At 43.7% G+C, this 280,121-nt stretch overlaps 15 protein-coding genes across 24 annotated transcripts; 8 read left to right on the top strand and 7 right to left on the bottom strand.

Annotated features, from left to right (window-relative positions):
- Positions 1-120,321: 120,321 nt before the first annotated feature.
- On the bottom strand, positions 120,322-156,137 carry LOC128754324 (B-cell lymphoma/leukemia 11A-like). 2 transcript variants are annotated; one of them, XM_053856854.1, is made up of 4 exons: positions 156,116-156,137; positions 153,703-154,217; positions 151,330-151,722; positions 120,322-125,521 (listed from the first exon to the last, which is right to left on the bottom strand). In XM_053856854.1, exons 2-4 carry the CDS (start codon positions 153,755-153,757, stop codon positions 123,549-123,551), a joined length of 2,421 nt encoding a protein of 806 aa, XP_053712829.1. In that variant the 5' UTR covers positions 153,758-154,217; positions 156,116-156,137; the 3' UTR covers positions 120,322-123,548. The 2 variants fall into 2 exon arrangements, with proteins under 2 accessions (XP_053712829.1, XP_053712830.1); XM_053856855.1 differs by lacking the exon at positions 156,116-156,137 and having other exon boundaries at positions 153,703-154,004; positions 154,066-154,078.
- Positions 156,138-156,192: 55 nt separating this feature from the next.
- On the top strand, positions 156,193-167,893 carry LOC128753749 (centrosomal protein of 170 kDa-like). Of its 3 annotated transcripts, none has more exons than XM_053855801.1 (19): positions 156,193-156,330; positions 158,026-158,171; positions 158,275-158,364; positions 158,453-158,534; positions 158,679-158,734; positions 158,824-158,986; positions 159,093-159,227; positions 160,461-160,907; positions 161,006-161,355; positions 161,465-161,569; positions 162,020-162,152; positions 162,244-163,656; positions 163,727-163,970; positions 164,037-164,145; positions 164,220-164,369; positions 164,791-164,879; positions 165,140-165,233; positions 166,242-166,293; positions 166,634-167,893. In XM_053855801.1, the coding sequence occupies exons 2-19, from the start codon at positions 158,067-158,069 to the stop codon at positions 166,828-166,830; spliced, it is 4,014 nt and encodes a 1,337-aa protein (XP_053711776.1). In that variant the 5' UTR covers positions 156,193-156,330; positions 158,026-158,066; the 3' UTR covers positions 166,831-167,893. The 3 variants fall into 3 exon arrangements, with proteins under 3 accessions (XP_053711776.1, XP_053711774.1, XP_053711775.1); XM_053855799.1 differs by having other exon boundaries at positions 161,006-161,373; XM_053855800.1 differs by having other exon boundaries at positions 156,239-156,330; positions 158,029-158,171; positions 161,006-161,373.
- A 1,400-nt stretch (positions 167,894-169,293) lies between these two features.
- pld5 (phospholipase D family, member 5) lies at positions 169,294-186,215 on the top strand. Of its 2 annotated transcripts, none has more exons than XM_053857993.1 (10): positions 169,294-169,967; positions 178,221-178,357; positions 180,177-180,351; positions 180,489-180,597; positions 180,928-181,055; positions 183,010-183,207; positions 184,560-184,711; positions 184,773-184,938; positions 185,007-185,097; positions 185,665-186,215. In XM_053857993.1, the coding sequence occupies exons 1-10, from the start codon at positions 169,809-169,811 to the stop codon at positions 185,895-185,897; spliced, it is 1,548 nt and encodes a 515-aa protein (XP_053713968.1). In that variant the 5' UTR covers positions 169,294-169,808; the 3' UTR covers positions 185,898-186,215. The 2 variants fall into 2 exon arrangements, with proteins under 2 accessions (XP_053713968.1, XP_053713969.1); XM_053857994.1 differs by lacking the exon at positions 169,294-169,967 and adding an exon at positions 175,940-176,250.
- Positions 186,216-186,795: 580 nt separating this feature from the next.
- LOC128754961 (girdin-like) lies at positions 186,796-204,902 on the top strand. Its single transcript, XM_053857990.1, has 29 exons — positions 186,796-187,080; positions 187,378-187,469; positions 188,529-188,631; positions 189,297-189,366; positions 190,302-190,360; positions 190,429-190,512; positions 191,080-191,220; positions 191,692-191,870; positions 193,785-193,866; positions 195,262-195,420; positions 195,490-195,636; positions 195,712-195,856; positions 195,985-196,545; positions 196,625-196,830; positions 196,897-197,091; positions 197,492-197,616; positions 197,686-197,824; positions 197,887-198,063; positions 198,147-198,308; positions 198,565-198,842; positions 198,911-199,054; positions 199,120-199,306; positions 199,367-199,512; positions 199,599-199,691; positions 200,121-200,302; positions 201,332-201,412; positions 202,468-202,698; positions 202,811-202,876; positions 203,402-204,902. Exons 1-29 carry the CDS (start codon positions 187,018-187,020, stop codon positions 204,295-204,297), a joined length of 5,193 nt encoding a protein of 1,730 aa, XP_053713965.1. The 5' UTR covers positions 186,796-187,017; the 3' UTR covers positions 204,298-204,902.
- Positions 204,903-205,040: 138 nt separating this feature from the next.
- On the top strand, positions 205,041-206,886 carry LOC128754968 (methyltransferase-like 26). 2 transcript variants are annotated; one of them, XM_053857997.1, is made up of 7 exons: positions 205,041-205,378; positions 205,502-205,594; positions 205,780-205,942; positions 206,030-206,089; positions 206,163-206,230; positions 206,290-206,368; positions 206,438-206,886. In XM_053857997.1, exons 1-7 carry the CDS (start codon positions 205,185-205,187, stop codon positions 206,492-206,494), a joined length of 714 nt encoding a protein of 237 aa, XP_053713972.1. In that variant the 5' UTR covers positions 205,041-205,184; the 3' UTR covers positions 206,495-206,886. The 2 variants fall into 2 exon arrangements, with proteins under 2 accessions (XP_053713972.1, XP_053713973.1); XM_053857998.1 differs by lacking the exon at positions 205,502-205,594 and having other exon boundaries at positions 206,438-206,795.
- Positions 206,887-206,899: 13 nt separating this feature from the next.
- Positions 206,900-208,979, bottom strand: LOC128753356 (WAP, Kazal, immunoglobulin, Kunitz and NTR domain-containing protein-like). Its single transcript, XM_053854965.1, has 2 exons — positions 208,777-208,979; positions 206,900-208,414 (listed from the first exon to the last, which is right to left on the bottom strand). The coding sequence occupies exons 1-2, from the start codon at positions 208,939-208,941 to the stop codon at positions 206,900-206,902; spliced, it is 1,680 nt and encodes a 559-aa protein (XP_053710940.1). The 5' UTR covers positions 208,942-208,979.
- Positions 208,980-211,855: 2,876 nt separating this feature from the next.
- Positions 211,856-216,539, bottom strand: LOC128754967 (ras-related protein Rab-40C-like). The gene is made up of 6 exons (XM_053857996.1): positions 215,902-216,539; positions 215,783-215,843; positions 215,414-215,474; positions 215,259-215,336; positions 213,388-213,610; positions 211,856-213,313 (listed from the first exon to the last, which is right to left on the bottom strand). The coding sequence occupies exons 1-6, from the start codon at positions 216,053-216,055 to the stop codon at positions 213,009-213,011; spliced, it is 882 nt and encodes a 293-aa protein (XP_053713971.1). The 5' UTR covers positions 216,056-216,539; the 3' UTR covers positions 211,856-213,008.
- Positions 216,540-217,106: 567 nt separating this feature from the next.
- LOC128753355 (zona pellucida sperm-binding protein 3-like) lies at positions 217,107-219,438 on the top strand. Its single transcript, XM_053854964.1, has 8 exons — positions 217,107-217,649; positions 217,708-217,814; positions 217,881-217,984; positions 218,556-218,739; positions 218,800-218,923; positions 218,998-219,086; positions 219,147-219,220; positions 219,290-219,438. Exons 1-8 carry the CDS (start codon positions 217,107-217,109, stop codon positions 219,436-219,438), a joined length of 1,374 nt encoding a protein of 457 aa, XP_053710939.1.
- Positions 219,439-220,614: 1,176 nt separating this feature from the next.
- Positions 220,615-223,504, bottom strand: LOC128754963 (inositol 1,4,5-trisphosphate receptor-interacting protein-like). The gene is made up of 2 exons (XM_053857992.1): positions 223,360-223,504; positions 220,615-222,385 (listed from the first exon to the last, which is right to left on the bottom strand). Exon 2 carries the CDS (start codon positions 222,380-222,382, stop codon positions 220,733-220,735), a length of 1,650 nt encoding a protein of 549 aa, XP_053713967.1. The 5' UTR covers positions 222,383-222,385; positions 223,360-223,504; the 3' UTR covers positions 220,615-220,732.
- Positions 223,505-224,809: 1,305 nt separating this feature from the next.
- Positions 224,810-226,506, top strand: LOC128754965 (calcium homeostasis modulator protein 1-like). Its single transcript, XM_053857995.1, has 2 exons — positions 224,810-225,355; positions 226,006-226,506. The coding sequence occupies exons 1-2, from the start codon at positions 224,810-224,812 to the stop codon at positions 226,504-226,506; spliced, it is 1,047 nt and encodes a 348-aa protein (XP_053713970.1).
- Positions 226,507-229,293: 2,787 nt separating this feature from the next.
- Positions 229,294-241,066, top strand: LOC128754969 (RING finger protein 122-like). Its single transcript, XM_053857999.1, has 7 exons — positions 229,294-229,941; positions 230,094-230,411; positions 233,240-233,393; positions 236,745-236,787; positions 237,190-237,231; positions 239,588-239,670; positions 240,295-241,066. The coding sequence occupies exons 2-7, from the start codon at positions 230,387-230,389 to the stop codon at positions 240,413-240,415; spliced, it is 468 nt and encodes a 155-aa protein (XP_053713974.1). The 5' UTR covers positions 229,294-229,941; positions 230,094-230,386; the 3' UTR covers positions 240,416-241,066.
- Positions 241,067-241,083: 17 nt separating this feature from the next.
- On the bottom strand, positions 241,084-252,840 carry LOC128754960 (protein RRP5 homolog). 5 transcript variants are annotated; one of them, XM_053857985.1, is made up of 36 exons: positions 252,712-252,840; positions 252,338-252,448; positions 251,965-252,108; positions 251,728-251,892; positions 251,507-251,668; positions 251,324-251,432; positions 251,071-251,246; positions 250,884-250,991; positions 250,579-250,791; positions 250,388-250,512; positions 250,260-250,320; positions 249,460-249,606; positions 249,136-249,387; positions 248,939-249,064; positions 248,667-248,861; positions 248,410-248,580; positions 248,118-248,331; positions 247,283-247,432; positions 247,055-247,167; positions 246,448-246,935; positions 246,302-246,364; positions 246,120-246,216; positions 245,952-246,041; positions 245,685-245,778; positions 245,438-245,615; positions 245,238-245,294; positions 245,039-245,161; positions 244,682-244,804; positions 244,361-244,529; positions 244,169-244,288; positions 243,953-244,099; positions 242,930-243,180; positions 242,685-242,853; positions 242,209-242,362; positions 241,450-241,615; positions 241,084-241,387 (listed from the first exon to the last, which is right to left on the bottom strand). In XM_053857985.1, exons 2-36 carry the CDS (start codon positions 252,437-252,439, stop codon positions 241,216-241,218), a joined length of 5,394 nt encoding a protein of 1,797 aa, XP_053713960.1. In that variant the 5' UTR covers positions 252,440-252,448; positions 252,712-252,840; the 3' UTR covers positions 241,084-241,215. The 5 variants fall into 5 exon arrangements, 4 of the variants coding, with proteins under 4 accessions (XP_053713960.1, XP_053713961.1, XP_053713962.1 ...); XM_053857986.1 differs by having other exon boundaries at positions 243,953-244,096; XM_053857987.1 differs by having other exon boundaries at positions 244,169-244,285.
- A 132-nt stretch (positions 252,841-252,972) lies between these two features.
- LOC128754970 (ATP synthase membrane subunit K, mitochondrial-like) lies at positions 252,973-254,229 on the top strand. Its single transcript, XM_053858001.1, has 4 exons — positions 252,973-253,048; positions 253,758-253,858; positions 253,965-254,055; positions 254,131-254,229. The coding sequence occupies exons 2-3, from the start codon at positions 253,772-253,774 to the stop codon at positions 254,052-254,054; spliced, it is 177 nt and encodes a 58-aa protein (XP_053713976.1). The 5' UTR covers positions 252,973-253,048; positions 253,758-253,771; the 3' UTR covers position 254,055; positions 254,131-254,229.
- An 11-nt stretch (positions 254,230-254,240) lies between these two features.
- On the bottom strand, positions 254,241-258,961 carry LOC128754962 (transcription initiation factor TFIID subunit 5-like). The gene is made up of 11 exons (XM_053857991.1): positions 258,550-258,961; positions 257,960-258,191; positions 257,564-257,879; positions 256,442-256,605; positions 256,225-256,360; positions 255,972-256,092; positions 255,674-255,803; positions 255,410-255,574; positions 255,084-255,261; positions 254,759-254,936; positions 254,241-254,702 (listed from the first exon to the last, which is right to left on the bottom strand). Exons 1-11 carry the CDS (start codon positions 258,959-258,961, stop codon positions 254,488-254,490), a joined length of 2,247 nt encoding a protein of 748 aa, XP_053713966.1. The 3' UTR covers positions 254,241-254,487.
- Positions 258,962-274,909: 15,948 nt separating this feature from the next.
- On the bottom strand, positions 274,910-279,832 carry LOC128754609 (alpha-internexin-like). Its single transcript, XM_053857339.1, has 3 exons — positions 278,748-279,832; positions 277,458-277,582; positions 274,910-277,375 (listed from the first exon to the last, which is right to left on the bottom strand). Exons 1-3 carry the CDS (start codon positions 279,789-279,791, stop codon positions 277,111-277,113), a joined length of 1,434 nt encoding a protein of 477 aa, XP_053713314.1. The 5' UTR covers positions 279,792-279,832; the 3' UTR covers positions 274,910-277,110.
- Between the last annotated feature and the right edge of the window lie 289 nt (positions 279,833-280,121).

The raw sequence follows: 280,121 nt of genomic DNA, 5'->3' as shown, positions 1-280,121 counted from the left end.
GGTGATCATGATGCTCTGTATGGTGGGGAGGCCGATCTCGGGAAGGTGGTTTCTTCTCATTCCACTCAGGAAGTTCAGGTACCGTCATGATTTTTTTCACCTTTGGAGACCTGGACGAATCTGGTGTTGATCTTCACCTGCTCCCTGGTGCAGTCCACCATCTCTACTGGTGCGTTTAGTAGAGTCGGCGATTACCTTGGTTTTGTTGATGTTTAGCATGGAGATATAGTCTTTGCGTTGGTATTGGTATTCACCAATTTATGCACCAGGGGTTTCAGCCTGGAGTCAATAATCTATGACAAACTCCAAAACCAACATGGCGACTATGGAAGACGTATTGATAATGTACCTCTTGCACAAAAGAAGCAGTGCTGCAGGAGGCGGTGGCGAGTGAGGCTGTTGTACATATATTACAACTGGAGGACGGAGAAATTCCGCCATTGTTATGTCTTCTTTGTGTCTCATTAGAGCAACACATCGGGTAGTAACTGCAACACTGCCCCCACATTTTCCAGTAGTACTGTTCCGTGTTGACCATATCTGATAGTTTAGCGCCGAAATATGGATGAAATGAACGGTACCATCGGTACCCTGAACGTTGAGTATAAATGGACCTTAAGTCTGACACGGTACTTGGTCTTTCAGAGAGTATTGTACGATGTAGTTGAGTTAAAGACTGCAGCTCCAGTGTGGATGTATCCCGGGTCTCTACCCACGTCCCACTACCCTTGGTTGCTCATTTCATTTCCATATATTTTATCAAAACCCAAACCCCCGATTTAAATGACAACAGCAGTTTGGAAACCAATAACAGGGCGACCAGAGGGCTCTGAGCCCAAATTGGTCCAAGCCGACTGACTTAAACTACATTAGTTTTTAGTTTTTACGAGTTTGTTTTTAGTTTTTACCCATGGTGAAAGTAAATCCCGCCGTTTGTGTTGTCGCTGCCTGGTGCTGGTGGCCTTGTGTAACAAACTTAATTTGGTGATTCATTTTCCTTGCACAATCTAAAACACCATTTCCTCCAATGGCCCTGCTAAACTAGATTATGATCATCTGCTTGGACACAGAAGGCACCACGTGTCCAACCTAACCATATATCACCTCATCAACCCGTCTCTCTTGGCAGCACACTGCAGTGCTGAAGTTTGGGATCACTCATAATGTTGTTATCGCTGCGCTCCCCTGCTCTGGATCAAGGCCAAAACACATATTGCACTATAAAACCAGACGGAGTAGGGAGAACACACACACACGCTTACACACACACACACACACACCTCTGGCTCTCTCTGCTCACCAAGCCGAGCCGCTGAATGCCACTGACCAGGATCAAACAGGTCCTTGACATTTACGTTCTAATGCAGCATGAGTCAATAAGGCCATGATGGACTTCCAGATGAGGGCGATTCTTTGGTCTAGTTTTTCTGATAAAGAAATGTGCTAATGGGGGATGAGCATGTTTCATTCAAAGACGGACGGACGGACGGACGGAGGGAGGAAGGGAGGGAAGGAGTGAGGGAGGGAGGGAGGGACGGACGGACGGACAGACAGACAGACAGACAGATAGACAGACAGACCGACAATGGTTTGTCTTCAGATGACCTTGAATGACTACCTTACCTCTGACACCATTTGTCACAGAGCTGTGTGAAGGACAGACATGGTTAGAGAAGAGATGTTGCATATCTGTTGTGTGTCTTGGTCTACATTCCAATCAATCCGCTTCTGAGGAAAGTGACCAGGTGCACCATGTGCGATCTCCTCTTCCTGTGGATAAACAAACAAACATGTCAATCCCCTGAAGTTTGAAGACGACAAAGCTGGAAACAGGTTGGTGAACAAGAAGGAGGTCGACATGTCTGCTCTCTCCAGGCCTTCTAACTTCAAATGAAAACATGTGGACTTCCCTGTTCGAATTGTTGAGCCCTGAAACCACCACTTGCACGTCTCAAATAAGGCGCCACTTTCAAATTCTCACCTTGAACTAAATGCTTCTCTTTGATATAGAAACAATGAAGAGGGAAATGGTCGACCTCAGTTCATAAGAAATGACGGGACGTTTGCAAGAATGAGGAACGATAATAGAACACAGAGGTGTGACGGAGACTAAATGGGATGAACAGAACAGAGGACGAGTGCAACAGAGATGAGAGGGGAAGTAATTTATGGCTGGCATGTGTCTTGGGAGTGCCATAACAAACGGTCGGCCTCTGGAAGTGACTTGGCAGGAGCGGAAGCTGAGTGAGCTGTGATCCGCAACACTCACCCCGGCATATAACATCCAAGCGCTGCCGTAAATCCAAGAAGAGCCTCGCTGCTCCAAGCCTCTCCCCCTCTGCCCACTTTACTTGGTGTTTATGGCTTTTTATGTCCATCCGTCTGCGTCCACCTAAATGTTGCACTGTCATGCGCGTCCCATAAAGTGGCTATTTACTCAGCGTTTTTCTCAGTCGTCTTGCTCCTCTCTGTCTTGACACAATATGATACTCCAGGTTGAGTTCTTCGCATGTCTCCGGGTGTCGATTATCCGAGACGGCACTTAGCAGAAGGTGTCTTCCATTTAATGTTGTTCACTTTCATTTCAATGGGTTTGCTGTGGGGCAACTCTTAATAGCAAGAATCATAGTAGGAATCTAAAAGATGAGATAAGAGGGCAGCAGAGGAAGTGACCAGGTTGGTGTGCAGTTCAGCCAGGTGTATTGGCTTCAGTTTGGTGATTTAAAGGGCTTTAAACATGAGAATCTAGGTTCAAAAATTGACACAAGGCCTTGAGCAAGTTAAGCATGAAAGTAGATCTGGTAGCGACTCTGGCAGCTGAAGTTTGCTTCTCAATTATTTTCTATTTCTGCCCCCACAAGGAAGAAGCAAACGTTTCACGGACCCCCGTAACCTATGCCGCCTCTGTAAATAGTATCATTTGTCCATAATATTATGATCAGTGCACCTCTGCATGACATTGTATCCTTGTTAACATAAAAGAAACGAAAAAAAAAACTATATACTTCAATTTACAATTAAGAATAACTTGTTTTTGTCAGTAACAGAAAAGACTGAAAGTGCATCAATTTGTCTGAGATAAAAAATAAAAAAAAATCACGAGTGTATGTGCAACTACACTATATTCTAGTTCTGCACAAAAGGTCATATGTGCCCCCCTCACTACTAGAGAGCATTGTGGCAGTCTAAGGCCAGATGTAAAAAGTTGATGATGGAAGGTAGCAGACTGGGCTAAATTCACATTTGTGAGGATTTGGGGCCTGCCGGTAAGAATGTTTGCTTGGATTAAGGAAGTGACGTCAACGCCATATTAAAATCTTCAAGACAAATAAGCAGGGAGTCTGGTGTTGGGCATCATCTGTGTAGCACTGCAGCCCGTTTCCAGGTTTCCTAATGCCAAAAGGCTGGAAGTAAATCACATAAAAGACTAGGATGGAAACCTGTGGCACACCACTGTGACGTGAAGGAAAAAAACAAGTATGAAGCTGATCCATACATTTGTTATCTGACACTGAGACAGCACCTGAGCCGAACCCTCCTGCTTTACTACTGCTGAGTGGCTGCCTTTAGGTTCATAGCCACCATATCTTTTTTAATGTCGTGTTCTCAAGTTTAGTTTTTAGAATTGCAGGATTTAAGACAGAACAAATGTGTACCCAAAGATCATTTGTTACATCTAATATATATAAATAAATAGATAAACACACACACACACACACACACATATGTCTATCTATTTATTTTGTTTTTCATCAAAATAAATACACACACACACATGTATAAATAGATAAACGCACACACAAACACACACATGTGTGTGTGTGTGTGTGTGTGTTTATCCATTTATTTTGGTGAAAAACAGGCCCAATACAAACACAAAAACACATTTCACAATTTATTAAGGGGATGACCGCACACTCATCTGAAACAAGGGAGGCTGATTTCAAAATAAAACAGGAAACAATGTACAAGTGACAGAGGCATATGTCATATTTTTCATTGGATTGGAGCCTATTAATGCTCAAAACAAGCTTCAATATAGTATAAACATGTAACCTTTCATTGGACTGCTACTGGGAGAAACTGCAGGATGCTCTCGTGTCATGTATAACTACAGACAAGATTATTAGGATTTCAATTTACGTCATTTTGTTCATTTCCCATTTGCAGATCAACGCTTATAATATTTGAGGAATAAATACCACTTCTAAACGTTGCAAAGGATATGTGAAATGCAGTTGAAAAAATGTTTAGAGAAAATAACGCCAGCTTAAAAAGTGAAAACATTAAAGTGGTATAAGACCCACATGTATTTCTCAGACTACATCCATGTATATGTTCATGACACTATAGAATCAAGAGATGTAAACGTCTTATGACACATTTAGTGTCTCATCAACATGCAGTAAAACAAAACAGCGATGACACATGCAAATGAGGAAAGAAACCCCCACACACGCACGCACGCACACAAACACACAGAACTTGGCATCGCAGTGGTCTGTTGCCTGCAAGTCAGTTCTGCTCAGTTGCATGTGGGTTCTCTACCCAGCAGAGTGTGAATCATAGGCCAACAGTCAGGTCAGTTAACCCTCCTGTGAGCTCTACGGCACATCTTTGCCGTCACTGAGACAGACGTGCACTTTAGCTTCACTCTATATTTAGCTCACTCCTGTCCAGAGGCAATCGAAGACAGACCGGCTTAGCTTAAATTATGTACATTAATGTGCATTTGCCTGCTTTAGCCTCAGCGCTGATGCTTTTCTTCTGAATTTCAGGCTCAAAACAAGAAGACAGGTTTGTCCACATTGTTATGTTAGAGTGATGGACCGAGTGAAGCTGACTTGAATTGCGTTGTTTAATATTGTTTGATTATATATATATATCTTTGCTGTGTTACGCGTGCATGTACCCTTCATTTATTCACTCTTGGGCTGGGGGTCATGTGTTGCTGAAACCCATCCAAGTTTTATCAAGAGAGCAGTCAACTACACTCGTCAGGCAAAGAATGGAAAATAAATAAGTAATTTTTTTTTTCTTCTGCACCTTTTGTCAGTGGCAATAGCCTTTAACTACCAGAGACAAACCCACCCAGACCACTCCGTCCGGAGTCATCATCAACCTCTGAAAGGGTATGTAGAGTGGGAGGAAACAGGAGTGCCATTTATAGTCATATAACGTTTGGTCACCAAATGCAAATCAAAGCCCCTGAAGGACACTTTTAAAGTTGGGAGATTAGCAAAGTTGACACAACACACACACAAACCATATCTAATTTTCACCACAGCAAAGTTGTGAGTCCCTCAGTGGCGATGGCGGTGTCCCTGGAGGTTTGGATTACCAGTCAGTCTTCAGCATACAGCGCTGCGCCGTCTCTAAATCTTCCAATCAGAACTTCTTGTTGAACTGTGGCTTCGCCTGCATCACCCTGCTCACTGCAGAGCTCCTGATGACTTTGAATGTCAGCGGAGGTGCCGTCCGCATTTAAATGAAGCTGACTTCCAGAGACAGTGCTGAGTCACTAACCCAGAACCCCCAAGAAGTATTGTTCATTTCATCCACGCGGAGATGTTTCCCCGGGATGTAACCTGACCAAGATGCTGACCTTTGCGCTACATTGCCGACACACCACGTACTGCAGCAGCAATGACCGCGGCTTCATTTTCTCACCTGCAGATGAGAAGCATCACCTCAGTCAGGACAGCAGCGCAGAGGAAGTCGCTGAACGTAAGGCTACAACAGTGTAATGACACTGCAGTTTTCCCTGCTTCTCAGTTCAGACACGTTCTAGTTGAGATGTAACCGATTTCAAAGTGGCGACGGGGAAGGCAGGTAGCAGGTTGACAGTCCCATGTGCCCAGTGATTGATTGTCAGCTCAGAGTGCTCTCCACCGTTGCCTCTGAGGATCTGGGCAGATAAGCATATTCCGGGACTGACTGTCTTGACCTTTGCACGATAATTAAGGGGCAGAGCAGGAGGAGAAGAGCTGAGTGCTCAAGTGCTGCCGGATTCTCCCCTCATCCTTTATGACTTGATTTTACACTTGGCAGAAAACAGCGTTTGGGATTCTTTGTTGCAAACTCATAGGAACCAAAACTGCTCATTTAGAGTTATTCAATCCCAGCACTGTTAGGATGATTCAACAAATTTAAAAAGCATGATTATATATGTGTATGTACGTTCATATGCGCTTTTACTCACTGTACTTTGATGGTGCTGGTGAACAATTCGTCAAAGAACCGAGTCAACTTGTAATATCTTGATTATTGTGATGAATAAAGGAGAAAATATTGCAAAATATATTTTAAAATGAATGAATATTTTAATTTCACTGAGGTCAATATTGGAGGAAAACTACAAACAAATGCTTTATTATTTACCGCCCGTGAAAATAAGGTCTTACATTTCACCTCAGAATGGAATCAACCTGCCAAGCCGGAAAATACTCAAGGCTAACAAAAACGAAATTAATTTTAATAGTTCCCAAAGACACGTTAAAGAAAAGCGCCTTTGAAATATCCAGGACACGTATTTGTGTCAAGGGCATGATTGAAGTGAGAGTTATGAATCAATATATTAGTGTGGGTCTCTGCAGCTATGGTGAAACTGTTCCTGGTGAAAAAGGAAATGACTGAAAAGAGTTGGATTTATTGTTGTCTTCCAGGTTCAACAGCGGGGTTTCCGCTATGTATAAATAAGACACGGCTTAAATGAGAGCTGCCTTGCTTTCAGAAAAAAAAAATCTCTTTTTAAAGGAGAAATCTCATGTGATCAAACCTAAAGGAAAGAAGTGTCGACACATCATGGAGGTGGGCATGAACAAGATAGTTCTCTGCATGTTTTTCACAGAAAAATCCCAAAAGAAAGCCCATAATAACTGAAGTCTGTTGCTAGTTTAACTCAAGTCGCGCATTCCGGTCGGACATGAAGAGACGAACCGCTGCAGATTGGAGAGAGATTAACTTCTCACGATTAAAAACTAGTGTTTTTATTGTCACCAATTCAGTGAATGTCAAAACATTCACCTCCGCTTCCTTGTTTCTCTGTCGCTTCTTGATCTTCACTGGCTGCATTCTGTTACCTTTTTGGTTCTTCTTTTGCGGCACTTTCAAAAAATCCTTCCAGAGACCCTGAACATTTTGTTTCAAGGCTTCACACATCAACGGTTCATCAGTGTCTATCTGCATCATCATCTGTGGTAGCTTCACATCTGACAACACTGATAAATGTAAAGTTTATGAGAAGAACTTTTGGACTAGTAATAACGTAATGAAGCATTGACCGTTTCAGGTTGACAATGGAGTTTGACACTGACATTTCTGACATTTCCTATGCAGCACCCCCTTCCATGCACCCGGAGCTTCAAAGGGCATTTATTTGTACTTTAAGGTTAGTCTGACTTGGAATCGCACCAGTCTGAAGACCTTTCAAAGTATGTGGAGGGGAGCTGCGCTTCCATTAGTAGCATTAAGACAAAAAAGCTCTTGAGCTCTGACAGCTGTGACCCGTCCAGTGCTGCGAGAGCTTAATCACTGTTTCACACTCTCACTCCGACCCCAAGTGAGGACACAAACCAGCCAACTAAGTTGGGACTGACTCCAAAAAAGCAACTTTTTTTAGCCTCAGCGTGAATGGGATTACTTCAACAAATGGCCTCCGAAACCACTCCAAAGAGATTTTGAAGTAAGTGGTTGTTTCCGCGTCTCTTCGGCGGCTATAACGCTCAGCCTCTTTGTCGCCCGCGGGCGATTTGGCCCAAGCTGTTGCAGCATGATAAGCTGAATAATAGGTGGATCACGTGGTAGCGAGGGATTCCTTGGTTACTTTTGGATCTCATTGTCATTGATGGCCGTTTTTGCCCAATTATCTCCACCCTGCCCCCGCAACACGTCTGAGCAGACCTTAATAATCGAGAAATCTGTGATGGATGGGTTCACTCATTACGTTTTAAGGCTCTTCGACGTGCGTCCCATGAGACACCCCGGGCTACAGTAGCGGGACGTAATGTTCAACTGCTGCACAACTTATTGTCCCTGCATGTACCTACATATAGTGAGGATCCCTGAAAGTGGCGTGAAACAAAAACAATCTCATAGTAAACACAGCGATATCTCAGAAAGAAGATGGTCCTCTGCCCTTAAGTTCAGGTTGGTGACACAGTGGTCACCACAATGGTCAGGGATTTACCTTTGAGTGACAGCAAGAGTGAATTGTTTCGGTAGAGCGAAATACCACAAAAGAAAGTCAGTGGTTCTGTTTATTCTATTTGCACCCAACTTGATGGCATGAGACAGGAGGCTGTTCACTCACTGACTCCTCATAGGGTGGATAGACCCCATAAGTCGATCTGGCCTGTGCTTAAAATAGTGTCTATAGCTCAGGATAGGTACACTTTCAAGTAACGTTCGCATTCTGCAAGTGATTGTTTGCCTAGTGCCAAGTGGCCGTCTACCTACTGAGTCTACAGTGAATAACTCGACAGAACGACGTCTATTGTTCTAACAATCTGTCAGGGGGCTCAGAAAAGACCGGAGACTCAAGCGCAGGAAGTAAGAGAGGCGAGGCGGATGAACTGAATACAGTGTTTAACAAACAAAAACGGCAGAGCCAACACAAACGGGACGAAGCCTAAAGTCAAAGACGAGAACAGAAGGAGTCTCCAATGGAGAATAAATGACGATCGAGTGGGGAACTGTCCAAAGTCCAAATAAAAGAGTTCACAAGGTAGATCAGGAAGGAGGAGGAACAGGAAGTAGAAATCAAAGTTAGGATAAAACTGACAAAAATACGCAAACCAGGAGGAGAAACAGGAAAAACACTTGCACTGCACTGTCATCCAGCTACTCCTTAAGAAGCTGAGGGTGATCAGGGGAAATAGGGTGCAGCTGCCACTCGCACCAGATCTGTCAAGGCACAAAAACACACACAGGAATACAACCGTGGCTTAGCCTGACACCATGGGCTGCACAACATGCAAATAAAAAGATGGAGGTTGGGATGGCGCTCCTTTCTTTGTACATGTCACGTGTCACTTGCTGGTTAAAGAACAGCACAGCACACTGACTCGCTTGCACGACGACCGTCACTAAGGAGCAGAGTGTAACGCAAGAGCTCATAAACAGCAACTGACATCCGACGTAAGTCAGTGAAGAGCGTTTCTGATTGTGTCCCTGCACTGGGTGTTTGACATGCAACGGGGAAGGCTGCCTTTTTCGTCAGTATAGGACGCAAATGTCACTTTCCCAACATCTATATATTACACCATGGGAGAGGGGATAACTAGCTTTAAACAGGCCCATAGCCAGGGGGCGTTCAGGGGATTCAGGATACGTCGGACTAAAGGGCTGACGGTTGTGATGTGCTCGCCAGGAACATTCTGTACTGTCTTGTTTGTGTACTGTACTTCCTCATTCTGCAGTTGATTTCAGTTCTTTTTCATGTTTCACTGACTTCACATTGATTCTTACAAAAGTAGTTATTTTGGTCAAAAACTAAAATAGATGCATTTCCTTTATCAGTGAGCAGTGGGTGTTCAAAAAGAAGTCTGTTGTTGAACCAGCGCGAGGGAGAGATTCATCATCCTGTGGGTGTGTGGCATGGCCTCCAGACAGAGCCAAAGTCATTCATACCTCAGTGACCACGAGATTTAAGTCGGATTCAAAAGGCAGATTATTAAAACAAGGACGTGCTGTTAGAAGCCACTCAGTTATTTGTGTCACGCGGACTCACCTCAAGTTGTCTCAGTGGTTAACAGAACTTCCTGCGCACGCAGGTACGGTGTGATTGGACAACACTGCGAAAACAAGACCAATTGATTCAGTACACTCGTCTCAAAACAACGTGCCATTAAATGATCTTTTTTTTTCTCACAAACGCGGACGTGTTTCCAAGAGACTGCTTGTGTTCAGGAAGCCCTCATCAGTTTAAACACAGCTGTGAAATAGACGCTGTGATCTGACTGTGTCCAGGTTTTCTCTCCTTGTCTGTGGAGGGAGAAGCTGAACGTGATATCCAGTCAGCCGGGGATGTTGACCTTGAAGAAAGCCCTCCTGCCAATAGATCCGCTTGCTTCCTGCATTGATTTTCATTCTCGTGGGTCTGTTATTTGGGTGTGTGTCCTCCAGTTGTATCTTGGTCATTACCAAGGTTATCTTAGCGGCGGTTTTAGTATGATGCCGCAGACCTTTCCTTCTCTGTGTTATAAACTAGAGCAGACATGTCTCCTACACATGAGATGCAGCACCTGAAATGTCAGGATGTGACAAAGTATAAAGGATGAATATTCCTAATCCAGACCTGGAAAGGTTACAAAATTCCTTTATCAAAGTCGCTGGTATTTGAAGCAACATACAGTACATACAGCACATGTGCTGTCGGACAAGAATCCGCTGGGAATGAGCTTCTTAATGTCACACTGATAAATGCTGGAGTGAGGTTTTTACATGAAAGGACAGAAGGTTGTTTCTCTCCCTGCTCAACACCAATGTGAATAAACATCACATGGAGCCAGAAATGTACGACGGAATCTGAAGCTATTTTTATGTGGCTAATGAGAAGAAGACTGCACAAAACACCTAAATAACTAGACACGCGAGAGAGCGCATACCTCCAACAAACCGCTCATTTGCTGCTGCGTTGTTATTCATATTTATTTATACACATATTTCATACATTCTGATCAATATTGTATGCAACACCACCAATATTAAATCACTTGTGAGGAAATTTCCATTCAACACTCTAAGTTGCTTTGAAAAACGTTTGTTTTGACGTTATTTCCTGGAGAAATAACCACATTTTTAGCAGATCAGTGAGTCAATCACTCAACTTCATGCCAAGTAAAAATTGATCATTCTACTGCCAAATAGTAAAGTGCGATTAATCATGATAATTCATGAAAATTAACACTTAAAAATACTTAAATTCACTCAAAATAATGAACTTAAAGTTGATAATTGACCATTACTACAAATAAAATAATAATTATAATCAGAAAAACTTTATTAATCCCAAGGAAAATGATTTAATATACTACTACTACTAATAATAATAATAATAAGAAGAAGAAGAAGAAGAAGAAGAAGAAGAACAACAACAACAACAACAATATTAATAATAATAATAATGTATTTATTTATTGATAGAATATTTAAAAACTATACAGGCGAGAGCTAAACAAAACACACTGGGAATTTGCGTCCAATTTAAGCCACAAAACTCCTTCACTGCGTTTCAATGAATGATATGGTTTCTAATTGAACCTCATGTATCTAATCTTGAGGAATCAAACATTGTGGTCTTTTGGGTCATTGATCATCTCGGGAAGAATCAATGGAAATTAACATTTGGTTAGTGTCGCCTTCTGTGCACTGTGAATTGAAACATATTGGGGGATTGAAAGCGAAGCCAGAGTTTGGGCGGTCGGGGAATCGCACAGAAACACATGGTCACAGTACAGTGCATGGGTATATCGACAAAAGTGGGAAAGAGTAAAAGCAGATTAGACATCGGTCCAACAAACATCGAGATTGAAATTTCATTTTGAGGCTGCCCTCAGTGAATGTTCCAGCTGATCAATAAGATTGATTCATAGTTCCAGTGTGATGCATCTGTGCCGTTGGTCTAAAGGCATCAGAGAGACAGAAAGATGAAAGGAGCGCGAGCATCTGTCCTCACTCTTGGTCCTGCACAGACACGTGCTGTCCAACTGTTTCTGCATGAGAACAGGAGGAGTTTCTGTGGCTGGTGAAATAAAGGGAGTGGAAAGACGGGCTGCGCCTGCGGCCAGATGAATGTTGGGGGGAACTAATCACATCCCAAGAATGATGATGCGACCTTCTGTCGACTGTATCCTGCTGAGTGGATTGACTCTCGGTGACCTACCTCTGACCTGAGAGAGTCAACATGGCTGTCCTCCCTCCCCCCGCCTCAGCGCCCCCCCACTTCTGATTCGTTTTGGCCTAGAGTCCAATTTGCGGCCGGACAGTCGCAGCCTCAGGCCTGGAGGAACAAGCTAAGATCAACCAGCACAACGGCAGCAGCACACACACGCCGAGTGCCTGAAGATTATATTTGTCCCTGTCAGGAAGGTTTTGGCTCAGTTTACCTCTACAACCACATGGTTTATCTATTCACTATGAGCACTGAAACGCAGTATTTTATCTGCGTGCTGGATATATATATATATCAAATTCAAGTATTGATGTAGTGTTTGAAGTATTGATCATTGATATTTTTAACCATTTATTTTGGCTTTTAACTCCCATTTACAGCGGCAGGTCGATCAACCTGCTCCATCGCTGAAGAAATGGACTTGAATTATATCACTATTGACACATTCAATCCTTCTATTGATATCACCTTTTCATACCTGCACCTTTCAAATCCATCTCTAACTCATCCATTTCTTACGACTTACCAGCAGCCTATGTTGGATGTGGATATCGACAATGTTTTTGGAAGCCATTTGCTGTGTGGCTACGTGAGTTAATGATCTCTTCAGCGAGCGCAGCGGTCAAAACACTGTGGCCAAAGGATAGAATCAATAGTTTCTACACTATCTCTGTGGTAGCCAGAAGCCTCTCATTGACTTACATTTAACCCCTTTAAATAATGGCTCGCCGTTCATCAAGTGCTAATTGTCAAACCAGCTGAGGGTGAGAAACTGGGCCTCAACGTGGGACAGTGTGTTATTGATGGCCAGGATTGTTTGTGCCGGTCAGGGTTGTTTATGGTTGGGCACAACACAGGGTGACTTGCTTGAGCTTGATACAAATACTGTTTAAACCAATGGCTCCTTGCTCCTCCTTCAAGAGAGCTTCAACTGTTGCAGTGCATTTCGGGTGGAGGCGCAATAACTGACAGCAACTGAAACTGTGGTTATTTATATGTAAACATATGGTTTATCTGTTCCGACTTTACTGCAAACAACTAGGCAAACGATCGTGAGCTCATGAGAGACGCGTTTTAAGGAAGACTGTCGCGCGTTAGTACTTCTGAGCGGAGGAACATCATTGGATGTGCTGACATCTAGTGGAGTGGGGGTGGTAGCGCAGCTCTGGACTCTAAACGAACCACTAAAACTTCAGCTACTCGCCATATTTGTACATGATGTGTTATTATATTGCCATTTTAATAATAACCATCGGTGTACTAACTATTGAGCTCTTGTACAGAAAACCTGGATCAGGTAAAGACATATAAACCAGCGTAAAAACGTTACTTATTTTATCTATTTTAATTCGACATTTTTATTATATAAAATAAAAAAATAAATAAATAAAAGGTTTGGCGATTATTCTGTGTGTCTATCATCCTGCGTGCTTGGCAATGATGAGATTTCGGCATGTCAAAACGGGTCCCGGAAATTAATTTTATTCAGGCATCACTCGTCCACAACATCACATGACGTCACTTTAATGCCTCAGAAATAACACCTAAACAGTAACACATAACCGCAGTGACGCTCACTCTGCAGTGTGAGGTCAGTCCGCTATGAGAATATTGTTTTGTTAATGTTTATATTTATCCCGATGAACTGTCGGAGTATAATACATTTTGTACCAACATGCAACGCCGACTGCCAGATGGCAGCGTCCAGCGCTTTACAGCAAGTCACCAGCAGATGGCAGCATCGTCACATTGTTTTCCATAGTTTGAACCCACCATTTCCCCCCTTCGTTTGTGAGTTCAATAGCGTCTTCATCGGAGCTTCTTTGGTTTCTCTCATTACAAAAATGAATTGGCATTTTCAAAGAAAAAAAAACTCAATGCTCAAAAATTATTTAATGGATTGATCGTTTAAGTAAGAAATGGCTTTTATTTATCTCGGAAAAAATGTTTATTTACGTAAATATGCAAAAAGAAAAAAATGTACATTTCACTACAGATTGAAAACTCACCGAAAGAGGGGGACAGTGTTCTATTTAGACGTTCACTTCCTATAAACTATGAATGGGAATATCTGCGAAAAACAAACAAAAAAAAAAAACAAAAAAAAAACTCATGCAGATGTATTTTTCAAGACAATTTTTATGTTTATGATTTTTCCTGTCCATCAAACTTTTTTTGTTTTTCCAGTAAGTTTGTGTCCAAGTTCAGGATGGCGGTGGTTTGCGCCTCTTCTCTGACGTCAAAACTCTGAACTCTAACATTAGATGAACGCATGCACAGCCAGAAAGTGAAATCCTGGGAGTGATGACATAAGGATGAAGGACAGTATGTTTGAAGACCCAGTCGACTCAGAAGCTGAATGTGAATTCTTACACATGAGAATCTGGGCTCAGTGTGGAGCCCCAGCCTTGGTGACTGTGGGGTGTGTGTTAAGGCAGGTTGAACTTCCAGGGTTCTGAGCCTCAGCCCTCCGTCGAATGCACCAACAATGGACATGTCAGTGTCAGAACTCTGCATGACTGTTGTTGGAGCTTCCATGAGTGGACAGGGGTCAGTTTGTTCGCCCCATAAACAACAGATGCCCTCAGTGACCTGACACCAAAACTAACTGAATCTACTCCAGCGACTGCGTCATTCATATGATCAGACTCTAGTTTTAGTCATTAATAAATACATTTAGGGCTGGATTTATGTCGTCCATCAAAACAAAATGCACTTTCATGACTGTTGGTGATGAGTAGGCATTACTTTTTATTCCTTTAAGTAATAATAATAATACAAAAGGTAATGCAAGGATGAAGTCTGTGCCCGTGGACCAGTGCGGCCGATGGTGCTGAAGTGAGAGTGGACTGCAGAGAAGTGCTGTGCGTGTGTGTGTGTGTGTGTTGTTGGGGCAGCAGGGTCACAGGTGACTGTCATGTTTAATAAAGATTATCACCACGCACCTGCGCCCCCTACTAATTAACACAACGCATATGCAAATGAGGTGGGGGGTGGAAGGGAAAAAAACAGCCAGTGGAGTGGCAGCGAGCGGTTGTTCAGCTGCTGGATTCGATTAGGCTAATGAACGGTCAGCGATGGAGGATCCAGAGCTGCTGAGAGGAAGAGAGATAAATAGATGGGAGGATATTAGGGTGACAGGCGAGAAGGGAAGGAATATTGGAAGGGGAGAGGAAGAGAGGAGTCACCGGGGAAACATGAAATGGAAACAGGTGGACGTGTGGCCTGTGGACGGAGAGGAAGACAAGGAGGCAGCGACTTCTGCATAAATAACACACAGCTACCATGCGCCGCTAATAAGGACAATATTCGCCGCTTATCTGTAGACTGACTTAACAGGAGCGTCTCTGTAAACATATCTGCCATGACAACCAGACAGATGCTGGAGTAAGTGCTGAAGAAATGACTGACGAAGGTGGACACTGAAGGTGGAGAGCAACGGACACGTAAAAGACAAAAGTAAAATTTGCCAAACAAGCAATTATAATGTAAAGTTTCCAAACTTTACATTATAATAACACTTGCATTTAACTCTCTGTGTTTAATGCAAGTGTGCTGGAAAAAACATAACGTGCACGGACCGATCAGCTGACCCACGATGTGCTTTGTTATTGTGTATAACGCAGCCTCTGTATGCAGACGTGTCCCATTAGCTACATTTACTGACTGTTTTTTCTTCATATTGAGGTGTAAAACCTTTCCTGTCTCCACACTGGACCGTGGTAGAGTGTCACAGGGGAGGTGCTCGCTCTCCACACCACTCCAGGGTTTGATGTCCTGTTGTGGGCTGGAGCTGGGACAGGGATGAGGCGAGTCTGGGACAGAGTGTGACTTGGTTTATGACTTTGTCACAGCCAAACTGCACAGAAGCGCACATTCAGAGCTGGACACGCACCGGGCACCTCTTCCCTTCTGGAGAGACGTCACTCACTCGGCAACCCCTCCCACATGCAGCGGCCACACACATAGAGGAACAGCGCACCTGCAGCAGACACTCTACATTCACTCCTACAAAAGACTATTTTAAGGCTTGGAACGCATTATTTCTTTTTCCATTCATTGTAATGGGAAAAATCGATTCAGATTTCGAACAGCGCTTCTTGAACGGCCGTCTGGAACGGACTGTGGTCAAGAACTGAGGTACCACTGTATTATTATTTTGCACTTCAATCAGAGGTGTTGGTGTCTACGTCAACCTGTACACGTCCGAGTAATTGCTAAGATTGTCAGGGACTTGTTGACTTGTACTTTTTGTTCTCCTTGTGCTTGCCTCAGTTTCCTCTTTTCCCACAGTCCACGAACAATCTTACGAATGATCTGAGAGTCACTGATGACCGGTGACCTGTCCAAGGTGTCAAATCCCACTCTGAAAATGGCTGAAAAAAACGGACTGACTGCTCTGAAGATTGAAGAGAAACATTTTAGACCCTCAAATTACCGCAATACATGATGCAGCCTACTGTATACCATCAGAAATGTCACATAGAACGAATGTTAATTTAAAAACTAAACCCATTTATCATGAGGATGACTTGATACCACTTTTTCATGACTGATACTGAAAAGAATCAGCCGATACCAAGCCGATATTCGTGTTTTCCAGTGCCCTCTTTGTCCCTCTCTTCGTTTAAAATTGAGGCAGTGTCTACTTTTATGGTCGTAGAGGAAGAACACATGAAATGGCGGCCAGTTAACTAAGGATATGCAGTATTGCTCTGGCTTTGTGAACACTTTACGACAACAGCTTCCTGAGCATGTCCCAATGGCCAACTCCACCTGAGTGTCCACCGAGAGAAGTGACGCTTGAAGCTTTCACATGGCAGCGCTTAAAAGGAAGAATAGCCGCTTCTCATGAAACTGCGTTTACGTGGTAATAGCGCCGATCAACTTTGTAGCAGGTGATGTCGCTGAGCTCAGTGAAGAGCAGAAATCACTCCTTTCATTGTATCCAAAGATTCAGAGTTGTGCAGTAGTCAAGACCAGCTGTTATACCAAGAGCATGACCACACTACATACAGAATATATTTTTGTCGCTTATCCATTTTCCATCCAAAGGAACCTACATAATGCCACCAAAATTGAACCCCCCCTCAGTTACCTCACTTCCATCCCACTCAAGTTTTTTTCATTTTAAATAGCTGCATTATTTTTTAAAACTGAATCTGTTTACAAGTTAGATATTAAAAACAAAACTGTCAGCGTGTGAATGAAGACAACACACCAGAGCTTCAGTGGTCAGCTGGAAACATAACGGAGGCTTCATTTTTCTCCAAGGCTCACAGATGAAGTTCTTCACCCGAGCTCGCCCAGACACTGTAGCGTAACTGTGCATTTTCTCATTAACCCTTATTGACCAATATCAAAAGAACCCTTCGACTTTTTCGCTGTAGCAGGATGGTCACCTTTGCCCTGGTCCATTAGTTTCTCTCCATTCCAGTCACGTATTTGATATCTCCATAGTGAGATCTGGACCACGTGCGCATACACACCTTCCTTTAACAAAGCAAATTGTGGTTCATCCGACTCGATGGCCCCAATCTCAGCCAGGGGAGGCAGGCTCGTCACTCACACAGATAAGGGTGAATTAGGGTCTCGCTCGGGGTTTTACATTTCAATTTAGCCTCCGGCTTCAGAGCCATTAGGGCCCTAATCTAAAGCTCGGTCCACAGAGTTCTCCTGCGCTACCAATTGCAATATTGTTTTATTAACTTCCCAGTAAGCTGGAATGAAACTCCAACAGATTCATTACTGCACATCAAATTCATATCAGGGTTATTTGTGATGGGAAGACCTCTTATTTAAAGGAATGGAAATAGTGAGTTTGTGTATAATTCAGTGGCAGCGACTCGCCATCTGCTTCATTTGGGGCCGAGGAGGACGTCGTGCGATTGTAATTGCACGTTGATAATGAGTCTCGGCATGCAGAGTGACCACTTAGAGGAGGAGGGAACACTGCACAGGTGCAAAGTCGAGAGGTTACCAAAGCACTGCGGAATAAACCAGGAAGAGTGAGAGAACAGAAAAAAAAAAGAGTGGCGTGGAGTTAGACTGAAACTCGCATCAACTGAAAGAAACATTGACTGGTGTGTGTCTGAGAGTTCTGTCAGAGGTGATCACTTTGGACAAGAACGCTACAGAGCCACTCACTTAAGGCGTGTGAATCACATATACAACAGGTATGTCAAACACAAGGCCAGTGGGCTACAGCGGACCCTCAGAACCATTTTATATGGCCTGTCACGTGTAGTTATTATAGCTAGGATTTACCTCTGAATATCTGCAGACCATTCTTTGTGCACTTCATCATCATCATCATGGGATTCAGTGGTCTAAATATTTCATTTGTAGATCAAGATTGAGGCCCACATTCGGCTAGTGGATGAGATACCTCTGAAGTCAGTGAATGTGTTAAAGGACTTTTTTTTTTTAAACTTCAACCATGTAATAATTTGGGGTGAGATTCGATTAAAAAAACAATCTAGTTAATTCGACAATTTGTGATGAATTAATCTCAATTAATCGCCGTTTAATGGTATAAGAATATTGGCCCCAAGAAGCCACATTTTTCAATTTGAATGAATTTGGTATATTACTGAATCAAATGATGGACCCATACATACATTTAAACAACAAAATATTGCTTGACAATGGTACAATAAATCACGATGGTGGCTATATTCAAGTTTTATATCACCTTATTTCAACTAAAGCTCTTTTAATGTCTTGAAAACATTTGTATAAGAATTTCTGTTATAAGAAGTCCATTCAGAGTAGTGGAAACCCTGGCCATTGTGTAGCGAAAAACATCGCTGAACAAAAGCAAACAGATGCTTTTGTTTGCTTTTGTTCAGGGATTCCTCCATGTTTGTTGTTGTTGTTATCATCCTAGCTGCCATGTGTCTTGTGCATCAGTGGGATCAGTGGAGCAGGAACTCCTGCACTCACAAAGGTTCCCTGTTTTCTGGAGAGCAAACTGTTCAATTAAATTATTTTTTGTTGTTGTTGTAATTAATTAATTGTAATAATGTTGTAATTAATGAATTGTTAACGGCCCACCACAAATAAAAATAAAAAGCCTTGTTTCTACATCATACATTTTCCTGTGTTGCCGGGTGTTATACTACAGTATACAGTATAACTACTACAACCATTGAGGGGTTACTGCAAGACCTTGATGCACTGCACGTGTCAATATGCAGTTGGTCAATAGGCGACTTGGTCAGAGGCGATGTTAAGACTTTCAGTTGTACGTCAATAGTGAGTTGAGGTCTCCCAGTGAGAGGTCAAAGAAGGGAGCAGGAGGGCATCAGTTGATGACTGTGACTGTGGATGAGATGCACCGCCTGGATGGGAGGAGAGTCTGGTCACAGTTCTGTAGAACCATTGTTGATGTTTAGCAGTCTGCATATAATGAAGAGCAAATCTAATGATCTACACCGTTTGATGTATGGGTGACTTGATTCTCACCTGGTTTGTCGTGACCCAAAAGTGGGTCACCAAGTCGCCTTCTCAGCAAAAATATCAGCGTTTTTTAGTATGAAACTATTGTAATATTGTGTTTTATTTGAGGGTCTTAGACCAGTTGTATTGCAACCAGCTTTTCTAATCCGTTTATCTGATGGGTCCTGTCTGCTCAGAATGATGAAGTGTGTTTCATCATCGATATCTAAATGATGTTGGAGCGTCTTGAGCTGTGTGAACAGATTGTCATCAGGTTGGATTGACTGCCAGTGAGCTCTGTTTTACATCCCAATTGGCACATTACACTTCATCAATCTCGGAGTGATAGTTTGCTCCTTCTTTCCCCTCTTTGGTTCTGCTCTTCTCTTAATGTCTGCGCTCCACCAGACAGGTCGAAGCTGAAGTGACCTCTTTCTTGCGATCCTGGTGATCTTGAGGCCGGCACACTGTGATGATGGGGGCAGTTGCTTGCCAACAACAAAAAAATTGTGTTTGAAAGAGAAACAGAGAGGAACATGTGGAAGTAATCTGGTTGTTTTACTGTCTGGCTCTGGTGGTGAAAGTGTTGGGCCCGGGCTAGGAGCGGTCTGGATCGTGTCAGAAGCCGCCAGAGTCAGGTTACTCTCACAGACCTGACAGAAGGAGAGAAAGGTTTTGCCTTCGAGAGGAAGACATGAGCGGTAAACAAGCCAGTGAGGGATGAGGCTGGAGAGACGGTCAAACTGGAGCCAAACTGACTTTTATTCTGTCCTCATCGGGACATTTCTGTCGACGTATGTGTGCGGACCACTGGAACCAGACCCAGCTGAGAAAACAAATGGCCTTGACTCTGCTCTCCCTTCTCCTCTGCTCTTCCAATTTTCATCTTTTTTTTCCTAGACGATGGGCATTTCATCAAGTAGGGGAGCTAATCAAAGCCAGAGGACGGCTCCTGAACCCACAACTATCTCCTCCCTAATCCTCAAGCTCTGCTTCTCATTTACTGCTGACCCGGTGGACCAGACTTGTCCAGCGGACCTCGCCACGGGGACACGCGGGGGGGAGTCAGCAGGCTCCATAGCTGTTACTGAAAGGTTAGAGAGTGTGTTTCCATACATGTCTGCGTGAGTCCGTGAGTGTGTGTTCATCCATATTCTAAGGCACAGGAAAATGAAATGTCAACAAACCTCTTCAACTTGCAGTGTATAAAACACGGCGACGCTGAGATGAATAGGCTCCTGGAATGAGGGAGTGAAGGAGAGACGTGAAGAGGGGAGAGACGGAGAGGATGTTGTAGGCGAGCAGGGTCACGGGGTTGAGGTGATAAGTCGCCTGCTGGGGAATTAATAGGGAGCAGATGGCGCTACCTATGCTTAATGTAGGGGAGTGGATGCAAGAGAAAGGATTCATCAGTCTGTGAGAGGATGAAGTCTGGAGATGGTCGGTGGGTCGGCCCTCCCACCTGAAGAGGATTTAGTACATTCCTGTCTCACGGTGAACTGGGAAGTGTCTGAGGACCCGAACAAGTTTTGCCGTCAGAGGTGGTGATTTGTTATTCTCTTCTTTAAGGCTGTGACAGATTGTGATGTCATCCATCATCTGTTTCATGACGGAGGAAGATTGGCTCCGACATGCGAGATGCCTGATACCTGGAAAAAAAAAAAAACAAAAAACAGTTAGTTCAATATTATTTTTAAGTGACCAAACATGTAAATATCATAACAACTCTTCACCATGACAACAAAAGCCACTGGCCAAAGAAACACATCTGCAACTTCTCTAGACAACCGAACTCAGATTCAGATTTGTAGAATAGAACATTTCCTTTGTCTTCCAGTTCCCAATCCACTTGTTGGGATGCCTAGTTATAGGTCAAACTTTTCTCCCATTTCTTGTGCCACTACACACCTCCTCCTTTGCAGCATTACTTTCTATACTCACTCTCACCAAATGGGGGCAGTATGCACCGAACTGTTGTTTGAGAGCGACTAACTCTGCAACAAATTACAGTCTCAACAGTCACAAGTGACAATTGCGTCTGTATTGAAAGCTTCAAGTGACCACTGTCAAGCTGTTTTCTTCCCAAATGGCAAGTGGACAACTTAAAGAAAAAAAAGTCTGACATCCCACTGGTAGTCCAGGATACACGCCATCTCTCCTGGCGGACTTGAGTCCAGGCTTTAAGTCTGTTGTTTTGTTCACCTCAGCAGGGAACAATACCAAACTCACTCCTTCAGTCCGAATTCCGCGCACCAATTCACATAAAAGTTGTGTTGGTCCTTAAATGTATCCTTGTGACTGTGAGGTGGTGTAAGACTTGACGATTTCCGACGCCGGACCTGGAGACCACGTGGCACCCATTGCAGCGTAATGGCATCTGTATCCAGGGCTTGTCCAGTCCACAGTTTGCAGCTGTTCAGCGCGTTAGCACTCAGCCGTACCAATGGTGAAACTTGTATAAGAAACATGTCCGCTGTCCCAATTCCCAGGCATTGAATCAATTCAAATGTGAAAGCCACCCCTCCCTAGTCTGAAGCCAGAGTCAGCAGCATGGAAGCCCCATAGATGTCGAGCACAAGAGACGAACTCCAAGGAATATGCACCATACCACGGATAAAGCCGCCAAAACAATCCTGACAATGAAAGCACAGTGCGACACTTCAAGTTTCTAATGTTATAAACATCTGCTGTTTGCATTGTTTTACTGGCCGAGGTAACTTTCTCTTAGATTCTCTGCAGTTGCATTTGTGTCATGCCGCGAGTTTCATTGGCTCCATGTATCAAAACTGTGAATTCCACTGGGACGATCTCCAAACATCAAACCCTGAAACAAACTGGCTCAGATTTAAATAGGCATCCAACACTTTCCACCTGCTTTGTGCTCATGCTGTTTTTGTAAACTGATCTGAACTAACTGATCATTACATTCATATATAAATGATCAATAGATTACTGTAAAAAAAGTAAGTAAGTAAAAGTAAGTCAACATTTCATTGGGCATTAGACAACAAACTACAAACTAGTTTTCACATGCCTCTTTGCTATTTCTATATATGGTAACCTCCGGTGCTCACTGGAACAGTAGCCACACCCACTAAGTTGGTTCATGTCAGTAGCATGAAAGCCCCGCAGGTGCCAAGCACAGGAGTTGAACTTCAAGGCATATGCACCATACCACAGATAAAGCCACCAAAACAATCCTGACAATGAAAGCGCAGTGCGACATTTCAAGTTCCTAATGTTATAGGATCAAGTAGCTTGATATAATGATCTTTTATTCCTTTACATCCCTGGCTCACCCTGTCAAGCTCCTTTTTTTTCAGCGTCAGAATGTAGCCCCTGGATCAGCGTTGGCCTTGCACTGGCGGCGACAATGGTCATCTCATGAAAGAAGAACCGGCTGATCTCTGCAAATGCCAAAGTCGCCCAATTAGCCACTACGCATTTCAGAAAATTTACAAAGGTCAATTATTTCCCGGCTGGAAGTGTGACCTCACGCGATGCACTTAAGGTGACCTCCCAACCAGTTCTGATGTCCATTTGAAGCAGAGGTCACCTTGACAGCGCTTGTTAATACCAAGAGAGGAATTATCGCCGGCTCCGATCATCGCGCCACTAATTGGCCACGCTGTTACTGCGTGAATACACAATATTCACATCCTACAAGGTACGATCGGAACCTTTCGTGGATGCTGGGATTAATTAATGGCCGCATTTTTAATGTTTCAGGGACAACAAACAAGTTTATTGTCCTCCCCCTTCACTGCATTAACATTAACACTGACAACAGGGAGCTGTTAATGTCACATGCTGCCTTCATTTTTATGCTTCTTGCAAGATAATGACCAAAATGTCATCTTCAACGACGTCCTCTTTTCTCCCAAACATCTTCTTCACGCACGTTTTAACTGTCACCTTTGGGACTTGAGCAGATTTAATATTAAATATTCAACAAAACTTTTCCTGTTGTGTTGCAGGCGTGAATGCGGAGACCGTCCGCGTGTGTGGATGAAAACGTAAACAGACATTTTGGCTTAAACTATAAACTTTTCTAGATTGCTCTTTTCTACATTTGCATCAGTGTAATGTTTCCAGGATATGACAAAACTCAACGGCCAGGGACCAAATCCTGAGTTTTATGTGGCCAAATATTAGTTGGTTCAACATCACATTTCAACAACTATAGACAAATACATAAAAAAAAAACATTTACAGTCCACGTCATGATGAAATAAAGGCATCTTAGTGGATGTACTGTATCTATTTGAATAACAAGTTTTCAGAGCTGCAGTAAATATGTCTTCTTTTTGTGTGATCAGTTGTCAGAACTTGAGGTGGGGTGCGAGACCCTGATGAAGATCAAACTGAATACACTAGTTTTTTACAACTAGCTTTTTCCAATGAAGGAATTTCAGTTCATTTATTTTGGAAAAAATAAAAAATGACTGCAGGTTCTTTTGCAGTAAGAAATTCACGTGTGTCTATATGTTCTCTGTAGTGAACTCGGTCTTACTCTTGCGCTTGTTCCTGCCTCCCCACATTGGTTTTGGCCTGACAGTCTCAGTCTTGTCGCTCTGCTCCAGTCTCCACTCGGTCTCAGTTAGGTGGTCTGGACCACAACACTACGAGCTTGACAAACAACAGTACTCCTGTAAACTCCCGTAAGCAAAATGGGCATGCGCCCATTCATATGTCATCACAGTTTACTAACTCTACTGTGGCCCTTCTGAACCGATGAAAGAACTCTTAGTAGATCTGGAGCCAGCTGATTTCTCCTCTGGCTGCAAACATCTGCTGCTTACATTGTTTTACTGGCCGAGGTAACTTTCTCTTAGATTCTCCGCTGTTGCATTTCTGTCATGTCGCGAGTTTCATTGGGTCCATGTATCAAAACCCTGAATTCTCCACGAAAGTCTGGAGAGTAATGAAGATTTACTTGAAGTGAAGTGATTTCCTTAAAAATCCTTCAAGTCAGATAAAGGAAGAGCGCGTCATGAAATGTAAATCTCGCAGCTGTGAGGGAAAAAAAAGCGCCCAGTTTAGGTATGTTTTAAAATTTGAATGTATATTGTGATGAAGAGGAACATTTTACGTCAAAAAACCACCTGACTTATTGCAGCTTCTCTGAGTTATGATGCAGCTTCAAAGGTTGCGTAAAAATAAGTCATGGGTTATCTTATTATTTTACCCTCATCCATTTGGCAGAAGCCTCCTACTGCGTAGTCTCGGGTGCTTGAGGTCGGTGGTCTTGGGGAGATGCTGCTGTGGAGCAGACCTGCCTTAATGTCTCTATTGCCTGCACCTGACCCCGCTATCCTGTCGTGGCCAAATTTAGTTTGGATACATGCCACTACGGGAGAGTCGACAGACCCATTAATCTGCAGGAGTCTCCCCCCTACTCATCCTGCAGGTCAGTCAGGGAGCAGCACACACACAAAAGAGCGACACATCGCAGTGTTATCGGATGAATTACAATGAAAAAAACGTTGCATCCATCAGAATATTTTGGATTTTCTAAGGAGAAAATGGTCACACTTGCATGGCTTCGTACTGTTTTGTAGCGGTTCGTGAGTATGTGTTTAAGTACGTCTTGGTGTGCGTGGATGTTCATTGCTCTGGAGGGGCATCACAGATGTCTCTCGGGCAACTGGCTGGATGAAAATGAGCACCAAAGCCTTGGCACCGGCAGCATGTTTCCACTGGGCACCATCCTCCGAGTCGGGAACGATGCCAGAGAGAGAACCTGGACGTATCCGATCAACAGTAAACATTTATATGCAGTGTCACCGCTGTTCTCACCGTGGAACGTGAGGCTCTGCAGGGAGATGAATGGTTGGCTTGGGAGAGATTAATGAGGGTTACAAAAGTCCCCAGATGTTTCTGCGGTAATTACAGGCGTTTGTTTATCAGGAAAACAAGTCACATCAAGAGCAAAGCATTCATTATAATTTTTCATAATCTTAATAATTCAAGTATAGCTGCTTCATTTTGTTTCCAATTTATCATGCTAATGTAGTGAATAAATCTGCATGTTGTTAACACTGTCTGCTGGTTCTACCTTCAATGAAGCAAGAGGGTTGCAGTCATGAATGCTGAGGCGGGTCATGGATGACAGGCTGGTTCACACACTCGCGCAGCCAGGTACTTTGTTTTCATCGGGCTGCAGATGTGCAGATATTAATAATTACCCCGCCGACCTCTCTGTTTCCCATGGAATCATTTTTATTGGGGTTAGGTGGCTTCAGTAGCACGGAAGTCTTTGCTCGCTCTGCTTCATCTCAGGCGCGTAGTTCCACATTAAAAGGGTTGGAGCTTCTGACATACGTTACTACTTCTTCATTGCAAGCTGCTGTCGCTTCCCTAAAGTTGTGAGCAGCAGTTTAAATACGTTGCTTTCTCACCATTGGCACACACGACGCTCTTCTGGTGGAGATCACATCTTCTGATTTACGCTCATGTTTGGGCATTTTTTGGTGGCATTTATCAGTCTGTTAGCAAAAATACCTCCAAATGTTTTGAATCAATTGCAATAAAATCATCTGACTCAATAATCTAATTATATTGACAGATGAAAAAAGGCAGTGATATTGAGTGAATATTATCAGTGAAATGAACTTGAAATTCTAGTTTTATCTGGAATATGAATTTAATTTCAAAATTTATGTGCAATAAAAAATGTTTACTTCTTCTCTTGTCAGTGACCATGCAATGCACTATATTTTATTTGTTTATTTGCCTGAGGAAGGGTCCATAACAATGCTGCCCCTAAAGATGACCCCCACTGAGTCATTCTATAGTGAGAGAAACATGGAATAAAGAAGATATTCTGCTTAACAGCAATTTAGTTGTGTGGTATTTGAGATGTAACACATGAAAAGTACTTATATAATAATAATAATAATAATAATACAACTTTTTCTCAACATAAACACGTACAAAAATCACACTGCAAAACTCTAAAGGACATGTGAGCAACAAGTTAATCTAAAACCACAACGCTATAAATGTTAATCAAAATCTTCCACTGACAAAAATCTACATCTCAAGTCAACTGAAACACATTCAAATATACGTTTCAAGCAAGAAATGTTCCAGCAATTCTTGTGTAAAGAAAAAAAACTCACCTTATTTCAGGAGAAACTGTCGAAACGCAGCAGGCCACGTGACCTCAGGCTAAACTTGATCATTCAAGTGTGTTAAACTTACAAAAATTTGCACATTCTCACACACACAAAAAATAAGGTTTCGGCTTTGTATTAACTTCATCTGTTTGCAGAGAATGACATTTTGGGTTAACAGTGCAAACTAGGATGAAACCTGACAAACCGAACAAACTTCGGACATCAAGGATCTATGTTAGCCACCAATCTGGTGTTAGTTCAAGCTGGATTTCAACTGCGGCACAGCCGCTGCTCCACTGCATAAAGGGAATAAAGGTCAGGAGGACCTTTGTCATTATTTATGATGGCCATCATGATGATGACTACACTTGATGACTCAGCTGAGACCAGCAGATGTGGATAAAAGAGGAAACCAAGTCAGAGAGGCTCTAATACGCGTCCATCGAGTGACTTCCGAATGAGGAATTTTAGAGGAATTGAGGGACTGTAGGTGTCGCCGGCCATTGCGGATGTCGTGTCGACCATGTCTGAGCGCAGGTCATGGTCGACGCCTCCGTCTCATGGGTTCCTTCTGGTGAGGATTCCAATGTTGGACTGGACATTGTCGCTTCCATTTTGTCCTGCCCCACTTCCCTCGTCTGAAATCAATAGGAAATCAAAATCCGGGTTTGCAGTTGGAGGTCAGTCCACGCTACGGTGTAAATATTTCATCCGGGACTCACGTCAGAGGCTTTTAAAGATGTGTGCTGGACCATGCTTCCCTTGCTCTGCCCTCTGAAAGTGACAGGGCTGGTGTTTTAGTCCACTTCAGGACCAGGTTAAATCAATTAAAATCTATTATTCATATAGCAGCACAGTGACCTCACTGAAAGCGCCATAATTTCAGAATAAAGAAGAGAACAGGAGCTGGCAGCGAACTTTGGCCCTTCAAGTCACCAGGAGACTTCACCTGAAAGAAGGCGACCTTGTTTTAAAAATAGATCCAGACTCTGGACATAGCAGTGTTGTTATTTTTCCAGTGTTAAGAAAGCCTTTTATGCCATGCAGCGTGAGGACAATTGTCAGCACATTTGGAATTACAGATAAACACTCGCCTGAACAAGATGAGGCCTTTACCACAAAGATCCAAAATCACCTTCAGAAGATCAGGCAAGCGTTTGAAACCTTCAAAACGCAACTTGTTTTCCTTTGTCAGGAAAATATTCCGAGGTGTTTTTTTTTTTTTCCACAGATGGCGGCACAGTTTTAGGTCATATAATAAGCAGAGAGGAGTTGGATGGTGAGAAAGTTGTTAAGACCAGCTCATATATAATCATCCCAGTACCATCGCCATCTCTCTATCTGCTTTCTCTTTCCCTTCCAATCTCTCCGTCTCACACCGCTTCTCACTTGCAGATGAAAGGAACTTCCCTGGCAGCGTGGAGAATGAAAATAATAGAGGAGCTGATAAAAAAAAAAAAAAAAACGGAACTAAGGAGAAAACGAAAATTGGTTCCAGAGTGATTCTTCACATTATCTGGCTTCCTTTTACTGACCCACCAATTTCAACAAACAATATTTTCAGGGAGGAATGGCCAGACGTTCTCTTTCTTAACAGTAAACAGTCACCGTTGCTTCCTCACAGACGTATCTGTCTTCATTTTTGGCGCGTTTGGTTCAAGAAACTACTTTGTTTTGTGGGAGACACTGTTGGATTGTGCCTTAATTCCCAGAGAGGAATCTGAGGAGGTGCTCAAACATCAGGCAGCCATGTGACCTCGGGCTGCTTTATAGCTGAAATACATTGGCGGAAGAGATCGTGAGGAGAGGTATGTTTAAGAATTTGGTATCCATCAACCAGAGTAACAGTTATCAGGGCAGGTGTTGGAGATACTGAGGTTGTCATTGGGAGTGATCAGAAAACAAGACAAGAACTTTGGATATCAGAGTTTAGAGACTAACTGAGGCAGATGGTTTAGAGAGACAGGGTACATGTTGGAGTGAGGACCAAGACTTTGGGACAAGAGGAAAAAGTCCAAGAGGAAGACAACCAATGTGAATGCTTTAAATGAGGATATGAAAAGGAAAGGATGGTCAAGATAGCTCAAGGTGGAGGAGGCTCTGATGGTAAATGCATTTTGGCAGTTGAAGTATGGTGAAGCACAATTGTTTGTCATGTTATGTGAGAGGGCTAGCGATAAAAGATGGCAAATTTTATTTGCAAAAAGTCACAGCAACCGATCGAAAAAGAAACCCAGACCTGTACAAGATGGGTTGCAACCAATCCTCGTTCCCTTGATGTAATATACTGACGTTGGGAAAGTGGAGTTTTGCATTTGTTGACTCTGAAGACAGCCTTGTACGTCGCATGTCGCGTTATGTTTTCACATGTTCCGCACTCCACAGCATATCCTGATGAAAAAAGATAGAGGTTGGGATTAGGTAAACCATGGGATGGTGCTTCTTTCATTGTACACATTCAAACAAACTTGACTTGGCACCATCGATAAGGGGGTTTTGAACGTCTCCTTGCACACGACACATGAGCAGCTTTGCCGTCAGTATAGGACGCCAAAGTCTTTCCCAACATCAACATATTACGCCATGAAAGTGAGGATGTGTTGCAACATCAGTGAGTGTTGTGCTTAATCCCACAGTAGAACTGTAGTCCATGGTTAGACTATAGCTCTGACAAATGACTACCATTCACTTAGTTGGACTGTAGATGCCGCCAAAAGCCGCTTCTGGAGCCGAAATGAATACATACCATTTTTGATGACATCGACAGAAAAAAGTCGATAAGTTAATAGTGATGGCAAAATATCAGACAGTCATGTCGGATTCACATGTACGTCGCTGCTCAGGGCAACGCAGCGTTCGATCGAGTCAATCGAAAAGCCTGAGAGTAGCTGCGATGTTGGTAGCATCACACTGCATCGGGAAATTTCAAAATATTGTAACTGAAGAGATGACGGTAAACTACTTATCAGCATTGAAAACAAAAGAACAAAGAGTTGAAGGAAGGAGTCAAGTCGTACCGTACCTTCTATGATGCAACCATGATAGCTTCTCTGGAACATCTGAGCTTCATGAGCCCATGATGACTGTGAGAGCCCTTTTTGTGGGTTGGTGGATACAATGGGCCGAGCTTTAGAGGGACCCAGTCCTGCTCAGTAGGTTAGCAATACATGAACAGATGAGGCTGTAGTGATAAAAGAAGAATGTTTGTTTGCTTGAGTCCAAACTGTGGGATGATCTTGTTTGACTTTGCATGTGACCATCACACACACCACCTGGCAGCACCGCTGTAAGTGGCCATCATCGCCGATCACACGTTCCCCTCCCGCCTTACCCGCCGGTCTCAGTTGGCAGGATTTGCATCATCAAAACGCACAGATGCAAATACAGTCTAAAATGGCGTCTGAGGAATGTCAAAGACGATTTCACCCTTTGTGTGGTGGCTCTTTCATCGAGGCTGAATGACGGTGGCCGGTGCGGTCTTAGAATGTCATGGTCAAAAAATAAAAAAATACAAGAAGGCATCAACGCGTCACAGTTTGATCGACCCAGAAAATGGTCATGCTGATGTTTGCCACTATGACTCCACATTAAATTAGAGCAAACAGGCTTATAGGTATGATGTCGGATTAGCGAGTACGCGGCTACCGCTGCGTACTTTGTGCGACTTAAAAGCTCCTCTCACTTACTCCAGTAGAGTAAGCATATTGTTTCTATCTAATTGACACTAAGCTCACGGCTATTACCGTGTCAACACTGGATTACTGCAGCCTTTGAGCCAGTGGAGTGGTTGACTTGGCCCACATTCAGCCCTTGTTTTCCTTTCCACTCTGTCGTCTGCTGCTGCTGCTGCTGCACACACGTACAGTCCCACCACCATCTGCGCTCAAATAGAGACACACAAAAACACGTGGAAACACTCTCTCGGTCTTTCTAGACATGTCTTTCTCTCCCATCTCCTCACACTTACTTCAGTCCAGCATGAGTCCAATGTTCCAAAGCCACTGGAACCGCCAGCTCCAGGGGTAAGCGATTGGTCGACACAAGGCAAGGGGCGTTTACGATCGGCCGGAGTAATTAGCACACGCCAACCATTAACAAACACGGATTAAACATGAACCCGCATGGCAGGCTGCCATCAGCGTGGTGAGCGGATGCATGTGTGGAGAGTCCAATTCCCCAAACCATTTTTTTTCACCTCAGTATTGTTATCCTATAATTGCCGGTCCACTGGAGCAAACTCCTCCGCCGCTAAATAAAATGCATGTAACAAATATGCTGCGGAAAAAGCGAGATAATACTCCAGGAAATACTGTAGTATAAGAAGTCTTTATCTAATCTTCTCTTACAGTTCCGTGTGTACAAGTGTGCCCATGGGTACGGGTGAGTATTTATAAGCCTCATCTCCTCCGCGCCTGCTGGTCAATTTTGGCATTTGAAGAGAAAGACTGTACATTCCCCATGGTTCTTTTCGCTTCCAGCTCTGAATTAGAGATGAAGCTCGATACGTGGAAATGAGTTTAAACAGCTCCAGTATCTGTGTTTCCCTCCCTCCTGCTTCCTCTTTCTCTGCCGTTTCTCCCATCAGAGCGGGCGAATCCGCCCTGCTGTGTTCGCTTAATGAAAGATAAGAAGGGTCCTCCACTACTGACACTGAGCCACGGACCCTCAGAGGACCAGGCTAATCTGCTTGGCTCCTAATAGGGGCCACTTTGTGTCTGCCGAGGATCATTTCATATCAAACAAATTGTGTCCTCTGAAACCCATTACATTTTGGGCCCTTTGGTGATGCTTCGCCCTTTGCTGAAACATGGAGGACGGCTTGGGCTGCCTTTTAGACTCACTGTTTATCGCTCACTATTATTTGTCAATACTCCAGCTGGGAGTTCTACTAATAACCTTCTCCTGCTATCCCACCACCAACGGAAAACAGTGGACCAAATGGGTGTGATGGGACCTCACAGACAAACACTGTAGACAGGAGTTGTAGATTATTGTTACATTCAAATGCTGGTAAAACAGATCTGAAAGGCAGTTATTAAAAAAAACCTTGTTTTGTTACATTGGCTGAATGCTCCTTTAATGCCATTAATTGAAGCTGTTTTGGATTGTTGTCCAACGGCTCTCGTCCATCTGAATAGGGGGCAGAGCCTAACCATTTCTTACCTTCCCTCCAGACTTCCCAATGACGCCAATACTCCATTCAAGAAGCTATAATAGGAAAGCCTAGTGCCTTAACATGCAACACTCTGGGACGCAAAAGTCCACGTAAAAACAGTCGCTATTGGGTGCCTCAGACATGAGGACATGTCAAATGGTTTGCTCTCACTTTGATGGCGTAGTACAGGGGTGTCCAAACTTTTTGCAAAGGGGGCCAGATTTGGTGCGGTAAAAATGTGGGGGGCCGACCTTGGCTAACGTCCTTTACGTACAACAACAATATATTTAAACAAATTTTAGCAGGCCATTACGTGTTACACATTTGCTGTTTTATTATCAATTCAACAATCTTAAGCATGTGTTTTGGTTCATTTGAAACATGCATATCACATGCAGCTGAATATTCACTAAACTTAAGAAGTAATTGTACTCTTGAGTGCAAATTCCATGAAACATGAAATATATCACCACGGCAGTTCAATGTTCAGTGAAAGGTGCTCAGTGAAAGGTTTGCAATGCTCTGCGATCAGTGCTGCTACCTCGTAACTAGCCTTTGTAGCATTCTCATTTGACTCTCGGGCTCTTGCGAAATACTGCTGCTGTGAGATTAAACTAGCTTCAAGTTCCTTCAATTTCTCGCTGCGTTCCTTCCCTGGGATCTTGTCGTACATGTCAGCGTGTCTCATTTGGTAATGTCGCTTGACATCGAACTCTTTAAAAACAGCCACTGTCTCTTGGCAAATGAGGCAGACACAGTATTGCGTATTTCAGTGAAGAAATAGTCCAATTTCCACCTATCATTGAAGCGTCGGCCCTCGCTGTCAACTTTCCTTTTTTGTTCATTGTCGCCATTTTAGAAAATTGGGGGTAAAGCGTCACACGCGGTGATGCCGCTCAGAGTGCTGCTGCCCTCTAGTGGGTAAATGAGTAACAGCATTTAGTGTGTAAGCTACTTCATATGCTGGTAGCAGTACTGCTGCTGAATTTAATAAGTCTATGTGCAGGCCAGACGTTATTGATTTTATGTGTCTGTGGGCCGGATGATATTTGACCACGGGCCGCATTTGGCCCCCGGGCCGGACTTTGGACATGTCTGGCGTAGTATGTTGACATTGGGAAAGTGGACTTTTGCGTCACTGTAGTGACGTCAAGAGCAACTTGCAGCTTTGCATGTTGATGCGTAGGAGTTTTAATGGTGTAAAAGAGTAGTGCAGCCTTCCAGGAAGGGGATGTGGCTGACACATCAGAGACGTTCAGAAACTCTCTTCACTGAATTACATTGGATGTCAGTTGCTATTTATCACCACCTTAATGGCAGTTACACAGTCAGCGTGACTGAAACACATGGCTGTTTGAGGGACTTGAAATAGCAATTGACATATTTTTAAGTGTAGAAGAAAAGGAATGCCACGTCATGCCGTACCTAACAGCGACCTCTGGTTTTCTTTTACGTGCCACGGTGCCCTTGGTGTTAGGATATGCTGCCCCTTGGCGTCAGGATATGCTGCGGGACATTACTTCAATTGAAAATCTGTTGTGTCAATATGCAACGCTAAAGGCTGCCTTCGGCGTCAGTATAGGACGCAAAAGTCCACTTTCCCAACATCAATATACTGTGTCATGCCATGCAAGTGAGGATGTGAAAAAAGGATCTCAAAAATGGGGCTTGGCTACTGAATTCAATTTACCAAATGTTGATCAAGATCACCTACCCTACCTTTAAGGACTGTGCATGAAAGGAAGGAAAGTTGCCACATATGAGACAACCCGTGAGTTACGTACTGTAGTTGTGGTGCAGTAAATGGGAGCTTGAACATTAAAAGTGTGCCGAGGGAGGACTATCAAGATAGGTTGAGGTGGAGGAGGCCTGACTTCTCAAAACTCTACCACTTGTGTTCAGTTATTTTTACTTCTCTTCACCATGCTCCTCAGTGACGGGAAGGTCTCATGAAGTCGTGGCACGGATTCCTCGACGTCGGTGATGGTTTGTATGTCGATCACTTCAAAGAAAAGTGGCTGTGTGGTGAAATGAGGGGGATATTAGAATATGGCAACCTTAATGGTACCTGGTCTGTTTGCCATATTCAAACCTTCTATTGCGTGATGACCCGGATAGCTGAGCTTGAGAGGGAGATGATTTTTGGGTCAGTCGTTTCCCAGTCACTTCAAATCGTGCCTGTCTAAATGCTTATAAATCTGTGAATGGTGAATAGTGATTCGCAAAGCAGGAGGACATCACAAACAACCTGCTCCTAATATGTCTTCACTCAGTGCAGTGGTAAGCAGCAGCCGCTGAAAACGTGTAACGTAAATTTCTATTTGTGTTGACAATAGTCTAATCTGCCAGGACACCGTCACCTCTTGTGCAGGTCATCACTCTTAATGTTTACGTTATGTGTCTGTCTGTGTGCGTCGCAGTGTGTCCCTCGGTTTGTGCGCGCGTGTTGCCATGTGTGCAAGCGTGTTGATGTGTACGTGTATACCATCAGTTCTGCGAGGGGGAAACAAGGGGGGTGGGAGGAGAAAATGATCCGATGCTGATACATATGAAACAGGAGGGCTCATACATAAACATAGCGCCGAGGCCCCGGGGCCAGGCAATCTATGAGGCAAATTGCTCACCAGTCAGCCATGGAGGCCGCTCTGTTTACTATGCATGAGGTCTTGTGACATGCTTTAGAGCCGGCCCTAAAACAGGATGACCGCGCTGACGGCACAGTGGGGTTGACGCTTTTCCATTGCTGTGCTATTTTTTCCGATGAAAAACATGTAGCGGCTGGAGAAGAGATCATCATTTTTACTCTGTGAGCTGCAGTGTGGTTTACAGTAGATGCATTCATGCCGTGGCGTTGTGACAAATCTGTCAGCGCAAGTTTGGATGTTACATCACCAACACGTAATTTCAACTTTCCCTGCTATATCATGATGTCTCTCTGAAAATGTTCCTTGTTCAGCTATATATCCACCGAATGTTCTTTATAGTAATATGGAAGTAATTAATATATTATTTGTTTCCATTCAACAATAAAAATAACTTATAAAAACAACAAGTAAATGTAATATTTGAATGTTATGCAGCATGTTGGTTCATTGGAGAGTGCTGCAGCCACATAGCAAGTACGTAGTAGGTTCAACTCAAATTTGAGGAATTGAATCTTCATCCTTTCTTTATGTTTCACTCAATTCATTCATTCACATGTTGTGTTCCTCCATTAAGTTGGTTGTTTAGAGATAGGGACTAAACAACCAACTTCAACTGCAGCTGAAATAACGTCTAGTTTTTCACAAAATAATGATCAAATAAGTTGGAAATTCTGCCTTCACATCCTGTGTTCATATATTTCAATGAACAGGAAAGTATAGAATGTTATGATTATATCAGAGGATGCACACTAGAAGTAGTTTTTTCTTGCATTTCTCAAATACATTTTAATTAATCTTCTGTTTTAAAGTGTTTTATATATGCCTTAATTATAACTGGATATTATGGCTTTTGAGATTGTATTATTATTTTTGTTGTATTGTATGTATTTATTTTTATTATTTATTTAGTGAATTACTTGATGTTCATAAAAATAAATATTGTTTTCAAACAAAACAACAACAACAACAACAATAATAATAATATTTTTTTTAATAATGTATTGTATTGTTTTAATATTTTTTATTTATTTTTTGTTTATAAATATTTTTTACAATCTTGCAGGAGCAGTTGGTACTGAATGCAATGCAAATATAAACAGAATTGATAAAGAAAATAATTTGGGGGTTAAATAGTCCTCTGAAAAGCTAAAATAAAGAAAAAAGAAAACATCAATTCAAGCAAGCTAGCGAGACCAAATCCACGGAGAGGTGTTAACATATAAACATGACGCCCAGAACGCAGCTGCTCCATCCTGCATGTACCAGTCCAGAATCCCAGGGGGAGCCCTCCTCAATTAAATTCCACTCTGCTCAACCCCTGGGGTCCAAGTTCAAGTTCAAAGTCAGGCAACCGTGGGGTCCACTGGAGAGCTGCCCACCCACGAGCCGAGGCCCAGAGTGAGACCGGGGCTGCTATTGATGAGGTCGGGCCAAATCGAACACGGGATCCTTTCAAACGTCCTTTACGAGACCATCTTTCCCCGACATCTAAAGGGGGTGACAGCAGCGAGGGGAGTTTGGGGGCTGGCTACTTTCACATTACAAACACCTTTGCAGGCTCTTGGTCTCATTTTTCTGTCTTTACCCCCTCACTCTCTCAGGCTATAATTATGCTAATAGTATGTATATAGCTGTGGCCCCGCGGGCTCTGGGCGTATTGAAGGCTCCCAGGTCTTTCTATCCTGTAACAGTATTAGGGTGCGATTGAAAAGCGGACGGCGGGTGAGGAGGGGGGCAGGATAGAGAGATAGCACAGGGTGGCAAATGGGACATGACCACCGTGCTCTCTGTCACGACGCCGCCCATTGTCTGGCCACAGAAAAGGGCCTCCGCCGCCAGCAGGACAATAATAAAGGGGTAAGAATGGGCTGTGCATATTAAACGACACAGCAGACACAGCAACCTGCAATGGTGCGAAGAAGAGGACCAGTCGAGAAGAGGGCGCGGCGGAGAGGAGGGAGGTGAAAACCCAATATTGCCTGTCCAGCCTCGATGTCCAGTACTAACATTCTGTAGGCCGCTACTTTGAAATAAATCCTGACGCCCTCTTGGAAAACAATGAGAAACCTGGACATCATTCGAGCGTGTTTCCGCAAAGCTGATGTGATTTGCTTCTACATTCAAGAGCAAGAGAAGCCATGGCCACTGATGGTGAAGAGTACCAACGTTTCTGATGGGAAGAGAACAGGAGGTGAGAAAGAGGTGGAGCAAACTTTGACTGCCAGGATGGCTAAAAAAGAGGCCTTTAAGTGAGGGCCTCGCGGGGATCAAATGAGAGGTGAAGAGGGGACAGTGGTTCAGAGTTGTGTGCCTCAGCAGTGTGGAATTATCAATGCGATCTGTCTCATATTCTTTCTAGGTTAGTAAATTGACTTGTTAAACATAATTCGGTTGAGAAAATCGTTTTGGGAAGGTGCCATTCGGGCGAGGTGGCACATGATACTCGGGGAGAGCAAGGACACAAACATCCTGGGCAAAGTCTTGCTGTGAATATAAAACTATTAAGGCTTAAAATGTCGCAAGCGTTATTCGGACTCCTGTCTCGTCCATGGCCGACAACGGCACGTCTGTGTCTTTAAGGAATGGTATATCTCTGCACTACCTGCATACATCTCCTTCTCCCAGATGCCCCCATCCTTGCCGCCCCTTGCCCTCTTCTTTCTGCCTCTCTGAGTATGTAGAGAGGTGTCAGCGGCAGAGGCGTGGGTGTGGGAGCCCCTATCATGGTTCACGGCTATCGCATGTGCTGCGTCCGCTCCGCAGCATGGCTACCATCTGTCCACATGCCAGACAGTGACTGCTCTCTCCGAGTCTTCTCTCCCCCTCTCCCTCTAAGAGCATCTTTTATCTCATCCCTCTTCACCTAAATCGACATTTTGTCCTTGTTTTCTTCTTCCTCATCCCGCATGGAGATGGTGACAGTGGCAGCACGGGGTTTTCAGAGCGAGGCAGGGTAAAAGAAGAATGACGGATGGCTGTTTTCACCTTCTCTGTCGACACTGGATCACTGTTATCTGTGTATATTTCGGATTCTATTTCCAGAGTAATGGACATTATAAGAAGGAATAAAACACAATAGAAATCAACACCTTTTCACCGGCAATGAGGGAAAACACAGACACATTATCATCCCTTATAAAATAGGAAAAAACAGGGGACAGGCTATTGGCCAATGTCAATGAAGATTGTCAACATTGATGAATCCAATGTTACCATATACAACTTTACAATTGTGATCCAAGTCTGTCCTTAAATTTAAGACCTTTAGCCGATCAGAAAAGTAAGGATTAGTTTTCAGCAGTGACAAGGTTTGGGCAAGAATGGGTTTCTTTCACAGGTCACAGATGACTTCAAGCTTCACGACTACTGTGGGCTCTGGGTTCATTGTCAACTGAAATAAGAAAAGAAAACTCAATCTGAATATTTTGGAACTTGAACATATTCTTACAAGCTCTCAAAACTTATACCAATATGTACTCCTGTGAAATGAATGTCATGCGGCCCTGGCATCAACATCTCACGCTCCAACTTGCTGGTGGTATGAGTGAGTTTGAATCTCAGTCAAAAGACTTAGACAGTGCTCGCTAAAAACTTGCATTTGCATTGACCTTTGTTTCATTATAACAGAGTTATATGTTCATTCATCAGGATCAAATTGTAGCAGGATATATTTCAGACACATCCCAACTCCGCCTGGACCTTGACATGTGACTCAAAGTGTTTGTATCTCACGGAGAAGTGATGCCCAATTCTGATCACATTAGTTCTGCCTTGGGCAGTGGGTAAAGTCCAAATGGTTTCCGTCCTGTCTGTGTGTAATATTTCCCCCACAACCTGGAATTAAACTGTCACTAAAAGGGTCTGAGAACGCGAATCCAGTGCGAATAGATGAACAGTAAACAGACAAGCTGTCCACCTGACCCGATTTTAGCCTGTTTTCAGGGCAACTTTGAATTGACCGAGCATCAACACTGTTTATTTTTTTATTCAAAGTAATATAATGAAGGTAAGTAGCATGCAAATGAAGCAACTTTTTACATGTGCGCCTGGATTAACTCCTCCCACTTGGTGGTAGTTTCACTGACACTTCTTATCTTGTGTGCATTGGTCATTAATATTACTGTCTGGCAATGTCACATTACTCTACATTCTTTCGAAATCTGAAAAGTCATAAAATGTTTCATATTCTGTCTGTTCGGATTGGATCAGTTGAATATCTGATTTGAATATTGTTGTTGTTCCAACCCTAAAAATTACCAGTGTGTTTATGACATTTTAAAATAATTTTAAAATAATTTATCTCATGAACTCATGAACAATAACTGTGCAGACTGAGGCCTGCCATATAAAATAATATCATATAATATAAAAACACAGTCTCCAATTTCTAAACTATAAACCATAAAAAGACTGAAAGGAAAATGAGTTGGATTAAATATGATAATGTTCACTGCAACATTTGGGGAAGTGATGACTGAAAAGACGGCGTCAAAACAAGACCTCCACTAACGGCACAGAAAGAGCAGCGATGCTCACAGACCAGTGTGTGGCAGTGTGCCACAGTTATACACAGGCACAATGGAGTCCCACACGTACAGTGTGTACATGCGAAGTGCTGAGAGGACAGAAAGGCACTGATGTGTTGTTTTATGGTTTGTTTTGTTTTGGAGATTATAATAACATTATAATGACGGAACACACACTGTTTTTAATTTCTATTTAGGGAAATAAAACTGGAACATTTTTGTATGTTAAAGCTCAATAATATAGTCATTATAAAGTGATATTATTACTGGTTATAGTTTAGGATGGATGGATGTATTGGAGGACAGATGGAGTCACGTTACTGTAAATGAGGGTGAATATTTCAGGCGTTTATCTGTGGGTCTTAACCGATTTAACTCATTTAAAACTGTGTGTAGTCTTCTTTCCTTTCAACGGTTCAATTTTCAGCAGCACTCCTGTTTATCCTGCGGTCGCCCAGGAAGTCAAGTGAGCGATCTAAATATTTGCTATTTATTATATATATATATATATATATATATATATATATATATATATATATATATATATATATATATATATATATATATATATATATTAGTAGTTTTATTAAAGTATTATTAAGAGGCCAAAATAAAAAAATGACATTCATTCATTTCAGACTCTTTATTTGGGGCCAATAATTCAACACTTGTTGAATATGAAGTGGCACAGTGGTCAGTGCAGATTTGTCTGACAGCAATATAACATGTATGATGTTGAGTAAGCCTGTGGTTCCCACCTCCACTGAACAGTGCGTCTTTATCCGTATGCACCTCAGCGTTGAAGCCCACAGGCAGCATGAAAGCAGTAGCCAACGAACCGTAATATTGTCATTAAGGAATTCGGCAGATTAATAGCCTTAAATGCCTGGAAATGTCTGAAGATCTAGAGGCTTTGGATGGTAATTTCCTCTGCGGGTCTTGAGCATTAAACCTGCTGTGTTGTTCTTGGCCTTCCTGGTCCGGGCCTAGAGAACATCACACGGACACTGATACCTTCCTCTGGGATCCATTCACCTCTCAGTTTGATGGAAACCAAAAAAGGGCCCTTGGCCAGACAGGTCTCGTTTTGCCTCACTGACAGAGCCACGGGGCCAACGCTCACCTTTATGTCGGAACACTGTGACACAAGCAGAAAGGAATGTGGAACGGCGATCTGGGTCTTCATGCAAGATCACAACATCTTTTATGAAAATTTCACAGTTTGCTCTTTTTAGGGAAACGTCACAACAAGCACAAGTTGAAATGATGCCAGACTCCAGAGCTGCGTTTGCTGGCTGTCACATTCCCACCTCATGACCTCATGGCTGGATGTATGCATTAAACAGATGTGGCCGGCTATGAGGGGCCTGAAACAGGAGAGGACAGCCTATAGCCTTTAGACTGCTCTTCTCTGGCCTTGAAGCCGGGGCCTCCGGGTTCACAGGACAGGATAAACAGGATAGATCTGTGTGTGTGTGTGTGTGTGTGTGTGTGTGGAGGGAGAGAGAGAAACCTTTATCATATGGAAGCCTTAAACGTTGAGACAGGTTCCATGTCAGAAATGTGAGAACAGTGACTTTTTAGTACAGAATTTTATATATATATATATATATATATATATATATATATATATATATATATATATATATATATATACACACACACACACACACAGATGAGTTCAAGTATTTGGGATCACACAATGTAAGGGTGAGACAGTAAAAGAGGCGAAGAGGAGAGTGCGGGCAAGGTGGAACAGGTGGAGATGGTTGAGCTAAAGGAAAGCTACATAGGACAATGGATGTGAGGATATATAACAGGACGTCATGTATGTTTTAGAGACAGTAGCTCGGACACAAAGACAAGATGCAGAAAAATAAGTGGATGAGTTGAAGATTTTTCTCGTGGTCTGAACCCTGTCGCTTATACATCTAATACAGAGCGTCATGGTGCCAAAATATTGAGCCTCGACACATCAAACCGATGAAATCAAAGGTGTTTTATTTGCCTCAAAGCGCTCAAAATGCGCTGTTATCGCCCGTCTGTCTGCAGCTCTGTCAACAGAGCCGATCTGAAGGACTGGAGACAAGAAGCGAGATCGACTATGGTGTCAGAACTTGGGACATTCTGAGTGCTTTAATGTCAATAAAAGATGCGAGGACGTCATGATTCAAGTTCAGGACACTGCCCTGTTTCTTTCATGAGTCAGTCTCGATGCTTGGATGTGTTTTCGTTTAGAAGTGATCCTCATGCATTTTTAAGCCTGTTGCACCACTGACCTATCTTCGGTGCAGACAGCACCACTGCACCTGCGGCTTATAGACCCATGCGGCTTATGTATGAACAAGATCTATAATATCCTTCTTAAACTTAGTGGGTGCGGCCAGTATTCTGATGTGCTCAATAGAATTTACAGTAGATTAGAAGCACATATATCAGAGGTATCAGCTCATGTGAAACGGTTTGGGGAGAAAGTTAGGGAGGCTGGACTCAGGTGGTTGAGACGAGTGGAGACGAGAGACAGGGAGTGACATTGGAAAAAGTTTACCCGAAATCTCCAAAACAAGATTTCCCCAATGGCCCTAAAGAGAGTCCAAAACCAAAACAGAGATGAGGAAATACAGTAAAGAGAGTCGTGTGAATGAATGTTCAGGAGCTCACCAGCCAACTGAGCAGGATTACACATTAAAAAAAATAAAATAAAGTAAAGAAAAAAAAAAAGGGATAATCCAAAACCAGGTTATTCCGACTGACAGGTATCCGAGTCTCAGTCCATGCATACACTATTGCTCGTCTACTCACAATGACATTCACAAATTTACATGAAAAAAAGGAGGTCAGTGAAAATAATCGGACTGCAGCCAGACGTCAGTCGTCGTGTAAGCAAACAGTGTAAATGGAGTCAGGAAAGCACCTCTGTACATAGGTAGAAGAATGCTAAAAAGAACCCTGCTTTGCATGTACACTGAGAAACCCACACCGATCCAAAGTGCGGCACGGAGAACTGCCATTAGTGAGGCCATCAGCAACCCCAGCGATACACCCTAACTACCCCGCTGGCTGGAACTCATCTATTCTCAATACGCCACTCTTTTAGTCATTATTCCCCCGAAACCTGACATTGCAATCTGATGATGAACCAGCGCCATTATTTTTGTGCGGCAACTGGACGAGATAGATCCTCAAATGTGGTGCCTTGACAAAAGCAACATTATCCCTCTATGTCAGAGGTGTGTAATATCCCAGCAGTCTGGAGTCCAGAGGTGCATACTGAATGATGTCATTAATCCTCCGGGGCAATCTCTCTCTTTCTGCCTCTCTTCCTTGCTTTTCACGACGCTGCAAACACAGGCACATTTGCATGCTGCATATGTTGCCAGGTGGCTCTCTGGGCTGCAGCTACAAATTAAATTTCCTGACAACAAGGTGTTACACGGAGAGGGATAGCTGCTGCTTTATTTCCTGTTTGCTTTTATTCTATCCAATTTGCTCCGAGGTGCCTATATAGGCTACATGCTTCCCACTGGGAAATAATCCTTATTTATTGTTTAGAAAAAAAAAAGTCTAAAAATCTATTGCTCAACTAAAACCAAGGTGGAACTTGAATATATTGTGATGAAGGTTTTTGTGCCTTAGTTCACAATCAAAGTGGAATGCAGCGGAAAGAGCGAAATCCAACACCAATATTCGTATACAACTAGCACTACAACTGCTACGATATTAAGGCTACGTTTACACTGCATCACAGATATAACACAGATGTGTTCAGCTCTGTTTAAGCAGCCATGGAAAAAGGCTTGAGGAAACTGGTTCGTCCTGGCAAAGTAGTGGCTCTTTTGCGGAGAGTACTATTGAGATATTAATGAGTCGTGTGTTGCGATTAAAGGTGTTTTGGGAAACATACGGCCAAAGGATGATCGAAAGGCCAACTTACACAATCACGTGGCACAAAGTAAAGGCTGTCTATCCGGTCAAAACACTGTAAAGGCTCTTCTGCTACACAAACAATAGACGGGAGCCTCCTGACCCCTGACCTTGTAGTGTTGGAGTCCACTATTTATAGGAATGGTTCTACTTCTGCAGGTATGTAACAGCTACTATAGTAATACATTGATTATCATGGGCATTATGTTCCAAAAAAAGAAGAAATCCGACCATCTTTAGTTCATGAATTTACTCTGTCATCATTTCTGTGTTGTTCAGGCCAATTTTAACATGTTGCTATTATAGTGAGTGTAATGTGACCATGGTGGGGAGCGACTTGGTCCTGCCAGTTGCAGATGCTTGTCACAAAGAGGAAGCCATGCCAGACCCTTAAGATTATGAATGGCTCTTTTTCTCTTCCTCCTCTGTGACTTCCTCATCTACATTTTAGTTTAATATGTTATGTATTTCAGACAATGACTGATGTTGGAGTCCAGTTGGAGGATGGCCGTTTCAGCATCTCGGCCCTACACAGACGCTGGTTCTTGCTAAGGTGTGGCAGCGTTGATTCACTCTTCTGGCAATCTTCAGTATGAACGTTTACTTCAGCGTTGATGAAAATGAATCAGCTTCTTAGCATCTCCTTGTGATGCGTCTCCACTGGGAAGGTCGCCAGGAGAAGGATATGTTGTCTAGAAGTTCATGATAAGAACCGTACTCAAGGATTTGTGTTCATTTTGAAATCAATCATCACAGAAAACATGAAGAAAACAAAAACTAGAAAAGCACTTAGACAGTACAAACCCCTGCCAAGCAGCTTCAGTCCACCCCAGCACAATCTCCCAATCACAAAGTGCCACTGTGACACTAATTCCAAAAATGATCCTTTGGCCCCCCCAATGTAGAAGAATCCTTTAAAAAATTCCTGGATGTAGACAGGGATCCGAGTCACTCCCAAAACGGAATCATTGGTTCCTTATCTCATGTCACATATTTACCGAAATTTTCATCCAATTTCATCCAAAAGCTTTTCAACTTTTCAATAGACGCCTTTGAAAACAACCTTGGTGGAGGTAAGAGTGATGCCAAAATCTTACTTTGTGCTGCTTTCATGAATAGAACCACAAAAAAACATATCACGTCATGTTTTTACTTTTTCAATTTTTTTATTTTTGTTCTTTTATTTTTACTTTTAAATCCAAGCCACTATTGATAATGCCTTCATTGCGATCACTACTTGTCGTATCGTGTCTCACCGTATTAGAACTACCAGGACTTTCGCAGTTCTCAGTGACTGTTGGATTTGAAAACATTCAAGACACGCAGGTGCAATAAGTGGTGGTGTCCTCATTAGAAAATGTTTGCTTTGTATAATTCCTATTCTGCTTGAAATATGAAGCCTCGTCCGTCCGGTTAGAAAATTGTTCCTTCCTGCACGAGGATAATTAGAATTGAACCTGGGTAATTCTTCAAAATAACTTAATTTAGCAATCAGTGAGAACCCTGAAAATCACTCCGAAGAGGTTGCAATTCCACTAAATCATGAGCTATTGATCAGGGGCTTGAAAATGAGGGCCCCCGTGCACCAAGGCAATCCGAACCTGTACCGCCGAAACAAAGATGGGGATGGAGAGAGGTGAAAAACACCACTTAAGGATTTAACTTTTCAGGACGGATTGAAAAGCCGGGTCTGTCTGGCCCGGTCTGGACCTCCTCTGAGCCCTGAGGGGTAATGACATTGTGTGTGTCAGTCACCCTGGAACAAGCCTTGCTGGGCCAAAATGGCTTTGCCCACATTGTTTACCTCTTAAAAAGCGAGCAGGAAGGAGTGTCTCGCTGAGGGATAAAATTAGCATTCCTTATATTCTCCATACTGCCATGCTCGAGGCCTTGATCTCCTGGAAGACAATGAGACGGGGCATCAAAGCGCAGGCTGTGTTCATTTGAGTGCATCAGCGCACTCATGCAAGTGTGCCCGGGTGTATGTTGTGCACTGGTGACAAGAAACGCCGTCTGAATATTGTGACATTTCTCCTGTAATTCGCCAAATTTGACATTCCACCATCTTTTATCCTTCACTTCAGTTCGCTGCCAGCTTCCCCTCCGATCGATAAGTCCCTTCTATTCATTCACCGCTCCTCTGTCTCACTTTCTTCGGACATCCCCCACCACCGACACCTCCCACCTCTTCGTGCTCTTGCCTCACACCCAAAGGTCTCGGGGGTCACTCTCTCCAAGGTGATTCGTAAACAGCGGCTCGCGGAAAAATCAATACTTTATCAACAAGCCATGAGAGGCTTTTGCACTTATCCTATATGATCTTTGTGGTAAAGGCCTCCGAGCATCCATCTCCTCCTCTGGTCCACTCCCTAAGCTCTCCTGCTAAGACAGAAGAAAAGCGAGCTGGGTGAAGAGAGGAGGGGTCCGAGGAGGGATGGAGAGAGGCAAAGAAGAGGGGATTGTGAGGGGTCTAGAGGCTGGCTCTCCGAGAAGGGATTTGCTGCTCCGTTGCTTTTAGCTTGATCTGCATCTGATTAAGGATAGAGGGCAGAACGTTGTCCTTCACCCCAGTGCTCCCCTGTCCCACCATTATGTACCCTGGCACTGAGATCCATCATCCGCCGACCACAGGCCTGCCGTCCGTTGCTCGGGGACTTATTAGACCAGCGCAGCTCTGCTCCACACAGACCCACTCTGCATACCGCCACTCTTTGATGTAAGACGTATGTGTTTATTCGAATTTCCCATGACTTGGATCATGTGCTCATACTAGTGCAAGTTGAGGTGAATAAAACCATTCACCAGTGAAACAACCCGGACACTAAATATACTTGACATTAGTTCGCTCCGGCGTCTTTAGTGGCCCTCTTGGTTCTTTGAGAGAGCTTTATTTCAATTCCTTGAAAAAGTCGTATGACTCAGATCCCTCTGCGTGCGACTCAGCGCCTCACCCAAATTAAGTAAGTGGGGGAAAGTTGTGGTGATGATAACATGGCCATAGCATGTAGCCCAAAGCTTGTCACGTTCCGTGACTGAGGCGATCAGCGATAAAGCCGCTGAGTCCGATCACGTCACGCGCTCCCAGTTGCAGTGGACAGAAGTCTTCATATAGTAATGTCAGCCGCAAGATGAGAGGTGGCGCTGTGAGCTCTTCAGTCCTTCCGGTTCCACTGTCGCACTTGGAGATAACAGGTAGCACTCTGTGCACGAGGTGCAGTTTCCAACTGTTTCATTGTTCAATGTGCACAGCGACCATGCTGACAGATCAGCTAGCTTAGCTTAAGAGCCAGAAACAATGCTTCAACACGATGGTTTAACACCGACACACCTACTGATGGAGCTGTCATCATCATCATCATCACAAGCTTCCTTCGGCAGGTTTCTGGATTGGAACTTGCTGCTTGTTTTTGAATAAAATTGAATGCTCAGGAGCCTCTGTTTTCTTTGTATTGAAAGAATGATTGATGTCGAGTAACTAAAGTGTTTCATTACTGCCGTGAGCCGCGACTAGCATAGCAACCATGCTAACAGTTGCTAGCGCAGTGGTGTTTTCCTATCCTGAAACGAACAAATCACATCCTCTGATCTTACAATGAAGGAAGTTGACGAAACATCTAAACATCTAGAGGTCAGCATCGTTGCGACAAAGTTCCAACAAAGATTAGAAGAATACACACACACACAGTTACAGTTTTCATTCATATATAAAGTGGTTAGTCTGTCTTCATGTTTGTTTACTTGCATTGTGTAGCTGAAGCTCACGCAGCCGCACATCACCCAGTCCAGTCCTAGTCAAGCTAAACAACTAAATACTAGCCATAAACTGCATTATCCAGGTTGTGTTTCACATAGTTCCCCTTAGCACATAAAGTACTAAATGAATTGTATCAATGACAACTCATGAGTGCCGCCGTGCACTTCCTCATCATAACCGCAACCGTTCTTTTTGACCGTCACCAACTGCAACAAGAGACACGCAAGACATTAGCTTCGATTGAAACGCCTACTCTAATGTGTCAACATGCAACTCAGATGGCAGACTTGTGTGTCCCTCAAGTCCTCTTGACAACAGTCAATGTGAGACGCCTGGAGTGAGTATGTGTGGTCGAAGGATAAACGCATGGAACACACCACAGTCTCACATAAATGGATTTTTATTTTATTTTATTTGTGGTGGGGACTGTGTTTTAGCAGGCCTGAGCAGAGCTAGGTTCCATTAAATTCTTCCAATGTTAGAACCATCAAAACCTCATCATCTGTTCGTTGAACATTGCTAGCATGAAAATGTAAATTTGTCCACCTTTGTTCGTGATTTTTGCAAACCCACAGACAGATAAACACAATGATCAGAGGAATTCCTGTGGCTGGATGAAAAAATATATAAATAAAAAAAAAAAAACAGGAAATAAAAATGTAAAAAGAGGAAAAATTTAGATATATTTGTTTTGATTGAAAGAAACATAAACAGCAGAAAACAAACATAAAGTAAATTGATATATAAACACAGAAAAGACCAGAGAAAAAAAGGGAAACGCATCCGCTCCGTTTGTATCCGCTTGTGCTCTGGGAGGTCTAATTAAGAACAATTGTAAAAATTACAGTAGTAAAACAATATTTATCATCATATTACGCGTCAGACAAGTGAATTTGAAATGAAGATAACGTTTGAAAAGTGAGACTGAATTTGTTCATTTTTGCTTCCAACTAATGTTGACATGTTGATTTAAAAAGCAATGCAGACCCCAAGTACAGAAATATTATTCGATTAACACGCTGTACTTTTTTTTTTTTTTTTTTTTTTTTTTTTTTTTTACTATTAAGGCCCTAGACTTGGCTGAAATTAAAAATAAGCAAAGTCACATCCTGTGCAGGATTCGACTTCCAAACATTTCAAAAGTGAAATGCTAAGGTTAAGGAAGGTGTAGCTTTGAGACAGAGTATTTTCTTTTTACCATTATTGAAATGACAGCGTGCCGGGGTTTAATGCAACTCTAAATCATCCTGTGCTGAAGGATAGTCTCAGTTGTCTGAGCATGGCGCGTCGCTTCTGGCTAGTCTCGTCCAATAAGCCTGCATCAAACGTCAAACTGCGAGTGAAAAGTGGAGGCGGCCTCCACGTGCAAACATCAATCCTAAATTTCCAGCCTGAATACCAAGCTGACCTTGGTTTGGAATGACATCTATTTGCTGGCTGGCTGCACACATCTCTTTGCAAATTGTATGGGCCAGGCTAATTTGTTTTTATGCACGTTTAGTCAAGAATGTGATGCCGCGTTGGCTTTTGGGAGCAACACCGCCGTGCTTGGAGGTCCAGAGTGACAGACAGAAAAAAGGGTGATTGAGGATGATTGTTCTGCCGCTTGAGCTGATGTGTGGAAGGTTGGATCCATCCCGGAATGGCTCCCTCTGTGGCCATCTGAAGATGAATATTATCATCTGTTTCCTGACATTAACAACGCCCTCCAACATTTAAATCCTGTCACTGACAACACTGAGCCTTTGACTTGCCGTGCTCAAAACTACATGGGCTTGTGTAGAAAACACTCTCAATGCAGAGGGGAGCCACAGCGTTGCCCTCGTCCCACTGTAATGTAAACAGTTCACGCGGGAAAATATTTACCTTCTTCATCGCTAAAATGGCCTCGTGCTTCAGTCAACCTCAAGCTGCTGTTTCATTATCTCTTCAGCCCGGAGCATGAAATGGACTCAGGTTCAGCTTCACACACGTGGCCCCATTAGCATCATCATTTCTACAAAGCCACGCATAAACACTAGTTGAACAAAGGCAGATCACAGCCGAGCATAATTGAGCCCCTATAGATGACCTGACATGACAGTCAAGTGCGCGTGTGTGTTGGCTTTCCTCGTTGTCTCACATGTCCGAGCTTCCCATTCCACATGTCCTCTGACCAGTTCACACGTTTGTCAGGCCCTCTTCATATTACGCGACGTAAATAGTCACAGGCGACTGCGACACGCTTGCTGCATGCTGGTACTTCTTTCCTTCTCATGCGCTTGATCTGTATGTAAAAGGTGTCAGTTATACCACCATCTGTGCAGGTGAGGTTCGAGCACCGCACACACAAACAGCGCACTCTCCCTGTACGCAGAGGATGCAGGAAGGCAACGTAGTTCACATATGTCTTCATGATTTATATGACGCTGAAGCTACACATGAGAGCAGAGGTCAACCAGTTTATGTACCACCCACTACTCGGATTTTATATTTAGATTTAAAGTGGATAGATTGTCCTCTCCTTGCAGTCTGAAATCACCTTCTGCTTTGCTGCAGCCTGTAAAAACCACTAGCCGTATCCACGTAGATGTGGTGGCGTCGACTTGCTGAACTTCTAACTAAGGAGTCTCCCATCTTTAACCCGGACTTCAGTTTCAATCCACACATTACAGACATCAATGTCTTTTACTGTGAAAGCCCAGCTTCCTGTTCTGCTTGGTTCTTTTTTTCCTTTCCTTTTGTGGATTTCCTTTTCTCATGATGTACTTATATTTGTTATTATTTTTTTGAGAGTACAGGGAATCAAATAGGATTTATTTCCATTAACAGGGGAGGGTTCCTCATACTAGGATTTTTTTTTGGTCCAAGCATGAGCTAACATCAACAACATCAAGATTGAAAAAAAACAAAAAAAAACCAAAAAAAAAACGAGTGTAATTTTTGATATTTACATATAGCAGCATTGTGCGATGACTTCAATAAAGACAACAAAAAATACCTTTTTTTAGGCTCACATTTGGACAACATGACGAGTGTGTGTGTGCCTGCCTGACCCACACTTATGGTGACCAATTCTTGACAAAACACTATCCATTAGGCTGAAGCCCCCAAATACAAGCCTCAATTGGAGGATGAAGATGTCAAACTATCTTGGTCATTACAGGTTTGGTTGGCTAATGTTAGCTGTGCCATGGACTGGCCAATTGTCAAGCGGGTTTCCTGGTTCTTGCCCAATGTACCTGGGACAGGCCCCAGCTAAGTGTCATGGTGGGACCCTCCAGTGTGAGCACCTTAGTCTTTTGTCAGTGAGTTCTGAAAGTTGACTTACAAGTTCTGCCTCCCACATATATTTCCTTTCTCTATATATCTATAAAAACGAACAATATTTTGTTTTTATGTAATTATATGTAAAAACAAAAACTTAAGTTCCAAAGTTGAGCTTTTTGTTACAACAAAAAAAAGCATGTACAAACAGAAATGCACACAACCATAGATGCCCCTTATGAGACAGGCAGGCTACAGTAAAACGGCTGGACCTTAGTGGACTGCTCTCTGATTTCCTGAAGGATTTTCACGCCGTCACCTCCTGGAGTTAATCTTCATATTTTCCTCATGTTTTCCTTGTCCACAACAGTCAGGGTCATCTCTGACACTTGTCACTTTGCTCAAGATCAAGCATGTAATTGGAAATACCAGAGCTAACCCACGCGCCACAATTCACCATTGCGTTCTTCCTTCTACTCCTGCTCTTGACTAGTACTCTGAAGGATAAAAGAAAACCTGTCATTCCTACACCACATTCACTTCCGGATTAGTGTTGGTCGAGCATGAAGAGTCCACTTAAATCGAACTTGTCTCCTTTTGTCCTTGTAAATGAGAATCCAACCCGCTCTCCGATTCACAGATAATAGATGTCCCTTCATGCTCGGCGGGCCAGATAGCCAAACGCTGACCCTGCGGCCGCCCCAGGCCACTCTTCGTCCGCACCGAGCCCAACATTCGACCAGCGTCTGATTGAAACAGGAATGGAGAGATACAAGATTGTGTGATATGGCTTCAGGTGGAGAGTACAGGTTGGACACAATCTCCGAGGCGGAGTCATATCAGAAAAATATCAGGGGCGCTTGTTTAGCCACCAGCTATTCCATGGGATTAAAATGCTCCATTATCTGTCCTGAGAGGGAAAACAGACCGCACAGGGTTAAGTCTCTTCGCCCCCCCCTACAGAGGAGTCCGGTGCGAGCAGACGTATATGACTGGAGAGATGAACGCGGAAAAGCTGGAGCTGTTGGTGCTTTTTATTATTAGCATCGTAATTATTGTATTTATTTATTTATTATTTGTTATTTGGAGTAGGGTGGGTCATTTTTGTTCAATATACACTCGATCAACATCATAATAAAAAACAACACTGCCTTCGACAACCAACAAACGTTCAAAACTCTGATGTGAAGATGGTTTGAGGACAGTGATGAACAGTCCACTGCACTGAGTCCAATGATTGAAGGAACGTGGTAGTCGGGTTTACAGTACACAGAAGTTCCAGAAACTTCAAACCTGATAAACCATCGATGGTACAGATTTATTAAGGTCCAGGCACTCTCACAGAGGCTGAGGCTTCTGCTCAAGCCAGAAAAAAGGGCATCCGTGGAAAAACAAAAAAAGAAAAAAAAAACAAACAAACAAAATCTATATATATATAGATTTTTTGTTTGCTTGTTTGTGAGTTTTTTTCTTTTTCCACGAAAAAAAAATAAAAAATAAAAAATTATATATATATATATATATATATATATATATATATATATATATATATATATATATATATATATATATATATATATATATATATATATATATAGTTTTATTGTAGTTAGATTGGTAGATTTTGATTCACAAATATTATAAAATGTGACATTATAAAGCACAAAATGTGTATTGTTGATGTTGTGTCAGCTACTCAATAACACTCGACTAAAAGTCTATATATATAGTATCAAAATGGATTAGTGGTCATAGTACATCCCTGAGTAACCTTATGTTGCAGGTTTGAGTCTTTAAAATTTGATGTATTTCTGCTGAATCAAAAGATCAAACTAAATAACAAGGCTTCTCTGTCAACGACCATATGTACCAATGACCAATAGTATGTAAGACAATCCAAAAAAGATACTAACAATAACAATTATGAAAAGGAAGAAAAAAAGAGCGCCAGAAAGGGCCACTTTTCTCATGCAGGAAAAAAGGGCTGGTTCTCAAGCACCACTAGGGGTCTGTGTGAGCACGTCACTGCTGAGGTTTTTTTTTTTTTTTTTGTCACAGGCTTCCGGAGTCTCCATGAGATTTTCATGTGACTCTCCAGGTGAAGCTTGAGGAGATACGGTGGGTAGAAAACAGGAAGTGACAAAATAAACCAAGATCAAGATCATATGCATTGAAAAAGCAACAGTTTTGTGCTGAATTAAATAAGTTAAATAATGAAAAGTTGAAGTTTTACATGAGCAATGGCTACATAAAGTATAAGATGCTGTGGATTCTGATTTTTAAATTCTGCAATCTGGTTTTGAACAATTTTAATATTGAAAAAATAATAAAAAACAGTCACACAAAAGCTTTTTTCTCTGTGGCGCATTCTCCTTCTCTCCAGATCTTTCCAGCTTTCCATCGCCGAGCTATTGAAATCCAGTGATCTGGTGTCTAACCGCAACATTATTAAGTCCTGCTCACGTTGTTGACTCGTTCTTTCAGTAATAATCTTTCTACTTGTCTACTATTTCTCAACGATAGCTGCTCATGTTACTGCTCCACAGCAAACAGATGTTAGCTAGCATCGCGTAGCCTTTGCAGCTTGACTGACATTTCTCAGCATGTGCGCGAGAGAAGAGGGAATTTAAGAATGAAAGAAGCAGTTGCTTCTAACTGGCATACTTTATTAATTAGATACTGTGTTGCAGATGTGACTTGTTTTGTTGCAGCTGTTATGTAATACACGCCGGGTCAAAAACGATTCTGGTGAGTATTTAAAAAACAGCAAGGACTGCCAAAAGATTTTTAGGTTTTCACATCATAAACAATATTTCTTCTGAGGATATAGTAAGAAAAGCAGTGCCATAATATGGAAATAAATGTGGTGATAAGTGAGGGAAAATGAACTGAAGTGGAAACTTCTATACTTTCTGTGCTGTTCACTTTTCCATTTGTATTTCCACTCTTATTTCTTGCTGATATATTAGATATATAAATGGCTTGTTAGTGATCAAAATAAACCTGAATGATGTAACAAGATGAAATAAAATCATCCATCAATTGGAAGTAGTTAACAGATAAGATCATAATGCTCAGGCGGCCCAGATGCACTCCTCGCTCAGGTCTAAACTCAAGGAACCAAGATGGGTGGCCATCATTTTGTTTTGCCATGATAAATGTAAAGATGTGCGCAAAAATACCACCCATGTTTGTGACATCAATGTGCAGCTCTGGTGGACCTGAGTTTAAGACATGATGCTCCCATCTGTGTGTGTACACAGGCAGAGTTCACTGCTGGCTTCAGCATCAACATCTGAACTGCCTCTCCACCCTTCCCTCATCTACTCATTTTCCTCCGCTAATTTCAACCTTCAATCTTTCAGCCGGACGTCGACGGATGTGCTCGTCCTCGGATCTCCTCAAGCAGTTCCTCTACTCACAGCCCTTCAGCACTTCCATCCTCAGACATGTAGAGGGTCCTGATGTCGAGTTTGTTAGTTGTGAATATCGGGTAAACAAAGGTCATTATTATTATTATTATTATTATTATTATTATTATTATTATTATTATTATTATTAATAATAATAATAATAATAATAATAATAATAATAATAATAATAATAATAATAATAATAATAATAATAATAATAATAAATACAGAAAATCCCCCCAAAATAGAATAGTAATGTTCAGAAATGGCCAACAATGACAGTGAGGCAGAAAAGCCCGTCCTCGAAGGTGCTGCCTCGCACCATCCCAGTGAGAGTCTAGCCTTGAAGCGCTAGTTGAAACCCGTCCAATGCGCCAGCTGCATCTGGAGCCTGCGCCGCTGGCCATAGAGTCCAGAGCATTGAGTGACACATAATAAGGTGCCACATCTGCCTCATTCAACTGTGGGATCCTTCCAACTCTGGACTAGAGCTCTTGACTCCTTGTACTTTTACCCCACTGGAACACTGTTTACCATCATCCAGACCTATGAGCCCACAGGGAGGTGGACCTCCGTCACTGGTAATGTAACAAAAGTTAAAAGAACAGCAACACTAGAGGCCCAGAAATCTGGTCACCTCTTTGCTCAACAGCAACATACCAGACTCAAGATGGTCTGTCACACACATCTCATCACCTGAGGCAGCTTTCACCTTGAGTTTTCTAGGAACTCACCCAAACATCCAACCATCAGAAGTCAATAAATACTCCTGGGTAGAGGGGTTGCAGAAACAGATTCTTTGTCACCCAGTGTCTCTTAAAATCACTGTCTTTTGTTCATTTGTCTTCCAGCAAGAGTGTTGTGGGAATCTGCTTTAACTTGTGGTAGTTGTCTCGTGGAAAAGTAGGGACAAGGGCCGCTGACTTTGAAACGTCTGTTCAAGACATATTTCCTCATGAACCGATCCATCACCATGTTTTCTTAAGCAGCTACCATCACAAACATGCGCATACACGCACACACTCACACACACACACAAATCTAGGTCAAGGCAGAAAGGGGTAATGGGAAAAGCCTGAGGCGTATCTGCCAGGCAAATGATCTTACGAAATGATTAAAGAGTTGTTTCTCTCACTGAAGGCGCTGATAACCGTCGGTGCATATGCAGGTTCATGTGTGCGCATGTGTGTGTGTGAGAGAGTGAAGGCACGTCTAATCCGGGCTCAGCAGAATCCACCCTTGGGTTTCCTGGGAAGGCGCAGCTCCATGGGAAGAGGACGTGTTGAACTGGCGTAGTGCGTCTGAAGTGGAGGTGGAGATATGGAGTCGGGAAAAGACTGGACTGAAATCATTTATTTTACCTTCTCATGGTTATCTGTTCACTTTTTTTATAGTGTGCATGATCAGGGACTCATAGCTGTCGAAGGCCTGTGCCTGACTGAAGATGCCGTTTTGCCAAACACTACTTCCTCACAGCGAATGAAAATAAACAGGCTATCCACATCTGACTTGCACTTTTAAATGTGCTCCATTAAAGGTAAAATCTGATGGTGTGTTCCGGTTCTGCCAGTTGGAACTGGCTAATGCTAGTCAATTTGTGTCTCTCATTTGCTCTCTGTACATGTTCGAACAGTCGACTTGTGATTATTTTTTATTGCTATCAGTCAATACTACTGATATAACTGTGACAAATATATACCATAACAAGCTTGAGTTACAATATAATGGTAAGCACTTGAGTCGTCCTGAGATTTCTATTTTTATTTTCTGTCTTGCGCTGACTGTATGATGAAGTTTTTCAAATATGTTTGGCGATTGAGTTCTTGCCAAAAATGAGAATTGTGGGTCATGATGCTTTCACTGTGTGACTAGTATATCGCTACAACATGTAGGCTATGTTGGTGATCTATGGATTAGCTATTGTGATGGACACAGTTTTAAAATTATTTTTGGCGATTGAGTTCTTGCCAAAAATGTGGGACATGACACTAAAACGTGCCTGTTGATGGCAGTCATATGGGGTCATTGCAGTCTTGCTTGTGATGTGGAAGCTTTTTTGCAGACACAGGAAGAATATGAGTTTTTCAAAGTAAAAATTGTGGAATAATAGAAACACCGTAAAGCTAAAACAGCTTTAAGGTGTTTCCATTATTTTGTCCAACCCCTGTATAGTGTTGCCAACCTGGTGACCGGGTCACTACATCTGGCACTGCGATCATTCCCTCATTTTCAGCTGTGCTGTAAGCAATACAAGGTTTGCTTTAAAGAGTAAAGAAAGTGCTTGGAACCCTGTACATTTTGAATATGTTTGAACGACATGGAAATAATGGGTGAAATTCATACACTACTGACGTTATCCCACACCTCAGCTTTACACAAGGTGAAGGGGGATCTGGAACATCACGTCCACGATAATCTGGTGTTGACACTTTTGCTGATGAAATACTCATTTTGCATTATGCCATGTTAAACAGCAGTTAAGGAACAACGTTGGTCAAACTCTCAACACGCACAGGAAGACAACAACTCCATTGCAAAGTGCCGACAGACTTGCAAACAAGCAGAATACGTGTTAATGACTTAGCTATCTGTGTGAAGAGAAAGGTGTTGATTGAATCACTGCTGATGCCACGACAAGTCCACACGCCGCGCGCGGTAAGTTACTGCACGCAGTCTGCCAGCAATAACTAACTTCAGCTTTCGCTTCTGCAGCTGTCCTGACGGAGGCGAGTGGCTGCTCGCTCCACTTTGCCCCCGGGTCATGGCAGGAAGACGGAGGGGGAAGGGTGAGCAGGAACCTTTGGACACTGGCGAAGTGACCCACATGTTTCTGGTCATCTCTCCCGATAGTGTCTTCTTCCTCTTTGTTGTCTGCCCCACCGGCCATCTTTCTTTCTCCGTCACTGCACTATTAATGTTGCTGCGGTGGACAGATGTTTGGCGCAACTTGTGAAAAAACAAAAAAAAAAACAACAAAAAAAAAACGGAGGCGACAGCTGCGTCATACTTTGTGGATTCCCTCTTGTACAGAATAAACTCTTCCCAAAACATACACTGAGATTTGCAGACACCTCATCACAACCACCAGGTGTCAACGCAACGTTGGCAACGCCGACGACAAACAGATGTAATCAGCTCTCCAGAGACGCACCCCGCTGCTTCCTCACTCTCTCCAGCTGGAACAATATCTACATCAAACAATGGACGACCACTGGTCACTAGCACTCGCGCAGCGCTTCCCATGTGTAATTGCACACACTGTCAGCACTCATTGCCATCACATCAACACTTCTCATATCAAAGGACTCATCCCTGTGACCCTCCGTGGCACACAGACCATAATAATCGCATAATCTCCTAACTAAGGGCTGATACACATGTCTGAATGAGTGGCTGGCAGAGCTGTCATTCCATCAGTGGGGATTTGCATGGGTGTGATGTGTTCAACACTTTCACATGCTGCAGCATATGAATTCCATTTGTTGTCTCGGCGAGCTGCTCTTTCTGAAGCGTGTCTGCCAGTGAATGTTACGAGTCGTGATACTGGTGAAGGTGGGAATGCATGGGCCGGTGTGGGTGGGTGGGTGAGTGCAGACGCACATTTACACGTGTCTGTTAAGAGTTGCAGGGAGGGAGGGGGGAGGTGGGGGCGCTCCCGTCTGATGCATGTCGTCTAGACAACATTTGTGCCCTGCGTCCGAAAGGGTTGATTGTCTTATGCAAATGAGGCAACGCTAGCCGTGACCTACCGTCCGGCATGTGGGGCGAGACGGAGGAACGACGCGTCACAAGCGCCCTCATCTGAGCACTGGTCACCATCGTCTCCAAAGGTCCAGGGTGTTGGCCACGAACCGGGAATTAGCAAGACGTAAAGACAGTGATTGTGAAATCTTGTGTGTCATTTTTAAGGTTGTGTGCGACTCTCCTCAGTGTGGGAGCCATTTCTGTGCCCTCAGCCAAACGCCCCCTTTCATTAAGGAACTTCAGGAGGCTTTGCGGTTGAGAAGGGAAACACTGTGAGGGGTTGAGCTACGAGGGAGCATGTGTGCGTGGACTGATGTGGACAACCCAGGGCTGTGAAACAGGCGACCTGCTGCTGATCTCATGATTTGTGCCTTCCAGACGTTCCTAAATGCAACCTTTATTCTGTATTCCGCTCTCATCACGCCCGTATTCCCTTTGCCTCTCTTGTGTAACTCACATGAGATAGCAGGGGTATTATCTTAGGATATGTCCAGAGGTCGAAACTGGCCTTTAACCCTGAGCTCCGGGATAGAAGGGGGCCCATTCTCTACCCGAGCATAAAGAGTGGCAGGGCCGGCAGTGGTATTGTTGACATGGGGTGCTGACTGACAGCTCATTTTTCACCTGTTGTTTTGTTGTTTTTTTTTATTCAAAAGAGCAGTTTTATCTTTCCACGCAACACTGTGGCAACCAGGAAATTGTGTCCTTCTGTCTGTCTGAATTTTACTGTTATGACGCAATGTCTCTGGGTACGAAGGTGTTTGCCCACATTTCTTTCAATATTCTGAACCAGTTTCACATGTATTGTCTTCCTTAGAGCTTCACCATAACGACTCAAAAGCAAATTCAAATATTTTGATATTTCCATCTGTGTGTAGCGGGTTTTGATTTTTTTTTTTTCTTCATTTTCAAGGGTACTTTATCAGATCACTGCATTCATTTTATTTATTTATTTTTTTGGCCCAGAAAGCCGTAGTAGAGCTGATAAATAGAACTAGAAATAGAGCAGTAGAAAATGGCGAGGAGGGAGAAGATGCTTTCACTGCATGCTACAAGCATGCTATTGGTGAGATCAACCAGGTGGCAAGCTTTTTTCTCTCCTGTGCCATGCAGCCATGGAGTAGTCCCCCAATCTGTGTTTTAGATTTATTCTAATAGTTTGTAGACAGAAAAGCACCCAAAGAGTGCAGACCTCCAGCAAGCAAATAATGCAGAAAAAAAGTACAAATTATTATTATTATTGTAGTAGTAGTATTAGTGCTGTCAATAGATACATTTTGTTGTTGTTTTACGTTTGTGTCTATTCTAAATGTGACTTTAAGAAAGTGGCAAAGGCAAATAAGGCTGTCTTGCCAATGCAGCGTTGAGCTTGTTGCATATTTCTGAACCTTTTCACTGCCTCTAAGGTTATTAGAATGTTCTTGACACTGTTGTAATAAACAAATGTTTGCATACATCAATGGCCAACTTTTACTTGACAAATCACATTCAGTCAAGGTTCTATTCATCCACAATATTACAATGTAGTTATCATTTTCTGACATGGTAAAGGGTCCTTAACGTCATTCACGTAACGCTCTTATCAAACATTATCATGTCTATAAGGTTATTTTCCATTTTACACATTTGAAATATCATTGATATTTTTAATAATATTGGTTCAAATGAGTTCAGTCAAGAGGTGGCAGTAGACGAAAGCGATTCGCGTTCGCCTCCCTACAGTTTTTCCCCCCTCTTTTCCTATTCTGGTGTCGCTCTCTCGCTGGATCGGCAGTCACCAGTAAAACCTGTTTATTCCTGGGGTTTCCCTTTTCAATGGCGGACCTGGTCTCGGGTTTTCTCCTGAGCTTAACAGGAAGGCGAAGGCCAGGTGTTTTCTGAATGATCCGGCAGCTTCCTTTGTGTGAATGACAGAAGTTTATCCACCAACCAGGAAGATGTGTTTTTTGTGTATCACACACACACACACACACACACACACACACACTCACAAAAAAGTTGGATTCAGCGTTTTTATTTTTCAGCCGTTTTCACCTCTTCACAATTTTCCTGAAAGTATTTTCAGCAGCGTTCTCTCAGCCTGGTGTGTGTTTGTAGTTGCGACGGAATCACTGGGTGACTGCAGCTGTAGCTTCTGTTGGTATCTGGCGCCGTATCAAAGACAGGGAGAGAGACGAGCTCCAAGTTTTAAATTGAATTTCATGCTGGATTAGCAGCAGTCCGCTAAAATGCATGTTAGCCGCCCTCGTCTCTTCACTCCAGAGACGGTGTGTGTTTGTGTGTTTTCCCATCAATTAGTGCTCGACAAGTGGCTCATAACAAATATGTTTGCCTCCAACTGGATACAATTACTCGGTGTCGGTGCGGCAGGGGAGTGGGATCACTGAGAGTTTGTTTATTTTGGATTTAAAAAAAAAAAAGTGTGACCAGACGACTGACCCGTCCTTGATGTCCTTGACCTCTCCCCCATGAACCCTCGGCATAAGCAGGAGAAAATCAATGGATGAATGAATTAATAGAACATAAATAATTCATAAAGCATTTTAGGACACAATGAAAATGTCTCCTGTCACATTAGCGCGGCTCTTTGAGGCCGGATATAAAAATGAAAATATCTAGTGTATATTGTCCCATGAAATTCACGTTAAATAACAACTGGTTTCAGAATTCAACTTCGGATATAAAATGAACTCATTCACAGATGTGCCCTTCACGCACGTGTCCATGGATGGGACTGACGGAGACCAGCAGCCTTGGGTGCTCTGTCCTTATGTGTCCTCTTCAGCACTGACCCATGCTGGAGGAGTAGGGTCTTAGGCCCGGGGCTCTGAGGTAAGAGAGGGGAAGTTATTGGGTGTGTGTGTGTGGTGGAGAGGGGGTGATCTTTGCTAGGGGCGATGGGTGAGCGGAGGGCACGAGGGTGGGGGTTGGATCCGACCAATGCAAGCCTTTATATCCACCACTCCTCCAACGCCCGCCCCCTTCCTGATCCCGGCCTGCATGAGTAACGTAGATGTGCAGTGGTGCAGGCTGCCCCGCTGCTGACCCTGACAGCAATGACCAGGTCAGGGAGGTGCGGTGTATGAGAATGTGTGTGTCCTATATAGTTCATCGTGCACTGCCAGTTGGTGCATATGTGCAAGCACAATAATAAGTACTTCAGCATGTGCCTGCGTGAAGGAAGGGCCGATCTAAAACCTGCGGCACCTACAGATATCCACAGGTAAATAAGGAAGCTGCTCTCATGAGAAGCTGGCTGGACCCTGCTGAAAACTCCGACTGTGTGGTCTTGTGATTAATGGCCCATTACGGCCTGACATTTCCGACAGTCGCTGTGACGTGCTGTCGCGATGCTGTGTAAATGCACAGCCATCAGTCTTGGCACAGAAGCGGTTAAGTTTCAGAGGGAGGCGGAACAAAAAGCCGGCCATATTGGCAGCGCGGCATGCCAAGCGGTAGTCATGGCCCCGGCCCAGCCCTCCGATTACAAGGCTGGCAATACGTTGGCCTGCCCGCTGGGGAAAACAGGGAGGCCACACCAGGAACATATGCAGCAACACCTGACTGTTGAGCCAAGACAAACACACACACAAGCTACTACAGGTTGCATTTCCCTCACCCTGTTGAACAGCTATTCAGCATCAGCATCTACGGCGTGTTTCACTTCCCGTTAAATTCTTCATTGACGATTTTTGAAATCATGCACGCACACTTGACTTCATCGAGCCCGCTGGGGATTAAAGTCTTTATTCAATGTGAGTATATGGCAGACTTGGCTGGTGTGCCAGTCGCCTGCGGTGCACCACACGCTGCCATGCTGTGCCAGCAGGCCACACTGATGCCCTCCATTTGCAGTGTCACATATATCAGACGCATGCTGCTATCACTCCGACGCAGCTCGTCTCAATCTGCCACCTCGCCAAACTGCATGTTTGGCACGCGGCTCCGTCTGCTGCTCACTGTCGAAGCAGTTGTTCATCTTAATTAATGAGATCAAAATATTCCCCAAAATGTAAGTAATTGTGTTGTTAAATAGACTCCGATGTGAGGTACTTTTCTTGAAACATTCCTCCATTGGTTCTTCATGGATAGATTTGCTGCTTGAAGTCCATCGTGTTTTGTGCTTCTATCTTTAAGGTTTTTCTCTATCTGATTTAGCGTCCTTCATCATGGACGTTTTGGTCACATTGTGTCTGAAAAATGCTCCCTGCCAAAGAAAGTTTAGAGTTTTGACAATACACCGTCAGACCGCTCCCAGTCGGATAATGAAACACTTCCTTTTTAGAAGTCAACCCCAACCAACACTCATCCATTTATTCCGGCCTCTGCAAATTCTTCCATTGTATCAACTGTTTTATACATTTTATTCCACTTCAGTTTTATTGTGTTGTGGTTTGACGTTTTGATTTTACACCTCCTATGCTACTGAAATGTTCCTAGCCTGAATTTCCACCAGGTACGGAGGGGAGGGAACGTGGAGCTGACGTGCAACCGCAGCAGACAAGTTTTCTTTATGTCTAAAGAGTATCATGAAGAACGGACCCTCGATCTCCAAAATTGGCTACCCATCTTCTCATTTCCGGTTATGATGTAATGTTTACATGGCTCTTCCACAGTGAAATGCGAATGATGTCATCTACTCATTTGCCAAACATGATGAAAATTTTGTCTTGATGCCTGATATCGAGCCTGAACAAGATTCTCAGCTGCGGCACTGTGTGGAGCTCCGCAAAAATGAACACAATTCTTTTCGATAAACCTCCACACAGCTCCGCCTCCGCACCTCTTTTGGACTCGGTGGAAATTTGAGGTTATTTCTCTGGTGTTTCCTCACTTGGAAAAATGAAATATGAGGCCAAGATGGTGTTCTAGACTGACCAGGTGGTGCAGTCAGGACTGCAGACTGTTAGTCTTGATAGACAAATGCCCAAGATGGGGTACCTTCTACCCCTCACACGCCTCCTGGTGTTGATGTGGTCATGTCTATTTCCTAGCAACGGACTGCACTGCAAGTATTTGTGTTTTTCCCCTCATACACACACTCTAATTTAGCTCTTCTTTGAACGCACAAACATGAACGTTTATTGTAAAGTTTCAGGGTTTTCTGAAGCACTTGACCATGTGCCTTCACCACAGAACACGCTCTGGCTGCTCACTATTGTATTGACGGAGGGTGGATTTGAGAGGAACTGAACACTGAATGACATCAGTCTTCACATCCAACCATTTTTGGTGTTTTTGGCGGCTGTTGCATCTATACTGGTTCAACTTAGCTGCCAAACCGTCATCATGCAAAAGGAAACCTAGTTGTATAACTATATGTATGCAGCACATTCATATCATGAGTTTAAAGAAATAAGACGACCAGCAGCAGAGTTCGAAGAAGAGCCACTGCTTTTTGTACATCAATGCTGTCCTCATTCGGTTATGTTTTTCTCGTATAAGGACTTGTTTGATTTGACTGCATGTCTTGCTTTGTGAGTGCGGCGAATGAAGAGACCTTGAATGTCACCTCAAGTGTTTAACGTGCAACTTATTCTGAGTTTGTGCTGCTGTTTCTTGGCAACAAATCTGATTTTCCTCGTGTCGTCTATTATGTTTCCCAGTGCAAGTTGGAAATTTGAAGTCGAACAATGTCTGTCGATGGAAAGGTTCGTTTTGAAAAGTGTTGAATCGTTGAACGTTTGGAGATGTTATTAAAGCTCTTAGGGATTTGATAGAAACATGTAAAGATTCAGGGCCTTGACTGAAGTGTGCTGCACCCAGCCGTAACCCTGCCCCTGAACCGTGGCGGCCAAGAGTGAATCCTTGCACCGGATCATTCCCATTCACAGTACATCTTTGAAATGGAAGTTAAAAATACATCGGCCTACATGTGAAAGTGTCTTGGAGATTTATTTTCTGACCAGACTTTTACCCCGCCACTAAGAACTGGAATTATATTTAAGCCCAGGCAGCATGATAGAATGTTTATTGCAATGTGATCACCCATGACTCTGAAATTTCTTACATATACACGGCGACTTTTTTTTTTCTTTTTCAGAAGGCCCCTATTTTTGCTTTGTGTGTCACCAGTGGAAAAGGGTCAGATCACCATCATGCAGCAGAGAGTCATAGAAAGCAGAGCCCTGAAGTGGAGCAGGAAGATGGGGGCGATACTCAAAATGCATTGTCCATCCTCTCACGAAAAAAAAAAAACCTTACAGGTGTCTCTGCTCTCTCAATTTGCTCTGTCAACGTGACCCTTGTCTCCCGAAGACCCCCGATATATGAGTAATGGTAGACTTGTCAATAAAGTCCAGGGTCACTAATAGAGTAGATATGTTCGGCGCTGGCACCATCTTGAAAGTATTGAGAGAGAAAATCTCCTGACCCACCATCTTTACTTGGAGACTATTCAAATTGATAAGAGCTCTGAATGCGAACTTGTCGTCTTTCTCCATCAGCGCTTCCATCTTTTAACGCCGCTCTTGTCCTCTTTAACTCCAGAGAGGTGCTTGTGCACCGGGCTAAAAGGTCTTAATGTGTCTACATTCATGGGACCGGCGCATAGAAGCTGTTTTTAACCCTGTTTATGGCCTTGCATCCATTTGGACAGGAGTCCTTCACTCCACGTCCCTCCCCCTTTGCCGCTATTTTTCTGCCTCTTTCACTCGTTCTCACTCTCTTTCTCTCTTCCACCCACATCTCGATCCCTTTGTGATGGGATATGAATGCACTTTGCTAGTTGATAATTACACTCTCCTTCTCTGTCCTCCTCTCGGGTTCTGACAGTGGGATCCACAGGCAGTCCTTATTCAGCCGGTAATTTGCCTGTCTTCCTCATTCATTGAGAAGGGACAAATTATACCTCACACAAGCACGGCCCATTCTGCCTCTTAACCAGTGCAATGAGCACGACACTCAAGAGAAAATCGCCCAGAATATGCACTTTGTTGCCACTCTCTGTGTAATCTCAAGAAGAAATTTACACTTACAGTAAATTTGCCGAGCTAATGGAAGGACGGACGGACGTCTTAATAAACTGTTAATTGTGCACACATTCCTGAGATGCTAGTTTCAGCCGTAGATTCGGAAAGGATTCATCTTTGTGACTGCGCGACGGTCACTTTTGGCTGTGTTTACTAGACTTGTCGTGAAGGCCACCTCAACCGAGACAACCAAGACTTGGACAAAAAAAAGATATATGTACATTGTATCTTGGTGTATTTCTCTCTGCAAATGTTTTTGCTGAGTTAGTAAGAGTGGAGCAATTCAAGTGTTGGCTTAGATTTTCTCTCCTTTCCTTGCTGCTTTCTCTGTCAAGCACACTCGCTTTCTCTTAACAAACACGCTCTTCGTGGTCTGTAAAACCAAACCCGATGACCGCTGACCTCGCCAACACATTGTGTTAAAGCAATAATGGTCAATGATGCTTCGAGACCATTGTGACGCCCGAGACGGCACCATGACACCTGACACCATGAGCAAGTGGTCTTGAGAACTACAGATCTATTATGCAGCATTCAAAAATGACTTTCTATTCCAGTCGTAACTGACACATCCTTCGTTCTTTATTTTTACTTCTACCGAAGAGGGTATGTGATCCGCGCGTCTGTCCAGGAAATAACCCCAAAACAGTATTTCAAATACATTTTCAGTCAAGAAAGATGATTAATTGTTGGTGGTGCCAGTTCCAGGTCAGAGACCTTATGCACACCGCTCTTGAATAATGGAAGTTGTTCTATTGATTTGATGGGATGCTCTGTTTTCTAACGTCATGTGATATTCTTAGTTTCACATGTTACTTCATAGGTATTCATTAGAATTGATCCGATCTAAGGTGTGCAGTGCATTTCATCGTGATCTTGACCTAGAAAGTAGTAATGTTGTAAGTACTGTGGGAGGATATCATATGTCTTTTCCCTTTTTAGTTGTTGTCAAAAAATATCTCTTAAAATGTAAAAAAAAAGATATTAACTGGCAGAGATGAGTGAATTTAAACATCACCCCAAATGGTAAACAAATGTCGTTCAGCCACAGGGTGACATCATGCGGGAACTTTTCTGGGCTAAAAAAGGTTTGCAACCACTAGCAAAGATTACAGGACAAGGATGACCAACGTACTGACCTGATGGATGCGAGTGCTCAAGACCGTAATTGGGTTCTATTACGTCATCGCTAAGCACAAAAGAAGCGCAGCGAACATGGCAACAATGTGAGCTTGCTGAATATAAGTCCGTACTGCAGTGGTCAGGGACGCTGGTGATACAGAGGCATCCATTGTTTGCCGACTTAAAGAACTATGTAGCTCATTAGGTGAAGCTTCTCAAGATTAAAGAGATGGATATGAGCCGAGGAGTCAAGGCCTGAGGTCAGTACTGGGGGCTAAAATCGACACACTGCCACGGCAGAGATGATCCATCTACCGAGTCCCTGACCCCTCGGTTGGCTGCAGCCTTTGATTCCCCTCTTCCTTTTTCATCCCCACATCAAGAACACATATCTTGTCATCTCCGTGCATATTACCAGTCTCCGCCCCGTCCTCCTTATCTCTAATAAGGAGTATCCTCCTTTTTGTTCCCTGCTCTTCTCCAGCTGTTTCATCTGGTCTCAGTGAGGGGTCTGTAATTGATGGACTTCAGTGAAGGGTGTAGGTGTATGTATGTATATCTGCCAAAAGCACTACAGCATTGATATTCTCCCCCAGGCGATGGGAGAGAGACGGCGAGGGAGTGAGAGGTGACCCTGCTGGCTGAGTGGCAGTGGCCATCATGCATAGCATCTCTAAAATGGAGGGTGGTGGGGGGTGTGGAGGGAGGGTGAATGTCACTTTCAAGTGTCTCCTCGGCACTCTCCCTTAATGAGAGATGGGTTCTGCTCCACAGACAGCCAAGGAGACCCAAGAAGGAGCCCTCCCCACCTTCAACTCGTTCCTCCCCTCCACCCCTCAGATCTCCAATCCTCCAAGGAGCTGACAGCTCCAAGATCCGCCAGCCTTCGTCTCCTCCACCTGCACAACCTAATTTCGACATCATAATAACAAGCACAACAAAGGCAGGAGGCTTCCCTGTTTACTGTCCCGGGCTGGCCTCCCCTCGCAGCCGCCGTCCATCAGCCCCGTCAACATTTATGTTTGTCTGTTTCAGTTTTCATCTGCCGGCACCTAAAGTGAGGGACTCGTGCCATTGCGATTTAGCTGGTCTGGCTAGTGATTCATCCATTCCAGCTGAAGGCAGAGGTGAGAGGAGAGATCTCCCAGGACTCCTTGCAGCCCCCATCTGTCAGACGCACCCGGCCCACTGATTTACATTTACCGCAAGGATTTATGGGATGCCCTCCGCAAATCGAGTCGAAGCAGCAAGAATCAAGCGGCGGGAAAGAGAGCGAGGAAATTATTCAAAGCAGTGATTATTTTGGGACGGCCATTACGCAGGCACACCTGATCGGGGGTGTCACCCGTGACTCCCCCATCCAGCATGATGGAGAGGGCCTCGTCCGTGTCGCGCTTTTATTTTACCTGGCTTGCATAAAGTGGAATTCTCACCGGCACGAGCAGAGCCTGCTAAGGCTAAATTAGGCCCCCGGACGGACAGAGGTGCAGGGAGAGAGGAGCGGATGAGGCAGTTATGTATGCACATGGGAGCGACCAGAGGGAGACTGGTCAAATCCGTGATCCATCTTGCAGCCAACATTTCCTGGCTGCATATTCACAAATGAATCTGCTCTTCTTTCTGTGTCCCTTCATACATACACTGCCCTTTATTTTCTGGAATGAGAAGTGTGATGTTCTGCAGGGTCCGGCTACCATTTTTAGACTTGTTTGACTGCCTTACAGAGGGCGCCACTTTTGCTGAAATGTCAGCAACAGCAGTTCAAATTTAAAGGATCAATAATAATATGGACGGAATTTGATGAAATTTTCCGGATATGTCGGAGAGGGGATGAGGATCAGGTGCAACTACATTTTGGGGTTGATTCTCATCACCGTCTGAATCCAGGGTATTTTTTAAGGGCCATTTTCAGATTGTATTTTTGTGATTTCTGAAGGTAAGTTGCTAAGCTAACGTGTGGGCGGCGCCTGCCATCATTGAAGAAAGCAGGACCATTGCTGGGTCTGTGTCAGTTTTAAAGTGTTTTGACGGTTGAGTCCAGGTTTCCAAATACTTTTAGAATCGAAAAATATCTCTTGGATCAAGAGCTGTTCAAATCTGTTAAGCAGAAATAAAACACAGATGCTGGTCAGCAAAGTTAATAACTTGTTATTGCAATGTTCAAAAGTCAATTCAAGAATCAGCTGTGTGCTTCATAACATAAAGGCAATTGCTCCCTTGTGAAGTACACAAGAGAAAGTAAAAGCATGAATTGAAAAGTACATTATTTAAAAGTAATTGGAGTCATGTCATCAAGAATTATACATGCTGATAAGAATTATTTTGATTGTCACATATTTGGTGTCACTTTTATTTATCAATGAATGTTCTAGAGTGTGGGAGGAAATCAGAGTGCCTGTTGGAAATCAAAGTTCCTGAAGAAGGTCCCCACAGGCAGTGGGTGCACTCAAAGAAGTATCCAGGTTCAGAGACGACTCAGAGTCGACACTATGTGAATTGACATTGTTCTAGCCATGAGGCTGTAATCTGAACCACCATTTCATCTTCCTGGCTGAGGTGATCCGATTTAGGGTCGGACTGACATGGGGTTGGTTTTACCGGCTTTAATGGACTGACTGTCGGAACCGAGCAACATGAATTCACAACAGTTTTCAAGTATTCTGTCATTTATCACTGAACTTGTGCCAAAAACCTCCTCTGTGGTTCAACTTCGGCTGTCAACCCTCACATTGTTCATATTCCGCTCATATATTGGAGAAATGTTTCTGTGGTAAAATACCATTTTTAGTGTTTGAATTATGAAATGAAGCCACAGATGTTGGCAGTAGCTACTTGTGTCGGGTGTTGCATATGACTGACATCATCACAGACAAAAATCAAACAAAACTGAATAAGTTAAAATAATAGCGATGCTCTGGCTCCGTGTCCCATCTTGCCACTGAATTTGCGGTTAAGTTGTACCACCAGTATTTTTAGATCTAATCCGAGGAACCCTCCATTGATCATACATCCATGCTTTCCAGATGACATTTGCTAATCCACCTGCTCTCCCTGTAATTCAGGCTCAATGAAAATGTCAGCACGACAACCCACTTTTCATCTCGGCTCTTAAAGGTGTGTTTTCTTGCCACTTTGAGTGGGAATCTGCACTTGTGGCCGAGACTGGCTGCATCATCTGCAAAAGGTCCGTGCAGTCAACTTACAGCGTCGTGACTTCTCCCATCTCCACGGAGGCTTCCACCCCTCCGACAGTCTCCTCCTCTCTCCCCTTCCCTCTGCTCTTTCCCTCCCCGTGCCAAGTTCATTACCAGTGGCCCCCAGGAACGACCTGATTCCGATTCTGACACACAACGTTCAATTGCCCTACATTGAAGAATGAGGCTGGTTGATGTCTCCTCCGCTCATATCGCTTTGTTTATCGTCGCGGACCTCCACTTCATATCCTCTCTCTTATACATGAAATATCCATTTCATTCAAAGACTATTTTCCTGACACTCGGAGGCTGCGGGCTGAGATTTTTTTTTCTTATGTGGAACACTTAACAAGCCTCTGAGTGGAGTCAAAGAGCAGTTGAAAATTGGTGATTAGCCGTTAGCAATTAGCTGACCTAAAGATGAAAGGATCAAGGATAAGATGGTAGTTGTAGGAGCAGGGTCAGCACAAGTGACCTCCGGCGATCCCTTGACCCAAGTATGACGGAGGGATGAATTAAAATCTTCGCTGAATGATAAGCAGCAGAGCAGAACTCAAGGTGTCAAGTTAGTCAACATCCATAACCACAAAAGATGTCGGTCTAAATGGAAGCAAAAGCTTTTTTTTTTTTTAATTAAAATCGGTCGTCTTTAGACTTTGGTCTTTGCCAGGAGGTGCACTTTCAGGGCACAAGAAGGATGTGAGGAACACAGGTGTCAAAGGGACAGAAGGGCTTGTGTGCCACAGTAAGCACTTTCACTGCTGTGTATATCTGATATGCAGCGTTCACATGCAATTTAGCCTACAAAAAGAAGAAGGACAGGGAGCTGGCGACGGCTTCAGATTACGCCGCAGTAGGCGGAACATGTGTGTCAACTGAACTGACTTCTGCTTCAGTATAGGACGCAAAAGTCACTTGACAAGAGCGGAGGCCTTGTGAGTGAGAATGTGAGAAATGACTACGCTTTACCACGGCCATTGACAAGGCGTCCTTTTTTTGGGGATTATTTGTCTTATGTAGAAGCACAACAAACTCACCATCCTCCATCAGGTGGTGGGAAGTTAGTATTGCACCAGAGGGGGAGATACAGCAGCTGCTCACGGATGGCAAAACAGCTTGATCACCAATTGAATAGTATTTTCTAAGTATCTCCCAATACCGATACCAGCTTCAATTTCAAAATTTGGGGGGTGAGGCCAGGCACCCTGCGGAGTAAACACACTTTCACACTTTCATCTTTCCATTGCTACAGGAATCTCACTGCTGAAGGTTATCAGATAAACCAAAGTGGGAACTTTTTCTTTATCAGGACAAACTAACACAGTGTTTTTATTGAATGAATCTGTCTCCTGATCGGAAAAGACTTGTCTGTAAATCCTGTCCATAAAGTTTATGATCAGAACCCAGGACAAAAGGCAGCCCTTGGAGAGAGTCCTGCCTGCACAAGAAACATGTCTACTATATTCCTTCCATAAAAAAGCTACAAAACCAGACAACGGGCTCGTGTTACTTCAGCTGAAAGCCCCCAGAAGTGTTTTATCAGCTAGCTTAAATTGATATACTGTATAGAAAGATGAATGTTTCAGCTAAACTAAATATCCACAATGTGCAGTGTGCGTACAGATTATAAAACAGAACATGCATGTGACATATTTCATTCAGCCTCTCCGGCCACGGCTCTCATCCTCTTTGCTTTTGAGACACATTGCTAACATTACAGGGTTGGACGAACCTCAACAGAGAACAGTGTCGTATTTTTCATTTTACTACACGCTCTGTTCCCTGTTCATCCACTGCCTGACTGCTACACAACAGAGTTTATGGAGATTAAAACCAGGTTGAGGGTCTCAGGTTGAATCCAATTCAAAGATGTTTTCACTGTGATATTTTTTTCCTGGCACTACATGATTCACTGGCTTAAAATGTGCTGCACTTTGCCAACTGATGGTCGGATAAAAAAGCTGCCCAAAGGAACTGAAAACGGTGAACTTGTTTGTTTGAAAATTGATCTAAGAAGTTGTATTTTCCGGAGGTTGCGCTCTGCAAGATAATGCGCGAGGGAGCGCTTGAAATGCAAAGATAGGAAAAAGCCGCTTGGACAAGACGTGCAGCGGACAAGGTGGGGAGATTGAGATTTCTTAAGGGCTCATTTTCTCACACCAGCGGTCCGGACGTAGCACACAGTCATTTTTTTTCTGCCATTGTACTGCATGTTGCTGTTTATCAACAGAAAAATAACAACAATCAAAATACCATTTCGGGAGCGAAAGTTCAAACCAGGAGAAAAGATTTTGTGAGTGTATATTAATGTGTGAAGTGTAAACATAGTCAATTCAATCGTGTCAAAATAACGTTTGAAGAGGTGTAAACAGGACTTTTTCCACAGTTGTTCTTGTTATTCTTATTCTTTTTAGGAGACTTGTTCACACCATTTCACATACAGACTGCATAGATCCAGACGTGTGTTATCGACACTATAAAATTTACTGTCACACTTTATATTAGGGAACATTTATTACCCTTAATACACTACTTATTCATATGTGTATTTGCAGTTTATTAGCCAGTAATTAATCCTTATAAAGTATTGAAGTATTAAAGACTGACTAGATTTAGTCACAGAAAATTGACAGTAAATAAACATCATTTCGTCATTTGTTTATTATTAGTTATTGTGTGCCAATACTCTGTAAGACTGACCACCCAGTAATGGACAGCTAAAGGGACTTGAAGTGGTTGTGCAGCACTCAACCTGATGCTTATATGCAAACACGCATTAAAACTGTACTGGAATGCTGAAACAAAGTGTTGATGCACCTCGGCTTATGTTCATTTTGTCTAGGTTTTGATGAAACATTTATATTTAATACTGTGACTTTTTTCTGTCAACACATGTATAAACATGTATATGTATGTTTGGTTGTTTTTTTTATCCAATGTCTGGCACCGCCGCCCGTAGCAGCCAGGCAGCACGTACAACAGTTACGGCAGCGCAGTATCCCAGCATCTCACTCTCACACAGTGATCTACCACTACAGTAGTATCTATAACCCTTGCATCGGCTATTTTGAATGGCATTCGACTTACGTCCAATCTGACTTAGGACCGGTTGGTCAGAACTGGTTCCAATGTTACTTGTACTTGTAAACATCAATATACTGTATATTGGCAAGGGAGTAAAATGTGTTGACTCGAAATGACTTGTGTTTGTGACTGGCTTCTCTGTAGCACGTCAGCGTCGACAGCGATTGTTCGCGGCTCATTACAGTGTAGCGAGTATCACAAGCTTTGCGTCAATGTTATCAATGAGCTGAATAGTTGTTGCCTAATGTACAGTGAGAATATCGGACGGACACTTCATGTAGTGGGTTGTAGACAAAGTTAGGGAGGCCAGACTGGATGGTTTGGATAGGTGAAGCGGAGAGACTGGGAACATGTTGGAGATGGAGATACCAGGTTTGTGGATGTGATAAAGGAGGTCACTAAGATGGTAGGTCTGACTAGTGGGGATGATCAAGGCAGGTTAAAGTGGAGGAGGCTGACTTGCTGTGTAAGAAACTACTGCAGAATTCCACCGGAATTGTTAGCATTTGGTAGGTCAGAATGAGTGAGTAATAGTAATGTAGTCTTTGGAAAATATTTCCTGACCTGCTGCTTGTGTAGGGTTTGAGAAAAGAGGAGAATAAGCACATGAAATCCCCAGAGATCATACATTAAAATTGTAATGCCGACCCAGTTTGCGGAAACTACAAAAGCTGAAGACGACAGCGTTTAATTAGCCTTAGCCTTCTCCCCAACACCCTCGTACCATTTTCTTTTGAATCATTCATAAAAAGCGGATAGACACGGTTATGGTGGATATGCCGCGTACCATATGTGGGAAATATCCCAAGCCTTTTGTGGCCTGACGGTGGAACCACCTAATCTGTGGGAGAGCTTTGCCTCAGATGGAGGCTTTGAAAGGCTGTTAAGCAAAACTGGGACAAAGGGACTCTTAATTTCCAATACAGATTCATCGGTTGTCAAACCAATTAACACATCAGGAGGGATCAGGCCGTGACAACTGTCAGAGCGCCACCTCCAGACAAAATCGCCATTGTCCTCAAAGGAAACCGACATGATCTTGTCATATAGACGGCTGGGGAAAAGGTAAGGCACAGACATGGGGTGAATGGTAAAGTGCAGTGTTTTGGCGTTGGTCTTTGGATGCACATTTTCATGTTTGATGACATGCTACGTCGAATATTAGCTCCGGTTTTCTCACTCTCTTAATTCCTCCCTGCAGCAACATAAGGAGGCCAGTTTGCCGGCCTTTAATAGAATTCACTGAGGGTTTGCAGCCATGTTGAGGCTAAACACTGGTGACAAAGAGGGATGCCTGCAGGACTCTTCAAATGTCCATCCTCATGCGGTATGATGCAGACAAGAGCTGCTGCGGCTCGGCCGAAAAGATGCCAGGCTAAACATATGTTAGGGCGCTAGATAAGGGAGGAACACCAGGATGATTACAAGGAGGACAGACAGAGGTGTGGAGGAATTGGTGAGAAAAATACAGAGAGTGAGGGGTGGATATTGAATGGGACACAGAGGCTACGGATAAAGGGAAGCGGGTGAAGAAAAGGGTACGGGAGGGTCGCTTGGTGAGTGGGGGTGAAGGGAGAAGTTTGAAGTAAAATTGTTGGGACATGTGTGACATTAGGACATTGGGGCAAATGGCGGGAGTTGTGTCATTGGGCCACATGACTTGTGTGGAGCCTGGGTGAAGTAACGCGTTGTAACATCAGAGCAATGACCACTGTATGTCACTGCCCTTTCCATCAGATGCCCGGTAATGACATGTCAAAATATTTAAAGGGGAGGCTTGCTGAAATGTTGCAGATGACTAAATGTCCTTTGGCTGACATAAGAGGCTGTTTTGGTCAAAGATTTATTCGGTGATTTGAATAATTTATTTAGCAGAAATTTACAAAAAAAAATGTCACGTTCGACGGGCGAAACACGAGAGCTTGTCTCTGCAGGATTTTGGTGGAGGCCAAGTGTTTCAGCGCTACGGGCTGATGAGACTGAGCAGAGTCCTACAGCCATGTAAACAAAGACCCTCTGAGGAGAAAATGCCAGGGTACCGCAGGCCCCCCCACCAAGAAATCGGACTTGACAAGAAACAGACATAGGTTCAATCCTTGGCCTTCGGGCTCTTGTGCATTCTTCAACGTCGGACAAGGAAATAAAGTGGCATACAAATCTAAGCAATTTTCCTGTACAGTTTTACTCACTATTAAAGACAATCTGATCATTTGAACTATTATCATAACAACGGAAATAGCAATGTTAGAAATAGCAACATTATTGTGAAAAAAAAAAAAAAACAGAAAACAAGTTGGGCTCTGTTTCCATCAAGTTCTGGAGACCTTCAACAGTCAGCAACATGATGTGGCCACGGGAAAGAAGAGCCAGGCCTGAGGACAATGTTCGATACCAGAGGTTGTCATGAGATTTCTCGGTGGGTTGGCTGGACTATACCTTTGGCATGAGGGAGGAACTCAGACTTCTAGCATGAAGGAAGTTGAAGAAGCTCAGGCATCCTGACAAGGCATGTCCAACATAGAGAAGGCTCCAGGTCAACCCTAGGACACAGAGGGTTTGGGTTAGGTTCAGGTTTGCAGAGGAGAGTCTGGGTGGCTTTGCTTCGGTTGCTGCCTGTGTTGTGGAGCCATGGAAGTTTTGAGGAACCAGAAGTCTTAATGATGATAACTCAGCAGTGGATGCTGAACAGGAAGATGGCAAACACTGCGACTGGGTGGTGGTGATACTTTGTTCACACTGTAGCCATTAGCACTCTGCTGAGCAACCCCTTTTTTTTTTCCTTCAACCCTGCTGCTTCTTCATGAACAGTTAAATGAGATAATTGCAACATTATACTAAACATTTATAAACATGGGTGTAGAACAGAAAATTGATTGCTATACAAAAACATTTCAGGTCGACCACCAGCATCAGCTTTGAGTCACTCACAGCATCACTATCAACAAGTCAGATCATGGCCACTTGTGCATAAGAGAGATGAATTTTTTAGGTTGGGCCACAAAGAATTGCTGTGAGAATAATATTGTCAATGCCATGATCATTTTATTTTATTTTTTCACACTTATACATTCAAAATCAGGAGACCAAATGTGTCTTATTAAACGTAACATGGTGCAGCCGGTCTCTGGGAAATAGGAGTGCCATAGAAAATTGATTTTAATGTACCAGAGACATGTGATGGTGAAAGTTGGGGGAAAAGCAAGAAAAAAACATACCTTTAATTTCCCTTGAACATTGTCATTCCTTTGTCGCCGAACTGCTGACAAATCGAAGCAACACAGCAGCTCAACAGTTGCCACATACAGTCCACTGCTATGAATCATGAGTCGTCCTTGAGTTGCACAATGGACTTTGTTCTACTTAAATAACAGCACCTGAGGAGACTACCGCAAATTCAGATGAAGGAGAGCCAGTTAGACTTTAATAATGGAAGTCAGTGTTCTCTTCGTCGGCATTCATGTCGGCGAACGCTTTGTTCTCCTAAATTCCGATCAATAATGAAGACGTCTTTCTCCTACTGTATTCTTTAAACAAAAAGCAGGAACCAATCCGGAACATCTGTGCTTTTATTGTGTGTCAAAACAATTATGATTCCAGCCACAATTTTTTTTTTAAAAATGTCATACATGACAGAGGAAGTTTAAATGCTTGTAAATATTTTTGGTGCACGCATCTGAAGAGTGTTTGCCCATGTTGCTAAATGGAAGGCGCTGTCCACCGGTGTTCTTTCTTCCTGGATAAGTATGTGTATCTTCGAGAAATCCCTTACAAATCAATGGCAATGACCCTCTCAACCCTACCCACCCCCATCCACAGCCCTCCCTATTGTAAGTATGAAAGCTTTTTCACCACACATTGACAACACGGTGGAGTAGTAGTTCATTCGGCCGCCTCACAGAGACAATGTTTGTCCGCCCTATGCTTCACTCGATTCTCCTCCCCATGCATGCATATTTTTCCAACAGACAAGACCCATCTGATGAGGCATTTGAAAGTAAAATATTTCCGATATGTTTCAGCGCTTTAAAATAAGGGCATGGAGATGTTCGGTGCCTGTTGTGTGCAGCAGTAGTGAGTGAGGGTTGGAGATGTTGGTCAAAGACCAAGGTGGAGATGGAGATGCTTGTGCTGGAAGAGGTTGTCTGCATTGTGCAGCGGGCCAAGTGGGAGCGGCTCCTTGTCAGGTGACAGCACATGCTTCCAGCTCGTAGACTTCCACATCCATTTATGATTTTAAGCCAAACAATTATGACCTCAACCAGTTCCAGAGGTGGGGGTAAATGGAGATCATATTTCAGGTTTCTGTTGTCAGCTGTCTGCCCGTCAACATGTTAGCTAGATTGATGGAAGAATAACTCTTAAAACAGACAAATGTATTTTACTAAAATATTCTAGGTTGGTTAGAAACCAGTTAACTTTGAGCAGATTCGATTTTGTTTGGGTTGGATTCCTACTACTTCCAGAGCCAGTCACATGAGAACCGCAAGAAACAATCAAATCGCTGAAATAAATAATCCTATTTGTGAATACAATGTATGTTGTCAATGTTTCGACATTGCTGTCTGACTGCATTTGGTACAAAAACTTGCTCTGTTTGGCTGAAAGTTTTCAATGCTTCTCTGCGAAGCCAAGACATAAGGATGCTGTAATACAGCAGATCAAATGGCCACTGGTCATTCGCGGTTAGCACGGCACTTTTGCCACATTTTACTCGTGAGGCATCAAATATTGACTATTTCGAGTGGACATTTACTTTCCAGAGTGACACAAAACTCTGTGTTGCCGACTGAATCGTATGTTTTTTTAGCCGTATGACATACTATATATTCACTTTGTATAAAACCTGATGCGTTGCCGCTTTGGAGCAAATGGCCAAGGTTTCGCGTTCGCTACATTGTATTTATCTTTGCTAAAAGTTCATCATTGGTTTTCTTATTCTGTGCCTTTCTAGTGAAATATAATCCTGCAATTTTGACAAATGATCCACCATTTTTCAAAGGAGGACAACAAGGTGAACCACTGTCTGGTATGGGATTACCATTAACCATATTTACATTGATATTCCATTATTTTGAAATATGAAAAGTTTCCCATTAGATGTGCAGTTATTATGCACTTTACTGTTTTAAATAGAGGAGAGGGACTATGTAAATCCATTCAAATCAGGCGCTAACTATTTTATAGTTTAAAAAAAAAATGTTTGACTTTCAAAAATGTTGACATTCATAACATATTTATTTTTATTTACCAGAAGCCATAACAACACAGTCTTTTACAGATTTCCATACGCACTAATCGTTCGTCGTACTTCCTGTTTATTGGTAACAATCTATCATCGTGCACGGAGCACAACGTTCACCTGACCATCTAAAAATGTGTCCTCATTCCTCGTGTCTTAATGGTGGAGTCCCACAGTCCCGCTGCCTTTGTGTCTGTCTTCCCTTCATGAATAGCGGCTTAACTATGGCCTCCGGCAATGTGTCTTCTGCTCCCTGGTTGATAGCCAATGCATTATTCATTCATCTTTATCATATCTTTACATGTGCACGAGATGCACCAATATCACTTTTTCATGTTTCACCCCCATTACTACAGGCCTGTTTGGTCATCCACGACCCCTCAACTTTAGCAAGGCCTTCCCTGAGATGAAAGCAGGCGTGAGTCACTGATCATGAGACAGATTAGCACCCTGAAAGTTTAGTCTGGCCCTTAATGCCACTTGTCAATGGGAGAGAGCTCATTCTTCCTTGTCCGCGCTTCCTTCGTTCATGTTTTACTCCCTGTGCAAAGCGCGAGTTCAAATCCTACATCCATTCTTCATCAAGCCATTTTGTCGTTCAGATTTAATCCGCCGCAGCCTGGAGCGCCAGCGTTTGCTCGGAATTTTGCAGACACAACACAACAAGTGGAATAGATGAGGAACAAAGAGCCTGAAACTCTATATCGTGTGTCCGCAGCCGTGTGTGTAAGTCAGTGCCCCAGACCAATTATCCGCAGTTCTTTCCCCTACCTTTCTTTACATAAAGCGAAAGACAAACAAAACCCCAAAGCAGCTGGTTTGCTTGCTGCTTCTTTTTAAAAGCTGTGGCGCTCTCTCGACCCGCTCTTCATCCGGTGCCCACAAGTCTCTAGCTTGACCATACATTATCTTCAGGTTCAATGCTCTTCTTCCCACTTCCCTTTTCATTCCTCTTCCCTGCCTCTCCCAGAATAAAGCACTCCTAATGACTGTGGGCTCTCAAGGGCCTGCTGGTGCCCGGGTACTCAAAAGTGCGGTGCGCTGCAAAGGGGGCACCTCCTCCTTCCTGTCCTCCTCTTTTATCACAGGTGAGAATAGAGGGTCAAGAGGGGTTAATGTGCTGCTGTTGCAAAGAGATTTGGGCTATCACCATGGCAGCCAACATGTCGAATACCAAGGTGTATTTCTATTCCTCCCCAGAAAGCTTTATGTTCCCTGGCCTTTGGAGTCAACAGAATTTTCAGATGGAAGCTTGAAAGGCTTATTTTGACACTGGCGATCATGTTTGTGATCTTCATGTTTTAACTGTATTTGAGGCGCTGCTGATTAGACTCGACACAAGAACATTGAGGCCAGGAGCCTTTGGACTGGAGGGTGCAGATGATGGCTTGGGTCATTGGACTCAATAAATCTCCCAGTTCGAGCTGCAGTCCTGTAAATAATGGTCACAAGCTGGGAAATATTCATCTTTTTTTTTATATCAATCACAATGAAATTGAAAATTCTTTTTCTTTCTGTCTGTGTATGTGTCGTATTTTCGGAGACACTGGCATTAAGTAGTGTACGTTTTAAACCTAAAAAAGATCCATGAATGTTATGTTTCAATTGACAAATGATCTGCCGCATTATGCTTTTAAATGTTTTCTATTTCCTGCAAGAAAAGCATGAGAAAAAAGATGGCTGCACTGTTGAATATCTACAGTCCCACCAGCCAGCCATAAGGAGCAAAGGCCATGGGTTCAAGACCAACAGTATTGGAATGACAAGTGTTTCCATCGGGACTCTGCTCTCTCCAGCTGATCCCTTTCACACCTTCCGTCAAGGCAGGAACGCCAACACCTTGACAGGAATACAGCCAAATACCATCCTCCTCATAGCGCCTCATAAGCATCGTGGTGTAGAAAGGGTCTTGGTCATTTTAGAGAATTTCTACATAGAATGCTTCCTCACTCAAAATACAAAACAGTAAAGCAATTGATCCAAGAATAAAAGTACAAAAGTGACTTTTTATTTGTCTATTCTCAGTTTACTTATTCTGCTTAATATCGCACTATATTTTTTGAGTCCATGTAGGATTTAGGATAGAATAAGAATAAGAATAAGAATAAGAATAAGAATAAGAATAAGAATAAGAGTAAGAATAAGAATAAGAATAAGAATAAGAGTAAGAATAAGAATAAGAATAAGAGTAAGAATATTAATAAAAGAGGGAGTCTGCTTAATATAGTTTGTTTGGTCTGACAAATTTATGTTTGGTTATGTGAAGGTTTCTGCCTGGAGACAGGCACTGGAATGTTGCTTGTACAATAGGACCCCAGACTCACATGCTTTTGCCATGGAAAAATAAGGGTAAATCCAAATATATTGACTCACATCAGATAAGGGACTCCTCCACACCACACCAAACTTGAAATAGATGGCAGATTCCAAAGTACTTGCAGCTAAATTTAGAAACTTTGACAAATAATGGTCACGTCTCCAACCTCTCCCCCCCACCAAGACAGTGTCGCTTAGATTGTTTTGGCAACAGACAAAACAGACGGATGTTTTTGGTAATGTTGATGTTTCGCGTTTGTGCCACCCAATCCTTTGGTTCTCATGAATGAATTTTTAAAAATACAAAAATTATATAACTAAATGAATAAAAACATCACAACTGCTGGGCGTGACATCATAGGCCAGACAATGGTTCCTACACCGCTGGACATTGGTGTCTTTAAATGCCGTGTCACTGAGACAAGACTTTGAGTAACTGAGTGACCTGTAGATGCGTCGACACGTAAAAACGCTTCCCGCAGGAGTGAGAAGCGTGGAGCTGCCACAGACCCAGGTTCACTGAATACTGCAGGAGGAGCCATTGATGTTATGTATTGCTGTTAAATATGTAAGTATCTTCAGCTTCAGGACTATTGTCATTATGGCTCAAGTACATTTCAGGCAAAATCTAAATAGGAATTTGTGTGAGTTCATCTCATCTACATCCCTCATATGAGCTCCTCGCTTTGACTCTCCTTTCAATCAACGCGTATCAAAGGAGTTTCATTAGGAACTTTTGCTTCCAGCATTGTTTTGCTCCTCAGAAAACAACAAAGTGTTTCTCCTCTACTCCAGGGCCAGGTTAGCACCGGAGAAAGGAACGCTTATTTCCGAGCTAAGTTCACATCAAACACAAGGGGCTCAGAATGAGAAGAGATGAAAGCAGCGAGCCTGACCCGGAAGATTAGACCAGCACTGCTGCCAGCCGCACAGCACCCAGAGGGCCTTGCTAGCCCGGGACTTCACCCCTCCTCTCTCTGAACAATGGACTTCAGCACAGAATACCAGGGCAAAACAGGAGGAGGCGAAGGAGCTGACTGAGGGAGCGAGGAGAGCGCAGAGCAAGGTGGACAAAGATGTTAAAAGGATGAGCTGGAAAAGAAGAAGAAGGCAGGAATCATTTCTGAGACTCTCCCAACCTACTTTCCTCGCCTCCTGTGACAGAGTGAGGCGACGCTGAATATGAGGCTGATTAACATAATTGCTTCAAGTGCGTGTGAATATTCATGAATTTTTTTTTCTTCTCGTTTTATTATAGCAACAAATCCACATGACAATGAATGTAAATGTATTGTGATGCTACTTTACATAACGCCATGCCCTCAATCAATGCGTGTGTGAGGATGACAGGGTTGGATGTCATCTGCTGTTGGAGGGAGAAGATCGCTGGAAAGACGCACGCTGAATATCTGGTGCCACTTGTGTTGGCTGATGCCAGGTCTGCACCGTAGTACAACACGATTCTGGAAGCGCCGCAATTTGCTTCCTCTAAAACAAGTCTCCACCTGAGATGAGACTCTTCCATGTGAGGAGTTTTTTTTATTTTATATTATTTTTTAAGCCATGTAAGCAGAGGCAATAAGCGTGTGTTACATAGTCATTACATTATCATGCATGCGTTTGTACCATTCATCATCTTGTTTTATATCCAAAGTCGTACAACAGCAAACTTTAAAATTAGTCAGTGCTGCAGCCTCTCAGCAAGAAGGTCACAGGTTTGAATCCAGTTGGATGCAACTCTGAGCACACTGATTTCCTCCCACAAACCCAATTGAAGAATTTCCCCTAGGTGTGTCTGTGTGTGTTTAAAATACACATAATGCACACAGAAGTGGCAGATTTAAATCCCCCCACCCTCACAGAGCATGCACTTAGAGGCGCCTTCCTTGCCCATATTTCTGCAGTGCCAGATGGCACAAGATGAACCCTCCTGAGGCGAGACAACGCTGTCACACCCCCTCGGAAGCCTCCCTCCATGCCCTGCTCCTCTTACACATACTTTCTCACACATTGTCGTACAGGAAGGCGGGTGCCGGGGTTATCGGCGCTGCCCATCAAAGCTTACACGCGTATAAAGCTATGCAGAGATGCTGGGATATCAAGACAGGCCTTGACATATTCTGCCGCTTGCGAGGAATTCAAATAGCCCATCAAAAGCTTGACTAGCCTGTAGGCCGATGCTCTGCCTCGCGGACATTGGCCCAACATCAAACACTGTCTGCCATGCGTGTCCTACTGCCTGGCGATACCATCTCACATCCACCTGCCTTGTACTGGAGACAGCAGCATTCAATGATCCTGTTCTGAACTTAAGAACTGGGCGACCCACCGTCACGGAGGACAGGTTTTAGAAGTGAAATATCAGAGGGAAGGGAATTCTTTAACTGAGTCTCCCGCTAGCATAAATGATTTGTGACGACACAAAAAAGGGCTTCTACACTCATTCTGCTGATCAGGTTCGAAGGCCGCTCCCTGTGACACGATGAACGTTGGTTCATTTATGTCGTCCAGCTCTTATCTGCGCACAACAAGTGAAGGGTTGCAGTTTTATGAAGGTTCTTTAACCGAGCTACTTGACCTGTGACTCACAAAATGAATTTCTTCCACAATCTCTCCATCCGCTCTTGGGTCCGACCTGTGGTTTCCTCCTCAGTAGAGGGGAGAGGAACCAGTGCACACCATTTCCAGATGTCCACAACATGTGATGGGAGACCACACAAGTTAATGAGATGGTCCTCTCAGTGAAGGTATTAAAAATAGCTAGCTGTACATTGTAATTCAAAATGATGAATCAAGAGCCTGTGTTGTTTATTTTATTTTATTTTATTTTATTTTATTTTATTGTGGATTCCTCACTGACACTGACAATAAATTCTGATTCTGATGAGCTGCCAGTTATTTTAAAGAGGGCGTGAAATGAAGGCATGTGAGTGTAACAAAGGGGATGAGGTGTGTCTCAAACCGAAGACAAATGACATGGGTGCAACATGTGTTTATGTTGTTTATCTTGTCAACTGCCATGGAAACACAGTCGGCAACTTGAGCTGCTACATGAAAAGGAATGTTTCAAGACCTCAAACAAAAAACAAGGTCATACAGATGTTTAATGCAATTACAGTGTAATGAAATAAAAATCAATCCATTCATATTCACACCATTTCTGCAGTATGCTGGGTGAACACCACATTGTGATGGGGGTCCTTTCTTGACGTTTATATACCCTCAGGGTCAAATAAAGAATAGCAGTTTGTTACTATGTGGGTTGTCCTTAAGTGCATGGCACCAGTTCGGACAGTCTCCATCAGGAAATGACCAGGGCATCTCCCGACTGTACCTACTCTATATGACCTTTCCCCCAAAGAATTGATATACAAACTGAAATATTATTATACAAAACTGCAATATTATTACACCAAACTGCAATATTATTATACAAACTGCAATATTATGATGCAAAACTGGAATATTATTATACAAACTGCAATATTATTATACAAAACTGAAATATTATTACACCAAACTGCAATATTATTATACAAACTGCAATATTGTGATGCAAAACTGCAATATTATTATACAAACTGCAATATTATTATACAAAACTGCCATATTATTACACCAAACCGCAATATTATCATACAAACTGCAATATTATGATGCAAAACTGCAATATTATTATACAAACTGCAATATTATTATACAAAACCGAAATATTATTACACCAAAGCGCAATATTATTATACAAACTGCAATATTATGATGCAAAACTGCAATATTATTATACAAAACTGCCATATTATTACACCAAACCGCAATATTATCATACAAACTGCAATATTATGATGCAAAACTGCAATATTATTATACAAACTGCAATATTATTATACAAAACTGCAATATTATTACACCAAAGCGCAATATTATTATACAAACTGCAATATTATGATGCAAAACTGCAATATTATTACACCAAACCACAATATTATCATACAAACTGCAATATTATTATACAAAACTGCAGTCTTATTACACAAAACTTCAGTCTTATAATACTTAATACTACGGGGGAAATGAAGCAAGATAATAATCCAGATAATTTCCATCATAGTTCGGTACGCACCCAAATAATGGAATACAGTAACTGTGGGTGGGACTTCATCTTCAAAAAAAGAAATAAATAAATAGAGGTTTTATAATCTATTAATCATGATTCACCTCATTTTAAACAGACAATGTTGAGTATGGAATTTAGTTGCAAGCTGTAAAACATAAACAGAAATATGCATGTATGCGTCTGTGCATGAATCAGCCACACCTTATGCAGGATTGCATTTATTTTCAAGGGAAAAACTCTTTTCCACCCTTGTATACACTGGTTCAGGCACTATTTATGTAAATAGATGGCTGGATTGACCTTGAAATATTGAAGGTTGCCATCCATTTCTCCATCCATCTTCTATTAAGGGCAGGTAGTGGGGGCAGCCGCCGGAGCAAAGAGGCCCAGGGCGCTGCTCTGTGGGAATGCTGAGATGGTCTTTCACCTTTGCAGGAGACACCAGGAGATGCCGTGTGTTCAAGAGCTGTTGCAAATGCAGCATGCAGGGACTCATGTTTCAGGTAGGCAAGCTGGATTCTCACCAGACTGGACCTGATCGGACCTGCACAGGTTGTGTGTTGGTAGGTTCTTTTTTTGGCAGACTCTGGAATATAGTGACCTCTAGTGGGGCTGGTGGTGCAAGCAGACAGAGTTGTCTAAATTTGCTGAAACCAGGCTTCAATGTCAAACATGGATTTGTCTGCTCCCTTGAAGAAACAAGTCGTCCATTGTCTTCACCCTCAGCTATTCACAATAAACTCACTTGTGGTTGATTTCAATATGCTTTTATTCCAACACAATAAAACCCCAGGTACCTATATATTTTAGGCTAAGTTCCGGGTAACAATCTCCAAGACAAGATCACTCGTCCCGGCGGGCTCAATCATTGTCGTGATATTTCAGCAAGATTCACCCCTTAATAAATGATCTCACCCTCTGGCACCACAAAGCATTGGGAGGGGGCGAGTGCAAGATTATTCAGAGAGACGTGTGGAGGGTGGGGAATAGTTTAAGGGGGAAATAAAGAGAGAGAAGGGGGCTAGAGGGAGGAAGGGAGGGATGGAAGGTTGCAGGGGAGCAGCATGAGACCCAGTCCTTTGATGTGCGGGGCTTTCTAGAGCTGGAATCAAGTCGGATGTTGAATCTGAATCGGACTCTCTCGCTGGCAGCAACTGACTAGTTTATTAAATGCTCCCACAACCTCAGTGCCTCCGAGCGTGATGGGATTAATGCTGGCATAACCCTTTACTTAATTCATTACAGAAGGACGCCGGCTAATTTGATTTGATATTATTTTAATAAAGTTCTGTGATGATTTGCAAGATTGTTTCAGGCTATCAGAAATAATTTTCCAGTTATTACTGCCACTCGGGCAAGTCCTTTGATTGTGGAAGTCGGTCTGTCTCGCGCTGGAATACATTATGGCCGTAAGTGCTGCTAAGCAGCAGAGGAAATAATATTAATAACCCCTGAATCGCTGAGTGTGTGAAACGCTGGGAGTAGATGCCATGTGAGACAAACACGACATAAATGAAAGAAGAGTCACGGAGCGTGGATGGGAGGGATATTTGTGTGCATCGAGCTTGCACATGTCGCCCATGTAAATTCTCGCAGGGATACACGCCTGCGCCTTTCAGAGGGCCAGCGACGCTCCGCTGGTCATGTGGTTCTTTCATTTGTCGGCTTAAAAAACAGATTACTTAAACATTCCATGAGGCTTTTTTTTTCTTTTTCTGAGTGAATAAATAACAGTGTGTCTTAAACTGAGTGTGATGTTGTGATGCGCTATACATTTTCAATTGTTACCACACAATACAATGTGTTCATGACTGGCACGGCAGAGCAGCAAAAATGAAACCTCTCACATGGAGTCTTTCCCTTCCATGCATCTGAAACCAACAAAACTAGTTTATGCGATTTTAGAGCATCTTCCTTACAATGAAATTTAAGAATCTTGAACTACTATTACTAGTAATAATAATGATAATAATAATAATAATAATAATAATAATAATAATAATAATAATAATAATAATAATAATAATAATAATAATAATAATAATAATAATAATAACAGTGTCACTATTACAGCTATTGCTGCGACAACCACTACGCTCACAAATTGTACCATCACTACTACTACTTACTGCGAGGACAGTGGCAGGTATTGTGGTAGGTGATATTATTACTTCTTTGACAACTAAAACGGCTGCTATCACTGTAATAATAATTGTTATCATTATTATTATAAGGACCTGCAAAGCTGCTGCAACCACTACAACAACCATTGCAACACTACTTGTATCGATACCGATACTATAACAAGTACAACTGCTACTGGTACTGTAATTCTACTACCATAGTACCCCCGCTACAGCTGCGGCTAACGCTACTCGTACTTACTCGCTACTACCATGGCGTCAGTTGCTGGTACTACTACTATCACTACTAATGGTAAATATAATCCTGCTGCAACGACAACTGCAACCACTACTGCTGGTATTGATTTCACTACTTCAACTTTAACTACCATTGCTTGTAGTTCTACTCCTACAACTACTTCAATTAACGCAGAGTTCCTCCGTCTATCGCAGGGCACATGAAACACAAGCAAAAGCCAAATACACTGAGTCACCAATGGACCCCTGTGAGATTTTGGAGAATAGGAGGAAATCTGAGTGCCAGCACTGGAATAACATCTGAACTCTATCCGCAGCCTTCTGTAGCACTTGGCTGTCACCGCCATTAAATATAAATATATATATATATATATGAATTACAAATTAAAAAATAAAATGAAAGTCTCATGTAATTGTAATGTTGAATATATATATATATATATTATACGTTTTATATTATTATACTTTTTATATTATAAAATAAAATATTATTATATTATATTATAATTTTTTTTTTTTTTTTAAACTATGCTCATTCATGAAATGTGAGGTACATGCATGCATGTCATGAATTGATGCCTCAAGTTTTTTTCTCGGTTCCTTCTTCTTTTCCTGGCTCAAGATCCAAATATGTGTCTCGCTCCCATATTTGGTGTTTCATGCTTCAGTCTGAATCTGCCCGAGTGAAATATTGGCCCCACTGTTTTGGAGTAATCCTGTTTTCCACTCGGGCTTTTGTCCATTTCTCGTCATGAGCGTTGCCAGTCGCAAATAATCCCACCAGTGTCTCTTCACCCATTTACATATTCCTCAAGATAATTAGAGACAGAGTAGATGTCACACTATTTCCTTGAGCTCAAACGCAGGGCCTGCAAGTTTTGGAGGAGAAGCGAAAGTTGAGGGGTCTGGGGAGGGGGCCTGAACTGTATGGTAGTGACACTGTTTTTGTTTTGCTTTCCCTTAAACCCCAAATGACACACATTTCCCTCTGAAAAGATAAGCCCTCAGTCAAAGGCCGCAGGAGATGTCTGGGACCCTGTGAAAGAAGTGGGGGAATTACCTAGCAGAGGTCTTGCATGAAGAAGGGGGTGAGGATGGAGAAAGAGGTTGAGCGGGGGGCGGGGTTACCCTTATTCATTAGTCCGTCTGGGGTCCAAGGCGGGGTCACACAATGTGACGGTTGTTCTCCAGACCCCCAGACCCCAGCAGACACATTTAATGGCCACCGTTTCCTCTCCAGACAGAGAGAAACAGAGGGAGGGGGTTGGAGGTGAAGGTAGGAAGGGAGGGGGGAGGGAGGGAGCTGGACTTTTGGAGATGGAAGATGAGAGGTATGAAAAAAAGGTAAAGACATAAAGAGAACACATTTTGAAGGTCTTGGCAAAAGGGAAAGGGGAGATATTGCAGGTGCTACTTTCCGAGAGACGCTTTGAGGGTCACTTGGGTTTCACCGGGAACAGGCTCGTACCTGCCCTCCGAAAACACTGCGCCACATTCCGCCTCTGGCTCTGGTTCTCACAAGACCAAAGGGGTCAAAGGTTGCAGCTTGCTAAATTAAAAGAGAGAGAGGTTCATGGTGATGTTCAGCAAGTGCAACCACATAATGCACATGCTCACAGAAACTTTGTGAAGTGGAGTGTTTCCCATAAGCTTCACCCTGCAGTTATCACTGGACGACAAAAAACTACACCAAGTATGTTTCTTTCTCAAGTGCACATGAAAACACAGAAGGCAGAAGTATCAGGTGCTAGACGATTGAGAAGGTCTAGTCAGTTCACCTGTTTGAGTGCAACTTTTCTCATTCCAACAACACCATTCAGTTTGTCTACCTTGTGTAAACAGCTGTTACTGGGGTCGTCCTCCAGGTTTTCCTTCATCTTTGTCTTCTTTCTGTGAAGATGTTTTGCCTTATTTTTGTTTGGTTTTGGACCTAGTTTATGACATCTTGTATGACAGATGTAGTAAATGTGCGCAGCTGAAGGCAATCGTTCTTTATCAAGCGTCTCAACGGATAATCCGGTCTCTGGATGAGGTACCGGACGCTCCCTTGTTCCTATGTTCCTCTTGCCAGTGAGAGTTGGTCTTCACTGGTGCCCCACATTCTGTTCTGTGTTCGGATATTGGGTCCTGGGTCCTGTGCTGAAATGCTTTCATGAGGGTTTGCAACGGCAATTCAGCCTCCTCCATTGGAAACTGGACTAGTCATCCACCCCAGTCACACCTACATCTCCAGGTCCGCCTTTATCACATCCAGGAACCACATGATTCTCATTTCCGGGTGTCTCCATCATGCCCCCCAAGGCTGGATCCGACTATAAGTCATCACATCCACGTATTAATCGGATGCGCTAAATGCCTAAGCACCAAATCTGGGGTGGATCCAGTAGACGGATATGTGTCATGTTTCGGATGCCGGATGTGTCGCAGCTCTGCCCCAGATCTGCCCCTTATCCGTTCTGGATCGAGTACCGGATGTGGCCCATCATGTGCCCGTATGTATCCAGCCCACATCCAGGCCAGATACATTTCGCCATCAGGGTTGTCTCTCCTTTCCTCCAAAACGCTGTCTCCCAACTTCTCACAGGTTGTTGACACTTTCCTTGGGTCAATGATCACCCTTGTCAGTTGTCTCCACCTGTTCCACCTGTGTTAAATACAGCGATACCTCGGTTCGAGAAGCGATTTGTTAGAAATCTGAATCGATTTTTCCCATTACAATGAATGGAAAAAGAAATAATGCGTTCCAAGCCTTAAAATAGGCTTTTGTAGCAGTGAATGTAGAGTGTCTGCTGCAGGTGCGCTGTTCCTCTATGTGTGTGGCCGCTGCATGTGGGAGGGGTTGCCGAGTGAGTGAGGTCTCTCCAGAAGTGAAGAGGTGCCCGGTGCGTGTCCAGCTCTGAATGTGCGCTTCTGTGCAGTTTGTCTGTGACAAAGTCATAAACCAAGTCATGCTCTGTCCCAGACTCGCCTCATCCCTGTCCCAGCTCCAGCCCACAACAGGACATCAAACCCTGGAGTGGTCCAGCCTCGGAGGTGTGGAGAGCAACCGAGTCATCAGCAAAGATCATCCATGAAATCACCTTGTGAACCAAACCAAAACAAGAGGCTCAAAACAGAAGGTGACAAGTCCAAGTCACTTACTTGTATCTTGAGATCGGTGGAAAAATCATCTTGAAACGTATTTGAACACTTGACTATTTATTTCAATAATCCGTAATTCATTTCTGCTGGTTGCTGAAGATCAAGTATGATATTGGAGTGAGGGAGCGAAGTGTCCTCGGCAAGTTCTGGGATTCAAAAACACCAACATTATAACTCTCACTGAAGCCAAATTTGCATCTATATTCCTGCAGTAGCTCATCTGGAAATGTCCAGATTATGTTAAGTTTGCTGTGATGACGGCCATTTATCACCAATAATTGACTTTGCCATCTGGACAACTGCTATATTTCAAGGAATGGAAAATGTGTAGAGCGATCTATCAAGAGTGTTCTTATCCATCTGCTGGCTCCCTCATGTGATGTTGTTGACCAAACAGTGACCACGATCCCCTTCATCACATATGAAAATGGCATGCAAATATCATGCGCAGGGCCTGGTGTTTTTGCTCCACATGTACATTCGGAACAAGGCATGTGATAATGTGAAAATGTCAGAGGTTTCAGTAATAGCTAGCATTTTTGAGTTCATTATAACAACTGAGATATGCTGCTCCAGGTTCAGTAGAATGGCCCCGGGCAGAAATCAATGTCCACAAAAAGGTTTTTTCACACCACACCAAGTAATCAAGGTTAGAGAAAAGGGCACGCATTAACACAATCCCACTGAAATATGCAGAGTTCATGTGCATATGATCTAGAATTACATCAAAAACTCAAATGTCAAGTGCAAATGCATGCAGATCTGAGCAACTCGGGCAAGAAAGGCCGATATTGATACCGGGAGCGGATGCCGCGCTTCTGTTAATGATCACTCCATTTACACAAATGACTAAAACACAATCTTGGGAAAGTTGCATGACATTATGATTAAATGTCACGTTTGAAAAAATGAATGCCTCACTCAACAGTCAGAGAAACATCGTGGGGTCAAGTCATGAGAACGACGCGTCGACTAGATCTGTCTCACTTGCCGACACCAATTGGGTGAGTTATTTTGTTTGGCATGAGCATCGAAGAGGCTTTTCTTTCATGGTACCACGCCCTTGGGTTTGACTCGTGGTCTTGAAAGATTGTGATCCTCAAAGATGTGACTATATGGGGAGTACAAATTATATAAAAATAAACTGTATAGATCAATGGTTTATGCTAAATACACTGTGGAGGACAAGTGAAAAAGCCAGCATTATAAAGACGAGGCCCAAATATTCAGGGTGACCCCAAAAAATTGACGTACATTTTAAAGGCAAATTTCTTGAAAACTACAGATCAATGAGATCTTAGGTGAGGAACATCAAAGGCTTATAATGGGGCCGATTTCATTGGTGAAGTATGAATAAACTTTGCATTGGCAGTACATTACACAGTCCTGGGCGACTGTGTGCGACATATTCCAAGACGGAAAATGACTTTTGTTTGGGAGTGAACGGCTAAGCTCCACCTGAAAACCAACCACCCAAAAGTAAGACATGAAATATAAAATGTTGATCTGTTTCTACATATTCTGTGACATTGTGAGGTAATTTCAACAAGAAACAATGTAAACTGTTTGGGGGGGGGCACCCTGTATATAATGTGTTTGTAAACACAGAATGTGCTTGACATTGCAGAATTCCGCTGCCTACGGTGGCCATAAAGGCCAAATAGCAACCACAAAAACACACAAAAGAAAACTGAATTCGAACTATTACACCTAACCTCATTATTGTGATTCTGTTTTAGCACTTTCATTGTTGTGTTTCCGATTTTGTAAACGCGATTCCATTTTGCCCTTCAAGGCCATTATATGTTTTGCTGAATTATTATTATTATCCTTCTCTTTTTTCAAACCTTGGGACTGTGCCTCCTCCTCCAGGAGAAACACTGATGTTTATGTCATTTAAACAACATCTTAACTCACAAATGAGTGAATGCGATCTCTCAGCTCACCGTAACACAGTGAAGTACTTATTTCCGCTCCTCACATACTCTCCTAAGACAAGCTCTAGAACCTGCTCCCTCATAAAACCTTTCATATCTGCACCTTCCTCTGGAAGGTCTGGCTGCCAAACACATGTTGGCGTTGCCAAATCTGAAGTTGTGCACTGTCTGTCCTCCGGACATGAGTGAGAAGATTAGGGGTCATGTCAGCTCCAGATTATTGGAGGATTTTACATTTATAAACCTGTGCTGGCTCTAATTTAACTGCACCTTCTGGGACCTTAAAGCGCGGCTGGAATGACAGAAACAGATGTTGAGTCTCTGTTAATGGGGGAATAGAAGTGCGGGTGAGGATATAGCCAGACGTAGGAGGCTCTTGAACAGAACCGGAGAGAGCAAAAATAGGCAGCGGACTCAAAGACAGGACCAGACAGGCGAATGAACAAGACCTTCTTCTCAATTTCACTCAGTTTTTTTTTTTCATCCCTGCTTCTCAGGTGGAGCTCTGCAAAAGCAGCATGGGTTTTCTTCTCTGTTTTGTTGAGTTGGCTTTTCTGCCAAGCATCCAGTCATCCTCACCTGGCAACAGCTCACCGTCCAGGCTCTGGTCAGTTGGCACAGTCGTTGGAAGTTAAACACCTTGGACAGTCAAATCAAAGCCATTGCAGTGATTGTCCTTGTGGCATTGGCTGAGCAACAGAATCACTTTGAAACCAGACCAGTTTAAATGAGCCATAAGACTCATGATTCTTCAAATGTAGCACCTCATTTCTTCTTCTTTCCTCCACGTTTCGGTTCAAAAGATTTTCAGTCAAGATTTATACACTGAGCAGTTCCTCCGTGAGATATTGTCTAGTGGTCATTCTTACGATTCAATCTATTTCTGTGGGTCAATGGCAGGCAAAAGCCAAGCAAATGGGAGGGCATCACCACATAGTGTTGGAACATTGCATCAGAAGCTAGAAATTGAAAATAGTACATTTAAAGGAACACTTACTTAAACATAGAACTATGTCTCTGGGTCAGTGATGCCGTTATACAGAAGGTACATTTTGCGAATGGTGCTACTGCTTGAGCCCTCAAAAGGTGCTGCGGCCTGTTGAAACCATCGCATCTTGTCCTTTAGATATAGTAATACCGGCTGACATTTACAGCATTACATGGCTTCTCAGATACCCAGCGCGCTTTACAGGAACCACACTGGTGGCGGTAAATTCACCGTTGCGACTGACTGAGGCTGCTACAGCGTGTGTCAATGGCTCCTCTGACCAATCACGTGGCTTGGGATTCTTGGATGGCCAGCTCTACCACCTACCTCAATGTTTGGTTGGTGAATATGTCTTTGAACGTCTGTCCATCACTTGGAATTGGGGCCTAAACTCCGCACACTGTTTCACTGAGGCTTGACTGTGAGGTCATATTTTGAAGTACATGCAGAGACCCCGCCCTTCTGACCTGCAAACGCTTTATCGATAAGGACACTGTTCGTGCTTGTACTCTCACACAGGAAGTAGGCCTTGAATCAGGAATGCTCTGCCTTATCTTCATCAAAATAACCACGGTTCTTGGAAATGACACGACAAACCAGGGCACGTATCAAACACATTCTCTTTCCTAAGACCTCGAGTGTCACCAGTGGGTCAGCCTGACCCAGGTCTTTCAACTGAGTAAAAAATGTCCCTTGCTCTGCGACATTCCAAAAGGCAGGGTTGGGGTTAAGACACACACAAATATTTATGGAGATATGATCAGTACTTCAATGTCGGTGTCACACTAAAATGTGGCTTCAACTGACATGAGTATTAAATCCAGAGCGAAAGGAGCGCCACCCCATGGCTTAATTCAAACTGTTTTTCGATATTTTCTCCTTTAGTTACACTACATTATTAGACATATTTAGATCAGTTTTCGTTTAAATAAAAATGTCCTCCTTTGGACAGCAGGTGGCAGTAGCTTGAGCGACACACTACATCTATTGCTGAACAGAGTGTGGCGAATTGCTCAAAAGATTCATGGATCCGGACCTGGAATATCACCTGATCCTTGACTCACTACTATCGTAAAATGTCACTGAAACCCATTTGCCCATTTTTGAGGTTAACAGACAGATGACACAGACGATCACATGACCTCCCTTGAGCTTGTTTCTCTTCAGTCCCATGGAAATCTGACTTAGATTTGGTCTTTTTAGGCAGTTAGCGGTTGCACAGCGCTGCGGTTTGGGAGGCTGGTAACAGAGGCAAAGACGACGCTTCGACGCTGCAACTTTTAGAGACTGGCAAAGTCAGCGCAGACCATAAATGTGAACTCATGAATAAATAATTCGGATCAACGTGCTGCCGTCGTGAGCACAGTGATTTCTCAAGACTTGGTCCTGTCGTGCGCCTGCATTGGCTCGGATGCGAGCGGGGCATTGTAATGGCTTTTCAGCAGCCAATAAGTGATGCCCTTCCATATGGCACAGACTGGAGGCGTCACATGCTTTTCGGCTTCCCTGCCAGACAGGCCTGTTAATTGGGCGACAAGATCAGAGGCGATATTACAAGCCAATTAAAGCTATTGGGACAGATTGCCAAGCGATGAGCTGCACTGCATAATTGAGAGTGTGAAGAGCCTGTCACCGCTCTGCGTCGGACTCCTTCGCCATCTCTCTCCTTCTCGCTTAATGCGACTGGAAGCAGTTAGACACAAAGTCTTCTTCATTAGGGTGGTGGTGCGAATACACTAGTGATGTTGAACTTCCGAGGATGAAGGTTGAAGCTTCCTTGTGGTCCGCCTTTAGGAAACAGACATTGAAGCCTCCCAACACAAAGAACAGCAGGTGGCACCTGACAGGCCCAGGATTGTCTCTGTGTGGAGGTTGCACGTAGATCATCTACTCTGCCTGGTTTCACGTTGAAATCTCACCGCTCACTCATCGCTTTATAAAACAGAATAACTCAAAAACTGACTTGGCATCAATGTTCCCTCGAAGCTGCAATTGCGCACAGCGGATACGATCTCAGCGCTCAAAAATATCTACTGTGCGCAACAAAAATTCATCCTGAATTGAATATAAATTACCGCAATTTCTGGAATACAGGCTTCTTACCGTCAAGACATAAAGCCTTACGACATTAGATCGACAAAATGAAGCGCTGACTGCGCTGTTTGACCCATGTGTCCTTAACCGGCCGTTTCCACAGGTCCTTCGGTGCATTGGTGCTAAAGATCGTCCGCCGAGTGACACCGCCATATACACAATAGAACTAAGAGCAACTAAAATAGCTGCTATTTGAAGTGAACTATTGGAGCTGGCTGATGTTTAAGAGCTGATTTCTCAAAGTCACTCGTGCTTGGTCCAAATTTTAGCCTGATCTACACAGGCTGACTGCTCCATGAGGAGCGGTCAGAGAATACGGTAGCCTCAAGAGGACAAAATTCAGTCTCACTACAGACACATGCGTGATCAATCCATTTGACATTAAATGTTTGTAAAAGTTGCTTGAAGTTCTTTCAACACAAGAATACATATATAATATATATGTATACGCAATATACAATTCAAAAACAATTGAATGCTTTTATTTTTTAAAAAAAAAAAATATAACATTTCACACATGTTCCATTCCTCAATGTGATTTACGCAAATTGTAAATAAATTTTTAAATATTTTAACGCTATTATAAACTATTATAGACACAGCCGACAACGGGTCGCTCACAGTGGTCCGAGTGACCGCTCAGAGAGTTTGTGGGTTTGCTCAGACACTTGAAAAATTAGAGGGAACATTGCATTATTATTATTATTAATAATAATAATAATAATAATAATAATAATAATAATAATAATAATAATAAAGTTCTGCTGCTGGTCAAATGACCTGTTCCAATAAAAACAAGCAGAAACTAGAAGAGAGAAGATTTAGAGAAGATTTACTGCACAGTGTTTTGTTGCAGGTTTGCATCCGGAAGCGTATTATGTATGTATTTCTAAACACATATTTATCAACGGGAGTTTGCGCTGTCTCAGTGCCTTTCTAATTGGGTGTCTGTCTAAATCTAAAAGGTAAAGTTGGATGAGAACAAACTGGCTAGGATTCTCATCTGGAGATGATGATTATTTTCTCATTCAAGAACAGCGCATGAGTAGTGGCAGTGACCTTGTACTTGGTGGAAAAAAAAGAAAAACATAGCTCGCAGCGATGGAGCCATATGCTCGTGACCAATTGATCGGAGGCCTCGTCCTTAAGCTGAATACATTCTCTTGTGATCACTGTGACCAGTCTCATATGACACGTACGGAAACAGAACAGTTTCTTCTATCCACTCGGTGAAGAGGGTCGCTTCGAACTGCGATGAATGCATGTTATTGTGTGATGATGGACTAGTGGCAGGGCACAGGCAAAACTCGTCCGAGCGAGACTGGACCGTCTTGACCGTCAAGCGCCAACTTTACTAGAACAAATAAAAAGGACCCAACGCAACATGCCTTCAAGGGGCGTGGCCTGAGCGACAAGTCAAGCAGAAAATCAGGGCTGGTGTCTCCATCTACAATAATATTGACATAAGGAATATGAACTTTTGAGTCTTACTCTGATGACAAAGGCGGCCTTTTTGTTGCATGTGGACGAATAGCTGTTTTAATAGAGCTAAAATGAAGTAAAACTCGAGGCAAAGTTCGTCCTCTCCCATGTGTCTGTTACAGTATATAGACTCGTTCAGAGTCTGTAAACGGCAGTCGTGTATGAACAGGTACACACCAGGTGCAAAATCTCCAATTCAACCTCACTCCTATGGACCTTGGGAAATTTGACTTCTGCGTCCTATGCCGACGACAAAGGCAGCTTTCAGCGTTGCACATTGATGCATTTGGTTTTCTGAAGTGAAGCACATTTTCGGAGACGAAGGTTGGGGTGTGGTAAGCCATGGGATGGTGCGCCATTCAGTCTTCATATAACAACGTGTCGATTGCTATTTAAAGCCCCTCAAACAGCCGTGCAATTTAAACACAGTGACTTTTGGTACGGTCACCAAGGAGGAGTGCCATGTAAGGGGTTATAAACATGCGCCCCACAACCCAGTGAGGATGGGTTGAAAACCCACACTGACGGATGATAAAAGGATCCCAGACCCACACAACATGCGTGAGTTGACGGAGAATAGAACGGAAAAGAAAGTACAAGGGGCCTGTTGGAGGGTTAAGACTTGCATTGTGTAGGTTGAAGCATCCAGAACTTCACATGAATTTGACTTTGGATGATGCGTTATGGAGAAATGGACTTAAGATTAGATAATACATAACACATCAACATCCAAGTCAGAATAGTGTCGCTCAATCCCTTCGCAATACATATATATATATGGCTGAGTGAGACTGAGACGGTTCCAGCCATTTGTCTTCTCCAAGCCGAATAATGTGTTCTTTATTAAAATAGGGAACATCAGAAGTGAATTTGAACTGTCGTTGTATTTATGATTGATAGCGGGTCTGTGAGCCTGTATATTGAATCAACTGCCAACCTTTGCTCCCAGGATCTGATGCACACACATTCTCCAATTTAAATAAAGTGCATTCATGCAAAGAAGACTGACAGAGGCTCGGACACATCACAGCGGGTCACTGTCGCCGTGTAAGGAGCAAAACAAAACTGTAACAATGCGATTCATTCTGACCAACACAGTGTCAGTTTGAAGAGTTGTTTTATGAATTTCAGCTAATGGCAGAGACTTTCGTGCCATTTCATATTGGCCGCCTCATCTTATTGTGTGTCCGTGTGTGTGTGTGTGTGCTTGAGGAGGAAGAGTGAAAGAGCGAGACCGATCCATACGACAGCTACTTTAATTTGTTCTGGGAATATTGCTGTACTGGTGCAGTCCACTGGGTCACACCTGCATGCCAAGCTTGCTTAATCATGCAAAAAGAACAGAAAAATGCATTACAGATGTCAGACCGCCGGCTGATAGAGACAGAGATTTGACATCGCCTTCCCTCGGAGAGCCCCGCCGCAAAAACTCATTTTTGCTGCATTCACTTTGATCCTTGTCTCTGGAACTAGCAATTTGTCCAGCAATATTCATGAATAAATAACTGACTCCGCAAAGCAGATATTGTTGAGGTGATTCAATAAAAAAAAAAGGATTAATGAATTGAAATTGTATCCTGGATAAATTCATCTAAACATTTCTGTTGATTCTGTGACGGAGAGTTGAACGGACGGCAGTTAATGGTTTCATCAAAACTGTCCATATACCATTTGCTTCCAGGTCAGATACCATGGTATTATGTGCAGTGGGACCTGGCAATGAGCCACTGGCGAAGGAACGCGGCAGCTGTCACGAGCAGGTTCTTTTCATCTTATGGATGGAGGCTTCAGCTAATGGCATAAACAGTCAAACAGAATGAGATTACTAATATTGGGAGGCAGGTGAAGCTGTCGGAAAATATGACACAGTAAAGCAGGCAACATTTTCGGTCTGTTTTCTGCTGTTATAATACTAAGCTTGGTCGTTGCTCGACTGAATAAAACTTTATAAGGCAACGCAAAACTGAATTAAAATAAGTGTGTATATATTTATTTTATATTATTTTATTTTTTTTGCTGCCGATCACATGGATTGACAATGAATTTGTCATCAAAATGATGAGACCTTCTGTGTACATGATGTGAAAACATGAACCATTAAATCATTTCAATTCAGACACGTTTTAATATACCTTGTGAAAAAGGCAAAAAATAGGGAAAAAAAATATTTGACTATTCTGTCAAAAGGACAACTGAAAAAGATGTAATTTGATGTGAGACGTTGCAGTTTGGTGAATCTCTAGAGACTGTGCTCTGTCCGTGAAATATTTTCATACTGGATGCTTGTAGCGGCACTGCATTTATGAAAGTTTCCACTCTGGACGTTTTTAAAAGTTTCAGATTCAGGTGGCAGATATATATATATATATATATATATATATATATATATATATATATCCGGCCTCAATTTTCAATATGTCATTCGTGGTTTTAGAAAAATGTTTCTCCCTTATTTTCTCCATATTGCCTTAACCTTTTCATTGAATTCCCATGTGATATTTTGCTCTCTTCAATAGCAATAAACATTTTTCAGATGCTGATGAACAGTACTGCACGTCAGATTCATCACTCTAAGGCATAAAAAAAATAATTGCAATTGTATTCAATGAATTAATAAACACATCCTCCAGGACCACGACATGCTAATCTGGAGATTTCAAAGAAAAGCACAATGACAATTTAGCCGAAGCTATAAACAACAGCTGCTCGGATGTGGACCAACAGTTGAGTCTGATAAGTGTTCCGTTATGAAATATTAATGCTGTGCTTTTGGAGATGTCCTCACTGATGGAGCATTGTGGTCTATGATCTGTTCACTATTGGGGCTTTATTTACGTCTGATCAGGTTTGGACAGTTGAGATAGTGAGGACTTCGACCTCGGAGGATTGCTCCACCTGTGGTTTTGAGGTAGATGGTATTTAGTGAAGCCTAAAACCCAAAACGCTTCTCCTCCGCCTCTGTGTTTGCTGGAGTTGCCTTTAATATCCAGCGTCTGTGATGATCCAGTCAAGTCAAAGATATTTTCCATTCGGTTTGAACGGACTAACAGGGTGTTTTGTGTACAACTGAGGAATCGCACCGACGTCTTGTGAGGGCTCGGAGCCATTTCAAATAGCAACTAATACCAGACTCCGCCGCCTTTGTTTGTTTTCAGATGGGCAGAGTGACATTTAGCGGCTAACCGTCGGGCGAGGGAGTGCACATAAAAGCCAAAGTTTCATTTTTAAAACACAAAATGCCAACTTAAGGTCTCAGGCAGGTCTGAAACCACACGCATGCAGCGTGTCAGCAACGGCCATTTTCTGTTTCCGCCCCCATCAATCTTCATGTTCTGCAAGGTGCATCCTCGGCACCACTTCTCTTTAAATGGGCCATAACTTTGAAAAGGAGCTGACAGCAACTTCCCATTACAATACAGTTACAACTTTCACAACTGGTTTTATGAGCTTTATTGACAAGCCGCGCGGCGGCCGCCTGAATTGTTCCTCTTTGGGGCTGTTGTAACACTGCTGGGGGAATTAGAGACCAGACACAGAGGGACTTGTAAAACCAGTGTCTTGTTGATGGGGGGGTGCTCAGCTGTGTGTGCGCGAGTGTGTGTGTGTGAGCGCACTGCAGAGACCAGTAAAATGATGTCTGAATGGAGTCCCCATGCAGCAGTGGTGAGTAGTGTTTGATGGCCATGTGATTTGTTTGTTCAGCCCCAATGGCCTTTTCTCGAGCTTTAGAGAAAGAGGAAGAGAGGGGGGGAGAGAGGACAGATCTCTTCACACCTTCTCCACTCCTCGCCCCACCAATGAGCCATTTAATCCTCCTTCCTACAGCTAAATCAACACCTTTCACGCACTTCAAGCTGCTTTCAGACCACCTCCGCCGCCCTCTGGGACCGTTATGACAGGCTGCACAAAACTTCCTTGTACATTAAATAAAAAAAAAAGGAAAAGGGAAATGTCGGTGATGAGCAGTGTGACCCAGAATGTTGACCAGAAAAATAGCCGGCTTGGGCTGATCAGTCTATTGCTCAATGAATGTCTCATATTCAACTGCACGAATAATACAACATATCATACACATGTGTTTTTCTGACTGTGAGTCACTCTGGAGTATAAGTGGCTCCACTCAAGAAAAAACATATACAAATCAACCTCGCTTTAAATTTATTTTACGAAATCCTTCGTATGAATTGGTGCCTCCACGAAGGTCCTCCAGCAAAGTCATTTGTATTCATCCCTCCAGAATGGAACGTAGCCAAGATGCCAGCCGTCTGCGAAACAAGGAAGCGAAGGGGGGATTTTGGACATTAATTTCACTTAGGACAGTAAAATATTGTGTTTTCATGATGGTTTAATCATGAGAAGTAAATAAAGATGGTCACACTTTATTGACTATTGTATTGACTTTTATTAATAGTTATTCACTGAGCGACCATTCCAGGGCAAAATATAGTCAGTATAGCATAATCTAGTACTTTATTAGTAGTAATTACATGCTAATATATCGCTGATACACTGATAAATACATTGTTTATTTATGGTTTTACATGTTCCTTCTTCTGAAGTGTGGCCATAAATACAACTCACCCAGTCCATCCCTTCGGGCTGTACGCGGAAACTTATGTTCTGCGTACAGCAGTTGTGTTCCTTTCCTCTTAAGCCGTTTCTCTTGCAATGTTTTTTCTTTTTATATGTCTTATGTCTCATATATATATATATATATATATATATATATATATATATATATATATATATATATATATATATATATATATATATAAACTGCAACTTATTGTCCAAAAAATACAGTACTATCCAAGTACTTCTCCAAGTTTGTTCACCATCTTCAATTACGCTGGAATAAAGACAAAATTACATGATAATGCTTATATAATTATAATGGATCATGTTTATATTATGATGGCACCTGCCATCAGATTGCTCATCTGTGCTTGAGTGCTGTTCACTGACACCTCATTGTTTGTGGCAAGAATAATCACAAAACCATTTGTTTTAAGACTACATTAGCAGGATCGATTATGACTCACCTCAAGTCTTGGAATGTTTTTTTTACACTTAAAGCCCTTAAAAACCTATATATATACATATTATATATATATATATATATATATATATATATATAAAACTAAGAGAAAGTTGAAAAAGCCGTAGCTGAGAAGGCAATGATACTCTGTCCCACATTTGACGGAATAAGCATCAAAAGCCCAGTTGTTCGAGGAGAGAGTGCACAAGGCCTTTGATGGAAACTATCACTTGTAGGCGGAACATTTAGCTCGGTGTGGTAATTGTGTCTCTGGGGTTGGATCCTTGGACTCGATCCTTGCGAGATCAGAGGCCAAAGAGGAAACTACAAAGCAGGAGAGGAAAGACGGAGCACAAGAAGCCAAGCTGGAGGTTGAGGTCATTAACTGAAGGAAAAAATGATCAGAGCCAGAGAACATACAAGAAAAGATACTTACCTGAAGCATTGCATGGTGATGCTACCTTTGCTTCAACGCCTTTATTTTCATTTGACTGCTGATGCCCTCATAGTTTACTTAATAATGACTATTTCCATCTGGAGTCTCTCTTCAGGTCCGTCCACCTCCTCACAGGTTGGGAGTGGTGTGCTGAAACCTGCTGAGTGACAGATTCTCCGGCGTGTAAAGTGAACTGCAGTCCGATAATGTGACTCTCACCATGCAGCCAAGTTGCTCCAGGAACAAGTGCAGCGGGCTCATGTCATCACTGCCGTCCACGATTAACATCTGGCACAACAGCAGCACCACTTCTGAAGAAGCACATTGCTGTGACTTACACGTGTTGACTTCAATTCTCCAGTTGACAAACATGTGTCACGCATCTGCCTCGCTCAGCGAATGTGAGAAAAGCTGGCATTTTAGCAGCTAACCAACATGTAGAAGGGGCACCTCTTTGCTCTCCAGCTGAAAGTCCGACACTTTCTTATCTGTCCTCCCCAGAATGACCAGGTTTGTTTCTTCGCCGGCCCGCACATCTGCTCCCGGCCTTCAAAGATTCTTCACGCACTTGCTGACGCACATGAGAACACAGGACTCCGGACCCACAAGTGTACATGTGCTCCGTCTTTCTCTATTTGGTGACAGCGAGCAAGAGGGGAAACGTGAGCGTTGGCGGTCCCGGAGACTTGGTGTCGACTGACAGATATAATTACAGGAGCAGTCTTGAAAAACCTCACCCCTACTCCCTCCTCCCCTCTCCATCTCTCCATGCTTCCCCGGCTTCAGCTTCTACCCTTCGAAACTGCCCTACGCCACTCTTACCCCCTTGGCCCTGACCATTATTTATTTTAGCAGCTCCAGCCCGCTTCAGAGGGCTCAGCAGCACTCGTAGGGCCCCTGCCAAAAAGTGGCTTTCTGACTGAAAGCTTTCCAAACAAGCTCCGCTGGTCCATTTGGCCCAGATCCAGCAGTGTGCGGTCTCGGTACTGTGGCGCTCTCACATCTTTGAGACAGAGGGAGAGAGAATCTGGTTTGCATTAGGAGGAATATGTGTGTTTAGGCCAAAACTCTGCGTGTGTACGTATGTTTCTGGTGACCTGACCCAGACCCAGAGTGATGGCCGCTGGAACCTGAAGCCACACACTACATTGTATAAACAATGAGCCGTGTATTTACACAGAGCTAAGAGAGCAGAAGGCTCTCGGCAGCTTCATGGCAGAAGCTCGCCTGAGACTGTGCAGAGGACCTGCTTTTGGCTCTGATGGTGGACTTCTATCTGTCCCGGTCCACCTCTGACACGACTATCTCATCACTGAGGAGGCATTGGATTGGCAGCAAAAATGCTTGTTAATGCTAATAATGCCAAAATTTTCATACCAAGGCAAGAACACACTTTCAGTTTCCAGCCAATACTGGGACACAGTGCAGGTACACCTGCAGGATGAACTTCATTTTGAAGTACTTTTCTTGATGATAAACCTTGAAGTACACAGCTGACTTGCAGAAATTGTTTGCTTTATTATTTATTTTGTATTTTAGAAAATATTTGGTATGATTATAACAATAATAATGTAGTGCTTATCTCCCAATAATTCTCTTTATCATTGTGTGAGCACGTCCGTGTGTGCGTGTCATGACATTTGTTTGAGATGTTGCAGCTGTCCGATCTTCCAGGAATCAGGAACCAGACCCAATCTCACCTGACCTCTGAGTGGTGGAGTGTGACCAAATGCACGGAAATATACACAAGTGCGCACAAAGACGGACTCGCACGCACGCACACACGAGCCCCAGAGGAACAGAGAAACAGGACACACACTCTTCCACAGGCCATCAGAGAGGAAGGAAGTAAGGGCTGGTGGTCACAGAGCACACCAACGGTAGACCTGCATGTCAAACTCAAAACATTTAGATGCGTGAAAATGACAGGGATGAAATGCTGTCGGTATTTATTCACCATCAAACACTGACTCGTGCATCAAGTTGGAACCGGCAATGAAGCTGAGCACTTTATAGAACAGCTTAACCATCGATGTCAAGTGCAGTGAAATAAAAAGAAAATGTCACAATAGAAACTTTTATTAAGATTATATTTCACATCATTTTCATTCATTTGAAGCGTTTTCCAAGCGTGACTTTGGTCTGAAAACTATGTGAGCTGTTTTTTCAAACGTGCCAGTGTCATTGTGTGACTGCATGAATAGACGGTTGAAGGAAAATCAAGTCAAGTGAAATTGGCAAAAGGTCTGCACAGAACATGACAAAAACATGTTTTGTAGATATAAAGTAGCTTAAAGCTAGAAGAAGTCCAAGTTCTTTCGTCTTCTGTGAGAAAATACATAAAGAAAATACACAGCTATTTAAACAGTATTTACTGTGATGCTGAATTTCCTGGTTCAACCTTTAGTTTGGGTATGTTGGTGCTCAAACACACTTGGATGGATGGATGGATCGATGGATTGATGGATGGATGGATGGATGGATGGATAAAAGGGCTGTGTAAGTGAGAGACCAATGGATGGATGGACGGATGGATAAAAAGGCTGTGTAAGTGAGAGACAGATGGATGGATGGATGGATGGACGGATGGATAAAAGGGCTGTATAAGTGAGAGACCAATGGATGGATGGATGGATGGAGCCCTTTTGGCTGTGCAAGTGAGAGACCAATGGATGGATGGACGGATGGATGGATAAAAGGGCTGTGTAAGTGAGAGACCGATGGATGGATGGATGGATGGATGGATGGATGGATATATGGACAAATGGATAGATGGTGGATGATGAGTGAAATAGGTGTGTGATTAGTGAAAGTTGGATGGATGGATGATGGAAGAAAGGGGTGAATATTTAGGGATGGATGATGGACGGTGGATGGATGGATGAAATGCGTGTGTATTATGTGAGAGACAGATGGGTAGATTTATGGGTGGATGGATGGATAAAAGAACTGTGTATTAGGTCTTTGACATTGGATGGATCGATTGAAGGAAGAAATTGGTGTGTATTTAGTCAGAGACAGATAGGCACTCAGGTGAATGGATGATGGAGGGATGGATGGATGGATGAATGGATAAAAGGGCTGTGTAAGTGAGAGACAGATGGATGGATGGATGGATGGATGGATGGATGGATGGATGGATGGATGGATGGATGGATGGATGGATGGATGGATAAAAGGGCGGTGTATTAAGTCTTTGACATTGGATGGATCGAATAAAGGAAGAAATTGGTGTGTATTTAGCCAGAGACAGAAAGGCACACGGGTGGTTGGATGATGGATGGATGGATGGATGGATGGATGAATGGATAAAAGGGCTGTGTAAGTGAGAGAGCGATGGATGGATGGATGGATGGATAAAAGGGCTGTATAAGTGAGAGACAGATGGATGGATGGATGGATGGATGGATGGATAAAAGGGCTGTGTAAGTGAGAGACAGATGGATGGATGGATGGATAAAAGGGCTGTGTAAGTGAGAGACAGATGGATGGATGGATGGATGGATGGATAAAAGGGCTGTGTAAGTGAGAGACAGATGGATGGATGGATGGATGGATGGATAAAAGGGCTGTGTAAGTGAGAGACAGATGGATGGATGGATGGATAAAAGGGCTGTGTAAGTGAGAGACAGATGGATGGATGGATGGATAAAAGGGCTGTGTAAGTGAGAGACAGATGGATGGATGGATGGATGGATAAAAGGGCTCTGCAAGTGAGAGACAGATGGATGGATGGATGGATGGATGGATAAAAGGGCTGTGTAAGTGAGAGACAGATGGATGGATGGATGGATAAAAGGGCTGTGTAAGTGAGAGACAGATGGATGGATGGATGGATGGATAAAAGGGCTCTGCAAGTGAGAGACAGATGGATGGATGGATGGATGGATGGATAAAAGGGCTGTGTAAAAATAATTTCCATCAAGTCGGTCTGAGTGATCTCATCCAGCACATTCTTACGCAGCGCGCCTGCAACCTGTCGTGGGTCACTGTGCAAATATGTGCTGAAATGTTTAGCTGAAGGGAGCAAGGCGGCGACCGAGCCACGTTGATGGTTAAACCAGGTCACAGCGAGACTGACTTTTGTCCAGCCAGTGAGGAGACACTGCCCACTGCTTTGTCGCAGCCTGTGCTCGTCCGAATGAGCGCTGTATTTTACGAGCCTGTCTGTCCAAAACAGCTGTTGGACGGCAATAGAATAGTGGATTACGCACTAAGAGATGAACACACGGACGATTGTTCAGCCAGTTTGTTGGAGTTGCAGTTTATCAGAGGGGGTCAAGGCTTCCGGACAGCGATTGTTCCAGAGCCGCCGCGAGCCTCCGCGCGGCGCGTCGACGGCTGTAACAAGCGAAAGGTCATCCTGCCTGATAACTGACAGCGAACTGGAGCGTCACCAGTTCAATCAATCATTTCTCGAGCCGCTCAATTCACCCCTTTGTGTCCGTTCCTCTTCCCTCCTCATCCTCCATTTTCTTTTTGTCGGCTTTTTTACTACCCTGCAATTACGGCTTATCAGCAGTGGTAAACTTGGCCCCTCCACTTCCTTATCTCTGCGGTCGAGCCGAGCAAGGGTCTCTTGAGCAAGAAGACGACGAGGACAGACGGATGAGGTGGAGAGAGAGTTGCAAGAAGAAGGGAAAAAAAAAAAGAATTGAGCGGAGATAGAGAGTTGAAGTGAATGAATAGGCGAGTTGCAGGAGGAATTAGAAGCGACATCTGACCTCTTTACAACCGGCTCTTGATGTATGTTTAAGAACTTGCAAACACCAGTCTGAACGTTCTCGTCCGTAGAAGAGACGACGGCGCTTATCACGACGCAGGTGCTTTTCATTCTTATCGAGCACAGTCTTAGGAGTCTTTTCACATCCTGGATGGTCAGTGCGTGTGTGCGTGTGTGTGTGTGTCTTAGGGGCCATTGAGTTTAGGGAGTAAAGCTTGGCCTTGTGGTCTGACCCCAGAGAAGAGACTGATGTCTGGGTCTGAATGCCCTGTCTGACCTCACGGCCTTTGTGTGTTTGGGTGTGTGTCCATGTGTGCGTCCGTGTGTGTGTGTGTGTGTGTCCATTAGATGACATGCTTTGCATTGACTTCAATGCAATTAGGACGTACACAAGCTCTTTCATACCTTGTGTGTGTGTGTGTGTGAAAAGCATGATTTATCTTTTATGCATTTCTGTGAGTATGGTGCGTTTGTGTGCATGAGTCTTCCCGCTGGTGGAGGAGGGGAAGGGGTACGCAGCTCTGTCCAGACCAGACAGAAGTGACAGGTATTGATCATGCTTGTTCCAGTGCAGCAGAGACCCTGTGAAGCCTGTGTGCTTTGGGAAGGGTGCTGTCTGAATCGAGAGAAAGCGAGTGTGCAGGGGATTTGGGGGGCAGGGGGGGAGAGGTGGGGTACAACCACGATCAATGTCTTATCCTTCCTTGAGACCGGACGGGTCAATCTAGACGTGGCGTTGTGTTTTTTTTTCTGACAGACAGCAGTAGAAGAAGACATGTCAGGAACAGAATAATAACATGAGAGTGTCGCCGCAACTGTGGAATAGTTTATGATCATCATCATCACCTTTGTCGTTTGGTTTAATACATTCACGAGGGACAAATATCCTTTTGAGCTGAAAAGGTCTGATGAAGACAGTGGACGGGGGAAGAAGTTGCTGCGTGATATGAGTTGAAAGTCTGTTCCTCCTGTGAACATCAGCCACCTGTGCCCCTCTCACTTACACATGTAAACATGAGTGCGTCTATTCAGCGTCTAACCACTGTGAGATATTTGGAATAGCTAGATGTTCCCAAAGTATCACTGGTTCATACGGTAAAGGGGGAAAACAGGGTCTGCGCCCACACCCCTTTTTCACAGACAAATTGATTTGCAAGAGTCCAGAGCCAACAAGCCCTCAGAGCGCCGCCTTTTTCTTTTTTTTTTTTTTTGCATACACAGCGCTCTGGGGATCGCAGAATGATTGAGATCCACCAAAAGTGGGGAAAAAAAGAAGCGGGTTGGTGGGGACGTGGGGGGGCATGGAACAAACTAGCTGGTTTGGGGATCCACATTAGGACGGACATAGCCGCATACACACACATGCACAAACACACACTCGAGGGCCCTTGTGCCCTCAGCCCTCCCTCCTTGTCCCTTTATCCCTGTCTGGTTGGAAAGGTCAGTGCATGTCTGGGAACGGGGGTCCCAGGATCCCCAAACCCTAGCAGTCCATGCAGACACTCTCTCCCTCTCACACACACACATGCACACATGTGCATATGCATGAAATGATGATGCTGAAATGTATCGGCTGCGTCTAGAGTCAATACAAAAAAGGCGAAATAAAAACAAAAAATGCCTTTAAGATGAGTTCAATTCGTGCCCGCTGGTCATCAGACATTGCACCCCTTCCATTCCGCGGTACCCCTGCCCATCTCTCCCCTCCTCCCCCAAACCTTCATGAAAGAAGAGAGTGAACACATTCAAATGGAAAACATAGTCCATTGTGACCGGTGTTTTGTCTCCTCACCATGTAAATAGCTACACTGGCTACAAATCAAGGTTGAGAATTTGTAACTTGGGTCACAAACTGCACATTGTCTGGATTGATGGTTTAAGCCGGTGTCACGTCATGTGATACTTTTCGTCGCCACATGACATCACAAGTGTGTTTGTCCGTTTTTCCTCTCCAAAAGAAAATCCACTCGGAAAAGCGGTAAACGCAAGCAGCTGTAAGTTGAGATCATATTCCGCTTGCATGAGATGATGGGCAGGATTTTCTCCTTCCCTCGATGCCCCTGAGAAAGCATGAATACGCACACAATGCTGCAGACACACACAAGGTCTATGATAAAGAAGGAAACCATCACGCTTCATGAACCTCCTGACCTGGAGCCCACCAGTCTACCCGGACTGGAACCTAACTGCGGAGAGGTGGGGGAAGGAAAGTTGCGAGGAGACAAGAGACCAAGGGCCCAGCTGGGGTGGGGGAGGAAAACAAAACCACCCCTCCTTCCCATCCTCCCGTACCTCACCTCTTGCTCTCTGACCCTCGACAGGGAGGCGGACCCGGACTCTGTCTGGACCACTTCACGGCGAAACTGTCCCAAACTTGCCCGGTAAAAGAGTTCCAGTCCATATTTCTTTGACTTGACTCAACAATGTGTGCGTCACAAATCCATCTTAATAATGCTATCATCACTTTTACCAGTCACTTAGTCAAGCTTTGGTGGAAATAACAGGTCTTGTCTTTGGTGCAACCAACATGTCAAAAGATTTTTTTGTTTTTCTTTCTTCCATGATGCCATGAGTATATTCCAAGATGACAGGATTCATCCGACTCAATTTATGAAAGAGTGGCTCAAGGAGCATGAGACATCATTTTCACACATGGATGGCCCCAGCGGAGTGCGGCCCTCCATCCCAGTGAGAATAAGGATGTGCTGGAGTAGGCCTTGTGCAGTGGTCCAAACCCTGCCAATATCAACACGCTTGGAAAAAAAAACCAGTTGATTCTCAGCGGTTCTCATCCACATGGGACATGGGACGACACATTCCACCTTGTTCAGGCCTGTAACCACTCGCCCTACTGAGTACTTTATGAATTATTTCTGCCAAAAAAAAAAAAAAATGTGTACCGCACCTTTAATGCAACATTGAAAACAAATGTTGTGGCATTGCAAAAGCTTATCCAACAAAGTGCCACAATCAAAGCTAAAAGCAGTCCAATAAAATATTCATCTCATGGTATTTGATTTTGACTTTTACTTGGAGGGTTGACCCATGAGGTGTGAATGTACCATCCACCTCGCCTTAACAGTCAAGTGTGGACCGGGGAGCAAGTCCTGAACATTCACTAAAGATACAGAAAGACGCAAGGTTTTTCACATTAAATGTGTGAAAAAAAACTAAAAAATCTGTGAAAACCTCAAGTGATTTATAATATTGCTTCAAATATAAAGTTGAACTGAATTCTGTTATAAGCTCAGAATAACATTTCTGTGAAAAAAAAAAATCCGACATCAAGGCTCACTCTTCATAAAATAGCTTTTTGTGGCAAAAATAAAACTGGACTCTTGGCTGTCAATGGTTTCTTTTACACAGTCAAGGACTACAAAAATGGCAGATGCGACGTACTCTTCTGGACACTGCATGATGCCCCAGGTATCCCCAAAGTGATAGTTTTGGCAGAGGTTATTAACGGTCAGCAGAACCTATAGCTGGAATAGATGCTAGACGTTCATGGGTGTCAATAATAATAATGATAATAATTGTAATAATCATAATAAGAATGATGATGATGCTGATGAGGCTCGCAAAAACACTTGAAGGCTGCATATGCTTTTTCCTGCTGAGTGAATAAAATGCTGCTTGATGTGAACTCAGTTCTATACTTGCGTCCGTGTAGCCCTGAGGCGGAGGTTTTTCCATTTTTCATTTATTAATATGTATAAGTGTCTGTGAAAAAAAGCCGTCACTATTACGTCCGCGCACATTCAAGCAAAACTATGTAGGATGATGAGGGTCAGCCATAGTTGCTTTACTGCTTTAGTGAAGGCCGTCCATAATTGCAAGCGCTTGAACTCACTGCGGAAATTGTGCCGCTCCTTCCCCTGTTCTGCCGGCCTTTATGTGTGGTAACAGCTTCGGTAACCATCACTGCTGAACAAAATATCACACGTTAAAGTTTAGGTCTCAGACTATGTTCTCTGAATGAAGTTGTACTACGTGTCAGTAGTGTCCGTTTTGATCTGGAGTCAAGACCAGACGGGACGCTGCAGAGATAGTACACGGCCGTGTTGTGTCTGAAAGCTTTGTGACCAGGACACTGACAGAGTATCATTGCTTTGTCTGTGTGCCAGAGTCCATCATGTGTGTAAGTGTGTTTACATTTACGTTGGAGCACGTTACTGCTGTCACCCAACGGGACAGGAGGTCATCATTCACTGAGCCCGTCGTCCATTGAAGGATTCTCACACCATGGAGGGTTTCTGCTGGTCCTGCCCCTGATCTGGGTCAGATGAGAGCCCATTCAGGTCCATGGAACCCCCTGCTGCTGCGGTGCTCCATCCCCATCACGCTTGCCTCTCACCGCTCCATGCCAAGGATTGTTTCCAAAGATTAGACTTAATATGAATATCCATAAACAGAATAGGACTCCCAGACTGTGAAAGCTATCAAAGACATATTTGCATCTAATCCTCAAAGACCCCACTCCCACCCCTTACAGGGAGCCTGCCATTCCCTTTCAGCCCACCAAAAAGATCCAACTCAACCAGCCCAAATTAAAAAAAATAAGACCCATGGACCTGCCACCCCCCACCCACCCCCCCACGCCCCAGCCTCTGAAACCCTCCTCTCTTGCCCCCCAGACCATCCCATCCATTCCCCAACCGTTGGGCCAGACAAGACCAGACCAATTCTGTTGGGGATTATTTGGCTTAGTGATGAATAATGGATGACCATCTCCCCTCTGGCTCTCCACCACAGCAGCACCTCTCAATTGGTCTTGGCACCGAGCCATTCAAGCAGCCTTTCTGGATGGTAGCTCGGTCCACCCGCTGCATCACAATCCAGGAGATCTTTACGGTGAATCTCACCAGCAGATTTGGAAAATGAGGAAAACGACATTATTATGATGGACAGTTTCATCTTTAAGTGATGGTCACCGGGGCGCAGAGAGCCACGTGGAGCGTGGGAGAACCACCATAACATTGTTCCGTGCCCTGAAAAGCAAGAATGGCACTCTTCTTTTATTCTTGTTCTCTTCCTTGTTTTTGCACTTTACGTCTTTTCATCCACCCTTCTTTCTGTCTTGTTTACAATGGGGCACTTGGGGCCAAAGTGATGTCAGTGGCTGCAGAGCAACACAAGGACACACCTGGGCGTAAGAGGGCCGGCTGAATGGAGACAAGTTCATCCAAAGGGCCGGGCGAACAGTAACGCAGGAGGGGATGAATCCCTTTGTGGCCCTAGTCCACTCTCGAGCCCATTACCCGCCCCCCCGCCGCCGCCGCCCAGCTCCCAAGGTGCAATTGGACAAGATGTTTTTTAGTACACTCATTATTTGTGACCCTTTTTGGTTTTCATTTTCTTGTTTTACAGCTTTGTTTGTTTGTTTCTTTCAGGCGCGGGGAGAGTAGCCTTGGGTCTTTTCACGACAGCTGTGCGGCCTGGCGCTGCATAGAAACAACACAAGTTCAGCACAATGACTGACAAGCGCTTTGTAGTGGAGGAGGCCCTCAGTGAATGTGTCCTCACTGAAGACCACCGGTTGGCCCCATAAAAACCCGAATATGAGAAGACGCCCCTTTCAGGAGAGTCAACTTTACCAAAGTGCGACAGTCTGCCACAACCTGTTGAGCAACTTGCTCTAACAATTGCCATTACACTTACATTGTCTTATCTTACATAGGAAAATTCATGCGCTACATGAATGCAATATTGGAAACAATCCAAATGAAGCCAAATGAAAGGGGTGACAGAATTAAAAATTATAATTAAAAATAGTACATTAAATAAAGTGAACACAGCATGACCACTTCTTGCAGCCAAATATACTACATATAAATAATGTTTTTTTTCTCTGATTATTGCCTTTGTTTGGTCATAGATTTGTGAGCCTTTCTCAACTACCGTAATTTCCAGCCACTGCTTTTTTCTAGTGGAGCCCTGCAGCTTACACAACGGCGCGGCTAATATATGGATTTTTACAGCCTAATGACGCTGCCAAAATATTGAGTCTTGTCACATCACACCGATGAAATCACAGGCGTTTCATTTGCGTTGAAGCCTCAAAATGCGTTGTTTTCGCCCGCCTGTCCGCAGCTCCGTCAAATGAGAAGCAGCAGCTGAGACCGGCTGTGGTGTCGGAACTTTTGACACGCAGGTGAAGACAGAGCATTTTGAGCTCTTTAATGTCAGGGCCCTCATGAGCCAGTCTCGATGCTCGATGCCCTGTTTTCAAAAGTGAAGTTTAGAAGTGATCCTCATGCATTTTCAAGTCAGGTGCACCACTGACCTTTCTACGACACAGACTGCACCACTGCACCAGCAGCTTAAAGACCGGTGTGACTTATGTATGAACCACATCTATTTTCCTTCTTAGATTTTGTTGGTGTGGCTAATATTCAGGTGCGCCCTATAGTCCGGAATTTTACGGCAGTAACAATGAATATTTCCACGATTTTTTAAAAGCAATGTACCCCGGTGAACTTTTGACTTTTCCTGGTGTGGACTTCAAGAATTCAGTCCTAATGTTTGTCTCCAAACAAGCTGTTCTGCAGTCACATCTAAAGGTGACAGACATTTTTCAACCAGGACACTGTGACTTTGAAACAGCCGGTCTGTGGACGTCTTTCAAGGTTTTTTTTTTTCTTTCCTATGTGGTCACGGTCATTTGAGAATAAGAATCATTTTATCACCAAGTTTTCAATCCCTCTCTTTGCCAAAAATAGTGACTTTTGTATTGAACTTATTTATTTTATATGTGTTTACTGTTTACTGTGAACCAGCTGCTTCCTGCCACTGTGCAAAACGATACAGGATTGGTGTGAATGTAAGAGGTGCCAGACTCCAGTGTGGGCCAGGTGACTAGTGACCCTGGCTTCTCAGACTCTGTGAGGTTATTCATAAGATACCCTTCAGTGGACCAATAAAAGAGTGTTCAACATCACCCCAGAGAGCTCTTACTGAATTAGCTTTCCTACTACTTCCTCTTCCTCCCTCTCAAACTTCTGTCAAATCACTTTGAATAAATCCTCAAATTTAAAACTGTTACAGGCAGGCAACACTGAGCTGAGAGTAACAAGGTCAGTGCAGCAGGTCAAGCATGTGACCGTGGCCCTTCTGGCCCCTATGCCTCCCCCACTCCGCACTCCCCCTCTGCTCCCTTTGACCCCTGGGCCTCAAGATTGAACCAGGAGTGGCGCGGCAATTCTTAGAATCTAGCAGGGCCCTCTAACCCTCCAACCTCACTCTGACTTATCCTCTGTCACCCCTGGAACAGCTGGAGTGGCTCAAAGAGAGAACTCTGCCGGCCCCTGGGAGGCCAACCACCATCGTATACACCTTTTTTATGCACAGAAGGCAGAACACACAAGGGCACAGAGTGAAGCGGGGGAGGAACTGAAACATTTTTTTTTCAAAGAAGCTTCAAGCGCCTGCTATCACCTCATGGACATCTCAAAACTTACCTATACACATTAATGCAACACATTTTCCGCTATTTTACTGAGAGAGTACCTGCTTTACGGGGCCAATAAACACACCGTTGTGGATGTAAAGGCATATTGTGAGGAAGCAAAACCCCTTGTTCGGTCATTGCCTGCACACGTTTTACTGACAGCCCTTTTTAAAGACACAAAGGGAAAACTAGAAGCACCGTCTTTCAAAAGATGAGGCTACACCTGTTTGTGCCAAAGAAGATAAGAGCTCACTGTTACTGACTAGTCTCTTCCTTTTTTGCTTTCTTAATATTAGGCATTAAAGTTTATTACTGAATTAAGTGACCAGATCTGGCAGGAAAATCAAGTTGCATACGTCGTGCGGCTGGTGAACTTTGTCTTTTTGGTCACAGGACAGTAAACAGGCGCCCTACTGTCGCTCGCACACACGCACACAAGTCATGGTCCCGATGACATGACCCTGTTTCCCTGGTCATATAATTCCGCCTGCAGCATTGCACCTGGAGAACACACACACACACACACACACACGTACACTGCGCACAGATATGACCTTAGACTTTGAAAAAATGAAGCAGATGAAGATGAAGGTGCTCGTGCATTTACGTATTTATCTGGACAACATGGCACACAGAAGGCGCAGGAGCAGCACCGTGGAACACCCGCCATGGTTCAAGGTGATATCAGAGGATCTCTGGAATCTCCTGCTATGGGCTTGCTTCATCTGCTTCACCTCTTAACCCTTTCCTTTTCACAAACCACACCTACTCTAGAAGGAGCTCAACTATTCTAAAAACTCCAGCCAAAGTGGATTTTTCTAACAACTTTTGATGTAGAGAAACAGAGTTCTAGGTGGTGGTTATAATTTGGATGGTGCTTGACAGTGTGCTTAGGCGCTTTGAGGCAAAAGACTCCTTCTTCTTTCTCTTTCTTCCTTCAGGGGTGGCCACAGCCGATCATCCTCCTCCATCTCACCCTGTCCTCTACTTCCTCCTCTGTCAAACCTACAAACCTCATGTCCTCCTTCACCATAAATCTCCTCTTTCACCTTCCTCTCCACCTTCTGCCTGGCAGTTCCAACCTCAACATCTTCCTACCAATGTACTGGCTCTGTCTCCTCTGTACAGGTCCAAACCATCTCCATCTAGCCTCTCTGACTTTGTCTCCTAAACACCTGATCACATGTGCTGTCCCTCTGATCTACTGCTTCCTGATCCTATCCATACTGCTCACTCCCAGAGAGAACCTCAGCATCTTCATCTCTGCTACCTCCAGCTCTGCCTGCCGTCTCCTCCTGGGCCAAAGGAACTTTTTTTCTCCATCAGTTATTAAGTTCTCATTACACCAAGCCTTTCAAGAAAGGATCCAGGGATTTTCTTTTCAGAGTTGGCGGTTGTTCAGTCCATGAAGATCCAGAATTAAACATGATTTTGGGCCAGGAGAAAACAGACACAGGGAAGAGGATGCTTCTTCTTCCTTTAGACCGAGGCATGAAGTTGTACCATAAAGTCACCAGGACTGGCAAATCTGTTTTCGTGAATACTGGAAATACTACTGGTGGCAAGGAGGGGGGAAACTTTTGGTGCATGATTTGGGGAAGTTGTCACCCTGCACCACTGGTCTCTGAAATGTTGAAAGATATTTTTCAGGAGGAAGAGTAGTAGCTAGTTCTAGGAACCCTGGGTTGGGAGATCAGTGGGTGGAGCCCTGGTCTACCCCTTCCAGAGATACAATCGCGCTGTGAGGTTGTGTGACTGTTGAGGTCCTTGACATTCCTGTAGTCGTGCTTTTTTTTTTTTTATTTCACTGAGCGTGTAAAATCATGTGTCTCCATTTTTTCTGCTCAGAAATTTCCTCACCTCTTGCTGGTCCATGAAGCCATTCAAGCCTTTGACATCTTGGAACATGAGTTCAGCAAGAGTGTTAGCGAGAAACTTGCACTATCTTTCAGTGAGCTGAAAAGTACACCCCCGCTCTATTGGCCATTGAGCCTACAGTGACATCACAGACCACGACACAGGACCGTGTTGCAGACCCAGGTTGGAGGTGGCTTTTAAAATTGAGGCTGCTGACCCCATCCCTCCAAAAAGGTCCCAGAAGAACCGTAGTATTTCCATTGACAGCGGTAAAGCGGCTTATCTGGGGTGTCTTCCTCCTCGCTCACTGCAGATATTAGTTGACTACAGTGTAAACATGCATGAGGAGAGCATGCTAGAGAGTGGTTGCCGTAGGTGTGTGTGACCGAAACTGAATATAACACTTCCGCAAACACGCAAATATCTACAGTAATACGTTTCCCTTCACTTGCTCTACTCTCGCCGCTGGTTTCCACCGTGCTACGTACTCGAAATAGTCTATGTGGGTACACACAACTACCTCTCAGTCTTGTGATATAAATCGTCAACCTTGGTGACCCTTGCTAGCTGGAAAACGTGGGAGATGTTGGATAAATAATTCACAAAATAGTAGCCTTGTAATCCTGGGACACGCAGTCTGAAGTCCTTGGCAGATGTTTATTAAAGCATCATACCGTGCGTGTTTGTCCAGCATGAACACATGAATGAGGCTTGAACAATCAAAGATCAGATGGTGAATTGCTCAAATATTCCACTTTCTTCAAGGCACTCTCTGGCCAGTCCTTCGACTCCAGTCCAGGGTCAAAGTTTCCACCTTATCTGGAAGCCATCAGCAGAAGCTGTTCCACCTCTGTGACTCATTTGGCTGAAACTGTTGCACGTCATTAAAATCCCTCTCTCCACGTCTCCAGCGAAACGCACGCTTTAAAGTAATACTTCACTCTGAAGGTAATCCAGCCGCTGCCAAGAGGTTCAGTGCCAGCCGCTGTAGATATTGTCTAGCGGGCAAACCACCCCTCTGATGTGAAGGAAGCAAAGAGGAAGAGGAGAGGGGGTGGGAGGGGGCTTCTGCTGTGATTCAGTTTACTATTTTGGCTTTCTTCTCACTGTGTGGTCAAAATCAGCCGAGGCAGCGCACACCGACTGGCTGCACCTCTGGACAGAGTCGCGCTCACACAGTGGTCAGTTACACTGCTCCCAAAACACGACAAAGTAGTTGACATCCGTTCAGACTATCAAGAAGCATTGGCGCTTTTTTAGCCTTGGAAAAACAAGTGGGTTGTATTTGTAAATAGACGTTTATTTCCTCCCTCTCTCTCCAACTTTTACTGCTCTCCTTCGTCTTCCTTGCACTTCACCTTCATCTTGACCAGACTGTGACTGGAACCTGGTCCCTCCGTCCTCCCCGTCCCCCTCTCCGGCCGCTCCGACAGACACAGCTACCCTCCTGGACGTTTCCTTTCTGTCCGCCTGCCTCAACAAAGGTGCTCAGTCATGTGAAACCTAATCTCCAGCCCCCCAAAACCTGACCTTTCACCTCTTCAGTCTTCACACAGCCCGAGGGGGAGGGGAGCCGGGGCAGGAAAGGGAGGCTTTTGGGAAAAGGTCACATTCCCGAAGACACTTTGTATATGCACGTGTAGTGTGTTGGTGTGTGCGTTTGTGTGCCTGAACCGTGGCGTGGTTTTGGCCCAGAACAAGCATGTGGGTCTGATTCCTCATCTGGATCAGTCTGTGCATGAAAGGAAGTTTTCTTGTATATTCCTGCGTGTCTTTAACAGCAGGTAAGAGTGTGTGTGAGATCCTGGTCATGGAGTGTGTGTGTGTGTAGAAGTATTTCAGCCCTGAAGCGATGCTGCCTTTAGACAAAACACAGACTTTGTTTTCTGGCTGAGGCAGACCTGTAAGTCTTGTCTGGGCAGAGCTCCTCTTCTCACTCTCTATACAACCTCAGATCTTTATGTGAGTCTCTGTGTGTGTCTGAGTGTGTATGAGGCAGTGGGTGTCAGCTGTCCAGGGTGATTAGTGCTTTTATATTGTTCCAAGGAGCCCGGACGAGGCCCCCTCTTCAGTGCACCACAGCTGCAGTCTGCCTCTCCATCGCTGCTCCGCAGCTACCCCGCGCTGTGGCGACCAACTTATTTGCTTTTGTCTATCCAAGGAAAATACACATCATACCAATAAGCGTGAGAGATAAACGCATATTTATATGACTGGCAAGTAGCAGGGTGACAAAATTGAATTCTGATAATATTTCTTGTTAAGTAAAATAAATTTTAAAAAGTCATCGACATATTTATTGACAACCCGTGGGGGGCAGTAATGCATATTGCTATGCTCAAAATATGAGAAGAAGAAGTGGAAACACAGTGAAAATAAAGTTGGAATATGAGAATTGTGGACAACTTTGGGCTTGTTTTTCTCTTCAGACACAGTTCGTATCAGCGAGTGCGACACACATGAGTGATGGAACAGAGTGAGAATGAAGGTGGTAAGAGATCCAGTTTCCGGTTAAGCGCTGCTGTTGCTTGTGAATAATGCAATAATGAATTCACATGTCTACAAGCAGTCGCTGTATACTATAGATTTCAATGGTAGTCGGTCTGGGAAAGTATAATATTTGCTTTATTTCTCCAAAAGGTTCACGCATTGGATGTGAGCAGTGAAGCCTTTCAAAAGTTTTTGTGACTAATACCTTCAAAGGCATCGTGCAGGTGGTCATAATGGCCACTTTGACTCAATCCATTCCAAGAATCACTCTCCCAATGTGTCAACTTAAAACCTTAAATGATGTTGGAACAAGAGGTGGCTCCCATCGGTGCCGAATGATAGAAAAGTGACACCTCCAGTTTTTAAATCACCACTGACAAATACAAATAAAATTATTTGACAAGAAACAAGAATGTGTCACGCGCTACTGAGCAAACACAACAAGATTTAAATATTGGTTATTTACTTTGATCCAAACTGTCGTCTCTATTCTGGCCTCTGTGGCTGGGATCGGCCCCCGGCATCCATGACCCTATTAAGGGAATGAACTGGAATGAATGATTCAAAGTGAGTCAAACAACAGACACAAGTAACACGACTCAGAACATGTCATTTTCATTCTACCCCAAATTACCGTGTCTTAAGTGTGTGCATCATCCACGGATACAAAGGGGAGTAAAAGAGCAGTGAACAGAGGAATATGGGGAGGATTATGAGCAGGTTTCTTGGCAAAATCTCCACTGGTCAGGACTTCCCCAAATATGCCTGGAAGGCCTCCTTGCTCAAACACACAGGCAAGTCGGGACACAGAGTTGATGAAGGAACCTTTGGGAGAGCGGATGAGTCGGGAGGGGAGGGGGCTCAGTCTTCAGTCTAGATTGAAAGTAACCTGTAACAATAGAATCACATGATCAAATTATAGACAGGCAGTTTTTGTCAAGCCCTGGCATTTTTAAAAAAGATATTACGACAAACTTTCTGGATTATTAACACATTTAAATGACACAATACTCTTAAGTGTAGCCAGCTGATTGTTGAAAACTTTGCTGTGTTTGCTGCCTTTATAGGTTAAGCCCATAAATCCACACCAGGAGAAAGGGTGAGGCGGGGGGCGGGAGGGGTCGGCAAGGGCCAAGTGTCTGGGAAAAGTATGTCTGCTATGCACGGGCTGTTGGTGGCGGGATTTGTGGGTCCAGCATTGTTGTTTTCTCGACATTGAACTTGGGAGATGGAAGACGAAGAGAGGTGGGGGAGGATGGGCTCACCGGCCTTCTGAACATTACAAGTGTGTTTATGTGTGAGAACACACATACAGGCTCGCCATCCCTCCCTCCGACCCCCTCCACTTCCTTGCGACTCTGCTTTATCTTAACTGTCAACACCTGGCCCAAGCAGGAACCTCTCTCTATCTGTGAACTTTAATCTGGCCCTGCTGGGCAAACAGCGCTGGGCTTGGACAAGGAGAGCGATTACTCTGTCACGTTGCCCTCCAGTGCCTCAGCGGAGATATGAGGAAACGGCCAAGAGCTGTATGAAAAGAAATTGGGAAACGCTTGAAATGGAGATATGAATCGAGTAACAGAGTAAACAAACAACGACGAAAAAATGAGCAGGTATAGTGGAAGACATAAAATAAAGGGAAATCTTAAATGGTTTGGATTCGGTCGCAGATAATCCAGAGATGTGGACATGAGCTGACATGGTGGTGAACGTGGTCGTGTGTTATCATCACTGCTGCATACCACATTCAACCCTTTTATGCCTGACATATATATATATATAAGGCCGCCTGAGTTTAGTTAGGCTGTTTGGCCGTAGCTTTTGTCCCGTTTTTTCCACAATATGCTTCAGATTTCTGGCTGTTGGTCATCATAACTGTTGACTTTTTTCTGAGACAAAAATTTGTATTTTCATTCTGAGTGTACAGAAAAAAAAGGTTGATAAACACTACCATGAATCCATCAATGCTCAGTCGTCATAACTTGATCAAACTCAGCCGCCATCTTTTGATGTAACCGGAGTAACTAACTGTGCAAATGAGGAAGTGGAGGTAGACACTGGCAATACCAGCAAAGATGTAAGTGGTTTGTCAGCAGCTTTTAGAAGAAGAAGAGTCCATGTAAACCAAGGACTCATTTTTGTTCACACTCCATCCTTCTGGAGTCAGTTTCATCAGAGGTTGAAGGGTCTTAAATGGTCGTAAATAAAAATAATAATCGGAAAGATCAAAACGGACTGGGGGTTTTACTCTCTTAAGAAAGGTGAGCAGTGCAAACTTCATACTGCGTGTGGGTAAACAAAGGAACTCACTCTTTTCCGGGCTAGTTTTGATACCGCTGCTTCTCTCCGCTGCTTTGATGATGCGTTCATGTTTGTTTACGTTTGAAAACTGTGGGCACTGCAGTCAGTTTCAGAACCTGTTTGGGGCAAACTTTCAGGCCGACAGGTTACCACACCGCAGCAAAATGCTCCCTGCAGAGTGGCGATGACACAGATGGTTGACACTCATGACGCTCTATATCTAACATGCTGACTGGCACGATTACAACATCCAGCACCCAAAAGCTCAGCAGCTCTTCTCTGATATTGAAGCTCAATAACTTGTTTACCTGCACCTTATGGATGTGTCGAGGAGACACTACTCCAGTGATGTCATCGAGGCATGTCTCCAGTTCCTGCTCCACGCAACACTGCGCTGGACTCAGCAGTATAATTCAACAGAACCAACACTGCAGACGATAAATTTCATACTGCATTTACATGCATAGTTCCACCAAACCGGTGACTCTTTGACAACTCTAACATCACAGGAATGTTGAAGCAGAGGTTTGAACTATCTTATATCTTTACAATAACAATCCGCTTCTTTCATTTGAGTAGTGTTACTGGAGACCAGTGTCGGTCTGATAAACCAGCGCTGAATTCGTGGGCATTAATGACCCTTATAGATGTCAGAGATGAAGGGAGAAGGAGCGCTCTGACTGTGAGTGTCAAGCTTGCCCTGAATGCAACTTTAATGGTTTTGAAAGAGTCACACACAAATATGGGAAACAACACTGCCTTCGAACTGAAATTAAATCGCTTTTGAGCCACTTCCTGACTTCAAGAACTCACGCTCGACGTTGGTCGGCAACACTTCTCATCCCAGTCCCTGTCAGTGAATGCATCACTGCTGCTGTGCGTTTTTTGTTTTTTTTCCATCATCATGAATACACAAGACATACATCACTCTGGCTCTCTGCTCATAGAGGCCATTCTTATGCAGGCAAACCTGGTGGCCGCTGCATTAACTCTGCGTAATATGAAACATTGCTGATAGTAAAACAAAAAAAAAAAAGGTAAAGACGACAAAAAACAGAGGATCTTGTAATATGTATGCAATACATTTTTATTTTTTCCAAGACAAAATGGCTTAGTGAAGAGAATAATGCAGACAAAAGCTGAACATAGTGTGGCATCTCCGTAACTGAAAAAAACCATGACAAAATCTGTATGTTGAGCTAGAACTCGCAGAATGGTGGTCAATGACCTTTGGTCATCAAACAGACAAATGAACTCATCAGGAGCGAGAACCATGTGCTGATTTCTTGTACAGTGACTCCGTTCTGAACAGAGTGTGCGTTGGTGTGTGTTTACGTCGTCATAATAAATAGCGTCGACCAATGCCATAGGTCAACTTCAAGTTCAGTTCAGACAAAAATGTTCTTGTTACTAGAGAACACAAGACGAAATCAGGTTGAAACATCAAGGTACCTCAATAGCATCGACAACATGTACCAAACGTTTTTCTTTTCATGAACTCGGGTCATTTTAGAATATGCCTTGCATAAGAGATGTACCACATTTAAATTATAAAGCACCACAGTTCTTTTGGCAATGAAAATAAACAGCAAAACATATTAAAAAAAAAAAAAACAACGAAAGAAAAACTCCAGCAATAACGAACAAATGCTCTTTCAGATTGACATTGGATTGATTGCATATGACAAAACTTTCTTTTAAAGTTCTCTTCAAAAATGGCTGGAATGTTGTCAGGTGGTAGATGTTTAAGGACAGTAAAAAGTTGGCTCCCAAAAAAAACCCAACAATAGCTTGTATTACTGCATATAAAATGGCAGGAAAGAAAACAAAAAAATATATAAAACCAACAATATATGTACAACCACCTGTTTTACCTCACCGTGGATTCACACCAGTGGGACTGCCTGAAAAGGCCATCACATGACCTCTCACCCTTTGGGGAACACCACGTTTCATTTTTTTTAACATACTTATTTTCAAGCATACAAATTATTCACACTGTATTATCCTGCCAAATTAGGAAAATATACGGTGGCAGCTTGTTGGGATTTTTTTCACTACAGAAAAAAAAAAGAATACATTGAAACCTTTAAGAGTACAGGCAAAACAGTTACAAAATACAGGCTTCAACATAAATACAATAAGTGCCTACACTAAGTGAACATTAATTCCAAATACCATTCTAAATACAAGAAAAAAGACCATAAGTGTATGTTGATGTTAGGAATTTACACAAGCGTGTTTTCCTATGTGTTTAACTTCTCTCTATATATTTATATTCAATAAATCTCTCCCAAAATGCAAAAGTTTTGTTCAACCTGAAGACTTGTAAATAATAAAGGCAACAAAAAAAAATAATTATAAAAGACATATTTATTACAATAATTACATAGTGATCTAGTCCTGAATGTCAGCAAGACGAGAAAAGCAATAAAAAAAAGCCTTTAAATAATAAGCTTTACTAACAATGTTGGGATGATATTTAAAATGTTTGTTGAACTCAGATTTATTGATCCATTAATTTCTATAGTATGAAGCGGTTTTGAGCTATGGCAGTTAAACTAAACAGATTTTTAGTTTTCAGGAGGAGATATGGCTGGCTTCTTTATTCTTTTTTTTTTTTTCATTTTTTCTTTACTATTTTAATTTTTTTTTTTTTTTTTTTTTACCATTTTCTATAATGTAATGCGAAAACACCACAGTTATCTGTCATCACAAGAGTTTTCCCTCGAGTGTCCAGCTGTAAACTGGGGAAATTAAACAGTGCACGTAGGTAGTTCCAGATCCCAAATCCGGTCCTTATTTTATACTCAACCAACTGTACCTCCGATTAGAGAGACAGATACAGAATCTGAGGCAGAGTGACAAGTGCTATTTTCAAAAACCACAAGGGAAAGCGATTTAAAAAAATCAGCTACTATACAATACAATAGAAGAAAAAAAAGTTGTTGTTTTTTTTACTGATATGGTATTGATGGTGTTAAAAGTAAATATCTATGTTAAATGTGGTTTAATTTTGTGGGGTTTGTTTTAAGATGAGAGAAAATAAAAAGCGCTATGAGGACACATATTTGAATTGTAGAGACACACGGTGAAGCTATTTGCTACTCACTACCCTGACCATCTACACCCACCTAAACCTACACCCAAAACAAATCTGCCTGGCTGCGATAAACCACTCTGTGGTCTTCAAATTACTGCTGGCTTCACTGGTTGGCTGACGAGAAAAATAAAAAATCTTGTGCTAGAAATAATAATAATAATAAAAAAAAAAAGACTGCAAACGTTTAATATTCACTGAAATTAATACAGCTTTGAAAAACAAAGAGCTTTCACGTTGGATAAAATGACTCCTTAGAGTAGCTTCAGAATGGTACGGACGCACCAGAAATCATAAAACACTGAACCAAACTTCTACTTGCTAAAGTAAATTTCAGGCATGTACCATACCGGGAATACCAATACACAGGCAGATAATCGATTTAGCAGGATTATTCCGTTTTTTGTTTCAGCTGGTTTCTGATGCTCTGCGGAGTTGCAACGCGACGGGGGTCGCACAGGTGCTTGATGCAAGGACCTGCGTATTCCATATGTGCACAAATATGTCCTGTAATCTTCTGCAGCTGAAACTTCAACCTAAAAGGAGGATTAACAATGGATGCAGGTAAAATATCCAAGGCACTCTGTTGTCACTTTTTACACCATAGTGTTGCTGTTGGTGAGAGAAGTATTTCACGGTGCTAGTACCTAGGATTTGATAGGCAGCCCAATTCTATTCATATAGTCATATACATATATAGATATACATCTTATCTCTATTTTGCATGGAAAAAAAAAACCCTTTCACAAAAATCGGTTTTAACGCTAACCCTGCTTGTATTGACGTCGGTGACCATGTTGGTGGCGTTTGAACACAAAACTGTACATGATATGTAAAACAGTAGAAACTGTATTCAGCATGGGTTCTCCTAACTAAACGTGGAAATTCAGTAATAAGCATCGACGGCGACACAAGTACGACCAAACCTGCCAGCCAAAGACAATTCGCCTTCTACGAAAATAAGCCAAAAACACACCAAGCATGCTGTCCAGTTACAAAAAATACAAATCGTGTAAATTATTGCACAAGAGAAAGGCTCAAAAAGTTTTGCGCTGATGCAATAGTATTGCCCCAATGATGTATCATGCATTTAGCTTTTATTCCAGGGGTAACGACAGGGTGTTCATGTTTTGTCAGACCCTGTTGTTCTCTCCTCAATCATTGTCTAGTTAGCCGGGGTCGCTTTTAAGCCAGACGAGCTAAGAGAGAACTGCCAGCACGCTGCTCGCCGCCTACTCGGTCTTAATGTCATTAGCCAGAGGGCGGTCACTGTGCCACTTCTTCATGTGTTTCTCCAGAGTGCTGTATACACTGAAAGGCATGTGGCAGATGTCACATTTGTAAACGTCTTTGCCCATTTGTCCGTGGGTCTTCATGTGGCGGGTGAGCTTGGAGCTTTGGGCACAGGCGTAGCTGCACAGCTCACACTTGTAGGGTCTCTCTCCTGTGTGGCTACGTCTGTGCACAGTCAAGTTGCTGCAGTTCTTGAAAACTTTGCCACAATATTCACAGGTGTCGCTGCGGCGGCCGTCCTTGGAGTTGGGCCGACCATTTCCGTTGCCGCCGTGGGGTGTGCTGGCCCCGCTCCCGGTACCGCTGTGTCCTGACGCTGTCCGTTCCACCTCGAGTTCCCCGGGAGGGGTGGAGTACCGCATGCTCCCGTTTTCCGACGAATGCTCAGAGGATGAGGCAAAAGGCGATTGTCTGGAGTCCCCGCCTGAAAAGTTGAGGAAGGGGTCCTTGAGTTGTCGGGAGGCAGCGTATCCCGCTAGCCACTGGGAGTAGACGTTTTCAGTGTTTGTGATGGTTGGAGTGGGTGGGTCAATGTCCTTTTCCACTTTTATTCGCTTCGACAGGGGACTAAGTGAGTTAGGGCTTATCCCTCCGCCCAATAGCTTCCGGGAAAGGCTGTCATTGGACAGCGGAGCCAGACCATTGAGTGTCGTCCCATCTTCTGCACGGTCCAACTCCATCGCCGAGTCCTCATCGCCAGGGTCCCTCAATGAGCTACGACGATGTGGACGCAGTATCTCACTGTTCTGATGGTGACGGGCCCCTTCAAGCTTCAGGCTGAAGTGATAGTCATTTTCCACTCTTTCTTCCCCAATCACATGCTTCCCTTCAACTTCTTCCTCGTCTCCCTCCTCCTCTTCCTCCTCCTCCTCCTCTTCTTCCTCCTCATCTTCTTCCTCCTCCTCCTCCTCCTCTTCATCTCCATTTTCAGATGGCAGGCCATTGTTCTCGCTCTTGAACTTGGCCACCACGGACTTGAGCGCATCAGTGGCACTGCCCACTACCTCACTGGTACCTGGCTCGGGAGAGCTGGCAGTTGAAAGGCCATCATCAGACTTGGCATTTAGAACCAGTGACTTGTTCTGAGAGTGCGTCTTCATGTGCCGTTTCAGTTTGCTGGCTTGGGTGCATGCATGGTTACACAAGTGACACTTAAATGGCTTTTCTCCTGTGTGGCTACGCCGGTGAACAATCAAGTTACTCTGAAATTTGAAGGTCTTCCCACAGAATTCACAAGACTTGGCCTTGAGTGGGGTACCCGGCTGAACCGCATTTGACACCGCGTTGGGGGTTGAGCGAGAACCTGAAGGTGACTGGGAAGAGGAAAGGGGCGGCGTCGCTGAAAATGGAGGCTTGGACCCAGGCTGGAACGGTTGAAGCAGTCTTTGCATAGGGCTGGGCCGATTCGGGGAGAGCGGAGGAGAAGCGCCGGTGGCATTTCCTGCCAGTTCGCGTAGCCGTCTGGAAAAGTCCATGCTTGGGGGCGGCTCATGTGGCAGGGAGTTTAGCCTCATCACCCGGTCAAAAGCACTGGGATGGTGAGTGGCCAGCGCCAGCTCATCAGGGCTAAGATGGTGGCGTGGTGGCGGGCTGAATAGCGGAGGGGTTTGAGGATACCGTCCCTCACGAGGAGTGGATGCAGAATCCCGGCCCGAACCAGAGCCCGGCATTCTTAGCAAGCTGTATGGACTTCCGTCAGCCAAATGGACGGCGTGGAGCGGAGGCTGGGAGGAGGCACATTCACCACCCATTCCTGGAGCAGCAGCCACGCGGGGGGTTAGAGGGCTGCCCGGCTCACTCTCCAGGTAGATCCTGAATCCATGGGTGTTCTGCGCATGCTGGAGCAGGAACCAGGCACTGGTGAAGGGCTGCTTGCAGGTGGTGCAGGTGTAACTGCTGGGCTCATCTTTATCTGAAGAGACACAGAGACAAGAAAAAAAAAAAACGTTACCTCACGTGCAATAGCCTCACACATAGATGACTGATAACGTTTGACATTCAAACATACATATTTTCTAAAATAGATATTAGCATGTAGACACAACGGAAGGTGGTTGTTATCCTCCAGCTTTATAGCACTGTGGTTAGGGAAAGTTCTGACGGAACTGTCAACATGGAGCTCACATTGATGATCACTTTGTAATAAAAGTCATTTACTGCAGGGAATGCTTCCATTCTTTTTTTGTTTAAGAATGCAATATTGCTTTGTGTGAAACAGAATTTAAAGTGACAGTCCAAATTTACCCTGTCAAAGAGATTTTATTTTACCTTGCCTACAGATTTTCGCAGGCTGAAGCAGGTTCCTGTGCATATTAACACATGGCACAAATGAGACTGACACTTTCATAAAACAACAAATGTCACTATTTGGCAGCGGCAAAAAAGAAAAAAAGGGAAATTGTATGTTTGTATTAGTGGGAGGGGGGGAGGTTTTATTAAAATGCATTTTTATGCATTACTTTTATGTTTCTGATATTTCACGGTGTATGGATTTATTTAAATCCTCTCAGGTGAATGGGAAATGAGAAAAAGGGGACAGCAGAAGCTGGAGATATGCAAAATAAGAAGCATCCGCCACTTGCAAATGTTCTCCGTCTTTCATCTTCAGGCTTTCTTATCCTTTCTTCTCTTTTTTTTTGCCACAGAAGGGCATTTCTCAGAAGTCATTTGAAGACAGTAAATTCAAAGCCCTGGATATACTACGACTCAGAGCAAGCATGAGGCTGAAAATTGTCCAGGTGTTTTTGTGAGCTGGTAGACGGATGGAATTGTAGCGACAAGACAAAGGAGTGAAAAAAAAAGAGTATTTCATTGTAGGAAATTAAAGTTTTTGCATCTTTCTCGGACCTGGCGTCCACATCTCTCTCGCGAAAAGCTCTCAATCTCATTAAAGAAGCAGACCGCGGCATATAATATGCTCACAATCAAACCTCAAGGCAACCTGTCTTTCTGCTCACTGGAAAGAGTTAGAGGGGGGCACGCTGGTAAATTATGGATCATTACAATCTGCAAAAATTACAGTTAATTGCTGCCACCTGCGAGGGGCTTTCACCCACTATGGAATTTTTCCATCATAAAAAAGCCATTTGCGCATACATGCTTGTTCTGCGGCGCTTGCAAGCACAAATAAAATCTACCCGCCGTGGTGGCTTAAGCTCCCTGAATATTTTCTGAAGTGTGTTTTTATTATTTTCATAAAGACGCGCTATAATGCAATAGCGTACTCTCTCTCTCCAGTTAGCGTGGCTTTGAACCGCGACGCACACACACACACACACACTTCCACTGCTGTCCTTTAATGTGCGAATTTGCAAGGAAGAAATGCATTCTTGTGTCTGTTATTGTGGAGGATGACAGATGGATGTGGGGGGTGGTCTCCTCTAAGACCACGACTGTCAGGGAAGGAAGAGCACTGAGGCATCATGGGAGGGAATGAAGAAAGGAGGGAAAAGAGAAAGGAGCAGGCAAGTGTGGCGTGAAGGAGACATTCCTAATGACAACCCACCACATCTCTGAAGGACACAACACACCGCACCACACTTTACAGCTCTATTATTCATTCTTTATGCACAAATGTGTTTTAGTGGAATGGAATAGCAACTCAAACTGCAAAAAAAACATGCAATGACTGTAGTTGAGACACGTCCAGAGGCAACTATATATATTTTTATCACTACTATGGAATCTGCATACTTGAAACATTTTTTTTTTTATAGCCTTTACCCTTTTAGGGCTTGAATTTTCAAGATGATAACTGTGGCCAATAAGGTTTAAAGCTTCCACAAATTCTTTCGCTCATCATCTGAGTCATGATGTTGCTGCCCAGCGTTGTTGGAAAGTTAAAACATCCCTGCAATAATGATGATGCTGTCATCCGTTTCATCCATGGGGGATATTAAATAACTGCCGGGTCATAATGACGAATATCATAAGCCGTTATGAATGAGCGCACCTTTACTCATTTCGTTTCATTCTTTTCAGGCTATGTCTGGGCTGAGCTCCAGGTCCCTTTGAAATAGGATCAGCAGAAAACAGAAACCACGCTGACACCCTCTTCCGCCAGATCATGGCAGAGGTTTCAAATCAAAGATGACTTATAGGAATAATGGTGAGAAAGAGAGCACAGCAGGGATTGCAGGAGGAGAGAAAAAGAAATGAATAAAAAACAATGCTCATCATTCAACATGCTATAGAATTATACAGTTTTTCACTGAGCAAGTCGAACTTGAAAAAGCAAAAGCAATGTAGGAAGTACTATAACTGATCTTCAGTAGTGATGTCATGAAAACTAAAGAATAACTGTGATTTATTTTAAAAAATACAAACACTTCAGGATGAAAGCATGACCCCGCCTTGCATTCAAAGCCAACACAACTCAAACTTTCAAGGAACCTACACAAAAGTTGAGTAGATTTGTTGACCTCTGCCTGGTGTTTTGTCCTTCACCAACCCCGAATAGTTTGCCTTGGCCGTTCTGGTGTGCCCATGCAGCTCTCTCTGATATTGGTCATTTAGCTAATGGAAGACCCAGCTAACAGGATTAGCTTGCAGGTCTTCCAAAAGGCGACGGCGGCTGAGGAGGAAGGCATGAAAACAAGAGACAATGGGGACACAGCCTGTCACAGCCCTTCTCCAAAGTTATCAGTCGCCCAGTCGCCGAGGCACTCGCACACCTGTAAAGTGATTATGCTAATAGGAGGTCTTTGCCAATATTCAAAAGTGTTTATGGGTGTTGAAGTGAGTGCCTTGGGAAGACCGAGGGTTGTCAATACAGTACCTCTTAAAAGTGCCTGAGCCGTAACCGCTGTTAATGTGATTACCACTCTGTTTATGTCATTAGGGTATTCACAGTCAGGGATGGGACAGGGGTGAAGGGTGAACCAGGACGAGGGGGATTGCAGATGGGCTTGGGGGATGCTGCCATTAGAACCCATCTTCTCACTCCACTTTCTTCATTGTGACTTTCATCTGACTTTGCAGCTAACCTGAACATTTAGCAAGGAAAGAGAGGCTAGGAAAGATTGAACAATATTGTCACAATAACAGACAGAACCATCAATAGACACTGCAAGATGGCATTAACAAGAGAAACACAACATGGAAAGAAGGAAGAAGCCAAATATGTCAGCCAAAAAAAAGGCTTGACTGACCAAAGCCAGACACAGGAAACACGGGTGCTACATACAACAGCTCTCTGTGTGGTGGTTTAGTGTTTGTGTCTGACAGTTGCAATATAGAGAAAGGCCGATCAAGAAAACACCACTAAGAGTCACATTCACTGCCTCCGTCAATAACATGCTCTGTAATGGGCATCATGTGGTTGTCGGTTCAACTTTATTACCATGGATAATTCTAGCCTCAGTAGTTTTGTTGCTACTTAATCAATTAAGCATTAATGCTATCGAGATCATATGGTTTTCAACTGTCAAATAAGCTGCACTTTTCTGAAGGTCTTCAGCTTCTATCCCATGCACAGTGATGGAGATCCAGCTTATGGGTTGCAGGTGCTGTCATCCACCTCGCACTCTGGCACTAGGGTAAAACCGCCAGCGAAACGTGATGTAACAGAGCAGAAATTAGCATATCGCGACACTAATACTGTTTCCTTTGATGTTTTAGCTGCTGAACTGAGTATGAACTGGCCGTCTACCCACACACTCATCCTTACACATCGACCCATTCATTCCAACTCCAAGCTCAGCTGGACATATTGGTGCTAGGGTCCAGCAGACCTCATAATCGGCTCTGATGCAGATCATTATTTGCTCTCTGCTTCTCAGTGACAGTGGGAGTCTGGTTGCTCTTCTCATTCAGGCTTTAATGGTACGGTGAAAAGACCTCTGGGTTTCGACGCTAAACCAGTCTAATTAAACGGACTACGGTTTATGCTGCATCCGCAGAGATTATTTATTGAGTTGGGATGCACTTCACAGGATCAAACTGCCGTCAACAAACGCTCCCAGGAGAGGACATTCAACAAAAGAGTGAAAGAAACCAGTTATTGCCAGTTAGGTATATGAGTCAATTAGTATACATCCCTCCACCCCTATTTATATATAGAATATTGGCTTTGTAGCAATGTGGGCGAGGCCTTCTCTTACAAGCATCCTCGGTGTAGAAAGTATCACAACAAGTTCGGCACAAGACACAAGGCCAGCGGCCTGATCTCCGTTATCTGCAGAGCTCAGCTTATGACAGACCAGCGTCCTCGCAGAAAGGATGGAGGGGACCAGGGAGGTCGGAAAGCTGCACATTTCTGCATAAATCTCCAGATAGATAGCATCAGGAGGAGAAATAGGCGGGGGGGGGGCAAGCAAGCAGCGGAAGATGATAAGGCCCTGAGGGCAGGGCATTCGACACTGTCAAAACTGTTTCGTCCCTGGCTATTGGATGAGTGGAGAGCGTTATGAGCCTGCATACCATTTTCCAGTATGCGATTCAGCTTCACTGGAGCGTATAGGGGTCTGGATCTGACCTCTCTGTTTTACCTCTCTTCAGACTCAAACGACACACAGGGAGATCGACAGCAGAAACATCAGGAGGGAAAAAATATTCGGCACGTAAAGAGGACAGAGGACCCTATAGGACGGCATAAAATAAAGCGCTGGAATGACGATGACAGGGCTGTGACAGAAGTGACATTTAAAGTAGTGAGGGTACAAGTCTGCTCATTATCATGTTAGCAGCAGTCAATTGTAATGATAGAACATCGATCATTTCACAAAGCTGGTGTGTTGACATTTGATCAGTTGGCATTTTTCCATTTCCCCACTATACTTTCATTTTAGACCTTCCCCATTTAATTTACATGTACATTTTTGGGTGTTCACATGATTTCGTATACCTTGTGTATCTCTATGTTATAGTTTTCCTTCAGTGGTATGAAATAGGTTGAATTGAGCTCAAAACCAAATCCTAAAAAAGAAAGTGTTCGGACTGCACCTCATGTGGTCTAGGCTTCCACTGAAGTTAATTTTCCTAAACTCATGTGTCAAGCACAAGGCCCCAGGGTCTTAATTCGGCCCATCAAAGCACATTATGTGGCTGACAAAAATATTCAGGACTGATTTCAAGTTCTAAATGTCAAAAATATGTCAGGGAACTCTTCAAAAATATGAAAAACAAGTTGGTAAAGCGGATGTATGCTTGTGCTTGAAGGAGCAAAACCAGAGTGTGTTATGAGGTGGCGACGGTGGCGATGTAGTCTGACACCAACCACAGAGATGCCTTATGGTATGACACTTTGTTGTCTCTTATTTCCTGTTGAAGAAGTTGCAAGTTATAGACTCTTGGGTGGGTTGACACTCACACACTGTTCCAATATATTCGGATTTGAAAGTCCTATTTATGGTGACCTGTAGAGGTTTGCATAACTCATTGTGAGTGAAGGAACAAATTTTGTATCATGAGATTCTATGGTTCTAAATATTACATTTCAATTGCTTACAGGTGCATTTTCATCTTTTAACTCCTTTGTCTTTTTCTGACCACGTTGTGCTAACACAGACAGATAAAGCTGAATGACTTGTCTACTGAGATCCCCCTTTTAGGGGTGCATGTTTCTCAGCCAAGAAATCTACATGGCAGTTAGACAGGAAGCTGACTAATATGCAAAGTAAGAGAAAGGTTAAAAGTGGGTCCTTCAGATTGAAGGTCGACATGCTCAGACCTGCAGTTTTCATGTCTTTGAGCAGACGTTCAGACAAACCCTCCAGTACAGAGAGAGCGAATACGTCCACTGAGCTCCACTCACTCTCCATCACCCTCGTGCAGCTTTAGTAACCGCTCCTTCTATCACACTATTTCCTTTCTACGCTCTGTTGACAGCTCTGAAAGAGGTTAAAGTGAGTCTGGAAATCCATCCATCAGGCTGAAGTGAAGGGGAACATTCTGTCTATATTTGCCAGAAGGTTTCCAGCCGCAATAATTGATGCTTTTATATCATATGATGAATTAGATCAGCGAAAGTGTCACGTTTTTCCGCCCCGCTCCGTCTTTCTTTGATCGGAGGTGCGAGGAAGCACAGCCAAGACTCGTGCTGACCTTGCCGACATGCTTAAAGCAAGCTCTCAACCATAGGTCATCATTCACATATTGGTAAACAAGGGTTCTTTTCCAACATGTTTTACCACCGCAGGGTGAACAGACCAGGCCATGTGAGCTCAGGCCAACCATAGCAGCTCGTTATGCAGATGAGCCTTCGGGCATTATTGAGGGACATGGCACTTAAAAACAAGAGGGCCACTGTGTGCGAGTGTCCCGTGGCCCAGAGCTGTGCAGGCGATGGCTTTAACACGGGTCCCATCTGCTGTGTGTGACTGTACACACGGTGGTCGAGTGGTTAAGGAAGCATCAGTAGCCGCATCTTTCCATCGAGTATAGTTCAAGGTCACTTGTTCCGAATCAATTTCTATGGAGATAAAAACATTGGAAGTCACGGGAGATTTGCTCGCCCTCTTGCTGACCACAAGTATGAAATATTCTTTTGTGGATAATCATTTTAATGTTAACTATCGCCTGTGTCATCTCTGCTTAAGCACATGACATTTAATGAAAATGAATGGAAATGTTTTAGACACCAATCATCTACAAGTCCAAATCTTTTTTTTTCATTATTATTAATTCATGTATGAAGCGGGCCACTACTCAAATCATCCTCTTTCCAAACCCTTATTAATATTGCAACCTGGCCTCCTGTTCAGTTCTTCATTCCCAGGCACTTTTAATGGTTAAAGACAGTAGTTGGTTTTTGCGCAGACTATCCAAACAGGTGGTGTCCAAGACTTGGTCCTGATACTTGAAGCCAAAGTAGCAAAATCTATCTGTGTCCTTTCTTCATTGATTTTCTGTCAACTTCTTGTCCCTGTTAGCCAATGTTGCGTCACTTCAGCGAATCCTAGTTTCATCAGCCAAAGAGCAGGGAACACTTGGGGCTGCCGGCCAGTCCATCACAGGGCACACACAGAGAGAGGAAACCACACACACACACATACACATTCACGTCTCCTGAGAACAGCAGCAAAGTTATTCTGAGCAGGCTTTTGAACCACAGACCTCTAGCTTCAAGCCCACGGCCCTAACAGCTACGTAACAGTGTAGCCCCTCAGTCCAGTCTCAATAAGTGTTAATTTAACGCATGATATGAATTAATAACGGGACCATCGGCTCTGCCGCGAACAGAACATGGTGTCGCTATTAGCTCTGAGGGCTAGCTGCGTTGACTACAAGTGTGGCAAATTGGAAATATATTCCAGCAATTAAGGTAATAAAAGACTATTACCGGTTTGGAAAGGCACTTACGACACGTTGAACTTTCGTGAAACACAGAAAACGTAAGCCATACCGGTGAAAAGACGCACGGCGGGACAAATGAAACAACGTTTTAAAGAGACGAATGCTCCATATTCCAGGCCATGGCGGGCCACGCTTCAGATTTCTTCATCTCAGAGACACGCCGTACCAAATTCCTGCCTACTAATTGAAGACATGTGGAAAGATCCCTGCTTATGCATGTGAGGCGAATAAAGTTGTGAAACACCAGTGCGACCCAGCAACGCCCTATTGATCTGTGCTTTAATGGCATTTATACTGTATTTTAACTGCCTTTATACGATCCGCTTTGTGGCACTGCACGTCTCTGTAAAAGTCATTGGTAATGTCCAACACAGCGATCCATGTCTCATCGGTTCGACTCCTCGCACAGACTCTTGTTAAATATCAAGCCGGACTTCTTTTCCCTGGAGGTGGATCTGTAGCATGCATAGGTCTGAGCATGATATTAATTAAGGTACCCAACCTGTAGATTCCTTTGTGCCCAGCTGTAGAGCATAAATCAGGCTTTTAACGAGGCTCTGGCCCTAAGATCTCAAACGGTGCTGTAATACTACCTGTACAGCCCTGCCAAAAATCTGTCTGGGTCTAGGGCTCCTATAGATCAGCCTGTTTATAAGGAGGGCTACAGCAACTCCGCCTGAGGAGGAGTGCGGAGAGCAGTGGCAAAGGAGGGGTGGGGGGGCAGAACTATTTCTATTGGGTCATTGGGTTTAAGCAAACGTGTGTGAAACTGCAGGTATGGACCTATTGTCTTCATGCGGTCCGTCGTATAGGTGCTGCTTTAGTGCGTGAAAGTTGCCTTGTGTTGTTGTGTCCGACGGCCAAGTGTGACACAGCAAGCATCAGTTTCATACATTTAATCTTTTTAAATTACAACACAACCAACTGTGCAGGAGGCAAACTCCAGCAAGACGCTGTCAGGTGAGGGCAAACGTACATACACATATTGGAATGTTTTCAGGCGTCCAGCAGGTGAGGACGAGAAAAATACATCTATCACTGATTCATTCCTGACAATGTTCAGTTTAGAGAAAAGTGTAAAATCACTTTGCAAACAAGGAGTCACCGCTGAAATCTCAAGACCTGAGAAAGAGTTCATGGTCAGGGTATGTGGAGAAAGCTTGTGTTGCTCTAAAGGCAGCAGGATTTATTTGCAGACAGCTGCAGGACAGGACACATGCATGTTCAGACTGACTGGCTGGCCGCTTGGCGCTGGAGCTGACTTTTTGATGGTCCACCTAGACGCTGTTTGGGCCATGATATCTGGCATTCTGGGACAGGCAGCGACAAGACAACCCTCCACCTCTTCTGGCAAAATAACGGAGCACATCAAAAAAGCTGATGTATATAACTATTTCACCCACTTTTCTGCAATTAAACTCTGAAAGTGTGATGATTCAGATTAAGGGAGGACTGACACCAGATTTATGTGCCATTGCTTCTCTCAAAAGGTAAAAAAAAATTCAATCAAGAAAGGAAATACAGTTAATCTGAACTGACTTCTGATAATCTGGCATTTTCACACTCCAAATTACCTGTCATTCATGTTTAGTTTATCTTCAAATTGGTATATATTTTTCGCCGCTCTGACAGCTATGAGACTCCACTCCCAGCCTATGTGAACTCAGGTTCTCAAGATTCACCCTGTCATTATGAGGAGAGATGACAACCCCTGACTGACAGTAGGATCAGCGGGGCATCCGCTCTGGTGGACTGCTCCGGTTCCATTCCGAGAAAACTTTTGAGGTTTGTGCAGGGTCAAATAGTATAGATCCTATATATTCATTCCATGCATTCTCAGCTGATACGGCAGCGGTCTGAGAGATAATCTGTTCAAGCAAACCTAAAAGGGTATAAACGGATGACAAATGTGAGCAAGACAGAGGCTGTTTGTAACTCGACGTCTCGTGCCTTGACTTATATATACACATCCTTTTGAGTTTAAAAACATTAAATCAACTTGGTGATATGAAGACTAGATGGTGACATGCTGAAATGTGTGTTATGAATGAAGCGATAAACAAACACTAAGCCGTTATTGTGTTATGTGTGTTTGCTGTGTAAAGTGTGTATCCATTTTTCCATTCTTTTATATGGGGCTACTGACCCCCATCTGGAGAGAGATGGGCATTTAACCTCTCAGTGTGAAAAAAAGAAGAGACATTAATCAAAACAGTGCGGAAGAAACTCTACTTTAGATCACATTAGCTGCATCTGCTCCCTTTGTGTGGTTTTACAGCCTTTTTCAAGAAAAAAAAAAAGCTTTTCATTTAATCTGCCGCTGAAACTCCTGGGTCTGACAGCCTCTCACAGCTGGACTAGAAACACCATGCTCTGCGATAGCCGAAGCAAAATAATGCCGGGCCACATCACTCTCTAGCAACACACGGACGGACATGGTTTTGTGCCATGAGTGCATGGGAAAATGACCTTCCTCTCCCGGTCCAAGGGCAGGTCGACATGGTGGGTTTGCCCCTCATCCTTTCTTTTCCCCTTCTCTTAAAATCTCCACCTTCTGCTCCACTTACTTCGCCACTATGAATATGAGTCTCAACTCTGGCCTGAAATAACGTAATTTATTTGTGTATGTAAGAGCTATAAAAGTATATCGTAGTATATTAAACAAGTGTACCAAAAACAAGCACAAAATCATGACCCAAGAGGGTCACAGTGTTCAGGCGCTATGATAAGGTGGAGAGGAATTTGATAAGCGATAAGAAGGCAGATGTATGAGATGTTTACGCTTCAAGGAGAAAAACCTGAGTGACTCTTGTCCACGGAGCGATGCCTGGTGCTAAAATTAGCCACCAATAATTTTTTTGTTGAAGGAGTGGCCGTTTACGCTGTTCAATAAAGAGACATTTTGTTCAGCCCCTTGAACTGTGTTTAAAGTTTTGGCCCCTTGGGTGATTGAGTTTGACACCACTGCTGTGGAGGCTATTTCTAGATGCTACAACGTGAGGTGCCTATAGATGAGTTAAAGTGAGCCCAATAGGTAGATTCTGAATAAACAAACTCTCACCGAAGCCTTTTGTCTCCCATGGCTTTGATAGCTACTTGATGATGGCCAGCTACATGACTCGCCATAGGTTTGTGCTAGCGCTTCATTGGACTGTTAAAGAATACTTTTAAACACAATATCACAGTCAAAAGAACACAAAAGAAGCGTCTTCATTGTCGGACACCAGTCAAAGCAAGGCTAACTCGATTAGCAATGACTGTGTGTTTTGTTTCTGATGCTAGCATGAAAACCTCTATATACAATAAAACTACTGTCCACTAAATATTTGGTTCTAATCAGAAACAGACAAAGCACAGGGAGATTTTTACAGTCGATGGCAGAGCAGAAGAAAAGGCATGGAAGACTGAGTGGCCTTCCTTTCACAGAGAAACTTTGCTATGCATAATTCCGTCCAGATACAGATAAGTATGAGTCATGTGATGACATCGGGAGAGGGGTTAAAAAAAAGAGGCACCTCTGTCCACGGAGCAGCAAGGATGATCCAGAGCAGACACAGAGCGATGCGGTTAGAACATCCCTTCTGGGGCACATCTCTTATCCTTTCACTTTTTAAATTAGCAGAAGCACGGATAATAAAAGTAAGCCAGTGGCTTAATATTCCAGTGGAGCTGGTTTAACTTGAACCATTCAGAATAATGGACTTTTATTCGTCTGCGCAGAAACGGACACTTTTCGGGAAGTTTAGGGCCTGAAGGTAAGTCAGCAGATAACAGGTAATAGGAGTAGCAACCCCGAGAGTCGTCGATTAACAGCTCCACTCATGTGTAGTCACTATCTCTCCGTGCATTTCTCTCATGATATGAGCGTTGGTAAGACCCCACATCATTGAAATATTCTATCTAGCAACTCATTTTGTTTCTCATTAGAATTTATAGGCACTAAACCTGAGGGACAGAGACCCAGCTTTGTCAATCCATTCTATCCATGGCTGTCCTAAACATAGCATTTGCATAATGTGTGTCACAGCCTGGTGTCAAACTCAAGGTCCAGGGGCCAATCCAGCCCAGCAAGTAAGCTTTTTCAATAAATGTAGCTTGTTTAAATTCAATAGCAAAACACAACATTGTTTCAGTCGCATGTTGACATGTTGTCAACCATGAAAGACTAGCGTCTAAGCTTTGCTATTGGTATGTATTTTTGTCTCTTGTCTTTTGTATTATGAGGTGGAGTCTATTATGGTGTAGTAAAATTTTACATGTTTGATGTTAAAATTTGCTTTTAAGTATTAAAACGGACACTGATATAAATCTGTTGAGACTCATATTTCCTGTCAAAGGAGCGTCCATTTTAGACTGTTCAGGATATTTTGTTCAGTTCAGGATTCAGATTGTGTACCATGACTGAGTTGGACATCCCTTCACTCTTAAACATGATACAGTACTTCATGATCGCTAGATGTGGATGTGTTTTCCCCCATCAAAGCACATCCTGCAGCCAAAAAGTCAACTCATCCAAGGAAAAAAGGGGATGAAATGAACATGTAACTGACAGTCAAGAAAGGGGAGTCTGGAATGGACGGGTGTGGGCAAATTAACCTTTTTAATTGAGGAGTGGAAGCCCTCTTTGGACCCTTTGGTCGAACCCAGAGCGCTGACGGATGATGAGAGGGAAATGGCAGGCCCATTACAGGCAATCTGGCTCAGCAACTTGGCAGAGCACACCAGCACCAGAGCCTGGGGAGAACAGGGCACGTCCAGCATGGAAAGCGCTTCCTGCCAGACTGTTCTCTGGCAGTTCCCCCACAATAAACGTATAAATCCAGAATGTTATCGTTGCTCTTTGAACTGCGGGTTAAAAGCTTGTAGTCTAGCTTCTTGTCTGATGGTGAAGAAGGAGGAGGGGTTTGTGTTAATGAAAGACAGAGAACCGGTCCAACAGGTATGAAAATATACAGGGTTAGGGACGCAGGTTCACGCTGAGAAGCCCAGACACTGGTTCATCTGAAGGGTCATCATTACGAAATACCACTGACATTGCTCTTATAATACCCTCTGGGGTGTGAAATGTTAGGAAGATGGGAGAAAAACTCCAGCGGGGATAACTTGCTGGCTGCTCTTGAGTCTGGATGCACAAGCATGTTTATGTCTAGTGATACAAGGAAAACAAGCATCAAGGTCAGAGGAGCTGGAGTCTGTCCAACAATAGATAGTCCCGTCTTAAGCTGCCGGCTTGTTTTAATATGCTGCCACAGGGGGTCATCAAGATTTAGGCGAGCTCCATGGCAGTTTCAAGGCCTCGCCACCGACTGCTGGGTGCACTTAAACTCCTGCAAGATGACTTGTCATGAAATCAAAACTCACTTCCATGGGCAAAATTAGGCTTTTTTCTTGTGTTACCCAAACTGAGAATCAGAAATGAACTTCTTAGAAACAGAAAAAATAAGGGTATAAATATACATAAACTGACTGGACACGTGTGCAGGTTGAATGTAACCAGTTTGATGGAGGTTGATAGCTAACTTAGAAAATGCAGACTGGACAGATGCCACCACCAGGAGACGAGTGGTAGCTGGGTTGACTCATTTTTGTTTGGCTCTAAAATCTCCTTTCTACCTCTGTGTGTGTGTGCCTGGTTTGTCCTCCCTTGTGGGGACCAACCTTATACCTGTGTTGGGCATCATTTGGCCACAAATCCAAGCCTCAGTTTGCGGATGAAGACGTCAAAATAACTGGGTCAGCATACTTTGGTTCAAAGTCCAGGTGAAGGTTAGCCACTCATTTTGGATGGTTAGGTTTAGGGTGAGAGTCTGAGAAGTCCCCACAAACACAGAGATACAAACATGTGTGTGTGTGGTATGAGCCGTTGACTGCAGCCAGGATCGACGCCAGCGACATTGATGCTGCTCAGGAACGGCCTCTGTTGTAAAACCCTCCACAAACTTCTCATCAGAACTATGAAACACTTGTGGTTTAATTAACAAAAGTTTCTCCGCCCGATCTGATAATTCACCCCATTAAATGACAACAATCTAATTGATTGTCTGAGTGTCCTGCTGACAGTTGACGTAAACATAATCCCGCCGCTTGGCATCTAAATATTGACCCCATTATCCAGACGTCCATGGACATCTTTAGGTCATTACCAGCCAGACAAAGACCCACCAAATGCCTGGTTTCACTGTTTGTGCCCTACTGTATTCCCCCTCCTCCCCCCACCTCCTCTTCTCCTCTTTCTGTCTTTGTGCCACGTTTTACTCAAACTCAACTTAAGTAACTCACTCAAAGAGCCATCTACTCATCTTGTGTGAAAGTGCCCATAAGGCTCCACATAAATCCCCATCCACACACACACACATGCACGTCGAGACAAATCGTCATTACGGCCGGCCCCCGCCTGAGCCACGTCCCTAAACTCTCACTTGCAAATTTCTCTTTTCGTCTTTGTATCCATCGCTGTCCATAAACACACACACACACACACACACGTACAGAACAGACACATGGCCAGAGAGAGAGCAGACTACCATCTGGGAGTGGTGGCCGGCTTTGTCTGGGGGGGTGAAAGTGCCAACACGACCCCCCTTTAGACACACACGCATAGACACATAAACCTTGCACACTATTCTCGCAACACCCCCAACCGCCCTCCCTGCCCAACCGCCCTAAGTGTGAGAGTTCTTCTCATACAATCTGCACATATACATATGCAAATTAACAGGGGGCATTATGAAAAGCGACACACTCACACGCATGCACACAAACAAGGTATTTTGTCGGCCTCAGCAGCAGGAGTCTTGCAAAAAGGACACACGTTTCTGGAAAATGGAGCAAGTTTTAGAAGGCTCCGGGAAAAAAAATGTTCGTGAAACCAGTGTCAGATATATGCAAATGGGTCGCATGCAATTACATGGAGCACATATGAACACATGTGCAGACATACAGGAAAACATGCATTATCGATGTTTGCCCTCGAGGATGCGTGTGATGAAGGGAAGTTTTTAAAAACCTACGTCATCAGCAATTATCTGGATCACATACTATAATGTTACTGGACAGGACAGTGTGTCGTAATGTGATATTTATGCCACATTATTTTCACTTGTTTACAGTTCGCTTCTTGAACTGACATTCTTTTGAGCTCAATATACTTTTCTGGAAGCTAAATATTGACCACCAACTGAACTGCGTCTCAAGTGCGTTGCCCTCTGGTGGATTCCTCCAATGGCACCTGATATAAACAAATCCTTCAGAAGGAGCCTCCATGAGTATTTTAATAGGAAAATCCGGTAAGATGTTGTGGAAACCTTGAGTAAAACAGAGTCGTAAAACAGTCAAAGTCTAAAGAGCCATTCATGTGACCGAAGACTGAGGCTACAATGGAGCACAAGACTGGTGATCTGGTTTACCAAAGCATGGCAGGTGAGTCCAGTTGGGTCAACATACTTCAGCTGGTGGATGTATTGACAATTGCTGAGCTGACACCAGATGAACTCCGTCAGCATATAGAACAGCAGGCGATGTCTGTTGTCCATATCAAATTCTGTACACTGTGAAGCCGGTCTCATGTTTGCTGTACTGTTTTCAGTACACAATAGCTGTGGAGGTGTTAAGCTCATGTTGCCCCATCAAGAGTGCACACAACCAAACACTCGTCCCTCCTCTTCTCCGCTTTACAATTGGATCCAATCCCCTCATTTTGTTCCCACGCTCCTTCACATCTGTTTTATCCTCTCTGCATTGTCCTATGCCCACAGGTTAGATGTTTGCTCTGGTTCAGGGATAACAGTAGAGAGAACGGGACAGGAGAAGTGGACAACAGGGCCTGTCCATCTGCCTCCTTTGGCCCGGCTGGGTAACCAGTCTAAACTGGTTCTGACATAGGTGAATTGGAGACTTGTCCTTTACACACCCTCCTGGACAAAGAGGAACCATGGTGGTATTCCAGCCACAGCATGCAGGTACCAGAGAAGTGTGTGTGTGAGAGAGACAGAGAGGGTAAACGTATATGTGTCCGTGTGTGCTTGCGTCTGTGTGTGCTTGTCTCCCAAGACCTTTGAGGCCTGGACCATTGCCAAGTTCATCTGTTAATGGACAGCTACTAGGAGAGCCGCCCCATCCCCCTCTCCCTCTCCTCTGTCTCCAGCAGCCATGCCTGTTCACGACCCCCCCTTAACCTCCCCAACCCCCAGCCAGGCCTGCCCAGATACAGACCCTCACTCTCCCCCTCCTTCTCCTCCTCCGTTTCTCCCTTTCTCTCTGTTCCTCTGGAAGCTATATCATTCCTTTTTGCCTCCTCCTTGCTGCCCCCAAACACTGGGCTTTTCCTATTCAAGATAAACAGAGTGCTTCAAGTTCAGGGGACACCCTGGGACCCTTTAACAAAGCCATCTATCATGCTGTCTTCCTAAGACGCCATTGACCAAAGCAGCCTCCACTGATGCCCCTGCCTTTTCTCAGCGCATGTGTGAACACACACACACACCCCAAGTCCGGACACTGTCCTACAGAGCTGCCAGCTCTCACGCTGGACACTTCCCTCTCAGCGCTACAGTACTGGTCAAGACCAACCTGACTCCGCCGTGACCCCTAACCATCTCCCCCGCCCCTTCACTACCAATGAAATAGACAAACTTTTGACACGTAGGCACTGAGCGGAGCAGAGAACACGCACGCGTAGACACATGCTGTCACTTTAACTCCACACCTCAGAGACAGACTCCACTGACCCTCAGTCCCCTGAAGTCAACTGTGGGATGATTAACCAAACTGTCAGTTCCCTAATAGTCTGGGAATAAGAGACTGACAGAGGACCTGGAAGCTGTTTATAAACACTTTAGAGAGATGGAGAGAAGGAGAGAAATGTATTTAAGAAGGTTCATGCAGCATATCATGAGCTAAATTACCCATAAAGCATTTTTGGCCTAGGAAACAGTTCACCTTTATGGAATTAGTCTCTGACAGACTGAGGCCCATAGTGTGTGATAATCTGTGCATTACTCCTCTAATCCGTTCAGGATGCCATCAAAACTGAAAGATTATGTATTATACTTTGATATTTACTTCGACACCTATTAGAACTGTCAATAAAACAACTAATCAATAAGTCAATGTCGCACATATATATATATATATATATATATATATATATATATTTTTTTTTTTTTCCCTTCCGAGTGAAGTGCATTGAAGTATAAATAGAGTTGGAGAACAAAGCCATGCGAAACATGATTAATATACGGCTAACATTTCTTCACTTTTCTGCGAGGAATTTCATGTCCACTGCCTCGAGCTGCAGAGACAAAGCAGCACAGAGCCAACGTGTCCCACTCTGACCCTTTTTTTTTCAAAGTTTTCACCGTCGTTGCGACACATGAAAAATGCATGTGCTTGTTCAGTATGTTCTCTTTCACCCAGGCCATTGTACTTAAAGGATTTCAAATTAGGTGTCAAGTTTGGATGCGTGTGTTTCAGTTTGCTGTGTCTGTATTGTTGGTACAGTTTTTGTCTGATTTCTGTCTACTTTCTGGGGGTTCCTCTTGGCAAGTAGAGCGAGACAGTGGCTTCAGCTCATACATAAAGGAGTAAGTTAGACATTTCTTTGCAGCACAAACAGACTGTCCAATCAATGACAAAGGAAGCCAATTTCCCTTATTTCCTTCCTCTCATTTTGTCTCGTCCTTAATACCTCTCCCTGACACTAAGTGGAAGCTGTGGCCCCAGAAAACTCAGCAGCTGCTGCCTGCTCAAGCCCACTGGAGAGGGGGACCGGTCTGCCGGTTTTAGAACGCTAAATTATCCATTAGATGTTATCAAGTTGTACCAGGGCGATGCCATTCTGCTAGGAGCCATCAATCTTTCATAAGTCCCAGGCACAGCATGCATTGGGATACACTTGCGGAACCTACCAACCACTCCCAGCACACCATCAGCCTCGTCCAACTCACCGGTTTGCACGCGAACTTGGACATGTACACACAGTCATGTGGACGTCCACACAGTCAACAAATACACACACTGACATAAATGCAGTCAGGTACACGTTCTTGCACTCAAGCTCAGCAGAAACAAGTGGGACGGACCATGTTTAGGGAACATCCATCTCTACAATTCTTGTTTGGTGTCTCTCATCCACCTTTAGGTCACCGCTGTTTCCTCCCTTAGCAAAAGTTTAAAGCCAGGCATCTCAATCTGCCTCCCACTTTTTTTTTTTTTCAGCTCATCTTTGCTCCCGGCTCTGGCCTGGCAGGCAGGCAGGGCAGACATGTTCTGAATGCACTCCGGTAATGGGCTAATCAAAAATGCAAAACAATTGGCAATTACCGCACGGGGCCCTAATGGTCATTAGAATTTACAACAAGGTAATGAACTGAGAGTCAGCTCAGGCCATGCATATTCATAAAGCAATCAGGCCTTTGAAGATTAAAGAAGCGCTTCAAATTTAAATGAGGGCACCAGCATGTTATCACCAAGATTCAGCATGCGAAAGTACCGGGTGCCTGGGACAGGAGGGCGTTCAGACGTGCACGCTTTCCGTGCGTGTGTTTGGTTGAGGGTCATTTTTTGTGGGGGATGCAATGCAGAATAAGTGGTCACGGCGTAAATGCGGGTCTCAGGGCTCTGCCTGCATTCTTGTGAGCAAAAAGGGAAAATTCTCGTCCAGAGTGATATGTTATTCTGTCCTTTAGGGTGAGGTGTGGAGTGAAAATTTGCAGTGTCGTGCAGATGGAGAAGCATGATCAGTATTAACAAATGGATTTGTGCCTCTCACAGCAAATAAGAAAATCCAGTCATTCATTTGAAACTATTGCTGCGAGGTCACGCTGGAGAGGTCAACACAAGACAGACAACTACTCACACCTAGAGACAGGAGCTGCTATGACAGTTTTACTGAAGTTACCAGTCGTGGTGTAACCAAACCAGGCATTTTTTGACATTTAAAATTGATCAAAAAAATCAATTTTTATTCAAAATATGCAAACATATCTTAACCTCTGACACACCCGTTGATTATTTAAAGTAAAACGTTTGAGACAGGGGGCCTTTTCTGTCCCATATCTCTTATAACAGATAAGAATGGCGAGACACAGCTGTAGGCGACCACCCACCCACGTTGAAAAAGTACAAATAGTCTCCAACACACACACACAGACATTAATGCATTATCACACCCGGCCATAGACATGTACTGTCTGGCAGGCCAGCTGCAGGACTGAGACAGATAGTCGAGGAAGAAACATAAAGACAGATAGTGGCAGGTATCAGCGGGTTCACACTAACATGACACCCTCGGCTCTGCGATGGCCTTAAGAGTTTGCCGTGGGTGTGAAGAAGACAAAGCAACGGTGCTGCACGTCCTTAAACGCAGCCGCCACAATAGGAACAGCAAGAGCTGGTACGGTGATAACAATATGGATATTTATACAACAGTTTGTAAGCATGGATATTCCAGAAGAGTGGAGATGATATCATGCTACAATATTGTTCTCCTGCCAGCCAAAATGACATGAGATCCAGCCATTATCATAACAACACAACTGTGGATACACTAGGAGCTTGTTTTTAAGCAATAAAACATGACAATATTGTGGCAAAGTAGATTGGACATCAATGCTGTGTTGCGGAAATGACATTCACTAGGGTTTTTTCTGCACAGACCAACGGGTCGATACTGATTTTTGCTGAATTTAACATCCCTTTTTTCTTTTTTTTAAAAAGAAAATCAATTTAATAACTTGGTATAAAACAGAATCACACAAGTCAATGTTTTCCGATTAAAAACTAAACAGGCAACTTTCTAATCCAAGAAGTGAGATGTTCTCAAATATCTATAATAAGCAAACAATTATCTGATTGATATAATGAATGAGCTGAAATGTTCTTTTTGTTCAAAGTCATTTGTTGAATACTGATATGGTTGTCTTTATAAATAGAACCATTTCTTTCTTGTCACCTGACAAGCGGCTCCTTTTTTCATCTACCACATGTCTGACCGAGCTAAACAATCACTCACTATCAACACTGGCACATGGACCGAGAGGTACTTTGAGGAAATATGGCAGGAAAAATCTAAGATTAGCCTGGATAGTCTCCTGATAACGCTTCTATCTTGTGGTTTGCGAGCGTGTCTGGTCAAATTTTAGGAGCTAATTCTGTTAGCAAATTTGACTACACAATTCTTCTCTTCACGTTCCTCACAGAGTAACTGTCCCTGACTGTGTTGCTTCCAGGAACAAGTTGGTTAATATTTTGGCACTTGAATTGAAAATAGGATTTTTGTAAAGCTGCTAAAAATCGTGAGGACCCCACAATGCATTGCATGCAAATTCCTATATTCACAGCTCAATATGATCAACTGGGCCTTGTGTTTCCTACAAAGAATAAAGTGAAGAGGCTTTTTTTCCCAAAATACCTTAGAAAAAATAATGATACATAAATTTAAAGGGATTACGCACATGATTTTTTTGTTACTATTTTGTGCACCTTTATTAAAACAGAAACTCAGAAGTCTCCCTCAGCATCTGCCACTCCTAACGGCGCAGCTGTATGTAACACTCTCTCCCTTCTGTGTCTCTCTTCCGTCTAAAAATAAAGTCATTAACCTGCAGGTGGTGAAGCCAGCGCTGCATGACAGGCACCGACGCTGTCAGGTGCCCTCTGACCCTGAGATGTGACTCCCAGCTACACTATTGACAGGACAACGGCATGACAGACCTATTTCTGAGTTTTATTTCGTGGAACGCTGGTGTGAAACAAACAAGGCTGCGCGTGTTGTGCGCTTCCTTTTAACAGTAGGTGGAAGAGGTGTGCCTGTGAGTCAAATGTGTGTGTCACAAGTGTAAAAGTGAGAACACTGAGAGAGATTTAAGAAGCGCACACGCTTTAATGTTGCTAAAACCCATTTTCAACCGACACTGCAGGGATGTGAGCGAGAGACGGAGCGAAGAAGAGGAGGGAGAGAGGGGGGACAGATAGACAAGGGGGGAAATAAGGATCATATGTTTCTGACATATCTCATCAACTCACAACAGATCACGGGCCCTCTGCCACAACACACAAAAACAGGTTGATGGGAGTGAATTTACAATGAACGTGTGTGTGGAAGTTCTTAAAACAGGTGTGTTGCTGTGTACATCCCAGAGTGTTTTGAAAATTCTGTGGCTTTTAGTAACACATTTGTCTTCGCCGCATTCTTCAACTAGCCTCCACCTGAATGGCCTCAGGCAGAGGTACCAAGGTTGTTAGAAGACAAACAGACACACGGGGAGTCCGACCAAGAGCCGGGAGGAGAGCGCACACACGCACTTTATTGCATAGCCCTGCCATAACTACACTCAGTTTCCCACTGCCTGTCAGCTACAAAATCACAAAACCTGCTTCCAAAATCCTCAAAACAGCACTTAAACACACTAATGCACCGCCCTCACCTCTTTCTTTGCACACACCGTCAGCCCAGCCCATCCCTCAGGGGCCAATACTCGGTGCCAAGTCTGGCCTGGCATGGTCCACAGAGGGGTGTCCTCAGGCGGGGCTTGCCAAGTCAAAGACTCTTTCATGTTCAGTCTGTACACCGGGGTAGTAAAGCTTTAACAAACAGACCCACCGACACACACACACACTGAAAGCTATAAAGAGTTTAAGTGGCGAGACGCATGCGACTACAAAAAGTTGAACACATATGCACATGCATGAGCCCAACCCCACGTCCTCACTCCGGATGTAAACATGGACTTCGCTTGAATGCGAGCGGAGTCACTCTTACTTAACGCAGCAACAATAGACTGACAAATCACCAGCGACAGCGTTTTTTGGGCGCTAAGAGCTTGGCTCCAAAAGACAAGGATGTCCTGTATGAAAAATTCATCTCAAAACCCATTCTTCTTCACCGCCATTAAAACTCCAGTGGCGGATATCTTCCAACATATGAGCCATAGCATCAGAAAACAATTAAAGTCGCAGGAAATATAAAGCCCGATGACAACAGATGAGTGGCTTTCAGCGTCAATTAAAGTAATCCCAAACTCACATGAAGAAGACATCAACACAGAGGAGTCTCTTCAAACCCCCCCGCCCCCACTCGCACACGCCTCACACGCTGCCCGGCGCCACTGTCTGATTGATACCCGTGCATATGCGTATGCTCATGAAGTACGAGGGGGCTGGTGGCCTGGAGAAAGGTGGCACAGTGCCAACACAGAGCCTAGTTAAATACCTTTGTTTCCACAACCAGCACGGACGAACGGGGCCGACAATCTGTTTCGGGGGGCCTGCTGCAAAAAGCACTGCCTAGCTGCTTGGAATAAGGGGAGAGGTGGCTGCCATTATTAACTCAGTATTGATTATTCGATTGTAAGTCCGGGATACAATGGAAGCGGCGCACAGGAGAGTCAGAGTCAGTGGCTCCAGCTGTTTATTTAGACAACCTACAGGAAATAAATCTACAGGGTTCAGCGATGGTGGAATTTTACTATTTGATTTAATGTATGTTCAAACCCCAAGTTCAATAGAACATTTTAACAGCCTATAACGTATTGATTACTCAAATGAATGATACATTTATTGTGTAATAAATAATACATATTTAAGAAATAGTGGCCTTAAAATGTATTTTGAAATGAGGATTTGCATGGAAGTCAAGTAAAGATGCAGAGATGTAAGCTGCACGTTGTGGTCAAGAGTGTGACATCATCTGCACTTGTATTCAACTTTAAAAAATTGATAGCTTGGGACCTGAGTGATACAAGATATGCTTCACTGGTTTCTCACACTGGAGTCTAACAAGAGACGGGCAGCAGAGCAACATGACTGACTCCACAAAAAAAAAAAAAAAACAATAAAATGCAATAAGACGGATCAACTTTCAAGTTTCAGACGTATAACACTGTAACCATAACAGTGGCTGTTGTACAAGCAGGCACTAAACTGGTAAACATCCTCATAGAAAAATTGATGTAAACAAAATAGCAGTGATTGACACAGAGTCCAATGCAGAATCAGCACAATACTAACATCACAGCGGTGATTCTGTTTTCAAAATAAATCCACTTTCACACTCCACTGTAGAGAGTTCGTGTGAGAAACCGTCATCTGCTTGGTTTCTGGGCCATCCGTAATCTGGAGACAAGCAACGTTGTCCCTTTGCATATCTTAAATTATTTATCATGCAAATGATGGCACGCAGGCTGTTCGGCCCTCTTGTAATGGCCCAGGGCTCCAGACTGCAGACCCCAGCTGCAGCCATGAGACTCTCAGACGTCCTCAGCTGTCCCGCGGAGGGGCACGGCACCATCTCCCCCACAATCGACTGGCCATCGCCATCACCCCGTTTATGAAGAACAAAAAAATTGCCAATGTCCATGCATCTGTACCAAATTACAACGGCAGAGTGGGGGAGGGCTGGGGGTCATATTTACTTAATGCCGTGTACTAATGAACAACATTCCCAGGAGAATAGACCATCAATGCGCGCATCATTTTTGGTCTCCTACTGGGGCGACGCAGCAGCAGCTAGCATATGGAACAGGGTGGTACATTGGCACTGCCAGTCTCTATCCATCAATCTTGGATCCAGAAGACAGAAGTGGGAGGAGTCTGCCTGTCTCACACAGATGTGATTTATGTGGGCGATCAAAACATCTCCCTGCGACAAATAACCATCCTCACATGGGAATATATATTTTGTAAAAGACATTAAGTATATTTAAGTAAATAAAATAAATAGTGAACCACCGAATGCCAGTACGCTAAGAGAGTATTGCATTTCGAAAATAAAGCCCTCAGTGTCTTTTCTCCAAATGCAAGGACATCTTTTTTGTACGTCCTTCACTCTCGTTTGTTTGACCCTCTGCATAACGCCACATCGATGCCCATTCATAATGTAGCTTTGGAGGTTGCAACTAAATTAAGGCCATTTTTCCTTGATATTTAGCTAAAGACTGAGGAACCTTCTGACCCTCAGCTTCTGGATAATCTCCGCCAACTTTAAAGCGGCGACGTAAAGCTCCCGTCGGTACACATTAGGAATCATCATCTCCGTGTTGACATCAAGCTGAGCCGGGTTGTAGAACATGGCACGCAGCATATGGAGAACAGGGTGGTGTGCTGGCACCTCTACCCAAAATCCATCACTCATAATTACATCCATAAATACTGCAGTTGATTTAAACAGCTGACCTGAGTTGCCGCGAAACATTGCCATCATTAATACAAAATCTTAACAGGGTGCAGCAGATCTCTAATGGAAATCTATTAGTCATGAAAGGGTCATCTGAAGCGAACAATATTAGCGACTGTAAGAAATCATGTGGACTTGGCTGCATGATGATATAAATGAGCAAATGAGAGACCACTGGAACAGCTGACAGGGCCGAAAGGCATTCTAGGCTAATACGTGTGTGTGCTTACGTTCAATCATGGGGCAGATGTTTCACAAACGGCACACTAATGAACAGTGGTCATTCAGTATGGTAATGGCCAGCTCACTGATAACAGCGCACTATCAGCTCAGCCATCTGCAAAGCTGTAGCACAACCCAGCACCACAGTATCACAAACAAAACCACTTCCTTTTGCCCATTTAGTCCCAATTGGCTGGAAATCGAAAGAAATTAATCTGGCACTTTAACTTACGGTTATACAGTCGACAGAAATTTATTTTTTCTGATACCTAAACTAGAGGCTTGTGTGGATATAAGGGATTAAATTATAAAGGATTAAAAAAAGGTTGAGCTACTTGAGGAGCGAATTTGGAGGCGTTCATCTGTCTCTCCACCTCATACATTGACATCAAGCTTTGGTTTGTCATTGTTGTTATTGTTGTTTAGAGAGGGAGCCATCTTTGTTTTTCAGTTCATCCTTTTAAAAGGGGTGTCTAGTCTACAACAAGATACTTTCCCAAATGTGAAGAGCGATTTGTGACTATCACCACACGTGTAGCAATATTTTTAACACTTCCCTTGTTGTTTATTTGAGAGTCATTGTTGGGTCTCATAATGTGGTACATATGCTGGTGATTCAGAGTCATCTCAGCATTCATCAAGTTGCTAAAATACTTTTCTTCATCCGCGGCTTTCCAGACAGATGAATCAATAGAGTTTCAGGGCAACATTCATTTGAAGCACACCAGGTCAGACTGCAGCCTCATACACTTGTCCCCCGTGCTATAAAGCGGTATGCTATTTTCGATGGATAATAATATGCGGCTTATTTATTTAGCACGTGGCTCCTTTTATTGAAACAGATGCTCCATCTCTGTCAGTGAAGTAACATTAGTGTCACAGCACTACGACTTAAACAACGCATTCCAGCTCCAGTGACCGACAAAAGAGGTAATTAATCGCTCAAGTCAAGAAAAAAAACACTGACAATTAGTGGCAGCGGGGCTCTTCAAATAAATATTAGCAGGGGATAATTACGTTCTCTGTAACGTTCCTGGATCACAGTTTGCAGGGAGAATTATGGGCCTGTAATAAGGTAGGATGGCAGTGAAGGCCACAGGAACCGAACACATCTGTGACGGCGCCATTCCGAAAATCGGTTTCTTTGTTTGAGTGTTTCAATTTCTAAAACATACTTCTCTTTCTCGCAATGGAGGTTGAGCACAGCTGGTTGTTGTGTGAGAGAGATAGGCTCATCAGAGGCTGAGCACCTTTTCTAATTGAGCTTGAAGTGAAGTTTCCAGTCTGTACAACACAATGCAGAATACTAATGATACAACTGACCAATTAGGTTATCAGCAACTTTTGTATGGGAACACCATGCTATGTTATTTAACAAATGGGTGAATAGTAAATGCAAATTTCAGCCACTAAATTGCAATTCATCTTTCATCATTTAAAAACAGCGTCGTACCGTCAGTCGTGTACTTCGATGAGCGGCTGCTCTTTTCACGCCATCACATCCACTTTGCATTTACTCTTCTAATCTAATATTGATAAGGACGCCTTTAACATGTACATTTAATTATTCGTAAATACACTTAAGGGGCGCTTAATTCCCAAGAGGTTGTTGCATTAATATGCAACAGCATGAATTTGTATATTCATTTCTACATGCTGCCATCATCGGCACTGATTTGATGCTGAAAGCTGATCCAAAATCTACATAAAAACGATTCAGACTTTATGGGGTACAAGTGGAGACGTGTGACACCAACGCAGATGTGTGACATGATGGAGACTTTCTGGTACAGACTGAGAGAGGGTCTTCCGTTTTAAAAGCAGCGGTTAGGTACAGTGTATTTTCCCCTTTCACCACAGATGCATCAAGTTTTTGTTCCCCTTTGTGACTGACTTCATCTGAACCTGCAAAAGTGTGACCCACTCCGCATCTTCACTTCCTCTCAGAGAAAATACTCACTTCACACTTTTGCGTCTCTATAGTTTGTTTTGGCACGCAGCCATGTATGCGCCCTCGACTGCAGTGTTTTTACCTGTGATGTTCTCCTGCTTGGGGATTATTCCTTGCAACGGAGCAGATAAACAATCCTCGTCATACGGCGACACTTGAACGGCCACCTCTACGGGGTGAGAGGTCCTTCGTGGGTGCTGAAGGGGGGTCCGTGAGTGCGAGGAGGACGTTGAGAGAGGCGAGGCCAGTGGGGACGAAGGTGGACGGTCCAAAGGTTTGTCCAGGCAAAGGCTGGCATGACACTGCCTCCGTTTGTGTTCGATGAACAGTAGGATGTCACCCAAGGGAAAGCGGGTGTGACACTGTCCGCAGGTCAGAAGGTCCTGGTCCCCTTTCAGGGGCTCACCCTGCGCTACACCCAGCCTGGGGGAGTCCTGAGAGTCCTCTCCTGGTAAAACACCTGACAGCGGCTCAGCTGGAGGAGAGGAAACAGCAAAGTTAGACACAGTTGAGAGGAATTCTGGAGGGCAGGTGTTGTTATGATGTCCTCTCATGGGATTGGCTGGTTGAGCACAAAATGATCGACAAGTTCAGTTATATCACGAATATTAGCTGGATATTTTTAAGTGAAAAAGTAAGAAGAAGCAATAGGAAGCAATAAAACAACAACAAAGACATATATTGAGCTGGAACGTGAAGCACACAAGTCACTTCGACAAGGGCTGACATGTTCAGCTAGCAGGCAACAGCCCAACGATTAAGTTGCTTGACCCTCTTTATTGTGCTGCCAATCTCGCTTTTTAATGAACCTAACACCTCTGAGGATCAAAAAATAGATTCTAATTTGAGTTCAAGATGATTGGACCCCATTTCGTTAAAAGTGCTGGGATCTTATGAACCAAGGTTAGACATTGAGGGGTTGGATGTGGAGTAGGTCCCTGAAGTACTTGCAGAGAGAGAGAGAGAGAATGTGTGCGTGTGTGTGTGTGAGGGAGAGAGAGTGAGAGAGAGCTTTAAAAGAAGTCATGCTGCCACATGGTAAACGTCATTGGACGTCTCGACTGGGATGTTGAGATAAGTTGTGATGAATTCTCGTGGCTTTAATTCCTTGTCGGGTCAGACGAGAAGGTGTGAAGGGACTATGCAAGATAGGCCCAGTTACCTGGATGTTCAGCTGCATTAAAGATGAGGGAATTCTTCCCGCTCCGACAGAAGCTTATCTTAACCAGCTTATGCCACGCACCCTGCCGAAGAGTGTGACCACGAGTTGGCCACAAAGATTTTCTTCAAACCAAGTAATCTCATTTTGATGCAGAGCGACTGCAATGTGAAGAACTTTGAAAACGGCAAATATAATCTTGTTTTTCCTCCTTCCTTAGACATCAAACTGCCGGGGCTGAAAGTGGTTTAGGTGTTAAATCAGGAGTGGATATTGCAATTAAAAAGAAAAAAAAAACATTTAGGCTGCTTTGTTTCTTGTTTTGCAGCATTATTTCTTACAGAGCAGAACAAGGTTTATTTATTTTTAGTAAATAATTAGTAAATAAACAAGTTGACTTGAGACATTTTTGCTTAAAAATCATAAATTATCTGAGTAAAGTAGTGTATATTGCAATTGTATAGACAAGCATTAGCGTATGAATGTCACAATAAATAAATTAATGATTGCACATACCATACATATGCATTCTCTTGTACTAAAACAATTTTTTTTTTTGTTTTGTTTTAAATATTTTACATGAATCAAAACAGAAGGGAGTATCTTCTAGTATTTTCACAATTACTAACGTGTGATTCTTGCAATAATTACGCTTCACATTAATATTGCTGACATGACTTGGAAGAAGACCAAGTTCAAGTTCAATAGTGGCCCACAAGACGACAATCAAACTGCGCCCCCTACTGGCAGAGTCGCGTCAGGACCAGCCCATTAAAGAAGCCATGAAGTGCGAGAATATACTTGGTTTCTCAATGAAGAAAACAAGAGGTCTATTTCAAATGCAGCGAGTTGTGACTTGATCCCAGAATTATAGGCTTGTAATCCCTTATAGTATAAGCAACGCGTGATGACGGAACAACCTGACAAAACACCGGTCAATAAAGGGTAATTATTGAAGTCGAGCCCTGACATTTTGTTCCGCAAATGTTTTCAATGATGATCTTTACAAACCATTAGGAGGGGGATAAAGCTATCAGTTGCCCTTGCCAAAGTGAAGGCGCTAGAAATGACCGGAAAACTTGAGAAAGCGCCGAGCTCGAGGGTCTCCGGCCACCAGTCCCGCGATAGTCCAGTAAAGGCAACACAAGTGCGCTTGTCAAGTTTGCTTCTGTTCCGGCATTTAAGAATGACACGCGTTATATTTCGGTTCATCCGGGGTTGAAAGTCCCGCTGCTTTTAAAGTTCTCCCCAGTGTCGCCATGTCGCGTGTTAAATAGCAATAGCCGGTTTACTTACGTGAAAACTCCCGTGTGCTCAAATGCTGGGGTTTGCCCTGCTTGCGGCGAGACATGTTGGTTCAGAGTGGGCTCTTCACATTGGGAAATCCTCTGCGAACAAGTCCGAGTGGAATATCTTCATTGATCCTTCTGGCATCCGACAGCAACAACAACGAGAGCTTGCTCCGATCAACGACAAGCGGCAGGCTGGGAGAAGAAGACGCGCCGGTCACACGGAACGAGACGCTGCGCGCTCTGCGGAGCTCCTCATGACTTGTTCGCCAGAAGAGAGTGATGGGGGTCCGGAGTGCCCCCCCTGAGCTGCAAGTTCAAGTGCGGACGTGACGTTCCTGCGAACTTGAACGTCAGGAGATGGACGTACCGAGACATAGAAGACGTGGGCAGGGCGAAGGCGGCCAGTGGGAGGGGGGGCCAGCCATCATAAACACCAATGGACACTCATTGTGGAGACTACCTATGGACGGGAGAGACCCTGAAGACACCAATGGACGGAGGGGGAGCGAGGGGGCGGGGCTAAGAGCGAGAGGGATCCAGAAAGAGAGAGAGCGTGTGAACTGACGTTCTGATGTTGAGCAGCTGAGACCATCAGCCTTCATGTCTTAAATTAACACTTCATTCTATTTTTAGTTTATATAAATACATATATAACTCTAGAAATAGATTTAAAGTCAATGTTTATTTATACGGATGATAAATTCGTTTATGCAAGTGTAAGTACATAAGCACAAGTAATTACCGAGAGGAACTTTGAATGGCCCTTCTTCAGGTGCTGAGGTAGTCACCTGCTGTCTCCTCAGTGACTGCTATGACTTCATTCAATACCCTCTACTATTTTTTTTGCTGTACTTACAACCCTATTAATTATGTGAAGGCGACATAAATATCTTAAAAAGAAATTCCACAATGCAGTGAAATATTGTGATTTACAGAGTATAATACTAATAAATAATATATAATAAACAAAACTAGAATTAACTTTTCACTAGAAAGTAGCATGCAGCAACATAAATAATTTCTTGCCCCAATAAAGGTTTGGATAAGAGTTGGAGGAACCATGTTGCTGGTGACTCATTAAGATTAAATGTGCAAATTTAAACTTGTGTGAAATGCTGTTGTATGCCCCTTTCTACTACTGCGTGTAACACTTTCACTTATTCAATTCAATTATTTTTAAAACAATGTAACACTTTAACATGAATTTCATTGCAAGAAAATATTTACAGCAGCTGAACCTATTAAAATTGCAACTGTGATTTTACTGTTTAGACTTAAAGCCATTTTTTAACAGTAATTCATATGTTGTGTTTATAATAACCCAAAACGTGATCAATCAAAGAAAAAAAAAATACTAGAATATGAATAATTAAATTTAAAAAAAGTTCATTTCTTTCTGAAACCATTTTTTTTAATGATTTTTTTTTTCAGAATCATAGGGATGTTTGCTTGGAGCAAATGAGCTCAGCAAAGTAGTGTTTTTCTGAGCCCAATAGATGGCGCTCTCTATAACGAATCGCTTATCAAACTTTCACTTTCCATTGACACAATAACTTAAAGTTAGAGGGTAAAGTTAGATATTTATTAAATTATAAACTAAACGGTAGAAACAAAAGGTAGAAATAGCAGCAAAATGATAAAATTGGTATTTTCGTAATTTGCATCTTTGTTACACATTTTAATGTAATAACTGCTAATGTGCGTCTAGTTACACGCAATAAATTAAAAGTAAATTTGACGTCTTCAGCATTGATGGTGTGAACACCACCATTAACACCGATTAAACTTGGAAAAACGAACTCCAGACAGTCTTCTAAACACGACGAACAGTATGTTATATACAGTTCATCGTGTATGGATGTAACAGTATGATAGATATAACAGACACAGTTGAAAGGTTGGGTTGGGGAAACACCTGAACTTTAGTTCAATGACTTTTTAGAACGTTCACCTGTTAAACTTCACCAGTGCTTAGATTCAAAGATGTCATCACGCGTATATTGACTGACTTAAGTGCACATTTTCTACTAACGACGATCAGAGTGACGTCATTATCAAGACTCCGTCGCCCCCTAGCGTTTGTGGTTGTACACGACCTAATCGTGTTACCATACGTGCACTTAAAAGCATTACTCGTTCTCAAACTAACCAAAATACTGCTGCTACTTAAATAAATCGTTGTTAAATACGAAAAAAATGGCGTGGTGCTACGCTTCTTCCTCCACAAATGCAACCTATATTAGTGGCAGTTGTAGACACATTTGATATACAGTAAATACATTAACTATTTCTTATGCTACCTCGAGTACTGTTTACAAAAAATAATTGCTGAAATCCCCCAATGTGGGACTAACTAATGTTATTTATTATTTCGTATTTCCACTACTACTTCAACAAATACTATTCCGACTACTTACGTTAGGACTTCCGCTACATCTCCTCCTACAACACCAACTCTTCTGCTTCTACGTCTGCGCGGGCTTCCTTCAAGATTGAGCCTGCAGCACCACCTGGCGACCAAGACACAGTAGTGCGTTATCGTCTGGGCTGGGCAGCAGAGACGCTCGGGAGCAGCATCATCGATGTGGATGAACCCTCTGAATTTCGACCTGATTCTTCCTCACATCGCTTGGTAAGTGACATGAATGTTCCTCTGCTGTCGTACTGTCGGATTCTCTGCGTTGTCGCTTCATCTGGAGGCCGGATGGAAGGCGAAAACCAACATCGTCGAGATAGACATAATGTCGCCCATACGCTCAGATCAATGGATGTAACACCAAAATACAACCGAAATGACGCTTTCTGTACTGTATCTACAGTCGCCAGTAACATGTATGGTAGCGATATCTTAGTGATTTAGCGCATAATTCACGGGTGAATTATCTAAACATCCATACTCGTCTAATTGATGCTGGCTTTATTAGCTAGCATATTGTCATGATTAAATGTCAAACGCTGACCTGTTTTCTTTAGGTTATTTGTCAGCGTTTGGCGGTTTTGACTGTTTTCCTCGCCTCATTTTTCTTTTATATAATGGCCCACTAGCACAAATCAGTTTCAGATATCTGTGTCTGGGTGAGGTTGGAGCTGGTCAAGCGTGTATCTGGGCCACTACAAGTCAGGCCACTGCGTCCACTCAGAAACGGATAGTGGTGATGCTCCACATCAGCGTGTGTGTTTAAGGTCCACGGCATTGAGCATGAGTCAGCAAAAGTCAGGCCTGCCTAAAGCTGCTCCTATAGGAGGAGGGCCAGCTGTCAGTGTCATGGTAAAGAGCGGCTCTGCTTCTTGTTGTTCATGTCTGGCAACTTCAGAGAGGTGGTGTTAGAGTGTCAGGCGGAGACGATGATGCAAGGATCAGGTGCATCATGGCTGCCTTCGTCTCCCCCCACTTCCTGTTTCTCTTTGTGGTCTGATTTACTGCTCAACCAATTTGCTCAATTCTAGAGGAGGCAGATCAGTGTCTGTACTCCATGTGACTGTTGTCCCTGGAAGAGCGTTGATCACAGAGATAGCGCCAGCGGATTTGAAAAGAGGAGGAACATCCCGATATCGCTCTCATATTATTATCGGCTGTCAGTTGTAGTTGGCCTCCCACTGGTCAAATGCCAGGTCAGTGGTGGTGAAAACAAAAAGTGTGTGTGGATTTTAAGAGTTCATGGGAAGGACATTTTAGAACCTCTATGTGTGCTTATGTAGAGAACATTTTGTGCTTACATAGCTGCCACTTTTTTTTTTCTCAAATATGAATTCTATTTGGTCAATATACAACCCTTTCTGGCCACTAAATGTTTGTGATCCAGAGCCGTGCCTCAGATATGCTCATTTCCTGTCTGGTCACTCCCACTAAAAACGTCATTGTCTTCTCCGTGCCACTCCTAACTCTGCTTTCAGTCTTTGTGTCAGGAGAGTTACAAACAAATTCAGTCAAGCAAGGGGGGTAAAATACGAAACACTGTCCAGTGGATCAAACTATTTACTATAATATAAGACCTTTTTTTGACGACTATATGGATTTCACTTTCACTCTTGCGGGCCATATAAAGTGATTCGAAGGGCCGGATTTGGCCCCAGAGCCTTGAGTTTGAGTTTGACACGCATGTTCAAAAGCTGCACTCACGTCTTCATTATGAAGCCTGCCTGTCACAGCCAGTCTTCAATCTCTTCTTCACCTCTATTGAGCCTCAAACTGACAAAATTTGGGGACAACATGTTCCAAAATGGAGCTTGGAGGGCAGAGCTTTTTTTTCTTCATTTGTGTGTCATCTCTATTTCAGCTCATATTTAGTCATACATCACAGTCATCATGCCCTCCGTCTGATTTTAGCAGGATGCTTTAAAAGTCAAGGGTCAGCTCCCGAAGCAGAGATGAGTCTGACGTCCTGGTTCCTCGTGAGCGGCGGGGGGACGCGCCATCGTCTTCCCAGAGAGATGATATTTGTGGGCCGGGATGACTGCGAACTTATGCTGCAGGTGAGAAAACCCACTTCTCTGGGCTGACATCCGTCTGGATTACGATCTGTGGGACTGAGATTATCATAGATTACAGCGATTGACTGGATTTTCTGTGATTCAGTCTCGCAGCGTGGACAAACAACATGCTGTCATCAACTATGAAGCCAATACAGATGAGCATAAAGTCAAAGACCTGGGCAGCCTCAATGGGGTGAGTGTCTGAGCATCAGTATTTATTATTGCCTATTCAATGAGTCAAGCTGAAACTTTAGCTGACAAAGACTTTATATGGGTCGCAGACCTTCATCAACGATGTCAGAATACAGGAGCAGATGTACGTGACGCTGCAAACGGACGACAAGTTGCGGTTCGGATATGATATCCTTTCCAGAATGCTTATATGTGTCCGTCCGGCCCAGTGCCACAAGGTCAGTGAACGTGAACCATGCTGTAATTTCATCCTCCTGCGACAACTGCATAATAGATCAGTAGCTTAGATGTTACAACCTTAACCTGCCGCACATACCAACCTCTTCACCGTGGTTCGAGGAGAGCTGCACATCCCAGAAGAAGCCCTCAAGGTGATGAAATACGGAAAGTTGAGTCATTATTAAGTTTCATTTTAGTATGTTGAATTATTCTTGAATATTTTTGTTTTGTTTTCTATCAGCATGAGAAGTTGAGCAGTCAGCTTCAGCTGAGCCAGAGAAGGCTGCTGGAAGGAGAACCACCAAAGCCAGACATGAGACCCCCTGAGGCCACGACAGCACCCACGTGTGAGGGGGCCACAGCCAAGCCCCCTGATGTCAGCAGACTAGAGGAGAAGGCTGCAGGTATGATTAGTAAACAACATCAGCGGCTCGGAAAAGTTAGACTAGGTATTTAAACATAATATTTTATTAGAAGCTATGCTGCACTTGAATGACTTTTTTATTTTAGCTGATGTTGCATTGCTGCATCGGGGTACCCCTCTTTACGGCCAGCCAGCTTGGTGGGGAGATGGACAAGCTGATGACCAAAGCACTGGAAGACCTGAAGAAAAGACCCTTGATCGGAAACGTGACAAAGCTGAAGGTAGTTTTGAGGTTTTTGTCTGATGTTGTGAGCTTCTAGCTACCAGCTATTCCTCAGGCAGAGTAATGCAGTTTGGTTGGGTTGTGTTAGTTTCACGCTGTAGTCAGTACAATGAGATACACAGAAGCTGTGAGAAATGGGGGTGACGGAAATAGCAATTGAAGAATGCTACTTCTTCTTTACTACTTACTATGTTACTTTCATTGCATCATGTGGCCACAACAAACAAAGCTTCATCCTAGCAAGGAGTGTTGATAACTTCTGCTATCACATGATTCACTGTAATAAAAGGAAAATGCATCATATCAGTTTCAAATTCATGGATAAATGAATTCTATGTATATATGTATATTACAAAATATATAGTCATATAATGTTTATAGTTATGTAATGTTTTAAATCTAATTTAATAGCTCTTAGTAAGAGAAATGATGATGGTATTATTCCATAATTATACTGTATTTATTTATATAACTTGACCTTTGACATGTCCTTTGATATTTTCCTGTCTTTAGCCCTTCTGTCTGTGAAATTTTCATGCGTGACCTCGAGGCATTATTGTGCCCAAATATGTAATTATTATTTATTCTGTTTTATGGTATTCTGCATGTTCATGTATATATCTATATTGAGATATCTACAAAGTATATATTAAAATAAAATTAATAAAACATTTTTATTTAATATCTTTATTTTTCATATTTTTACAAAAATCATTTTTATTTCATTTTGTAAGGGTGGTATTTACTCTGTCAATCATGTGTTTATTATAAAATAATATAGATTATTATTGATTCTAACATTTTAATGTGCTGTTTATTATCTTTTATATCTCCCTTAGATTTTAAGGTTACCAAAATGGTGCGACAGTATGTACAGCAGGCTCTTTAAAATACATATTTCATAAAATTTTGAATAATTTAAATGACAGGGAACGCTGATATGCTGTTAAATATTGTGAAAGAGAAATCTTCCAGTTGTTGTAAGAAACTACTGAAGTGCTCTGTTTCTATTTTTAGGTTCTTTATATAAACTAGTCAAAGTCACTTCATAAACATGTTTCTTCTGTACCACATGTTGTATTTGCTGCAGGCTTTCTTCAGTAGGGGTCAGTATTCTCCACTTATAAGTTGGGCATTAATGACCCACTTAAAGGTCCACTTCATCACGTCATTAGCAAGGAGTCTTCTGTTCATGATGCTGCCGATAACCTTGTGTCTTTGCTTGGAACAGAAACAAAGAAAAACTCGGAGCACCGGAAATCCTCCCTGCCCCTAGCATCCTGCCAGGAGCAGAACTACTTTGAAATTCCCAACAAGGATTCACAGTCATCGACTAAAGCAAGCGCTGAGGTCCGAGATCCCGGCGCCGGCGCGCCCTCTGCTCCTGAGCCTGTCCACGGCCACGCTTCTTTTACCATTGAGTTTGACCCCGGGGCGTCTGGAAAAGTCACTGTGAAAGATCGAGTGACGAAAGCGGGAACGGAGACCAGGCCGCGACCCAAACGGGCTGTTGGCGAGGAGCTGAGTCCGCTTCAGACTGCTATGGTGGCAGCAGAAGTCAAAGTGGCAGATTGGCTGGCCCAAAACGAACTGCCCTTGCCGCTTAAAGAGCCAGCTGCTGAGGAGGATGGGGAAAGTGTCAAGAGTGACGTACCCATTCACCTGAGGAGTTTAAAAGGTATGTGCTTTTCTCTGTCTATTGACTGTAGCAACCAAAGCACATTGATAACTCATGTTTTGTTTCACCTTTTTGACATGTTTTTAACCACTCACCAGGTAGCAAACACGAGGACGGCACACAGAGCGACACAGAGAATGCGCTCGGAGAACAGCGTAAAGCCTTAGAAGAGGCTCCTTGGGGTCCATGGGGGAATCCTGGAGTGAAGATTCGGGCCGCTCGGGCAAACGTACCTGAAGGACTTTTTATTGAGGAAGACAGTCCAGCACGCCGACGTAAACCTTCCAACAAATTTGGGGAAAAACGGAGTGGCCCTGGCATGCAGCAGACGAGTGGCCGCGATGAGTCTCGTTCCCATGGTGATGATTTCAGTGACAGAGGGACGTACACCATTGAAATGGAGAATGGAGACCATGAAGCTGAGGAGGCCAGAAGGATGATTGACAAGGTGCGCAGGAAGAGACATGTAATAAACCTTCATCTCTTTCACCAATTTCATTTTTCATTCCCAACCGTCTTTTGTGAACAGAGTTTGTTCAGTCATGTGTTTGTTTTAGGTGTTTGGTGTCGATGAGCAGGAGGCGGTGTGTGTGTCGCGGCTGGGCGGCGTGGACCGCTTTTCAACGCAGAAGTCTTCCAGCAGAGACAGAGGAAAGGCAGAGGTACAGCAGAAACGGTTTTAACCACACTCCTGAAAGGGATTTAAACAATATCTCAGATCAAAATGTTTATATTTTGATTATTTATTCAGAGGCCTAGCATCACCTACATGATTCGACCTCCGTATTTCAAAGTATTTTGTTCGCTTTTGCTAAAAAAACCTCACAATATTGTCAAATAAATCTGGTCAAATGGAACAAGATCACTCTCAAGGCCCATTTTAAGCAGAAAGGCACTTGGACAGCGCGTACCTCCGCCATGCCACTCTTTAGATATGATTGAATGAGCACTTTTTCCACAACCAGAATGAATGTGTTCTGATCGTAGATGAAACCCTGAAATGAACCTACCTCCAAAATTGTTCCTCGTGTCTGACTTGTCTGCCTATAACTTGTCAGGTATGAACAGTCATGGTATCATTTTTGCTTGATATTCATTGTGTCTTTCTCTAGTGCGTTTCGGAGGAACTGATGGTGGGTGGCCCCCGCTGGGTCTCACAGTGGGCCACGCTGGCTGCCACCCATGTAAGGACAGACCCTGAGGGATCAGGGGGTGAAAGCCACTCAATGGTCACAGAAGGACGAGGTATTGATTCATAGTTGATCGGCCTCGTGAGCTATATAGAACTGAAAATGTAAAAAAGAAAAATAGATAAATGGTGCTTATATGGTTTCAGGAGACACCAGTGAATCCAGCCGTTCATTCGCTTCTGAACGAAAGAGAAGAACTTTACCGCAACTGCCTGGAGAGGAGCCCTCCACAGGGAAGATGGTGGGTTCTGTTTCGCATGTAGATATGGGAGAAAAACAGGACACAGAGCTGCAGGAGAAGGAGAATAGGGAGGATAAGACTTCGAGGGGGAGGAGTCGGACTGGATCTGGAACAGGAGGGAGTCCGAGTCGCTCCTCACCAGCGAGGTCACAAGACAGCGGTGGTGGCAGAAGTGGGTTGAATAAGCTCCCCCCTCATCCGATGTCTGGTGGAGACAGGAGAGTGGAGGAGGGGAGGAGGAAAAAGAAGGAGGAGGAGAAGGCCAGGGAAAGTGGTGGCAAACCTTTGCTGAGGCAGGAGAGTTTCACTGTAGAGAAACCAAGCTCCAACATCCCCATCGAGCTCATTCCACGAATTGATGGAGTGACAGCAGGCAGGACTCGGGATGTGGGACTTGACAGTGCCGTGCTGCAGAAAGACTCGGAAGCTGTTGCGGCCTTTTTGGAGACGACTGTGTCAGATCAAGGTGACCCACCCAGCCACTCCATTGAAGGGTCAGTGTCACCGGAGTCCGATGTGGATACAACAAGCACTGTCAGCCAGGCTGATGGAGTGAGGCGAGTGGTCCAGAAACGCAGAGCCCTGGCAGGTCAACAGAAGGAGAAAACAGTTTTGTGTTCAAGCCACAAAGGGCCTTCTGCAGGCAGGGACACCCACGACAGAAGAGTCAAGACCAGATTGTCTGGTCCGCAGCTGTCTAGTCAGCCATGGACATCTCAGGATCTTACTGATGACGACATCAACTCCAACTCGCTTTTCTCTGACTCACAACCCACCTCCACCCAGGAGTCTAAAGGGTCTCATCCAAGAGACCAATCAGGGAGCACCAAAGCTGGAGCAAGCACCAAATCTAGTCGCGCTAAAAACAACCAGGTCCCAGCATCATCCGCATCCAGCAAAGCTGCCAATGTTCCCAAACCCAGGCCGACTAGGACGTCACTCCTGCGGAAAGCTCGACTGGGCGAGTCTTCTGATACTGAACCTGCAGATTTGGACAGAATGTCTGTGGCATCAGAGGCCTCCACTGCTAGTTCCACATCCAGAACGGGGATGGGTAAAAGGGGCATGTCAAGGATAGAGGCGCTGGCTCAGCCGAGGAGGCCCCGGGTCGGGTCCCCATCAGCACAGAGCGACTCTGAAGCCACTGTGACGAGGAGAGGTGCAGGAGCCCGTGGTGCCGCTGGAGATTATGCCCTTAGACAAGGACTGAGAGGGCTGAATGTGGCTTCACTGTCTGGACCCAGAGCCCGGGCCAACAGTGCCTCAAAACTACCTGACAAAAGTAAATCCTCGTCATACGGACATACAACACCTGCAGGTGAGTGATATTGTTCTATGTCTTTATCTGTCTGGCGCTTCCCTCACTTTTGTTGTTGTTGTTGTTATAGCTGGTGCTCGCTGGCGTCGCGTACCGGTGGAGTACGCTTCCACCTCAGAGGATGAGTACGGCTCAAACCGCCACCTATCCAAAGAGGCACTGTCTAGACCATTTCCTGCCACCCGAGTGGCTCAGCTCAGCGGCTCTGCCCCAGCAACCCCGAACCCCGCGGCTCTCGTGGCCGTGAAGCAGCACTCCCGGGATCAGGACGAGTACATGAGAGACTGGACGGCCCACAGCGAAGAGATCGCCAGGTCAGCAGAATTGACCATCTTATAAGTTTTTTAACATGGGTTTCATTGTTATGTCACATCTTTTAGGATTAGCCAGGACCTAGCCAAAGACCTGGCCATGCTTGCCAGGGAGATCCACGATGTCGCCGGAGAGATCGACTCCGTCAGCCCGGCTGCCGCCGACCCCACAGTCGGGGTACGGTTCAAAAGAAAAATGCAACAAAAACTGCGGGAAACGTTTGATTCATTTGTGTCATGTTTTACATGAAGGAGAAGGTCTGTGATGAAAGTCTGGATCCTGCCGCTTCCTCCCTTGATGACAGCATTGGAACCAATGGACAGTCTGTTGAACTCAGAGCCAGAACCTCCAGTGGAAATGGGTCACGTTCTATTCGTCGGCAGACTTGGAACAGAGATGAGGTAGGTGTAGTGTGCAACTCCAGTTTGACTATCTTGTAGCACATATGGACAAACTTGCCACCGAATGATCTGTTCCTGTCATCTTTTTAGATTAAAGACATTCATTTCTTCCCTCTTATTTTCATGCTGGGCTCAACACGGGGCTGAAGCCTGTCCCAGCTACATAGGGTGAGAGGGTTAGACATTACAGTACAAAAATCCTTGCTCACACCTACAGACAACATGGAGTCACAAATGAATTATTAATTCATCTTGGACCTTGGGAGGAAATCAGAGTGTCCACAAGGAAACAAATTGAAGCACAGGGAGAGCATGCCAAAAGGATGCAGTTTAAAACCAGTCCACTGGGTGTCTGCTGCCAGTGTAATCGGTCTCAAAAACAATGGGCATCTTCTTTGCCTTTCTTCTCATGACTTTCCAGGCGGGATTGGATAGTTTACTTCTGGCATCTGTGAGTCAACTTTCAGCCAGGATACGACAGTCTGTGGAGAAAACAACCTGCAAGATAAGGTGAGCATTGACAAGGTTTGTACTGCCTGAAAACACTTCAATTTTTGGTTCAATTTCTAATATGCAGCCAGTAATGGAATTATAAAGAGGTCTCGGAGTGTCACGTCACAGGGAGAGTCTCTGACACCCTGCTATAAATTGTGTCCATTTAGACTCAGCATAAGAATAACCCTCTTTATATGTGTTTCTGAGACCCAGAATTCACATCCTCACTCAGTGAAATACAACCAGAACTAGCTGACTCTCTTTTTTTTGTCAAGGATTCTGTTCAAGGATAAAGAACGGAAATGGGAGGAGATCGAGAACAAGCTTCAGATGGAGCACGACTCTCTACTGCTGAAGAGCTCCAACAAGGTGACTACCATGTTGACTGTTTTTTACTATTCCATTAAGTTGTCATTCAAAAACATATAATTATCTGTTCCTATATCCTATGGAGCTTTTTTGCTTGTTGAGTGAGCGGCTGAATATGATTTTTTAATGTATATCTTCAAAGTTTTATTGAATTAAAGTTAACAAAATAGGCACCACCACAAAGACTGCAAACATGGCCGAAGCACCATCCAGTTGCCAAGATGATAGCTGCGGCATTTCATTACGGAATTTAGTGTAATAGCCAAACCATATGATGCACGGGTTTATTCAATCCAAACCCAATGATTTCTGGAGCCAAAAGGAATTGAGTTTCATGTATTTCAAACAGTTAATGACTTGGAAATGGATGGACAGTAGTATTTCACATGTGAGTCTAACACTGCGAATGACTCTTGAAACGTGGAAAACCATAATTAAATTTTAGTTTTAGTTTCAGTGAGTGCAGTGCTGACAAAATGTGTTGATGCTTCTGAACCACAATAAAGCATTATTTTCTGGGGAGATGGAAAAATTAATTTTCCATTGTAGAAGTATGTCCTCTGGATATTCAACTAGTCTAATGTTTGCATGGCGCCACTCTCTGGCCTGAATGGCACAAGAAACGCTGAGCTATAAGAAACCTTTCCTGAGTGCATTAATGAAATCTTTGGACGAGGAAGCTATTTACATCAGTAATCCAATAGCCATTCAGTGAAATGGATTAGTGTTGTGGAACTCTAAATCCACCCTCAACACAAAATATGGGATTACTGACTGAGTCTGACACCATGAGTGTCAGTGCTACAGTGCTGGATCAAATCACCTAAACCTGTTGTGTGTGTGGCAGAGGAAGCACAGATTTATTGGCTGTGACGTGTGACTCTGTAAATCATCAGTCGGTGTGCTCCTAATTCAGTTAACACTATTTAATCTGGCTTCACATGAACCCCGGTAAATACATTACTGCTGTTTCCTGACTGAATTCTATGACTTGGTGCTCTGTGACAGGAGATCTCAACTATCATCCAAGACCTGAAGAGAGTGGAACGACAACTGCTAGGTATGGACTTGACTTTCTTGTGGTAGTTTTATAATACTACTATTAGTCCTAACAATAATAACAACAACAACTACAATAATAATAATAATGTGTAGAAATTTACTTTTAACATTTATTTATTTTTAGTTTATTTTTTCAGTTGTTATAATATAAAGGAAGTCACATAAAAAAGCTCTGAAAAGCAGGTGTTTTACCCCAATTCTGTTTTAATTGATACATTATTGTCAATAAATTATTTAAAAAAAAAGTTACTATGGATGTTTGTCGTTACATAACTGTGCGTAACATAGAGCTCTGAATTCATTTTCCATTTAAATTTCTATGTCATTCCCCTCCGCAGTCATTGACATGATGGTGGACCCAGATGGCACCCTGGATGCTCTGTCCAGTCTGGGCATCACCAGCCCTCTGACAGACCAAAGGACCACTCCAGTGAACCAGCAGGGGGAGCCCGCGCTGCACGCCGGAGCCGAGGCCTCTTCATGCGCCCGCTCTGACTCACGATGTGACGGGGCAGCGACGGATGGCGTCTCATAGAGCCGGACCCAAATTTTAAAGACATTTTTACCCATGTTGCAATGCTGACTACAACTACCACACGAATGGACTTAGTCAATGACCAACACTGTCGGTTCTTTTGGGATGTCAAATATACAACATTCTGTTTACAGATAAGCTATGATACTCAACCCTCTGTGTTTTATATTATTCATTCCTAAATGGCTGTGGGAAACATGTGAATGACTGCAGGGCGGGAGATTCCTTTCTCTTCTTTGTATACATTTCAAGAGTGGAACCCAAACGAACATATGTTGTCTGTTTGTGTTGAGAAGTTGTCTGATCTATGCCAATGCGGAAACCCAAAGTCCAGAAGTGCAAAGTGTGTGGTGCGAAAAGTGTCAAAGAACTGAAGAAGTGAAGGATATAACCCCCAGCAGGCAGTGGAGGTGAAGCGTTGACCCCGCCCCCCAGGGTTTATTCCAGCCGGCCATGACTTGAAGTTCCTAATGTAGCAGCCCCAGACGCTAGTCACAAGTGCCCAGAATGAACTAATCATTTAAAAGTGTGTGTGTTATGATGAGAGGGAGACGTTAGTCAAAGCTTTGCACTTTCTAAAGGAAATATTCCTTGATGGGACCAGGGCATGATCGGAACATTAAGAACTTCACACTGAAGTGTAAAAACGATGACATAAATCCGCGCCACCGTCAGAAAGGTCAAGGTTTCCTTAGGTTATTTACAATTTACATCCGTTTGGCATTAAAAATGTCCCAGTCATGTATTTTATTTGTGTGTGTGTGTGTGTGTGTGTGAGTGAGTCGTGTTTGAAACAGCACACAGAGACAGCGGCGCCGCTGTCAGGTCTCTGATATGTTGCCTCTTATCTCAACGTTTACACTTGAATGTAACCTGGTCAGACCTGCTCGCCAAATCGTCATGACTCCATCGTTGTGCCCGGCACCTTGTGTACTTTTGAGAATTTTGAAGAAGATTCTGTTATTTGTAGGACTTTGTTTCTTTGTGAAAAATATCCTACTAAATGTTTATCTTACAATACCTGTGTATTGTTACTTTGATCTTTAATAAAATGCATGATAATACCGTGCTGGCAACTGTACTGTCGTGAAGTGTTCTGTGGATTATTCTCAGAACCCGAGTCCGGTTATTTCAATCCTAAAGGTGGGTGGTTCCGCTGTGTGTTTCGTGGATGCTGTGTGGGTTTGCTTCACCTGTCACTGCTTCTAAATTTGGTCTATCTTGACACACAATCTGAAACACAGCTGGTTTCATATTGCCGTATCTTTGGGCGGTTGAACAGCGGCACAGTATTTCACAGCAGGAAATTACTAGCAGACATTGAAGTCAATCTTTTTCTTCTTCTTCTTCCTGATAGATTTTGTGAGATTGTTCTGATTCCTGGTGTGACAGATTGAAGAATCATGAAAACTATCATTCCGTTACCTGTTGTCCTTTTATACATCCAGGTGGTCAATGGATGGTCCATTTCTCTTCAAGTGATGAAGAAATGATGAAGAAAATTGGAGGAATTGTGAAAGTAAAGTAGTATTGGTGGGTGCATGTTTGTGTTTTTGCACCTTCCATGTCGGGTGCGCAGGCAGGTGGACAGAAGAGGAAGGAGTTGCAGTTGTTTAAACATCTGACCCAGGGTTGGAAAGGAGGCGTTTTTATCCAGAGAAATGTGTATTTTTGCTGATGTCATCAGTCCAGTTGAAGTGTCTCATTATTCAGATGCTGGTCTCTGGAAGGAACCACAAGTCTGGTCTAGGTTGAGGATCTGAAAGGAGTTTCCATTAGGTTCTTGAGGTCGACTGACTCAAGCACAGCTGAAAGATCCAGAGCAGCATCCACAGTGGACAGCAGTGAAAAGCTCTTTGTTAAAGTGCCTTTGAGCAAGATTGATGTGGCTCACAAAGATTGCTGTGTAGAGGACCAGATTGCAGGAGAAGCTTCAACTGTTGCAGTGCACCATGGGGTCCAAAGCACCATTAGCAATGGACAACATCAAATGAAATCCTGGCCTTGTACGGTGACATGGAGGCAGACCAGCTGCAACATGACTAGTTCACCGACATGAATTTGAAGTAGTCTCATTTTAGTGACATTTGGAGATGCCGTCGTGCTTTTGAGCAAGGCAGAAGAGTCAGGGTCGATGATAGCGCTGCAGAAGACGCTTCTTGCTGAATGTATGAGAAGCTACAAACAATTCTTGTCTATGGCAGCTCCTGCGGTGAACCAGACTGTGATGGAGGAGATGAGTGATGCCTCAGCGTGCAGCATCTTTTAAGCTCAATGCTTGGCTCGCGATTTCTAGCGGAAGCCAGGCTCGGACTGTTACACGACCTGAATACATTTGTGTCGTGACGGAACTGTGATCAGCTTTTGCGAAAATGTTTGCGTCAGTGTTAAATATATCAATGTCTGCAAGGTTAATGAAGTTATATGAGGTCGACAAAGGTGAGAGACACAGGTTGAGAGATGAAAGCCGAGACTCAGAGTTTCAATCTTAGCAGGCAACAATGAGTGAGAGCCTTTTTTGAAGCAAACAAATGGCGTCTCTTTCTCAGGAAACGGTTAGGGAAGTCGTAAAGACCTGAGGACAAGCCGCAGCACATTCAATAAGCAGGCGAGAGCAATTGAGTTTAATATCATTCAGAGCACATGTCCGATACTCTCCTCACAACTTTCAATCTGATTTGTCTCTCTTACTTCCTGCTGCTGTCAGTCCAGTGCTGCATTCCCATTTAGAATGCTCGCCCCTCCCAACCCTCGTCCCAAGAAGAAATGCATTCCCTGGTAGACGCTCAGACACTTTCAATAAAACTGTGGGGAAGCGCTGGGAGTGCTCCGGCCGCAGGCAGGCTGGGCACCGAGTTTCCAGCTTGCTGATTCAGCTGTGAACAAGAAAAGACAGGGGCAGCCTCTGTTTGTGCGTGTGTGGGTCTAAGCGTGTGAGCATCAGACTGTCCCTGCAGACGCTCCAGCGCTGGTCATCAATGGAACTGTCAAATGATCCCAGGCTGAGAGTGCAAGAGGAGGCTCCCCCTGCGCCGCTGACCCACCCTTCCCAAGCCAAGAGCAGCAGTCACAACGCTGCCCAGCAGCAGCGCTACTCTGCGTCCGTCTTTCTCCGGCAGAAAGACAAGCTTGAGCAGGTGAGAGCAATGCCAACTCTTCGAACACTAATACAACATTAGGAAGTATTTATGAAGGTATTTGAGAACGACTAAAAATTGGATTTTTGGAGGGCGTGGCACATTGGGCTACCAAAAGTCTACACCATGTGTGGGCTATAGATTTTTAATGCCAAGAGGCGCGTTTTCTCTCTTTTAGAAGTTGTTTATCATGATGTGCCATGAAAACAGGAGAATGATGTAGGCCATAGTTTTCTGTAGTTAAGGTTTTTGGCGCTACAAAAATAAACGTGTACTCAAAGAGTGAACACTTGTGTGAAATGTGCAATGGCAATAGTGATAATTACATTTTTTAATGCATATTGTGAGTCAACAAACCAACCTACACTGCCTTTAATTGGGGCTGGAACTTGAGTTAATTCAGATTATTTAATGAAAGACAAAAGATTATTTTACATTGCACTAATTCCTGATGCATTAGGCAATGTGATGTCTTACCCAAAACACCCACGACGGTGGAGACTGAATGACACTGCGCTGGTGTGTATTTTAAGCTTAAAAAAACTTCATTCTGATATCCAACATTAGATTTGTTAAGTTTAAAATCTATTATTAATTGGATCACTGTTGAATAGGAGAAGAATTTTAACATATTCCATTAAAGAATAATACATTAATGTGAATTCAAACTGAGAAATAAGTATGTGAACATAATGCAAATGCACAATATGGATGGAGACTGTCCCAGCTACTTCGGGCCAGGGAGAGCGAGTACCTTGGACAGCTCACTTAACATGCTTACAGTCCAACATTGGAAACTAGAGCCACCAATTCACCTCAGAGAAGAATTTGGGTTTAAGTCTATCCTCAAAAATCTGTGTGCAGTAAAAAAAAGCATGTCATATAAAGCCTTCTGTGAGTCTGGCTCCTGGTTGTTGATCTGTCTTTTAACATTGTGATGAAATGAAGCCTTTATATTCATTCCCTGATAGATTTTGGGTGGTTAGTGGATTAGCTGTCAATTGACAATGAAATGAAAGTATTTCAAGGGTTCACAAGTTGTCTCAGGTCCAAGTCGGAGGCGGTTATTACTTAAGATAAGTGGACTTTTGGCTGGACCTCAGACTTGTTTCCAGTGGGAGTTAGTCTCAGCCAAGGTGAGCCGTGTCACAAATCCTGCACAGAGGATGTTTAACTGCTTCAGTGCTCACTGAACTGGAGCGGATGTGCGAGGCTCCTCCTCTGGGTGAAGACCATGCTTTCTCTACATGTGCATTAACGCTGAGAAAACAAAATCTGACCAAAGACATTCTGGCATCAGAGGATTTCCAATGCACCAGTGGACAGGAAGTTGGCCATGTTATTGATTCAGGAACAAGGGAAGCAGTCGAGGTTCAAGGGTCTTTGAACTCTGCTCTTTCTTTTTCCAAACACCCTGACTGTGCTCATGATCTGTGGGTCGTGACACAACAGGGTCAATAACACAGTCATGTACTGGTGACTGGAAATATGTCTGCATATTTCCTAAAATTAGACCCTCAATCTTCAAGTCGAACTATCTCTATAAACAATTCAAGTGGCCACATTGAGGCAGTTTTTGCTAGTTTCTAAACTAAGACAGGGCATATTGAGGATCTCCCCAGAGTTCTGCCTGCACAATGACATTGTGTAGTGCTGCTACACAAACACCGTAAGACAACACAAAACATTAAACAGCATCGATTTGCTGCAGGTTGTTTCCATAATTCATATCATAACAAAGACCAGTGTTCCATTGCATCCTGTCTGTGGCTGGAGGTCTGCGCCAGCGTCCGCCCCTGGCCTGCCATCATGACACCAGCAGCATCATTCAGATTAAATAGCCTTCCACGCTAAGTGAATGCAGTCGCTTGCTCTCATTAGGGTTTGTTTTCAGCCGATCAATGGCTCGGTCTGATCCTGCGACAAATCTGGGTCGCTTAGTTGTGGGTGTGTAAACACACTACTCTTCATTTGAGCAGAGTTTTGAATGATGGAGAGGAGGTGGAGGGGGGGGGGGGGGGGTAAACAGATCAATGTGGGTTAGGATGGAGACTTGTGGTGGGGAAATGCCCAAAGACAATGAGCTCTATTATGGTCCAAAGACACAAAAAAATAGGTGTCATTGCTAGTGGTGGAAAGTAAAGAGATACATTTCGCTGAATTCATTACAGAAAGAGATGATTCATTGATCCAAATAAAAGATACATCTATAGATAGACTTTCTTTTGCAGGCACTGCATTATGCATGATGTCATAACTAAAACTTCCAAGATGAAGGGGACTATATGAGATGGTTCTGGAGCCAAATATTTGTTTTAAAAATGCGATTAATCGCGATGAATTAATTGTTAACATGTAATGAATCCATCATTTTTGTTCGAGTTCCACCATTACTCATTACATTTAGTTTGGTGGAAATGTTCCAGTTGTAACAAAACAAGTTATTTATAAACTCCTGACAGCCGTTGTGGCACCAAGCTCAATGAAAGTCCAACAATAGAAGCTACATGTTGAGCTGCGATAATGGCATTTCTCTTGTTATTCTTTCACTCATTCATGAAGTGACACGTACAGAACAACATGATGACGGTTCTCCGTCACACAGCTATAATATGGAATCCAAAAATGTGGAAAAATATTGTCGCGCAAATGAGCAAAGTACGCAACTATATAAAGTGTTCCCTTTCTATGCTGACTCAGCGGATAATAGAGGGTTTTGTCCATCGACACAGCATCATTGCAGACTCCCTGCAGCCTTGGTTTTCCCATCACATCTTTTCTCACAAATGATACATGGAACTTTGTCACTAAAGGAAGAGAATCAATCACTCCATGCAGGATATATTCCATCAATAATAGCAGCTCCAAAAGCTCATGGTCAGTCTCCAGTCAAACCCAATGAGCCCTGATATTTGCAGATAAATGATATTTTTGGGAAACAGTATTCATTTCCATTAATCATGTTGAACAAGATCAGCAAAAGTGTAATATCAAATACCAAGTCCATATAGTTCAGCTTGAATCTGATCCTCCTCTTGGGATTTAGAACTGAATTTCCCTGACTGAGTCAAGAAAAACTAAGTAGACATTATTCTCCATGATACAAAAGACTCAAAATGATGCTTGTTTATCGTAGATATCGTCTTATTGAGCTCATCATTTTTTAGTGCTGAATCCGCACAAGAACACTGGGCCCTTTGGCCTCAGATCCGGCTTAAATTGGTTCACTATGACCCCGTGTGATGGACGGCCTGCTGGTGCGCAGTGAGACCTTAATGTTGGCATTATGCAGATGAATGAGCACATCGATTTGGAATCATACCTTTTGCTGGACTTTGGAGTGTTGACTGCCAGTAAACACAATGCCTCAAAAAACATTGCAATTATTTTTCCAATTAAAGATAAGATACTTTGTTTTTCCTGTTCATTTACAGGGTCTTCAAACCGGTCCTCACAGAGACGCGAGACGCAGTTTTAACCAAACACTGACACCTCATTCAACAATGTGTACTTGACTGTTTGGATCTAAAACCTGCACCACCCCGACCATATAGAAAGGCCTGTACTATTATGTAAATGTCCCAGATAAGTCTAGAAATGATGGATAAAAATGTAAAATGCTTGTCACATTCATACTTTCAAACCACTCCTGACAGTTCTAAACTTCCGAATCAATGAAATTACAAGTCCCTCGACCAAAGTATTAGCCACGCTGCTCCATAATGCATCACTACTTGGCTGCTAACTATCACAGTTATGACAGCTGTTCTCCAGGTGGTTGACAAAAATAGACTTTTGTTTGTCACCCCGTGATTTATCAAACCCCAGAAGTAGGTTCAGGCCACTCTCCCAATCTCTCTTTCTCCACTTGACTTTAATCCCAGCCAGGGCGATCGGGGAAGGACGGCCACAGCAGGTTGTTTAGTGCCATGACTTTGTCCTATTCTCTCCCACTGTCTCCTGCATATTTAACACTCTGACAGCTGTTGTTGTTAGAGCTAAGCTCAATAGAAGCTTATTACTTGTCTAAATTGCATTAAGGTGATTCAGATGAGATGTGTTCAGGTCCAAATATCATCATCAAGTCAACTCTGTATTTAAAGTCTGTCTGGCTTGTAGTTTATTACGTCTCCTCTCCCCGTCCCTCTGCTCCTATATTCACACACAGGACTCATAAACAGAGCAGCAGCTTGCCTGCAGTCAGCAGCATCTGTTGTTTTCTGCATTGTGACAGTAGTGCAGCAGTCTTTGAAGAAAGTTGCTTTGATTTACTACTTAAATGGTCACAGAGGACAACATAGAAATTTGGCCCTCCGAGAGTAAAACAAGGATGTATCAGACGGTGATGTCAGAGCGTCACGTAGCAGGTGAGGCAGGTTCCTGAACATGGACCAGAGCCTTATTACTGGGTTCATTACATACTGTTGGGTTTTGTGATAAATGGCAACCCACCAGTCATGGAAGGTCCCCAGGAGCACCCAGTGAACTTTAAGGGCGGTTTCACACTGCAGACTCTGTCTCGAGGCAAAGCTCTTTCGGCTCTGAAGTCCGAGATGTCAACACAAGCGAGTCGGGTTTTGGCCACGGATTTCACCCCGGCTGGAGAGCTGCACATTGTCTCGGGAAACTCTCCTAGGGGGATGAGCTTCTCGCCTCAGGCGACTCGCCGCTAGATGCCGGAAACTACGTGTACAGCGCGACTCCACACAAACATGATAAATGCTGGGCAGTAAAGGGTCTGATCGCTGTCCAGGTGGACAACATCGTTCAAGAATAACTTCGCAAACTCCCAGAACACTGAGGTGAGCAGTCGGGAGCTGGGCAACAGGAGCGCAGCGCAGCAGTCCGGGACTCGCAATGTGTGCGGGTGTTTTGTTTCTGCCTTTCTTAGGCTGATAAACACCTGATTTTAGTGGCAGACAGATTCGCTTAAATGAATAATGCTGCGCTCTACAGTAACTGCTTTCACTGCTGTGATCGCGCAGCTGCACAGCTGTCTGCATGAGACGCTGATTTTCTTCAAGTTACTGAAGATGACCAGACTATTCATTGATCCTTTCTGACATCTGGATCTGTACTTCACTGACTAAAATCTTCTCGATCATCAATAAAATCTCTCTCACTTTGTTCAACATGTTGTGAGAGTAGCGTGGATCAGTCAAGACGCTGCGCATTATGCAGCTTGTTTTTGCTAATTCCTTGTAAAATAAACATGACAGAACTTTTTTATGTTTAGTTTTGGCTGTCAAACACCACATTCAGTTATAGCCGTGGCGGAGGTCCGTCATCAGTTCATGTCTGAGGTGACGACGATTCGTAGTGCTAAGATGTGACAAAGAAATAAGGTGGTCAAGCCAATGGTGGTAAATAGATTTTTGCCCGGCAGGAACACCGTTTGAGGCACAGAGCTGCGAGGCTTCACAGCAGGGGGCGAATCGGACTCAGACCTACCTGAGACAGAACTGGATAAAAAAACATCTGTCTCCTCCATTAAAGGTAAACACCGAGTTACCAAGGAGAACAGAACCCTTCCTATTGGTCAGCCCGTCTTTGCCCCGCCTCCACCCTCCTCAACTGCAGATCAGACATTAAAGACATGTATGTGATAAACCTGATTTCATGATCGAAACATGCTCTGCTAGTTTTTGATGCAGTTTTCAACCGTGTCTGTGACTCTTGTGGCCACATTTTGCCCCCCAGGCCTTCAGTTGTTTTTGCACTTGCCAAGTGTCGTTATATATGGAATATGTTTTACAGTGAGTCGACAAAAATGTCTGTTAACAGGGAATTACTGATTTAACTCAACAATATTTGAGATTTAAGTGCCTGTTTCCAAATAGCAACTTTAACATTTGTCGTTGATGATGTTTCTCTTAATGTGTCTGCCAAGCTGCAGATGTCCTACACTGTGGCTCATCGACACCATCTGAACAACATCGCTCTGTCCTGCCTGTCGAAGTAGTTGTGGTCTTAAGTTATCTCAGATGAAGGAAGACAGCAAAGGAAATGGTAGGAGGGGGTGGAGGCGATGCTTTGTATTGGTTACTAGAGCAGGAGGGCTGGTCTTTCTCCACCTCCTCTCCTGTCCCAGTGTGTGGAAACACACACACAGTCTGGAGCCAGAGGAGAACACGTGAGGATGCTGGGGGAGGCAGTGTGTGTGAAGCGCTTGCAGGATGACAGAACTGACCAACGGATGAAGATGTGGCAAGTCAGCATTTTGGTAGAAGTTTGAAGGCGAGCTGCTCTTATGGCTGGACCGACCACTCAGGAGCCTGTAAAGGTGACATTTAAAACCATGTTTCATTAGACTGTAGTTCATGTCTGTGTCTTTACTTTGACAAATGCAGGATTTGGACAGAAAAAAAATGTGTCGCTGGTATGGATCTGGCAATGGAAACTATGATTGTTATTGAATTATAACGGCTCCTCTGTGAATATATTGCAATACTGAATGACCATACTCTATCTGTTAAGGTACAGAGATTTGAAACAGTGACCTTTTTCAAGTTTTGATCTTGCTGAGGAGGCTGCTTGTTCATCATTGAAAAAATGGCATCACTTTTGGAACCTGGTTGACAGCAAAATATCCTCCCTCTTGATGGAATGGTAACCATTCTTTGCTCTTCTATTGCTGTGCCGAGAGTTCTGCAGGACAAGGGCTTCTCTATCATAGACATTTAAAATCCCCGTGCTCCTCAAGGAGCTCAGGAGGGTGATCAGTGTATTGTTTTTAAATCCCCCCTTAGATCAGCGTGTGGAAATGACCGAAGAGGGTTCTTTCCAGTAGGAATACTGTGTTGTCAATGCTGAGGGGCTTCAAAATATACCAGGGCTTGAAGTTGAGTTGAGAGTATACAAGTTAATTTGAGATTAGGTGACACTTTATTGACCCTCTTTTGAGGAAATCAGTCATCCAAGACAGAGCAGAAGGATGGATACCAAGGACGGATCTCGAGATGGAAGTGTAAGTTACTGCAGCGAAGACACTCAAAGAATTTTTTTTTCAGCAAGAAACTAGTTGCCACACTGTTGTAGCGTCTTCCACAGACACCATCAGAAACCCTCCAGAGATCGCACTCCTCAAGAGGTCACCGTGTTGCTTTGGTTTGGATGGTATCTTCAGGGCAGTCCAACCTCAGTCCTCAGCAGCAGATCCTCTATTCCAATTGAAATAGAATCTGTTTGTTGGTTCAGACCTCTTTTTTCACATGTGCAGTGATGTGGCTGCTTCCTTATCGGTGGAGATAAATCTTCATGACGTATTATGTTCTACATCACGAGACCATGTTTTCTCCTGGGCGTCACCACGGCCGTGGTTCTTGCATGTGGCAGATGTAATGAAGATTTAAAGGCCACGGTGGCCAGCAGGGGAGCACTTGGTGTATCCGCCTGGCACCAGCCTTTTTAGCCTCATTACCTGGGACACACTTTTGAGCCGGAAAAGTGATTACCACACATTTCCCCCGTTGTGTACCGCTGGATATTCCATTTTTATGTGCGTTGCAGGAATATAGCCTTGAGTTTCTTTACGTAACAAGCTGGTTTTGCCCGCACGACTCACTTGACGTCTTGTTTGCAAAAGAATGCTGCGTTGACGGCTCTTTAAGACGAAGGAAGAGAGGAAACAAGACGGTGTGAACTGTGAGAGTAAGCAGAAGAGAAGTGCATATCTGCACTTTTATAACGTCAAATTTGAGCCTCCTGCGGCCAGACAATAAGGATGCTGCATAATAACCGCATTTTTTTTTGGATGTATACTCACAATGTCTGCGTTCATATTGCTTGACATGCAGGAGACAGTTGCCTCAAACGCTCGGGCACAGAGGTCATAAAATCACGCTCAGCTGGGATTCACTTAAATATCAATGCCGGTGGTTTGCAGGCAGACAGAGCCTTCCAATCTGACTTGCAGTCGAGCTCCAAGGCGCATCAATTTGTCGTCAGCCAGGGCAAGTTTCAGGTTGACTCCAGCACTTTGGTATAAATCGTGGAAGCGTTGGACTCGGGATTTCCTCAGCAGCCGATCGAAGAGAAACTGCTGTCGAGAGAAAACTGTTGTCGCATTGATCAGACACCCAAACCTGCCTTCGATTCTATCGAGCCGGGACATTAACATTTCATTATTTTCCATTTTGTACAAGCTCACTGTCAACGTAGCTCCTCCGCAGCGCCGCAGAGGAGCTGCCCTCCACAGCGACCGTACAATAAAATCACATTATTTACGTTTGCCTTTTTGTGTGCCACTTTCAGACTCAGCAGAAATGCATTGCTATTTTCGCTCTGGTCTGCTGCTTTGCGATCCTGGTGGCGCTGACCTGCTCATCGGTGAATATCTGGGGGAGCGATGAGGACGGCATCACCGAGGAAAACTGCAGCAGGGACTGCCAGTGAGTGGGGTGAAAGTTTCACATGAAATTCAACTTTTACTACCTCTGCCGAGCAGGGCTTGTGGTCTGTGTGGAACAGAGGTTTACCTTTTGCAGCTGTTCGGGAATACCATCTGAATCCACTCATCTTTTCAAGGATTCATCACCCTGTAGAAAGAGAGCTGTAGTACTTTCTTCTTTGGTCCTACTCAGTGTGCTGGGCGCTACAGGTCGCTACTGCCTCCTACTGTCCCATTGAGCTCAGTGCTATCAATGAGTTTCCAACTGCAAAATAGATGAAGAATCATATAAACAATAAACATATTACAATGGGTGAAAAAAAACATTGAAACACAGAAACAACTGAGCTTTTTACTTTGACCAAAAGCTACTTGCAGACTCTATTCTTAAACTCCTACTTAGCTCAAGGTGTAACAGTCTGCTCTTGTCCCACGATGCGCTGCAGTCTGCTCTTGTCCACCACCTCCAGGGACAAGAGCAGACTGCAGCGCATCGTACGTTCTGCTGAGAAGGTGATCGGTTGCAGCCTGCCACCTCTTCAGGACCTGTATATCTCCAGGACCCAGAGACGTGCAGGTCGGATCAGAGCAGACCCTTCTCACCCTGGACATGGACTGTTTGTCCCTCTTCCCTCTGGCAGGAGGCTACGGTCCATCCAGACCAGAACCTCCCGTCACAGGAACAGCTTCTTCCCCTCGGCCGTCAGACTGTTGAATTCGTGAACAGCCTTGTTGTTATTTTATTTTATTTATTTATTTATTTATTTATTTATTTATTTATTTATTTATTTATTTATTTATTTTTATTTTACTTTATTTTATTTTATTATTTATTTACTTTTTGACTGCATGTTATTCCAAAACACTTTCCTAGTTAGTGGGCTCCCCACTGACCATGGCAATAAATTTGATTCTGAGATATGTACTGTTATTTATCTCCGTCTCATTGTGGTCATATTGGGCCAGAACAATGGTGGCCAAGATTTGTCTGGGTTTTCTCTTGGTTCTCTGATTCCCTCCCACTGTCCAAATCAAGATACTAAAAAGTAAATAAAATAGAATAGTTAATAAAATAAATATAATAAATACACCTTTTGTGTAAAGTACTAATTTATGAAATCAAGCTGAATTTGTACACAAGTTAAACTCCTATATAAGTGCTGAATGGATGCAAGTAATTCAGTTTATACCAACTATTTCTGTCATAGGTCAGAGTCTGGGCTAGGGCCAAAAGACGGGGTACACTCTGGACATACAGGGAAGCTATTGTCAAGCTATATGTTAAGTGTTTGCCTGCTTGTATCTGTCTGTAGGGAAAATATTTCATTAAAGTTAAGAAGAAATTTCAACCGAATCTTCAGGAAATGTTGACAATGGAGCATGGAATCAGGGGTGGAACTGGCAGCCTCATTGATATATCCAGAATACACCTCGGACCACAACGATCCACTTGGAACGCAATAAATTTAAAACTCAGTGAAAGAGTCCAGATATGTGGCACAACAATGTAGTCGAGATTTTAAACCCATCCACAAGAGTCAGGAGAAAATGTTCTTTTGCCTGGCTGTTGAAGATTTCAGTCGTCATTGTCTTGTCTTTGGAAAGTAACATTTTCACTAGCAGCCCCCCATTTTGGGGGTGTTTTGGATGCCACTCGAGCAAAAGGTTGTGTTTGGTTTCTGTGATGTGTGAGTGAGTTCTGTAGCACAACTGCCGACAATGTATTGTCGACATCAATGATATTTTGACATGCTAAATGATATCGATGAATATGAGGACATTGGATGCAGTTCACAGATTTCAAAATGTGCTTCTTTCAGGGGCGTAGTTGTGGAGAATGTGCCTGAAGAGCTTTCTCTGCTGGTGAGTAGGAACCATGTCCCTCTGATGGCAGGCTTCCACATGCTGCTGGATCAAGCCAAGTACTCCGTTGAGGTGGTCTCACCCGTCTGGAACTTAAATTCCTGGGACCAGATGTCCAGCGCTGCCAAGCAGGTACAGACTCAAGCAGGGGACCCTAATTCCACTTTAAAGAAAATTCAATTACTCCCTCGTGAAGATAATGTGGCCTGTTAATTAGCTGAGACGAGGAATGTGAGGAGAACATTCTCAAAGAACATCTTGTTTCTCAGGGTCAGAGCTTGTTCCAGCGTCTGCTCGGCCTCAAATCTCGAGGGGTGCGGCTTAAGATCACCAGCGGTTTGACAAACTCGGCTGAACTGAAGACCTTGGCTGCACACAGTGAGTGATTGACGCCGTTCTGTTGTACTCACTCAATGTATTAAGGCAGCGAAGCTTGGAAACATGAAGATTTACCTCTGCAGACAGCAACTCTGTCAAACATGCTTCCCTGCCTGCTCTGACAAGTTTATTCATTTTCAGCCATGATTCATTTATGTGTGCCAAAAGCTTTATTTTTTTACTCCTTCTCCCCCTCTGCCTTAAACTTGACTCAAACCTGAGACAGCCTCTACATCCACCACCTGCCTGGCTCACACCATTATCACTCCATTCAATGCCAACTGGCCCCTGTCCACAACTGTTGTATAAACTTCAGTCCTTCTTCCTCAGATGCAGAGGTTCATTTTGTTAATATGACCGCGTTCACCAGAGGAGGACTACACTCTTCATTTTGGGTCGTCGATCGGACGCATATTTACGTCGGCAGCGCAGACATGGACTGGAGGTCATTCTCTAAGGTAACAGCAGAGCGCAGGAGAAGGGATGAATGAGTCAGGCTGAGAGCGTCCTGCAGCGCTGACCTCAAAACAGCATGTGTGAGTGAAGGTGAGGCTGAAGGTTGTGGAGGTCGAGAATTTGAATTTAACACTCCCTAGAACAAGACTTATTTGCCTCCAATGTCAAAACAATTCTGAGAATTTATGAGTTTTAGATTCAGATTTTTATTTTTGCATACCTTCATACATCCAAAAGGAGTGTGTGCGACTGCACTCCTCCTTTCCTTCAACAGAAATACTGACCAGAGAGGCCAACTATAAGAGCTTGTCGACATGGTTTGATTCATATCCCCACCCAAACAAAAAGTGTTGCTGCCCTACTAAAACTTCTGCAGTTTCATCCTCCTCCTCCGGTTTGGCTGCAGCTTCAGAAGTATTCGGAACAACACGCCGGATCAAAGTCTTTAATCAAACAGGGCCATTAATGTGATTTATTTATTACAACGACACAGGTATAAATCTGCATGCGCGCACAGAATATGCAAGTTCCAGGGCTTCCTGTCCTAAATCAAGTTTTTTTTACTTACGATGCAGCTTCTTTAAGCAGGTTATCGTGTATATTGGGGTGGTGTTGTTAGGACTCATCTGGTGCGAATAGAAAGCCTCCATTGTGATCACCAAGTGACATTTGGCTTCTCTTGTCCACTAGAAGCACATTGGACAGACATGCCCCTCACCTCCTGCTGTCCGCTTTTATTTTGAAAACCTACCTCAGTCATTTCAGTCAGCCTGCATCTCTGTCTCCTCCAGTTCCCACCTGTATCCCTTTTATCTGTCTCCCTTTTATCTGAGTCAGAAATGTACTGTTCCTGTGAAGTTAAGATCACCCCATGTTCCTTTCTACTCTGGTTTTGTTCTCTTTTTTTGTCTATGAATCCAGTTGGTTGCTTCATTTTTGGTGGCTTTTTGCAAGGATATTTTGTTGTTTGTAGTTTGCATTTCTCTGGACTATTATTTTTTTCTTTGTTTGTAATAACTTGACAGATTTTACAAAATGGTTTACCCTGTTATGTTGTGTACTCTGCTTCTTCAGTTCTCTATGACTGCGTAACAAAGAATGAAGCCTGTTTTAGTGTTACCAACATGCATGTACAGCAGACCAAGCAGACAAAGTGCAGCCCGGGGGCCATATGCAGCCCTTTGCCTGTGTTTTTGCGGCCCTCATGAGGTCAGACTAAAACTATACAACTGATAAGTAGTCATTTTTTCATTATTTTTTTTGTCTTGTTTCCTATCTTAGCATTACTATTTCAACAGTGATTATAACATGTTCAGGACTGACATTTCTTTCCATCTGCTATTTCAGTGAGTATTTTTGTGTTCCTCAAAATAAATTGAAAATATATTTTGAAATTCATTTCCTTTTAATATTATAGTTTTATTTATATTCAATATCCTTCCTTCCATTGAATCTTTAATGGTTCATTTCATCCTGGTTACTGGAGAGTGTTTTCCGTCAAGTTTCTCAGTCGGCCCCTCACAACAGTTTATAATGTGGCCCTTTAGGAAATTTAGCTGCCCACCTCTGTAGTACAGTTACAACCCCAATCGAGGAGTCAAGGGTCAGTTGCCTAGACAATCAAATCTATTCACCCCTGACCCAGTCGATCAAGTTTGAGAGCCCTGATCTAGAAGAACTTGCGCGAAAAACATTCTACAAACAGCACATGGCATCCTTCTTAAAAGGTTGTGGTGACATACGCCTTTTAAGATGTAAACCCTGGTGGAACATTACGCCCGAATATTCTCAAGACCAATCTGTTTGATCCTGCAAACATGCTGAAAGTGCTTCTGAAATCGCTGAATTGTAACACTGCTTAAACATTTTGTTCATCGTCTACCTCACATTCAGTTCAAGAATCTTTTGTTTTTGTTATACTGACTCACCTCTGTTTTTTTTTCTTCTGTGGAACAGAGAAAAGAATTGGGTGTGATGATGTTCAACTGCAGCTGCCTGGCCCTGGACCTCCACCGCATCTTCTCCTTTTACTGGCAGCTGCATGAACGGGACTACATCCCCAACATCTGGTCGAAGAGAGTCACCGCCCTCTACGGAGCGCACAACAGCCTGGAGCTGCAAATCAATGACGCCGAGGCCTCGGCTTATGTATCTGTGAGTCAATCCCTTGATCCCTACCGCAATTTAGTCCTTAAAAATGGGTTATGATCGTCACGAATATGAAGAAAAATGGACTAGCTTGCTTGTGAATTCATTACCCAATATGGAGGCAATTAATCATGTCGATATCTTGCTGAGTAGCTAGTTGAGTGGAAAGGACTCTATATCCATTTTCTCACCCTCCAGGCGCCGTGCACGCCTCAGCCATTCATCATGCTACGTAAACTCATGATGCTCTGTACTGGTGCTTCAAACCTCCTGCAATAAAATGTGAACACATGTTGATCGCTGATGTCATTCACTAAACTTGTAAGTCCTCAACCACTGGCATTCAGAATGCAGTTTTTGGGATTTTTTTTTCCTGATTTAGCAGAAATCTTTGGAATTATTTTCACCGATTAAGTAAATATTTATTACATTTCAGACACAGCACTTTAATGTTACGTCCCATTGTTTCATCTCTGTAAGTGTTAAATCCAAGACAAAATTTAATTTTTAATTTTTAATTTTCAATTTTTAATTTTTAATTTTCAATTTTTAATTTTTAATTTTTAATTTTTAATTTTTAATTTTTAATTTTTAATTTTTAATTTGCCCCTTTCCTCCAAGTGGAGATTTAGATGCCCCCTTCTTTCCTCCACTTCAGTTTTAGATTTAGACTTAGATTTAGATTTAGATTTAGATTTAAATGTAACATTTACATTTAGATTTAACATTTAGATTTAACATTTAGATTTAGATTTAGATTTAAATGTAACATGTAGATTTAAATTTAAAATTTAGATTTAGCTTTAACATTTACATTTAGATTTAAATGTAACATTTAGATTTAGATTTAGATTTAGATTTAACATTTACATTTGGATTTAAATGTAACATTTAGATTTAGATTTAGATTTAGATTTAAATGTAACATTTACATTTAAATGTAAAATTTTGATTTAGATTTAACATTTAGATTTAGATATAAATGTAACATTTACACTTAAATGTAACATTTAGATTTAAATTTAAAATTTTGATTTTGATTTTGATTTTGATTTTGATTTTGATTTTGATTGAACATTTAGATTGAACATTTAGATTTAGTATCTAACACTTAACATTAAAGTGTAGTGTCTCAATTGTAACAAATGTTTGCTATATCTGTGAAAATATCGCCTCAGATTTATGCTAAATCTGGAAACAAAAACGGGTGTCTTCATTTCTACATTTGGCGTCCAAAGAATTGTTACAGACAGACAGACGGTGATGGAGGTTGGAAATATATGCACGAAAAAAGTGGACCAAAAGCAGATGTTGTGATGGAAGAAGGAAACAATGGTCACTAGTTCATGTTTCCGCAGACCTCTCCTGAGCTCTTCTGTGCCAAAGATCGAACAAGAGACGTCGATGCCATCTACGATGTCATTCAGAGAGCCAACACGTTCGTCTACATATCTGTGACCGACTACCTCCCTCTCCTGAGCCAGCGTTCCAGAGGAAACCACGTCACCAGGTGCAGACTCCGGCGACACCCTTATTATGAAAGCGCTCATTGACTGGTGAACTTTGTTAAGGTACTGGTCACCCCTCGATGAGGCGATCAGGGAGGCAGTGGTTCTGAGAGGGGTCAGAGTTCGGCTGCTAATAAGCTTCTGGGAGAAAACTCACCCCCTCACCTTCAACTTCGTGGCCTCGCTCAAGTCTCTATGCATGCATCTGCAGAACTGTTCGGTGGAGGTGGTAGGTGACCCAACCATTCAGTCGTCACATGGTGGTGACCTCGGTGACCCCACTTTATACATCCTCAGAGATTCTTCTGGCACAAGGAGCAGACTGAGGACGACCATTACAACCCCAACCACAACAAATACGTGGTGACCGACAACGCTCTGTATGTTGGTAAGTGTGTCAAGCTGTGCAATAAAGTTGTACAATAACACTGCTGCGGAAGCGCCATATGGTGAATAACATCATGCAGCAGTATAAACTGGCCACTAGATGGCAGAAAGGTCCAGCATTCGCTGTGCATTTCGGCACTCACTTCATTCTTGTAAATAAAATAGCTCTTAAAATGTTTCTTTAGACATCAACGTTTAAGTTCAACCAATTTGAAATACAATATGTTTTATTAGTTTTAGGAAACAATTTAGGTCATTCTCATCCGCAAACGTGTCTTAATAAACAAGGTAATGTGACCAAATAGGTATGAAGAATTCAAAATAATTTGTGGATTGGTGAGTCCTTTCTATTGAGAATCCCTCCAGTTTATGGAGCAGATTCTCATTCGCAGATATGCGACCTCCAAGGTCAACTAATAAACTGCACTAACAATATGTTGAGAAAGATGAATGTCTCCGAAGTGACCTATATATTAAAGGGCCCTAATGTGTCCTCAATATAGGACGTTATTCTGAAATAAACTGATCACAGCAACTTTTCAAAACTGAGTTCATATGTTTCTCACAGGGAACCACGACTGGGTTGGGAGCAACTTTGCCGTCAACGCAGGAGTTGGACTCGTAATCAAGATGGAAAACCATTTCAGAGCTCAGCTCCGAGAACAAGTCAAAGCTGCTTTCGAAAGAGACTGGTTATCCAGATATGCAAAGAGTTTACACAGCGGAAAAGAGCTGCACGACAAATATCAAACTTCGAAACTCGATATGGGCCCCGATGAAGAAAAGTGGAACGACCTTTAACCTCTATAAGCACAGATTGTATATCTTTTATATCTTACAGCCTTATGAGTCTATGAATATGCAAGATTTGCACAATATTAGAATGTATTTATACACTGTAGCACTACATGGATGTTTTGCCTGATGGTTAGCCAATATAAATCAGTTAATCTGAAATATATGTACGCATGATCTTATACAAGCACGTTGACTGAAGACAGGCCAATGGAAATTATACCGTGACAATTTGACTTGAACTCGGTTTTATGTTCATATAGTTGATATCATCTATTTTAGCAGCAATATTTTACTTTTTTTTTGCCATTGGTTTTTACTCATTTTTCCAGCAATAAAATCAATTCTTTTTTCAACTCATTAAAGTGTATTTTCTGAACTTTAATATGTCAGATGTGTCTTGTTTATTTTTCTGGGACTGTTTATATATATATATATATAAGAATGCATTTATTATTCTAATGATTTCATTTCTGAGATCTGTTTTTTATAGAAGCCCATTTCCGAAAAAGAAAAAAAAAATCACCAAGCAAAAAATTCTTTTTTTTTTTGCTTGGTGAGGTTTTTTTTTTTTTCTTGGTTTTCTCCGAGTTTTTCTTTTTTTTTTTTTACCTGGCGGAAATGGGCTTCCATAGTTTTAGTTGCTCAGTGTATTTAAAAAAAATTGTGCAAGATGGGGAAGGGTTGTTGTCATGGTAACGGGGTGATCATAGATGTTTTAAAGAAGACATCAGGGGAATAAAATGCTTGACTCTTGAAGGGTGTGGATTTCTGAGACGGACTCTCCTAGATCTCTGGGAAGGTGGAGATGCGCGGGGCATCACAACTCTGTGATCTGATAGGCGGCTCCGGAGGAGGAGGCGGGGCCGAGGGTCGATGTCTTCGCATCACAGGAGCAGCAGGATGTTCGTTACGTACAACTGGTCGCGCTCTAAACGCTGACGCTGCGATCATTTGTTTATGCAACATAACTAACTTGAGCAACGGCTGGTCAAGTTCAAGGGACGAAGGGATGGCGCGAACGAAAACATCCGAGATGTGCACTTGTGCGGAACGAAGAGTGGACTTTTCGGAACTGACTCACTGGGGATTTGAAATCTGAAGGGTAAAACAAACTGAATTCACAATGGAGAGTGGGGTGTTTCTGCCCTGTCGGGATCAATTCATGTTGAGTCCTCTCGTCACGTGGGTAAGTCACCGTGTCGCTCTTATTTTGTTGTTTATTATGTCGGATTTGTACTCAGTCGCTTATCACATATGGACTTTATTATTTTTGTTTTATTTTTCGAGATTCAAGCAAATGTGCACTTTATTGAATTTACAAATTCTTGTTTATGAAAATGGAGCAAGCGTGTTGCTATAGATGGGAAAAAAATGGTAATACATTTCGCAGGTTGTACTGTTAATAAAATAATTAATTTGAATAGTTTCCTAAGAAAGCCAGTTGTGATCATCAAAGTTTCCCCTCTATTCTGCTTTCTAACAGGTGAAGACGTTTCTCCCACCTGATGGCAGCGTCCACCTGGACTTTCCCGAATTAATGGATGGAATATTCCTGAATGACGTCATGAACCAAATGTAAGTCATTGCAAAAACGTTCATCCATTTCCATAGTCTCTATTAGTTAAAAGATGAGCTCACATTCATAACTCCAAGTTATGAAGTTGAAAATGAAGATTTCTATGTTGCCAAAGTTGACGTTTATTATCACTCGTAGTTAATGGCAACATGCAAGCTGATATTATGAACTTAATCTTGCTGTATGAAATGTGAGCGTGTTCCATTCAATTGTCATAAAATCACATTTTTATAAAAACAAAGAAATAAATAGCAGACATGAAAAGGTCCCTATCAATTGGCTGCTGAGCCTGAAGGATGTGCGTCAAGACTAGAGGGACAGATTTTGTCAAGATGCTATTTAAGGGATTAAGTTTTGAGTGCCGTATGTTCCGATGAGTCTCCCTCACCCTTCAAAAAACATCAAGACCATCTGACAGCATAAAGTTCAAGTTAGTGGTTGGATAGATAGTTGTTGATGAAGCTTGTTGGAGTTCTGTGGCGACTACAGATGTAATAATCCTCAGATTTGTGAAGAAAAGGTACAGAATAGTGACACTGTAGATAATTCTGTCTAGCCACCCTGAGTCCAGGGTATCCATTCATCCCATTTAGCTCCCCCAAAGGTCCCAGGAAGCAGCTCCTCATGCAAAACAATGCTGCAGTGTGGGAGAGAGGAGGGGGGCGAGGCGGGATAATCCCTCGGATTGGGAGACCCTTTGAGATTATGTCTCTGTTGCTTGTATTCAGTGGGACACAGATGGGTCGACAGAAATATGTCCTTCATCACAGACAGCAAGAGACGTAAATGTCATATATATATCAATGATGATGGTGTTTGAGTCTGATAACTGTAATATTCAGCTTCTTAATAAGAGACAATGTGTCAATTATTCTCCTTTATCCAGACTCCATTACAATAACACAATAGCGTGCTACACTTCATTTCTAGATTTCAGTAAATCCATGCCGAGGAATTCATCTAAAAGGATTCTTTGTCGCCACGTTTGGCTGAGTAACAACAGCAGGTGTCTGAATGGAAAAGAGGTCACACTGTCTAAACGTGTTTATTTTCTCAAGAAACCCTCCGTCACCAAAGGCTGCCAACAAGGCGACCAGAGATCCGAGCCATAAAGTGAAGAACCTCAACTTCCTGGTGCAGCAGATCAAGACTTATTATCTGGTGAGTCACGATGCCCTGGTTTTACGTGACATGTTCGGGATCGATGAAAAGGCTTAAAAGTGCTGGCCGCACACAGTCACGCTCTGGACAGCCTGATCGTCTGAAACACTCGATGGCTGGCAGATCTGCACGTCCCGCCTAAGACTCATGGCCTAAATATGCAGCGCAGCAACATCTGTGAAATCGGTCCGCACAAGCCTGAGCGACCAAACGCAGTTTGAATCCAATAAGTTATTGACAGCAAAGTTATTGAATGAATCTGTTTTGTCAGTGTTTTCTATTCCTGAGCCCTCCTTTGTTTTCTTCTGTCCAGATGACACAGTTCTTTCCGTGGTTATTTAGGGCTAAAACTGCTGAAGCTCAAGTCAACATTTTCTTATGTTTAACCACAGAGGTCCAGGCAGGTCCAGTTCCACATTATAATGACAAAATTAACCAGTTCACTCTTAACCCAAGCAACGTATTTCAAACTTCATCACTTGAATGTATTAAATGTATGAAATCATCCACCCATTTTTGTTTCCGAATGCATGTGTGAGCCCAAGCACCTGCTGTGTTTTAAAACTTGTGTCCCTGTGAACCCAAACCTGGTGGTCAAGTGAAGCTGTTTCTTTACTTTTCTTTTTCTTGTCTTCCTTAAATGGTGCATTTGTGTCTCTGTGCAGGATCATCTGAGGCAACTGATCATGATTCCTGTGCCGAATGTGTCGCTGCTGACAAAGACTCCCTACTGTGGTACGCTACCCCAAACATGCCATGTAACATCTAGTTTATCGTCCACTCTTCTACAACTTTGAATGTGGCTAATTTGTGGAAAGACGTTTGGAGTAGTTAAAGCATCCTATTCAGGATGCTCAGGTGAGTTGAATTACCCCTTAATAGTAAAGAAGAAGTTACATGAGTTGGGCATCATTGTGGAGGTTTCTCATCTTAATGGCAATGGACTCACACAGCTGAATAAAATGCATGTAAATGCAACAACACAGGTCCTCCTGAGATCAGTAGTTTAAACTGCAGAATTGGGGGCTAAAGACGAACAAAGCTGAAATGGTGTGTGAACATCATGTGTCAGTACATGAAATGTTGACAAGTCACCTGCAAACGTCAGAGTCATGTCTGAGGAAGACCATATAGGACTGTATTTTTGATAAGAAGCTCACTTTATCCAGTCCCTTAATTTCCAGTATGATTGCTGTGGGTTATGCTTCAGAACAATACTGAAATATACTTTCATTTATTTTGTATTATTTTAATTTAATTTTAATTTTCAACAACTTCCACCCTCTCCGACATACACTCACTGAATCCACCCTTAAGTGTGTGAAGGAGAGGTGTCAAAGGTCCCTCCTTCCTACAGCACTAACTGTACAATACAATACAAATGCAATAAACATACAATACATTATGACTGTTTTTTCTGCTGCTGTCCATTCAGAATTTCCCCTCAATGGACTAATAAAGCAAATATTGTCTTATGATCTCAACATGTGCCTTCAGAGGAAGTAGATGTTGCATGTTAAACATAGTTTATATGGGATTGAGTTCTTTGAAATTGCACTCGGCCTGGTCACTTGACTTGTATGAGACTGTGACGACCCAAATTGGACTGCCAGTGCTTAAATTCTGGGGCATCAAAATACTTGATCTGATTTATTTCAAATCCGTGGCAGAACAAGGTCTGGACGAGATGAAAAAGCTTCTGCTGTTGCTGTTGGGATGTGCTGTTCAGGTAGGATTCTAAGTTATTGCTACATTCAGAACAGTGTCCGGATGGAAGAGTGTCTGTTTTGTGTTCAGTGTGAAAAGAAGGAGGAGTACATCGAGAGGATTCAGACGCTAGACTTCGACACTAAAGCTGCCATCGCTGTGCATATTCAGGAGGTATGTCTGGGTTTTCTCAGCTAACAGGCAAAGATCCTCCTGGATGCTTTTATGTTTACGTGTCTCTATGAAGAGAATGGCACTCAGAGAATTCATGGGTCTTATGATGGCTGCCACAACTTAACATGAAGTGAATGCGCAGACCGGTTTTCAAATGTTCTAGAGCCGCACATATTGTGCTCATGGTCTATCAAATATTATTGGAACTTTTGCTTATATAGCTATTTCTGTTTATTTAAAAGATGAACATTATTATTCTTATTAGCGGCTGAAAATATGTATCACTTTAAAAATCAAAAAGAAACATATCCAATATAAAATGCTGCTCACTTAAGCTGTGTATTGATTCATCACTCATGCTTCATTGTTTGTATCGACTTCTTAATATGATGATCAGTGACCTGGAGTGCCACAGAGGGGGCAGACATGTAAACTGATCCATTTTTGATGCTAGATTCTCATTTTTGTTGTCAACATATATGTTCTTTAGTGACATCTTTCACTCTATTTGTCAAAAATGTACATCAAATATCACAACCAAGTAACCATGCGCTCATATTGCGCCAGCTGACCCACAGTCAGGAGAACATGTTAGATCTCCAGTGGTTGGAGTCCAGTGACTTGCACGCAGATGAGCTTGAGACCCTGGCGAGGAACATGGCTGTGCAGCTTAAACACCTGCTGGACCAAAGAGACGCCCATCTGCAGGTAAGCAAGTCTTTACTTTCACTTCTTAAGGTGAAGAGGAAAAACTAGCTGCTCTAATTCTGTCACTAGAATTATGTTTAAGACAGAACAGAGAAATAGATTTAAAGTGAGCAGTTAGGTAGATGATAGAGGGAGTCACATGTGCGCGAATGGATGAATGTTGTTAAGGATCCAACAAGAGTTTAATGATGTACTTCTTCCTTTAGTAGAAGCATTTCAGCAACTCATTTCATCTGTGAATTTCCGAAGCAAGATACGACTTATTTCATCTGAGTTTGGCTCTGAGGCATTTGCTCTACAAGCATGACTGAGATTATTGTTCATTCTGTGACTGTTCTTTTTGAACGTTTTTAGTTATGTTTTAATATTTAATTCTACATTATATAATTCATTATGATTATAAATGACATATGAGCTACAAACTAACCTACAGATGTGTATTTTAAAAAGTTTTTTCATTTGTCTTTGCAGACAATAGTGGAGCTCACCCAGGAAAAAGATGGTGTGGTCTCCTTGCTGGGATGCCCATCGAACCCACAGTGCTCTGGTTACTCCCCTGGCACGCAGCAACAGCAGCCAGGGACGCAGCAGCATTTAGCTGTGGAGCTGGCTGACTTCAAGGCCAAAATCAGACGGCTCAGGCAGGAGCTGTGAGTGTGCAGCGCAAATCGCTGCTTTTCATCTGCTTCCTTATTCCAAGTCGCCAATTTTCTAGCTTGTGTAAACAAAAACTAGACGGCATTATGCATGTTTTAACATACACTTGGTGGTCAGAGACAGCAAACCAAGCAATATGGAGTGGAACGTATTTCTAAAAATTACAACCAAATTTAAAATAAGGAGTGAAGGAGATGTGATAGCCATTATCAGAATGTATTTTCTATTTACAAAATGCCAAAGATGACATAGTATTTTTGCATGGAGGCCCAAACATATACTGTGTAACAAATGAGTGATAAATTCTTAAATAAATTGACTGATATAATATTTATTCATGTATTAGTCTTCTCTACATGTATCTATCAAGATATCCTTTAGTATTTTTTAAGCACATCTCTTACTATTTTTGGTCTGTTGTCAATATTACTTTGTTTTTTCATTTTTCAAGTATTTGCTTTGAACAATGAATTTAATGTAGTTTTTGATGATTATATACGTTTAATCTCATAAACAGATTCTTCACGTCTCCTCTCATAAAGTGAAATGATACTTACCTTATAGTAAATAGCTTTTCTTCACATATTTTTTTACTTAAATTCACATCCTTTACTTCAGAATATCGTCATGATTACCCTCATATATTTATATATTAGATCTCAGTGTGTGCTGGTGTAGTATAATCTTAGAGTCTGTTGTTTCATGGGAGAAAATAGGGTCCTTCACCTTCACTTTTAGTTTAGTACACTTATATTTGCCATGATTGTGAAGTCTTGTTTGGCCTACTGTTGCAGTGGGTCTGGGTCATGCATGTTTGTGTCTGTGTGAATCGGTGAATCTTCTCAGAATGCAGAAGAGCACACAAGTTTCCCTCAGATCAGATAAATATGACTGGCTGAACCTATATCAGAATCAGAAAACTGTATTGATCCTGAGGGAAACTTTGTATATCTCTGTTTTAAAACTATTTCCTCCCCTCAAATGCAATGAACAAAGGTGGGTTTAGTAAAACCTAGGTTGTGACTTGAATCCAGTGCGTGGATTTTTCTTTTTTTAATTGTTTGTTTGATCTGAAATTAAATTGCAAAGTTTCAATCTGTTGGTGGCTCAGAGTAGTTGCAGAAACTCGAGGACAGAATACTTTGACTCAATCGTTTGGAAAGGAGGGCAGAGTGAAGGCAGCCAGCACTGGAAGCAACACCCCATCAGACAAGCAGCTCCAGATATCTTTATCAATACCAATCTACCCTGACTGACACCATTTAGTTCTGTTTATCCACATCGATTGAAAAAGTTCTTCCCAGTTATTCGAGTGTGTATTACTACGTTGCTGCTGTGGCTGGCTTTAGAGTTGGGCAGCATGTTCTCTGGGGTCCTTCCAACAGAGAGGGGATGAAAGAGAGCCAGCGCTCCGGATAAGAGATGCCCTGGGGGGGTTTGGCCCACATTAATGGCGAGTTCCATGGCGGTGCTCAGCTATTGACCCACATAGGCGCTTCATTTCCGAAAACCACATGCACACACACCCTGGCACACTAACCATGGCCCAGCCACCATTCACCGGCCATCTCCTTAAGCGCTGCTGTATTGTCCTCTCTCCTCGTGATGTTTAGATTCCCCTGCTGGACTCTGCTGAGCAAACACAATATCTTACGAAGCCATTAAGTCAAGTCTATTCTCTTTATATATTCCTCTGCGCTTCCATTGGCTCCTCCGTTCAATAACATTTTGTACATATTCATAGCCTGAAAGTTAAGGGTTTTCAAAGGTTGCGCTTTTATGTTTCAGTGCAGGAAGTTACAATGGTATTTTTCCCAGAGCAAAACTCCTGTAGAGGTAGAGTCAATAGAAATCAGACATCAATGTGTCTAGAAGTGAAACCTCTACACCTGCTTGCTCGGTTTCAGTGAGGAGAAGAACGAACAGATGCTGGACTGCAGACATGAACTGGAAAACATGCGACTGGAGCTGAAGAGGATCCAGCAAGAGGTTTGGACGCGACACAAGACGAGATTAAAGATTTCTCTCATATCAACCTACGAGCCGAATCAGCAGATTAAAGCAGCACATGCCATGTTTGGAGGCCATTTCAAACTGACCTCACCAAAGCATGTGATCCTATTTAAACATCTTCTAATGTCGTGTTTTTGCCCCAAACTAATGGTGGGCTGTGTATCATTAGCCTTGGTCTGGTCTTGTTTTCAAGTAGTGGTTTTCAAGGTATGTAAACACTGAATCATTTACAGGGAAAGAACCGTTTAGCTTAACTGCCTATGATAATAAAATGAAAATATTGTGCCTTACCATTATTAATGTACATTAGGTCAGTATTTTTCATGCCACGGCACCCTTGGTTCATTGAAAAAAGCCTGAGGCACACCACCAAAGGAACCTCGGCTTTGGTGCACTTGTTTAGAAAACCCCTATTCATTTGTAAATAACAAAACTGTTGTACTTGGTTGTTATTTTGCCAAATAGCAGAAAAAGTATTTGTTTCAAATGTGTCCAGAAAGGAATGGGCAATATGGCAAAATATAAAATAATATATCATCTGTTTATTTACTTACTTTAAACAACTGTTTTGATTTTATTACTTGTCTTTTGCATGATTTCATTGTAGTTTTGAGTTTCCAGACAAATCCTTAGCCTTCTTTGCCTGAACTTGCTTCATAAAAAAACAATTATTCTTTCTCACTTCACATTTTGGAGCACATTTATTTTGATGTGCATTTATTTTTAAACCACAAAGTAAACTTCAACAGTCCATGAATATCAATAAAGTTTTGAAGTGAGACGTCACGACAGCTCTGTTAACTCTGCGGTGCAGACAGTCTTTGGCATCGCGGGTCCATCAAGGATCCCTCCCTCCATCGTTCTGTCGTGAAAGTGTGTGGTCAAAATAGAGGCGTTATCAGGTTTAAAAACAGCTGGAAGTTGCGCATGTGAGCGGCTTCTTTGCTGTGAGTATGTGGGAAGAGGAGCGCCGCGCACCACAGCAGCGCTGCTTTGACTGACGGACAGATCAGCGCACCAACACGCTGGAGCTCTACAGTATAGTTTATTGAAAGAATGTCAGCGAATCCACATGATCTCCTCTCGTTGGTTGTCATGATTTAATGACATCATATCGCCCACCTCTATCTCCGGACACATGAGGTGAAAGTGGATCATATCCCCATGGCAGGAGATGGGAATCAATCATTTGGAGTCACAAACTTAGGAGCGATGCTGAAGTGACTTCACACCTGAGAAGCAACCTGATAAAAAATAATGTACGACCCTCACGTGTCACCACTGCCAGACAGACGAGTTGAGAATTAAAGGCGCACGTCTCCATAAATTCTATCAAAAGTAATGGGCTTTGACTTTGTGAACTGACTTTAGAACTCCCAGCTTCTGGTGGACGCCCGAGCAGCTCGTACCTACCGGGATGAACTGGATTCTTTAAGAGAAAGAGCCATCAAGGCGGACAAGTTGGAGAGTGAAGTGGGACGCTACAGGGAGCAGCTGCACAAGATTGAGTTTTTCAAGGCCAAAGTGGAGGTAGACACACTCAGCTCAAACTGTATATCTTCACTGTACTACAAAGTCTTTTTTGTGTGATACATGTAGGAGCTAAAGGAGGACAACCGGGTTTTACAAGAGACCAAAGAGGTGCTGGAGGACCAGTTGGAAGGCTGGCGAGCCCGCTCTGACAAAATCCATCATCTGGAGAAGCAAAGTTTGTTGCTGAAGGCCCAGATCCACGATTTGGAGCAAGTTGGTTCTCTAAAACGGATGTCAAATGTGTGCTTCAAATGAATGCTATCATGCTGATAGTATTGCTTTCACCAGGAGAGGGAAGCGGATCGGAAGCGTATTGAAGAGCTCCAGGAAGAAAACTTGTCTCTGTGTTTGGCTCAGAGGAGAAGCATGGAAGAATCCCAGCACCTCGGCTGGGAGTTGGAGCAGCTCTCCAAAACCACCGACAGCCCACAGAGTAAGTAAGAGCTTCAAAGATGTAAGGATGGATAATGATATGTGCAAGTAAACATGAAAAATGTTTGGGAATTTTTGGAATAATCAAATGTTAGACGGTTGAGGTTTCGACTTTTCTTTTCTACAAAGGTCACCAGACTCTAAGCGAGGAAGTGAGTGAGCGCGCACGAAGTCGGCTGCTGAAGCTTGAAAAAGAGAACCAGAGTCTGCTGAGGACCATAGAGGATCTCAGGGTGGCATCCGTGCGCGGTTCAGAGCAGGCTAAAAGTGCCAACAACGGGAGGGAGTCGGTCTGCCCCGAGAGCCAAAGCTTCCACACATGCAATGGAACAAACCCTGAACTCATGTTAGTAGCACCCTGCTCAGAAGGCAGCACACCCGAGACGATGAACGGAGATATCAAAAACAGCCGGCAAGAGTGTCCGGACATGAGACAGCTGGACGGTGGAAGTAGTTGTGATCATTTCCAAGAACTGATATCTGACGTGGAAATTCTGGAACAAAGTCAAAACAGGCATCATCATGGTTGTGTTGCATCACATGACTCCAGCTTCCCCAGGCACGACGATGTGTTGCCAGCTCTGCCGACGCGCTACTGTTACGCCAACAAGCAAATGCAAAGGCTGGAAGCCAAATGTAGAAACCTGGATTCACTGAATCAGCATCTTCAGACGTCACTGGACAACACTGGTGGGCTTTGTCAGACACTGAGCTAAATATTCTGTGACCTCCCATAGGCCACTTTAACAATGTTCTCTCACGTCGTCAGAACGGAAGGTGCAGCACCTTGAAGCTGAAATTCAGGAGCTGGAAGCAGAGAACCAGACCCTGCACTCCACGTTGGAGGAGCTCCGGGTGTCAGCACGGCGTCTTGAGCAAATGGAAGTGGAGAAGCTGAACCTGGAGCAAGAAAACACAAGTCTGGAGAAGGATAAAAGGCTGCTGGAGAAAGAGAACAGGCGACTGCGGCAGCAGGTAGCTTCTTCAGGCTGACTGGTTTTGGTAAATATGGACTAAATCCACTTTTCATTTTTCTCGCAGACTGAAATCCAGGAAGCCAATTTAGACAGCAGAAACGTCTGCATGACTGGCCTGGAGCGGGAGATGCGTCTCCTCGTGAAGGAGGTAGAATCATTGAGAGAAACCGCTGAGCGAGTCAAAGGCCTGGAGAGAGACCACAGAGAACTGACCAAACAAGCTGCCATCGACCAGAGAACCCTGGTCAACCTCAGAGAGGTGAGTAGTCACACACTGACTTCCATGAGTGTGAGGAGGGTCCCGTTGCATAACTTCTCTGACTAACATGTACACGCATCAGTCCCTGGGAAAGTACTGTTTAAAAAATAATAATAAACTAACGTTGATTGTTGTTTATGTTTCGGGTGTCACACAGCGGCAGAATCCACTAGGTTTGTATTGTACTCAACAAGCAAGCATCAATCTTTTGATCGTTGTGTTTATGACTGTTAAATACTTTTCAGTACATGATGGTTATTCAGTGGGGTCATGTCTGAACTGCGAGGGTGCTGTTATAGAATAGAATCTTCTGGGTCACTCACTGCTCCCACCTGATGCAAATCTCTCTGAGCTGCTGGTAAATGAATTCAAGATGAAGTATGAACTTCTTTTTGAACAGGAGCTTGTTAGTGAGAAGCTGAAGACCCAACAGAAAGACAATGAGTTGGAAAGTCTTGCTCATCAGCTGGAGGTGAAGCTTGTCCACCAGGAGAGCAAACAGCAGCACAGCGCCACTGACAACAGGTGACCTCAGGTGTGCCTCAGGTCTTTGCCAAGGACTGTTTTTAAATGATCCTCCTCTCCGCATGGCAGGTTCAAGATGCTGGAGTCTCAACTGGAACTTTCTCTGAAGAAGTCGCTTCAGATTAAAGAGGACAAGATGGCCTCTCTGGAGGCACGTCTGCAGGAGTCGTCCAATCTGAACCAGCAGCTTCGCCAGGAGCTCAAGGCGGTAACTCGTATAAAGATGCTTCGATAAGGAGGTGGATGAATCAATGAAATGATTCCACACAGGTGAGGCTGAGCTATGAGGCTTTGCAGCAGCGGCAAGAGGAGGAGGAGACAGGGGCAACTAGGACTCCACCTCCAAAGGAGTCAGGACGAGCCATGAGTGAGATGCTGCGTGAAAGCCATGAGGCCACCAAAGAACTATTGAAACTGAAGGACCATCTTATTGAAGTGGAGAGGAACGTGAGTGAGCACTTTCATGTCCATCTGTTACATCTTCATGCTGCCAGGTTTCCAAACAAAGTTGCCTGTTTTCCCTCCTGTAGAATGCCACTCTAGAAGCTGAACGCCAGGCAGTTCAAGCTCATGTGAGGCAACTGGAGAACCAGTCCGACAGTCTGCAGGCTCAGATTCTGGCTCTTCAGAGGCAAGCTGCATCACTCCAGGAGAGCAACACGGCCCTGCAGACACACAACGCAAACCTGCAGGTACTTCGCTGATTTACTTGTCATTTCTTTCAGGCAGTACAAGTGTTAACTCAACTAGATTCCATGGTAAACAGGGACCATGCTTTGTGAAGGTTAAAGTAATTCTGACTTGATTCATTATGGAAAACACAAAAAAATATCAGACAGAACAAAAGAGTAAAAGTAGGCAGTGTATTTTGCAAAACTAAGTGGTTATATTTTGTGTTAAGTTGGTGTGTAATTCTTCAGGGAAACCTGACCGTGTGTTCTCTCCCAGGTGGAGAAGTCGACGCTGAACTCACAGAGCGCCTCCCTCATGGCGCAAAATGCTCAGCTGCAGCAGCAGCAGTCCGGGATGGAGGCGGAGCGGGAGAACGCGGTGCGTGAGCGTGACGAGCAACGTGGTGTCCACGAGCAGCTGCTGCGTGACCACGAGCGGCTGGCGGCCCTTCATGAACGACAGGCCATGGAGTATGAGACCATGTTGGGGAAACACGGCTGTCTGAAAAACGCACATCGCACACTGGAGCTGGAGCACCGCACCCTGCAGGACAGGTGGGGGAAACGTGGATGGTAAATGTCAATGCCAGACACTTTTACTTGAGATTGTTGTTCACGTTCAGGTACAACAGCCTGCTGCAGCAGAGGTCCAAGCTGGAGGAGCTGGAGAAAGCTCTGAAGGAGGAGCAGATGAGGATGGCCCTGGAGAAGGAGCAGCACAGAACTAGCGCTGCAGAGTGCTGTCGTCTGCGGGACGAGAAGGACTGGTGAGCTGAGCGAAAAACGTCCGTTTATGTTCGCGGTCGGTTCACGAAATGCGTCACGTCATCAGGTTGAACCAAACGTACCGCCAGCTTCTGAACGACAACGAGGTTCTGACCGCGGATCACAAGCAGCTGAAGAGCGAGCTGAACGAAGCCAAGCTGGAACACACCTGGCTGGAGGCCGACTTCAACAAGCTGAAGAAGGAGTACCAGCAGCTGGACATCTCGTCCACCAAACTAACCAATCAGTGTGAGGTAGGGACGCAGATGTTGTTTGGACTGCAGCAGAGATTTAAACACCTGTGTGGTGCTTAGTTGCTGAGTCAGCTAAAGGGAAACCTGGAGGAAGAGAATCGACATTTGCTGACTCAGATTGAGACTCTGATGCTCCAGAACCGAACCCTCCTGGAGCAGACGATGGAGAGCAAAGATCTGTTCCATGTGGAGGAGCGCCAGTATATGTAAGCAAACACCGTCCGCTAAAAAGAAATATCATGTATTTGTCGGAGCTGTGTTTCGAATCTGGATGTTGCCATCACCTGCTTAGTGACAAGCTCAACGATCTGAGAAGGCAGAAAGAGAAGCTGGAGGAGAAGATCATGGACCAGTACAAGTTCTACGAGCCGTCGCCTCCTCGCAGGTCAGTCATTTGTGGACACAAAGAGGCGCAAAGACGGGAGAGGGGTCAGGATTTAATTCACCCGTGGCTCCACAGATTACTGTTTAACAGAGAAATATATGTCAATATGTGAATTGATACAGTATAGAAGTAGTGACATGTAATATTGCGTGCATATTTGAATGTATTTATTACATTGCAAATACTGACATTTTCTGTCCAGTTCCAGACAGTGACACAAGTGACAGGAGTAGTTGATGTGGGCGAGGTTGGGAGCCTTCTCTATGTAAAGCTTTAGCAGTCAGGGGGTTGAGTGTGGGTTAGTCACAACAGTAACAAGTAGATAGACATGGGCTTTTTCATGCCAAGTTAAATGAGCGACCTTCTTATTATCGTCTGTCCGAGCCTGAACATCCGCCTGACTTGCCCGCTTCTCTGTTGCCACCTCAGGCGAGGCAACTGGATCACCCTGAAGCTGAAGAAGTTGATCAAGTCCAGCAGCCGCGAGCACGGCCTGGAGAACACATCCACGAGCGCCGAGGGCAACGAGCCACAGCTATATAGCGGCACCATCGTCAGCTCTGACGGCTCCACCTCAGCGGGGGAAGTTGTCTCACCCCAGCACCGCAGCAGTGAGTTTCATCTGCCGCAGTACTTGCATCCAACCACCACCATCCTTTCACTCAGCTACATGGAATTCTGTGATCGATCCACCGCCCTTTAAATGTTTATAAATCTGACTCGCTGACAGAAGTCAACATCTTCTTACAGGAAGTATGTACCGTAATTTCCAGACTATGCACCGCTACTTTTTTCTTGCGGTCTGAGCCCTGCGGCTTATAGAACAGCACAGCTAATATATGGGCTGAAATCAGATTCAATCAGAGGCCCTTAAAGTGCTTAAAATGCGCTGTTTTCGCCGGCGTGTCCACAGCTCTGTCAACAGAGTCCATCTCCTGGAGGTTTGGAATTCAGAAGCAGCTGCTGAGGACGGCAGTGGTGTTGGAAATTGTGAATAGAAGATGTGAGACGCTGTCCCGAGACAAAGTGTGTTCGGCTCAAAAGTCCGACGTGAACACAAGCGAGTCATGTTTTGGCAGCTGACTTGATCCTGGCAGGAGAGCTGCACCTTGTCTATGTGAGAGCCACGTGGATAAATCAAGATACATCTTGTTTCCACTATTTCCTCACTCTGGATGCTGGACCCACGTTTTCAAAACTAGTTTTGAAAAGCGTTTTTAAGCCGGTGCACCACTGAACCTGCGGCCTGTAGGCCTTATGTAAAACCTTATGTGCCTCTATTTTCCTTCTTAATATTCTTAATATTCCGGTGCACTCTATAGTCCGGATATTACGGTATTTTTAAAAACACTTGCTGTTTTATTGACGTTATCCTCCTCTGTGGATGTTTCGTCTCAGTCATTGTCACTTGCCATCTTCATGGTGTACAGCATCATGGATGGGGCTCAGCATAGTACATAAAAATTTGCACAAAACAGTTCCACACCATCAAAATGTTCTCCTGAATTTGCCTCCTGTGATTTTCCTGTGTCTGAATGTGTGTTTCCTTATCTCCTCCCATCCACCTTTCCACACCCTTTGCCTGTTTCTCGTCGCTCGCATTCATCCATCGATTGTCTCATGCACTTGCTGTTGAGTAGGCGCCCTGAAACTGTTTCCACGTATGAGGAGCAGGCAGAAGAACCGAGGCAGAGTCAAGACTCTGTTCCAACGTTCCATGTGTAAGGAAAACTGTGGTCTGAAATGTTGCCATATCACATGCACTCAGGCTCTTATTGCATTGCTCACCCTCTGCTATAGTTGCTCAGCCAATTCACCTGCTAAAGTTAGCCATCACCGGACCTGCGCTTCAACAGAGAACATCCAAAAACATAGATTTGACAATGCTACATTTCATCGCATCATTCATCAAATGAACCTTAAATGAGAGGAAGGATGGCTGCCATTGTGCCAAATGTCAGAGGCCACACCCCATTTTCTCCTTTATTATTGTTATTATTATTAATCTAGTAAATTACAACATTTGTAATGAATTAATCTCAATTAATTGCAGTTTAATGATATAAGAATATTTGCCACAACAATGATTTTGGTATATTACTGAATCAAATGATGGACCCACACATACATTTAAACAACAAAATATAGTTTATTTTGCATCAGTTTGACAATAGCACAATAAATCACGATGGTGGCTATATTCAAGTTTTTATATCACCTTATTTAAACTAAAGCTCTTTTCATGTCTTGAAAATATTTACATAAGAACTTCAAGTCCATTCAGAGTAGTGGAAACCCTGGCCATTGTGTAGAGAAAAACATCCCTGAACAAAACAGATGCTTTTGTTTGCTTTTGTTCAGGGATTCCTCCATGTTTGTTGTTGTTGTTATCATCCTAGCTGCCACGTGTCTTGTGCATCAGTGTGATCAGTGGACCAGGAACTCCTGCACTTACAACGGTTCTGTGTTGTCTGGAGAGCAAACTGTTCAATTATTATTATTATTATTTTGTAATTAATTCATCGTAATAATGTTGTAATTGATTCATTTTAGTCCCACCACTATTATTATTATGAAGTAATACAAGATAATTTAAGCCCCAAAGAAGCTAAATACACCATGAAAAATAAAAATAAAAATTCTGACCAAAGTAAAAAAGTGAGTTTAGGAGTGAGTCCGGCCAAGACTGTTATTACAAGACTTCATTTAAAGGTCCGCTGCTTCAACCCCACCCCACCACCCCCCATGTGTCCCGATCCTTCATCCCAACTCTCAGCACTGAGCAGCTTGGTGTTCCCCTCTGGCCCGTCTGAAGAGGAGCGATGGTCAGACGAGCAGCTGGAAGGGTCGGGGGCTGACGTGGAGGAGGACACTAAAGACACATTGACCCCATCCCTCACCACATCTATCATCTCCATCCACCACCCTCATCCCACCTCGTCACCATCTGGCTGCACCACGAGCTCTGGAGCTGATGTTCCAGATGTTACTGAGCTCTGGGTCACAGGTAGAGCTTTTGTTTTCATTCACTCTGCCTGCCTTCAGTGAAACGCATGCGTCACAACAGTGTGGCAGCCGGTGGAAAAAGCTTCAACTTTTGAACGTGTTCTTTCCTGCAGACAAGGATTCCAACGATAGCGCGGCACCATCTGGACCCGAGGACAACGATGAGCCGCAGAATCACGGTAAAGCTCTGTGGATATTCGTTTAGAGGATTCCGCCGGCCCACACGAGTATTACCAGCTCAGGAATTAGAGTAAATCCATCAAATCGCAATCCTGACCTTGTTTCATATAAATCTGCAAGTGGGTAGTAAAAAAAAAAAGGAAGCTGGAATCTGCTGCCCCTTGTTGGTTAAATACTGTATAACAAAATGACACAAGAATCTAAATGTATGGCAAAATAGCAACGTGATGTCATGGCAAGGAATCGATACTCGGTGACTGAAATTAAGAAATAACAGAAGAAACATCGTTGGATGAGCTAAAGTAGTTGATCATGAACTTCAGAATCAAATGTATTATTATGGTCAGTGGTCAGTGGGAATCCCACCAACTAGGTAAGTGCTTTGGAATAAAGTGCTGTAAAAAAAAATTAAAACAAAATGAAATAACAAAGGCTGATCACAAATTCAACAGTCTGACGGCCGAGGGGAAGAAGCTGTTCCTGTTCCTGAACTGGAGATTTGATATTTGATTTGGTCTTTGTAGGAGTCAGTGGGGTCCAGAGTCGAGCACAGAGTGAGAGCAGCGGAGAGTACAGCCTGAGTCTGGACAGTGAGCCCTGGTCAAACAACAGCAGCCCAGTCCAACAGCTGCCATCACAGCAATCTTGTGACAGCGCCGCCTCTCTGGACCCGTCAGACAAAGTGAAGGCCTCCACGTTACCCATCGCCCGGAGCCAGGAGCACACACCAAAAACCAGAACCTCCACGCCAAATCAGGACTTCTGGCTCACCAGGGGCACAAAGAGCATCAGGAGGGGATCCAAGGCTAAACTGATGCGTCAGTCATCAGAAGCAGCAGGCGTGGTGGCGGAAAATCCCGAGCTTAAAGTCGACGCTCACACTGCAGTCAGCGCTCCCATCACTGTGCTGTACGTGCAGGGGAAGTCCTCCTCTATGTCGGGGTGTCTCAACTGCTTCTCCACCCCACTGACAAAGGAAGGTCGAGTTCGGGGGGTCAGCTCGACCAAAATGCTCCCTCGTGCCAGCAGCGTCATTTCGACGGCTGATGGCTCGTCGCGCCGCTCCAGCGTCAACAGTGACTGCAGAGTGGAGCCTGACTCCCTCTCGGAGAACACCAGCAGCACTGATCCACCTGTGAACCAGGATCTACAATCGGGTCCCGTCCCTCCTGTTAAACCCCCTAGAGACCCCGCTCTTATAGACTCTTCTGACTGTCCCAAATCCCCCGTGCAGGAGTCGCTCATGGGCTCTTCATTTACTTTTAACTCTGTCTTTTCAAACACAATCTTCAGCGATTCCGTTGTCACAACTGCAACTCATCTGGAGCAGCACTGTCAGACTCTTCACACTCAAGAAACTCCGGGAGACTCCTCGCAAACTCAGCAACCAGACACCGACAAATGTGTCATAAATGCATGAAGATGACTGAGCTCCACACTAAAGACTTGCACGTCATGTCCTGATCATTCCAGAGTTCAGGTTACTGTTCACACTCTCCCTTTACACAGACTCTCTGTTGTACACATCTAAGCGGTAGCTTCTCGTGACACTACCAACTTCTGTGTTTTCCTCCGTCCTCTGTTACAAAAACACTGCACTGTTTCATCCTTGATTCATGTTTCTACTTGTAAGCAGGACAAAATGTTATTTATTTTAGATCATCTGTGTATTTATATTTCAATTTTATCTAAGTTTTGTGAAAAATTTAAAAGCTTTGTTGATGCATTTTGTAATGACCAGTAGAATTCATGTCACAACTTCAACCACCTAGATGTACAACCTATTTTTCATATTTTACAACAATATATTGAGTCATTCTGTTCTCCTCTGCTCCCTATATCCTTGAGATAAAAAAGGTTTAATGGGTATAAGAGGTCACCATGGCTTCCTAAGATACATGTTTTTGACCAAATTGTACTCAGACACACACATTACATATATTATTTTCCGGAGGGTAAAGTGCTGTCGTCAAATGTTATCAGTCAATAAATGTAACGAGAAACAATAAAGTTTTATTTCAGATGTTTTTTTTGTTGTTGTTGTGCATTCCGATCGTTGTCCATTTGAGAAAACCAATTCAACGCCAACCTCGTAAACGTAAACGTAAACGGTGGACAGTTGCCACCGTACTTCCTCATTGGTTGTTGAATGGATCACGTGAACGAACGCGGAAGTGGCACGACAACACTCCAGGCCCGTGTTGCGTTCACAGTCACCGTAGCGTTCTAGAAAGTCACGCTGTGGTGGAGAGCTACCGCGAACTTTACCGTTTCGCCCGACGGTGTTTCCCGTGGCTGTTTGGCAAGATGCTAAACGCTCCTGCGGCGGAGAGGAACAAGGAGCCGATCCTGTCGGTGTTGCGCGGGTGCGTGGACGGTCGGAGAGCCCTGCGGGCGCTGGAGATCTCCTCCGGGACCGGACAACACGTCGTGCACTTCGCCCGGGCTCTGCCCAACATCACCTGGCAGCCGTCCGAGTTTGACCTGCAGTCTCTGTCCAGGTACCATCAGTACAGCACTCAACACGAAGCCGTTATTCGTGACGCTAAAAGCTCCGATTCACGAGTCACCTGAAGGCACTAAAAGACGCACTGAGTTTTGAATGAATACATTTGTTTTATTAGGCTTTTTGAAAGGATCCCGAGATTATTACAACCTGTGCCCCTTTACCTGGACACACAGTCCTTTCCAAAGCGGCCACAAAGCCGAACATTCTGGTCAGTGTTTTAACTCTTCATCTTCCACAGTGAGTCGCAGTGGATTGTTATATAACATTCCGCTTGGATGTGTTGACACATAACCTTTCTGTGTGTCACGTGGAATCTAATTTCAAACTACACAACACTGTGTGTTGCTTAAATCCCTTATGTTGAAACCTGGCTGACACTGTTGCACCTCTCAGTATAGAAGCGTACAGATCCCACCACCAGCTGGAGAACGTGAAGCCCCCGATTCACCTGGATGCCTCTCAGTCTCACGAACACTGGGGAGGAATCCACCCCGAGACCCTGGATCTGGTCGTCAACATTAACATGATCCACATCTCAGCGATGTCCTGCACCGAGGTTGGTTTGAATGGCTGCTTAGTGTAAAAGTGTGCTGACCAATGAGGTCACGACTGAGCCCGGGGTCGTCCTCTCCCCCTCTGCCAGGGTTTATTCAAAGGAGCTGGAGCTCTGCTGAAGCCGCAGGGGCTGCTATTGACTTACGGGGTGAGTGGAAGTTCGCGAATACGCTCTCAGGTTGTGTGCCAGTTTTGTTCAAGCTGTGTGTGTGTTCCATCAGCCCTACGCCGTGAATGGTCAGATCACCCCACAGAGTAATGTGGATTTTGACTACAGCCTTCGACAAAGGTATTTTTCCTGTTTAAAGTTGTGTGCAACTGCCGATTGAGATTGTGTCCTTCTTCCAGGAACTCGGAGTGGGGTCTCCGAGACGTGTCCCTGCTCAGCTCAATAGCCCAGAGAAATGGTTTATTCCTGGAGAGATGTGTAAGTTGCGAGCCGCTTCTGAACCGTTTTAGATACTGATAAATGCATGGTTGTGTGTTCTGTTTCTAGGTGGACATGCCAGCGAACAACAAATGCCTTCTCTTCAGGAAGGAGAGCTTGGTGTGATTCCAGCCATTCCTCACCTGGAGACTGATCACTATCACTGAAGAAGAGAGGCCTTGGGATTCCTTCATTCGCTGCCAAATGTTTTAAAATGTTGAAAATCTTCATCAAAGTTTCATGAGTTAATGTTGTCTAAACCTTCCTTTTTGTTCACGTGACAATATTTCTGCGCTTCTGTCTTGAAACGTTTTGAACGACTAATTCGATGAAACCAAGAGCGCCATCTGTTGGCCTCCTGAAAATGAGGACACTGTTTCTGAATCTGAGCCGATACTGGCTACTTGAATGGCTTTTATTGGTGAGTATGGCCAAACATTTTTGCAAAACTAAAATCTAATAGTCAAGAAAGCTTAAGAGTACAACTCTGTGGAATGCAAGCGTCACAACAGCAGCCCAGCTGTTGCACTTTCAGGACGTCCGGCAGCCTTTTTTCACCGCAACGTCCCGCAGTCTCTTCAGTCGGCGCTCGGTGATGGCTCTGACGTAGCTGTCCGACTGGACGATGGCCATGCCGTCTTGGACCACTCCCATCACCAGCAGGGGGCTCTCCTCCATGGTGATGTTGGGGCAGGGGCAGCTCCAGTCAATCTTGGCGATGGTGACCTCCAAGTGTTTGGTGTTGAAGAACGTCAGCCCCATCTTCTCGTCTCTGAGGACCTCTTCTAAGCTGAATCGGGCCAGACCGGAATCCAAATCCTCCACCAGCTCGGTCAGCCGGCCCACGATGGCGAAGTCGCTGCGGCACAAGCTGGGAACCATCTTCCCCTTCACCCGGCACGTCTTGCAGGCTTTTCTCTTGGTTTGAGGGCAGTTTGACTCGCATTCCTTTTGCGTGCGGAAGCTGTTTGCGTTTCCGTGGCAGCCGCCGTAGGCAAAGGCTTGGCACAGCTTCATGACGGGGTTCCAGGCCCAGCGTACCTCCCAAGACTTGCAGGGTCCCTGGACCGCAGGCAGGGTGCAAATGCCCGTCCCTTCCCTTTGGCACGAGGCCTTGCATTCCTCGTAGGTCTCGAATCTGTTCCGACTGTCATCACATCCACCGTTGCTGAAAGCCAAGCAGGAGCCGACTTTGCTGTCGTAGTACCAGTCCACATGGCGCTCCCCGCTGCACACCCTCTGGTCCAGCTCTGCCAGACAGTCGGCTGGAGAGAAGGGCCGCCCCATGGGCATCTCTGGATCTTCGGAGAAGTCGTCCTCAGCTCTGCGGATGACTGACAGCGGGTAGTCTGCGCGAAGGACTCCTGCCGAGTTCCGAGCGATGCAGGTGTAGATGCCGGTGTCCCACACCTGAGCGTTGTAGATGACAAGTTGCCCGATGTTGGTGATGACCACGTTGCCGTACATCTGATCGGGCCTCATGACCAGCCGCTCCCGCCGTTCGCTCTGCTTCTCCCATGTCACATCCGGTCTTGGAACTCCAAAGACGTCACAGTGGAAGCTGACGGTGCCCCCGACGTAGATGGACTGGTGGTGGGGGTTGGAGTACAAGGTGGGCGGTAAGGGGTCCTCCTGCGAGGACGTGGGCGTGGGGTTTGCCGTGGTATCCTGGGGCAGTGGGCTGGTGTGCGGCCCGGCCAGGTAGAAGCGGCAGGTGACCACGGTGAGGCTCACCCCCCGGATGCAAGCCTCCGCGTCCATGAAGCAGCGGTTGAAGTAAGTGAGGCCGTCCGAGGCGCAGGTGAAGTTGGGCTCCTTCTCGCAGCGGTCCTGGCACTTGCAGATGGGCTGGCCGTCCCATATGTCGCAGGTCGCCCCCTGCTGGCTGCAGATGAACCCATCGCAGGTGGCCGTCGACACCGCCGTGGTCTCTGCGTTTTCCCCAGCGCCCTGCGGCTGAGCTGATGAACCGTCGGAGAAGCGCGCGGCCACGCAGCTGAGGAGGCCGCAGACGTTGGTGCAGCACTTCTCAAAGTCGGCACAGTCCTGGACACAAGCACACCACCACAGTCATGGACCATGTGGAGCCAAAGCACTGGAGAGCTTTACTGCCTCTCATCCTACTTCTGCTCATCACTCTCTTTCCTGCCACTCCCACCTCTCCCTTCACACCTTCACCCCTGTTGTTCTTCACTCTTCCACCATGGCTGCATTCTTTTCTCCACCGCTCCATGTGACCTTCACCATCTCCACCTTGTCTCCATCTGATGCCTCCCCTCTCCTGTGGTTTTCTTTTACAAACCAACAGCTACTCTTCTAACTACCCTCAGTCTCCTTCACCCTCAGCTGCCCCTCTTTTCTCTCCTCCCCAGCCCTCGTTCATCACACAGAAACATGGATCACATCACCTGGTCGATGTTGCACTCCCTCTCGCAGGTGCTCTGGGCATCCACCCACAGGTTATTGTTGAGCTTGTTGGGACAGAGGCCTTCGTGCTCCACTTTGGTTCCAGCCACACTGGCAGCCACACACAGCCCTGGGAGGCCCCACGCCAGGAGAATCCACAGACACATCCATCCTGGTCCTGGGGGCTTCACCTTCACTCCACTTTGGTCCTTTTCACGCGGCAGAAATGGTGAAAGGTACTTAAACATAATGGTCGAGTCCTTCCCTGAGTATTTCCATACCGTTCACAGGCGTTTATTAAAACCTGCTTCCGATCATCCAACAAGGGTTAGTTCTCCACGAAAGGTTTGTCCTGAGAGGAGCGCAGCAAGTCGCAGTGTTTCCAGTGGAGCGTTGCTCCGGGAGTGGGCGCAGAGCTGGACAATGAGGAGGCGACATCGGGGTGTGAATGGAGGTGGAGAGGGCAGCCCACCCTGACCGCCTCCGTGTTCCTGAACCGTCTGAGACTTTTATGAAGCGACACCGAGCACAACTGGACAAACATAGTAAAAGATCAAAGGGAGGCGGTCCCCATAACCGAAGGCGCGCAGACAAACGCTCCGGTGACATGAGAATGCTGCGTTTGTGAGGTCGCGGTGCGACGTGACGCACACTTTTACGCACGCTTCCCCAATGAAAGTGGCCCGAGGAAGGACTGGTGTTTACGAACGCGAGGCGTGTCCCATCATGTCCCCGCGCGACACGTCTAGACCGGACCATTAACCGCCCCTCGCTCATTCACACGCAGCTCAGGGAAGCCTCGGTGCGGTGGGAACGCGCGGAGCCACACAGGCTCAATAGCGAGGCGCTGCGTCTTTGTCCGCGGGCGGCTGCGCGGCTCCCCGCGCCTTTTCATCCGCAGTGACCCCGCAACCCCGGCCTGACTTTTGACCGGGGTTGCATTCAGGCTCCGGGGGACAGGACCCGGTGCTCCCGGAAAATAAAGCCAAGTGGCCAATACAGAGAGGACGGATAATCAATTCAGCGACCCCCCACCAGTGGATCACCGAGGCCCCAGACTGCACAGAGTAGAGTCGCACAATGACCTTGATTCGACTTGTAGGGCATGTTCACAGCTTTGCTGCTCGGGAAAATCATTTTACTTTACCATCAAGTGGACAACTGATTTCTTCTTTTCCTCATTATTCATTTTGAATGTATTATTGCTTTAAATATAAATCACCGCAGGTTGTTGGTTATTGGGTGTTTGTGTGACATGTTTATCCATACTGATATATAATGTTTTTTAAGAACATGTATGCAAATGAATCTTCAGATCTTTAAATAAAAATAAAAATAACTATGTGACCATTATCTCGTATTTAAACTTACTATACAAAGTGCAGACCGAGGGCCATACATGACACTTTCCACTCATGAGGTGAACTGCAACAAATACTTCAACATTTTTCTTTTATTGTTCATTGTCATTTTCATTATAAAAAGCAAAGAGTTACCACTGAACTATTTCATTTTATTGTCTTTGCCATTCTGTTGTGTTCTGATTCCCCTCCGCTACTAACATTGATTTTGATTTGCATCTTCTTTTTAGTAAATCATAAAATATTTGTGTGTTTCATATACATCTATAACATTCATTAAAAATGCAAGTGAATGAAATAAATATTTGTTATTATTATTATTTTTTTTTTTTTACCAACTAATACTCAGTCTGTACAATTCTGGATATGGAACTGCTCTTTTTTTTCTCTCTTCTTCTTTTCTTAGATATTTCTAAAGTATTCTACTTATACTTGTGTTTCATCACTCATAGTACCTATAAGGCAAATTAATCACCCACCCCTGTTTCCTCCAATGACAGAAACAAAGTGAAGATGTGTGATATTTAATATGAGATGTTCGATTGCAGTGACCAACAAAGTGAAAAAATAACAAAGGCTATGTTTGATTTGTTGTGAGTGTGGATGAGGACAGAATTGAAAGTCAGTTGTGTGTATGTGTATGAAGGAGAGGGAGGCAGGAGGAAGAGGCAAGATGCAGGGATGTTGTGAAAACAGTCCAAATATTTAGGGTCAAACGTCCAGAGGAATGGATTTCATGGCAGGTGAGGAGGAGAGTGTCAGCAGGGTGGAACTGTTGGAGACAGTAGAGAGCAGCCATGATGTCAGGTTTGGAGAGCGACATATTGACAAGATGCAGAGATAGAAGAGTCAGAGTTCAAGATGCTCAGGTTGTCATTGGGAGTGACTCAGAAGGATGAATGGGTACATCAGAGGGAGAGCTAATTTGGAGAGAAAGTTACGGAGGTTTCGACATGTGGAGGAGAGGAGAGACGGGAGCCGTCGTGGACGAAGAATTTGGGAGATGGAGAAGAGCTTATGAGGTTCACAGATGCAGTGAAGCATGACGTGAGGATTAGGGAGGCAGATTTGCTGCTGCACTTTTTGTTGACTCAGCACAAAATGCCACAATGCATTTGTAAGTGTTCATGTTTGTTCATTATTTCAACAGCAATTTAGGGAGAGTGTAACTCTGTTGCCATGACATTGTACTTCAATCAGAAAAAGTCCTTATAAAAAAAGTTCAATGTAATGCCATTAAGCGAATTGTTTAATATGCATTCTTGAAGCAATGCACTTACTTAAAGTAATATATGGGAGAAATTTAGGAGCTGGAAGGCAGTAGGACAACACAGCAAGTACAAAAATAGAATGCAATTTGAGCGTCATTTTCACCCACCTAACATAAAAAATACAATTTTAAATAAAAATAGAATGCGATTTACATTCACAGGAGAAGTCACAAATATTAGTAATGGTATGAGTAGCATTCTTCTTCAGTGCACGGAGCCCTCCATGGCTTCATCCGATAGCGATGTGTCTTACAAGGTTTTACTAACTTCAGAGAGGTGAAGGTTACAAGTTCTGTTAGGTACGTTGTTATTGGACGAAGCCTTAGAGGGCTTCACACACGTAGAACAGAAGAATGTGGGTTCCACTAGGTCACTTGTTACAGGGGGGAAAGGTTTATAACCTATTAATAATGAAAAAAAACGTTCACACTAGAGGACATTGTGCACCAGTTTTTATTCCCCTCATTGTTTCTCCACAAACTTGTCAGAGCAGGAATAGTGAAGTAAAAATGGCATATTAAGTTTCACCAGTATTCAAATATTACAAAATATTTACTGTTTTTATTATTAAATTTGTGCCCTTTACATTTTTTCCACCAGAGAGAAATGCTTCCGAAAAACAAAATTGTAGCTTAGTTTCCATGGCAACGTGACCTTAGTGATTACATCGACAGTGAGAATAAAAGTTGGACAATGACGAGGTTTCAAAACCGCCGAGGTACAGACACACTGACACGCACGCACACACGCACACACACACACACGCAGGCAGAGGTAAAGAGTCCACCTCCAACTGTAAATGGCCACGGTGAAGGAACAGAATATTGTTTTACATTCATAAATACATAGCAGAGATCGAAAAGGTTCAAAAAAGACAATATTAAAATATTAATCTCATCAATTCACGAAGAGAATTGAGATTGCACAACTTTTTTCACAACTGAGTGAACATTCTGTACACGTGAGCACCGACTCCTCCGTTCAGCACACAACTACATGATAAATGGAGTGTCTTCATGAAACTAAACACATGCTCAGAGATCATCCAATGCAGCAGCAGGTGGAGGAACAAACGATGCGACATGTCCGTGAATCCAAAGCAAATGGGGAAAGAGCGTCGGGAAGTCCTTGTGAGAAAGTCGCTCCACATTTGTAGGTAATTGTGTTTGAATGCTTAACGGATTGTGCAAGTGAAGGTAGCAAAGAAGGAATGTCATAAATGAGGTGAGTCATCCACAACCACGGGGAGAAAGCAAGCAGTCGGAGCAGAAGGAGGTTCCTCCCCGAAACAAGAAAATAAGCACAGACTATTTACAAGTTAAATATCAATATAAACATTCATTTACCAAATTCCTAAGATCAGTCCACATATTTGTAGTGTTAGCAGGCAAAAGTGGTGCTGGATTCTGTGGTTCTGCGCCAGCGAAATCCCACCCGATCACAGTGAGTCTGTTAAGGTCCACAAGGTGGCGCCAGCGAGCGGTGTCACTATCAATTGGGTAAAAAAAAAAAAAAAAAAAAAAAGGTGGCAGGCGGTTTCACGCCATATGATGTGACTTGCGGTGCAACAATGCGGTCGACTCGCCGCAATCCCAGACGTCACTACGAGATCTTGCAGTTCCCCTTGGAGGAAGAGGACGAGGAGTTTTTGGGAGGACTCTGTGGAGGCCTGAAGGACTTGGACCGCTTGAGACTGTTGGCTTTGCTCCCGCTGCCACTGCTGCTTCCTGCCGCGCTGTTGGCTACAGAGTAGGAGCGTCCGTGCATCATGACTGCGTTCATGCCATTGGCCATGGAGAAGGACTTGAGGTGGGATTTGATGGCCACGGGGAGGGGCAGTTTGTCGATGAGATGGACCGGGGTGCAGGAGACGATGGAGCGGCAGCACAGATCCTGGAGGCTGAAGACTGGAGAGGACAGTCGAGGCCAGTGTCAGGACACAGTGAAACAACTATGTTTTACTGTCCAGCTGCAGACTCACCTCTGTTGGGCCTCCAGAACTTCTCCATCCCGTGCCGCATCAGCACGATCCGCGACAGCTCGGTGAAGGATTCGATCACGTTGAAGTTGCAGAGCGGGCTGACCTCGAAGAAAGTCATGGAGTTCTTCTCCGCGTACGCTCTGGCCTGCTCTGTGGGAACCTGCCGCTTGAACGCCAGGTGAAGGCGGTTCCCCACCAGGATCCTGGGAACACCCGGGGCATGCTGCGGGAGGAACAGCAAAACTTGTTATCCTCAATATCGTGCTGAAAAGAAGGTGAGCAACAAGCATTATAACAGCATAATAAATAATTGAATGGTTGGATGATTTCATCCAATGAAGTCAGTTTCATCGAACCCAGAAAGAAAGACATCTTCATTGACTTTGAGTTCAACTGCACGCAACAGTCGGGCTGAGTTATATGCTAAGCTAATGTGCCTGAAGAGAAAGAACGATGGCTTAAGCGCTGAATAAAACACTAATCCACCAGTATCCAAGGCTTCTCGCCTGAATGGACTGCACTGGATTATCATGGAAATATCACAGGGATTATCGACTCGAGAGTGTGGGATCTACTCGGCATCAAACTGGACACGTTTGACAGGATTAAAATGATTTTGTTTTGCAACGAGAGAGTGAATTCTTGAAGAGACGTAGCAACAATGTTTGACAGCAGCGAGGAAAAAGTCAGCAACAAACCGCACATTATTAACACTTTAGCACTCCATAAGAATTGAGGGCCTCAACATCAAACACACTGTGAATCTCTAGGTCAGTCACTCATTTGAAAGCTATAATTTACTACAGAGACCCATAAGATTAACCTCCCCTGCTCTCAGCACCTGACACCACCACCAACAAAACACTTTCTTTACCCTATATATGGGGGGATATCTCTGCCATCTAGATTTGAATTGAATTGAATTTGAAAAAAATATATCATTCCGAAAAATGATGTTCTGATGCAGACTCCGGTCCACTAGAGACGTCGCATTCAATGATGTTGGAGGAAATTGGACAACTGAAATGTGACCACAGAATCATACAGCATGGCATTATATATTTATTCATTCTTTCATGTCGTGTTTGATGGCGAGTTGCGCTTTAAATAGCAAGTAGAATGGAGCAGTGTGTTGTGTCAGCACTAGTCCTCCGACATCCACCTGACTAATCCTCGTATACATGTGTTTTTACAGCAGCAGAATTTCAATTTTGCCTGTAAACATCACAACTCAAACTCAAATTCATTCCAAAAAATGACGCCCTGTTACAAAGGTTTGAATACGAAAAAAAGTTTCAGACAGTATTCTAAAAAGTTTTCAATATAGCCAGAACATTAATAGTAATATGATTTTTTTTCTTTCGTTTTCAAATTGTATTTTTGAATTCTGTTTTTTTCCAAAACTTGCCAACACATGAATATGTGGATTAGTCAGAGAGAAAGTGCAGATACAACACACTGCTCCAATCTACATGCTATTTAAGGTGCAACTTGCCATCAAACACCATGTAAAAGAAGTAAATAATGCCACGCTGTATGATTCTGTGATCACATTTCAAATGTCCAATATCCTCCAACGACATTGAATGCAATGTCACTAGTGGACCGGAGTCAGGGCATCAAAACGTAATTTTTCAGAATGATTTTTTTTTTTTGTATTCAAATATCGAGGGCAGAGACATCACTCCATACCCTGACGCTTTCAGACTGCAGCACAAGCCTGATCAACAATGTCACTGTGAATAATTCCCGTCTGAAATGACCTCCACGTGTGTGAATCACAAACGTCATACACACTCTGAATTGTCAGCTGATGTTTGGGCAGATATTTTATTCATGTGACACAAGCAAGGGTGAAGCCGGTCACTTGCCTCATCAATTTCTCTGATCCAGCGATCAATGCCATCAAAGGACCAGCCATTGGTGATGTCATACACAAGCAGAATACCCTGAGGGAAGAGAGAACCACGATGAAGTTTACAGCCAGTAAACGGAGGTTCAAATCTCATCAGGGATCAATCGCAACCTGTGCTCCTCGTGAATATGACCTGAAAATGGTGCAGAAGCGCCCCTGGCCTGAAGTGTCCCTGCGAGAAAAACACATTCGATTAGAAAACACAATAAACACCTGCGGTAATTTAGTCTACTCTCTGCTTCCTAAAAACATGAAAAACTGGAGACACAAACAACAGTGTCAGCGACAGCATGTAAACTGAAGCTGTTGAAAAGGCAGCAGGCCGTTGCTGAATCTGATAGATCGGAGCAAAATCAGACACAGAGCGAGTTTTTTTGTCTGTCCATTCTGGTTACCACCCTTTCAATGTTCACAGAACCAATGCTGTGACCCCGACTAGCTTCAAAAAGTAAAGGCATTAATGGACAAAACAAAGCTCACCACAACTCCAATTTCACTCTTCTTCCATCCAGCAATATCGTTGTGGTCTTATAATCGATTCCTGAAACGACAGCTGAAATTATGTACCAATTATGGGCGTGAAAATCCCAACTACTTACCACTGCTGTAGGCGTAAGGAGACTCCACTGAGCCATCCTGCAGGCTCTCCAGTATCTCACCCTTCCCAACATCACTGTCTCCAACCAGAAGAAATTTCAAAAGGTAGTCGTAACTCTTGACGGGACTACTCTGAGCACCCATCATTCCACGCATCGGATCCGGTTCGGAGAGCTTGAGAAGCTCAGGAATGGACCGGTTCGGCCAATAGACGATCCACTTGATTGAGATCCAGTCGGCAGCGTTAACTCCAAGGCTTAGCACAGGCGCAGCACAACCTTTACACTAACACCGTGTCCCCGCAAATACCGCAGTTAAATATCGCACGACTGAGCGTCAACCCACCAGAGAGAACAACAGAATCCCGAGGGGAATCTCATGTAATCGTAATGTTCGCATCAATAATCAAAACAACAGTAGCCATCGGCTAGCACGTTAGCCAGCAGATTTTAGCAAGCGACTCCGCCTTTGTTCGGCTAAAAACCCGACTAAACAGGACAGTATGGTGCCCTCACGTGAAAGAAAACCCCAAAACGAAATAGTCCAAAGGCTTAGTTTCTTGTAAAATATGTGTATATATAAAAATACCAAACGGAATGTCAAGCTGTAGAAGACAACGATTGTGCTAAATGCTGAAGCTTCCGGGTCCAAACGTCTAATCTTACGTAACATCCGGTAAAAAAACACAAAACATTTTTTTATTTTTACTATAAATATTTTTCATTTAATTTATCATGTTTTGATGTAAGTGAATTTAAACGACGATTTGTTTAATGCTTTCTAGCACATCCAGCTGGGAGGAGACTACAGTAGAACTGAGGGACTAAGTCAAGTCATTAAAAAATAAAAGTCATAATAACAATTTAACAAAATGAAAAAAGTCATCATTAACACTTGGTGGAGGGTAAAGATATTCACAGTTTTGGCACATTATTCTGTGATGTATCACGTGTGTATCACAGCTGAGCTATTAACCAATTTTATATGCTCATTTAAGACAGATAAAGCACACTTCCTGCTGAAGCAAAGAAGTCAGCGTGAGCCTGTCGGAGTCAGTCAGGTGACTGTGGTTGGTGGTGTGGTCATTGGCTGCTGCTGATTGGAATTGGTTTCACCTGGGAAGCTGAGACAGAAAATTAAAGCCCGATAAAACAGCCGCACATGTAGCCAAAGCGAGGGGTGGGTCAAGAAGGGTCACGGGGCAACAATGGGCCTGATGAAAGCTGGACTTTTCTTACTGGTGTCTTACATCGCTTCTGGCTTGTCTTTTAAATTCAGATCGCGCTCTGGCCGCGACTCTTCTCCGAAAGGGGAGCGACTGCAGCATTTGAGAGGAATTCATTCCGGTCTGCAGCCCATCCTCGCACCAAGCCGTCCGTCCTGGAAGTATGATGAGCCCTCACTGCCGGAACCGAGGGTAGTTCCCGAGTCCCTGATCGTGTCGTCCACCGATATCCACAAATATATTTTTGAGCCGGAGAAGGGTGTTCGGTTGCTCCCTCAGACGGCGAAAAACATCTTGCTCGCTGTGCCAACGCCTGAAACGCCCCAGGATAAGGGTCTGACCCCGAGTAAGCCCGTTGAAGTCCAGTGTCTCAGCAGTCAGCTGGTTGTGCGAGTCAGTAAGAGTCTCTTTAAGGGTTCAGCTAGCCCTCACTTGAAGTTGGGCCTGTGTGACCCGAGCTCAGAGGAAGACGATCACTACCTCTTTCGCTACAGCTACCAGCCTTCCTGTGGCTTTATAAAAGAGGTTTGGACAGCCCTTGCATTTACACAACGCCTACCTGCTTCTGACCTGTGTGTTTCAGTCCACGCCAGATTACATGTCCTTCTCCACCATGCTCGTGTACAACCCACCTGGCCCCGTTTTACGGGAGGTGAGCTTCAACATTCCCATTAAGTGCGTCTTGCCAAGGTAACTAGCCTCTTTTCGCAGATCTTGACATGGAGCTTATTGAATGGCTTTTCAAAATGCTTCCAGGTTCTTTCACTCCTACAAAGTTGGCTACTATCCATTGTTGACGGGAGGTACCTTTGGCATACCGCTCACACCAAGGACGCCGTTCACAATCGTTGCTCAAGATGGTATTGAACAAAAATATTTCCATGAGAATGCATCACTCTGATCACAATTTGCATGTAGCAACCTTTTGTTAAGCAATGTATCCTTTAAAATTTGCGATGGACATCGTGCAGCACACTTGTTGCCATGTTCAAGTACACACTTTATTTTTTAAGTACTTGGCATTGAAGACGTGCAGCAACTTGTGAGGTCAAGGGAATTTGAGTTAGAACTGTTTTTAAGCCCAAAAATTCCCACTATTTGAGTTTTAAGGGCAGGTTGTCAATTTCAATGCTGTAGGAGTCAAAGATCATTATAAGATACGAACACGTAACTTACAACCAGGATCGATTCCAACCAACCGGTTGCAAGTCAGATTGGACGCAAGTCGAATGCCATTCAAAATAGCTACCTATAGATAGTGCTGTGAGAGTGAGATGCGGGGGATAACGTACGCGTTGCCAGACATTGAAGTACGGGTGGATGTAAGTCGGATGTTACGTGTACAGGATAACGCTGACTGAACACTTGGTGTCACTGCCATATGACAGTTTTACACACTGCTATTGATCCGATTCATTTGACGCCTTTCAGAATCAGGCAATACCATTGCTGGAGGCACCAGCTACACTCTCGGAGAACAGATGTTCTTCGAGGCCAGGCGTCCCGCAGTCACCACAGTAGACCCAACGCAGAGACTCTACATCGACAAATGCGTCATGACTGCTGGCCCCAGTTACATCTCGGAGCCAAACCACATGGTCATCAACAACCACGGGTACGTTTGTTTACAAACACTTGCTGGCTTCATTTGAATCCAAAAACTGTCTCTCTTCAGCTGTATGGTGGACAGTAAGGACACACCCTTGTCAAAGTTCATCACTGGCAACTCACAAATGGTCCAGAAGTTCAGTGTTGCTGCTCTGGTCTTCAATGATGCCGCTCTCACGTCGTGGTCACAGGTGTCTGCTGAAACATCTCACCACGGCTCCTGGTTCGGTTCCTGCACTAATCCATTCGACCCCTTGTCTTTCAGCAACTCTTCATGCACTGTGAAATCTCAATAGCACCGATCGCAGCTACTGAGAGTTTTAAAGCCTGCACTTATGACCAAGCCACACAAACGTGAGTGGCCTCTGAACACTTTCACATTTTCGCTCAAAAGTGGCCTGACTTGGTCTTCAGTTGGCAGGAGCTGTACGGCTATCACCACACCTGTGCTTGCTGCGACACCACCTGTCCTCCAGGATTTATGAAAGGCGAGTCAGAGGTTCAAAATGTCTCCATCTCCAACTTCAGGATGTGTTTTGATTGTCCTCTTCTTCCAGCATCTCGCAATGTGGTCTCTAGCAAGTCTTGGAAGGTGAATTTTAAGGATGAGGACGGAGAAACGGGACCACAACTGACTTCCCTGGATGGCCAGAAGAATGAGGAAATGGCTGATCAAAAAGGCTTCATTAACTACTGGGACGACTAGAAATGCAATGGGACCGTCATTAAAGGAATGAATAATTGGCTTTAATGAATCAGCTTTTTGCTCTTTTTAGAAGGGTGAAACGTCAGTCTTTAAGGAGCGGCATGTTTGGAGATAAATCAGGGTCAAAAATATGCAATGTTTTATATTAAAAATGATTGACCTGTAAATCATGATTTAAAGTTTTTTTTTTGTTTTTTTTAAGCCTGGTTTGGCTTTGTAGAGTTGACTCCGAAAAACAGGACACAGATTTAAGTGTATATAAATGAGATGCACACTCAAATTGTAATGGCAGAAAAGCATGCTAGGGTTGCCACCTATTCCTTGAAATACAGAATCATCCTGTATTTCACCCAGTAATTGGTAAATGAGGCATCACAAAGCGTTTCGACACGGTGACACACTGTGTTGATACTGTCACTGAATACTGACACCTGCTGGACATTAAAAATTCCTGCAGGCAACCTACTTGACAGACTGAACTGACACTGGTACGACCTACTGTATATAACTTCAAATACATTTTTGCATTAATTTCATATCTTTCATGTGGAAATGTTAAAAAAAACAAAACTTTTTATTCAAAGATTTTTCAATTTTCTACATGAAATTATACCTTGGAACAAGACAAGAATGGAACAAGACAAGTCAAAAATCCGAGACAAACAGTAAAGATTCTAATAAATTATTCATTATTCTCAGATTGATCAAAATGGTCCCACACAGCCAACTTGCGTTCCCCTTGGAGCTGCCCCCTAGATCCACAAAGACATTCACAACAAACCGTGAGATTAGATTGTTTCGGCAGTTGCATCCTGTTGACAGATGCGTTTCCTTATAAACGCAGTATGGTGCGTTTTTGCGGAGTCGACACAGAGAGTGGAAATAAATGAGAGATATGTATGGAAATGCATACTCAAATTACATTTTGTAATGGCAGAAAATCATGACCCACCTCCAGGGTTGCCACCTGTTCCTTAAAATACAGAATCATCCTGTATGCGACCTGTAAACGCTGCGTCCTTCTTTGAACTAATATTGGAGTATGAAGTGAGTTAGCACACACTCCACATACAGCAACTCAAGCTGCTCAACTGTTCGATCTTGGCAAAATAATATACACGTGATCATGTGTCCGAAGTTTTTATTCATGCTTTTTTTTTTTACCATAACATGAAAACATATCACATCCAAACTGTACATGGTCATTGTTACGCATATTTGACTGTATGCTGTATAATCGAATCTATGTTGCAAAATATATTGTGTCAACAAAAAGGCCAGGAATAAAAGCGATCTATATTTTTGGGTTCAGTCCGCACTGTGAGAAATATCTCCCACCCACATAATCTAGAATGAGCATGTGTGAGTTCTGAAGAATCTCCCTGTAGTGTGACAGGGTGTGTCTGTAGATGCACTCGTGCGCCACCAGCGGATGGAAGAGATTCACTGACTTGGCTAGAGTCAGCTGAGCAGGAAGTTGAGGAGCGCCATGAGCCGAGCGGTTACCAACGACAGCGTGATGCAGTGACTTGGTCTGAAGCGACTCCTCCAAAAAGACCAGCAAGTCTCGCAGTCTGGAAGCGATTTGGTTGGACTGCCACTGTGAGGGCTTTGTTCTGAAAAGAATGTGAATCAGTACGGTTTTGAAGTGCTGATCCGTCAGCGCGCACACGCCTGTCACGGCCACCTGTCTGCGGTGGAGGAAGCGAGCGATTTCAAGCGCTTGCATGTGACACGCTTCATCAGGAAGTTGCTGAGAGAAGTAATCCAGCAGGGTGTCTTCATAGCCGTCGAGCGACAGCGTCCACAGCGAGTCCGAGTTCTCAGGGAAGTCAGTGATGCACAGATGGGCGTAGCAGCTTAACCTGACAACTGGGTTCAGTTTGAGACTCAATTTCCTGCCAGATTTAAACAGTATCACCAGAGAACATGGAGTGTCCAAGTAATTGATGGTCACCTTAAAGTCGTACTTGTGTGAAATTTGAGCCCACGCCTGTTTCAACGTGCCTCGAAACCATCGGAGCGTCTGCGACTTTGAAAGAAAGCTGCTGTTCTTCACGCACAAATGAGCAAAGCTGTCGGCCCTTGTGGTGTTTCCTGTTTCGCCGTGGAGAAGGCAAACCGTATCGTCGTCTGCATCCGAAGACTGACAGTAACAGCTTTCATTCGCCAGCATTTTCACTTGGCCACAAGGCTGCATGCTAGTTTCATCTTTCCTGAGCAGACACTGGATCTTGTGGGGCTCAAGTGGGATGAGTGGCACCATGACATCAGAGACATTGGTAAACCTGAAGTCCTGAATTGACATCCCACCCTGTCGCTCACAGACCACCCTTGTAGAGGCCAGCAGGTCATTCGCGAATCCATCCAGGAATTCCTCCTCCCATAGATTCTTCTGATGAAGATGTTTGGAATGAAAACGCAGCAGTGCGTCGTGGTCCGGTAGTCGGACCTTGTCAGCGCAGAAGGGCCACACCATGGATTTGCTCTGTAAATATTTCCCAAGGCAGTGAAGAGCAGATATAAAGGAGAATATGTTCCACATGCACCAGAGGAGATCTCGCCCCCAACCCTCGGAACCTTGGTTCTGGAACGTCTGCTCTTCCTGATTTCCATCCGAGTCCTTCTTAACTTGCGGTTCGGTTTGATTTTTGTCAACAAGTTTGAATTTATCATGAGGTCTGATCGCCTTTTCAGTGGTTAAACACTTCTCCTTCTCCTGGATTTCTTTGAGCTGCTTGTCAAACCTTGGAGCTATACTCAGCGGCACATCGAGGCTAGAGGAGACCTCCTCCTCCGTGTCTAACCACGCTGTGTCTCTCATCACCCTCTCTTGGTGTGTCTGTAAGATGATGCCATCCTTTTCTGTCTGCCCAGGATTGTCTCTGGGGGACATCAGGAGAGCGAAGGCCACCGCCAGCACACGCAGCACAGTCTCATGCATCACCTGCAGGTTAGAAAACACAGGAACATTTTCAAGAACTTGCCTTCACAGTCTCTCTACTAGGCAGTTTTATTCTCTCCCATGTTTTTTCAAATTTTTCACATTTTTTAAAAAAATCAATTATCATCTAATGTCCAGACATCTATTTCCCAGAATGATGGTGTAACAGTTCTGGTAAATAGTTTGGCTCAGTAGCTTCATCTCTGATGTGTTCAGCGAGAGAGAAAATTAGAAAGATCCTGGCACACATACCACAAACTGCTGGCTTCTATTCACATTGCATTTCTTTAGCAATATTGTTGCCAAACATAGATTTTTTTCCCCCACCATGTAAACCATACTACATTCCATTCAGTGCAGTAACTTCAATCGGTCAGCGGGTGGCAGTAGCGTCACACAGCTTCTATAACGGACACTAGAAGACTCGAAGAAGAGGCCAGCAGTTGGGGACATGAGAGGTCCCTCATATCCACATTTTCTCGCCATCACTCCAGGAAAGTTGATTTACGATTCGAGTGATTCGATTGTGTGTATATTTTATAAATGAAAATGTCCAGTTTCTGCCGGGTTTAACTGAATTAAATTGTAAAGAGCCTTAAAACATCACCTCTGCTTTCCTCTGAAAATTAATATTATCATTTATTATACATCACTCATGAGCGTATCATGAGATGAATTAAAAATGGTTACGCTAATGCTCAATAGCGTTCAAAAGATGTTTTATACTTTCGTTGCTCACGGTTGGTTCACATGATTTCAAGGCAAAAGTATTGGAATGAGAACATGCAGCTGGCCAATTCTTTAAAAGCAGCATTATGATAAGAACCTGGCAAACAGACATGACAGTTTTCAGACGACAAAACCAAATTCAATTTCAGAAAGTAGCCACACCAGTTGTTGTCAATTCACATTTATCCAATAAATGCCATTTGTGTACATTACAAAAAACAAACAAACATGCGTCTCTTTTTACTCACTGGTGTAGAACTCTGGTGAAAGCAGGAAGAAGCAGAAGCTCACTGTAGACACAGAAGCCTCTTCCTTTTTGCAGATGAAGTTTGACGATAGTGACCTGCTTCCTGAACACCCACGATTCTTCCGGTGCACGTTGCTGTATGACACTTCCTGAAAGCAAATGATGCACGTCGTCATCGTCGACTGGGAAATGACTTTCAGTTATTTCTCAATGTGATATTAAAATCCCAAACTAAATCAGAATCAGCTTTTTTGCCAAGGCCAGTGAGGATTCCACCAACTAGGAAAGTGGTTTGAAACAAGGTGCAATAATGAAAATAAATAATTCAAAAAAAGATCAAATAAATAAAAATAATATTCAAGAATTATAGAAATGATTAAGGTTTTAAAATGTAAGCATCAGGGGCAGCAGAGTGTTTGGTGCCGTAACAGTACAGCAGCTCAAGAGTGTCCCTTCTGCGATGCATCTATTCTCCTTATTTTCCTCTAAACTCACCACTTTCCTCCCACAGTGGAAAAATATTAAGAAGTTAAATTGCTAAGGACAAACATCCCTCTGACAGGCTGTGGATGAGAATGAATTTGCACAATTTATTATGGATACACGAGAAAAAATATTGGAATATCAGTGACAAAGCAGGGATGGGAGCGAGAGGACGCTACCCATTGAGCCCGTGACACTTGTGGAGCAGCGACACAATGAAAATCTCAAGGCCACGATTGCATGGCAGAAAAAAACACACCTCTATAATGTGCTATGGTTAAATGAGGCAATTCAGAGAATGCCTTATTTTTTTGGTAAATGGTCTGGACTCTTCTCACCATTGAAAGTGTGTGACATAATCAAATGGCAGTGGAAAGAGTGGAAACAGAGTGAGCCTTTGCCGCCCTGACTGCAACCACATTTTGCAAACAAAGCAGCAGATATTTGAATGTTTGTTGGCCGCTTTGCATGTCTGAGCTGAACTGCAGTGGCACCCGAGATAAACTGCACGATAAATACACGACAACGCAACAAAAAGCTTCGTAGTTTTAGAATATTGCTCGGACTGAATAAGTGATTTTAATTGTAATGGCGTAACCGAGGAGCTGAACTGCAGGTGCAGTTATGTAACAGTGAAACACAGGTGTTTGTGGAGGGCGGAGCCTAGTGATGTGGTGGACTGTGAAGAGACTCTCTCAAGGATAGAAGTGTAACAATGATGAACATCAACGGGTGAGCGTAAACGTCCCTCCTGAGCGGCAGAGTAAGTATGAGCGCGCTCACCGAGTCACATTACAAATACATGCATTGATGGATTAAAACAGCTAAATGTTGATTTCAGTGGCTCAGTAGTATTAAAGGCAAACATTTCCAGCCACTTGTTTTTAGTTCCATTTAGTTGTGTTAGAAAAAAGAAATAACTGTCTGCTGCAGATTTCAACAAGTGGGGAGCCAACACACCAGCCGAGATGGATAAGTTCCGTATGATGTTCCAGTTCCTCCAGTCCAACCAGGAATCTTTCATGAACGGGATCTGCGGCATCATGGCGCTGGCCAGTGCTCAGATGTATTCCGCCTTTGAGTTCAGCTGTCCCTGCATGCCTGAGTACAACTACAACTATGGGATTGGGCTGCTGATCGTGCCGCCCATATGGTTCTTCCTGTTGGGTTTTGTGTTGAACAATAACGTGTCGGTGCTGGCTGAAGAATGGAAGCGACCCACGGGGAGGCGGCGGAAGGATCCCACCATCCTGCGCTACATGTTCTGTTCCATCACTCAGAGGTCTTTGATCGCCCCGGCGGTTTGGGTGTCCGTCACGCTCATGGATGGGAAGAGCTTCCTCTGTGCCTTTAGCATCGACTTGGATATTGAAAGGTTTACCGATGGCAACTTCACAAAGGGGATGTCAGAGGTCGAGAAGATGAAAATATTAGCCAGGATTCCATGCAAAGATCTGTTCCATCACCAGGAAGTCAGAGTGGCGGCGTCACGGTATATCAAGTGTATTTCACAGGTGAGTGCTGTGTATTCATGAAGTTTTAGTAGATGAAGGGCCCCATTTACGCTCTAAATCAGACCTGGGCAAAGTGCGACCCGGGGGCCATATGCAGCCCGATGCCTGTATTTTTGTGGCCCTTTTGACGTCAGACTAAAACTATAACTGATATGTTATGTATTTTTTCAGTTTTTTCCTCTTTTAGTCACCACCAGCACCAGCAGTAAATATATAAATATATACTATATATCTATATCTATAGATATAGATATATATATATTTCTTAAATATATATTCTTTTCATTAACCATTTTGTGTGTTTTTCTTGTTCCTCGTATACAGTACATTGAACCATATTGAAAATATATTTTGAAATAGATAAACAATAATATAATATAATAAATAATATATACATTTCCTTTTCATCTTGAACGTCTGGTCCATACTTATGTTGATTTATATTCAAATAAAATGCATATAAAAGAAAATATTTCAATACGTTTCATGGAATATTTACACTTCTTAATATCCTTACTTACATTTAATCTTTTTCGGTTAATTTTGTCCTTGTTACTTAAGTATATGTTTTGGATATTTTTCCGTCATCAGTGTCTTTCTTTTGATGGTGGCCCCTCACAAATGTTACAGTTTGTCTTGGTCCTCTGCAGGCCTGCGGCTGGCTATTTTTGCTCATGATGACCTTTGCAGCTTTCCTGATCCGGGCGATTCGACCCTGCTTCACCCAGGCCGCCTTCCTCAAAACCAAATACTGGTCCCACTACATTGACATCGAGCGCAAAATGTTCGACGAGACGTGCAAGGAGCACGCCAAGAGCTTCGCCAAGGTCTGCATCCACCAGTACTTCGAGGGGATCAGCGGGGAAATGCGAAACTTCCACGAGAATCACTCGAAGAAGTATGACGCCAACGAGGAAGACGAAGACAAGAAGATGAGCGATGAGGAAAAGCTCATGGGCATCAGAGCACAGGACGACATGAACAAAGCGCTGTGGAACTGGCACACCTGTAAGCCGGCGCTGGCCCTGAGAAAGGAGCAGATGAATGGAGAACACAATGGCCTGCTGAATGGAGAAACTAATGGCTGTGCAAATGGTCACACCCACGACGTGCAGAGGAAGGAGTGGGCCGTCTACTATAGCAAAGTCTGACATCAGAGTTTCTCATTTGTGACCTTCCATCTCACTCAGGGTTTTATTTCCCAGAGTTCAAATGGTGTGTCTGTGTAAGCAAATGTAGCTTGATGGAGCTGTTGACCTTGCAAATCCGCTAGATGGCGCGCTTTCTCGTCTCTCAATTCATTGTCAACCAACGCCTGAATAAAATATACCGGATCAGAGGACAATTTAACATTTTTAACAAGTATTCTTTCATGATATACACACGATAACTTTTTTTTTTATCTCTTAAAGTGTCTGTTTCATACATGATATGTAGAGTAAAAAAAACCAAAACAAAACACTGACTCACCGTACTATTTCCTCTCTTGCTTCGCGTTGATTTGTTTGTGTGTCCAATAAAATATGTTCAAAGTCATGGGCGAGCAGACGCGAATCAGATGTTCAGCTATATTTTTGAGGAACGATCAGAGGAACAAGGATTGATCCTTGTGGCATTCTTTTGCCTGATAGATACATTGATCACATTTGAAAACTGTGCACATTCAAATAGATATATGAGTCCATAAAGGAGCCAGTTGTGATCACCCGCTTGCTGCGTACACATCAGACATGTTCCGGCCAACACAGGCCTAATGGTTATTCTATAACAAAGCCAGAGCTTGTGGAAGCAGTGAGTTAAAAATAAATATGGGAACCATTTGTTGATCACATTCCACTCACGTGAGAGCTGAGAAAAGAGACCAGGCATCTCTCTGCATGGACCCAGGGATTTCAACTCATTTGACCGACAGAGGTTAAGTGAGGGTGTGACACTCTTCACTGCAGATCAGGAAAGCAGAAGTAAGAGCGGCCTAGTTCTTACGGAGTAGTTCACAAGCCTCTGAGGCAGTGTGACGGACAATATCTCACAGCTGGGATGTGTATGGAGCACTGATGCCAGCTGCACATCAAGGGATATTCTCTGGGACATCTGGGGAAGGCATCGTGTCATTATGTGTGGGAGAATGAGAAGAATTCTTAACTTGGGTCCATGACTGACTTACATTCCTAACAATAACAGACAAGCGCTCATGTGTGTTGCCGCCAGAGAATCTGGTTACGGTAAATGTCTTGTCTAAACATTGAACCCTGAAGGCAGCTGCAGCTTCACACTACCCACAAAAGCCACGGCAGAGACACTTCAGATCCTGATCATCTTCACTCTGTTGGTGTTTAGCCCCTGATGCATCTCCAGCTGCATTCCGTATTAATGTCAATTCCAGAGGTGGTGAAAGAAAATGGCACAGCTCCCACCGAGCTCTGGTCCGTCCTCCCCCTCCTCAGATTAGACCAGCATCACCCCCCTTGACCATGTCACAGCTCAGCCAGTAGCCCAGCTGCTGCTGTCTCCCTCAGTCAATTGGCAGTGGTGGCGGCTGGTGTGGGGGTGGTGGACGTCTGCTTCATCCACTGGGTTTTGGTGTCATGCCTTTATTTCCCTATACATGCTCAAACAGAACGGTTAACCAGTTCAACACAAGCACGGAATGTGGAAGAAATGGAACATGTGACTGACACTGGAATTTAAAATCTCTTATGCAGCAGGGAACATTATTTTGCATTGCAAAACTGAGGTGCCGTCCAAGCGCATTTTAGCTGCTGGTATTGCTTCCAGTCTCCAGTAATTCTAAATATAAGGAAGGCGTAAGTGAGTGAGCATAAAAATGATCTACTTCACAAGCACATAAGAGGACATCTTTAATATACTGCAACTTGTCATTGTGAAGAAGTTGCTCCCTCGAAAAGATATGTCATCAAATTTGCTGATCGCAGAGAGATTTACAAAGAGAATGAAGAAGAAGCTGGAAGCATGGAGCTGTGAGCTGGAGTGGAGCCGAATGAAAGTCAGTTGAAGCAAGATTGAGTATGTGTGTGAGTAAGAGTGGAAATATAGCGAGTGGAGGTAGTGAAAACAGTTTCGGCATACCATCTAGACATGAAGGGAGGTGAAGAAGAGAGTGCAGACAGGGTGGAACAGATGGAGATCTATGATGTCCGGGTGGCAGCTGGAGTGGCTAGGAAGGATGACCAAGACAGGTAGTAATAAAGGAGGACGACAAGCTATGGAAGTGATCCCTGATGGGAAAGACAAACTAAACCCCTCCATGTGGCATCTAACATAAAAACAGCCTGGTTTGAATCCGTCCTTCTGTTCACACTGAAGTTCAGACTGTAGTTTAGTGAGATGTTAACAGTCAGCGCTGAACAAAGAGATGCTTTTAAGGCCATCACCTGACCACCAACATAACTGCGTCCTCTGCAGACAAAAATCCAAGCATTTGTGGGGTTTTCCCCTTTTCTTGTGTTCACAGACACACCAAGTCAAATTGATGGATGTGGCTCATGTGTGTTGCTTTTGTACCTCACATTTCGTTGGTCAACCATAACCCTGCGGCTTCTCCGCTATTGATAGACTCGACCACAGCAGTCAAGGCGTCCTCACAAGAGCTGCAGATACTGCTCTGTCTGGTTAGAGTTCATGAAAACAACAGACTCGGTTTGTTCGATGAGTAGTCCTATAAAAATGCGGCTATTGTCGAGTTTTGGTTCGACTGATCAGGATGTCAGCTATGCCACTGACCAAGGCTGCTGTTGACTTTGCTGTGTCTCCCACTCACACATACATGCGCAGTACTTTGTGCACACACACACTGGCAGATACACACATCAGCATGCTTGCAGGCGCCCTATTTGTCGGAGGCTGCTTCATTCTGCTCTCCTTCTGCCAGCAGATTGGAGGAGCGAGTCAGAGAGGGAGGGCTGACAGAGGAGAGAGTTGCGAGGCAAAACGGCTGGTCACATGAGCAGGGATCTGTTTACAAACCCAAGGCAGAGCAGAGCAGGGACGGACCAACTGCAGGCTCAGCCTCACCACTGAAATGGACTGAAAGGAGGAAGAGGGGAAGTCTTTCATGACAAAGCCAGCTGGAGGAGACGGCACAACAAGGCTCTCGCTTTTTCAGGCCATTGTCTTCTCTTTTTTTTTTTTCTTAAATCGAGGGAGCAGATGGTTTGAGGGAGAGTAGGTCCCCCCACCCTCCACCTACACTCATACAATCACACTGGCTGACAAATAAACACACACACACACACACACTAGCAAAACGCCAGCTCGAGGACTGTTGTTGATGGAGGTGTCCTTACTTTTCCTTGAGGGGAGCACATCTTCGCTGTCAACACTGAGCTGGAATACCCCCCTGCAGGATCAGAGGATTGGAGGAGGAGACAACCTAGGACAACAGAGGGGGATGAGACTTGTGAAAATCCTCTGTTAAAAAAAGCAGCTTTGGGATGAAGATAATTCCCAGACTAATGCCTGATAATTACCTTCATTGATCGAGGACCTTGGAATGGTGGATGTCATTGTTGGGGGGACGACGCTGCAGACACAATGTGGGGTCACTGACAGCCTAACCGCCTGGAAATGTAAGTAATTCCTCTTATTTCTTGACGACATTGCGACTGTGTGAGTGTGAGGCAGCAGCGACTCCTGAATCACACATGCTCTGAGGACACTGGTAAACAATCAACAGCATCTCTTTGTCTCCTCTCCTCTTCCTTCCCTTGCTGCCATCCAGGAGCAAACAAGGTCTACAATCCTGGACCAAACTCCAGTTCCAAATATTCCAGTCTTAAACACACAGAATGGTTAATCCAGATTTGGGAACGCTGAGCCACCAAAACTACACCTCTTAAGGATTTATGGAATCTGAGAACATCAGAAAAAAAGGCTTTGTTTTGAGGAAGCTCTGTTGATGTGGCTGACTTAAAAGCGTTCAGAGATCCAGCCTCGAAGTCTGCGGTCGATCCAGGTCCAGCCATCCTCCGGCAAAGCTCGAATTCACGGCTGCTGTCCTGGGAGTCCGATTTCATGCAACGATCCCAATGGTGTAACGGTAAGTAAGTGGCTTTCACTGCCAAATACAACACTCACGTACTAACTTGTACTTCACAGCATGGTCAGTAAACGGATCCACATGAATGTAAATCAGTAAATCCCCCGGAATGCTGCGAATGCTCCAATTGAGTCACAAGTGTTTGTTTTGGGAAAGACATCTGCAAGTGATATTTCATACTTTTCTGGTACGGTTTTGTTCCCGTCAACCCAGTTTAATGATTAATTCACATTCCTTTGTGTATTTCCCTAATGGGGTGATGGGGGACTGGGGACTTATCCCTTGACCCTAAACAGGCCACTCGTCTGGACAACCCCTCGCTCCTATGCCATCAGTATCAGTGTATGTTTCTGGGAATCTGGCAACTGGAAAACAAACAAGCTGCACTGTTAAACCCATGAATGACCCTCTTGCTGGGAGGCTGCCTCACTAAGCGCCACTCCATCCTGCCACTGCCTGTTCCTCTAATTACACTAGCCTCATTTTGTCTGCATCCCAACCCCCGTTTTCTGTTTAAATCCCCCAACCCCCAGTCATGTTAAATCATCAGACACGTACCTCCCACCATGTGCAAGCTGTGCCTATTCATACCCTTTAAAAAGCCACACATGGACACTGAGGCTGGCAAAGAGCATCCGTGCTGCCAGCTAATGAGACGGCATGTGGCCTTGGGAAGTGGGGCTTCCTCTGCTATTGTTTTACCAAATGGCTCCTTGGTCCCCAGTCAACCCCCACCACCTGCGTCACACATGTTCTGGGAGGTGCCCTCCGCCTATACATGTGGCCGCCTATACAGAGGTGGGCAGTTACATTTCCTAAAGGGCCACATTATAAACTGTGACAAAAAAAAAGTTGCCAAGATGAAATGTACCATTAAATATTCAATGGAAAGAAGTATATTGTGCAAATATGACATGAAACCTATACAAATAGTCCATTTAATATGTGATTTAATTTCAATAAAATGAATAATAAAACTATAGCACAAATATCTGTAAAATATTAAATATATATTTTCAATGTTCTTTCAATGTATTTTGAGGAACAAGAAATGAAATGGCAGACGGAAATACGTTTTAGTCCTGAACATGGTATAATAAGAAAGAAACAAGACAAAAAACATACATAAAACCTATCAGTTGTATAGTTTTTGTCTGACCTCATGCGGGCCTCAAAAACACAGGCAAAGGGCCACGTATGGCCTTCGGGCCGTACTTTGCCCATGTCTGATGTAGACAGAAAGGGCACTCCTCAGTTTAACAACACTTTAAGTCAGGCAGCAGAACAGATGGCGCGGTTTTGAGTCGCCCCGTATTTGACTTCCTGAACAGAAAAATATACATATAGATGTCCCACATTCCAGTATTCCTAGAGTTCCACAGAGCAATAGAGCAACAGCATTCAAGCCTTATCTCTACTTGTGCCATCGTGAATGAGGAGAATTGGTGACAAATCCCCACAGAGACCAACTCCTCTGCCAACCAGACAAAGGGTGATTTAAGGTGGAGCCTGAAAAGGATGGTGCTCAGGGGTGACCGCAGCTCGGATGGGACCACAGAACCACCAGTCGGCATGTGGTTGAAAAAGAATTATGAAAAGATCATTACAGAAGCTATTGTCAACCAGTGAAGGAAACCTGAGGTCTCACCACTTGCATTTTCATATATCACACCAAGTGAAGCGCTAATGTTCTCACACAGCCTCAGACTATTTGTGTAGTTTCAGCCTCTGCTTCTAAATAACCCAAAATCACAAGAACAGATTGGAATGAAATTCTCAGAACACGTTGACAGCGGGACAGGCAACATATGATGACATCTTGGCGGAGTTACAGATGACTGAATCCGTCAATCTGAAGTATTCATAACTCTCTTTGGAGGGAAGGGCTTCATGCTTCAATCTCACTGTGAGTTGTCCAAGCAAGTTCCGTGACACTGCCACCAGCTGTCCCATCGGGCTCATTGCTATCAATGATATTTTTAGTGCTTATAAAAAGGATACACCTGAGACAAATAGAGCAATAATATGGGGTTAATATGTCCATTATTGAGCGGTTGATGGAGGTGTGGTTTTCAAGTTTGCCTTATACTGCTCAGCACTGTTCCAAAATACATACAATATCATTGGCAGGCATTGATGAGGAATAGAATGGAGAGCTGTGGCGGTTAACAAAGATGAGCCCTGCATTGTCAGCAGCAACGATAAACGTAAAAATAGACGCTGACGTGTACGGAAAGGAAAACAGCAGCAGCACGCACAGCTGATTAATAGTCTTCATGAACCTTACAGATGACACTCCTCCATCCTGAGCATCTTCTTTTGTCCAGTTTCACTCGCGGTTGTTCAACCCTTTGAAGCCTTCATTAAATAAACAGTTGGTTGATGGTCCAGTTCACTTATTAGCTGATGCTGTTATGGTCGTATGAAAAGCCACCATGTCATCCAAGGTGCTTGTTCTCAAACCCAAATGAAAAACAAACAGGCTTGTTCTGACCATTCCCAGAGGACAGCGTGTCAACATCTGCTTCCACCGTTGGGTCCAAAACACTCTGAATTAGGACACGATAACAACGTGCAACGTGAACATGAAAAATATGAGCACAAATAACGTTATTCATAATCATAACAATGTGACAATCTGTCTTACTTATTTTCATCAAGAAGGAGAGGCATTTTCTAAAACAGGATATTGGCAGGATCATAGTCATATGATTCACTGGTTTAGTCATCTGCTACATCAAACTTGGATGGCAAAAATATGCAGAATTTGTGGAGCATCCCAGTTGTTGTTTGCTGGTGTAATCCTCAGTGTTGTCCTTCCATTTCAGGCCTGCTGTGTTTTTCTAGTTCTCTTTGCTCGGAAGAATTGTGCAGCATGACGGCGGACATGTATCATCTCCCTCTCAACATCTACGTCATCGTGCTGGGCATCGGCCTCTTCGTCTTCATGCTCAGCCTCATCATCTGCTGCTACCTTTTCAGGTAAGAAGAAGTCAAAAGAAGGGTTTGCCTTTATGTTGTTGAATGACACCTCTCTATACATTTTATCATTGGCCAGTTATTTGTATTTTCTAGACTATACATATCAACACAGGCACTTTTATCAGTTAGATGGTGGCAGGAAAGCAGCACGTTTTGGACTCATGAAAGACAGAGCTTTACTGCACTTCCAAAACATTACATACAGTCCTATGAATATTATTGTCATTTAACCAAATATTAATTGTAGATATCCATAAATACAATATAATAAATAATTAATAAAGCTTTCTATCCCCCTTGATAATGGGAGGGGCAATTCAATCTCCACAGAGGCGATGAAACACACAGGCGCCGTTGCCAGGCGCCATTACTAAAACTGGAAAAGTGCCTCAAAGTTATTTTCCTTTGTTGCACATTATTTTTTAATGAGGGTGATATAGGGGTAAACTGTTAAAATAATAACACTAATATAGATAATAATAATAATAGTTATACGATTATCAATATAAACGCTTAAATATGAATGAAAATAAACATATATCTATTATATTAAAGCACTTTTTAGAAAAAAATAATATAAAATTAAAACAAAATTGAAATTTCACAGCACCATGAATTAAAACAAATCTATCTTTTTTAAAATAATAAGCAAAATTTTTTTTATTCAAAGGTAAATGGAAATTACCTGTTTTTACCAGTGAATAAACACAAAAATAAAATACTAAAATATGTAAAATATCACTACACCAACTTGTAGAACAAATTCAATTAAAAAATATATATCTCAAGAGGTGCAGATGCATCCATGCGGAGAGCCACACATCAGACTGACTTTATTATTTCCTCCTCCTATTGCCAGACTTATGTTTATGAATCATGTCAACACATTGGTCAGTTGAGGAAATGCAGGCATGATTCATTAAGCTGCTGATGGGGGAAAGTGGGACCTGGACAGCTGTCTATGGATGAGTAATCCATAACTTTGCTGATTTACAGTAGAGAAGAAGGAAACCACCACAAGCTCTCAAGGGCTGAGAGGATGTAATGAGTGTTGAAGATTCAGTTCTTTGACTGGTGTTGGTCAAATGTGCAGAAAAGAAGCAACAACCACACAGGCAACACCTAATGATATATTACCAATACTTACATAAAACAATATGCTTCATTGTAGTGGAGTCAGTTAAGTGTTATACGGGGCATTTAGAGTCAATGAGATTCAGATTTCTCTTCAACCTTACTTCTCAGTGGTATAATTTCCAAAACGGTGAGTCAGTCTGTGCCGAGGAATCAATTTTGACATTTTCAGCAGTGCGATGAAAAAGTGACCTTACATTTATCCTTGCAGCTGCTGCCTTCTTTATTTTTCAATTGACTAAACTGCTTTTTATATGAGAAGCACATCGGTGCTACAGTCTCTCCTGAGCCTCGGATCACAATATACATACCCTTGTTGGACACTTTAAACCATCCTGGGGATGAAAAGCAAACTATGCTACTATGTCAGACGGATCATTATTCCTTAAAGTACATATAAATACTGTCTAGAAGCTTCAGGATTTACATTTTACAAGGTGTCACAATGTGAACATGGTGTTGGGCAATGATTTTAAACACCACATTAAACAGCAGTTAACATACCTTTAGGATAATTTTCACCTAACAATGAAGATTAGGTGGAAATAATGTGCTACATTCTTCCTCTAACCATCACATAACCTGAGAAAATAATAAAATATGAACTTCCTGTGGTGGAAAGACATTAAAGCCGGATTGGTATTCACATCTTGGATGATCTTTTGAAGCATTACATGCCTCAGTCGCTCGAGATTTTTTGTCTCACCACTGGAAAATCGCTGACTTACAAGTTTAAAATGCTCGGTCCTTACAGCTCATTGCAGCGATGGGCGGCAACAGGGGAATAGTTGGTGGTCTTTTAATACAGATCTTGAGCATGAGAAATCAGACCACAACACCAAGCAGCTAGTCTCGGGTGTGTCTGGTCGTGCGCATGCTTAACATTGTGATGGCGCTCACACGTGGTTTGCCTGGATCAGCTCGCTTCACTGTGACCTTTCACTTTAAACACACACTTTTGTTCAAGCCTAAACACGACTGAAGGCATTCTGGCTTTTTGTCATAAAACAAATGGATTATCCCATAAATATACTGAAAGACATCAATGAATGATTTTATATTTCAAACCATATCACAAATTATATGACATTTGTTCAACTATTGTATCAATAATTCTTAAGCAGAGAATGAAAAGGAGCGACTTCAGCCATTGACTTTAACACCTCTGACTAACAGTATCTTACAAATAGGGCCGTCGAGACAGAAGATGTGTGAATGATAGCAGTGGTTCAGTATCCTATGCTGGTTTTGGAACAGTGGTCAAGTTTGTTTTCTCTTGCGTTGCTTAAATAGATGTGATATGACACCTATTTCCATAATTACATGGACTGGCTTGTAATGGTGTTGCATTACTTGTACAACATTGAGTAGACTGACCAGTGGTGCGCTCTGTATTTTTCCATTCTTCTCTGTTGTTTTCTGTCAGTGAGATGCATTTAAGATATGAAATAGAAACCCCAGGACTGGTATTGTTCTGCTTCACATCCACAACACTTGGTTTGGTACAAACTCGAGGCCCGGGGGCAAAATCCGGCTCGCCAAGTTATTCAGCATGGCCAACAACAAATAAATACTGAAGTAGGGTGGGCTAAATGAAATGTACCAGTAGTTCAAAAGTCAACATAAATGATGAAAAGTCTGAAATGAAAACGCAAACCACGGATAGATGTTTGTGCTCCAAGGAGAAAAAAACAGAGCATCTCATATTTTATGAGCCGGAGTCTGCGGTGTACTCTAATAATAAAATGAAGGCTAAAATGGAGCACATACTTCCCTCTTCCAAATCTACATAGATATATATAGGCCAAATATATATTCCTGTCCTGGCCAAAGTACTATACTGATGGTAAACTGCGGCACTGACACGTGTACGAGGCAGTGATGGGCCGAGGCTTCATGAAACAGAGTCCCCCTTTTCGGTGTTCAGTAGATGGCGCTGTTGGTTTAAAAATGAAATGAGGTTTCCTTGAAATGGCTCTTAAAACCCAAAGCTTTTAGAGCGGAGAGTGCCATCTAGTGGGCTTGAAAGAAAAGACACTGTTTCATGAAGCCTCACATTACTGACTAGTACAAGGTAATGCAGCTTATTTCCTCTTAAACCTGGCTAAAATGAGGTCTGTGTTAATATTCAGTGATGCACCAAAAGCCTGAGTCCAGCTCACATTCTCAGAACCAATGCCAGTCTCATGCTTGTCCTCTGTGTCCGTCCTGTCGCAGGTTGAAACAACAAGGAACGAGGGAGCAGTTCAGCTACAATGAGGTACGTCTCTGCAGTCTCTCGCTCAGGCTGCATATGTAACATTGGCTTCACAGGCAGGTTATAAATACCACGCTAGCGTTTCACAGTTTTCAGCTTGAAACTCAACGCCGCCCCCCTCACAACTGTCCTTGACTCCATCCTTGTGTCACTACCGCTGGTCCAAAAACACGGCGTGAATTCATCTGCAGTGCTTAGAGGCAGGTAGCAGGGCGTGACATGGTGCAGTGAGGTGGACGCAGAGGGAGGGGGTGCTGTTTATTAACCCTTGGGGGTTTTGGCCTGAAGATCATGTGACTCCTCTGAAAAACAAGAGCTCTGGTGTTGATTCTAATACGGCGGTGAAAGCATGTCTCATGTTCCTTGTGTTCTGTGAAAGTGCTGACACATGGTTCCTCTTTCCAGGTGGTGTTAAAGGGTGCAAGCAAGAAACTCAGCCTGCTTGGAGTAAGTGGCACACAAAGGATACCACACACACAACGTTCGAGCATAATTAGAAAGGGTTCTGAGTAAGTAGATACATTTCAGGGAAGAATTGGATTTAATTCCCGAAGATCTCTCTGGGCCAGCGGCAGTTCTAAGAATAGCTACACTCATGCAAAATGCACCTCCTGTCTATTTGGTTCCTAAAAAAAGACTCCCTTTCTAAGATCAAACTCTCGACAGACATAAAGATGAGGACGATGATTTGCAGTCGGGAAGGAAAGGCACGCCTTTATGTGTCTACTTCTACACTGCTAGATTTCACTGCAACTTCATTGTAGCATACAGTGTAATAACAGCACAGTTATATTGTAATTACATCCCATTTTCTTGGTCCTTTCCTTTGTAATAGCGTCAGTTGTTTGATGATGACTAACCCACAACGCTACAGTTGATGACCCCAGACTTCATCTCCACATATGGTCATGTACTGACGTGAAAATTCTAGGCTGAAACTGAAAATAACTAGGTGCTTAGCTCACAAAAATCAAAGCCATGCAGTTACATAAAGTCTTATTCATGCTTCAAATAATAAATCCATCAAACAATTATTACTTTATATATTATTTTTTATATTATGGCAGATGGTCTCGCTCTTGAAATTTTAGTTTTACACATCTTAACAACTATTCGTTGGTCTTTCTCAGACACACCACAACTAGGGATGCTCCGATCTGGGTTTCTGCTGCCGATACCGATAAGCCACAGTGCCGATCACCACCGATACAGAGCACATGGATTGACAATGAATTTGTAATAAAAATGATGAGACATTCTGTGTACGTGATGTGAAAACATGAACCACTAAAAACTAATATACATCTTCAAGACGGCAAAAAAAAATAGGGGAAAAAAATATTCAGTCAAAAAGAAAACTGAAAAACATTTACTTTGATATGAGACGTTGCAGAATGGTGAGTCTCTTGAGACTTTGCTATGTCTGTGAAATATTTACATACAGCCCCGGCTGTCCCGCGTGATTGGTAGTTGTGATCTGCAGTGACAGGAAGTGATTGGCATTCACAGATCGGTGACCGATCGATCGCAGCATCCCCACTTGCAACTTTAAAACATCCAGTTTCAGTCACGTTGTTTGGGTGGTAGATATTTTGATCGAAACCTTAGGATTCCCAAGTCAACACTGCCAAATCAAACATCTGGCACTCACCTGTCGCTACACAAGTTTTGGGTAGTGATGAAAAGAACCTGTTGTTTTTCTCCACAAGAATCTGAAATCTAGAATTGTCTCAAACGTAATCCAACGCTGACCAAGTTGTGGGACAAAATGTGTCTTTATTCAACAGCATCATTTGAATTATTGAATGATAACATTCGGCTTCACTAAGATTAGCTCAACACATCCATCCGGTTTACTGTCATCATAATCCATTTTACCAGCATCACTTTTATGGAATTTTCCAGATTCATTCTTGACATTAAATAATCTCCTCCTACTACCCTTCCTTGAACACTAACCTTTGTGAGTCAACACGTTCTACTGGTGAGACAGTTTTTAACCCATTTTACTTTGTGAATCTAATTGTCATATCTATATTAATGCCTTTCGAACACATAAAATGATTTGTGGTCTAGAGCATGTGCATCAATGAAAACTAGTTGGCCACGCCCCGAGTGAGGTGAACCAGGATCATATTCTCCTGGTAGAGCTACAGGGAGTGGGAAATCTGGGCCTCTTTGCTTAGACTGCTGCCCCCATAACCCTTGGACAGGTGGGAGAAAATGGATGGATGTCTGTGAGCTGGACTGAAGAGAGAAGGAGGAAGGCTTCCTGGAATATCGAACTACATTGACTGGGAAACTATGTGTCCGGGTGTGTTGGCACTTCAATGTGGTGGACAGTAGTCAGCCTGGACACCATGACTGTGCATATATTGGTGAACTTTATGAGCTCCACAATTAAATTTGAACTTGCCACTGCACACCTGAAACATCCTTGAATCCATTACTAGCAAATAATGAATACCATATTAAATTAGGGATGCACCAATACCGGTATGATACTGGCCGGCAGTATTCGTTCTCATAGAACAGCCACTTTACAGTATGTGACAATTTTGTAAAATCTGGAAAACATATTGAGGAATGTCATACAAGAGTGAGATGTATATGAAAAACGGAAAAATAAAATAAAAGTAACTTTATGTGTAATGGTATCATATCGGTCAGTACTCAAATGCAAGTGCTTGTACACCACTCATTTTGGAATAAACTGGTATCGGTGCACCCCTGATTAAAAATGATGGTTATTGTCAGGCGACAATCTGACCAACACTAACCTCACTGTTTGGTCTCCCTGCAGCAAACCTGCGCAGTTTGCCTGGAAGAGTTCAGGACCAGAGATGAGCTGGGAGTTTGTCCGTGCTCTCACGCATTTCACAAGAAGTGAGTTGAAACAAACTTGAACTGGAGACACGTGTGGCATTTTAGCGAACTTTCACCCAACGTTGATCAGATATTAATAGACACGCCGAGAAGTTTGGCACTTGTTATGCTGAGATAGTAGCAACCAGACCGTGGTGTTTGTTGACGTCATGACGCAGTGCGCGTGGCGCTGTGAGGTGCGTCATGACAAACTGTAAATCAAGTTTGTGGCCACACTTTTGCTGTTACTTTGGTATATTACATCTCACTGGATCAATAATAATAAGCACCCGTCTAAGACCATAGTTCTCAGTAGAAATAGATTTTTATCAGGAACGATTCAGTGATTTATTTGTAGATTTTTCACAAATTTAGAGGGGAATTTTGACGGCGTTTCTAATGAAAATAGGAGGAACACGTCGCTCTGCTTCTGCTAGCTGCTGTGAGAAAGAAATGACATCTGGGTCATGACTGAGGAAATTAAGAGGGATGAGCTGTCATCCAGATTTAATCTGCATAGAAACATTTCAGATGACCACGACCTGGCACATTGAATCTCTATTACCTTGTGCGTTTCACCCTCACTGACGTTGACAAGTGAATTAGATGCTGGTCTGGTGCTCATGTTCCACACCTCTTCTCCAGGTGCCTGCTTAAGTGGCTGGAGATCCGCAGCGTGTGCCCGATGTGTAACAAGCCAATCCTCCGGTTACACACAGACGCCGCTCAGGGTGCCGAGGGTCCCATGGACCCCGAGGAGGTGTGAGGACCGAGGGTGTGAGGAGGACGCAGACTTCCCTCATACCACATGTACAACACCAGGATGATGATCATCTTCTTATGGAAACGCTGACATTGATCCCAGGAGGTTACTGCTGACATTTGAGCAATACAACTTGGAGACAAAGGAACGGTCGCCATTGGTCAAGGTTGTCGGTCAGACTTGTTTTCTTTCCTCCATAAAACTGATTTCCATGATGAAAGAAAGGAAAGAAGCTTCTGAAAAAGCCGGAGATCATCGCCTTTGCCATCGGACGACTTGTGCTGAGATGAACATCACTGCTGGCATTGGGAACGTCATCTGAGCGCTGGATCAGGATGGATACCTCTCATGTCTCAGGGGTGTTAACGCAGCCAGCACAAACCACGTCAATCACCTAGTACTCTGTGACACACACGCATCTTACAATCAATACTGCCAATGTATGTGGAGCGCTCAAGCAGTCAGACGTGTCTGAAACCTACGACCAGCAGGATCACAACCATGATGACTTCAGCAGACAATATTGTGACAGACTGTTCCTTTTAAAAGAAGACTGATAGAAACTAGTCTTGCCTGTATGTATTGTACGTGAAAGTGTCCCTCAATATTGTTCTTTTGTATTTGTTGCTTTTAAATAAAACGTCATGTAATGTATTGTAACTTTGCTGGATTTATTCTGAGCCAGACGCATCATTCATAAGACTCAAACGATTTTACCATTGAAAAACACAGGCAATAAACACTCAGTACAAATGTTTTTAAAAAAAACACATCAGGAAATAGTTGTGCAGTTCTATCCATTTTCAGTTGGCAGCTTCGGTCCCTTTGGCTTCAACGAAAGCCACCGCCTTTTCCTTCACGGCCTGGACGCTCTGAGGCGTGCCGTGCTTCTTCTCGTACTCCAGGTACCGTTTGAAGAAGAACTTGATCTTCTTCACCGACACACTCAGATGGATCACACGGTCAAACAGCGCCCTGCAGCCAACGCTTGGTTAACACACGCCTGTCACAGGGGCCGACCAAACTGCTTCACTTACCGAATGTCTTTCTGGGATCCATGTTTAATCATGAGGTCGATGAAGACTGACCACAGGTCCGTTCGTTTCGGGTAGCTTGTCATCACTTTATCAAACATGGCTCGTCCTCGCTCCGTGTCTCCGTAACGGAACTCCAGCTGGGCGAACTTGGCGATGACATCCACGCCTGTGACGGCAGAAAACAAAGCAAAGCAAAAAAAATTGAATCATTGAACACGTCATTGACAATCATTGGATCCAATGTCCCAAATAATACAGCTAATACGAAGAGTTACTGTTGAAGCGGTTGTGAAAATCCTTTAAAATAAACATTCTTGTGCTTAACAAACTCTTTCTTTAAAACGTATCCAGTAGATGGCGCTCATTGTTCTATAACAGGGGTCACCACAGAGACCAAGGGAGTAGCCCACAAAAAATCCACGTAATAACCATTTTATTGTTTGATTTTTTTTTTCTTTTTTGTTACACCATTGGTAATTGTTGTGGAAACACAGCAATGACACAAGTATTTGAGATGAATCATCCATTGTTTACCGTGGACCCTTGTTCAATGAGCTCCGACAGCTTTTTTTCTACTCTATTGACTTTCTAAGTCACGAACTGAGCTCAATGACGATTCGTACACTTTCAGATATACAAAAAAAAGAACTGATTTATCAACTTCCCTGGTAATTATCAAATAATAAGCAACAACCTCATATTTTTTTTGGCTTCTATGATAACGGTGCGGGTGTGAAAGTATAACGTGAGCCATCTCACTTTGTTTCGTGGGCAGACTCTTCAGCGCCCTCTGCAGGAGACCAGCAGCCGCATCGCTCTCGCCTCGCTGCAGCAGGAAGGTTCCGTAGTTCAACCACGCAGCTTTATCCTGTCGGAAACGCTTCACCATAGACTTGTACATGGCCTCCGCTTCCTTTGGGACACAATCACCACAAAATTACCAACTAAGACGGAGATATTCAGGGCACAATATTCAGATGCTCTTCAAAACAGTAGAATCCTGGATCTCCAGGATTCAGTGTTTAAAAGGCTTGAGCAGATTTTAAGTTGCAGATTTTCCATTGCACAGAGAAGTCACAGAGCACAGTGTTGAAGGCATTAGAAAATCATATAAGAGAAATTCACTGGAGTCTCTACGTTGGAGTCAAAGCTTCGTGCACAGGACAGTTCAGTTTACTCCTCACTTGAAGTAGCTGGATGAATAAAACACAGAGTTTATGTGTTTCATGTCTCACCTTGACCTTGTCTGACTTGGCATAGATGTCAGCCAGTTGCTGGTGAACAGGCATGGGCTCACAGAACTGCAGCGCCCGGTCAAACACTTTCTTCAGACTCTCCTCTGTGCCGTACATGTTCTCAAGGTTCATCAGCGCCACCCACACGTTCAGCTTCTCCTGCTCTTCCCTGAACAGAGAGAAATGACAAATTCCAATGTAAACCATTTGCTTGTTGTCGCTTCACTTCTCTGAGGGCGACTGACCTGAAGGAGATGGTTTTGAGAGCCCTCTCGGCCACTGCCCTGGCCTGCTCGATCTGCGTGGCCTGGAGATGATGAGCCATGTACTGGAGCCACAGCAGCGAGCTGTTGGGCGACGCCAACAGCAAGCGCTCAAACGCTGCGGCGTCCTGCGGCCTCAGGTTGGGGTCCATGAGCTCCGTCTCACGCTGCACAAGGGCCTTCTCCGCAGCCTTCTTTTCCTTCTCCAGCTCATGCCGAGTCTTCTTCTGGGGCTGCGGAAAAGAATAGATTTCAACAGACTGAGCTGCATGTCATGACTGAGTGACACCAACAGCAATCCTCTTTTCCACTGATACCAAATTCACCTGGTGGGAACTTTGGCTTGGCTCCTTAGCTGTTGCTTAATGTCCCCTCTAAAGCAGTGATTCTTAACCATAGGGCCGGGGCCCATTGTTGGGCCGCTGAGAGTTTTCTTGTTTTACACCTTTGTGCTGTGAGGGTTGCAAGACACTTGTTTTAATGCATTAGCCACGTATGGTGTCAGCAGTGTGTCATGGAATTGACAGCTGCAAATCTGTGATAGTTAACAATTATGGAGAAGAATGATAAAAAAAAATGATAAAGTAAGGAGTAAGTAGTAAGTAAAAACTGTTGATGAAAGCATTTTTTCGAAAATTAATTGGAACATTTTAAGGCGATACTTTTTACACATCACTTTTTTTCTTCTTTGGGGAATTAAATATATCATGTTTATTTTTAATACTAGACATGGTATTTTTTTATATTATATTTATTTTATTTATTCTGAATCTTATTCAGTTTTTCCAATTTTCTTCAGCAAACTTGATGAATATGACTTGTACCTGGTTCTGCTGCTGGTTGGACTTTTCGATAACAAATAAATATCATTGATCACATGGTTTCATGTCATTTCACAAGGACTTGCTTGGTTTACGTGTAAGTAGAATAGTATAATCGCCCAAGGTGAAGGTGCTGTTGCAGTGAAAATGTAATTTCCTCAGACAGTCGTCGGAGTCGACTCACCTTGCTGCTGTCCTCCTGGTCCTCTTCATCACTAGAATCTTCATCTTTCACATCTGAAGCAGGCTTCAGTGAGGTGAGACCCACATCCCAGCAGAAACCTGCTGCTACCTGCAATCTGGATGGAGCTGCGGAACTGGCCGCCTTCTGCTGACACACAAGATTCTCTTCACCACCGGCCACTCGAAGGCCAAAGCGATTCGAGCTCCGGCTGCTCACCTCTTTTGCTGCAGGCTTTGCTGGTTTTTTATCGCCTCCATCTTCCTCCTCCCTGAAGTAGACCTCCACTCCACTGTCACTGTCCTCATTCTTCGTCTTCTTTTTCTTCTTGGGGACCTGCTACACAACAAGCCGGGGTGATAAAGGGGGATCTGGGACGGTGTGCCAGGTGGCTGACGGACTGACTCGCACCTCCTCAGTTGCAGAAATGCCTCGCTTCTTTTTAATGATAGCGTCGTGCCTTAATTTCTCTGCACCGACCAGACGCAAGCTCAGACCAAGCGACTCTGGAAGGACGTCAGGTTTCCCTGTGTCCTCGGAGAGCAAGGAGAGGTCCACCAGCTTCTGTTCCCTGTCAACGCTGAATCAGCAGGAGAACAGGATCATGAGAAAAGGTCAACATGAGCAAGTTTCTGTATCACTATTACAGCCCAGCATCATTCAGTACTGTTTGAATTGCCCTGTTCTCACCGCTGACCTCCTTGACTGACTTGAGAGATTGTCATTTTTTACCTGATGATTTTGGTGGTGAGCAAAGCATTCAGAGGCAGGTGCTCAGCGAGAACCTTGGGGTCTTTGATGTAGTACTTGGTGGTCATCTGGAACTGAGCTCTTCCTGTGATGGTGCCTGACAACCTGCGGCACAGACGAAAAACATCTTGACTTTCACAAAACACCAGTGAGAATCACAAACCCAGGAACATCCTGAAACACCACACAGCCTCTAATCTGAAAGTCCCCAACACTGCAAGTCCACAAAACACTAGAAAATAATGAGTCAGGTTCCAGCTCTGAGCCCCATCATGTGAGAACAAGTCAACATTTCAGCCGTTCAACACCGAAGAGAGACGAGTGGATTTCAGAACTTACATCACAAAGACTCCTTTATCACCAACAGACTTGATGTAACCTCTGACCACCTGTCCCACGCTGATGTCTTCTAAGGACTTAACCTCTGGGTCCTTCGCTGGCTTGGCTGTCTCCGGGACCACTCTGAAAACCAACAAAAAAAATCTCAGCCTATGGTTAATTTTTGTGACGAAAGCATATGAATTTAACGCCAGCGCACCTTGACGGACGGAGAGACAAGCGCCACTTTCCATTTTCCTGAGACAGCAGGTAACACCTGAGACAAAAACGGGGGACGTCAAGAACACAATCTGAAAGACACAGCTCAGTCAGCTGTACCATATTACTAATGTATGGACCCACAACCTCTGAAACATTACATAAAAGCATAAAAAAAACAAAGAAACTTGGAGAACTAACCTGACCAGCTGCTCCTTCTTGAAAGTTTCCAGCAGTTTGGGCTTGTACGCGTCTGCCAGGTCAGTGATAGAAGCAGCCCCGGAGCCACCGAACGGAAGCTTGACATGGACGCCGGTGTGAGGGTGAATGCTGGTCACAATGCCCAGTGTGACAGTGTCTTTCTTAAGTTCGTGATAATCTATAACAATAGAGGTAATTTAACTCCATGTGATAAATTCAGCCGCGTGAACATGCCGCTGCTCTTTACCTATTAATGACAGCTGTGGTTTCACACCATTTGCCACTATTTTGGCTCGGATCACTTGGCCGGGCTTGTAGAGCTTGTCTGGATGGTTGTAGTCCTGAAAACACAGGAGAGTCAAGTGTCGGAGAAGGTTGTGTAGTATAATCAGGGTTGAAAATTTCAGTTGCACGTTGGCCAAAAGCTTCAACAGGAAGCAATACAAAGGATGTTTCACGACAATAATGGTCAGTATGTGGAGGCCTTATTATAGCAATCGCATCCCACTCCTACCTTTGGGTCTTTGATCATGGCGAGCAGTTCAACTGTTCCAGTGAGAGAAAGACCAATTGTGACCTCCAGTATCTTGGGCTTTGGTATAAACTTTGGTACCACAAAAAGAAAAAAAAAATGAACTGATGTAGGACGTCAGTTTGAGCACCTCTCATCTGAGTGCAGTACCTTTGATACAAAGCATGTGATTTCATCCCCGACCGCGTAGCTGCTCAAAAGATCTTTTGCGTTGTTCTGGCTCAGTGGCACCTTCGGATTGAGTTTGCTGGAAAACAAGTGAACAAAAGGATAAATATCAAGCTTTAATTCAGGCGTTGCAAGTGTGAATGGAACGAATCTGTTGTGTCAACCTTGGTACGATGGTGAGCTCGGGAACTTTGTAGGAGAACCTTGGATGAGAGAAGGGCAGGAACCTGCACGAGAACCAGATCAAATTGAAGCACAGTCACTTTTAAATCAGCATTTTGAAATCTACCCTGAAAAAAGGAGTGGTCACCTGTGACTGACAGCTTCCCGCCCTCCGATGACTCTGGCTGTGACCATGCTTCCCACGACAACAGTAGACGTAGGAAAGGACCTGACGGTCAGACTTTCGGCCTCCATCATTTCAGACACGTGAATGTTGGCCGAGCTGCCGTCCTCGAGCGAGACCACCACACGGGTGGGCTTCACAGTCCGCACTTTGCCCTGAAGGATGTCGCCGAAGCGGTGCTGACCTTTGTCTTCGCTCTGGGATTCTGTGCGCTGTTTTCGATCGGTGTACTTCCAAGACACTAGAGGGAGCCCTTGCAATTCCTCACAGCTGACTTCAACAACCTCGGCAGCCAAAACCATCCCGCCCTTCATCCCCTCTGTCATGAAGATCTGATTCAGGTGGTTCCTTGTCTGTATCATGGTGAACTGAGCGGTGTTTCCCAGTGAGACCACGGCAAAGTCGCCGACAACATGCTGCACTATCGCCGTGTATGAGGTGTCCACATCCAGCTGAAGGAATTAAACCACAAATAACCACCTCATCATCGATTAAATTCAGGAAATAAACGCGCAAAAGGGACACATTAAAATGTTCATTTTGAAGAAATAAACTCAGAAAAAGCACTCACTGTGGTCTTCTTGGCATTCAGCTTGGGCAGCATAGACACGTGCACACAAGCAGAGAAGACGTCAGCGTAGAGCACGACAGCCGCCACTTGTTGCCCAACACTGATATTTCCACCTGAGGAGCAGTGGACAAGACACAGTGAAACACGCCACACGCACAAGAGCTACAGCTCACAATACAACCTCCTGGGATGGTGCGAGACGATGGACACATTTGAGAAGGTACATACCCACGTGGATCTTGTTGGCCACAATATTGGCCCCGGCCAAATCGTCGCTCTTGAATGTGGCACCCCCGTCCTCCGAGACAGAATCGACACTCAGCTTCAACCTCTGACCCACAGTCAGTGCAGCCAGTTTCTGGACCAGACCGCTGGAATCTGAGCAGAGATGGCAGGACCATTTGAGCATCAACTCCTTGGTGCCTGAATTGATTTTACAGCAGCAAACCTCTGCTTCTATCAGATCTGATCAGAGTATAGTGACCATGCTCTCAGTCAGTGCAGGAATGTTTCGCCTTTTGACTGACAAAGCCACGGAAACAATTGGATGCCAAGTAGGCACTCATTTACATAACACTAAAACACAACTAGAGAAAAATATCACACAATATAAAGCAAAATTAACCCTATTGTGGTTTTAAAATATCACTATTTGCAAAAAACCCAGAATAGATTGGTGCTGAATCTACACTTGTAGAACACTGGGCCTTCAAACAAAGGTTTTAATAGAAAATGTAAATATTAATTCAGAGGGAATTCAAAACACAGCAACTTAAAACACTAAACTAACCTAAAAACATTTTCTGCAACACTGACCACTTGCATCGACCTATAATAATAATAATAACAATAATAATAATAATAATCTCAACTCCAGGGTGAAATTGGATTCTACTACATCAATTTTAACATTTAAGCGAAGAAGAAAGCGAATGCAGCTCAAAGTAAAGTTGTTGCTCTATCGTGTGAGAAGGAGCAAGAGTAAGGATTTGACAAAGTGTTGACGTGACTGCGACTGTCCACAGATGAATTGAAGTGAATGTGAAACCCAGACTCGACTCACCTCTCGTCGACAACATTTCAGCGGCAGCTCTTCTCTCCTTCAGTCCGTTGATGAGTCTTGTGTGTGCGTCGGTCGGAGAAACAATGATGTCAGAAATCCTCAGGGAGAGCAAGAATCGCTTCTTCTCCTCGTCCAGGTTGGTCACTTTAGCCATCACTGTCTGGCCTATCTGGAAGGTGTTGGCCGTTTCCTTCAAGAACTTGTCGGTCATGGCCTAGGGAGCAGAGGAGGACGGGTTACCAGACATGAGGTCAACACAAAAAAAGAAGAAGAAGAAGAAGAAACCACTCACAGAAGTGGGTGCCAGTCCACAAAGCCCATTTGGGAACTCGATGAAGACCCCATAGGTCATGATGTTCTTGATCCAACCAACAAGTTGCATTCCGATTTTGATTTCGGAGAAATCTTTAGCCGCCTGTCCTTCCTCTAGCGACCTGACCACGGAAGGTTTCTTGGAGAGATTCTTTAAAAGCAAATTGTCAAGGAATTGTTGAACTCAACAGCTGATTTAACTGACCAATACCACCAGTAACACAAGACCAAGGATACAATCCTTTTTTGGTTGTTGAAAACACAAGTGAGGTTGGACACAACGTCTCCTTCCTGCAGGTTTTCCCAAAGCAGCAGGCAGTTGGAGACGTGATCAGAGAGGTGTGTGGTGGGAAGAAAGGCCTGCACCTCCTCCGGAAGAATCGCCACCTCGAGACCATTCAGGGTCTTTCTCAAGACCTTGGCCTCCAGCATCTGTACAACAAAATGTACAACTGTGAAGAGAAGGGCAGCGAAGACACGGGTGTTGATGGGTGGGTGGTGAAGCTTACACTGCCGACGTCGCACTCAAGCTGTGTTGGGGCGGGTTCATCAGCGGCTCCTTCCAGTGCAGCCTTGAAGGAGAGGAGCATCCTTGCCTTCTGCTCATTGCATTGAAGGACTTTGGTTTTCATCACCTGAGCCATAAACAGTATTAGTGACACAACTGCATCCACACGTTATCACAAAGCTCTTTGGCTGCTCCTACCTGGCCGACGTAGAAGACATCTGCTGGATTGATGGAAGGCTCACTGGAGAGTTCCTCAGTCGGCACCAGACCCTTCACGTCGTTGTAGAAGCGGACGATGCAGCCGAAGTCTTTGATGCTGACGATGAAGCCATGTGACACCAGACCCTTCCGTGCGTCGCTATAGCTGAGGAAGCGAGGGAGGGTGCTTTCGATCAGAGACTTCTTTCTGGTCAGATACAGCCTCTTGTTCTCGTGATCCACTGACAACACCTGAGGGAGGAGTCACAATCAGCTGTGCGTATCCTTCATTTTGAGTGCGGCATTAAAACGTTGCAGACCGACCCGGCACTTTACAGCCATTCCAGGCATGTACTTTTTCTCCGGCTTCTTCAGGAGGATGTCGGACAGGTGGGTGCGAGGTACGAGGCCCTTGATGCGGCTGGAAATTTGCACCATCATCCCGTGTGGCAGCAAGGTCGTCACAGTGCCCTGAGACATGCAACACAAATGAGAACACAAACGTCAGAACAGTAAAAAAGAAACAGATAAAACATTCATAGTGCACAAAAACAAACTCATATGATAACAGCAGACTTCATTTTTCAATCTTGCACATGTTACACAGGAAGACCAGCACCAAACCGAGGTTCAACCACCCATCAGGAACAATTACTGACCAGACATGTATTTCATGAATAAATATACTGCTACATACTTAAACTAGCAAATCATTCACACACACATCAACTCGTCCTGAGATGCCGTTCCTTTAAGATGCACGCCAGAGACATGAAAAAGAAACGATAAAAACGTTCGGCCACCCATAGTTCGTCACCACCAAATTGTGAACGTTGACCATTTTCAAGCTGTTTTAACTGGGGCTGTTCACATGACTGGATTTACCGACCGGTCTATTGAAAGTCAATGGGGACATCGGTTTTGGGGTCATTCTGTTAATACTAACACAAACAAATAGAGCCCTAATACAAAGTATGTGCACATATAGTTTGACCACCAGCAGCATTGTGGAATAAGGTTTTTCTCAGACTGGTTAACCATGCTGCTGGTCAATGCTAGACAGATATCTTTGTATGTTTCATGTGTGACATTTATGAGCTAGAAACATAGGGGAAGTTTCTTACCTCTATGATCTGGCCAACCTGGACATCTTGGTATCTAAAAAAGGTCTGTTCAATCACGGACCTGGGGAAAAGACAAAGTTTTAAAGAATGGATCTTCAGATGACATTCACCTGAGCAACTCCACATACTTGCGCAGAGAAGCAAAATGAATTTGCTCCATGGGACTGAAGGACATGATCCTGCAGGTGTGATCTTCCAGCGCCAGCAGTTTATTCACATTTTCACGCTCGCTCGGTTCTTTCAGGTGGTTTCTCTGTGAAGGTCAGCGGCGTTTATCAATCCCAGTTCCACTGCTTCATGGCTCACCATGCACACTCACGTGAACAAAAGCCACTCTCTTATCAGGGAGTTCCAACAAGGCTCCAGACAGGTGGTGCATTGACGTCATGCTGCAGCCCTTGGCCACCTCACCAATGCAGTCACCAGCCCCAGACCAGGCCTCGATGGACGGCTCCAGCCCCACCAGGTATCTGCGCAGACTCATACCAATGAGGCGAGTGGATGGTTCAATGTAGAGCAGCCTGGCTTGCACCTGCAACATAAAAACAAATGCTTGATTCAAAATTCTAAAGCACATCACAATTCTCCAACAGCCATTGTTGGTCCGAGTCATATAAACTTCACCTCTGCTCCCACAGAATAATGGGAGATTTGGTCTTGCTCCATGTGAAGAAAGTCCACCTGACCACTAAATGAGGACAGGAACTCCAGGATCAGACCATGTTTGGCGGCCTGGAATAATACATTTAACACTCAATAATTCAACTAACAACATTCAGACAGATTTGGTCAAACTCAAACGAAAGTTTACCTTCTTGATAGTAGCTTTGACCAAAAGACCAGGCAGAAGGTTGCTGAGGCTCCATTCCTGCTGTGTGTTGGCAGCAGCTTGATCAGGAGTGAGAGGACCGATAGAAAGCTGAGCAACACGTCCGTCATTCTTCACTTGTTTGACTTGTGAAACCACGTACTGGCCAACCTTCAGCTCTGGAGAGTGAATGATCAGATCCAAACCGTTTTCCCATCAACAGTCGACATATAAAACATCACATTAACCATCATACCTTCAGGGGTGGTAACTTTTTTTCTCGGGGCAAAAGCTTTAGTTCCACTGACACCAATGTCGATAATGAAGCCGTGGTCCTCAATACTCTCAACACATCCGCTCAACACCTGAGTCAAGGCACAGTTTGGACACTATAAGGTTGATCCACAACACAAATAAGGAAAAAATGAGTTATACTTACCATTCCTGCTTTCAGGGAACTTGAGGTGAGAGCTGCATTTACTAACTTGGGGTTGATTGACAACTGCACCGTGATAAATCCATTGGAGGCAACATCCATCTTAGCAATGACACACCTCAGCAGCATGCCAGGGGTGAAGAGTTGAGACAGAGAGCAAATGTCCTGTAGGTGAACCTCCAGATTAGAGACACGCTGGAGCACTTCATTACACTAGTTCATACCTCTGTGTCGTCTGAATCCAGTTGTTCGGTGAGTGTTTTTGTGAATGAGTCACAGATGTTCTTAATGTTGAGGATTCCTTGCAGACCGCAGGGCAAACCCACTGTCACTTCAAAGTCTGCTACTTCCTTCACACAGCCCAGCATCAGCATGCCCTCCTTCAGATGCTGCACAAGCAACGTCACTGCATGAAACAGACAGCACGGACAGACATTTTGTGTTGTGTTGTGACGCATTACCTTGGCATGCAGGATGTGTATCTTCTTCTCTTCTGCATTGAGAGCAAGTGACCCCTTCTCCTTGTCAACCTTTTTCTTTTTAACTTTAGCCTCCTCATCCTTGCTGGCACCTTTCCTCTTTTTCGTTTTTGGTTCGTCCTTTGGCTGCGAAAGACACGATTTTTGTTTAATCCAAATCATCCAGTCAAAGCATCCAAGCAAAGAACAAGCTTGAGTGACGTTAAAGGGCCAAAAGCAACGGTGCCTTCCGCTGCTCTCCAACAAAAAAGAGTGAGTGATGTTTACTTCAGTATAGTAGGGGTTCTAGATGCGCAGCAAAAAGCAAGAGATGGCTGGGACAGAAGAACAACCGACGTGTTGCGGTTGTTATTACCTGGAAAAGATTATCCACTTCAGCCCTCGGGACCACGATTTTACTCGCGGTCGCCGGCTTGTCGGTCCCACCTCTGGGGAAGTCCTCTTCCACAAAATCCATGTTCTGATTCTGGAAGAATTGACAATTGTGCAGGTCGATCGGCGAAGTCAGTGATTTAAGTTACATTTGTATAGATAAATAATGATCGGCGTATACAGTTGTGATGACAAAAGCGTATTTGATCATTTAAACACACACATGTTTAATTTGCACAGTAAAGTGAGAATAACGACAGAATATACATGACTGTACAACGCAGCCACGCAGCTCACATACTGAAATGTATCTGTGATTGTAGTTTACAAATGTTACGAAGTGAAAATGCAGCTTACAATAGTCAGGTGCGAGTCGGTTGAAGTCTTCAGTCGCCAGATTGTAGATCTCCAAACTCACATGTTCGTCAGCACGCCATGGCCACAACCCGGAAGAAAAACTCAGACGGGCGTTTCTAAGCTCCGACCAATCGGCGACGAGAAAATAAGATTGACATAAAAGACACCCAATCGGCAACTTCAATTGACTCGTAATTTGAGTGACAGGAGAAAAGACAAATAGAAAGTTCCTGACGTCACGGTAAATAGGAAGGACTTCCTTTCGCTTCAGAGCGTTGCGGCCTGTCGTTGAAGGACACCGTCCTCATTCAGTCTCCGTCGGGGTCGTTGATTCAAGGTACAGTGCTGCATGTTGATAGAAGCCTTAAGCTTTCAAACGAATTCATCAATACGCTCCTGTAACGCACGTTAGACGAGTATTTATATACCACGAGAATTTAAAGGGTGAGGTGGTGACTGGCTAAAGAGAATGCCATGGAACCTTGCCGCAAGCTATGCTAACTGTGTAGCACTCAACTGTTCAATGTCAGGATTGAGAAAATGCCTGTTTGGCGTATCTAAAGGTTTCTGTCAACCACAGTTTTATTGTGGACACACCAGCCCGTTTCCCCAAGTCTAAATCTAACAGTGTTTTACATGCATGCGGTGACCGCTGTCAAGTTTGTAATGGCACAGTAGCAAGTTATGGTGGCGCTGTAAACATAAAGATGATCTGATCTGTTACTTCAGTGTGCGAAGGATTAGGACAGTGATCACAAGCAAATGTCTTCAGCTGAGGGCTCGAGGGAAGCACCATGCTCCACAGTGCGTGTGAAGTTTACATGCTGCCCACTTCAACATAACACTGCCATATCCTTATTGGTTTTGTTGTCCGATTCTTCAAAAGTAACATGCTGGTTTGGATGCCTGTCAAGGACTTATGAGGACACGTGTCTTTCTCAAGGTTAAACTTGTGTTGCCTGTTTCATTCTAATGTACTCCAGCTTTACCTTGACACATTGCTGATTGATAGAAGCAGAACATTTATCCTTTTTTCTTTTCTTAAGCTCAACTGTTCATCATGGGAGGTCATGACGCCGGATCACAGCACCAGTTCACTGGGATTTCCAAGTACTTCAATGCCTACACACTTACTGGGAGAAGGAATGTGAGTTGCATATATATTATATAAATTCCTGAGTTGTCACACGGTTGAGAGGCACATGAGGCAATTGTCTCAATGTATATGAACTTGTGTCATTGTTTCTTTACAGTGTGTTTTGGCAACATATGCCTCAATAGCTGCCATTATTCTTTTCTTCAAATTGAAGCCCAAGAAACAGCCTGCAGTCACAGAGAAGTGATGTAAGTACAGTGGGTTATACGGGCCATCAACAGTTACTAACTTTCTATTAACATGTTTTGCTTTTTGTCTTTCAGTCTCTTCCGGATGGTGGGAGTGGAGAAAGCGAATGGATGTGCTTAATATGACCTGTCTGATTTCACCATGTTATCAATAAAGAACACTTATTCCCAAAACATAGAAAATATTTATTTACAGTGAGCACCAGTATAAAAGCAATCCCAGATGGATTTTATAAACCAGAGTTGTTAGAAATGTCTTCAACTGTCCAAACAGGTGTTGGAAGAGCCCACCTGCAAAGCTAAAATTGAGGATCATATTTTATTTTATATATATTTTTATATTCACAGCTAAATTGCCTCGAAGGTCTGATAAAGTCTTCTTCAGTCATTTGCTTTATCCGAGCAAATATTAAATCAACTTGTCGCTATGTTTTATGGGTTGTAAGCTCCAGCTGCCAACAGCAGGTTTCTTCGAGTGAAGTGGAGCTGGATGACAGGCGATGACTTGGTCATGTACGTCCCCAGCAGAAGCTCTTGGGAGTTATCTTGTAGATGGATGTGACCTGTGGCTGCTGTGAAGTCATCTGTTTCCACGTCGTCGAACGCTTTCATCGAGTCCCAGAGACGCACTGTGTTGTCCATAGATCCTGAGAAACAAAGTTTTATCAGACGATGTTTGTTCGGAAAATATAAGAACACCCACCTGAAGCAAGAATTTCTCCATCTCGACTAAACCTGAGAGAATAGATGGTATCAGTGTGGCCTTTCAGCTCTCCGATCATGAGTCCGTGACCAATGTCCCACAGCAGAACCCTGCCGTCGGTGGCTCCCGATGCCAGGAACTTGCCATTGGGAGAGAAAGCTAATGCATGGATGGGTCCCTGGGATATGAATGTAGTTGGTTAGGAGGTGGTCTCAGGAAAGATATCTCATCGGGTGACTAGGATTACAGATCAAACCCCACAAGTTATAGACAAGAATCTTGTACTTTCATCCATTTGATCTGTTATTTCATGAACACCAGCTACCTTATGACCGGTGAAGATTCTGACGCAGTTCCCGGTCAACACGTCCCACAGGCGAATGGTGCGGTCCGACGACCCCGTGACCACGTAATTGGAGTTGGGGTGGAAGCGGGTGCAGGTGATGTCAGCAAGGTGGCCCGAAAACATTCGGAGAGGCTGGTAGTGATCCGTTGCCCACAAGCTGTAGGAGCAAAGAGGAAGGTTGCGATGTGAATGCTCATGTGATGAGGAACGTCGATATATAATCCATTGGTGTTGAAAGTTCTTCATATACATTCTTCATACATGAAGGAGAGTATATTAGCGGGAGACCAACAACAAAATCTTACCGTGCAACTCTGTCGTGTCCCCCAGAGATAAAGTAATAGCCATGAGGGGAAAACTGCGTGTCCCACACTGGATAGTTATGTCCTTTGTATCCCACCAGACAAGTAAAGGTTTGTAAACTCCACAGTCTCACAGTTCCATCTTCAGAACTTGACAATAAGTAGTTCCTAAGAGGCAGAAAAAACATGTTCATTAGCACATGACCTCTGTCTATTGCTGCTAACTTGAGGCTGGTGAGGGACTAAACCTGACAAGAGTCACCGAACCTGTCTGGGCTGAAGCTGATGCCGTACACTGGACCGCTGTGGCCGTGAAGGACTTTTGACTCGCTCGCCGTCTTTTCATCCATGATCCTTTCCAGCACATCATCAGACTCTTTGTCAATCAAATTCAAGTCTGAATGGAGAGAAGGTGGAGCATGTTAGGTCACATGACAAACGGCCACAAACAGTGCTGTCAAAGCACATTAGCACAGTTCGACAACGGTGTGCCCACATGAATGGTCCTGTGATAAATAATCACAGCACAAACTTACATACTTACTAACTTTCAAAACATACACACCTGCAGCAGACTTGACCTTCCGAAGCTTTTTGGGTGTGACGCTCCATACCCGCACTGTCGAGTCAGCAAAACCTCCAGCAATCAGACTGGAGTCATCTGTGAAGTCCACCGCAGTCAAACCCTGAACACAAAACCCAGGTGAGAACTGTTGCAATGAACTTGCTCAACACACAGGAGAACCAATGTATTGCTTGACAACCTCCGAATTAGATTTAGGGAGCAGCTTTCTTAACACAGCATTTCTCCTGCAAACCTGGTATGAGTTGAGAAAGGAGTAGAAACAAATCGACGGGAGGTTGTCTGGGCCCAGGCGGATCCTCTTGGTGGCCTCTTTCATGTACATGATCTTGTCAAGCTTGTCTGAATCCTTCAGTTCTGGTAGAGGTATCCTGAGAACATCACATTAGTTGTGACTTACAACATGAACTTTGACAATCTGTGTGTAATCCAGACGTCGTATACCAGCCTACCTAGTCTGTAAGGGAGCGTTGGGATCCTGCTTCTTGCTCTTTGCGCCCATGCTGTCCTTTTTAGGCTTCTTCTTCTTCGGTTTCCCCTCTTCGTTGTCGGCTTCTTCATCCTCATCATCAAGCGGCAGCTCTATTTCGGGTTCCTTCAGTAAACCGTAGTAAACCTGTGTGGCAAAAACACGTCATGTGCAAGAAGACGACGAGATCTACATTAAGAATGACCATCACCCGAGAGCCACAACTACGGCTGTTGATTCACATTATCAGAAGATACTGCTTACGTGAATAATATATATATATATATATATATATATATATATATATATCCTTGTGTAAACAGATAGACAGAAAAACAAGGCTGAATGATGTGTGATGCCGCCCCCTCAGTGTTAACATGCAGTGACGCAAAAGTGATGGAGAGCGAGAACAGAATTGCATCCTGCAACAAGTGTTCACCCAAACCATCTAGAGCCTTGTTTACAGTACCAGCCCATCTTGTGCACAAAGGTCAATAATTCATTTGTAGTGGGTTTATCTCATTTAATGCACTTTAGTTTTCTGAAACACGTTTCATTTCAAGGCTTAATATTGGATTAGATGGCCAAACTTTGCTGTGTTTTTTGCAAAGCAAAAGTTACTTGAGTATATGTATAAAAATGTCATTAACAATTACTTTGTTAGAAAAACATGTCTATTAAAGTATGCTAGACAATGAACTATTGAAAAAATAGTGAAAACTATAGTGATAGTGCGGAAACTGTTGGAGAATAAATTGATATATTTATTAGAATAAATTAATATATAACTATTCTTGTTAAAGTGACTGAGTCCAGCATGGGTGAACCACAGTTCATCAAAACCTAGTGTGAAACTGATTTTTTTAAGAGGCAGAATTCGATACGTTTAAAAGTATCAAATTATTTTGTTGAGAAAGGAAGAAGAATAATTATAGATACATGTATTATTTGAATTCATATCTAAGTCTCAAAAAGTATGCATTGCTATGAATCGATTCTCTATGACATCACAGCATTTTTCACTGCTGCATAGTTGCTTTCCTAGTCTACAATAAAACTCTAAATAATAAATAAATAATAAACAATATATAAACAAATAGCAAACCTTTGCTTTGTTGGCTTCTCTCTTGGCTTCTCCGGCCAAGCTGCCCGACATCGCATCGATCTGGCTTTTGCTGCGCGGCATGCCATCGAAAATGTCTATATAGAGGTGCTCTTGGATGATATTCCAAATCTGGTTATTCTGCCGCTCCTGCAGATGCCTCTTCAGCAGCTGGTACGAGTCACGCGAGATTCGCAGGACAAACTTGCTGGTGCGAAAGTCCAAAAGAGTCTCGTTCCCTCTCATGTGCTCCTTCTTTGTCAGACCCGACAAAACCTGCAAGTCGTCTTTATAGTAGCACTCTTGATCCCCACTGAACCTGGAATCAAAAGAACCAGTTAGGGAAACGTTTTCAGAAGCAAAAGGAAAGAAAGTGTGACAATATATATAAGCACTTACTTTTCAAAAAAAGCTTTTGCCTCACTTTCGTGGTTGTTGTAGACCAGCTCCAGATACATGTGGACAAAGAGAGGATAGAAAACCTGGGAAAGCTCAGCCCGGTGGCAATCCAGAACCGTTTCGATAAACCGCTTCAGGCCACTGTAGTAGCCCTCGTATAACGCTGGGTCTCCTTGCTGACTGTAGGCAGACAGAACTACGCTCACATCAGGCTGGTCCTCTCCTGGAGTTGCTGTTAAAGAGAATAAAATCCAACGTTACAGAGATAAGAAATCCAACCATTGTAATCACCAATCAAGAGTGTAATCAAAAACAAAACGCTGGATGGAACTCAGTTAAGAAGTTGTTTTCAACACCAGCTTTGGTGCTTAGTAACCGGACAACAAAGTTTATGCTACTTTACAGGTACTAATAAATGTTCTCTATCCCCATCAAATCTACTACGCTTAGTATCGGTAAACGTACTTTTGCCGCCATAAGTATGAATGAAATCCTAATGCTGAAATCCATGTTTTTATCAATGGGAAGTCTTGAACTTTTGAATTGTTTTTGCGAATTCGGCGTTCTGGAACAACAACAAAGAGTACTACCTTTGACGGTTACCGGAGCTCCAGCCGTGGATGATGCGGTCACCCTGGTGAGTAGAGCGCTCCCATCCCCGCCGTCTAATTCTGCACTCCCAACGGCTCCCCCAGAACCAGAGCCCTGGCCATCAGCACCCTTCGACTCCAACAGTTCCTCCGGCAAACCCGCTTCTCGGCGCAGTATTTCAACAGACTCGTTCAGTTTGTTTTTCCTCAGGAATTGCAGAACCGCGAGCAGGGTCTTTTGGTCCTCCTGAGGTGCCGCCGGCGGTTTATTATTTCCAGAATTCGCCCCCGGGGATGTAGAAGGTAGTCTGTCGTCGTTTGCATTGTTATTCCCAAAGGTCTCCGCGGCGGATTCTTGTTTAATCGCTTTTACTTCGGTCGAGTCGACGACACCACTCTGTACGGCCGCCATTTTAAAAATGAAATGCGCATGTGCGAAGTGATAAAATGAAAACTGTTGCATTCGACGACCTGATTGGAGGTTAGGAGCACGGCGTCACACCGGAAGTCCTTTCGGTGATCACGTGCTCTGTCGACTAGCCCTGCCTACGTAGTCACGTGACGAAAATGAATCGCGGCACTCGTAAAGTTTTTCAAATCGCAAACAGGAAGTTGAGCTCATGATTTTTTTTTAACCGCTTTAGTGACTTGGAGATTTTAGTTTGTCATCCACTCTCTGATTCGATCTTGAAGACAGATTCAAAGCATAGACGAGCTACCTTGTTTATTCACGTTATTGTAAATTATTAAGTCAAATCTCAAGATTGATTTATGAATTATCACTTACAAATGCCGGTGCGGAGTAGGTGCAATATTTCAACTTCACACAACATTCGTTGTCTGAGTTTCAAAAAGTGAAGGTAGTGAGAGAGAGCGAGTCACACACAGTATTCTCTTGTTGAGAGCCAGAAATAAATAGCTTACCGAAGCTTCACGCGTTATTGTTGCTATTTTCGATATATGCTAGGTAAAACTGAAAATAAATAAATAAATGAACAAGCAAAAATATTATCATTTGGCTTATTGAAACATTTATTTTACATACAAAGAAGAATGCGTTGTTGTACTTGAGCTTGATGCGCCATTGAAGGAAAGAAATAACATTTAAATAAATATCAATTAAAAGAAAAACATTTTCTGTCCTGTTCTTACTGTTCTTTACCAGATGGTGGCAGGTTTGTCCAATTCAATGAACATCGAATACACGTAACGCGACCGACGCGCGTTTAATATCCAAGAAATTGGTTTTGCTTCAAACCATGATCATTTCAATAGTTTTGCACATGGTTAGTCAAGGTTTTATGTTAAGTAAGAGCTTCTATTAGTTCGTCGTCGTGAGTCACCGAACAACACAAAATCCTTTCACAGTTAAACAAACTCAACAGATTCACACTCCATTTGTGCGTACAGTTTTCAAGGTCAACAGATCAATAATCTTATGAAATCACGTCCTTTTCTCCCCTTTCTCTCTTTACTTCTTCTTAATTAATTAATTGACATTTGAACACAAAATAATTTGAGCACTAAAATCGATTCCATGTCATTTTTGCTGACCAATTTCGTTCCTAGTGGACTGAGACTTGTCAGGATCCCTCCTGGTCTTCATGCTGGGAATCCATGCTACAGGCTCTGGGACAAAGGAAGGTCCACCACACACAGGGTGGGCATTATATAACGTTGCAGAGTCTTTCCTCGGAAAAGGGGGGCGACGGGGGGCTGGTGGTTGACTGTGGAAGGCATGAATTCTAACGTCAGGGCGTGGTCCTCACTGCAGAATGCTTTTATAAAAAGAAGGGATGCTAGATTTGTATTCCCATAATTTCATTGGTAATCAAAAGACCAGAATTCTTCCAAGTATTTCAATGATGAATGGCCATGGACGTGATGCTGAACCCATGTCTGGGAGTGAAGGTTACTAATTTGATATTAATGTATGTGTGCTCAAGTGTCACAGAAACCGTAACCTCTGTCACACATTCAATAAATAAACTAAATAAATAAACTAACTAAACTGTTATTGTTCCCCGGAACTAGTCTGGCTCTGTTGCCAAGTTAAAATCTGCTAGTTGCGAGCCACGATAATGGGATTATTTTGAGTTGTTGTTGTAGCTGAGCTTTGGTTTAATATGTTTTATTTGTGTTGTAATAGTAACATAATATAATATAATAAATTGCCCAGAGCATTGACAGATATGCCTGAGCTTTTGTCTTGTGATATATGCGAAAATAATATACAGTGTATACCGTCTTTTTTATGCTACAAGGTTTGGTTATGGGTTCAATTCCTTCACTTTATTTCAAAATATTGCTGGTATTTTGTCTTGGATATTGTGCTGCTCTTCATTAGTCATTCATCTTCAATGGCTCCTTATACATCTGATGGTCCTGTCATAAGCAAATCTCCCTTCACTCTGATGACGTCATTCAGGTCGTCTTTGTAAGTCAGCTGGGGGACCACCAGCATCTGCCTACTCCCCTCATGTGGGAGTGTGTGTGTGTGTGTGCGGGAGGAGGAGGCAGCAGGGTGTGGCTGCACCTAACAAAGGCGGCTTTGTTATGGCTCACACATGTTTAGGAAAAACATGCTGTAAATCTCCACTCCTGAACCATCCATTGATTTTATGACTGTGATCTCCGAGGCATTAAAAACACCTCTGAAAGGTTGAGATTCCTGCTGATGCTGCTCTATGAATGCATCACTGGTTCACATTAAATGGCTATTGCTTACATTTAGATGAGACGGATCACAGTCTCATGGGGTTAACATCCATCCTTTCAAACCCTGCTCATATGAGACCTACATTAAAAGGCACTGGTTCTGATTGATGTTACTGTTATCTTAGAATGATAGACACAAGTGAGGACCTGCTGTGGTATCGCCTCCTTTATTGAATCATTGCTGTCTTCAACATGGAAGTGTGAGAATGCAGAGTGGGCGTGGCAGATTTGTCGGACTCTGTCAGAGGAAGCATTTACTTAAACCAGCAGTTTGCCTTACAAACGTTTGCTTCAATCACTGTTTGAAATGACTGGCTCCAGCTTCCATGATCGAGTCAGCGACTGAATGTTCATAAACAAGACACAGACAGTTAGACTTCAAGTTAAAGGTGCGGTTGTATTCCAGCAGTGGTTACCTGCCCATTTAGAGGAAGCGTTGTATTGTACCTACTTGTCTTTCTTTGAGCTCTAAACGTCCAGGAAATGCAGCAAAATTCCTCCACCGAGACGCACAAGTGAATAATTCATGAGGTGTGACTCTCAGAAGAGGTTGAGAATGCCTAGGGTGGAGAAAAGGAGGGAAGAGGGAGTGATAAAAAGGATGGGAAAAAGGCGCAGTAGGGTGGATCTAGAGGTGAGTGGCTGGGAAGGTGGAAGTGAAGGATGTAAATGAGATTTCAAACTCAGAACGTGGGAGTGGAGAGATGCAGATCGAACACAGTGTGAAATATGGCTTATCACATCTTCATCATCTTAATAAAAAAAGCCTCATGCAGTCTTCGTATATTATTAAGACGTTGTTAAGCCTGTGTGTCTGCCTCTGGCCTGCAGAGGTTTCTGTGTGTTGGGGTGCTTGTATGTGCGTGCATGAAAGCATTTCTGAGTCTTCTGCTCGCTCAGGCAGATTAATGGGTGTGAAGGCAGAGCGGAGGCACCAGAGAGCTCAGGTTTAAAGAGTAAAAACCTGCATAATTCAATACTGACCCAACTACAGAGCGGGTTTCTGCACGCAGTTACTGGATCTGTTATAGACAGTAGCAAAGGTCTGTACGACTGGTCTCCACTTTTTGGGTTGAGTACAAAGGAATATAAGAGCTGAGGTTGGCATATATCAGTGTAATCTTAAATTAAAAGCCCTATTATCTTTATGATCCCAAGAGGCAGCAGAGATGCTATGACTCATGAGCTCATCATTTAGGGTATGCTGTATTAATATTAGTCAATACTAGAGGTCGCATTAACATGTTCTGCAGAACTAAGATCCCAACTACAGTTTTTCTCAACTCCCAGTGTCCAGGGAGGTCTCCAGGAGGAGACCACAACAACTGACTTCTGTTGATTCAGAGGAGCATCGAGTCACCTTGAGCCTCTCCTGGATCACCAAGCTTGTCAACTCATCGCCAGGGGTAATTTCAACTATTCACCTAGTGAAACTACCCAAAGATTCTAAGCAAAATACACTCAGTAAACCAGAAATTTTCCTCCCGTGTCTCTGCTCCATCTTCCAAATCCATGCTTCTATCTTCCTTACTTGAGAATATGATGCCCAGATTATGACCTAGAAGTCATATGATTTAGGTCATGTTCTGTCATATTCTTTGGATCTCGGAACGGACCTGCGTTACTGTCGGTCATGAGACTAGTTCAAGAGTGCTGGCTTTTATTTGTGTTTATATCTGTGGTTAAACAGCCCCTTGCAAAAGCCCAGAGCAAAACCTTTATACAGGGTGTCAAACTGATCCACAATAGGAAGGGTTTTTGTTCCAATCCCTGCCCTACTGGGAATTGAACTTGCAATTTGCAAGTCATGGCGGCAGTCCCAACTTTAGACTGAGCTGAGAGCGTAAGCGCCAAGAGAACCAACTACACCAACAGGACCTTAAAGACAACATTACTCGCACAAGTTTGTACTGCTCCACTGCTCTTCTTTGTGCACGTCCTATGTATTGGGAGAGTGGCTTGGTGGAAGCATGCACTCTCCTATCCGTTTTAGCATTTGAAATTTCATTGATATCATTAAATGTCAAATTCAAATGAGCTCAAGGGTTGTTGAGGTCATGTGGCTGCTCTCTCAAAAGTAAATAATCTCATAAATAATCCATAGTTTTTCCACCCTCATAGAATAGAACTCCATCCTCAAACTGAACTTCCCTGGGATTGCCTCAATCCGACTTTTCATCAGCTTGTTGTTTATGCTCACTCAGCATTCTCCATCAAACCAAAGGAGGCACTTAAGCAGACCCCCCTCCACACTGCCACCCCATCCTGGCACGATGTGGTGCACTGCAGCGTCTTTATCACCATGAATAATGCAGATCCCATCTAAAACTAATAAGGCAGTGCGACTCAGTCAGGAAGACTAAGCAGTATTTAAGCCATTTCTGTTGTTCAATAAAACTGATGTGTTGCTGCAACTCATTTGGCTGGTTAAGAGATGTTTGTCCGGAGGCTGGAGTCGGGGCCACCAGGCAGGGATGCTCTTTGTTTCCCGCTGTTTTCAGATAGATACAAAATTAGCTTTCCTTTTGGTCCAGCACACACACACACACACCCTGAATGACAGCTGCTGGGAGGGCGAGATAAAGGAGTGGTGACCAATTTGCTGAAGGTCAACCTCCTTCCTTTGGAATATATCCTTAATGAATGACTGGAACCATTGGCAACACTGACACAAAACTATATTGTGGAAAATCCAAGACAATTTGGGGCTTTTTTATTTGTATTTTTTTTCTACAATGTGTTTATTGTGTACCATTATGTTGCTTGTTTGAGTCCCTTCTCTCCCTCCCGCCCGGATATCCAGGACAAAGGGCTGGCTGATAAAATCACATCCCACCTAGCTCCGCCGGATTAAACCCTGATTGGCTCGATTGGATAAAGGGCTCAGCGCCCCTTTACATCGTAGGTTATCACTTTATTTGCGAGATAAACACCTCGATTCTCACCAGTAATGCCATGAAGCAGGAGGCGGATTTGAAACAAGGGCATAATTGACGTCTTGTCCTTCAGTATAGAAAGTCTAAACATGGAAACAAAGAAATAAATCATGTCTTTGTTTCAACATTTGAAGGGGAAAGGGAACATGGAGATGTCCTTAGGGACCCGTCAGGGCTGTGCAAAGACAAAGACAGGCGGAGGTATGGCAGCGTATCGTTCTGAGGGCAAACAGCAGAAATGCTTCACCTTAACATAACTGCAAAAATGAGTAATTATGAGAATAAATCAAATCCCCTTTGGTTATTTGGAGTGAAAAATCCTTCAAGTTTAATTAACATGATATTTCTCCTGGAGCAATAAAGGGGGCTGCACTAATCGTTTTGTTGTGTAATGAAAAGGGACATGTGTAGTTAGCTGCCTGAGATTCATTTGGATCATGACTCTGGGTGGGAACAAGCCCCAAAATAAACCACCCCCATCACACAGTGGGTGAACAGGCTGCGCAGCTGCAAGAACGTATAGCCCTCTTGGAAAAATAATAAGAGATACAACTTGAAATAAAGGAAGGAAGTCGACATTATGAATATTGCTGGACATTTTTTATTTATATTTATTAGGAGGTGGAGAAAGGGGGGGGAGGGAGGGGGTAAGGAAGGAGGAGGGAAGGCTTCCCGGGGGGGAGAGGTCAATAGGAAGGAGAAAGAGAAGGATGATCGTGACGAAGGTAAACACATTGTGGAGGAAGATGTGGAAGAGATGATGGGGATGCATGGTGGGAAGGTGAAGGAGAAGAAAAGGGCATATGGAGGGTGAAATGAACAATGTAAGAAAGGAGATGAAGTGGGGATGGCAGAAGTTGAGATGAAGGGAATAGGGGAGTTTGATGGTACGAATGAGGCAACGAGAAGAAGATGAGAATGAAGAGTAAAATAAGAAAATAAGTGGGCATTAAAGAAGGAAAAAGTAAGTGAAGGATTGTGGATCAAGGGTAGAGGAAGGAGAAGAGGGATGAGAAGAAGAGGACTGGTGAGGTGCAGTGGAAGTGAGGAGAAGAAAAAGGAAGAGTGTTTGAAGGGGGGTGGAAGACTGATAAAGACAGAGATTGAAAAAAGTGAAATAAGGATGTCAGGAAGAAATTTGTAGACGTAATAGAACAAAGGATGCACAGCAGAATTAGTGAAGTAAGTACACAATGATGAGGAGGCCAATGTGAAGGTCATAAATAATGGAACATAAGGAGGAGCCAAGGTGTGAGAGTGGACATGTATAATCTATGTTTTACTCAGCAAACTCATGGTGCGATCATGAAGCCCCACACGCGTGTGCACGGGTGATATACGACCTGCACCTCGACTCCAACATGCCATTGATCCAGCTCCATCGATCTCTTTAACCGCGGGTCTGGCGCCACAAAACCCAACACCAACATCTGCACACGCGCTCATGGTTCGGATGCTCTACTGTAACCACTTCATCAAGCAGGGTAAATATTTTAACAGTTCACCGGTTGTCTAAATGAGCTCGGGTCCCAGCGGCCCTGAACCAGCTGACACTTTTAATCATGGTCGAGACAAGATAATGGAATTCGTGTGGTGTTCTCGGCCGATCAATAGCTGTTTATGTGCGGACAGTGAAACAGTATATCAGCCTGCGGGCAGACTGCCAGCAGCTGGGGAATTACTGTAGTCAGCAGGATCTGAAGATGGAAGCGAGCGGAGGGAGGCTTCCAGCCCATACACACATGCACACGCATGGTAGTGGTACACTAACGCTGGGGCTGAGCGCTGCAGCTTTCCATGAATAATATCTCACTTTTATTTGATAATATTTCAAAAGTGTTCTGCCTATAGAAATTAGTTAGCCATCATGCTTTGTTTCTGAATACAAAGTGTTTTTAGTGCTTGCTTTCAGGTAACCATCTGATCTCCATAGACCGACTGTGTTAGGGAAATATGGTGCACAATGAAGTTGCTGGTTTAAGATTATGAATGATGCCTTGCAATTTCACTGCGCTCACCCATGACAGGCGGGTTCGACCGAATAACTCACGTCCGGGGAAACACTGGGTGCTTCTGCAGCAGGCCATCGCTAATCTTAATGTCTTCACGCAAGGCTGAAATTGATATTGTCAGGAAGGCGCCTTCCCACCAAGCCATCAGCCACAAATGTTTTAGGAGACTGAAGGGCCCTTCATTCTGCTGCTATAATAATTGGTCAAGTAAATGCTTTCATTACTTATATGTCAGCCCCAATACAGAGCGGGACAGAGGTATTTATGTGTCAAAGGCTGTGCTAACTTATTGCACGGGCTAAAGGACGGAAAATGTTTGTGCCTGTGAAAGGTGCGTGAGTTCATAATTCTAGGTGCGGGGCGGGGCATAAAAAGTATTTTCTGAAGATGCAAAAATAATGTTGCAAAATGCTTTAAAATTATGCTGTAAAAATGAAATGAGTACCACTCCACTGTTCTTGAGTTGTTTTCTTTCCACGCTCTCTATTGCAGATAAGGTTCCTCAATCCTGTTTCCAGAATCAGTATCAGAAAAACGTTATTAATACCAAGGGAAATTATGTTCGTAACATGCTCTGTACTCAACATATCACAATAAATTAAAAAGAAGCAATATTATAAAGTGCAAAAAAAACTATACTAAAGAGCTTAGAAACCATGTGAATAATGTGCAAGAAAATGCAGTTCAAGAAGAATCCTTCACTGTGATTTTTTCAGAGGTGTTGTACGTTTTTATTGCCACAGGAAGAAAGGACGTCCTGTGGTGCGCAGGCTTTGAGTTGGGTAGTCTCAGTCTGTTGGTCCATGTGCTTCTTTATTGGACCACGAGCTGGTGAAGGGGGCGGGTGATGTTGTCCAGTATGCTCCTTAGTTTCAGGAGCATCCTTCTCTCTATAACCGTCTCCAAGGAGTCCAGTTTCACCCCCACCACATCATCAGCTTTGCGGATGAGTTTGTTGAGTCTGTTAGAAGCGCTCTTTTCTTCGTTTCTCCAATCTCACAATATATATATATATATATATTTTTTTTTAAGATTAAATACTGATAATATTGGCGTTTCTCATTAAAATAATTTGAATTTAAAAAGAGCAGGAAAGTAAAAGAAAGGTATAAATACAAATCGGTCATATTCTTTGTGTTTTTGACCTCATGAGGGCCACATAAAAACAGACAAAGGCATGCATGTAGCCCCCAGAAGCACTTTTGCCACCACTGTTCCAGATCATGGAAGCAAATTGGGACTTAAGTACAAAATTTAATTCATATTTTTTAACTGCCATTAGACTACTAGACTCATTTTAATGTCTTTGTGAACTATGACCTGTCCATTTCAAACGGGTCAACCCCACATACGACAGTAAAATGCGCTGCTTGTAAAAAATATCCAAATTTATGATGATAACCTGACTTTGAACCTCTTTTTTGTTTCACATGGCAAGAAGGAATAGAAAGACAAAATGCAGTTTGGTGGGGGCCACCATGACGCAGACAGCTGGAAAGATTATTCGGTCGTCAGTCGCTCAGTCAGTGGTGGCTGTCGTGACAAGTGGAAATAAAGTCAGAGGCTCGCTGATGAAGCAGCCGAAGATGATCATGATGATGACCGCTGGATGCCAAAAAATAAGTGTCATGGCACGTAATCTCTGCAGATTATAAAAATGGTGACTTTGTGTAATCATCTTATGCATGACATAAATTGGTAATAGCAGATTTCGACATCAGTCTGTTTAATTCTTTGTGTTCTGGATCTTAAAAGATTATTGTGCCCCACATAAAAGAAAAAAAAAAGCCAGTGGACCCATTTTTGCAGCAGCCCTGCTGTGTGAGGCTCAGACCGTCCATCAAGCCACAGATAAGATCTATGCATTCTTGCTTGTTCTTTGAAGGAAAAATGTGTTTTCCCTCAATAAATTATGTTTTAAGTATATTTATGGACTTTCCCTGTGTGGGAGGAAGACCTGGGGCGCACCAAGGTGCCCTCTAGTGACTTTCTGAAGTGAACAAAGCCTGCGCCTCTTTGTCTGAGGAGCTGCCTCTGCGACTTTGCACCAGAGACACATTATTGTTAGAAGTCTAATTCAAATGTTGGAGTCGATTCCAGGTAAGCCCCATTTTCCTGGATTAAGGGAGTGGTGTTGGGGTGTAGGACACAGTGGAGAATAAGCGAATCAATCTCTGCCTGTGATGGATCTGAAGTGATCAGCTGCAGAGAAGACCATCTCTCCTTTATGTCTCATTATGTGTCTGCACCTGATAAAAGAGCGATGATGAAAGATGGAGGAGGGGATCCGAATGCACCTCCCCCGCTTCAATCTTTATCCTCATCACAGATGCAGTGTGCTGGCCTGGACGTTTGAAGACTAAACCGTGTGTGAGGCATTGGTGATGTGTCAATAATTTGGCCTCGGGGGCCAAAAAAGATCTTAAATCTGTCAATACGGGGCCCTGTGGTGCTTTGTGTTCGAATTGCTCCTGCTCAGCGTTGCACACTGCAGATGGGAAAGATGAAAACAGCGCTATATTGCGTCGCAGAAGCAACCGATGAACTTGGAAACCAGTTGCATACACCAGCTTTTTCCAAAAACAAAGAAAAAAATATATCAGTTGTGAGGCTCCCAAGCACACATTTGCCTCATCGCTTGTAAAAGGATCAACACACATGACATTCATGTGGTGCCTCACGTAGCGTGTCTGGTGAGGATGTGTGCCTCAAAGATTAATGCCGGCAGATTTGTGCGTCTGACCTCGCCCAGCTCCACATCTGCTCCGGAGCTCAGGAAATCAGTGTGAACTCGACAGGACCGAGACACCAAATTACCGCGGCAGCAGGCGAGACAAGCCATTTTAATATTTCATCATGAGCCCAGAAATAAAATCATGATGATGTCGTACATCTGATCCGGTCTGCGTCCCGAGGTGGGCGCATTAAAAGCCTTAAAACCAGATTATAAATAGAGGAATCATTTGTAAAAGACCACACAAAACTGTACTCTTCACCTCAAACACTGGAATCTAATAAAACGTTTATTTTGTTTTATTTTATTTTATTTTATTTTTGATCTTCCCAGTTCATTATTTACTGCGTTGTAAATATTGATTAGTTGCTTTATCTATGGTTAAAAGATTGGAAAATATACTGTCTGACAGATGATAGATATGAGGAACGCGTAAAATTTGGCAAACACATGATTGTGAGCTAGATCTTGCGAATAAGAGGAGCCAGTGCCAAGACAAAAATGTAGCAGTGAGCGTTGATGCCAGGAAGGCTTTTGATTCAGTGACAGGGGAAGTGCTGGATTCAATCAAAAACTCATTAATGTCTTAAATCCATTTACCCCTCACCAACTGTGCGGATTAAAATCAATGGCAGTTTGTCAAAAATGGTCAAATTAGAAGCAGGCTGTCTCCAGGGATGGCCACTTAGCCCTTGTTTTTCATTGTATTTATACCGCCACTTGCTTAAGCAATAAAAGAAGATAAAGAAATAAGAGTAGTCCTTGTTGAAGAATAGGAAAAAAGTCTTCAAATTTCCAACATTCTCAGTGTGAGATGCTCATTTCTCTTTTGCTTAAGCATGACACGCCCATTTACTAATATTGCTCGCTGTTTCTCACAGTGAAAGAGCAGGTGCCAGTGTGACACTGCATTGTAAAATCACCGTGACCCTTTTACCAGGTTCTACATTTTATTACATTTGGCTACTATTCAGTCTTGCTATAAAGAATTATGATTCCTTGACGTTGGACGTCATTCATGTTTAATGCCAGCAAAAAGAGCTTCGGAACATTTCTCCAAAAGTTAATTCCCCCACACTGTATTATCAGTTTAAGTCTGAACGAAAAGAAGGCTTGGCACAGCTGCACTGATAATGGTGATGGGTTCAGCTGGCCAATTATAGATGAGGAACTGTGGGCATTAACCTCTTGACCCCAAAATGACAGGGGCCATTTTGGAACAAGATATGTCCTTAAGCAAATTTTCAGAGCCCACACTGTCCTCAAATCTTAAAAGATCATTTTTCTCTTCATAGCCATGATCCAGTCAGTCATCACATTGCTCTGACACTCTTCTATACAGCACAGTTTGCTTCAGGACGTGTCCCTCTAGACTGTTCTGCTCCTCGGAGCGCCCGCACCTGAATAACAAGTCTCTTCTGGTTTCAGGAAACAGTTAAAGGGCAGTAAACAGGAGTCATTTTGCCAATAAATTGACACTATTTATGTGATTTGTTTTGCTTTCGCAAACCCATCTCTCTCATCGCTCACATTACACTCATACAGACAACCTTGTTTGGGCTCAGGTTTTTTGTTGTGTGCACTTTCCGATACATCTTTTTTTAAGAAGATTTTCAAGTGCGCTTAGCTCAGTCTAAAACATAATGTCACAGTCGGGCCACTGCAACCATAGCAACGCTCATATAAAGGCCTCCTCTGTCTCTTCATCACCGTCTGGTGTGCTGCTGCAACTACCATAACAAGCTGCTATGGGGTTTCCCAGAAACGTTTCTCAGCTTTTTAGTGCACTCTATGATAGGAACACAAAAAAAACTGAGCCTCATAACCGGGTTAAAAATCAGACCTGCCTCATGTGTCCGCCTATAGAAATCGCCGTATGTGTATTGTTCAGCTTTTTGAGTTGAGTAAAATGCTGTTTAAAATGTAAATCTCAGGGTAATTAAAAAATCCCTTCTCTCTAAATCAAATCCCTCTGCATTACTGATATCTTAAAGTGATAGTTTCCATGCCAACCATTTCCCTCATTAGCTCAAAAGGATGCTAATGAAATTGTGGCCTTTCCCTGGTTGAACAAGACACAATAGTACTCCATCCCTCCCCGGAGGGCGATGGGTGGAGGTCAAGGACCATCTTGGCTCTCATCTTTCATAAGGGATCTCCCTCGAGTCGCCACGTCCGCAGCATCTGCTGTGCTGGTTTGTTATTAAAAAAAAAAAAAAGAAAGCAGTGAGACACTTGTGATTGATGATGTAAAAGTACATGAGATATCACTATAAACGATTGAAGAAGGATGTGTCTGGCTGCTGTATTTGGGAAAACCTGCAGTCAACATGCTGTTTCATCCTGTGACATGGTTTCTCTGCGAGAGCACTTGTTCCCTGGGGCTGCCAGATGATGTCAGCAGTGGAATCCAAGGCAACGGCACCTGACAGTCTCACACATTGCTTAAAGGCACAACTACTGTACTCGTCGTCCGGTTCATGGCATTGTAGAGACTGAAACACTCGGGTATAAATTCATAAATATAATAATAAATAAATAGAATTTATATTGTGGATGATCACAGACTGTTTCTGTTGAATGATTCAAAGGAAATAGAGAAATGTAAACTTAAATAATGGCCGTTGTTTTCACAGGCAATTCACGGAAAAGGTTGTTGTGTCTTAAAAGTCTTCATTTTGAGAACACAAATACACCTGTGAACAAGAAAGCAAATGAAAAACAGCTCACTGTGGAAGACAGTAACCAGAGACCTGTGAAGACTAGACAATCAAAAGTCGGATCATGGAAAAGCATGTCCACAGTATCTCTTCTTTACCACTGTTTACTTCCAGCAAGGTTAAAAGACAAGGTGTAAAGGCGCCCTTTTATTGCCTCCTCACAGCCAAGGGAGCAGGCTACTGGCCATTTGGGAAATCAATTAGATACAGTTTCCTCACGAGGGAGTGGCAATAACACTAGAAGACAGAGATTCTTCTTGTTTAAAGTTGCTGCAGCCAGTCACTCTCCGTCATCTTAACCTGTCTTGGACATCCTCCCTAATCAAACTGGGCCTCTTCTTGTCCTTAGTGTCCGTAATCCTGAACCTGATTGGTTGGTCTTCTCTTATACTTGGTGCATCCACCGACATTAAGCTTTGTCCAAAATGTCCATCTTTTATCTCCTTGTATGCAAACCATCGGAGGACGACCCCCCTCACTTGGTTTGGATGTGCTGTCTCCTTCTTCTGTCCCTGTGCTTTCTGGTGACACCCAATGGAAACCCCAGAAGCTTTGTTAAGACCTGAAAATATGAGGTAAAAGGAGAAGAAAAGGAGGACAACTATTGAGTTATGAAGGACAACATACAATGGAGGAATAGGTGTGACTGGGGAGGATGATCAAGGTATGCTAAGGTGGGAACCCTAAACGGAAAATGCAAGAATAAAAGGAAGACAAAGTATATAAAGAGAAGTAAACATATCTGAAGGACATGGAAGTTATGGAGGCCAGACTGGACACATGGAGACAAGTGTGACAATAGAGAAGATGCTCAAGATTGGTTGATGTTCAGGAGGCTGTAACTTCATCTTCTCCCCTCTGATCAGAAGAAGAACAATACTTTCTGACTGCTTGTAAAATGAGAATTGCTGAACAATTTATCATGGGTACTCCAGGGAGAGGCTACTACAGGTCTACTATAGGTCTACTACAGTCTGTGGAGCTCAGCTCAATGCATTAACTACACTGTTACACCACGAGAGTCAAGTAAATCCGACCATGCCTAGCGTGACATCATCAAGTGACACCCATATTTTTTCTGGATGTATTCAATCACAACCTGTATCTTTTTGTGGATATAAATGTCTAATGTAGCAGGAAAAATATTTTAAAACTATTTCTCAAGTGCCATTTATTAAGGCAAATGTAAAAAATGTAAATATAAAATCATCAGAAGCACTGACACAGTTTACACACAAGAAAATGGGTTCAAACAAGTATTAAAAAAAAAACAACAAAAATGCATCAATTATCCAACCACCACTTCATGACTTAATGAAGAAAATGTATGTGAATCGCTTCTGTCAATAACTCTTTGCTATTGCAGATAACTTTAAAGTGCAGTATAATACTTCTTTTCTTGTTTGGATGGGTCGTCCTGTTGTTATTGTTCAGCTAGAAACACTGCGACCCACCTCTGCGTGTGTTCCTGTGCACCGATGTTGTTAGGCCAGTTCAGCGAAGAGAAATGACTTTGACCTGTGCGGGCTGCCACACAGGTAAAATATAGATCTGCGGCCCTGGAGTCTCATTTTCAGCTGCAGCACGGCACCATACGGGTCGTTATTATCAACAGACAGAACATCAAACATTCCTCTCGCTGCACACAGCCTCCTCCATCTTGACAGGGTTGCAAATGAGAGAGAGATTTACCCAGGCTGTGATGCAGCGCTCCCACTGAAACATGTTGCACTCGTGTGACTTGATAATTACGTGCAGCTTTCTCAGGATTGAATCAGTTCTCAACTCAGTTGCATGGTGATGAAACATATGAATGTATTTCATTTTATGCCTCGCCTAAGTGCTTAACATTCAACTTCAACTTTCCTCATCGCTATTACAAACAATGATATTTTGTTTGTTTGTTGATATCTTGTAGCATTTTGGCCTGCATGGCCATCTACATCTTTAATCCCACTAGTTACTCCTAATTCTTTTACACGCAGCCTGGGATGACAGGGCAGTTTGGCCGAGGATTAAAATAGAAAGTTAAATTACTCTTCAAGTTCGACGCTGTAGAGGAGGGGCTGTTTCATAACATGGCTTTTATGGAGGCACTGGAGGGATCTTCTGGTGGCGCAGCACTGCGGGGTTATAAATCTTTGAAGAACCTCCACACCACATCATGGCTGGCAAGTTTTACAGTGGGCTGTAGAGATGAGCTAATCACTTATGACCCCTTGGGCTTTGGGTGTCAAGGTCCAGGCCTGTGGAGGTCTAGGACTGAAAAGCAGAAAAAAAGATCAATACATGGATCTGTGGCAGAAACAAACAAACTGCAGTCTACAGATAATTTGATGTTCCCAAACTCAAAAAATCTATCTATCTATCTATCTATCTATCTATCTATCTATCTATCTATCTATCTATCTATCTATCTATCTATCTATCTATCTATCTATCTATCTACCTATCTGTCTGTCTGTCTATCTATCTATCTATCTATCTATCTATCTATCTATCTATCTATCTATCTATCTATCTGTCTGTCTGTCTGTCTGTCTGTCTGTCTGTCTGTCTGTCTATCTATCTATCTATCTATCTATCTGTCTGTCTGTCTGTCTATCTATCTATCTATCTATCTATCTATCTATCGTCTGGTGAGTTTTACAAAGACAGTGTTTACAGCATGTCACTTGACTGTCAGCACATTGGAAGAGTTGAGAGTGGCTTTATACATAAACTCTGCTTGATCATCACATATTATTCCATCTACTACTCTACTACTACAACAAATGGGATTGTTTGTTTGACATGGCAGATATTGCTGTCTCACCTCGGCCTCTCATTGCGGAGGTCAGTCATCAGCATACAGTGAGTTCTAAGAGCGCCCCTTGCAGGGATATACAGTGATATACTGTGTATAGCTAATGCAGTGTGACTCATAGAGAAACATATACATGATGAAAGCTATTTTTTTCAAAGTTTCAAAATACCCGTCTGTTTTGTGGAATTGAGGTCTTGTTTTCTCCAGAGCTATCAGGTTTTATAAATTCAAAATTGTGTGCCGCCAAGATTATTTTTATGATTTTATTTATTTTAAAAAGTAGCAGCTGACTTAACATTAGTACTGTTTTTACAGACAGCTTCAGTGAGTTTGTGTCCAGCTTGAGGCATTGACCTCGCCGTCTTCATTCCAATACCGTACTTTACTCTCACAGATCAGTGCCAACGTGAAGCACAGGCAGCGACAGCATGATGTCTTTGTTAAAGTCTTTATTGATATGGTGTCAAACAGCAATACATATGCAGTCATAACATAGTGGTATAGCATCTACAATCAATCGCAAAACATCTTTTTCAAAATGGCTGCTCTACGAAACTCTCCTAAAGAGATGCTAAAACACTTCACTGAATAGAATCACACACGTCACACACATGGCCAAGTTAATGCAGCTGGTGTTTTAAGGCAGTTTGCATCCTACAGGTTTTGTTCTACGGCTAGAGTTGAATGCTTTGGTGCTAAAGTCTGGCAGTGTTGCAGTCGTGAATTGATGGATGAAAACTCCTTTGGCTTACAGTGGAGGACATGAGAGCGTCCCGAACGTATTGTGATTGAGATATTTGTCACCACCGTTGCCCAGCCTAAAGTCTAGTTGTGACAGTTGTGCGTAAGACCACTCACACACACACACACACACACACACTGAAGCAGCGCGCATCAAGCCTCATGTAATTCCACAACAGCCTAGTATGCAAAAGTTAGACACAACCTCCTTTGTTGTGGTACCGTTGAGCTGTGGATGGATGATCAAGATGAGCAGCAGGAGAGTCAAACAGTTGGTCAGCAGTGCACACTGGTGCAGTGAGGATCTGTATAAACATGTGATTTCTGGAGGTGAGTTCAAACGATAACAGTATTTCCATCCAGTCATGGCCACAGTTAGCAAGAGAGGTTGCTCTGGTTTGGCAGGCAAGTGACCGCAGGTTGGTGAACAAAATTCTCTGGGTTGAGTGCTGTTGTGCTTGAAAACACTCCACATGAAAGCTGCATCACAGTCATAGTTTCCCAGATGAGCAATGGTGTTTTAGAAATTCATGTGAGTGTGACATTTAAATTCAACATTTCAAAGAACATAGCCAAAAATTGGCCTCGACTCAACGTGTGTAATGCTTGTTTAGCTTTTCCTCAATTTATTCCTTATCTTGCACTGTAAAAATGTCACACCTGTTGTGCAAAATCCAATAAATCCAAAAGTGCTGCTTAATAAAGGTTATTATGGAGTCCAGTAAGACTTGTTGAACAGTGATGTATCCTGCCCGCAGTTGTGTGCTCGGTGTGTGCTTTATCTCTGAAACCTTCCGAGCTTTGACAGTCGAAGTGAATTCTTGTCTTCAAGTGCATACGGTAACACACGCTGGAATGCATGGGTTGAAACTCACAGCTTGTTATATAGAAGCAGCTAGACCAAAGTGAGACCAGGTAAACCCCTGACAGGGCTCAGGAACAGGTGCTACGTAAGTGCTCAGATGTGTGACGGTGAAGAAAGAGGACACTGGTGAAGTGAATGTTTCCATAGGCGCCATTTGTATGGCAGCAAATCAACCTCCAGTTTTTACATTGAAACCTCACCCTCAGTCCTCGGCTTCATATTCTAACCTGCGTTCAAAGACTGCTTTTAAACCCCAACGTTCTAAAACGTTTTTTTTTGGCTGTGTCGGTTTTTTGGCAGTTCCCCTGCATCAAGTACTGAAATTAGCTTTTAAAATGTTAACGTCATAATTAATGTACGTTCATGAAGGCAGAACAGATTATGGTTCACAAACGTTATTGTCAGGTTTACTGACTTCCCGAACGCAGTGTTAGAACATGAGCTGAGAACCTTTAGGCAAAACATACATTGGCACCTATGTTTGTTCTTTAATGCTTTTCCTTTAATGTTTATCTGAGGAGGGGGATTAAATAAACGTGTCAACAAACCTCAGGAGCGAAGGTCACCAACAACACAGCATCTTACTACTTTGACCCATAATTTCATTTCTTACTCCCATTTTGGTTTTTGACTGACAGCGGTCTCCTCGTTGTCGCACTATTCTTCTTCAACATAAGATGTTCTTCTGTTTATTTTTTTAATGTTGGTGACCCCAGCGCCACGTCCTTTACTTTAGTCACTTGTGGGCGTCAAAAGGAACCATCTCAGACCGGTACACATCCTAGTCTGGAGAGTATAGGTATCAAGAGGTGGAAGGATTTACCAAAGTAGTATCTAACCAAGGAACCAAGCAGGTAAGGTCAAACCTATTACTCTTGTTCTACGACACTCACGACCACTTGAACTTTCAAACGCTACAATGATTTTTAAATCCACAATGTGAGTATAGTAATGGCTGAGATTTGTTTTTTTAAACGTAAGAGACTAGAGAGATTCTGGCTGGTCAGGAGCAGGGTTTTAAATAGGATTCTAGTTTTTCTGATTCTCAGTGCCTTCCGGCTGCTTCTCCACCTTCTTGGTGGTGACGATGGTCTCCTCGTACACTTCACGTTGCGAGACCTTGGCCGTGACCTTGCTCGCCTGCTGGTCTTCATCCTTGCCTTCCTTTTTGGAGCTCTTGCCAGAGCTGGTGTAGACACGGGTCTGGTAGTTGTAGCTCGGGCCACTGCTGATGGCTGGGCTGGTGTAGGTCATCCCTGTTCCGATGCGGGTCTCCTCGCCTTCCAGCAGCTTCCTATATGGAGATAAGAGCTTTAAAACTGTCCAATAATAATGTAGACGGCACCCTGATGTGCACGGATGGAAGGAAGTCTCACCTGTATGCTGCAATCTCAATATCCAGTGCCATCTTCACATTCAGCAGGTCCTGGTACTCCCTCAGGTGACGGGCCATCTCACTCTTGGTGGCCCTCAGATCGTTCTCCAAATCCCCCATGCTCTCCTGAAGAAACAGACATGAGAACATTTTTATTTTTATTTTTATTTTTATTTTTATTTTTATTTTTATTTTTATTTTTATTTTTATTTTTATTTTTATTTTTCAGCGTATTGGTTTGTTGGTCTGTGTCTGCCACACACTCAGGTTTCCTCCCACAGTCCGAAGTCTGGCTGGGTGGCTGTTTGGCTCACTCCTAAAATGCTTAGTTTGCAACTCATGGCCAACCAGGAATGCAAAATGTGGGGAGACTCAAAAGCTCTTTTTAACAAAATCCCATCAGGGCTAGTACATGGTAATATCAAAGGACCATTTATGGTCAATGATCAGCCATATTTTGAAACCAGTTTATGATCACAATTTGATTATCTTACTCTCTACTGACATAAATTGGAGAACCCCAATATTGTTACTTCGTTTTCTTTATTCATTGATTTCTTTAGCTTGCTGGGACAGAGAGAAGCAGTGCTGGGATTGTCAGGGCAGCACATGACAGGAGACTCTCCATGACATTCTCAGAAGCGATTTATCCAGATGTGGATGGCTACACACACACACACACACAACACATTCATGCTGCTTGTGTGTGCGCCTTTGTCTTCCTTGGCCAACATGGACAAAGGTGAGCCTATAATAAAAAGGAGGCACACAATAGAGCAGCATTGTGAGGAAACATCTTAGCATTACTGCACCAGAGTTTATTTTATAAAATATAATTTCAGTTTTTGCTTCAAATATTTTCAGAAATTCATTTTTAAATAATTAATTTCAATATGCTCAATACGTTGTGCATCGTATTTATGATGTAAAGCTCACCCACAAGTTCCTTTTTGTATTATAAAAATAGCTCGCTGCTTTGAGGAACACCGTGGCCTCGTAAACAAAGTGATCAGAGGGAAATGATCGTCTTTACTCATTTGTATTTTAGTTGTAAAACTAAGCAACGTACTGAAAACAAACCGCGTTTATGTTTTTCGATATATTTTCCGGGTAAATCTCCAACGGCTTTAGTCAGTCGTGTCTCTATGGCGAGGACTGTGGGCGTTGTCAGCTGCGACGCCTGGTTGAAGTCTCCCGAGAGACTTTCAGTACCATGGACAGAACCATCTGCGCACTCGTCGATTTGGCTGGCTTCTTATGAAGATAAAAAAGAGAATAGAACGGGATTTACCTGGTAGTTTCCGATCTCCACACTGTGCCTTTCCTCCATCTCCCTAAGCTGCTTCTCGAGAGACTCGTTGGTTCCCCTCAAACTCTCGATCTCGATGGTTCTGGACTGCAGCTGCCTCCTGAACTCGTTGACCTCCTCCCTGCTGGCTCGGATGGCTTCGTTGCCACGGGTTGCCTGCTCGGAGAGATCGGCGAACTTGGTCTTGTACCACTCCTCGGCAGACTGGAGGTTCTTTGACGCCATGGACTCGTATTGACCTCGAATCTCCTTGAGGGCGGAGGTCAGGTCCGGCTTGGAAACCTCCATCTCCACGGACACCTGAGCCGCCTGGATCATGTCTGACAGTTCGGCCACCTCCTCGTCGTGGACCTTCCTGAGGAAGTTGATCTCGTCGAGGAGAGATTCCACTTTCTTCTCCAGGTCCAGGCGAACCATGGTGGCGTCATCCACGTCCTTCTTGAAAGCCTTGAGGGCGGCCTCCGCCTCCTCCCTGGCTCGGAACTCCTCCTCATACTTTCCCCTGAGTTTCTGCAGGTCGTCTTCGATATTGTCCCTCTCGATCAACAGCTGGGACTTCTCTCCGTTCAGCTCATCCAGCTGGGATCGTAGTTCTCGGATCTCCTGCTGGTACAGGTCCGCCAGGCGGGAAGGTTCGGCCTGGCGCTGCCGCAGCGCCACCAACTCCGTCTCCAGCACTTTGTTGTGCTGCTCCAAGTTGCGCACTTTCTCAATGAACATGGCGAAGCGGTCGTTGAGACCCTGCATCTGCTCCTTCTCGTTGGTGCGGATGATCTTGAACTCATTGTTGACGACGCTACTCTGGGCCAGGTCGATGGTGTCCAGGGGCATCGGAGCAAAAGAGCGGCCGGACTTTCTGCTGTAGCCCAGCGCCGCGGAGCCGGTGCGCGACGCCGAAGAGGACCTGTACGACATGCGTGACGAGGCGCCCATTGATGGGCGGGAGGGAGAGGAGGCATAGCGGGGAGATTCCCCGAAGATCCTCCTGTAGGAGGAGGAGGAGAAGACTTCAGATCCGTAGCTCATGTTGCCTGTTCCGGAGAAGGAGAAGAGGGATGGGCGCGTCCGCTTTATATAGCAGCACCAGCCCAACACCAATTACTGATCCAGATGCGTCACTGCTCCGGTGTGTGTGCGTGCGTGTTGTGTGTGTGTGTGTGTGAGAGAGAGAGAGAGAGAGAGAGAGAGAGAGAGTGTGTTGCACAGAAAATAGAGCGCCCCTTATCACTTTATCATTGCCAGCTGGTAAAAAAGTACTTATGGATAAAGACCCAAACCCTTTTTTATGACGAGCGCATGTCAAATGCAAATTGCATTTTCATCAAACATAACTTTTATCGTTCAGTTTTCCTCAGT

This window comes from Synchiropus splendidus, chromosome 2 (assembly GCF_027744825.2).
Source record: "Synchiropus splendidus isolate RoL2022-P1 chromosome 2, RoL_Sspl_1.0, whole genome shotgun sequence".
NCBI lineage: Eukaryota > Metazoa > Chordata > Actinopteri > Syngnathiformes > Callionymidae > Synchiropus > Synchiropus splendidus.
Note: the sequence above shows the minus strand (reverse complement) of the source record. Positions and strands in the feature narration are given on the sequence as shown.

Bases quoted from the DNA above. Each gene is read 5' to 3' on its own strand.
- LOC128754324 (XM_053856854.1), bottom strand. From the start codon at position 153,757: ATGTCTCGCCGCAAGCAGGGCAAACCCCAGCATTTGAGCACACGGGAG. The intron at 151,723-153,702 runs GTAAGTAAACCG...CCTCTCCTCCAG, and splicing joins GAGCACACGGGAGTTTTCAC to CTGAGCCGCTGTCAGGTGTT. The intron at 125,522-151,329 runs GTAAAAACACTG...GTGTCTCTTCAG, and splicing joins CAAGCAGGAGAACATCACAG to ATAAAGATGAGCCCAGCAGT.
- LOC128753749 (XM_053855799.1), top strand. From the start codon at position 158,067: ATGAGTCTGACGTCCTGGTTCCTCGTGAGCGGCGGGGGGACGCGCCAT. The intron at 159,228-160,460 runs GTAGTTTTGAGG...TGCTTGGAACAG, and splicing joins GAAACGTGACAAAGCTGAAG to AAACAAAGAAAAACTCGGAG. The intron at 161,570-162,019 runs GTACAGCAGAAA...GTCTTTCTCTAG, and splicing joins GAGACAGAGGAAAGGCAGAG to TGCGTTTCGGAGGAACTGAT.
- pld5 (XM_053857993.1), top strand. From the start codon at position 169,809: ATGGAACTGTCAAATGATCCCAGGCTGAGAGTGCAAGAGGAGGCTCCC. The intron at 169,968-178,220 runs GTGAGAGCAATG...TGCCACTTTCAG, and splicing joins AGAAAGACAAGCTTGAGCAG to ACTCAGCAGAAATGCATTGC. The intron at 181,056-183,009 runs GTAACAGCAGAG...TCTGTGGAACAG, and splicing joins ACTGGAGGTCATTCTCTAAG to AGAAAAGAATTGGGTGTGAT.
- LOC128754961 (XM_053857990.1), top strand. From the start codon at position 187,018: ATGGAGAGTGGGGTGTTTCTGCCCTGTCGGGATCAATTCATGTTGAGT. The intron at 187,470-188,528 runs GTAAGTCATTGC...TATTTTCTCAAG, and splicing joins AATGACGTCATGAACCAAAT to AAACCCTCCGTCACCAAAGG. The intron at 191,871-193,784 runs GTGAGTGTGCAG...GCTCGGTTTCAG, and splicing joins AGACGGCTCAGGCAGGAGCT to TGAGGAGAAGAACGAACAGA.
- LOC128754968 (XM_053857997.1), top strand. From the start codon at position 205,185: ATGCTAAACGCTCCTGCGGCGGAGAGGAACAAGGAGCCGATCCTGTCG. The intron at 206,090-206,162 runs GTGAGTGGAAGT...GTGTTCCATCAG, and splicing joins GGCTGCTATTGACTTACGGG to CCCTACGCCGTGAATGGTCA. The intron at 206,369-206,437 runs GTAAGTTGCGAG...TTCTGTTTCTAG, and splicing joins GTTTATTCCTGGAGAGATGT to GTGGACATGCCAGCGAACAA.
- LOC128753356 (XM_053854965.1), bottom strand. From the start codon at position 208,941: ATGTGTCTGTGGATTCTCCTGGCGTGGGGCCTCCCAGGGCTGTGTGTG. The intron at 208,415-208,776 runs GTGATGTGATCC...GCTTGTGTCCAG, and splicing joins GGGAGTGCAACATCGACCAG to GACTGTGCCGACTTTGAGAA.
- LOC128754967 (XM_053857996.1), bottom strand. From the start codon at position 216,055: ATGCGTGGAATGATGGGTGCTCAGAGTAGTCCCGTCAAGAGTTACGAC. The intron at 215,475-215,782 runs GTGAGCTTTGTT...TTTTTCTCGCAG, and splicing joins AGAGTGAAATTGGAGTTGTG to GGACACTTCAGGCCAGGGGC. The intron at 213,314-213,387 runs GTGAGTCTGCAG...TGTCCTCTCCAG, and splicing joins GTTCTGGAGGCCCAACAGAG to TCTTCAGCCTCCAGGATCTG.
- LOC128753355 (XM_053854964.1), top strand. From the start codon at position 217,107: ATGGGCCTGATGAAAGCTGGACTTTTCTTACTGGTGTCTTACATCGCT. The intron at 217,985-218,555 runs GTATTGAACAAA...GACGCCTTTCAG, and splicing joins CACAATCGTTGCTCAAGATG to AATCAGGCAATACCATTGCT. The intron at 219,087-219,146 runs GTGAGTGGCCTC...CTTGGTCTTCAG, and splicing joins TATGACCAAGCCACACAAAC to TTGGCAGGAGCTGTACGGCT.
- LOC128754963 (XM_053857992.1), bottom strand. From the start codon at position 222,382: ATGCATGAGACTGTGCTGCGTGTGCTGGCGGTGGCCTTCGCTCTCCTG.
- LOC128754965 (XM_053857995.1), top strand. From the start codon at position 224,810: ATGGATAAGTTCCGTATGATGTTCCAGTTCCTCCAGTCCAACCAGGAA. The intron at 225,356-226,005 runs GTGAGTGCTGTG...GGTCCTCTGCAG, and splicing joins ATATCAAGTGTATTTCACAG to GCCTGCGGCTGGCTATTTTT.
- LOC128754969 (XM_053857999.1), top strand. From the start codon at position 230,387: ATGCAACGATCCCAATGGTGTAACG. The intron at 230,412-233,239 runs GTAAGTAAGTGG...CTTCCATTTCAG, and splicing joins ACGATCCCAATGGTGTAACG to GCCTGCTGTGTTTTTCTAGT. The intron at 237,232-239,587 runs GTAAGTGGCACA...GTCTCCCTGCAG, and splicing joins AGAAACTCAGCCTGCTTGGA to CAAACCTGCGCAGTTTGCCT.
- LOC128754960 (XM_053857985.1), bottom strand. From the start codon at position 252,439: ATGGATTTTGTGGAAGAGGACTTCCCCAGAGGTGGGACCGACAAGCCG. The intron at 248,862-248,938 runs GTAAGCTTCACC...TTTGTTGTACAG, and splicing joins TTGAGTGCGACGTCGGCAGT to ATGCTGGAGGCCAAGGTCTT. The intron at 246,365-246,447 runs GTGACCACTCCT...GTTCTCGTGCAG, and splicing joins CGGGAAGCTGTCAGTCACAG to GTTCCTGCCCTTCTCTCATC.
- LOC128754970 (XM_053858001.1), top strand. From the start codon at position 253,772: ATGGGAGGTCATGACGCCGGATCACAGCACCAGTTCACTGGGATTTCC. The intron at 253,859-253,964 runs GTGAGTTGCATA...GTTTCTTTACAG, and splicing joins CACTTACTGGGAGAAGGAAT to TGTGTTTTGGCAACATATGC.
- LOC128754962 (XM_053857991.1), bottom strand. From the start codon at position 258,961: ATGGCGGCCGTACAGAGTGGTGTCGTCGACTCGACCGAAGTAAAAGCG. The intron at 257,880-257,959 runs GTAAGTGCTTAT...TTTTGATTCCAG, and splicing joins GCAAAAGCTTTTTTTGAAAA to GTTCAGTGGGGATCAAGAGT. The intron at 255,804-255,971 runs GTGTGTATGTTT...CTCTCCATTCAG, and splicing joins GAAGGTCAAGTCTGCTGCAG to ACTTGAATTTGATTGACAAA.
- LOC128754609 (XM_053857339.1), bottom strand. From the start codon at position 279,791: ATGAGCTACGGATCTGAAGTCTTCTCCTCCTCCTCCTACAGGAGGATC. The intron at 277,583-278,747 runs GTAAATCCCGTT...CTGTTTCTTCAG, and splicing joins TGGAGATCGGAAACTACCAG to GAGAGCATGGGGGATTTGGA. The intron at 277,376-277,457 runs GTGAGACTTCCT...ATCTCCATATAG, and splicing joins ATTGAGATTGCAGCATACAG to GAAGCTGCTGGAAGGCGAGG.